The sequence below is a fragment of the Lissotriton helveticus genome, chromosome 12 (genome assembly GCF_964261635.1).
Source record: "Lissotriton helveticus chromosome 12, aLisHel1.1, whole genome shotgun sequence".
In the NCBI taxonomy this organism is placed as follows: domain Eukaryota; kingdom Metazoa; phylum Chordata; class Amphibia; order Caudata; family Salamandridae; genus Lissotriton; species Lissotriton helveticus.
Window position 1 is genome coordinate 112,659,689 of NC_136073.1, and position 264,227 is coordinate 112,923,915.

The following is a 264,227-nucleotide window of genomic DNA, read 5'->3' on the forward strand; positions in this document are numbered from 1 at the left end:
GAAGTTCCTTAAGGCAAATGGGAACGAAACGCGTTGGCTGTGCCTTTGCTACACGAATAACCTTTGAATAAAGAAGAAGATATTTATAAAATTAATTTTGTTACTGACTTCATTTGAGTGCACCTTCTATTCTGTTTATTAGCAGCAGTACTGTGCCCATGATTGTAAAAGGGGGGGAGGGATTTGCCATATCTAATGCAAAGAATTCTGGGACTTGTGGTGCTACATACAGAGGGTGACACATGAGTCTCTGACTGACTATATTTTTATGTACACTTTGGACAACTTCCTTACTCATAATGACAGTGCAACACAGACAATCTTTTCATGCACATTTTCTTTCCATCCCATTTACCTGGTACCATGTAGCAGACGTCACTGACAGGCAACCCATGGACCAAGTGGGAGTGTATTGTGGTAAGAATATCCTCCTCCAGTGGTGTGAGACGGATGTGGGGTCCTGAGTATGCAGCAGAGAGGGTCCTGTTTAATTTGATTCTGGTGTACTTCTCCTTCACCCTCTGCCTTTCATCGTGCCACTTCTTCTTGATGTCCTGGATTGTGCGCCTCTCCTACCCCAATGCTGTGACAGCAGTGGCTAATTGCTGCCATAGGGCTGACTTCTGTGTGCCACTGGTGCAGTAGGGTGGGAGTCCATATAGGCATTTGTGGTGCCTCACTATATACTCCACAAGCATGGTGGTCTCCTCTGCTGTGAAGCTATTCTTCCTCCTCATTAATTCCATTTTTCTCTGGCGATTTCAGCGTTGTGAACACAAACTCTCTGTGGCCAAACCTGTTCCTTCAATGTGTGCTGCTTTTATATGTTTTGTGGTGCTGGTCAATTAGTGTTAATTGGCTTCAGCTGGAGCGTGGTTGGGGATGGTAGGCACTTGCAAAGTTCATCATGGCAAAATGGAACAATTGGCTGGGATTGGCTCCAGTGTGTTAGCTGATCCATGGTGGGGGATGGTAGGCACTTGAACAGGTGCTTACCCTTGGCAAAAATGATCAACAGCCACAGATCGTGTATTCCGGTCCGGAATCTGAGTTTCCGGCCCGAAATCGGAATCACTGCTCCAGGTGCGGAATCCCCGCTCCGGCAGCGGAAATTCCGGCCAGAGTGCGGACTTAAAGTTAGTAGTTGTAAGTCCATTCTGTGAATACCAAAAGTAGTAAGTTCATTCTGTGAATGCCAAAACTAATAAGTGCATTCTGTGAATACCAGAAGTAGTAAGTGCATTCTGTGAATACCAAAATGGTAGTAAGTTTAAGATTTCGTCTTAACTTAGTTCTGTGAATCGGGCCCTAGATAACATCTGAAATTATTAGATTTGGCTCCTTCTGTTCTCCTTTTCAACATCTGTGGCACAAATGTCTGCATCTCACTCCATTCTTACTCAACTCATATATCAATTCAACAGCGCTCGCTCTGGTACTGGAGAAGCAGGCTTATGTTGAGTTTTAGAGGGGCAGCCATTTTTACCTGCCTCCCCAAGCAATAATTTAGATAAATACATTTTATTAAACATCTTTTACAATAATAATTTTAGTACTATAAATTATAGATACTACTATCACCTAATTTTGGGAAAAAAGGAAGGCTAGATAAATCTGCTTTGCCGGAATTCAAACTTCAGACCTCCAAATCAACTCATTTGTCAGTGGATCATTTAACTCACTGAGCTATCCAGACTGTGACCTCAGGGGCTTCTGCCAGACACAGGTCGGTGCAAGTATTTTCGTCTCTCCAGCTCAAATAGTATATTTGATGATTTTTTTACTCACAATGCCACATGCCAATATAGTGCCATAGAGAGGTTAATCCAGCTGCCTGGTTTTGTACAGCTGTAGAATATAAACAGAACACTCAAGAAGGAGATATGTTCTAAAACATACATACTTTTCAGGTTAGTAAAACCCTCTTATTAAACAGAGGAATTTAGGGGCACGCGGGTTCAACTTGTAGTGTAATTAGAAGAAAATGAAGCCATGTTTTCCAGAACAGCTGCTCTGGGGAACACTGGGAGCGCATTCCTCTAGCAGGGCAGCCCTACAGGAAGAACTTTTTGGGGGCAAATTGAGGATTAGCTCAGGATATGAATGGAAGAGATGCATGGTGAGGCCTTAATTTTATTTTCAGCATGTATCCTCTGAACAGAGGAGAGACTTTATTTCCAGCTGCGAACACAGTCACCTGCCATTCGCATATGCATGGAATGGAACACCTCCTTCGTACTGGTGAGATATTGCACTTGTGTACCACCTCAGATTCAATCAACTCCCGACACCAGGAAAATTGAACATTTGATCCGTATTTTTCAAACATGGGAAAATAGAGTCACCTGTGGGCTCCCCTGACAAATTGATCAGACTGACAGCTTCTCGATGACTGGGAAAAGTAGAGCCTGCAATTCAGGACCAAGCTTCAAGGAGGCAAATGTATGTTGCAATCAAAAAAGAACTAAACAAAGTTTGGAAACATAGGAAAAATAACCTTCTTAGCAGGCAATTAGAACAAGGAATATTATTTTTGTTTCCTACTTTAACTGGAACGTTTGTCGAGATCAAAATTGTATTTTGGAAAACAAACTGAACAAAAAAATTGGAGAGAGTGTATTAGTAAAGCACCTGAAGCCTCCATGGTTATGCTCTGCCTACTGTCTTAATCATCAAACAGCACTTGAAGCAGTAATGTTGGCACATCTAGCCCCTCTTCAGTCCCTCTTCAGTGTCTATGGCTGGCTGGCTTTTTGCTTCCTGGTTCTCACACCGCATTTCTATGGGCACAAGTGTCTTGGTGGATGCACTGACGTTGTAGAACAGAGTTAGTGGTGAAACTGGAGAACCTGGTTCAGGTCTCAGTGAGAGGCCCAACATCATGTGATTCATAAGAAAAAAAATGTCACAAAGAGTTTTGATATGTCAGGGACAGGAAAGCAGCGATGAGGGAGGGGATTGGGGCACAAGAGGCACCCTCTGGAAAACAGTGTCAGACATTTGATCTCGGTGTTTGAATGCTCAGCAAATGTGACCGAGATATGAGCATGATGAACAGCCCTGTTAACAGAAACAGCGTCAGAGCGATTATAGATACAGCACATCTGGATGCTAAACTCGGAGGGAGCGAGAATGCTCTGCTAATGAAAAGGGAAGCTTCGCCAAACACTTGCAGGTAACTAAGAACAAAATAGTGCCCCAAAACAAACAGATAAGCACCAAAGTGGAAAGCTACAAGTAGTTAGGTGCTGCTCTGTGGGATGGGAAATACACATGACAACTAGGAGGGACAAAGAGGAAAGATTAGCCAATAGCAAGCAAGCCTTTTTAAAGGACAATTCGAGTCACAAATAAGCTGGACATCAAATTCGGCCTCTTTGAACCAGCATGTATAAGGATCACGAAGGAAGCTATGTCTTAGGACTTTCTCGATCCTGGGGATCTTCGCTTGTTCCTGGAAAGCATCGTGGATCAGTGGATGGACTCACTCGCCTGTGAAAGCATCAGATGTGCTCAACTCATCAGTCAACATCCTCTCAGCGAGCGGGAGCTGGGGCCCCAGAGGGGGCCAACTTCGAGACAGGTTGCAGGACCGCTCAGTTCGAGCCCCGAGTGGCGAGGACAAGACAATAAGGGTGGTGGTGGAGCTCACACAAGAAGTGTGGGAGTTATAATTCTTGCTCCCTGCGGAAATCGAGCCCACACAAGGACTAAGGCGACTACCTTTTCCCCCGGGCTGCTGCTTACTTGTTTTGGCTGCTGCTCCATAGGACATTCAGTGCCCTCTAGTTGGAAGGCTGAGTATCTCCTTATTGCCTGTCTCCTGAGTTGACGCTTTTCTATGTTTTGCTATGTTGTGCCATGGGAAAGGGGTTTTGGTTTGTTGCCCATCATTTTCAGCCCACTTTCACTTGTTCTTCTCCTTTCCCTTCCCATTATCATGCTACATACTCCCCTCTTTGCCTAGTGTTTCCAGTGGCCCCCCTCCTTCACATGCTTCCTGCACTCTTCCTCCTTGGGACCCGGTCTCCCTAGCTTCGCCTTGAGGTCCCGCACTTCCCTACAGCCCTGATAACCTATCTTCTGCCCCGTGATCTCTGGCACAATGCGGGCTCTCAAGTTTAAACTTGCGGTTCACGGTTTCTTGCTCACGTCGAGGCGCTAGACATCAGCTCTTTGCTGGTTTGTTTCTTTCCTTTCCCCACTCCCTGGTGTTCCCCAGCGCTTCCATGTCCTGTCTTTAATCTTGAGTCTCTCGGCAACCCCTAATTCTAGCCTGGCTTTCTACCTTTCCCCTCTCTTCCTCCTGTGTCTTCCCTACTCCCCCTCACTCTATCTCTCTTTCTTTTTTCCTTTTCCGCACCTAAGTGCCGCTGCGCCAAAATGGCCACCAGCAATCTTAATCCTCACAAACCCTTAGAAGGTATCTCCTATAATGTTAATGGCCTCACTCACTTCATCAAGCACAAGAAAGTCCTGGCATATCTACAGTCTAAATGAGTCGATGTGGCACTTCTACAGGAAACTTACCTCTCCCATGAGAATCAAAGAAACTGACGTGTAACTGGGTGGTAAGTGTGGTGCACAGCAGCTGCCCACCTTCAGCAGCGGCTGCCAGACCTAGGCAGCCTTGGAAATGCAGCAAAGCGATCCTCTTGTGCAAATCCTTGCCCCTTAATGTCTCGAAGACGTGGACCAACTCCCACAGACATTATGCATTTGTCAGGCTCTGATTTGGCGAGGGGCGTATTGTGTAAGAATGGCATGTGCACCGACGGAGTCCAAACACCAGCTTTTCTTTTAGCTCAACCCTCTCGATATGATATTGAGCCACCCACTGACTCATTGGGGAGACTGGAATATGGTCAATCATTTGATTCAGGCTGTAGCAAAACAGGCTCTTCTGGTGGACAGCATCACAGATCATGGCCACGTGGATCTTTGCCACTTCTCACACCCCAGTGAATGAGAGTACAGCCTTTTGGTCACTGGGGCATGGCAGCCAAAACTGTCTGGACTATTTTTTAGTCTCCCAACCAGTGGTAGCTCTCTTTTGTAGAAGATGCAGATCCTAGAGGCAACTACTGCAGACCATTCTCTGACCCTCCAATGCCTGGATGGGGCTATCCTCTCCAGGCCACAAACCTTGGTGCGTCAATGGCTCACATTATTGCCCCCCCCAAGAGCAAATCTCATCTGCGATCACACATTTTCCATTACTTAGAGCACAAAAAGGGGCCTGTGGGGAGGGTATTGGTGGCCCAGCTTGACCAATTGGAAGGCAGAGTTGGGAAGCCTCGCAATTGGGACCGTGGGTGGCACCATTCGCAGTCACCCTAGGATATTGTGAACAAAGTTGCAGATTTTTTACCAGGCTCTGTTCACCCCAGAGGGCAGGGTTGACCCTGCTCATCTGGAGGTCTTCTTTGAAAAGGTGCACCTCCCCTGTCTCAACAAGGCCGGCAGGGACCTCCAGAACACTGAGACGGAAATTACACAGGCCATCTCAAAACTCCCATATCATAAAGCACTGGGAGGACTGCTTCCTGGCGGATGTTTACAAATGGGCAGCAATGAGGTGGTAAATTTTCTCTATGAGTCTTTCTGTGAGGCGAAACACATAGGCAACCTCAGCTCCATCTCAAACAGATCTCTGACCGCAGTCCTCCCCAAACCCGGAAAGGACCCGGAAAGGACCCTCTCTGTGGAAGCTACAGACCCATATCCCTGCTCAACTGGGACATTAAGATATTGGCCAGGGTTCTGGCGGCTCCCCTCCAAGTGGTGATCCCATCCCAGATCCACCACACATAGGTTGAGTTCATCCTTGGGCGATCACCTAGGAATCACCTCGGCATCCTCACTCACGCTCTTTAGTCCACCATGGATATGCCCAAAGAAAGACATGTTAGCTCTCTCCTAGGACGCCAAAAAGTCATTCAACTGGACTGAGTGGAGATACCTCGTTGCCACGCTGCAGAGATTTGGTCTTGAAGAGGATTTCATAGCTAAGGTCGGGTGGCTCTATGACTCACCCACCACCCAGGTTAACTGTGTAGGCTTCCTCTTGAACCCCTTCCTAGTCTGCTGAGAGAACTCCTCCGAGCTTCCCACAGCTAATCACCACAAATGACCGACATTCCAGCCCCGGGGGACGTCATATTGGGCCACATATATCACGCATTTTCCCGCTCTCATATGGCCAGATTTTCAGAATTGGACAGTTAAGGACCGATAAAATGCATTTTGGTATGTATGAATTCCAATTTGCGATTCGGTAACATGTTACTGAATCGCAATTTGGAAATGTGAATACATACCGATTTGGTATTAGGAAGGGGAGGGGCATAATTAGGACGTCCCTTCCTAATACTGAATCACAGCGGTATGTAAGAAAGATTTGCAACTAAAATGTGGTTGCAAAACATTCACATTTTTACCACTTTCTTAAAGTAGGTTGTAACCCATTTGCAAATAGGAAGGGGTCCCTGAGGGACCCCGTACCCTGTGGGAATGGTAGCATGCAGTGGTTCCACGGACCACTGCCATCTCTTAAAAATGAAAAGAAAACTTAAAATGTTTCTTTCTTAAATGCAACCCATTTTCCTTTAAGGAAAATGGACTGCATTTAAAAAAAAAATGATTGCTTTATTTCAAAGCAATCACAAACACTGTGGTCTGCTGACCCCAGCAGGCTATGATCCCTGTGATTTTAGCAGTTCCTAACAGTTCCCAAAATGCGACCTACCTCATTAATATTCATGAGGTCAGTCAATTTGCGACTCACTGGGAATAGCTAAATGAAACTCATGGAGTTTCATACATTAGGAATAGCGATTACCTAACTGCAATTTGCAGGAAATAGCAATTAGGTAACCGCTAGTTCCAATAATGATGTATGTGGCCCTCAATATCTTTATGCAGATGACATCCTACTGACACTCTTGGACCTACCTCGCTCCCTCTCGGCTCTTCTGGACATCACTTCTGACTTTGTGGTGCTCTCTGGTTACCGAATCAACTGGAAAAAAAGCAAAGCCCTGTCGATGTCTTGGATGACCATCCAGGCAGCCATGTCTGCCTACCCCTTCCAGTGGAAGTCTTTGCATCTTAAATATTTGGGAATCTACATCAAGTGGGGCAGGACTGCATAGTGGCAGACAACCTCGACCCGCTGCTGGTGCTCTTGAAACTGGGTTTTAAAGAGTGGGCCCAACTCGGCATCTTGCTGCGGGGCAAGACACAGGCAGTGAGGATGGTAACGTTATCAAATTGTACCTAAGTCCTAGGCATGCTTCCCTTGCTAGTGCACCTCTCGCAGTTACGGTCAGTGGATAGGGACATAAGGTCTTTCATCTGGGGGTCGTCCCACCCTCGGGTGGCCAGCAGCAAACTCATGGCCCATTGTTCATGCCAAAGCCTGGGTCTCCCCTTGGTCGAACATTACCCCCGGGTTACTGGACTTACCACTATGGGTCACAGTCAAGCACACCTTCCTAGGATGTTTGCAGGGGCTGTACCCCTTCAATAGGAGAGATACTTCAAGCGATTTTGTAGTGGGTCGAAATTTGCGACCTACCTTAACAATATTGATGAAGGAGGCCGAATTGTGACTCCTGTATTTTGGGGAACATTAGTGCATAGGTCAGTTCATAAAATACAACTGCACTTGGTAGAAGTCAGTGGGCAAATTGCAACCACTTTTACCAAATCCATTTTAGTACATTCAAAGTAAGAAATTGCAAATTGTGAACCGTTCTTAGTTGCAGTTTACAATTGCTTATTTGGAATCTTTGTACGTTAGGACCTATGACACTTGTTTCCATGGGGAACATAAAGGAGGAAGCTCCATAAAGGAGTAGAGCCCTGAGAAGGGAAGAGTTTCTTTACTAAGGAGGTCTTTGGACATCAGGGACAAAAATCAGTTGAGGAGTCTGTTGGAGGAGTTTTGAAGAGAGAAGGGTCTAAGGATAGAATGCTTTCGAGAGAAAAGTATTCAGTTGAGAAGAGAAAAAGTAATATCTCTTGAAGTAAGAATATTGACACTGTGACTCTACTGCAGCAAGAGAGCGGGCAAGTTTAGGGAAGTGCCCCATTTTGACTTGGTCACCGCACTTTTGAGTTGTATTTGATGCAATTATGACTGGCAGTGCACTGGGATCATGCTAACCAGGTCCCCATTGCCAGATCTCTTTCCCAACCCTGTACAATTGTTTCCCCAATTGGCAATATCTTTAGCACCCCCTATAAGTCCCTAGTAAATGATACCCCTGGTACCTAGGGCAAGGAGGCTAAAGAGGGTCCTTAAGGGCTACAGCATGATTTGTGCCACCCTAAGTGACTCCTCACCAAGCTCATGCAACCTGCCATCTCAGACTGCGTGTCTTGGTGCAGACACAAGTGAAAACATGGAACACAGCCTGTGTGCCATGCAAGCAGACATTGCTGCAGTACAGGATTTTCACCCCTACAGTAGGTCTTACAATCATAAGGCAGGGTGCACTATACTACATGTGTGGACATATCTGCCTGAGCATATATGACCCGGTGCTGGTTAGTTTAATTGCTGATAGTATAAGTGATCACGGAAGTAATTTAAAATACATATGCTAGCATGTGTCTAAATACTAATTCCACAGCCACATGATAGTTTAATTGAAACCAAAGATGATTGGTATCAAACATCACATATTAATAATGCCCCACCAGTGACTGCTTTATCAATATATGCACTTAGAGGGCACGTTAGAGATACCCCCATAAAACCTACCAACTGCTATTGTTTTGGCTGACTGGTCCTAGCTAGCCTACCACCACAGACATGTTTAGGACCTCCGTGGGTGAGGGCCTTTGCTCTCACGAGATCAGAAGCATAGCCTGCTTGGCAGAGGGTGTTTACACCCTCTCCCACAGGATGACCTGCAAATTAGCATTCCAAGACCAGGGAGCTTCAAAGACCCCGCCACCTTTGGTAGGCGAATCTGGCTTCCCATCACAGGAGAGGATACCAACCCCCCCTGACCAGAGCCCATTTGGTACCTGGACAGGCAGAAAAATTATTAGTCAAAAATGGATGTTCACCTTCAGGCTAATTCCACCCTTGAGGTGGGCAAACTGAAGTGAATGTTAAATTTCAGAGTCTACCATCTTTTTGATAGCAGAATTAGGAAGTCGGGGACAGGGTCATGCCCACTTCCCACAGGAACCGGTTATATAGGGGTCATTGTGACTACAGGGGGCAGTAGCCCATTGACTACTACCCTACACTCCCCTAACAGCCCTAAATCTAGTATTTAGGGGAGCCCCTGGCACCAGGAAATCAGATCATGCTGACCTAAAAGAAGAAGAAGGACTGAAGAGCCGTAAAAAGAAAGAACTGTAGAAGGAACAACTGACTTGGTGCAAACCCTGCCAACCTATTGACTGTGATGGAGCAAGGTTTCGTATAAAAGAACCCTGCTCGGAAGCAAAACCCTCAAATAATCTGTAATACCGTAATAAAACTGTATGTAAATACTAATATGCAAAACACTTGTACATTCTAAACTAAGGGGAACCTTGCATATGTGTCTTACTAACAAGTAACCCAAGTGACTCTAAAGATGGCTGCTAAAACGCTGGATTCTGTGTTGCGCATGCGTCTACTGCATCTACGTAGTATGACAGTCTCTATTGCTTTGCAGCTGCTCAGACGCTTGCAAAATGGCCGATTCAAACTCACATGATAATGCGCATGCTATGCTCAAACTAATACATACAATTTCACTAAGCTGCAAATGCAATGAGATTTTATAATTAAATGGGATTAGAGTAGAGGTAAGTGGTATACAGTGAAACCATTTTATTTTTTATTTTATTATGTCTCTTTTGACGTCTCTACTAGTTCATATTTGGGTCCATTACTAATGAAAACCCCACAGGCCATGCACCTTACGAGACATGTGCAGTTATAACCCGCCAGGAACCATGACGAAACCCTTGAAACCCAGCCAAGGCAGCGACCGCTACTTGTCCTGAGAACATGCTCCACATCCTGTGAATTGAATATGACCTGTATTAAATGCATTCTTTTATTGATAAAAATGTGACATGCGGGTTGGAAATAAAGCTTGGGAAACTAAAGTAAATGGGCGGGAATGTGAAACAATAAGGCTAAAGAAAATGTATTAAACTTAGCATGGTGTGATGATCATTCCCCTTTGCTTGCCCAATCAGAATTAAAGGTTTCATAAAGTTGAAACATTTGAGGTGGTACAAACCACCAGAAAGGGTATAATTAGGGTTGTTTAGTTAGGTAGGAAGAGTCGGTGATTTGAAGAGCTCGAGATGCTGAGATGCTGTCCGAAATCTTGGCCAATCCTAAAGAAGACTGAAGTCTAGAACTTAGAGCCAAAGTAGACTTACAAGAAATCGCGGAAGAACCGAAGAGGGAATCAAGAAAAGATTTAGAGATTATCGCGGAAGCATCGAGGAGAAAAGATCAGGGAAACCTTGTGGAAGAATCGAGGAAGAAGAGAGTGTCAGAGAGTGGTGCGACCCAGGCGCTGGATCAAAAAGAGGGGACCTATCTTGTCCTGAACCTGTCCTAAACCTGTCCTGAAGCTGTCCTGAACCTGTCTAGAGGCTTTGCTTCCTGTCCTGTCCCAGGGGTCCTATTTCAGCCCTTTGGCTAAGGGTTGATCTTCACTCCATCCTAGGTAAATATAAATCTGTGTAGTATGTCTTTGTACTGCTCTCGCTGTTTTCTCCATTTTTAGGTGCGGTCATCAAAATAACTTTATTCTTTTTATTATTTCTGAATTTTAATATTATTTCTTCCTCAGAGAAAATGGTGTTCAAGTGTATTATTGGTACAATTTTAATACTAAATAAACAATTTAAAACTTCTCGAGTCTGTGGTCATTTAAGAGAGATAAATTCTAATGTCATTTCACCTATTCAGTTAACTACTAGGTCCGTTGACAGAAGGAAAATACTTTCAGACAAAGGTTTGGTAAGAATTGTTAAAATAGATTAAATCTTACAGGCATAAACTCAAATTGACCTCAGCAGTAATTACTAGCATATGTGTGAATGTTATGGGCCAAGGTCAGTGGTCAAAGTGGGGAATAAAAAGTTGGGGAACTGTGGGTGGAGAATCAGGGGGCGGGAATAACCGAAGATTTGATCAGTGGGCGGAGTCAGGGGTGTGGCTAGAAATCGCAAAACATACCAATTTTTTGTACCTTTAGCATTTTACTGAGCAGTTACAGCTTATAACGTTATTTAATTCAAACAATGGATAAACATGTTTATTTGAGGTTTAATTCAGGAAAAAGCAAATACTCTTAGGGAATACAGGTTTATGTAAAGCGTGCGAAATATAAGCAGGAACAATGGCATCGGCACAAATTCAGGATGGTGAGTGTAAAAATTCAGGACAAAGGGGTCAGAATTCAGGACAAAAATCGGGACAGGAGGTCAAAATTCAGGACAAAAATTCGGGGCAACAGGTATGCTTTGCAGACACATCAGTGGATGTCATGCAATAGTATATAAATAAACAGGCAAGGAACATAAGTACAAGTCACTTCTCCTACCCCATCACCACTCCTTCCCTGTCATTTCCCCTGCCCCGTCACCACTCCTGCCCGTTCACCACTCCGGCCCATTCACCGCTCCTGCCCGTTCACCGCTCCTGCCCGTTCACTGCTCCTACCCATTTACCACTCCTGCTCATGCCTAATCACTGCTCCCACCCAGTCACTTCTCCTGCTTCGTCACTTTTCCTGCCCCGTCACTTTTCCTGCGCCGTCACTTCTACTGCCCAATGACTTCTGCCCGTCACTGCTCTTGCCCCATCACAGCTCCTGCCCAGTCACTGCTCCTGCCCCGTCACCTCTCCTGCCCCATCTACTGCTCCTGCCCCATCTACCGCTCCTGCCCCGTCCACGGCTCCTACCCATTCACAGCTCCTACCCCTTCACCGCTCCTGCCCCGTCACTTCTCCTGCTCCTTCACTTCTCCTGCCCTGTCACTTCTGCTGCCCTGTCACTTCTCCTGCCCCATCCACTGCTCCTGCCCCGTCCACTGCTCCTACCCTGTCCACTGCTCCTGCCCCGTTCACTGCTCCTGTCCGGTGAGCACTCCTGCCCGACCACTGCTCCTGCCCCATTCACTGCTCCTGCCCCGTTCCCTGCTCCTGTCCCATTCACCACTTCTCCCCCGTTCACCGCTCCTGTGCTTTCATTGCTCCCGCCCGGTTACCGCTCCTGCTCATGCAGAATCACCACTCCTGCCCTGTCACTTCTCCTGCCCCATCACCTCTCCTGCCCCGTCACCTCTCCTGCCCCATCACTTCTCCTGCCCCATCACCACTCCTGCCCGGTCACCAATTCTGCACGTTCACTGCTCCTGCCATTCACTGCTCCTGTCTGGTCAGCACTCCTGCCCGTTCACTGCTCCTGCCATTCACTGCTCCTGTCCGGTCAGCACTCCTGCCCCATCACTTCTCATGCTCCATCACTTCTCCTGCTCCATCACTTTTCCTGTCCCATCACTTCTCCTGTCCCATCACTTCTCCTGTCCCATCACTTCTCCTGCCCCGTTCACTGCCCCTATCCGTTCACTGCCCCTATCCGTTCACTGCTCCTGTCCGTTCACCGCTCCTGCCCAGTTACCTCTCCTGCACATGCCTAATCACCGCTCCTGCCCCGTCACTACTCCTGCCCCGTCACCTCTCCTTTCCTTTGGCCTCTCCTGTCCCGTCACTGCTCCTGACCCGTCACCTCTCCTGCCCGATCACTTTTTCTGCCCCGTCATTTTTCCTGCCCCATCACTTTTCCTGCCCGTTACTTTTCCTGCCCGTTACTTCTCCTGCCCGGTCACCTCTCCTGCCTTGTGACCTCTCCTGCCCCGTCACCTCTCCATCCCTGTTGCCTCTTCTTCCCTGTCACTTCTACCTACCCCTTCACTTTTCTTGCCCTGTCACTTCTCCTGCCCTGTCACTTCTCCTGCCCATTACTTCTCCTGTCCGGTCACCTCTCCCGCCCCATGACCTCTCCTTTCCTGTCTCCTCTTCTGTCCCCTCATTGCTCCTGCCCAGTTGACTCTGTGTATAACATCGACAAATTTCTCTTGGTGGCATGTTCCCCATAGTACTCTGTCTGGGGAAAGCTCCGCTGTAATTACTAACTCAGCATGATATACTAAAGGCAGAAGGTGGTGCATTGTCATTCGAAAGGGGATGATCAGTCTCAATAGGAATGACAATGGGCCTGCCCTCAGTCTGTGAGAGCTCAGGGAGGGGCTGCTGTAGCCTCTGGAGTTCAACAGAGAAGTGCAAGCCGCCCCTGAAAGCTGAAAGAAAAAGTTATTGGTTTTAATTTGGACTATTCTTGCCTTCCCAGGATGCTTTTAGGAAAGAATGAAGATGGGGAACGGACTGAAATAAAATTTAAAAGTAGGGACATGCCGTGCCCTTCCGATCCCGCCCACTTCTACCACTGGCCAAGGTGAGTATATGAATTTCGAGTAACTCTAGCTGGTAACCCGCTGGATCAACTATTCCTGACAATTGTGCCAAAGTTGACTCACCCTGCAAGCTGTTGTGCCTCTAAATGCCTAGGAGGACCGCCAGCACTTCTCCCAAGACTCAGGACCAGCAGTGGGGCAGCGGAGCTGGTTTACTGCACCCTGCAAATACTAAAGAAAGAACTGTGAGGAATCCGTACCACATACACCCGACACCGGCCAGCACCATTCCACCCATCGCTCCAAGCTCGTGTTGAAGAGGGCCAACAGTGTTAGTGTGGACCCCGAGCCCTCCAGAGAAGAAGCCCACCTTGGGTTTGCCAGGAGTGGACTTGTCGATGCTGACTACAGCCTCTTGGTGCAGCCACCCCTGACTGTGAGTGACTCAGCTGTGAAAAACCTGACGCCTCAAGACAACCCTGCACCTGTTACCCCTGGCCCGAGTGGACTTGAACCAAAGGTGTCCTTAAGTCCCCTAGCATCATGAGAGCTGAGGCCCCCATTGGTTCAGCCGGACAGGTTTGCCAGTCCAAGCCTGCAGCCTCTTTTCGACTAGACCGTTCCCCATAGGATAACATTGGACACCTGATGCTGAAAAGCACCTCTGCACCCGGCGGCCCTTGTGCCGCCCGAGGTGACCTGTTGGTGCTGACTTGTACCATTCTTACCTTAAGTCAAGGTGATTGGTCCTGTAAGTCATTGTGAAATACCTGCATGCAGTATATGTCTTCCCTCCATAGGATAACATTACCTCTTCAGATATTGCACCAAAAATTGATTTTTCTAATATGTAAAAATTCATAAGTCGAAAAACATACTTACCTGATTTTGATGATCTTGGTTCCCAATGTTATATACAGGTACTTTATTTTATAAATGAGTGTAGATCTCCTTATTGAGTTGTGTGCCTATTTATTGACTGTGTGTGTATCTGAAAATGTCCAACACTCCTCTCTGGTAAGCCTAAGGCGCTCAACCACACTACCCCCTAGAAGAGCACCTTGGGATTGCTAGAGTAAGCCCCTGTACACTAGTAAGGGATACCTGGACTCTTTGCACAGTATGTCTCTTTTTGGTATACTACATAAAGAGCCAATTTCCTACAGAAAGTAGCTGCCTGAGCAGATATCACAATACCTAAGCCCTCATTTACAATGTTTTGGTGTAGGGCAGCTCCCCAAGCCTTCCTGCTCCACTGCCTTACATCAAAAGGAAAGGGCAGGAATGTGCTGTATCTATGAGATACACCACATTCCTGTCATCTTTCACAGTGCTGGCACACAAATGGCTTCCATGTGCCAACGCAGGTACCCTTGCACCATGGCGCAAGGGTGTCTGCATTGGTATCAGGCTGTTTTTGTAGGGGAAGTGACACCTTCCTTCACCTTCCTTCACAAAAACAACCCTTATTCCATCCCTGGGGAGGTGTAGGCTTTTGAAGCATTCCCAGGTTTACAGCATGTTGTAAATCTTTGAATCTGTGAAATACCATGGGTGTTACATAGGACCACCCACCGTAGCGCCATTGACGCGCCTTCCCATCACAGTGTGAGGCAATGAAGCAACTTGCCCAGCGTTGCCTCACACTATACGCACGAGGCCATAAAAAGCCATGCAGAGTGGCTTTACGTGGCCTCGTAGATATAGGTAAGCCCAGTGCACTGGGGTAACGTAATAAAAAGTGACATCGCAGGGGCTCACTAGCCTTGTAAATAAGCCCCCAGTGTTGACAAAGACTTGCTGAGCCACACCAGTTACTGAATAAGGAACCAGCTGGCACTGTTGGGTATGTGGGAAGTATTCTTAAGCCCTCTTGCATATGGATGGATGAGTATGATACTGCAAAACAAAACTGATTGACTGACTGATTTGCTATATGTCCAGAAACCTAGGACTAAGGCTAATACCATCAGTGAAAGGCAGAGCAGATTATGATTTTAAGCTGTGGTGGTGGAGTGTAAAAATGAAACACAAAAGGTGCTTACATATAGTGAAAACGTTTATTACATAAAAACAGACGGTGACTTGTGAAAAGGATGTCCGTTGGATAAAACACTCAACTTTCACATTGGATTATACAGTTCTGAGTTCAATCTGATGACCACTTGAGCACAGCCCTTTTTAGTAAACAGTGCTTGCAGCTGTCATGGCTCTTGGCCAAGGGATCAGTACAGATGGGGAGCAGCATGGTTGACCTCTGGTTTGCAGGGTTGTTATGCACACTGAAATTCTAGCCTGCAAAGCCTCCTTCTGCCTTGTAGAGGTCACTAAACCAACATACAGATTCCCTCTCCCTGCTCTCTGGAAGGCTCAGGGGTGTTTAAAAAAAACTATGAAACTTGAAGAATGTTAATGTTAGCTTCACAGTTCATGTGGCCCACAGTTGACTCGCAAAATGGCTACTACACTGTGGAAAATTCAGTTTCTATGTGCAACATTTTGCATCGGGGTTGAATCACTTTTTTTATGCAGCCCAAGGCAAACTGTTTGTATAGATTTAGTAAAACAGGCAAAGCCTGATTTGCGTGGCTAAAAAGTAGCATCCATTACTTTGTGTTGGGGAGGCATTCCATGGGTGGAGTATGGGTGTTCCTATGCATCAACTCATGGATTTTGATGCAAACCCAAATTTACCAAGAACAAGAAACCTGGCTTTGTGCCAAAATGGTGCGTCTAACAGAGGCTGTGGTAAGAAGAAGTACCTTCATTTCTACTTGCTACTTCTTACTACGTGTGTTGGATTCTACAGTACACATAAGAGAAGGAATATGCTTCTAAGGTTTGTTTTTGTGCAGGAAGATCTTGTACAAAACAATCTTCCATATAGCACAGGCACCCTTGCACCATGGTGCATGCGTGTCTGCTTTGGCGCTAGGCTGACAAGTGCACCAGTGCTATGAGAGAGCAGGAGTGCACCATATCACGGCTCTTGTGTGCACCACAGCTCAGCAGGTTGCCTTGCACCATGGTGCATGCGTGTCTGCTTTGGCGCTAGGCTGACAAGTGCACCAGTGCTATGAGAGAGCAGGAGTGCACCATATCACGGCTCTTGTGTGCACCACAGCTCAGCAGGTTGCCTTGCACCATGGTGCACGCATGTCTGCTTTGGCACTAGGCTGACAAGTGCACCAGTGCTATGAGAGAGCAGGAGTGCACCATATCACGGCTCTTGTGTGCACCACAGCTCAGCAGGTTGCCTTGCACCATGGTGCATGCGTGTCTGCTTTGGTGCTAGTCTGACTGGAGTGCACCAGTGGTATGAGAGCGCAGAAGTGCACCATATCACGGCTCTTGTGTGCAACGCAGCCCAGCAGGTTGCCTTGCACCATGGTGCCTGCGTGTCTGCTTTGGTGCTAGGCTGACTGGAGTGCACAAGTGGTATGAGAGAGCAGGAGTGCACCATATCACGGCTCTTGTGTGAAACGTAGCTCAGCAGGTTGCCTTGCACCATGGTGCATGCGTGTCTGCTTTGGTGCTAGGCTGACTGGAGTGCACAAGTGGTATGAGAGCGCAGAAGTGCACCATATCACGGCCCTTGTGTGCACCACAGCTCAGCAGGTTGCCTTGCACCATGGTGCCTGCGTGTCTGCTTTGGTGCTAGGCTGACTGGAGTGCATCAGTGCTGAGAGAGTAGAAGTGCACCATATCACGGCCCTTGTGTGCAATGCAGCTCAGCAGGTTGCCTTGCACCATAGTGCACGCATGTCTGCTTTGGTGCTAGGCTGACTGGAGTGCACAAGTGGTATGAGAGCGCAGAAGTGCACCATATCACGGCCCTTGTGTGCACCACAGCTCAGCAGGTTGCCTTGCACCATGGTGCCTGCGTGTCTGCTTTGGTGCTAGGCTGACTGGAGTGCACAAGTGGTATGAGAGCGCAGAAGTGCACCATATCACGGCCCTTGTGTGCACCACAGCTCAGCAGGTTGCCTTGCACCATGGTGCCTGCGTGTCTGCTTTGGTGCTAGGCTGACTGGAGTGCATCAGTGCTGAGAGAGTAGAAGTGCACCATATCACGGCCCTTGTGTGCAATGCAGCTCAGCAGGTTGCCTTGCAACATAGTGCACGCATGTCTGCTTTGGTGCTAGGCTGACTGGAGTGCACAAGTGGTATGAGAGCGCAGAAGTGCACCATATCACGGCCCTTGTGTGCACCACAGCTCAGCAGGTTGCCTTGCACCATGGTGCCTGCGTGTCTGCTTTGGTGCTAGGCTGACTGGAGTGCACAAGTGGTATGAGAGCGCAGAAGTGCACCATATCACGGCCCTTGTGTGCACCACAGCTCAGCAGGTTGCCTTGCACCATGGTGCCTGCGTGTCTGCTTTGGTGCTAGGCTGACTGGAGTGCATCAGTGCTGAGAGAGTAGAAGTGCACCATATCACGGCCCTTGTGTGCAATGCAGCTCAGCAGGTTGCCTTGCACCATAGTGCACGCATGTCTGCTTTGGTGCTAGGCTGACTGGAGTGCACAAGTGGTATGAGAGCGCAGAAGTGCACCATATCACGGCCCTTGTGTGCACCACAGCTCAGCAGGTTGCCTTGCACCATGGTGCCTGCGTGTCTGCTTTGGTGCTAGGCTGACTGGAGTGCACAAGTGGTATGAGAGCGCAGAAGTGCACCATATCACGGCCCTTGTGTGCACCACAGCTCAGCAGGTTGCCTTGCACCATGGTGCCTGCGTGTCTGCTTTGGTGCTAGGCTGACTGGAGTGCACCAGTGGTATGAGAGCGCAGAAGTGCACCATATCACGGCCCTTGTGTGCACCACAGCTCAGCAGGTTGCCTTGCACCATGGTGCCTGCGTGTCTGCTTTGGTGCTAGGCTGACTGGAGTGCATCAGTGCTGAGAGAGTAGAAGTGCACCATATCACGGCCCTTGTGTGCAATGCAGCTCAGCAGGTTGCCTTGCACCATAGTGCACGCATGTCTGCTTTGGTGCTAGGCTGACTGGAGTGCACAAGTGGTATGAGAGCGCAGAAGTGCACCATATCACGGCCCTTGTCTGCAATGCAGCTCAGCAGGTTGCCTTGCACCATGGTGCCTGCGTGTCTGCTTTGGTGCTAGGCTGACTGGAGTGCATCAGTGCTATGAGAGAGCAGAAGTGCACCATATCACGCCCCTTGTGTGCACCACAGCTCAGCAGGTTGCCTTGCACCATGGTGCCTGCGTGTCTGCTTTGGTGCTAGGCTGACTGGAGTGCATCAGTGCTGAGAGAGTAGAAGTGCACCATATCACGGCCCTTGTGTGCACCACAGCTCAGCAGGTTGCCTTGCACCATAGTGCACGCATGTCTGCTTTGGTGCTAGGCTGACTGGAGTGCATCAGTGCTATGAGAGAGCAGAAGTGCACCATATCACGGCCCTTGTGTGCACCACAGCTCAGCAGGTTGCCTTGCACCATGGTGCCTGCGTGTCTGCTTTGGTGCTAGGCTGACTGGAGTGCATCAGTGCTGAGAGAGTAGAAGTGCACCATATCACGGCTCTTGTGTGCACCACAGCTCAGCAGGTTGCCTTGCACCATGGTGCCTGCGTGTCTGCTTTGGTGCTAGGCTGACTGGAGTGCATCAGTGCTATGAGAGAGCAGAAGTGCACCATATCACGGCCCTTGTGTGCACCACAGCTCAGCAGGTTGCCTTGCACCATGGTGCCTGCGTGTCTGCTTTGGTGCTAGGCTGACTGGAGTGCATCAGTGCTGAGAGAGTAGAAGTGCACCATATCATGGCACTTGTGTGCAATGCAGCTCAGCAGGTTGCCTTGCACCATAGTGCACGCATGTCTGCTTTGGTGCTAGGCTGACTGGAGTGCATCAGTGCTATGAGAGAGCAGAAGTGCACCATATCATGGCACTTGTGTGCACCACAGCTCAGCAGGTTGCCTTGCTGCGTTGCATGAAAGGTTAGTAAATCTGGACCTACATTCTGAAGCTCTTCTGTTGTATGCCGGTCAGTCCATGGTTCAGATGGGGTCTTAGCAAAGCTGAAAGAGACTAAAGAGCACATTCCTAAATCGACCAGCCTATACTTTACACTGTACATGTGATAGACATATATTATTTGTTTACTCTGTCACAAGTGAATCAAGCATGTGTTCCTCTGTGCCCTGCACTATAAAGGAAACTACAACCCAGCAATCTTCCATACACACTTATAATACAATGTAGCATGTCCCTTCATGACGCTATGTCCCTCTGCACTGAACTGTACAGGAGTTTACATTATGGCACTTAGTACACCCTCAAATCACACAGTACCCAACACATTTCTATGGCAAAGTCCCTACAATAAACACAGCAATCAGTGACACCAGCTTAAGACACAGAACCCCAGTCACACTGTTCACAGCTATGAAGACAACAGCCGGTGGTGGATACTGAGAGCAGCAGCATCAGCACCACAGGGAATTCCTTAACTGTAAATGCATGTGGAGAATGGAGACAGAAGGGTCTGAAAAGGGGGGGCATTGGGTGGGTTGGCCAAGCGGGGGGGATCAGCAAGGAAGGTAGAATGGAATCTGGCACATTGGGGCTTTAGGTTTGGGGTTGCTTTCAGTTTTAGGTCTGGAGAAAGTGTAGATATGGAAGGCCTCTTGCTAATGCGGCTTCTTAAGGCATGAAAAGGTGGAGAGGCGACTTCGATAATTTGTCACTCTCACTCATTGTTCAATATCAGCTGTCACTGCTGGTGGACCCCTCTTCCTCGCATGCTTAAACGTGCTTTTCTAAAACACCTGGTATCAGACTTGGCTGGGAAATGTGGCAGATCTGTCCACGCTGGGTCACCAGAGAGGAGATCACGGTATCAGAGCATGGGCACCTGTCTGTGCACGCTCACTGGGTCTCCACAGAGGAGATCACAGTATCAGAGCATGGGCCCTTGACTCTGCACACTCGGTGGGTCCCCAGAGAGGAGCTCACAGTATCAGAAGATGGGCCCCTATCTGTGCACACTCGCTGAGTCCCCAGAGAGGAGATCACAGAATCAGAGCATGCGCCCCGGTCTGTGTACACTCGCTGGGACCCCAGAGAGTAGATCACAGTATCAGAGCATGGGCCCTTGTCTGTGCACATTTTGCTCTGATTCAGGTTTGAAGTGTATCTGAAGACACACATGTTCAAAGGGGTTGGGAGCTGGGTCAGAGATATTACTGCAAAAGGGGGCTAAGCCTAAGCTGCCAGGGGAGGTTGATTTTTAGCTGCAGAGCAGCTTCATTAATGATGCCCCTGAGCCGGCTTTGCTCAGCAACATTTATTTATGGATATCTAATTGTAAACAAGCCTGCCTTCTTCCTTAACCCCTTCGCTGCGGCCGCGATTTTACCGCTGTGCGGTAAACAAAAGAACAGCGCGGGGCCGTGACGTACCCCAACCGTCTTCCGCACACGAGCACTGCGGAGCGTGACGGCTGGGGTTCAACACCAGTATGGGAGGGGTAATACCGAGGCAGCTTACACCTAAAGACCACTAGATGGCCCCAGAGTCCATATTTCCACTTTCCCTGAACTACATTTTTTAAATATTTCGGTTCTCGGAAGCTTGTTTCCGGTCCAGGGAAGGCATGGCTTGGCAGTTCGGGCTGGACTGTTCCCATGAGGCACAGGGTCAGACTGATTTGCATATAGCCATGTCTGAACTGGGGTGGCAGAGTGGGCTAAAGAACGGTGATGGATCAAACCCAGATCTTTTGACTGGGTGTGAGTGCTTGATTGGTTCAGATGCTCCGTCCATCACCACCCCCTTTTGTACCGCAAAATAATTTGGCATTGTGTGCTGTGTAAATATGTGGATAGTAACTGTGTGGTATAGGGTGTACTAGAATTATGTGGAGTGGGATTGTGTGTCTTGGAGTGAGATTAACTGGAATGGTATTTTGTGTTGTGGAGTGGTATGTAGTAGAGTTTACTTATGTGGTGTGCTGTTAAATATTGTAGCATGATATTGAATTTTGTGGTGTAGATTGGATGTATGTGGTGTGTTGTGTAATTGTGTTGTTGGTTTGAATTATATAGTTTGTTGTTCAATTATGTGGTGTGGGTGGAAATGTGTAGAGTTGAATTTGTGTGACGTGGAAGTGTGCGCTGTTGAGTGAAAATCATGTTGAGTGGTATTATGAGGCATGGTGTGAAGTATAGTTATGTGGAATGCTTCTACGTGGCATAGACTGAATTTGTGTGGAGTGTATTTATGCAATATGGAGTAGAGCATAATTATGTGGAGGTAGAATATGTGGTGCTCAGTGATATTATGTGAAGTGTAATTATGTTTTGTGATGAATTGTGGAATTGTGTGATGTGGAATCATGTGGCAACGTCTGGTATATAATTGTGCGGAGTGGAATTATGCATCATGTTGCAGGGTTGTATTTTGTGGAGGGTAATTATGTGTATTGGAGTGGAGTGTAAATATCTTGTGTGAAGTATAATTATGTAGGTTGAAGTGGAAATATGTGTAGTTGAATTGTGTTGTGTGGAATGTTATTATGTGATTTGGAATTATGTGGTATGGAGTGAAGTGGAAATATGTGTTTTTTAATTTTTAGGATTGGAATTATGTGGTATGGAATGTTGTAGGGTTAAATTATTTATAGTTGAATTGTGTGGCATGGAATTATGAGATGTTCAAATGTGCTGTGTGTGGTAGAATTAGCATAGCTGCCAAGGTTTCAGATTGCTATGTGTGACATTTTCATAATTTAAGTGTAATTATGAGTGAAATTTCAATGACTATTAGTGACACTTTCTCGTGAGAAAAATTAAGCAATGAAGAGGAGGAAAACATATAAATATCAGAAATTACACCCATTTGAGCAACTAGAAACTGTAAGAAAGTCACTGAACTAAAGTGCCCTAACAGCAGGCTCCTGAAAACTGAGCAAAGTTAGACTGTGTGGATGTCACCTTTATTACAGTTCAAATATGAAAACGTCACACTTACCAATCTGAAACCTTGGCATCTATGATTGAATCAGTGTGAAAATTTGCTCTAATTACAGTGTATTCCTCTGCACCCTCATGGTGACCAGCCTGCCAGGTGTCTTTGCAAATTGCAAGTGCCAAGCAGTTTTCCATCAGCGACATGTTAATGTAACTCTACAAAATAAATACATAGGATGTTCTTTGCAGAAATCAGAGGTTTGCCTGCGCCAAGTAACACTTACTCCAGCACTTTAAAAGTAGCAGTTCATTTAAGGTCCAATCAGGCCTCCCATAATATATATTTACTCTGCGTAGAAATGCTGCAATTTTTGTTAATGGTAAGCTGTGGTCAGATTAAACTTTCCAAAAAGAGCTGCTTTCATCTATGAGTAATCAGTCCATTTCTGGGATGCTAAAATCACAGTAAGACCCAGTGACTTACCCTCTAGTGCCTCCTCAGTGATTTTCTGTCTGAGGTAGGGTGCAACTAGGATCTCACATGTTTTAGGACTATGTGGTCTAGACTGCCCTGGGCTGAAGTGTTTAGTCCATTTAGCCAAGAGTGTGAGAGGAGGCGAGATCCAAGCCTGAAGCAGTATGTGCAGTGTTGCCTCTGATGCTCCCACTCTAGAGTTAGGCCACAGCTCCCTGCGCCATGGTAGGCACCTAGACCCTTGGCTCAATCGGCTCGTCTGGGGAGCAAGGTCTGTAGGCGCATTAATACCACACCTGTTGGACGGAGGGGCACCTGAGGCCTCTTCTGTCTGTGTAAATTGGGCCTCATGTGCCTGCGACCGGCAGGCAGAGGCCTGAACTTGAATGGCTGGATGGGGCAAAATAGTAGACTGTTAGAGCATGCCTCTCAAAGGACTCTAGTCAACAGAGGAGCATTGAGGATCGCGGGAGGGCCAACAGGTGTTGGATGGCTGTGAGGTGACTGACCACAGTTGCAGGTGGAACTATGAGAGATGACTGAGGGCACAAACCTACCCCTCTGAGGAGCAATAAATCTTGGCAGTAAGGGGAGGAGAGGTTATGTCTATGCACCCTGAGAGTGTAATATGCGGTATCAATACAATGTCGCCTGGGTACAGTAACGTTTTCAGAAACCGTTATCACGCATTTTGCAATTACTCAATGTAACACCCGTAATCAGTGCAGCTATATATCGATCTTGCATTTAAAGAAATCAATGCTCTGACACAGGTAAGAGTTACCAATACACGTAGGTCACAGGAATTACAGGACCTTCACAATTAACATTTTTGTTTTCCATTCCAGTATGTCTGCTGCTGAAAGCAGCTATTACTGACATGTGAAAGTTTCAAAGAAAACAAGCAGGAATCAGCCTGGAAACAGACTCTTGCATGTTATTCCTTTAATACATACCCATTGTTATTTCCGTTCCCCCAACAACAAAACAGTAATGAAATTGGGCACTTCAGCGCTTGTGGTGTTATCGTGTTGGAATCTTAGATCCCGGCTCCTCCATGCAGGGTGGCCATTTTTGCACATCGCTCCCCGCAAGGAGGCGGAGGTCATCCCGGGTTACATCACTCACTCCAGAGCACCGGTGCCCTTCTCAAGCCCCTAGCTACAGTCAGGAACCAGTCCTTGCAGACGTTTCACTCGAAACGGCTGACATCGTAGGGCTGCCGGTGCATGGCACACGTGCGCGCACCTGCAACAAATCCTCGCAAGACCTAACTTTATGGACACACTACGGAAATACATCAAAATGCTGTGGGCATAGAAAAGGGACATTCATTACTCAACTACCAGACAGGCAGCTGTAATGCATATCGAAATTTACCGCATTGTGTTTAGGAGACAGGGGAAGCACCAGAATACAGGCAGCAGCACATGGAAATAATACTACACCAGCATTGATTAGCCGCACTGGTACCCAAGGAGGCTTGATGCCTGTTATGTATGATTTTGCATTTCAGTGCAATGATGCGGATCACCACACTGAAATGTGTTAGTCTAACGCCAGATGTGTTGTACTTGGCAAGGCTGAATGAGGTGGCGTGGATTTGGACAATCTGTGCACGCTAAGGCTTCTATGTCATGGAGTATAAAATGGACATTTGTCTATTTTACTTTGTAAAAATAATATGGACTGTTTTTTTTTTTACCTTGACCTTGACAGGATGGCGCGATAGCAGAATATTGATACGTGTGGATCTGGTGAGGACTGCGGGCAGCAAGTGCTTGATACGCTATTTGCATAAGAAAATACTATATATTTTTTCATGCTCTATTAGTTATTAGTAAGGAAGAGGGAAGAGAAGTGTTCCACAACAGCATTAGTCTTAGGGAGACACAGAATGTTGTGGTCTGTGGTAGATGCCGCCTAGAAGTCATAGGTATATGCATCAGGAGCTGCCATTGAAAGGAAGTGGAAATACGCTTTAGATGTTGCTGGTATTGATGGTTACTGTTCGGTTGCAGACTTCGCTGGGCTGACAGTGGGTGGGGCAATGCTACGTTGTCACTGTAGGTTTAATTACAATAATCAAGCATTCTCTCTGGTCTTTGTCCTTGGCGTACTTGCTGACTGGTGCTACACATGGGATCAGGTTTGCCTTTGACAGGAGGTATGGTTTAGTGGGTTACATAGAGTAAATTAATGTTGGTGTGAGGAAACTAAAATTGGACCCTTTGTACAATGAATATTATGGTGTGCATCATGCAGAGGATGAAAAGTAGCAGCAACAGCTTGGATGCCGTAGAGGCTAGCAGGAAGAAGTGTTTTGGGGTGGTCAGTTGAAGAGATTGTTTAACATGTTTTAAACTACTACAGTGGCATTGGGGAGGGCAGCAGCTGAAAGGCTCTGTCTTTACTGGTAGGCAGTGGTTAGATGGGGACCGGCCATCAGTCTTTCTGTCTGTGTTGGACTGGGAAGCAGTGGGTGGCGATCACTGGTTCGCAGTGACACACGAGGGGTGGTTTTAGAGGCGGGCGGAAAATCATTAATATGGGTTTCGTAGGGGTGAGAGTAGAGTGGAATGGATCCGTTAGTGGCAGGCACAAAGGCAGTGGTCTGTGTTTGGAGGTGGTTAACTGAGCGGGCTTTGCTTGAAGGTGGGGCATCAAGTAGGAGGATGTTTGGTGGGCCGGCTGGAGGCAGTGTTAAGTAACTTTGCTGAAGGGTGCAGCAGCAGTATTTACTGATGTATGTAAAACGCCAGATGAAAGGGAGGATGTGACCAATAGAGGAACCAGAATCCTTTTTTTATAGCTGGGGTGAACCCCTGCAGAATGGTTGGTTGCTTGCCTGAGAGCTCTTGACTGACATGGAGAATGGGGGCCCCCTCCATGTACTTTGCAGGGAGGCTCCCTCAAATTTTGTTACACCACTGCACAGATTATCATACTATGCAAGGTTGTTGGTGTTCGTGACCAACACTAAGAAAAGCCTGGAGTAGATTTTAACTGGTAATCCTGGTTAGGCCCAGGAGTGAGGAGTTGTTAATGCCTAACACCAAGGACATAATGTTTGGGTTAAAAGGTAACATGTTTTCATGTTTAATTTGTCCACTGGGCATGTAGCCCTCCCCCACTACACGCAGCATTAACTCTTTGGCTGCCAGTTTACAGCACCAAAGTACAGATCTGTGAATAAGGATTGCCTACAACTAAGGCACGATTTGTATCCATATTTATAAATGTTCAAACTTATGTAGGTGGTTCATTCATGCAAAGCCTTTACATTAACGGTGAGCCCTTCAAGGAAATGCAGTGAAAGTGATTCCTGTATACAAATATTTACAGAATTTGACAACTTGAGGCTACTAATGTTCTCAGAAGGATCCCAGATTATATGTAAATATATAGAGAAGTCTAAAGCAAGATTGGGGAGTGTTTGCTTTCAAAATAAAAATGCAACTTGAAATAAAAGGTTTGGTATTCTGCTGCACAACTTCAGTTATCATTTCTCTGAAGCATCATTTAGTAAAACATGTAATGCATGCCAATATTTAAATAAAACAAATAATAATGGAGACACAGTGTAAAATCATTAAGGGCAACCTGAATTTTTTTTTGCCACAAAAGTACATTCACAAGTATACTACAGAACCGTTCACATAATAGTGATAATAGTGGGACCTGTAGAGCGCATAGCTACTTCGAAACAAAGTGTCCCAGAGCTAAAGGTCCAAACTCCTGTGTGCCGCGAGCTTATCAGATCTCATTGAGGCAGATCGATTAACACAGCTAGTTTTTAATTACTTTCTGGAAGAAGTTCCTAGGGGGCCTGACGGATAGTGAGGGGGTAGCAAGTTGCAGAGTTTGGGCGCTTGTATCTAAAACAACTACCACCAAAGTGCACTCTTCTGACATATGGGATGCAGGCCAACCTGGCCCCAGAAGATCCAAGACTCCTCTGTGGGCGTAGGGTTCAATGAGAGGCTGAAAATACTGTGGGCCGCTGTTCACCAGAGCTTTGTAACAACAGCACAAGGCTTTCAATGACAGCCTCTGCTTCCCTGGAAGCCAGAGTAGCTTGGAAAGTGCAGGCCCCATGGAGGGGTGTTAGGGGTGATTTAGCAGCAGGTGTGCTGCTGCATTCTGCACTTGATGGGGCATATTCTCAGGAACGTGTGATAACCATCGCAAAAGTAACTTAACGCAACTTCCAACATCGCAGTCTATCATGGGAAAATAACGCTGTGTTAACGAAGCATTCTCAACACTGTGGTAGAATGCAATAGTCTCAAGATAACGCGTCAAATGTCTGTGTTAAAATCAATGCCACAGCGCAAAAATGCGAAACGAAAAAAATCTTGCAATGAGGTCAATCGCTGTACAAAAAGCAGCAAAAATCAGTGACAGGCATGCAAATACCACGAATCTGCCAGGAAAAAACACTATAAAAACTACAGAAACAACACACCAGAAACAATCCAACGCGCGTAGCAACATGGATGCACCCTGACCGAGCGCAGAGTCCAACGCGAACCCCACAACCCCCATAGACCACCAGCAAGGAACAACGGGGACGGCCAAGGAGAAGGGGGAGAGGAAGATGGGGTGCAGTCCGCAGCAAAACCAGATCAGCGTCAGGGAGGTGACAGAACACTACCATCAACTGACCCACAAGTAGACCACCGGGAATGCAGTTGAAGTATCTAGGATGCCAATCGAAGAGGCCAAGAGGTGCTGACATGATGTGATAACCTAAACCAGGCACAAACCAGCTGCCAACAGGAAGGCCACAACGACTACAGGAGGTGGGAGTCCTGTGCTACAGAAGGAGCTGGAGGAAACTGAGGCCACAGTCATCAGTGTGGAGAAGGTGCAAGGAGTAGGGAGTACAGACACAGCTCGAGAGGACCAGACACAACATCAACCGGGTGAATAATGACCATGGACTAATGGTACGGGGGGAGATGGGCACAATGGCACACATGCACAATGAGGTGTAGCAGACACTACACCCACAATGACCGTGGATCATGTCCCTGATCCTTTTGGCACACTGCTACATACACACACATAGCAATAACAGCACACCCACATTGACGACAACGTGGTACAATGTGCAAACCCAACACTGCAGAACAGAGGACACAACTGGCTCCACACACGTGCAGAAACAGGCCTACTACATCTGACAGAGCTGGAAACTGTGAAATGGAAATGTGCGTGTACAACCTCATCAGTCATGTAGTCCAACTGTACACGGTCCTGCATCCAAATCCTGCACCTCCCAAACAGTCACAATGTACATTGTCACACAGTCTGCATGTAAACAAGAACAATGCACGAACATACATGTCAACACAATGTCAACATGCATCTCCCCTTCACATTGCAGAGGGACACACAACACCTCCATCAGAGCACAGAAGACCACACATCTATGATGCCGGAGAGGACAACCACACCTACCCCCTACAACAGCCCATGGCCATCCCACAAACCCACCACCAGGACCCGGCAGCCAAGCTACTTAGAGGAGAACACAGATCCTGCAACAATTCCACACATTAGGAAGCACCCACAACCATGGCTGGCTCACGACACTTCAGCGACCCACACATGGCACCCCAATGCCAGGTGGCGGAACGGCAAACGGAGGTGGCCGAACAGGTGCGGGTGGGGTCCGAGCCCATGGAAGGCGAAATAGATCACATACGTGGGTGTCTATTATCCTTCAGGGACCACCTACACCCCAAAGAGGAGACCCACACTGCCATACAAACACATTCAGATGCACATTCACAGTACAGAACCATGCCCAGGGGCACGCAAATAGCGTTAACACACCGACGATGGCTCTACGTACGACGGCCCAGGCCACTCCCCATAAGTATTGAGTGGGTGAGGACAAAGCTCATGTCCAAGCTCCAACCCACTGCCTGCTGTGACATGTCTGCGCTCGCTGTGCAAAGCACAATGTAATGTTGTAGGGCTCTTATGCATACAACAAGACCACAGGGACACATGCAGATATTATGTTGAACTGGCTATGGGCACGTGCACCTGGCCCCTTTATTGGCAGGGCCACATGTACAGTGACACCTGTGCAGGATGTGTGCGGGGTGAGTGTAAGCCAGCCTGCATGGAGTGCTTGGTGCTGGCAACAACTTGAACAGTGGACACCAGTGCAACGGAAAATGAAAACACCTGCATCACAAAGTCAACTGCTGTGCAACATGGAGGGAGCCGGCACAAGTACAGAGGTCACCCAAAATGCAAACAGAAGTGTCCGTGAAATGCAGTGCACTGAGGGTGGGGCGCAAGAGCTGAGCATGAGATGAAAATGAGTAGGCTTGTGTCCCTTCGGGATATTCATGATGCTGTGGAGTGTGTTAGACCTGTATCATCTTCCTCATCAACTATCCAGGTCTCCCACACTGCCTGAGGAGACATTGCTGCACAACCTCTCCACAGCACTAAACTCAATCAGCCACTGTCCATGGGTTGCAGTGCACTGAGTCAGTGGCACTTGGATGGCTGAGCAAGGGATCAGGCAGATGATGGCATCCACAACAGGTGTGAGCAACTCCATTAGTCTGCCAGTACCACTGTTTCCACTCTGGCAGATGGAAGTTGGAGGTTGTCCTGGCGATGGTGGTATGTGCCTCATGCGATGATGCCAGGACTCAATTGGATGTGTGAGCCCTGGTGCACCGCAGTTGAGGCCGGAGGCAGTGGACAGCACAGCGCCACATACACATGGCGTCACTGTCTCAGAGGTCATCCAATATAACAGAGGAAAGGGTCCCTGACTTGACTAGCACAGAGTTAGTGGCCCTGGATGCACAGTAGCCGGCACAGGCACCCTGACACGGGACAGTGACTTGCGGTCCACTGAGGTAGGGCCACACAGTCTGAGCTGGTCCTCGTCGATGTCGAAGGTGAATGTGGTGGAGGATTGCGAGGGACAGTGCAAGGTGTCCTCCAGGGCATGATGCAGAGGTCTGATGTTATCCAGAAGCAGCAAATGGGGGAGTATAAAGCGACTGCTTTGTTGCCAAAACCAATTCGGTATCAGCTACATGTGGATGAAAACTACCCCCTAGTCCATAGACTCAGACGCCACCAATGTATGACCAGAGAGTGTCCATGAATGTCGGGGAACAGACTTAGTGGCACTGGGGCTGAGGAAATGCAGTCTGCGATGATGCCGGTACACTGATATGCACTCCTCCATTGCTAAATCAAGACTCTGTGACCTACTGGACCACTGTGTAGGCCGTAGGCATTGGTCAGCAGTGGCCCACAGCCACGTGTTGTTGGCTCGCGGTGCACGGAGTTAGTGACACCAGGGCAGTCGTCAGTAGTGTTTGGTCACCTCTGTAACGATGATCCTTTTTTCCACTCAAACGCAACGTGTCATCATCTTAAGCCTCTCCTTGCGTGCAATGATATGTACTCTGCTTTAGAAAAATCAATGTTCAGTTCCAAATCTGTGACGTAGTCGAGTGCAGCGTAGGCAGAGGGCAGTAGTCTGCTTGGGCAAACAGAATCTTGCAGTTGTGATGTACTACTACGACCTGGGGGCACCACATCGAAGGGAGTATAGTGACATAAACTCAGCCATAACTAATGTGCTCTGCCATGGTGTAATCAAGACTCAGTCCAAATGTGTGACCTACTTGTCTGCTGTGCATGCTGGTGGAGTACGCCAATGAGTAAGAAGTTCTGCGGGCCAGTGTTGCGAAGGCTGTGATGGTCTGAGGAGGCTGCCAAGGTCGCAGCCCACGGGCTTGGATTGTGCACTGGCACATGGTGGGCCCTCTTTGACACACACCAGTGTCGGCAGGTGGGTATTGAGGCCTCGGTGCGCGGGGTTTGGCAGGACTGGTTCAGGGACCAGTGTACCGGGATGCCGCAGGTGCATAGGATTGCAGGCAACCCCACTAATGGTGACGGCATCTACCTCGTGGCGGGGTGAGAGGCACCGCCCTGGCAGAGACATTGGACATTCCCGGAAGAGGACCACGCCCAGAGTTACATGCCTTTTATTCACACCCTTACACTGGCCTGGCATACGCTGGGCCAGCCCACTCGGCTCACTCTTCCGGGGGGGGGGGGACACACATAACAAGGTACATTTCGGCATTCTTTCTGACTGTGCTGAGATGGTTGTGTCATCTGTCCACCACACTCCATACACCCGCGGGGTATGTCGACATGGATATGTGTGTGGTCTGCATCCTGCAATCTGTCCAGCACAACCACACCACACTTGGCATTGTGTACATTCATATTCATTGGTCACTTGCCTCCATTGCACATGTTTGGTCCCCACCTCTTCCCACACCCGGCTATTGTGTGGCTGAGCTGCCATGCCGTTGATGGCTAATGTACATGGCTGGCCCAGGTTCCCAAAGTAAGTTGTTTTGTTGTGTCTGGTGGGTGCACATGTTGCATGTGAGCTTGAGACCTGTGCATTTCCTGTGTTGTGAGTTGCATGATTGTGGAGTTGAGGTGTGTGGTGTGTACATTTGGTATTGGCCAACGTGCAGTGCATTTCTGTGGGTGCCATACTGGTAGCGCAGGTTGATTATGGACTGTCGGAAGGTGTAGGACTCATGCACACTGCCTGGGGTGTTGGCGACAACATTGGTGAAGATTCCTCGGTGGTCCAATATTGCCTGGACATTGGTAGGATACATGTGCTTTCTGTTGCGCTTATTGAGTGCAGTGTTGCCAGGGGCCACTAGTAGGACAAGTGTGCCTTCAATTGCACCCTGGCACGTGCGGGAAGCCAGCTGTGGTGTAGACGCCTTGCTTGCTCTCCGGCTGTCCCTGCACTGTGTGTGAGAAGTATAGATGGTGGGGTACCAAGCTGATGGTGTCATCCCTGACCCTCCTGAGGGACTTGGATTGGGCTGGCTGTGTGACTCCTCCGTCTCAGGCTGTTGTTGGTTGAGGGTACCAGAGGCCAACATGTGCATCACGGTCAGCAGCTTGGTCTGAGGTGGGATGTTGGTTGTCCGCTGCGCTGGTACCGTCAGCCTGTGGGCCACGGGGGTCAGGATGCAGAGAAGGGTTCTCCCTTTAAGCATGTAGTGGGCAGTGACATTCACTAGTGTTGGGTCTCTGAGGTTGGTGCATTTGCTGAGGGTCGCTGTCTTTGTCTGCGCTGCCTCAGTGTTGGTCTGGGGGGTGGTGGGGCCCGGGGGCTGGGGTGGGTCTTGTGGCCCTCTTGGGTGTCTGGCCCACATGTTTAGTGGCTCCATGGCATCTGTTGTTCTTCAGGTGTGGCTTTGGGCTGGCCTCCCTTTTGTGGTGCAGGTTGTCGTCCGACTTTGCACCTGGTCAGAGCAGGTGTTAGTTTCCTGCAGCTAACTTTCCTTATCACATGTTCCGTGGTCTTTTCGCCGATCTGGCTGGTCATTGAGAATGTTGCGTTGTTGCAACTTTTTGCACAGGAATGCCTACTCTGCATTTCATTAGCGATAGTTGCCGTGGTCGTCTGTGGCAATGTTTTTTGCGACTGCTATCGCGGGTAAACTGGTACTATGGGCTGTTTGCACCAGCTTGTGAATGGGGTGATATATTTATCATGACTTTGGCTGTGATAAAGTGCTGTTAACTCGGCGATAGCTCCTTGAGAATATACCGCAAGTCTCTTCATGCGAGACTGTAACACCCCTAGCCACAATACGTTGCAGAAGTCCAGCATCCTGAAACATTTCCCCACCAGAGCTGAGATTTGGCTGACAAAAGAACAGCTTAGCTTCTGGTTGAACAAGATACCCAGGTTCTTAACCCGAAGCTTGGGGCTGGGTTGAGGGCCAAGAGTTTCTAGCCACCAGGAGGTCAGCCAGATGTTGAGTTGTTTGCCGGGAAATAAGATCTCTGTTGCCCTGCATTCTACTTAAGGCAGTTTTTATTCTTCTGCCTGTGACCACCTCCAGGCAAGAACTTAGTAAGGCCGCTGTGTGTGCAGAATCTTGGGAGAGGGTAGTGACAAACATATGAGATAACTGTGAAACTGTGGCATTCAATCACCTCAGCCAGAAGGCGAATGTACATATTAAATAAGGTTGGAGTCAGGGCCGAGCCATGTGGCACTCCCTGTTGCATGGTGAACTCCTTAGAATGGTATGGCTTTTGAAACACCAGTGTAGAAGCCATCTTTCTTATGTGATACCAAATACAGTAAGCTTCTAGGCCATGTTAAGTTGACATGAGAATCATGGCACGAGATGCTTGTACTTTTCCTTACCCTTAGAGACACAGCATTAGTAACACACGGCTTGCTCAAAAACACATATGTGGCAAAAGAAGATGCTTGCTTCCACAATTAAGATTATAGCATATCACATTTCGCAATGTTGTTGGGCACTGTTATTATGTTGCAATAATTATCTTGAAAGAATCAGAATAGATATCTAACAGTAGAGTGGAAAGTCCCAAAAGCTGCCCTCGTGGGACACATGGTCAGCAACAGTAGACTTAGGACCTTAAATGGTAAAATCACACTGTAGGCCGAATTTAATAATTGGACAAATTAATTGTACTTAAGTTGTGCTACGTATGATATGATGCTGCATCCTTTGCGGTTTGGGCCTATATAAACTATCACATACGTCACATCATCGGACATTGAGTATCTATGCTATCTGTCTCCGTTGCGCATGTTTTCTGTATTGTTTGTTGATCTCCAATAAATTCTGCTATCTTCTGTGCTGACAGACAACTGTATTTGTGGTATTATTTTATATTTCTATTTCAGTATCCACACCAGGAAGGTGCGCCCCTGTTGAAACCAGGCAACCCACATCAAGGCTTTGTAGCTGACACCACATCTCCACAGATGTCCAATCAGCAAGTTGTGAGACATGGTGTTGAACGCCAAGCAGAGGTCCAGCATCATAAGAGCTGCTGTGTCATGGGCGTCCAAGATTTGACATATGGTTTCAGTGGCTAATAGGGCCGACTGAGTACTATAGGAGGGGTGAACCCCAGACTGTGCCCTATGAAGTAGGTCATTGGCCTAAAAAAACATAGAGAGCTGTTGGTTGACATGATTCTCTGTGACTTTGGCAAAGAAAGGTAGCATCGAAATAGGTCAGTAGTTACAGCTTTGGTTGGGTCAAACAACAGCTTTTTTTAATAAACAACTTTATAGACATTGGTGAGGAAAAATAAGCCACAGTTCGGTTGTCAAACAAGACCCCAACCACATTGCTTACCATGAAGAAGAGAGCCAGTGCAATATATTTAACACAGTATACAATGGAATACACTTGGTTTTTGTGAGCATCAGAATCACAACAATGGTTGGTTTGGAGTCTCGCCGGGAAAAACATTTCAGGGATCAGTACAGTGCAGGCAATAGTTTGGTATCAATCAGAGCCTGGAGGAGATCGTGAGGACCTTGGGGGGCCAGTAAGGAGTCTCCCCAATCTTCGTCATTCCAAGGCCATAGCCAAGTCTCCCAGGGGGGTTCTTAGATCATGGAGTGTCAAGGGGGCATGCAAAATCAAGGTGCGATAAATCTGCGAGACACCACCCTTGCCTAGTGTCCTCATCATCAACTTTGCCTCAATGGGGCTAAACTTAGAGACAGTCGTACCAGAAGGAACATGATCCTCTAAAGCATGATGCAGCTGTAAACTTTTATAGAATTGTGTCTTTGATAATGCATAGGTCTGCTGCAACTCCTGAAAGGAAATCATGTGAGATTCAGGCCAAATGTCACCAAGGAATGTATCACTAGAGTACGTGGGGGCGGGTTTGCACCCCACTCCGGACGCACAGCGTTAGGAGCATAACAAAGATGCCAGAGGTTAATCCAATTTGTCAGTATTATTTATTTCGTCTTTCCATGTATAACATTTATCATGGTTACTCAGTCACAAGTGGGAAGCACTATGTTAACATAAAATCCTTAACGCTTTAGACATGCCTTGACGAGCCTTGTTCTATAGCATGGAATGCTACATAGATTCTCCAAGATTAAGTCTTTTTCACCCAATGCATTTCGTGCCTTTCATGGCACTTCGTCAGGGGTTAGACTACAAATTTAAAAACACGATTATTAGGTTACATATTGAAATGGTTTGTGTTCATCATATTTAACATCCTATGTACAACATATCAACAGTGAATGTTTGAGGCTAAAGTTCACCCCGTGATCGACGTTTTGCCCGCAGAATTCATGATGATTGGTAATATGAGTTAAACTCCCCTTATTTCATTACGTGCTTATTGTCAAGTGATCCCCGAAAATGCGTTCAAATTAATCCCATCAAACAATATAAACGCTCCCTTATCTGTCCCTTGTATTCCACATTGCAAAGAAAGTTACATAAGCCCATACCTCGAGTGTTTCAATGACTGCCTCTTCTCATTTCCAACTGCATGCTGAATATTCAGCCCTCTCCTTCAACTAAAGACACCTGTGTTGTATTCTTAGATCCTCCTATTTTTATCAAATCCCACCCCTTCAGTGATCAAACTAAAAAACCCACAATGCACTATTGTTGTGAAAATACTGCTGCTATCCGTGTCCACCCTGCTTAATCTCGTGTCGTACCCTTAATTTGACATTATCGAAAAATATATATGTAAACAACCTGTGTCCTGGAAGTTAATTTATAGAATTCACCGCCCGCCCATAAGTGTTCCTTATTAACATTCGTCACAACTAGCATCAAGTAATAGCTGACTGCATTCTGTTATTCGTACAAAGGTAAAACATCACATCATTCAATCAATACAACAGATATTAATCCACATTATGTTTAAAAAACGTAGTCCTATTAATCATTCAAATGGAGGTTGTAAAAGTCATCCCGCAAGTGACGAAATCCTTTTGTTTGGTTTGTGAGTCTTATTCCATGGGTGCTACTCGTCGAGTAGACAGAATAACTTTGGTTCACAAAAAACGGTGGTGACAGAGTGCACACCTTCTTTTCCATATTTCAAGAGCTCTCATGTTTATAAAGTTTTGCGTGCTGGCCCGGAATCGTGGACTGTCCTGCCACGTCATGAAACAAATCACTAGAGTACGTGGGGGCGGGTTTGCACCCCACTCCGGACGCACAGCGTTAGGAGCATAACAAAGATGCCAGAGGTTAATCCAATTTGCTCTTGAAATATGGAAAAGAAGGTGTGCACTCTGTCACCACCGTTTTTTGTGAACCAAGGAATGTATGACATTACATTGCGGAATTTACACAGTGATACGTCTACAACTCAGCCATTACAACGCAAGTCGTTACAACAACTTGTGCTGGAGGGCGCTGGACTTAGGAATAGTATGATTTACTATTCCAACTCCAGCCTACGTAACAGTAGGGAAGGTGTTGGAATAGTAAATCATACTATTCCTTAGTGTATAGTGCCATCCAGCGCAAGTCATTGAAAGAACTTGCGTTGTAATGGCCACGTTGTAAACGGACTGCGGTGTAAAGACCGCATTGTAACCGATGTTTCCCATCACCCAGTATTACCTATGGTGTCCCAATGCACAAACCCCTCCAGGGCCACACCCCCCCCCAGCAATTTGTCATGTCACAAGGGGGTCTGTTGAGTGATTTTTCTCCACCAACCCCTGTGCTGCATCGCAGCCTCCATCCCCTGAAGACCAATTGAGTCACCTCTGGGAGCCTTCGTGGCATAGGGCACCCACAAAGCAAGTCTAGATTTTGAGAGAAGCCCAGAGTTGCAAGTTCATATCTATAAGCAGGATCTGACCACCCTTCAATGAGCCAATTGTTGACAATCAAGAGGTGGGGCGCCAAAAAGTTTAAGTATAGGTTGGCCAACCTCAGCCCTCCGTCATAAGGAGCACGTTGACAATTCAGGAAGGCAAAACAGGGTTTGGAATCGTGCTATAAAAAGAAAATCGCCTGTGCGTCCATCTCTCTAAACCAATGACGAGACATACGTTTGGGGAAGTATTGGAAAAGGTAAAAGAATCTGGGAAGTACATTCATCTTGTAGAGTGCTATTCTCCCCAAAACATTCAAAGGTAGAGTGTGCCATTTCTTGAAGTCTGCTGTAATCGATTGCTTGAGGGAGGGTGATATTGAGGGAAAAAGGCAAGGCTGGGTGGAGTGCCACATTCATGCCCAGATAATGAAAGCTGAGCAGAGGTATCGGAATGGCTCCCTGCCAGGCTATACAATCTTTAAAGGTGAAAATGGGACAAGAAGCAATTTAGATGGATTAATTGCCCAACCCGATGCCTCTGCGAAAATCTGTAGAATGCAATGAGAACGGGGACCTCCATCTGATGGAATCAAGAGGCATTACAACACTTCATCCGCATAAAGTGTGATTTGTGATTCATGTCCCGTGTCCCACTCCCAATTTGTAATCTGCGCATCATATTGTATGAGGAGGGCCAAGAGTTCGATGGCCAGCACAAAAAGGAGGGGGGAGAGGGGACACCTCTGTGTAGTTCCCCAGCCAATTGGAAATTCATCTGACATCTCCCCATTTATTTGCACCCTAGCTGTTGTGTTGGAATACGGGACGTGCACCAAGCCTTGAAAATGGGGTCCAAATCCTGCTCTTTCCAGCACTCTGGTCAAATAATTCCAATCTATTGTATCAAAGGTTTTTTTCAAAGTCTGTCAACAGTAAAGCTAACAGAGCTGGTTACTTATATCGATAGGCCAGGGCGACATGCAAACGTCTCAGACACCTACTTCTAGTGGACATGAAACCACATTGGTCAAGGTGGATGAGTGAATGAATGTCTGACCGCAGGCGAATGGCCATCACCGTCACCAAAATCTTCACCTCTCTGTTAATAAGGGAGATACATCGATTGTCTGAATAGGAGAGGGATGGCGGGTGTGTCTTTGGTATGACTACAATAGAGGCCTGATCGAGTTCTTGAGGAAGGGAAACCTTCTTCTTTGCCTCCTGATAAAGCACCAAGAGATGAGGTGCCAGGATATCTTTGCATTTAGAGTAAAACTCCATTAAATACGCATCAGGCCAGCTGTTTTCCCCAAGGCCATCGTTGAGATTGTGTCTCCGATTTCCTCAAGAGTGAGTAGCAGGTCTAGTTCACGTCGTTCAGTAATAGAAAGACTCGGTAATGGTATTTCATTGAGGAGGAGTGAGATTTGTTCAGTCTGGGGAAGAGGCACAGCTCTATATAGATTAGAGTAGTAGTCAGCGAAAACCTGGGCTTAGGCCAGAGTAGATTTATGTACTGCCTTGGGCGTCCACTATCATGGGTATCATCCATCCTGCCAAGGGTCTAGGGACCAGCCAATATGACAGAGTACCATTTTTTTCTCCCCATCCATATTCTCTAGCAGTAGATGTACGCCAGAGTTGCATTGCCATTTCAAAGGAACAAGCCCTGGTCTCATCCCAGAGCATACTCAATTCCCTGGTGATGTCCTTATGAGTGGGCCCGGAGAGTTTTCACTCCAAACGCAAGGCCCAAGATTCTAGTTGAGTCACTCGTTTGAGCTGTGTGTTTTCTTTCTAGAGGAGAGCCCCAACATGTCCCTGCACAGTGGTCTTGCATGGTGCCCAAAGTAGACCAGTGTACTGGACAGACCCTGTGTTGTGTGGAAATAGGAGACGATCTCTTGTTTGACAGCTTGAGTATAAGTTGAGTCTTGCAAGTGCCAGGCATGGAGTCCCCACATAGAGTGCCTTGTGGCACCTGGTGCACCAAAGTGAAGTACTAGAGGGGCATGATCAGATATGCCTCTTAAGAGTATCTGCACCTTCGAAACCAACAGGATGACTGTGGCTGGCAGAAACAAAATACCAATATGTGAATGGGAATGATGTGCTGGGGAGTTGTGGGTAAATTGTTTAGTTTAAGGGTTCCAGATTCTCCACACATCTATAGGCCTACAGTGGACATCTATTTTAGCAAAGAGTTAGCACCTTTTCTCCTAGCCTCTGAGGAGATACCTGTAGAGTCCCAAGGCGATTACAGAATTGCCTTAAAATCACCTCCTATGATGGTGTCACCGAGGCATTTGAGCGAGAAGCTTGAGAAACGTGTCTTAAAAGGACTCTTGTGCTGTAGGGGGAGTGTTAATACAAAGGATATTCATCAGGCTGCCCTCAATGATACCTGCCAGAGCCAGATACCGACTCTGTGGGGCAATCCAAGTTTGAACTACCATTCACGGAAAGGAGTAGGAACAGAATTGCAGCTCCCCCAAGACCCTCAGACATAGCTCGCTTGATAGACCCTGTCAAATACAGATTGGGCTAGAAGCCGACATTTTGTGCCCAGCAAGTGTGTCTTCTGAAGCATTAAGATGGAAGGAGAAAAGCGCTGGGCATAGCACATCACTGCGGCGTGGTTAACCCGGTCCTGGAGACTGTTTTCGTTCAAAGACAGCACTCTGTACGTGCCATGACAAGACTGAGAATTGATCAAGCATGCAGGTCAAGAGCACATCCAAAGTGCCAAGAGGTTTAGGCGCTGAATGTAGATTATGCGTGATGTGGTGCAATAAGGCCATTGATGGCACTACTATGATAGGATTTTGTGACAACCTGAAAAGTAAGGAAAAACAACAAACAAAAACAGAAAGTCCCATACTTCATGGCAGCAACCCCATTACCCCCAACTTCCCTCACTCCATACTCCCCCCAAGAAGCATCTGTCACCCTAAACAATAATCCCTAAATTGTGTAACCAGGTTGCAGATATGTGTGGAGTGGTGGACCCCTCTGATTAGTAGGAGCAATAGAATTCAATGTCTGCCTCGTTGCCAACAGCATATGCCTTTCTGTGTTTTTACATTGTTAAAGTTCTGGTCCCTGGAGCCACTTGACGAGACAAACTTTTAAATTGGAGAAAGTGTTAGGCTCAATCTCTCCTCACTGCATCTATCAGCATGTGTAGGGTCTCCTGCCAGTGGGGGGCGATGAGATCTTTGCGGCGGGGGTGGGACGAAGAGCCTGCACTCCCAGAGGGGGAAACAGCACTTGTGTTGTGCCTCCCATGGCGGGATCTAGTAAGGATCCATCGTAGGTATTTACTCTGCTATGTTGGTGAAAAACCTTGCAATAAGCGGTCCGCGTGCCGTACCAGGAGGGGTTTTTGGAGTGAGCGCTCTGTGGGCACCTTCTGCTACAAACCAGGGCAAGAGCCTATCATCTGGCATCCATGATTTAAGCCATTCCTCCAAGAATTCTGCTGATCAATTATGTTCTGTGTCTTCTGGAAAGCCTACTCGGAACAAATATTTCTGTCTGGAATGATATTCTGCATCTTCAGCCCGGTGGTTGAGTTCGTTAGTATGAGTGAGGAGATGTGCAACTTTGGTTTTGAAGTCAGTGACTTCATCTACAACCGTTGAGAGATGGACCTCCGCCTCATGATACGGCTAGTTGTGTTTCTTGGGTCTTGACAAAGGAGGGCAATATCCATCCTCATCTCTACTACTTTTGTCTCAACTGTGTTCTGCGAGGATTGGATAGCTTGGAGATTTTTATCTAGGTCCCCTACCACTGGGGTAGCCTTGTCTAAGGCATCATCCCCCACCGCTCCTGGTGCTGTCATAAATTGATCTATGTGTGGCTGGGAGGGATGGGATTTTGTGATCTTGTTCTTCCTCATAAGGAGATGGTGGGTGAAAATGGCTGGTGTGTTGAGGCCTTGGCACGCTTGCCACGGATCGCAGAAGCATGAGCAGCCAAGCTTTGAATTGGTTGTAACTAGAATTTACAGAACACCAGGAGGCCGAGATGGAACTCACGCAGTCACGGTGTAGTGATGAAGAAGCATAATTACAGAGGCAGATCTGTAGTATTGAGCCCCATTTATCTTGGCATTCAAAGGGGGGGGCAGCTTACTGCCCGCACTGGGTACCCCACCCACAATCTCAACACCAGTCCGACAAATGCCAAAACGACTATCCTTCAACTAAGATTTACTCAGGACCAGGCAGAAGCACACTGAGACGCTAACTCCTCAGCTGGCCGTCCGGTCAACCCCTCGCCGAGCACATCACTTCCAGTAGCGGCTGAGTTCCAGGGAGAAGCAGACAGGGGGACCCACCCAGGCCCAACTCAGTACAAGTTTAAAGTCACAGGAGGTATGCACAAGTGGGGGGGGAAGGAGATGAGATGGCCCTAAAGCTAGGGCTACGGGGATTCATGTAGCAGAACTATTAGGGTTATTACCTGCAGCACCAGATGAAACGGCCTTGAAAAAAGTCCCCTGACTCACCGGGTTGCCACACCATGTGTCTCACCAGCCTGTAGAACCCCATACTTGCCAGGACTTGGGGTGGTCTCATCCACACAGTGCAATCCATCCAGCTGCAGGCAGGCTCTGTTATTTACAGTGGCCTGTTATGAGCATGTGTCCAGGATCTGGCTGGTCCTCCCAAACAGGCCGCAAAGCTACTACAAACTTGGGAGCTCCCACATCCGGCGTTTGCTAGGGGTCAGGGGCAGAGCTCAGGATGAAAGACTCCATCATTTTGCTTTTTGTACGCTGCTGCCAACGCACCTGACTGCTGCTGCTACTGTTTTAGCCCTTCTGCCACAGGGGTCAAACAAAGCACCTCGTCGGACCCGCTCCGCGGGTCCCGCAGCGCGGTGTTTTCACAGGAGCTGCTGATTCAGGAAGGGCACTCCTACACCCGACCGGCAGGGCTGCGAGCTGGAAGCAGGGACTCCGTGGACCAGGAGCCCCTGCGAGCCTCATTGACACCAGCCGGGCTGTTCTCCCTGCCGGCTTCGCCCACCACCCACGGAGTTAAACAGGGCGGCCTTTGAACCTGCAAGTGGGATCATTTTGCTTTTTGTACGCTGCTGCCAACGCACCTGACTGCTGCTGCTACTGTTTTTAGCCCTTCTGCCACAGGGGTCAAACAAAGCACCTCGCCGGACCCGCTCCGCGGGTCCCGCTGCGCGGTGTTTTCACAGGAGCTGCTGATTCAGGAAGGGCACTCCTACACCCGACCGGCAGGGCTGCGAGCTGGAAGCAGGGACTCCGTGCACCAGGAGCCCCTGCGAGCCTCATTGACACCAGCTGGGCTGCTCTCCCTGCCGGCCCCGCCCACCGCCCACGGAGTTAAACAGGGCGGACTTTGAACCTGCAAGTGGGATCATTTTGCTTTTTGTACGCTGCTGCCAACGCACCTGACTGCTGCTGCTACTGTTTTTAGCCCTTCTGCCACAGGGGTCAAACAAAGCACCTCGCCGGACCCGCTCCGCGGGTCCCGCAGCGCGGTGTTTTCACAGGAGCTGCTGATTCAGGAAGGGCACTCCTACACCCGACCGGCAGGGCTGCGAGCTGGAAGCAGGGACTCCGTGGACCAGGAGCCCCTGCGAGCCTCATTGACACCAGCTGGGCTGCTCTCCCTGCCGGCCCCGCCCACCGCCCATAACGCATTTTGTTATTTAAAGACCATTGCATACCCGCTTCGCAGGAGCGCGCGGGAGCATCCCGGGAGAAGCCCGGGACAAGGGCGGGACCGTCTGAGGCCGTCAGGGGCCGAAGGAGGCCGGGCTGGGCCCGGTCTCTGACATTTTGTCCCTGTGCACATTAATATTAACTTCTGTGATTTGATCCTGAGGGGTTATAAACTGCGAGGTTTTTAACTGTTATTGTTTATATTGTTTTAGATATGTCTAATCTTCTTCCATCCAGTGTTGGTCTATCCATTCTTGGGCCTCTCGACAAATACTGTGATGTATTTACTATAGGTGCTGTATCGATCCCCCTATTTCTGACCCTTGTCTGGTTAATAATTAACTAGCAGCCATTCAACGGCACAGAAGCCCGTTTTCTGATTAGGTCATAGCGCATGCTATCTCATTAGGCAAGCACTATTTCTCCAGCCCCCTAATAGGCAAACAGAGTTCTCAAAACAAATCAAACCTACAGCGACCTGGGAAATCCCCGCAGCCATTGTTTTGATTTAGCCGAGAACTTCAGTAAAGAATGTGCGAACGACCAGTTCTTATGACATCCTTATTGACGTATTTATGTCCATCCTTACGTCAATCTCGGCACCTTTCAGGTATAAATAATACCGACATTGCCCTAAGCAAACACACGTGGTGGTGACGAGATTGGAGCAGCGAGCCTTCCCGAGGAGCCCAGCTGATGCCGAGAACAGCCCACGGGCGCTGCCCCTCCCTTTTGACGCGCTGAGAGAGACGCTGCCTTTTCTCCTGCCGAGAAATCCAGCCCGGCGTTTCCAGCCGCCCTCGCTGGCAGCTGGGATATCAAATCCTGAGATAGAGATACCAGCCCCCCAGCCTTCTAATTCCCAGGTACTGAACTGAATAACCCCTTACAGAGAATTCTTGAGTCAGACCCTTGGCAAACCAAACTTAACTTAAACTGCTACTTATCTACTCCCGCCCACGTATTTGGCTTAGGTCAGGAACACTGGGGTAGGCGTAGTTAGAAGCACCAGTTGAGTACGATTAGTCAATGTATATATGTATGTATCTATTTTATCCATTTTAAGTATCATATGGCTCAGAAACCATATCAATGTTTTTACAGTATTATTTTATAATTCTTTTTTTACTGTATGCACTTTACTTAACCTTAAGTATTGCAATAATAGCGATTCATTTCTCTTGTACGAGAAAAGAGACTGATCAATAAATAACACCTTTTTATTGAACACGCCCGTCTCTTCCTTTTCTCTACAATCTGGTGAAACTAAGAATGCACGTACTGACTGAGTAAAATAAGTTGTCTTTTGTTTTCACACGACTCTGGAGATATACTCTTGATTAGGGGAGAGCAAAGTTGTCATGTTCTATGGTTGTCTGAAACTAAATCCCTTCTTGTCTATCCAGGGAGGATAAATTCCTCCTTGCCTATTCGAGAAAGTTTCTAGTGAACTCTGAGCTAGCTGGCAAACACAAAACTTTAAGTCTAATATCGTCAGTAGAAGACCTAGTTAACCACAGTCCTACGTCTATACTATTGAAGATATTATTCCAATGCGCAGAGCCTATTGGGATAATAGGAACTACACTACATGGCGCCCAAACGTTTGGATAGGCGATAAAACTAACGCAAGACATTAGAGTAACTCAGTCGTGCTTTTTCACTCAGACCCTTTTTTTCTCATAATACTCCAAAGACGTCTGGAGTGGGTAAAAGGTTCATATCCGCCAAACTTCGCAGGAGGAGACTCCTATGTATGGTTCTTGGTTTATTCAACGTTGAAGGATACACTGTTCCAAAATATTGTGCATCTAATCTTTGTTTCCGTAGAAACCTGATCTGCAAACAAACAAAATAACCTTCCTAACAGTAAAATGTCAGACACTGAAGAGGGAAGAGAGACAGCTAGAATAGCAGCTGAACTCATAGCAGCTGACAATACTCTGCTGCAAAATGACCCGGAGGTAATACTAATCCCGGTCAACATAAGAAAAACTATAACTTTAAAACTTATAGAAAACGGACTGACACCAAGAGGTGGTACAGTTATATTCGTAATTGAGGCACACGAATATCGGCAGACAGAGGTATTCTATTCATGGATAAACTTTCCAGCAGCAAACGCTGTAACAAAGGACTTCCACTATCACAAAATAGAGGAACCTCCGAATGAGTACACTCCTTTCGAGGAGGTGGAAATACCACTCAAATACCAAGAGCACCTGCTCTGGTTTAATGGCGCCCTAAAACATAATAATCACATCACCAGGCTCGGTCCACTAGGTAGACAAGGAGCAACGTGGCCGGTCCTAGCCGGATACACACCACATCCAGACATGGAAGAAATGTCTGCACCAGATCTTTTAGCACAGCTAAAACAGCTAATTAAAATACATAGACAATTAGTCCGATATGTAATGCGGACTTCAACTGTCCAACCAGCTATTAAATTTCCACAGCTGACCCCTCATCAGGGGAACACAAATAAAATTACACCGCAGAACATACAGTCCTGTCTAGGTAAAGTACTCGCAAAAAGGGAACAAATTCCATTCTGGTTAGCACAAAAAATCACTCAAATAGAGGCGGTGTTTCCAGATACCACCCCTGTTGAGAAACACAGGATTCTGACTATCTGTCTTCCAATGGGAATCGCACCACATGTGGAGGACTGTGACACTTGGGGAACAGTCTTTGCTTCCATTTACACAAAAACACATGGTGTACCATCCATGTCAGTAATACCAGATGTGCTAAAACAAATTCAAGATGAATACGGTCCAGAACCTGCTTTAACTCTCGGTATGAAATTACTGAAAGACTTCAAGCAGGTCTCGGCAATATTACTAGCCAATATAAAGGGAGAAGCAGCAAATGTGGCGATCCGCCAAAGGTTGAAAGAGACAGATATAGCAGACCAACCATTTGAAATTTCCAGAATCATAGAAAAATCCTATGAAGAACTAGGAAGAGATAGTTTGGGTGGAATACCGGTGAAACCCCAACTAATTGAAAATCCTGAAAAGGTATTTATTAAAAATAATCTAAACACTCAAAAAAAGAGCTGGAATGGAAATAAACAATCCAATCCTAAAGAAAAAATATTTCAGTCCAGAGGAAGGTCTCCTCGGCGGAGAGAAAGATCTCCGAACCAAGGACACAAGTCTCCCCAAAGGGAGCCCTCTGAGAAAAGATACAACCTTAGAAATAGGGATAATGTGAAGAAACCTGATAGATATCAAGATATTGATACACGTCCCTCTCGATCTTTTCAGACTTCCTCGCAGAAATCGGAAAGAAGAGGACGATCAGAACACAGGGAAGAGCACGTCAAGTCCAAAGACAAGGAACCTGCTCATCAAAATAAAAAATTACAATTTCCAAAGAAGAAGGTAGCCAGTATTAAAGTAATCAACGATGCCGAGAATACTGAGGACACAGCTGAAAAACGGAGAATGGGCTCAGACAATGCTAGACAGCGCAGCAGAAGTGAGCATAGCTCGCAAGATCCTTATGACTCATCTGGAGACAGTGGACAGGAATGAATACATTCAGGTGGAAACTGCAGATACCAGAGTTAGCAAACCTCATAAAATATATGAAATAACATTGCGTATAAAGGGGGATAAGACTAGGAAAATAAGGGGTCTATTTTGGGATAATCTCTCCAAGGGCTATGATATCCTTCTAGCTGAAAAAGACTGGCCACCAGAGTTTGTCAGGGAGTGCCCTCATGGCGAAGAAATAATTATGCCTGCCTTCTCAAATCACATTCCAATTAATAAAAAATATACACTCGCAAGGAAGTGGGCAGTAGCTCAAGCTCCTGCTTTATATAAAAATCATGTGGGATGGGATGAGGACTCTCCTCCTCACAAAATCCAGCTAAAATCGCAACCTACTGCACAGAGGCAGTACCCAATTAAGCAAGAAGCTAAAAAACAGGTAAAAGAGATCCTAGATCAACTTGAATACCAGGGGGTGATTGAAACTTGCACCTCCCAAATGAACAATCCTTTGTTTCCTGTCTCCAAACCAGATAATTCATATCGTCTTGTTTTGGATTACAGACACCTTAACTCATGTTGCAAAACATTTGCAGTACAAAACTCGCATAGTGCTGCACTAATGAATAACATAGTGCGCAGAAAATACAAAACAACATTAGACATCTCTTTTTTTTTATTTTTTTGGGTTAAAAACTTTTATTGAGCAGCAAAATCATATTTACAAACACGGGCCTACAACCACACGGGCCGGCCGCTAATAAGCAAGGTATAGTGCAGTACACAAAGAACCAGTGGTCGAAACCCCAGCGGGTAGGCAAAAACAGGATACAAAATGCCGCACACAGTGTGAAAGCAGGATAGAAAACTTTTCTTATTTTAGAAAAAACCAAAAGGAAATAAACACAAAAACAAAGGCGAATAGCGTGATGAACAGAGTCAGCCCTTAAGGGGGGAAAGCTCACTAATGAGAAACACAAAATTGCAATCAATGGATCGAGTCAGGGAGGGGGGGAAAGAGGGGAGGTCAGGCAAGTCATATGATTAAAGAACGAACATACGGGAATGCCAATTCAGGGGGACAAGGGGACATCCGGGGTCTCCACCAGGGGAGGTGTGCAGATGTTCCCGCGATAGACGTTCCAATGACACCAGATCTTCGTCCATGCCCTTGGTCTGCCCCTAGCTGCGTATACCGTCTTTTCCCTGAACATAGACCAATCCATATTTTCTTCCCACACGGACACGGTGGGGGGTCTTTGCGAGCCCCAAAGCTGCGCTATATCTCGTTTTGCAACCATATACCCCAGGGTCGCCCATCTCGTCTGGGACACTGTGTAATCGTTGGGTTCCCACACGTTCAGCAAACACCTCCGGGCCTCAGGCGTCAGGGCAATCCCAGTAACATCAGCCATCACCGCAAGCACTCTAGTCCAATAGTCAGCCACTTCCGAACACTCCCAAATGATATGGAGAAACGAAGCACTCATCCCGCACCCACGCTTGTACAGCCCATCCGGGGAAAAACCCATTGCAACTAAACGGGGACCAGTAACGTACACCCGGTGTAATATCTTAAGCTGGACGAGACGGAGACGGGCGGGAATGGCGACCTCTTTCGGGGAAGACAGAGCCGATTGCCAGTCCTCGTCGTCCAATTCCAGCCCGTCTCCGGTCCACACCTCTCTAAGCCGGCCGAGCAAATCCACTCGACTGTTGATCAATTTCTTATAGATCAAGGATATAGTACTATCAGGTAGATGACCGTCAAGTATACGGTCTTCAAGGGGGGAGGATTCAGGGATGGCGGTACCGGAAACCAGAACCGAAGTCAGAGCATGACGGACCAGCAAGTATCTAAAAAACTCTCTGTCACTCAGTTCATATTCATTCTGAAGTGCCTCAAAGGACTTCACCGCCCCTTTCACCCAAAGGTCCCCCACTCTACCGATACCAATCATGTCCCACCATTCAAACCCCTTCGTCGTCCAGAGACATCCCAAACGTTCAGACGCATAAAGTGGAGTCGCCAGCGTAACTCGATCATCCCAGCCCATGCTCACATTCGCAGCTCGCCACACACTCACAGCAATCCTAGTTGGTCCCGTAAGGTGAAGCCTAGCTGCCCTGGAATAGAGCACTCTATTGAAGTCTCCACCCGGCAACTGGAATTTGTCCATTGCAAAGGCCGGATTCGGGCCGGGGAGTACACCGAATGGTTGATAGTGGACAACTGGGAGGCCCAATAATATCTTCTGATGTCAGGAAGTGCCATGCTCCCGTCGTACCAAGGGATGGTGAGTTTCGAAAGGAGCGATGCGTGGATGCCCATCCCAAATTAGCTGTCTCTGTAAACCCTCTACCTCCCGGAAATAACTAGTAGGGATGTAATCAAAGGAGTTCTGGAGTGCATAAAGAAATCGAGGTAGGGACATCATCTTGAAGAGAGCGGCCCTGCCAAGCGGCGACAAAGGTAATTTACGCCACCGGGCCACGTCCAGCCTCAATCTACGAAGTGGGGGAAGAAGATTGCGCTCGAAGCGGACCGACGAATCCAGTGTAATAAAAATCCCCAAATATTTAAAGCCCGATTGAGTAACCTGGATGGGGAATCTACGTGGTAGCGGAGGCAAGCCGCCGGAAATAACATACACACAGGATTTAGCCCAGTTTATAACCAAGCCAGAGTTCTTGCCAAACGAGGTAAGGATGTCAAAAAGGACATTTAAAGATTTACACGGGGAGGTAAGATAGAGAAGAATGTCATCGGCGTAAAGCGAGACACGATCCTCAAAGTCGGGGGACCACCGTATACCTTTGATAGACGGCTCCCATCGGAGCCACGCAGCCAGCGGCTCCAATGCTAGAGCAAAAAGCAGCGGAGACAAGGGACATCCCTGTCTGGTCCCCCTACCAAGGGAGAAGGGTACCGACACTCGACCGTTAACAACTACCTGCGCTAGGGGGTTTGTATACAACAGCTTCACCCATCCGATAAATTCTGGGCCGAAACCAAACTTCACGAGGGCAGCCCAAAGATAGGGCCACTCTATCGTGTCGAAGGCCATCGAGGCGTCCAATGAGGCCAAAATGGCCGGTTCCGTCAGCGACCCCGCCCTCGCGAGGACTCCATGAAGGCGCCACAGGTTAAGGGCTGTGTTCCGGTGCGGGATAAATCCGGATTGGTCCGGATGAATCAAGTCACCGATGACCGCAAACAGACGAGTGGCAAGAACCTTGGCCAGAACCTTAGGTTCGGCGTTTAATAGGGAGATGGGCCTATATGACGCACAAAGGTCCCGGGGTTTACCTTCTTTAGGAATAACCACGATCGTGGCCAGGCGCTGGTCATAAGGGAGTGTGCCTAGATCACGGGATTCCCGAAACATCGCTCGAAGATAGGGCGCAATTTTATCAAGCCGCAGTTTGTAGAGCTCAATCGGCAGGCCGTTCGGGCCCATAGCCTTGCCCGAACGGAGAGATCGAATTGCCGCCGCTATTTCGTCCGTAGAGAACGGGGCCTCCATAGATACCCGCTCCACTTCGGAAAGGCAGGGCAGATCTATGTCGCGCAACAAGAAGTGGGAGTCTTCTTCGTCCCTTTCCGACACCGGGGAGTAAACCGTACGGAAATAATCCGCAAAACATTCCACTATCTCAAGCGGGTCAGTCACTTTCACACCATCCGGAGTCTGGATCACAGGCACGACACGATTTGCTCTTTCCTTCTTGTCTAACCAGGCAAGCAATTTACCCGCCTTATCCCCCACATCGTAAAGTCTGCCCTGCTGCTCCCTGTACATCATCCTGGCAGCGTCCGTGACCAGGGACTTGTAGTCAAATTGCTTCAGACCAAGGGCATGGAGTTTGTCACGAGTAACACCCGACTCCAGGTCGGCCTCCAACCCCAGTATTTCAGCCTCCAGATCCACCACCTCCCGATTCCTTGCTTTCTTAGTGTCAGCGATAAGAGATAGGGCCTGCCCACGGATCACAGTCTTAACGGCCTCCCATAGGGACACTGCAGAGGAGACGGACCCTTCGTTGTCCAGGAAGTAGTGGTCTAAGGACTTAATTAGTTGATCACGTGTCCCGGGAGAGCTCAAGTACCAAGGATTGATAGGTGCCACCCGCCCCACTGCTTCTATACCCATTTCAAAACAGAGCCAGAGCGGAGAGTGGTCAGAGATGCCCCGGGCTAGGTGTCTAATCTCCCGGACCGAGGAAGACTGAGCAGCTGGCATGAGGAAGTAATCAATTCGAGACAGACTCCCATGAGCCCCGGAGTGGAAAGTATATTGGAGCTGGGTGGGATGCATAAGTCTCCAGCAGTCCACCAAACCAAAGGTATCCAGGAAACCACCCAGCCACGATTGGGCTGAAGGAGTATCCCTGGGGGGGTGACAATCTACCAAACCCGAGAAAACAGAGTTGAAATCACCAGCCATGAAAAGAACACCATCAGGAAGTCCCAACAGCACTCGGCCAACATCCGAAAAGGTGGAGGTCTGTAGGCCTGGGGGTACGTAAACAGTAAACAGAGAAAGGGTCTTGCCCTCGTACCTTCCCACGAGGGCGGCATAGCGCCCCCTATCATCCAGGAGTATCTCATCTATCTCAAGGGGAAGGGAAGACCGGACAAGGATGCCAACCCCTCTGGAACCCGTGGTAAACCCCGAGTGTGCAACAAGGCGATAGCCCCACCTATTCATCGCGTGGCAAGTATTACCCACTAGGTGTGTCTCTTGTAAAAACACAATATCAGGAGACAGTCGTCGTAGATATCGCAACACCACCCCCCGTTTTATACGATCCCCCAAACCATTGACATTCCACGAAACGAACCTCAACCCACTACCCCCCATCCCAACATGTAATGCAGGAGCCACCCCACAGAGAGCAAGTCACTGAAAACAAAATTGCAAACATTACATCGCCTTGAAAGGAACAAAACAGAACCACAAACACCCCATCTACCCACCCCCAACACCCAATGCAACACCCCCCTCCCTGCACCCCTGCAGTAGACTAAAAAGCCACCCCAACATGCAGTGTGCCTGTCGCCCAATCACCCCCATTCTACAGAAAGACCCCGGAGGAGGAAAGGGCCCTGTCCCACCCGCCACCCCGAAAAAGGAAAAGGGGGGAATCCTCGGAAAACATGACATACACAATTACGGAACCCCAGCATAGAGTGTTTTGTTACGGGGGTAGGGGCCGAAATATCGCTGTCATCACTCTACACCACCCTCGGCTCCACCCGGGTGCTCGGTGGGATCGGTCAGATTCGTCCGGTCCGGTAAGGAATCCAGCCAGTCACTTACGATCTCAGGTCGATCGAAGAAGAATGTTCGCTCATCATACTCGACTCGCAGCCTGGTAGGAAAAAGCATGGCGTATTTCAGTCCCAAGTCTCGAAGACGCTTCTTGACTCCACGGAAGCCCATTCGCTGCCTCTGTACAAGCTGAGAGAAGTCTGGGTAGAAATTCACTGTGGCATTCTCAAAGGCAACCGGGCCCTTCACCCTCGAGGCCTGCAGGATAGCGTCTCGGTCCCTGTAGTGAAAAAGCTTGGCAACGATGGGCCTCGGCGGGGCGCCCGGTTTGCCCTTACCACCCGGAACACGATGGGCACGTTCCACCGCAAAGAATTTGCTCAACCCAGACGGAGCAAGGTAGTTCTGAACCAGGTCCTCGACAAGGAGATCAACGGAGTGAGCATCAGGATTTTCCGGAACGCCAATTACACACACGTTACAGCGTCGTGCCCTGTTCTCAAAATCCTCCAGACGATGGGACATGAAATCGTTCGCCGATCTGAGATTGCCAATCTCCGTCTGGAGCTCCGATACGTCGGTCGTGAGACTAGTCGTCTTGAGATCCAATGACTTCACCTTCTCATTGGTCTTAGATAGATCGGCCCGAATCAGGTTCACATCAATGGCCACAGTGTCTATTTTGTGGGCCAAAGCTTCGTACTGTTGGCCGATAGTCTCTTTCATGTTAGAGATGGCGCCCATGTCGTCCTGTAGGGATAGCTCCGCCGAAGCAGCCATCGGGTCCCCCATTGCACTCGGGGTAGTTATGATGGCACCTGGGGACGATTTAGACTGGGTATACCGGTCCATGATGTTAGACTGGACCGGGCCCCCACGAAGGGGCGTCTTGGTCTTCCGTCTCTCTTGGTCCCCTCCGCCAGACATGTTGGAGAATGAGCCCCCGAGGGACCCTCGCGACCTGGTGAGAATGGCCACTGGAGAGCCGGGCACCACCGTACAGAAGCCACCAGTGGGGGCAAGTCAAGGTGGGAGACCCGGTCAGATCCAAATCGAGCGAAAGGCTCCCTTACTCTTCTTCGTTACTGGGTCAGCCCCCGGCCAGACACAGCCGTACAACGACGTAGTCAGAGTCAGAATCAAAACCGAAAGTTAAGGGGGGGACTCATGAGTCGAATGCCACTGCCGTTGTTTTTCAACTCAGACACGGCATCAGAGCCTCGCCAAGTCCCGGGTGTGCCCCAAGGTGGGCCTCGGAAGTTCGATTCGATGTATCTTCGGTGCCCCTGGTCCAAATCAAAATCTGAAACCAGTGTCGAGTTCAGCCAAGGTTCCTCTTCAATAATCCGCTTAAGAATCCAGGATATTTTCAGGATATTATGCCGGGAGTGGCGGGGGTCCGGAGAGCTCTGTGCTCACGCGGCCATCTCGGATGCCCGCTAAGCTCCTCCTCACATTAGACATCTCTAATGGATTCTTTTGTCAAAATATAGCACCAGAGAGCAGATATTTGACCGCGTTCTCAATAAATGGCTCGCAAAAAAATTTCTGTCGATTACCCCAGGGGTTCAAGAACAGCCCAGGGTTATTCTCAGCGAGAGTAACAGAATTACTACGAATATATGATGACGAGGCATTATCTTATGTCGACGACATTTATCTAACAGATGATGACTTGGATACTCACTTAAAGAGAGTGAACACCATAATACTTGGGTTCGCAGCAGAGGGTTACAAATTCAACTTTAAAAAGTCAAGAATTGCCCATCTAACTGTCCTGTTTTTAGGATATGAACTATCAAGTGAAGGCAAAAGCCTAGCTGACAATTTCCTAGAGAAATGTGCTGTAATCCAAGCACCAAGAACACTAAAAAATCTACAATCAATTCTAGGCTTCCGAAATTTCGGAAGAACTTAAAATATAAATTACGCAGAGAGGGTTAAACCCCTCTATGATCTAATAAAACCAGATTTTAAAAGAATCAATTGGACTCAAAAACACACAGATATTTTGAGATCACTTCAAACAGACATGTTAGTTAAAACAAAACTACAAACACGTGATAACAGACGCAACCTTGTGATTCGAGTCATCCCAGGAAGATGCGGATTCACATACCTGACCTCTAATGAGGGAGAAACGGTACCAATTGCATACAAATCACACTTGTACACAGAAGCTGAAAAAACTTTCAGCATTAAGGAAAACATAATTAATTCGGTTCAAATGGCTATAGCAAAAGAAAAATACCTAGCTGATGGTAGACGTATTACAGTCAGAACAGCAGAATCAGCTTTTGAGGCATTAACAACTCCATGTAACTTACCGACTACGGCATTGAATCCAGAATGGGTACAATGGGTAAATTCTATTGCTACAGACAAAGTAAAATACTATTTTGATCCAGAATTGAAGGAATTAAAATATCTAGAATATGAGAGAGAATATCCTATGCCAATTGACATTCTGCCCTTATGACAGTACGCCTGTGTAATCTATACAGACGGACATGCTCAACCCTCAGTTTGGGGAGAACAAGCATATAACGCCACATGTGAAATTGTAAAAGACGTGTGGCGGGAGGAAAACTGAGACCTCTATTTACAAAAACACACTCAGTGGAAAATAATTCAGAAAAACAAACTGAAATAATAGCGTTGAAAATGGCGCTAGATAATGCCGATCGCGAATTCCCGACACTAATAGTGTGCGATTCGTATTACTGCGTCAAATCATACAACAACGTTTTACAGAAATGGATTCAGAACGGTTACAAAGATGACACAGGTGCCACAATAAAGCAAAAAGCGCTTTGGGAACAAGTAGTTCTTTTGCAGAAAGAACTACCAAAAACTCACGTGATACATTCACTGAGTCATCAGCGTGATGGCGTTCACGTTGCAGGGAACTCATTGGCTGAAACAGCCACAGCGGTAGCAACTAAACCGGCTTCCGTAGCTAGAAAAAAGCGTTCAGTAAAATACATTGACGGTGAAACAGTGCTGGCGGTGAAAATGTCATTAAAGGGCGACTACTCAGAGCTACCGATCAACTATCCACTCAATTATACATACATAATCGATGCAAACTCCGTTCCTTTTGCTCGAATCCCTGGAGTGGGGGATAGAGTAATTCCAAACACGGACAGGAGAAGCTTGTTAATAGCAGACGCACATATGGGGGAGGGTCTTAGACACCTTAAGATTAAAGATTCTCTGGAAGAATTGCAATCAGTATACTGGTGGCCAGGCATGAGCCTGCATCATCACATTTTTGTAAAAAACTGCCCAGACTGCAACAGAGATCGCAGTGGCGAGCGAGGCGGGTTATTGCCATGGCATTTCACTCCAGATTGGATTGAACAACAATAATAAAATGCCCATTATGAATAATGCGTCATATTAACATGTAAAGACTATTTTCACTTATAATGTAGACCCCAGCGCTCGTCTGACGTCTGGACTGTTATGAAAAGATTTGCGAGTCTACAATGGCATATACGCTAGGAGCATGCTACATTCTGATCAATGTTTTTCCTTTAGCTCTCGAGTTTAAAGGGAATACATGGTCAAATGAGCATTGCATAGCGGGACTCTTCTCACTTCCTTCCTGAGGGAAACGGGATGGTGTAAAGAAAAAAACCAAGGCATAGAGCTATCTATAACGGAAAAGGTATTAGGTTCGGGAGCTGGGTGGGTCAAACATTTAATAAGTGTCCAACGTAGTCTAAATAACCTGCCAAGAAATTCTCTGAAAGGTCTCAGTCCGTACAAACTATTGTTCGGGACTAGAATGTTGATCCAGGACCTTGATAGTCAGACTTCAGTGGTTAAAGAAAAATGCTTTGATATCAAAGATCGTTTGGCTATTTTACAGGACTTAAATGAAACAAGAAAAGACCTGAGCAACATAAAATTGAAACAGCAGCCAACGACCACTGAAGAGAAACCACCTGTCCCAGCAAGGCCTGTCTGGATTCCAAAAGTCGGGGATCTGGTCAGAGAGAAGATCGCGGTAAAGAAGGAATTTGGGCCTTCTTACAGAAAAGCTGTTCCTGTCTTGTCCGTCAACGGGACAAGATCAGTAGTACTACCGCCCCTTGCTGGTAAAAAGGAGAACCGAGTTGTATCCATCGACCTGGTTAAACCACAATCATGTGGCCGATAACAAATAGTAGGCCAAGTGGACTCCCAAGAAGTAGTAGAACACCAAAGTTTGCTACAAATACAGAGGTTCAAACTGAGAGACTAATCACATTTGAAAAATCTACAGTGAATCAACAAGGACTATGCAACAAAGCAATGGAACTTAAACCTCTTAAAACCCAAATAAAAACCTTTAGTCAAGACACACCGACCTACGATGAAGTAACAAATGACTATGCTGATGAAACAAAGCAAAATCCAGAAGCAATTGGAACAATTGACAGAACAGCATCCGGCTACTTCATCAACTTCGATGATTTCTCTGAAGATCTGAGTGAATCTGAGAAACAGCCATCAACAAAAACTTTTAAAGATACAGCTAAGGAACTTTTTCAACAACTAAAAGAAACCTATCTGATTTCTCCATGGATTGAAATTTTGGTGGCATTAGGTGCATTTGTCCTTATACTTTGGCTCATCATGGTACTATACTTGGGACATTTCATTGAGGGAAAATATGCTAAAATGGACACAGCAAGCCAGAAAATCAACTTGGTCCTTAAACCACACACATCTTCACACGTCGAGAAAAGAGAGCTTTCTTCAGTAAACTTCACAGCCAATCCTATACCCGGCGGGGTAGCATGGGACAATACTGATTATGAAATCTATGGCCCGGTTGAAATCCTGAAGTATCCACATCAATTTAAGATTTCATTTAGTGACTTTGTAAAACCAAGCACATTTGCTGATGATTGGGACTTTGAAAGTATTAATGATATGAAGTCTGACCTAGTGATGGCTGCTAAATTTACAGAACATGATTATTTGCAGGGTTCGTCTAATTATGATCAAATGTTCTGCTACAACCACTATGGTAACCATTATCTACATAAATCTGCACAACTTAGAAATGTTTTAAATTATAACCAATGGGAACATTGTGCAACTCCACCAAAAGGTAGTTCAAAAACATTGTATGATAAATATTCATATTTTTCAGGGTTTAACACAAGTAATGCAGAAACATTCTATTTCAAATTGTCAAATAAGACAGGAGTGAAGACCATGCTAACAAACACAAAATTAATATATTCAGATTCATTTTTTGAACAAATGAATACATTTGGTTTTGATTTCTGGAATAATAACATTGAAACGAAAACGATTTGGGGCACGAAAGATTGGCAAGTGCAAGGTATGGAATCGTTATTTAGAGCCTGCATGATCCCAGAACAAATTATATTTTTGAATGACACTATTCAACAAACTACCTGTCTTGGCCTAGCCAAAATCAAAGACTTAACCAAAGCGTCTATTCCAAAGCCAACAACGAACAGTAATAGCTCTATAGATGTTGAGATAGACGTGAACCATATTTTAAACCAAAACAGAACACATCCTGAATGGAAACAATGGTTGACCTGGCCCACAGATACAAATAACTGTCAAGACAGATTCCTGAACAAAATACAGGGGTTCACATTGACCAGGCCAGACCCTAGATATTCCCAAAGACAACATCCAGGGATAATAACTACGTACAGTGTGGGAAAACTCTGTCTTCAATGGCTACAAACCTCCACACTGGCAGAAATTAAGCAACACCTAACTTTACTTAAAGAAGGTGCTGACTTGCGTGATTTCATTATGGGACCTCGCAAACAGCGTCAAAAACGTTTCATAGCGGCCTCCATATATGCAGCTTACAATGAAGCCTGGAAAGAAGCTCAAATTGAGACAGCAGAGAAAATACGGGAAATTGACCGTGTTAATTTGGAAAAATCACTTTCTGTTGTGGACAATGGGTTAATGACTCTGTCTTCCAGAATATATTCTCTGGACAGCATTGTGTCTTCAGCAATCGATATAATATCGCAAGACTTACTGATGTTACAACACGGTCAGTCCCAATTGCGTTCTATTGTACAGCTTGGCTGGACGTTACAAAATCTGCGTTCAGGCTATGTGCCTTGGCGTTTAATCAACCCAACGTCACTATTTAATATCTTTAACCTTACTGATAAACAAATCAGTTTGGCACAGAAGGGTGCTGATTATACAATTCTGAGCATTGAAAAACTTGAGAGATTACCATTGACAATGTCAGAACGACCTGTCGTTGAATGGATAATACATGGGATAATTAATATTCCGATTACAACTTTCCAGTTTCAATACTGCCAAAAATATATACAGGCAGGCCAGTATGAAAGGTTGGGTAAAGGGTACATTAAGTCAACATGGAACTTGCCCTATACACACACATGTGTCAGTAGTAAAGGCCAGAGTGTGTTTCTTAGTGGCAATAATTGTGCGAGGTCACTAAGCGGTACACTTCTGTGTCAGGGTATTAGTTTGCATGGAGCCTGTGAAGGGACTTCAAATAACCTTTCATGTCACCAGCTAGGCACACCTGCAACACGAATAGAACCATTCTTTAAGAGACTCTCGAACGGGAGTTACATTCTAATTGTAGATCGCAGATGTTGCAGTTTGCTGCCAGGAAAACCTTATCTCGTTAGCGTGACTACCAGGGTCATGTGCTGTGAAAGAGTATTGTTCCCAAATGATGCTCCAGACAGGGAGGCAAGGTTATGGCCCAGTTTGAAAATTTCTTCTATTAGAATTGATACTTTAAGCAGAATGAAAACTGTGCTCCTACAGACGCCAACCAGGCTAACGTCATCAAAAGAAACGTATGATCTCCAAGTTGCAAGGACAACGGCAGAGATTCATTCACTGTTATCAACTAATTCCCCCCTACATTTCGCAGAAATACTGAACGAAATCTTAAATATTTCTGATACAAGTGGTATCTCAAATGTATTTAAGACAGTGTTTTCAGGAGCTTTAACCCCATTCAAAGCCATCCTGGGTATTTTTCCTGACTTTGTCCATTCCATCCTTGGCGGACTTCCTCTCCTGTTGGGACTAGTGGCAGGCATCCTATTTTTGTTCCTGCTGCTTCGCTATGGCAAACCGTGTCACAGACAAGACACCAGCGACAATTGAAGAAACGATCCTAGCCATACGCTACCGGGACCGCATAACTAAAGTCCTTGGACTGGCCCTGCTAAGGGACCTGAACATGACTTGGTTTCTTTCATTTAGACCCTTGTGGCAACGTTGTGTTATGCCTGTATTAAGGTGCATGCTATGCGGCGAAGAATGCGTGTTGGACACCTGTCTGACGCTACTATCGGATGTGCCATTGGACGCAGAGACTTTGTTGAGTCCTGTAAAGGCTCATGCATTGTGCTGTCCCCAGCGGCTACCAATCCTGATGACGGCATTCGTGGAGACTTCACCACTACGATTGAAGGGTAGTGAAGTACAATATGAAAGCAGCATCGATCAGGTACGACCTTCTGTCAGCTATGCTGATCAAACCATCAATGAAGGCAATCATGCTCATGAATGCATGGTAACAACTTTTTCCGAGTTAGTGGAACTTTCCCAAGAAGCAGTTGACAGTTTTTTCGAAAGTCTAAATGATATGATGTTTTCAACCGAGCAGAAAGAATGACTTTGAGCAAGCTAGCACACGGCGTTCCCTAAAACCCTGAATTTGGCCTTCAACTTTGAAAATAAAGCAGTATGATAATTTTTCTCACCAGTTTTTCGGACAGCGGGAACCTTTTTCCGAATCCAAAAATATTTACAATTTTTTGGGACACTTATCTTCTGCTTAAAGTAGAACTCTTCTTAGAGAACAAAATTTCTATTTTTAGGTACTTTAGAGACATTAGCTCGACATTACCCTCTAGCATGTTCACAAGTATTTTATATTTTTGTGATGAAATGGTCTTGCATTTTTTCTTCTGTATTAAGAGCCATTTCATGTGTAATTCGCGCATTTCATTCATGCTGATTTAATAATATGCGTAACGGATTTTGCATTATTATACTGCTTGAGTGCATATAGTAACTATACTCATCTTTTCGTGTATTTCGCATTTCTAATTTCCAGAAAGCATATTATTGTATTTTGGGGTGGTTCGGTATACACATGCACTATTAGTTGTGTTTACTATGCCTAGATTTGTAAATATGGACATAGATTCCGTGGAGTGGGTGTGATGTATTTACTATAGGTGCTGTATCGATCCCCCTATTTCTGACCCTTGTCTGGTTAATAATTAACTAGCAGCCATTCAACGGCACAGAAGCCCGTTATCTGATTATCCTTACAACGGCACAGAAGCCCGTTATCTGATTAGGTCATAGCGCATGCTATCTCATTAGGCAAGCACTATTTCTCCAGCCCCCTAATAGGCATACGGAGTTCTCAAAACAAATCAAACCTACAGCGACCTGGGAAATCCCCGCAGCCATTGTTTTGATTTAGCCGAGAACTTCAGTAAAGAATGTGCGAACGACCAGTTCTTATGACATCCTTATTGACGTATTTATGTCCATCCTTACGTCAATCTCGGCACCTTTCAGGTATAAATAATACCGACATTGCCCTAAGCAAATACACGGTGGTGGTGACGAGATTGGAGCAGCGAGACTTCCCGAGGAGCCCAGCTGATGCCGAGAACACCCCACGGGCGCTGCCCCTCCCTTTTGACGCGCTGAGAGAGACGCTGCCTTTTCTCCTGCCGAGAAATCCAGCCCGGCGTTTCCAGCTGCCCTCGCAGGCAGCTGGGATATCAAATCCTGAGATAGAGATACCAGCCCCCCAGCCTTCTAATTCCCAGGTACTGAACTGAATAACCCCTTACAGAGAATTCTTGAGTCAGACCCTTGGCAAACCAAACTTAACTTAAACTGCTACTTATCTACTCCTGCCCACGTATTAGGCTTAGGTCAGGAACACTGGGGTAGGCGTAGTTAGAAGCACCAGTTGAGTACGATTAGTCAATGTATATATGTATGTATCTATTTTATCCATTTTAAGTATCATATGGCTCAGAAACCATATCAATGCTTTTACAGCATTATTTTATAATTCTGTTTTTACTGTATGCACTTTACTTAACCTTAAGTATTGCAATAATAGCGATTCATTTCTCTTGTACGAGAAAAGAGACTGATCAATAAATAACACCTTTTTATTGAACACGCCTGTCTCTTCCTTTTCTTTACAATCTTGTGAAACTAAGAATGCACGTACTGACTGAGTAAAATAAGTTGTCTTTTGTTTTCACATGACTCTGGAGATATACTCTTGATTAGGGGAGAGCAAAGTTGTCATGTTCTATGGTTGTCAGAAACTAAATCCCTTCTTGTCTATCCAGGGAGGATAAACTCCTCCTTGCCTATTCGAGAAAGTTTCTAGTGAACTCTGAGCTAGCTGGCAAACACAAAACTTTAAGTCTAATATCGTCAGTAGAAGACCTAGTTAACCACAGTCCTACGTCTATACTATTGAAGATATTATTCCAATGCACAGAGCCTATTGGGATAATAGGAACTACACTACAATACTTCGAGAAAGCTAGCAAGGCGATAGATAAAGAGTTGTTATTAGCCGAGAAACGGGCGGAGCGTCGTCGCTCCATAGAACATCTAAAAAATTGACCACTGCCTATTCAACCTGATAAAAACATTTTACCAGACACTGCCAGTACTGGCAGGGCGACAGGCGATATGGATATTTTTAACATCGACCAAATCCCATGCATTTTCCGGCCTCCAGATATTTCCCTCCCGCTCTCTGTAACTAGTAACGAGGGTCACATTAGTAATGTCTCCATTAGTCTTATTGATCTTAATTCTACTGTTGTTCAGACTACAACGCCCAACCCTCACTCAATATCTACCAACCATTTATTGGGTAGTGTTGGTACCAGTGAAAACAACCGGCCCCCCACTATCACTAGTGTGTCTGGTACCATGGTTGAGATTCCCAAGAGGGGTGTGTGTTCTCCCCCAAGGAAAAGGAGGAAAAGGGGTGGTGCCAAAAGGAAAAAAACTAACAATCAAGTTTCTTCTTCGCCTATAGTGGCCTCGCCTCTAGTTACTTCAATTTCTCCAACTAGGGTTCCTCCTGTGACCGCGGCCCACGTAGTGACATCACCACTAACATCCCCCTCCCATGATAATGTAAATGGGCACCACAAGGAGCTTCTTGAATTGTTTGAGAAACTTCTCAAATCATATATGCTCCCATTGTTGGAGAGGGTAAGGATCTTGGGAGATAAGTTGGATTGCATTTCCGGTACAGCTGTAACATCTTCGTCAAAGAGTACTATTACTCAGCTCAATCCACAAGCCATAACTAGTGTTAATATAGCTGGTTCTAGCAACTTACCCAAGAAAAATAGTCAATCTAATAATATTATTAATAAATCAAATGTCCCACAATTGACACCAAAACCATCGAGTTTAAACACCCCTATTAAAGATAAGCCCGTGCCTGTTTCAATTAAGTCATCTCTTATGGGAGGAAAATACGATGCAAAGCAAGTGGTTCCTAAACCCACCAACACCACTCCTAGATACAAAAAAACCTATAAGAATGTAGTAGATCTCCCCCCAGATTCAGTTAGCTTTGTCATTGTACTGACGGGTGTGCCCCCAATCTCAAGTGGCACATGGGAAAACGACACTAATTTAAAAAACAAAGTCATTTTCTGGCTGAAATCCAACAGACCAATCCCAGCCCATTTGAATGGGGACATTATCTCAGTTAGAAGATGTGAATGGGTGGGTCCTCGTCCCAAGGACATAGAGGGTGACATCGTGATTGTTAACTTCAAAGATCATAGAGTTGTCACCCATATTAGTGACTGGCATTTGGGAAACAACGTGGGTGGCATATCGACACGGAATTTAACATACTTCTATCCAGAGAGTGTGCTTAAACCACACGTACACCCACACATTAATAAGGCATCTCATTCCCTGAAATGGCCTACCTCTATACCCAGCCCCCTAGGACCACCTGTAAATATGGAGGCTCGGTTTGGACCCTACACCCAAGCCAGCCATAATAGGTTCACACATGCCTCAAATCTGGACAACTTCAACCATTTTTTCCGAGAATACCCTTCCAAAACTATTCCCCAATGTGCGCGCCAGTATAATGGGTGGAACACCCTCCCAAACAATTGTGACAATCGGTTCCAAACGAACCCGTATTGGAATATTCCCTTGAGTAATTTTTATGAACCACTCTCGGGGTTGGATTATAACGATTGACCATCCATCTTACATCCTGATGGTAAGGGAAACACAGCCTGTTTGGGTAACACTGTAGTCCAAGTTAAAGCACCCTGCCACCGTGATGAACCTGTGGGCCAGCTTACTAAGAGTATTAATGAATGTTCTATTCCTTTGAGTGGGAGTGGGGATTTTATTTTAGTATCAGATCTGGCGCCATATGTTGACTCAACTGATGAGGATGTTGCAAGGGGGACCGATGACTTGGGATGGTTTGCCCGCTCCATTGACAAAAGGAAAGATGATGTTATAGAAAATTTTGCTCACTCATTACACAACACAGGCTTCTCTTCCCCCAAAACCAATTCTAGTGCCTTGGCAGGTCCCACAGTCAAATCTAGTGCTATGGTAGACCCAAGTGGTCTCAAGATGGGTAGTTGGAACACAGCGGGCCTTGCCTCCTGCATGTGTAACCCGGATTGGGTGATCTTTGTTGAGCAAGTTGACGTATGGTCCTTCCAAGAAACCTGGGCTATCTCAACACTGTTCCTTACAGGTTACTTGAATTTTAGCAAACCTGCTAGTAAAAGTCACAGAGGACGAGCTATGGGTGGCTTGACTGTTTGGGTTCGCCAGCAAGAGGGTGTGACAGCTGAAGAAATGTATATTGACAGTCCTGATATTTTATCTGTCAAAATTAAATCTAGAAGTGGATTGAACATCCTACTGATTAACATCTATGTTAGGGGCACTCAGGGTGGAAGGGTTTCGCCAACACTTTTAGTATTGGATGACTTTTTAAGTGGAGTATCGCCAGGATGTAATAAAGTTGTTATGGGTGATTTTAACACTTGCTTTGAACCATTGAGTGTGGACGATGGCCTAATTACCGAGGCAGAAGATCTGGTATTCGGGATCCCCCAACTCGAGTTAGCCCCGATAAAAAAATGGACACAAGCAGCTATCTATATTAAAGGATTGTGTTTGGATCAGGGTTTGCGTGCCCTTAATGGTAGAGTGCGCTCTGACAGGTCAGGTAGTCACACTTTTAGCAACGGTAGATCCAGCAGCCGAATTGATTATATATTGATCGATGTTAAAATGTGGGCTGTTGTTATGGATATGGAGGTTAAGTCCCGCCCAGAAAGTGATCATGATCATTTGGTGGCGGAACTAAGGGATTTCAGTTTTTCTGGTCCAATATCAAGCTTGTTCAACATAGTTCAGGATGAAGTAGTACTAGCCAATGACATGACAAGGGTTTGTTGGCCTAAAATTGCTGTAGATGTTGAAGCACACAAAATGATTAGATCCTTGGTTTCCAACTCACTTGCTGATATCTCAAAATGTGATTCCAGGGAGGGCCTAAATGCTGCCATCACAGACATTCATTTAAAACTTTTTACTGAATTAAAAAAACTGTTTACAAAGTCAATCTCTAAACGGGGTAACAGGGGGAAAATGAAAAGTAACAATTGGTTTGATGATGATTGCCGTCGAACCCATGAAGATCTGTTTAAAGCACTAAAGCTTAAGAGTCACATTTTAATCAGGTCTTGTAGGAAGGCGTTCAACGCAGCTAAACGCAATGCAAAGGCAAAATGGGATGAGGAACGATGGGTTTCGCTGACAGAAGCATGTAGTTTTAGGAACCTACAACGATTTTGGCACCTCTTAAAATGGGGTTCCTCGCAGGAAGATCGACCAAGCCCAGCTGCGGTGGGTCAAAATCAGTGGGTCCTATATTTCAAGGAACAATTTAGGTGCTGTGATAGTGTATTTGACCCTACCTTTTGTCATGTGCCCGGCGACCCACTTGAGTTTACTGCAGGAGAAGTTAAAACTGTTCTGCAATCCATACCAAGGGGTAAGGCACCAGGTCCAGATTGCATTCCAGTCGACCTATTTCTTGAGGATCAGGACTTATGGGTTCCCTATTTAGTCCAACTGATCAATGCTCTGGCTACAGGAGCAAAGGTCCCCGAGTCCTGGGTAGGGGCTGAGATCCTGCCAATATACAAGAAAGGCGATCGGTCTGTTCCATCTAACTACAGGCCGATCAGCCTTATAGACGCAGTACAAAAAATATCAGCCCGTCTTGTACTTGGCAGGATCCAGGACTGGATAGATGAATTCAATATCCTTACCCCGCTCCATCTGGTTTTAGGTCTCATGTGAGTACGCTAGACCAGGCCTTCCGCTTTATACTCCTTTATTGGAAGACGGTGCTCCTTGGCAAAGGTAATCTCTATGCAGCCTTCGTGGATCTTAGGTCAGCATTTGACCTCGTCCCGAGGGCTGGGCTGTGGAAATGTTTAGCAGAACAGGGCATGCCAGCTCCCCTTGTACGTCTTCTTGTGAGCTTACATGCAAATACTTTTTCCCAAGTACGTTGGGGCAAACCCGGGGAGGTAACGGACAGGTTTCCTGTTGCCAAAGGTGTTAGGCAAGGATGCGTACTAGCACCTACCCTTTTCTCTTTATATATCAATAGGGTTATTAAGTACTTTGATAAGAATCCGACCGATGCCCCATCGTTAAATGGTATGAAAATCCCCTTGCTCATGTTCGCTGACGGCACTCTTCTTATCTCGCAGACCAGACAGGGTCTCCAACAGGCCCTGACGAGGTTTGAATTGTTTTGCAGCGAACATGAGCTTGAGGTGAATGTGTCCAAGACCAAGTTTATGGTTTTAAGAGGTAACAAACCAATTTCTGCAAGGGTTACTCTGGGGGGTACCCCCTTGGAGCAAACGAAGTTGTTTACTTACTTGGGAGTGACTTTTAGTGAGACCCTAAATTGGTCCCACCAGGTTGACATTATGGCCCTTAAGCATAGACAGCTAGGTGGAGCATTGATCAAAGAGCACAAAGGCTCACACACCCGGCCAATTTCCCCGTTAGTGAAAATATATGGATCTAAGATTCTTCCCTCTGTTCTTTACGGGGCTGAACTTTGGGGATTTAGCAAACTGGACCCACTGAGAATTGCCCAAAATAAATTCCTTAGGGCAGCAACGGGTCTACCGCAATCAACATCAGTGATCCCACTCCTGTATGATCTTGGGCTCCAGCCTGTGGAGGACCAGGCAAGGTTTCGTCCCTTAGCATTCTGGTACCGACTATGGACAACGCCTGAACTCCATCTTTATGCTAGAGCTTGTTTAGATGTCAGAGAGCGTCCGGATGCACATGATATAGGCTGGTTTAAGGTCCTAAGAACCACTCTGAATTCCATGGGGTATGGCGAACTATGGTCTGACCCTGCTAATGTAACATTCCCCCCAAAAAGGGTTTTTAAACATCGCTATTGGGAATGGGTGGTTCAAACAAGACATTCAAGATTGTGCTCCGGCTCCCTTGCTAGTCAGTTTGTGGTCATTAAGGATGTCTCTAATTTTGAGAAATACTGGGACTCCATAACAAAGCCAATGGACCGTAAACTATTCCATCAATTCAGATGCGGATCCTTGCCTTTGAAGGAATTCACTAAGAAGTGGGGCTCAGGCGGGACCGGGCACTGTCCCAAGTGTCCGGGTCACAGTGAAAGTGTAAACCACTTTTTGTTTGTTTGCCCTTTGAATGTTGCTCCTAGAGCCAGATGGTTGAAACCGGTTTGTAGAACCTTGGGAATGACGTCGGCGGGTACTGCTAGTAGAATACTAAAATCTAATGTGTCATCACTAATTGTAACTGGCGTAGCAAAATACCTTGGTTGGGCCTGGATTCTTAGAACTAGGTTCATTAAGGCTCCCTAGGTGGTTACTATACTTATGCTTGGCTTGGTTTTCCTTGGGTAGCTGTATTACGTACGACATGTGTTTCCACTTTTCTCTGTTTCGTTACTCTTATTAATCAATTTTTTTATATTTTCGTATAAAGTCTGAATAATGTAATTTAATATGGTTTTAGAGGTTCTATTCTTATATTATCTGTATTTTTTCTTTTTATTTATTTGTATGTTATGCAATGTACGTCTTTTATGATGAATTAATCGAATAAAGACTTCTTGAAACAAAAAAAGACTCCATGGGAGGCTGCAGGATGTGCAAGCACCACAGCGCAGAGTCGGAGGTTGATCACAAGTACGGAAGAGCCAGGCCACCCCCAGGGAGCAATCAGGGCTTGAGAACCAGATAGGCTGAGAGGAGTGGCCTCCACTGCTTGATGCACTACTCTATCCTGACCAGTCCAGACACTCCTCCGAGCAATGTTGCAGCAGGGCCCCTTCAATGCAGGCACAGCAGAGTTGTATCTGTGGGGCAAATCGCACCTCTCTCGTGTCTCTTTGAGGTATTGCTGGGTGTCAGACAGTAGATGTGGGCCCAGTGGATGCACCGCTTACCTCTCAGTAGACCGGTCCAGCAGCCAAGCCGAGGACGCATCCGACATTTTGATCGTGGCCCCGAATCCCATGAGCGTGTCCGGGCCACCACAGCTGCCCCACGGGTGCTTCTTTTCACGTCTTGCTGGGCATGGAGACCTTAATAAAGAAGCTATAGACTCAGAGTTTGCAGGGCAGCAACTTGGATGGCAGGGATGATGGAGGGGTCCAGAGCACTCTCAGAGTGTGACCACAATCTTGATGCACCAAGCCACGCCCCTCCCAACGAAAGCTTTTTAAGGAGTGAAATTAAAATTACATGCTTCCACCGCTGAGGAACCCGGCCCACCACCAGGGAGCATTGAAGTAGGCCATGGAGCATGAACAAGAGAGCTTCCATGCTTTGATCCTGAATGGAGGGTAATACTGGGTCAAGTGGGGAACCCAACTTGACAGATGTGAGCAATAGGAACAGCTCCTCACTTTTGATGGGAACCTAGCTAGTGGCATGTGTCTTGGTTAGGACCAGGGAGAAATGCTGCCATCCTTACCACATACATGTTTCCTAAAGTTTCCTTCTCTTACACAGGATGGCTTTCGACACACATTTGTTTGCGTGACAATGCAGAGTTAGTTTCTCTGAAACTACTATGCTTACGAATACCACTTAGTAGGAACATTATCATGACACCTTGAACACAATGTTCAAGGCCTCAACACACATTGTCTAAATGGTATTTGTTTTTATCCATAAGGGGAGGAAGCTATCCATACTTCCTGACAATGTCAGCCTGACTGAGGTCTCGGCTCAGGATCAAGGTTTTGGTTTATTTTAAATAAACAAGCATTTCCAGGTTTCACCAGGAGGAGCACTTTCCTGTCATTAGGAGGTCCCTACTTTCTAATCCTTCAGCCCAGCTGCTTGCTGATCTCTCTGTGAGGGATGTCCAATTCATGACGAAGAAGGGGGCTTACATTTCACCCTTCAGGTAATGTGATTGGATCATTCAGATAGGGGGTTCTTGGCAGAACACATGATTACACCCCAGGCATCTTGGTTAAGGAACGCATAGAGGGAGTATGGCAGAAGTGACCTAAAAAACTCTGCTGTGCTGCGTGGAGTTCCACGAGCATTGCTTGGCCACAACTACCGCTGATTTAACACACTGTGAATGGCATGCATGGGCCATGTAGTGCTGTTTTTTTCAAATCCCTGCACACATCACGCACCATCACTAGCAGCAAGCAACACAAAAATTCTCATTATTTGGCATCCCTTTCCCAGCACATTTAATTACCTAAAACATCTTGCTACTCCTTCCAAATCCCCTCATGCACAGCCTTGTCAATCCTTGTCACCTCCACAGTCCACACTTCCTTTGCGCCAATTCCACCCTGAACACACCAACAGAATGCGATCCCAGCAGTGACAACCACAAGCAGTAAAACACAGGGGAAAGTTGCAAAGTAGAACCGGGCAGGCTGCTACAATCACGCATTGTGCAAACGGGATGCTGCACTTTTCCCCACCCCACCTTATGCTCACAGGTTGCAAAGAGTCAAGGACACGCCTATATCCCATGAGGCGGACATACTCACAAGGGTGGTGCATGCTTCCTGGGAGATCCCGCTGGCTGCTCCTCTCCTCTTCAGTTTTGTTGTCTGGGAGACAGAAGATGCAGGATTCTTCTCAGCCACCATACACGCAGTAATTGTGTGAATGGGCTGCGCATAACTCACAGGGTGGCAGTGGTTGCAGAGTTTTCTGCCGAACTCCGCATTCCAAATGGAGTGTGGAATGGCAAAACTCTGTGAACTCAGCTGGAGGAGCAGAATTTTCCTCACACCCTTAATATAGACATTGTCCTAGCAAGATGGTGGAGCTTTTTATTCTGTTCACTGTCCTTATATTGCTACCCACTTTTATCTGTTTCAGACTATTGATCATAGCAGGACATATATTTTATACAAGAATCACGATGGTGAGCGAAAAGGTTCTAGATCTGTTACCACCAGCCCTGTAGGGGTTCAGGAATGTCATGTTCTGTGGTTCCCAAAACTATTTGTTACCCATCTAGATTTTAGGGGTGCATCTGGTGGCACTGTGTGCTAGCTGATCTCTAGGACCACATACCCAGCATGGGTATATGGAATTAGTTGGGCACCATCCCTATGTTTATGTGGCCCAACAAATGCACAGTTCGTACTGGGAGGTGGGGAACTATACCACATGACGCCACCAAGGTATTAAAATTGCTTCTTATTTAATGGATTGCCTGTGTAGTTTTACCGCCAACTCCAGCAACCCAAAGAACTCTTCAGCATCATCCAAGAATTCACCAAACCCTCAAGCGAGGTCACAGACATCATCCCCTCCCAGACCTCGCCAACAAGCTGAGCTACTTCCATAGGAAAATCAAGTCCCTCAACGACAACTTCAACTAACAGACTCTAAACTCCAAAACCAATCCCCCCTCCTAAACCAGCCAACCTACCATCTCGGGCTGGACCCCAGCCACCACCCAAGACACTGAATCAACCACGAAAGGCATCCACTCAGGAGCACCCACGGACCCTTGCCCTCCGCATATCTTCCACAGAGCCTCCATCGGACCGGAACTACGACGCACCATCAACACCACCTTCAAAACCGGCATTTTTCCCGATGACTCGAAATGCGCAGAAGTCAAGCCCCAGCTCAAGAAGCCCACTGCAGATCCTTCGGACATCATAAGATTCCGACCCATCTCCCTCCTCACCTTCACGGTAAAAGTCACTGAGAAGACCGTCAATACCGAACTAACAAAATTCCTCAAAGAGAACTCCATCCTCAACCTCTTCCAATCCAGATTCCACAGCACCAAGACCGCTCTACTCACCGCCACAGACGACATCTGCACCCTCCTTGACTAAGGCTAATACCCTGATTCTACTCAAACTTCTCCACAGCCTTTGACACAGTCTCCAACACCCGGAACCTTGGCATCGTACTTGACTACTGCCTCTCCATGACCCAACAGGTCAACGCAGTTGCCTCAACACCCTCTGCATACTTTGCAGGACCTTCAAATGGATCCCCCCTGAACCAAGAAAGCCCGTCACCCACGCACTTATAACCAGCAGACTGGACTACGGAAAGGCCCTCTATCTCGGAATCAACAAGTCTCTGCTCCGCAAACTGCAGACCATACAGGACACCGCAGCCAGACTCGTCCACGCCATCAACACATCACCCAACACCTGCTAGACCTCCACTGGCTCGCTGTCGAGAAGAGAGTAACCTTCAAGACACTCACCCACACCTACAAATGCCTTTACAACACCAGACCCCAATACCTCAACGAGAGAATCTCCTTCCACCTACCCAAGAGGAACCTCCAATCCACCAACCTTGCCCTCGCTGAAACCCCACAAAGCCAGAACGGGTGGAAAGACCTTCTCCTACATTGCGGTCAAGATCTGGAATGAGCTCCCAATCAACAACAGACGTTCCACTCTCTGGACATCTTTAGGAGGACCCTCAAGAACTGGCTCTTTGACTGACCGGAGCTGTGCTCCCCCCAGTGCCGTGAGACCCTCACGGGTGAGTAGCACACTTGACAATTCCCTGCATGATTGATTGTGCTATCGCAGAGACCCCTACTGACCTCTTAACTGGAGAAGTCTATGGTGGTAGGGACTATCCTCCTCAGCGGAGTAGCTGACGCCGTATGTATTGGCTGTAAGTTGTTGAACCATAGACCTTTAAAAGGATCTATTTACTTTGTGTTACCCTCTCTAGAATTAATTTTGAATGATGGCTGATGAGATGCAGCAGCTCTCAACATCGCTGAGATCTGCAGACATGCAGTTACTCAGAAAGTATTACAACAAGCTCTCTCAGCTACAGAGGCTTGTTTTGAGATCAGTAGAGTGGTCTGTAGTGGGCACGCCACTGTGGACCCCTTCACCTTCTGATGAACCGGGTGATGTGCATTATCGCTGCAACATTTGGGTATACGTACGTCACATTCAATGAAAGTGACACAGTACCCATTGAATATAAATTACATCTTTACAACAATGCTGAAATGCATTTTAAACCTACAGAAAAATACTGACAGCAGTACAAACTGCTGTGGTGAGAGAGAAAGCCACAGCTCAGGGAAAACAAATCACTGTCCTTACCAAGCTGATATATTCTGCTTCTTTTCTTTCCCAGCTGTGCGAACAAGGTTTCAACTTAGAGGGACACTATAAAGGCAAAATCTATTCAGGGGAAAAAAGACTCAGAGGTTCAGGGAGCTAAGGCTTTGTTTAGAGCATGCCTAATACCACAACAGGTGATTTTTTTAACAAAACTATGCAACAAATATGTCTTGGAGTAGCCAAAATAAAAGATTTGGACACACCACGCATTACCACATTTGCACGTTTTGAAAACTGGCAACAGTTTTCAAAATACAAGGAGGAAACATTAGACCCCATGCTACTCAATGGCTTACACAATTCATCAGACCACAATTGTAAGGGATGGTTAGTTTGGGCATTAGACACTAATGGATGTCAGGCACAACTCCTAGGTAACCCCAAGGGTTTCAAGATCAGTAGGCCCGACCTGCGTTTTTTTTAAAAAACAGTTTTTATTGCAGAGTTCAATACAAGGCATACAACACTTTTGCAAATAGTTTACGCGGGACCAGAAATTCCAGCACTCATTCCAGGTTTTGCATACACAGCCTTATAGCCCGCATCCCGGAGGCTGGGCGGCGAATTAGTATGAAGGACACATTCCTAGTCTCATGGTGCAAACTGTTTCATCGGTCCTCCGCTGTCTGCTTTTAATTTTTTCCCCTCAAACTTCCCCTCTCCGCCTTCCGGCATATGAGTGTGGGGCTCTCCGCCCTAGCTGGGTAATACATCCTCTTTCCCCCCCCTGGTGTCTACTCTCGCGTCTGGTGATTGTGCACTCCATCGTGTAGGTAGTCTCAGGAGTCCGGTATCGATTAATGGGTGTGTGTGTCCGGTGTCGGTGCTGGGACTAGAATCATCTCCCCTGGAGCCCCTAGGTCTATAGGTTCTTCCTCCTCTTCACTCTCCATTGCACTGTCCCTAAGAGCTTGGACCATCGTCTCCCATGCTAACGCTGCTTCCTGGGCTTTCTCGTCTGGTTTGCGTCTAGCCAGTTGGTACCTAATTGTGCTCTCTGCTGCAGCCCATTTCAAAAACTCGTGCAGCCATTTCCGATGCGATGGCGCTACCTTTGATTTCCATCCCCTGGTGAGCTCCCTCTTTGCAATAAGTAGGCCCATATCTATAAATGTACTAGATAGTTTGGTTTTGCGTGTGTGTGGAAACCAGTGCAAGAGTGTAACCGCACTGTCGTATTGCAGTTCCCCATCTGTCACTTTGTTCAGGATGTCTCCCACGTCCCTCCAATAGTCCTGCAACTGTGGACAGCCTCGTAGCATGTGTAATAAATCTGCCCCTAGTAGTGCACATCTGGGACATGCTGCGTCCTCAGCGCCAAAGTATTGCATAATTTTATTTGGGGTGAGGTAGGCCCTATGAAGTATGTAAAGATGGATCAATTGGAAACGGGCGTTCCTGGTGCTTTTCTTGGCTCTCTGTACCAGCTGGGACCACATTGTGTCCGGGATGTCTTTCTGTAGATCTGTCTCCCATTGTGTCTTGAGGCGTGTTAGAGGTGGTATATTTTCAGTGTGCATTCTGGAGTAAAGGCACGTAACTGCCTTGTAGGTCCCTGCCGCCATCATTGTGTATTGGCATGCCAAAGAAGTCTTGGGTTCAACTAGTCCCTCCCCCCAATGTGCCTGTATAGTTCGCACTACTGCTGCATGCAGTAAATAGTCCCCTCTCGGGAGATCGTATTGTTCCTGCAGTGTTTGGTACGGTGTCATCACCCCATCAGTATAAAGGTCTCCCACCATCTGTAGACCAGCTTCCTCCCAGAGTTGGAGGTTCGACCAGTCTGAGGATCCGTGACGATTTTACCCGTGTTAGTAACATTGTCGCAAATGCATAATTTTGGTATCAGTGAACCGCAAATGATCCATTTAGTATATCCTGGTGTTTTCGCCATGCTACGAGCAAGAGCACTCCTGTTATGAACACATTTGTGATCTACCCGTGGCATCCATCTTAGAACACGGAAGCCATTTTGTATTCCTTGCCCTCACATAGTCAATGGACACGCAATGACCTCTTTTCAATTAAGGACACGTAGGCTTTAACCGGCGATTCACCTTGCTAGTGACACGTGCACCTTAGGCCAGCAACGCTGTGGCAGCATGACTCGGCAAGAGCTGCCTCCCCAGCCTGAGGCCAGTCCTGCTATACTGGTTCTCGTGTCCGTTAGCCTGATCATGATTAGGCGGCCGAAGCTGGTAACCGTGCCCATTTACGACCCACAAACATCTCTTATCCTGTTTTCCTATCTTCTGCACCTGGCTCTGCTCCTTTCCTTCTGGGCCTTTATTAGGGGGAGGTAACGAAATTTACGATGAGGCGGTCCGGGTCTTGAATGAAAAGTTGACATGGGATTATGATGGAATAGTGGGAACCCCTCGTTCGTAATGTTTTGACATCAGATATTGTTGACGATCCCTGTGCAACGCCAAATATTTATTGTTTAAGATACAAAGGTTTTGGAATGTGCTAACATGTAAAGAATTTGCCTGAAGCCCAATATTCAGTATATAAGGAGCAACCCTCTCTGTACAAATTGAACAGGCTCCTAGATACTGCCCATGTGTAGTTTCTGTGACTTCTGTGTCCCTGCAGTAATAAACCTTTGGTCTTTGACGCCACCATCGAGAAGCCCGTGTTTCTGTTTGTTTGTGCACCGAGGCAGGTTGAACTCCGGGGTCTTCGGGTGTTATCCCTGACACCTCTGGACGGAACCAAAAAGTCCAGAACTCCAATTGGCGCCCAACGTGGGGCGACGTCATTCGGTACCGGTCCAAAAGCCTGAAGAGTTCGAGAAGCTTTGTGTGAAGATTTCAGAGGGAGGCGCCCCACTTCATCGATCCCGGCATATCGCAAAAGTGGCCCGACGTTCTCTTCCACGAGGGTTCCCGTTCAGACGGCTGCAGTGGTTCGTTGCCTTGACCGTCGCCCTGTCTTGGACCCGAGGTGCAGTCCTTAGTACGGCGAGACGTGACGGGTTTCTCCTTGGTGACGTCTTCAGTGCCTCAGTTAAGTATTAAGCGGTTGATAGTTGGTTACTTCGTAAGGGTTGCTCCTGTTTTGGATAATCCTTTTAGTTTTTGGTTTGGTTCGGTTTCATAAGATTGTCGCTGGTTATTCTGGTTACGATAATCATTCAGTTCAGTTCGGGTATCGATACGTTTGTCTGTTCTGGTAGGCCTAAGTTCTTGGTTCAAGTGCGCACCTTTCTTTTAATTTGTGTTTCGTCTGTTTTGTGTTCCGGATTATAAAATGGTAAGTCGGAAAAATTGTATGTTGTCTTGTTTCAGTTGCAACAGTGATTCCCAGTTGGAGGACTCGTGTTCGGTTCCTCCGATTGGAACTCCCCTTTATGATCTATATTGCAAATTTGGTGTGGGCCCTATCTCTTATAACGAGGTATGGATCCACTACACAGAGAAAGATGGTGTCCTTAGTTGGCCACTGCATGGTAGTTTCGAACCTCAAGTTCTTGATAATTTAGAAACGAAATTATTCAAGAAGAAAGCCCGGCCGGCAATGTTTGATTCTTTCCGTTATTGGCGAAAAGAATCTAAACAGAGAGAAATTAAAAAGTTGAAGAAAGAACAGAAAGAGCAAGAGTTGACTTTAGAACAGTCTGCTAAGCAGTTGCAACTCAATGAGTCCGAGAAGGCAATGGAGGTGGCCAATAGAGAGCATAATTTAGCGATAGACAAGTGCTATCCTGCTTTGCCATCGAGTACAGCTAAGATAGTAGAGGACCCTGAAAAGGATCCCCTGTTGTCTTACCTGTTACGATCACCCCCACCGTATGCACAGGGTGCTACGGCTCCACCTATACCGAATGTTCAATTACCGGTTGCTGGACAACCTGGTGTTCCTGCTCCTCTGAATCAAGTTCCTGTACCTCCTGTGGTCAATATTAATGTTCCTTCGGCACCCCCTCTTCCAGGGTTGCCGGCTTCTTTACCTATGCCTGTATCGCTCACACCTGCTAGTTCACGAGCTGTCTTACCCGCTGCTCCTACTGTTCCTGATCTATCTGTTCCAACTGCTACTCTATTTACTGCTTCTGCTAATATTATGACTCCGCTTTCTGTTCGTCGGAGAATCACTGATTCTGTCTCTAATATTTTATCTCCCTTCTATAAAACTCTGATTAAGACTCCTACCTCTGACTCTGTGCAGAGACGTAGTCAGCTTCCCAGTACTGAAGAAAGAGGAATACTAGATTCCACTGCTCTTAGATGGGTTTCGAAAGTTGGAAGATATAATGTACAAGATGTATTAGATACATTTATGCAATGGAATGAACCGACACAACGATATGTGTTCGATGAAATGTGTTTCCTTCTACGTGAGGAATTGGAAGAGGATGACCCTGAATCAAATCTAGGAGAATTAATTAATGTTCAGAAAGAATTTGCTGCAGGTATGATAGTTGGTCAAAATATAAAAGAAGCGATGGAACTGATTTTAAGTTATAGGAATGACCCATCCCTTCGTTCACCGAGGGAGTTAGAGAAACATAGTACGAAACAAAGTCATCAATATCCAATGAGAGAGGTTCCACCAATTTGGCGTGAAGCTGTGCAAGCTAATGTAAACCTTGGTATTGCAGCCGCTCCAGCCCAATTCCAGAGAGTATGGATACATATTCCATGGAAGCGAGCTGAAGTATTAGCAGTAAAACAGGCCTTGCCAGATCCGCGTAAAAATCCTGCAGGATACTACAAAGAGTTGGCTCAAACAGTTGACGCTTGTGTATTAAATCTAGCTGACATAGATCTGCTATTTGGTAATGTAGTACCGCAACCAATTTGGGCTAAAATCCGTAAAGAGAATCATCCAGTTGCCCTAGGTGGTGATTGGGCAGCTATAATTGCAGCGGATGGTCAACAAATAGGTGGTTCTAAACCTGAACCCTTAATTGCTAATTTGCCCGGTAGAATAATCGATTTAATGAAAACCCTAATGCCAGCATTACGCGTTAACTGGGACAAATTGTCCGCGTGCAAACAGAAGACGAAAGCGTCTCCGACTTTTTCACAAGATTCGAAGAGACTTTTGTGGATCATAGTGGTCAGGATATGAGCACAGAAGGAGGCCAGAGATTATTTGTTGATAAATTTGTGCACAATCTGTTGCCAGAACTTAGTGGTAAATTAAAGAATTCTGAAAGTGCGTGGGCTGTCTCTACGACTGCGCAAATACTTGCGACTGCTCAGTACTATGAAAATAGGGATAAAGAGGAGAAAGAAAAATTAGATAAAAAGACGAAAGATTTAAAGACTAAAGTTCTTTTACAGCAAGCATATCCGCCTCGCACGAATCAGACTAATACACAGCAAGGGTCATATCAAAGAACGGATTATAATTCTCAGAGGCCACAGTACCAATGGAATCAGTGTGCTTATTGCAAAATGGAAGGCCATTATAAGACTGAGTGTCCGGTACGGGCACAAAATAATACTGCGGCAGCTCAGAGAGGTCGTGGTGGTTATATGCAGAATTCTAGAGGTCGAGGAAGAGGTGCTATGCCTCCACAGACAAGTGATCGCCCTTCTAATTATTTCGACCAACGAAATGGACAATCTGCTCAACAAAATAGGTCTCAACAGTATCATGTTGAAGATTACTATGAAGCTAGTGAGGAAGTTCAGCAAGTGAATACTAGGACAGCCATGGACGAAGAGAGGGAGTAGTATCAGTTCCAGTAGATCAGAGTGGGCCTTATGTCGCAGTAGCAACATCAGGTATAGTCGAACCGTTTCTGTTGGATACTGGTGCAGCAAAAAGTTCTATCATACATGCGAAACTCCCTGGCGCACCTTTGTCTGGCTCAACAAACGTTTCAGTAGGTTTCTCAGGCGCCCCTGTTCACAACCCTGTTTCTGGTCCTTTGTCTATTTCTGTTGGACCCCGACAATTGAAAGCTCCCCTGATTTTGACGACAGGTTGTAATGAAAATCTACTTGGTTTAGACTTGTTAAAACGCCTATATGCGACATTGTACTGTTCTCCAGAAGGAGTACAGCTTACGTTGGGTAAAAGAATCATCTCTCCAATGTACTTGTCGATGGATGCACTCCCACCAGAGCTGCGTTCTCTCCCTGATACTCTTTGGGCGACTGGTCCTAATGATGTAGGTCTTTTAGAAATTCCACCATATGTAGTAACTTTGAAAGCGAATGTAAAATTTCCACGAATTCCACAATACAGAATCTCTAGTGAAGGTGAGCGTGCGCTCCTACTGATAGTACAAGATCTGATCAAGAAAGACGTTGTAGAAGAAACTAGAGGTAATGTCTGTAATAGCCCTGTACTGCCCATTCTGAAACGAACTGACCCAACAAAACCTCCAGTATATAGGTTTGTAATTGATCTTAGAGAGGTTAATAAAATTGTGATTCCACAGTTTCCTGTGGTTCCAGACATTACTGCATTATTAACGTTGATTCCTGCTACAGCAGCATGGTTTTCGGTTATCGACTTGAAAAATGCCTTTTTCAGCATTCCGATAGCCGAGGAAAGCAGAGATATCTTCGGTTTCTCTCTAGGAGGACGAAGCTTCAGGTTTAAACGCGCTCCACAAGGTTATTGTGAAAGCCCATCCATTTACAGTCAAGCATTAAAAAGCCAGTTAGATTCCTTTGTACTTCCTCCTGGTTCTGCTTTAGTACAATATGTCGATGATCTTCTAGTGGCTGCCGATGACAAGGAAACTTGCAAAACAGCTACAATTTCTTTATTGCATCATTTGTCAAATTTGAATCACAAAGTGTCACCTTCAAAAATGCAATACTGTTGCCAAGAAGTGACCTACCTAGGTCATCTCTTGTCAAAGGAGGGAAGGAAGTTGACCCCAGAGAGAATAAAAGCAATTACACAGATGAATGTTCCTAGCACGCAGAGAGAAGTACGTGCCTTTTTAGGTATTACCTCATATTGTAGGCAATGGATCCCAAATTTTTCTCTTTTGGCGAAACCGTTGGTAGCTTTGACCGGGAAAAATGTTCAGAGTCCAGTGCCATGGTCTGCCGAATGTCAGGAGAGTTTTTCTGAGTTACGAAATGCACTGTGTTCAGCTCCTGTATTGGGTACACCCGATTACAGTAAACCATTCACGCTCTATGTCCATGAGAGAGAAGGTTGTGCGTTGAGTGTTTTGACACAGAAATTTGGTGATAAACAACGCCCTTGTGCGTATTTCTCATCAACGTTAGATCCGGTAGCTAGAGCGTTGCCTAGTTGCTTGAGAGCTACAGCCGCAGCTGCAGCCTCCATTCGACAATCTGCTGGTTTAGTAATGAACAACATGCTAGTGGTTATGGTTCCTCATGCTGTGGATACACTCATGAACCGAACCAAGACGCAGCACCTTACCAGTGCTAGGTTATCAGGTTACGAACTGACATTGCTAGCAAGTCATATTCAGATCAAAAGATGCAATGTATTGAATCCAGCAACATTGTTGCCGACTAGCCAAGAGTCGAGTGATTCCGAACCACACAACTGTTGTTTTAGAACTGAGGAAGAAACAAAAGGACGAATTGATTTAAAAGATACTCCATTATCAGATCCAGATGGCACGTTGTATGTTGACGGGTCTTGCTTCAAATTGGAGAATGGTGATGTAACTGCTGCCTATGCAGTAACGACTTTGAGTACGATTGTGGAGACTGCGAGAGTGAGTCAGAATTCTGCCCAGGCTGCAGAATTGATCGCGCTGACAAGAGCGTGCGTTTTAGCTAAGGGAAAGAGAGTGAATGTGTTCACAGATAGTCAGTACGCGTTCGGCGTGGCCCATAGTTTTGGCCGTTTGTGGAAAGAGAGAGGTTTCATTACGTCCCATGGGACTAAGATTCAACATGGCCAACTAGTTAATGACTTGTTGGAATCTCTAACCTTGCCGACTGAAGTTGCGATTGTGAAATGCAGTGCTCATAAAGCAATCACGGATGATGTTGGTCGTGGGAATGCTTTTGCTGATGAGACTGCAAAACAGACAGCTAGAAATATGATGAGTAGAATGTATGTTGCAACGTCTGCAAGATGGATTTCTGAGTCTGGAATGTGTGAAGACACAGTGGAAAGCGTGAAAGAAATTCAGAAAGAGGCGACTGAGGAGGAAAAGCGTGCATGGAAAGAGAGCACGGGTAAATTGGACTCGAGTGGGTGTTGGATTTACTTGTCGGACCAACAGCGTTGGATGTTGCCTGATGCGTATGTGCTTGCAGTAGTAACGATGGCACATGGAACAGCGCACATCAGTTCAAAAGGGATTTGTAAGATGTTGGCTCCAGTTTGGAAGAATGATGGGATTAGTAAGTGTGCAGAGAGAGTGGTGAGAAATTGTATGGTATGCTTGATGCATAATCCTGGCAAGGGAATCCCCACACCTGCAGGTCACTTCGCTCCTCCTTCCTGCCCCTTTGAAGTGATCCAGCTAGACTTCATTCACATGGATCGTTGTAATAATCTAAAGTACGTCCTAGTGGTAGTTTGTGCGTTCTCCAGATGGATCGAAGCATACCCACTGAAGGACAATACTGCTTTGTCCACTGCCAAGATCCTTCTTAAAGAATACTTCCCCAGATTCGGAATGCCACGGATTGTATGGTCAGATAACGGAAGTGAGTTCGTAGGGAAAGTTATGCAGAGTGTGTGTGCCGGCCTAGGGATTAGACAAAAATTCCATAGTGCGAATCATCCCCAGTCCGCGGGTTTAGTTGAGGGTTACAATGGCACCCTTAAACTGAAACTTGCTAAGATACAAGCATCCACGGGTTTGCCCTGGCCAGATGCACTGCCTTTGGCTTTGTTATCAACAAGAGCAACTGTACATTCTAGAGTAGGGCTTAGTCCATATGAAATAATTTTTGGTCGTCCTGCAAATGTTTGGGGGGTACCTAGACCGAAAGAATTTAAGCAGCTGGAATACCCAATGTTAATTGATTATCTTTTCGACTTGACTGCTAAATTGAGCCTTATTCACCAACAGGTTTTCGATGCATTGCCAAAGCCACCGGAGAGTCCAGGTCATCAGCTGAAACCTGGAGACCAAGTAGTCATTAGAAACTTTGCAAGAACGAAAAATCTTCAGCCCAGATTCGTTGGCCCTTTCCAAGTCTTATTGGCAACGAGAACTGCTATTCGTGTGGCCGGACGGAAGAATTGGATCCATGCGACACACGTCAAACGTGTGCCTCTGCCACTTCCTTACGACAACTGGGTAAAGAAAGGAATCGGTACCTCTGAAACAGAACAAGTCCCCAGGTTCATACCTTTCAGTGATGCAGAACTGATCACGGATACATCAAACTCTGACTCTCCTCCTGAAACTGCTCTTTTAAACCCTGAACATTTGCCATCTGCACCAAAAGAACATTTGCCATCTGCAAACGTGAACATTGCAACGTTGGCTGAAAATACATTGTTTCCAGATCAGACAGCTCCTGCAAAACTGAGATACAATTTGCGGCCTCGCAATATGGACAAATAAAGCAGGAAACTGCCTATTTTCAAATTTTTGAATTTTTGGTACCTTGCCTCCAGCCAGGAAGTTTGCTATTATTTTGTTGTGTTAAATTTTGCCTTGCCGTCTGGGTAGCCGTAGGGTCGTGGCTGTGTGCCTAGTTGAATCTGCGGGGATCAGACACAAGGTCGATCTTTCTGTTAGTTCTGGGAACTCCCAGGGCTGATAGAGGCATTTTCATCTACGTACACATCATCAGTGGTCACGAGCGGATTGTAGAAGATGGAGCTTCCTGAGCTGCAAAGAAAGAATGTAATTTATGTTCGCAGAAATAGACTGTACAGAATACTTCACAGCAAATGCTTTCTAATGCAATGTGCAGTTACATTTTTAATTGTTTTGATAACGTTGGTGGGTGGAATCATCTTTGGTGTACATTTGATTTTTATGCCGGTAACTACAGTACCTCCCCTTGATCCTACTACTTCTACGGTTTCTTCTATGCATTCTTTTCACTCATTTCCTGAACACGAACAAGCTCGACGTTCAGAATTTATTAACAATACATTTGTACAGCTCTTACATCAACACCAACTGGTAGTTAATACTACAGACTGCTGGGTGTGTGGCTTGATACCTCACACTATGGATAAAGGCATTCCCTATCGAGTCTTGCCTTTTAGCTATAATGGATCATTTCAGGCCTTTCAAACCATTTTTTTCATATGCCCTTGAGACCTATCCTCCGCGTCCACCATGGTCCACTAAATACAACTCAGCCAACAAAGCTTTAGTCCAGGGAATTATTGACATGATTAAAGACGTCAATAATACTCCATCATACCCTAGAGATGAATTACGGGTGTATTTGAGTTGGAACTCTACAGAGTATCGCCTTAGTTTGGGAGAAAGCAAGCGTAAAAGCTCCACTTCAGTTTGGGTCGTGCCTCACGGAGGTCAGGTCTGTTTGCAAGGAAATGGGAGAAATCTGAGAGCTCAGCTAGGGAGGAGTGAGTGCGTTGAGACTTACGTATTTCCGTCTAACTCCTCCCCTGCCTTCCTTACTGCTAGGGGTACTTACTTCATTTGTCAAGACAGAGCGTATACATGGCTGCCTGCTGACTTCTCAGGTTCATGTTATATTGCTCGATTGTTACCTCCGACATACACTGCTTCTTCAGATTATCACAAGACCAGAGTAGCAAGAGGTGTCTTCAGCAAGGAAGATACCGCTGGTCAGGAAGCTGGAGACTTCTTCAAAGGTTTCCTTCCGTTTTGGGGGCCTATGGCCAATAGTAGAAATCTACGTCAACTAACACGGGTAGTTGAATCTACTATTACAGAAACTGCTGGTGCCCTTAGTAACTTAACAGCTGAGCTTCAGGCGGATCGTCTCATGACGTTGCAGAACCGAATGGTTCTAGACGTAATACTTGCAGATCGAGGTGGGGTATGCAGAATGATCCAATCGAGCTGCTGTGTTTTTATTCCCAATAATGCTCCAACCGTCTATGAAGCGATCTCTAAGCTACACAAGATTTCCGACTCTATACACGTAGACAAGGGAAACTGGTCCTTCATGGAGTGGTTTTGGACTCTGGTATCAGCGTGGGGATGGAAGGTTCTGATGGTCATTGGTGTCATCCTAGTATTTCTGTTCTCATGCTGCCTTATTATCCAATGTGGTCCCGCTTTGTGTAGCCTCTGTGCTGCAACCTGTTTCAGAAAACCACCTGCATTAGGAGAAAAGGCACGAGACAGAATGATGATGCAACAACATGTCACTGACCTAATGAGCATAGAGTTAGATTCAGACATAGACTGAGTAATTGCCTATGTAAGGGCAAAAGGAGGGTCTGAGGTTCCGTGACGATTTTACCCGTGTTAGTAACATTGTCGCAAATGCATAATTTTGGTATCAGTGAACCGCAAATGATCCATTTAGTATATCCTGGTGTTTTCGCCATGCTACGAGCAAGAGCACTCCTGTTATGAACACATTTGTGATCTACCCGTGGCATCCATCTTAGAACACGGAAGCCATTTTGTATTCCTTGCCCTCACATAGTCAATGGACACGCAATGACCTCTTTTCAATTAAGGACACGTAGGCTTTAACCGGCGATTCACCTTGCTAGTGACACGTGCACCTTAGGCCAGCAACGCTGTGGCAGCATGACTCGGCAAGAGCTGCCTCCCCAGCCTGAGGCCAGTCCTGCTATACTGGTTCTCGTGTCCGTTAGCCTGATCATGATTAGGCGGCCGAAGCTGGTAACCGTGCCCATTTACGACCCACAAACATCTCTTATCCTGTTTTCCTATCTTCTGCACCTGGCTCTGCTCCTTTCCTTCTGGGCCTTTATTAGGGGGAGGTAACGAAATTTACGATGAGGCGGTCCGGGTCTTGAATGAAAAGTTGACATGGGATTATGATGGAATAGTGGGAACCCCTCGTTCGTAATGTTTTGACATCAGATATTGTTGACGATCCCTGTGCAACGCCAAATATTTATTGTTTAAGATACAAAGGTTTTGGAATGTGCTAACATGTAAAGAATTTGCCTGAAGCCCAATATTCAGTATATAAGGAGCAACCCTCTCTGTACAAATTGAACAGGCTCCTAGATACTGCCCATGTGTAGTTTCTGTGACTTCTGTGTCCCTGCAGTAATAAACCTTTGGTCTTTGACGCCACCATCGAGAAGCCCGTGTTTCTGTTTGTTTGTGCACCGAGGCAGGTTGAACTCCGGGGTCTTCGGGTGTTATCCCTGACACCTCTGGACGGAACCAAAAAGTCCAGAACTCCAAGTCTCCCCCCGTGTGGCAGGGCTGTTAACATTCCTAATGGGATTTCAGGCGCATACGGATGCCCGGGGCCAGCTCGTTTCTGCATGCGATTCCAACATAGTCTCAACGTCCGTTCTTCTTGGGACAAGCCCATGTCTCTCTCGTGTTCCGGACCCCGATACACCCTTGCCACCTCTTGCGTATAGAACTGCAGTTGTGCTGCCAGGTAATAGAGCTCGAAGTCAGGGACCGCTAATCCCCCCTCGGTCTTCGGGCGAGTCAGAGTCGTTAGTGCTATCCTCCGCCTGCCTGTTCCCCAGAGGAATTACACTATTCGAGATTTAAGGTGTTTGAAGATTTCGCCTGGTATCCATATAGGAAGGGTTCTAAAAAAGTACAACAGTCGCGGTAGGGCGATCATCTTGAGTAGGGACACCCGGCCCGTCATGGATAAAGGAAGGGTAGCCCAGAAGGTCATGTTGCCCTGTAATGCTCGAATGCATCGACCAACATTACCGTCCAATAAATCTGCAGGGTCGTGGTAAATATAGACCCCGAGATAGTGTAAGCAGGATGGTTCCCAGCGTAGGTTGAGGCTGGTCAATGGACACCTCTCCATTTTCTGGAGGGGGAAGATGCAAGTCTTCGCCCAGTTCACATTTAAGCCCGAGACTCCTCCGAATCTCGCCAGTAGACCCTCTGCACCCTCCACCGCCTCTTCGGCATTATCCAGGAATAACAGAAGGTCGTCAGCGTACAGCGATATATAGTGGTGGGTACCTCCGACATCTAATCCGCAAAATGAATCTCCTCTTCTAGCCAATGTCGCCAGTGGCTCCATCGCCAAAGCAAATAGCAAGGGGGAAAGTGCGCATCCCTGTCTTGTTCCCCTGTTCACCTCATATCGGTCCGAAATCAGCGCCCCCACTCTCACCCTGGCGCCTGCCGATGCATAGAGCACCTTCGTCCACTGTATATAACCCTTGCCCAGTCCAAAACCTTTCATCACCCTATACAGGTAGTCCCACTCTAGGCTATCAAAAGCTTTTTCTATGTCAACCGACAGCACCATAGGGGCTCTTGGGGTCTGTGGAGGATCTGCTATGAGCCGAATCAGCCTACGGATGTTGTGCGACGTGTTCCTAGTAGGGATAAAACCCGACTGGTCTCTATGTATCAGACCCTGCATATGTGTCACAAGTCTACCGGCTAGGATTGTGCTCAGTATTTTATAGTCCGTCGTCAGCATTGATAACGGTCGGTACGAGGCCGGATCCAAGCTATCTCTACGTGGTTTTATTAGGGGTATCATGATCGCCTCGCCCATCGATTGGGGTAACTCTCCCTTTTCCTTGGCCTCCGCATATATTATACGTAACCGTGGGGCCAGTAAATCTATATATTTGCCATAGAACTCAATAGGCAGCCCGTCTATACCTGGCGTTTTGTTACGCGCCATTCTTTTTACAGCCCCTCTTATTTCGGTGAGGTCAATCGGACCCCCGATGGCTTTAGCATGTTCCTCTTCCAGTTGGGGCAACTGTGTCTCGTTTAGCAAGGATTCTATCGCCTCAGTTCGAGTCCCCGAGCCCTTCTCGTACAGTTTTCCGTAGTATGTTCTAAAGCACTGCAATATATCTGGTTGGGTGTTGTATACCTCCCCGCCTGACCCCTTCAGGGATAGTATCGGGGCGCTACCCCTACTGGGGTTGGCCAGCCAGGCCAGGAGTGCTCCAGTCTTGTCCCCTTCAGCGAGAGCCTTAGTTAAATAATTTTTGTAATCAAAGCTGCGCAGGCGCTCTACCTCCACCGCCACTGCCTCCCGCGCTGCACGTACCCCTTCCTGCAGATCGGGGCGGCCTGGCCGCAGCTTCTCCGCTTCTCTCAGTGTTCGCTCCGCCTTGTCTAGATCGTCGACTAGCGTCCGTCTCGCCCCCGCAAATTTCCCTATACAATGGCCTCTCACCACTACTTTGAGTGCGTCCCATTCTACGGAGGCTGACTCCTCATTAGGCCCGACCTGCGTTATATGCAATCTGAACACTCGGGGTGTTGACAACTTACAGCTTCTTGTATGCAATATACGACATATGGACAGTTTCTCAGCAGGAAGTTGCTGAAAGACTGTGTGAAATTGACAGGGCCATTTTAGAAAAGCTCCGGCAGTGGTTGACACCTTATCCTCTAGAACATATACTTTGCAGAAAACAGTGCCTTCAGCAATAGACATTGTACAACAAGATATGTCCGCATTACAACATGGGCAGTAACAACTTGAGTCTATTATGTTATTGAGCTGGACACTTCAGACACTACATTCTGGCTACCTCACCAAATGGCAAATACTGATGGCATGAAAAGAGGAAAGGTACACTATGTTACACACAGAAAAACTAAAGAAATTAGCTTTCACCATAACGGACACAAAGTCAGCAGATTAGACAGTCTTAGTTATTTCTTTAGAGTTTTTTGGAGCGCAAACCAGACCCGTAAGGGTATCAGAGCGCTTTACAGGAAAGGCAAGTAGAGTACAAGGGACCTTAGAGGGGGAGGGTACATAAGGGATAACATAGAATGGAAACAGTTAGGATAAAACCAGGTAGATACATATTGCAAGAGACAGGCGGTCTCAGATCCAGGGTGGGATGCCCAGAGGTGCCAGGGGCGTGTCATCCGTACACCGGGAGAGCCCACAGAATGGAAGCACAAAGTCACTAAGGTGATTGTGATGAAGCGTTAGGAGTGGAATTTGCCCATAAGGAAAGTTTTGGCCTCCGTTTTGAAGCATGCCAGGGACAGAATTTTATGGATGGCCGGCGGGAGAGAGTTCCAAATTCTTGATGCAGCCCCTGAGAAGGCCCGATTGTACGTTTTTTTCCGCAGGCGTGCAGATTGGAGCAAGAGGTCTCTGGTGGAATGGGATTTTCTGGTTCCTCCGGACACTACAAGTTTTTGGGCGAGGAATGCCGGCGAGTTAAAGTATAGTGCCTTGTGAGTGATGCACACCACCTTTTTTTTTTTTTTTTTTTGAGTTCAACACTGCTTTATTGGGTATGTAGTTACAGAGTACACAGCTTCTCGTGCCCACAGCCCGGAGGCCGGCGGCGTATTATAGTAAGAGAACACAGCCTTGTAGCCGGCATCCCTGAGGCCCGGCGGCGTGACATAGTCGTGATCGAGGTACATAGCTCAGCCGGAGTTGCTTGGCATGTGAAGGATGAGCAGCAGCAGAACAGTGTTTTCAAGGTAACATACAGTGTCATAACAGTAAAAAGAACTCCCCAACCGTGAAGAAACTTAGAGGCATTTCAGACATCTTCGGAAAACAGAAGGTACTAATTCAAGAAGGCATCCCTGAGAGCAGAGCCGTGCATGTCGCAGCAGTGGCAATATGGTACTTTCAACAATCAACCCATCGAGGCCGTCGACAGCGACAAGTGTAGGGGCGTGAGGTGCGGGGCGTTGCACTAGAGTAGGAATGTGAGGATGTGTCTGTTGTGATGTAGGGGAGCCCAGTCTAACAGGAGGGGGGGGGGGGACAGTCGCCATCAGGAGGAGGGCACCCAGTGTCGGGTACTGTGTGGTGTACTAGAGGCAAGTCAAAGCATCCCAGCCCGGGGGCAACAAGTCACGGCCAATACTGTCCATACTGAATAGTGGATGTAAGGTCCGGATCGATGGTCGGCCTCAGGATCATGAGGCACGTCGTCAGACAATACCAGGGCTTACATCAGGCGCGCCCTCTTCGTCTGACCGTGTTAGAAGATACCAGAGGACCCCATATGTCTCTAGGCCGACTGGATATAGGTAATAGTTCGGCGAACGTGGTATATTGGTCCTGACAATGGGTCAAATCCGCCAACCAGTCCTTAAACTTAGGCGCCCTTCCGCGGCCCCACCGACAGGCCACGTGCCGCCTGGCCAACAGCAGTGCAGTGTCAACGAATTTCCGGCATGAACTAGGGATCTGCGGAGTATATCCAAGAAGTGTCATCAAGGGGTCCATGGGCACCTTGGTCTTTGTCATGTCCTCGAGGGCATCCGTCACCTGCTGCCAGTATAGCGCCACCTGACGGCACTCCCAGGCCAGGTGCAACACATCCGCCTGGGCGGCACGGCAGCGCATGCAACGATCATCCTCAGCCAGGCCAAATCTATGTTTTTTAACTGGCGTATAGTACAGCCGCTGTAGAAATTCGTAATGTATGATTTTCAATCTGCTACTGGCAGATATGCGGGAGGTGAGAGCACAGCAGTACAACCATTGTTCGTCCGTGATATTGGTGGCTAGCTCAGTGGTCCAGCGCGATCGAGCACTAGATTCCGGCATCGAGGCCACGCCCCTGAGTTTGCGGTAGAGGCCAGAGACCAGATGGGTCCCATCTTGGGAGCATAATAGGAAATTAAGCGGGGGTAGAACTTCAGGTTCGTCAGGGAAGTTAGGTAGGATGTCTCTCATCCCCGCACGTAAGCGTACATAATAAAACAACTCTAAAGGGGTGTGGGCATGTGTCGCGAAGAAAAGGTCTGCCGTCTTAAAACGGCCATTAGCAAACAAGTCGCCCCAGCAGGAGACATGTAACTTTGCGCAGAGGTTACGGAATCCCTGTTCCCACAGTAGGGTGAGATTAGGGTGATAGGTAAGCGGCAGTTTCGGTGAGTAGGGTAGGTGGCAGGATAAACTCTTAGCTATCCGGCGCCACGCATCCATTGTGCACGAGACCGAGGTATTCGGTGTGGTAATGGATGACTCCGGACAATGGAGTAGTCCGCTTAATGGAAGGGGGTGTACTATCCAATCCTCCACCGCTATATGTGGCATAAACGGCGTGGGAGCCATCCAGTGGTAAGCAAAATGCGCCTGCGCGCACTGATAGTACTCCACGAAGTCAGGGATATCAAAGCCTCCTCTGTCGTAGGGCAAGGTAAGCGTGGACCATTTGAGTCGGGGGCTCTTGCCTCCCCAAAAAAGCCGGCGCAGTTCCATCTTCAGGGTCTTAAAGAAAAAAGCTCCCGGGAAATAGGGAATGTTAAGGAATAAATAAAGAAAACGGGGAAGGATGACCATTTTGATAAGGGATGCCCTTCCAGCCGTGGAAAGCGGCAGGGTGATCCAGCGATCCACAGTGGTGGTCAGTTTGGTGATTGCCACTCCAGAATTGGATCGCAGCGTCTCCTCCCTATCCCGGGAAACACGGATCCCCAGATATCGGAGATCCGTCCGGCACCACTCTAGCGGATAGTCAAGGGGAAAGTCACCCACCGCTGCCGTTAGGGGGAAGAGTTGGGATTTGGACCAGTTGATATGCACAGCTGACATCCCGCCAAACATAATCAACTCCCTGAGTAAGGGATTTAGGTGTATCTCGGGGTGCTTTACATATAGCGGAATATCGTCTGCATAAAGGGAGACGTGTATTTGTCGCTGTAAGCACTGTACCGCCCCGTCCCGGTGTAGCTGATGCAGGCAGCAGGCGAGAGGTTCAACCGCTATGGCAAACAATAAGGGAGAGAGTGGACAACCCTGACGCGTGCCTCTGGTGATGTCGATAGGCTGTGATAGGCGATTGTTGACCAGTATTCTCGCTGTGGGGCGAGTATAAAGCAGACTAACCCAAGATATAAACGAGGGCGGGAATCCCATGCTAGCCAATACCGAGAACAGGTAGGGCCATTCGATTGAATTGAAGGCTTTGGTCGCATCCAGAAAAACGGCTGCAACAGGTATATCAGGATGAACCGTTCGCAGGAGAGAGAACAGGGTACGGAGGTTATGTGATGTAGACCGGCCAGCCACGAATCCAGATTGATCGGGCAGTACAATTCTAGTCATCAGCAGTGATAGGCGGGTAGCCAGAACTTCAGCGAGTATCTTCACATCACAATTTAGGAGGGAGAGTGGGCGGTAAGAGTCGCAGGAGCAGGGGTCCTTACCAGGTTTCAGGAGGGAGGTGATGACCACTTCACGCATGGAACCAGGAAGGACGCCATCGCTAAGGGATTCCGAGTATATCTCGCGTAGAACAGGAGCCATCACATCAATGTAAGCCTTGTAAAACTCGGCAGGAATGCCATCTAGGCCAGGGGCCTTACCATTCTGAAGGGACATGATGGCATCGCGGATCTCGTCGAGTTCGAAAGGTGCCGCCAGGAATGCCCTATCGCTTAGCCAAGAAAGCGCTACATCCTTTAGATAATCAGTATATGACGTTTCGGACCCCGCAACGGAGGTGTATAGCGAGTGATACTGTGAAGTAAATGTAGTGAGAATCTCATCCGAGTTCCTAATTGTGGTGCCATATGTATCATTGAGTTCAACAATGACGTTGCGGCCCCTAGGAGTCTGCGTGAGCGCAGCGAGCACCCTCTCAGGCCGATCTCCCTCGCAGTATTTTCGGGCCTGCCAATGTTTACCACGGAACCTGATTTCCCTAGCAGCCTCTTCCTCATACCTGGATAGCGTCTCTCTGAAAGCAGCATGCAGTGCAGGGTCAGTCTCCTCCACCATACGACGTTCAAGGTCCCCCAGTTCCCCCTCCAATGTGCTAATAGTGCGGAGGATGTCGCGCAGAATCCCACTACTCTTGGAGATGCAATAACCCCTGATGGTGACCTTAAAAGCCTCCCATATGTGTTCAACCGAGTCTACTGATCCCTTATTTCTGGGGGAAAAGGCAGCTATTTCTTCTCCCAGTTCAGTTCGAAACACAGTGTACAGCAATATGTCAGGGCGGAGTCTCCAATGTGGTCTAGGGTTATCCCACCCCGGTATGCGGAGGTGTAGCATGACAGGGCTGTGATCAGAGTATGTTCTGGGCAGGTGCATCACCCCTATTAATTCTGATGCTATCTCTTTGGTGACCAGAATATAGTCCAAGCGTGCCCACGTTCCCGTGTGAGATGTAAAATGTGTGCCCTCCTTCCTGAATGGGTGCAAGTGTCTCCAGGCATCTAGCAGTTCGCCCTCTGCGAGTACGCCCTCCAGCGCCTCTCGAGCTCTGGGTTTATATGTGCAAACTCCGTCCGCCCTATCCAATTGAGGCACTATTGCCAGGTTGAAATCGCCTCCCCAAATGACGTGGCGGGATCCTACAGCCATGACCCTGCCCCATAGAGCGGAGAAAAAAACAGGGTCTATATTCGGTGCATATGCAACAACAAATGTGAAGGTGTCTCGACCTAGCCTACCCCACAGCAGTGCATACCGCCCCTCCCCATCCACCAGTTCCCCGCATTTGTGAAATGGGACAGTGCGGGCTATAAGGATAGCCACCCCCCTCGCATATGTTGAGTATGAGGAGAAGACACGGTCCCCAGCCCACCTGCTCGCAGTTGTAGTACGTGGGGATCACTGAAATATTATCGACGGACACATTATCGACTTGCAAAAATATCGTTGAGAAATTATCGACTACTAAAATATCGACTTTGTATACTTATTACACAAACAACAAAAATATTGAGTCAAAAATATCGAGTATTTACAATATCGAGTACATAAATATCGCCTTTATAAATATCGACTACAATAATATCGTTGTTCATGAATTTACCCCTAACACTACAAAAATATCGACTACTAAAATATAGAGTACCAAAATATCGTTCATATAAAAATATCGAGTTCTTTTTTGTACCCTTTCATGTCTAAAATACCTAAATAATCATCTATAACAGTCATTGCTCTATACAATATTTATTTTAAATATAATACCTGTTACTTTTAACACATTCCTATTTATCTACATTTGCTATACATTCTATTACATGCATTCTACCTTTAGAAAAATATTCTTTACATTTAAGTAATATTTTCATTATTTTATAACATTTACACATCTATTTTATTTAACAACTAACCTGGTTTAATGCGGAAATCACCACATACCACCATTCTCACATCAACAAACATACCAATTAACCAAAAAAAAATTCAAACTAGCCTATACAATCCTTCCTTTCATCCTACAACCAATCAAATCAAAGCACACAAAATACACATACTATAAAAGGGATACATGCATCCTACCATTTGTTGCTGCTAACTCTATAGAAAGAAGATGCCAACACTCTGAAGATTTTGTTCCTGAACAAACAGCTTTAAATATCCAGCTCACTAGCTAATTATTCAAGTAAGTTACAGTGCATTATTTACTAATCTAAATTAGTAGTGTACTATTTTACTTATATCTCCTAACTCTTGCACTTATTTAATTTTTAGATCCTCCTAAATTTATGATAGAAACTACTACAAATACATTCCTAATACATGCTCCTATTTCTTCGCCTGGAAAATCAGATAGTAAGTATATATTAATGCTCTGTTATACACCAACTGCTGTTTTTAAACACTATTTAACAAGATTCATTCTTTATTTTAAACATTTTATTCACAGATATTCTGAGATTTTCCTATTTCAACACTACAAATGTATAAAACTACACCAATTAAACATGTAAGTATATATGTTTTTGTTAGTAAACACCCAATATAAAAAATGCTATTTTCTAAACAACATATCTTGTATATTACATCTTCCCTACAGATCCAATAAAAACATCCAACATCAACTATACCCAAAGACAAGACTACCCTTGTAAAAAATGTAAGTATACTTGTAATTTGTCTAAAACTTCCGAAAAACCCCGCAAACTATGTTCTTAACACCATGTTATGTATTTTATATTTTCTCTACAGATATTTAGAATACATCATACATCTATTCGACCTACAGCAAACAAAACTACTTATTTAGAAGTTAGTATACTTTTAAATGTTTCCAATTTCCCAACAGTTCCAAATATATTTAATAATATTTTACATTTATTTATTCTATCTTCTCTACAGATCAGAACTTTACTACCTTGATGTACTCCACAAAATACTACAACTCAACAATTTAAACAAGTAAGTATATGTAATGTGCACATCAAATGTACTACTAAGCTAAAATAAAAACTGATTTTTCCTAGGAAAAAACGTTTGTTATGTGTAAACATTAAAATAGCATTTCTATATTTTCATACCAACAGTAAATAAATAAATACATACAAGAAAATCCTTCAAAATACAATTCTGCATTCGTGATTACTACTTATAGTAACTGTAAGTATAAATACATCATTAATTATGTTAGCACCACAAAGTGAAAAATATGTGTTTTGATTTTCTTTCTTTCTATTCTTTCCTAGAACAAGTTAAACAAAATGACAGAAGGTGCAGAATTTGTTATGTCATGGAAAAATAAATTACTTTTATGTTATATGGGTTATGTTTATAATCAGGAAAGACAAAGTGGTAGAAAAGTTTTCTGGAAATGTACAAAATATTACTCAAACAAATGTTATGGAAGGGATACAACTGAGGAAACTAATGTGTTATTTACCAGGGAACACAATCATCCCCCCAATGTCACAGAAATTGAAGTACGAGATGCTTTAGAAAGTATCAAAACTGCTAGCACACAAAGTGATAAACCAACAACACAAATTCTTAAAGAAGAATTGGTAAAAGTCCCAGCCCATGCTTCCGGTCAACTACCCTCTATTGACTCCCTGAAACGCACAATTGCATACACTAAAAGACGCACTTCCACAACCCCACCCAACCCTACTACTTTTGAGGAAATTATTATTTCCCCAGAAATGTCCATCACACACAATAAAGACAAATTTATCCTTTTTGACAATGAAAGCAGTACAAACAGAATCATAATGTTTGCAACTGCAAGTAACTTAAGAAAAATCCAACAGTGTCCCCAATGGATGATGGATGGAACATTTAAACCATGTCCAAAACCTTTTTATCAACTATATTCCATCCACGGTTTATACCATAACTATAACATCCCTTTCATTTACTGTTTGCTACCAAACAAACAGCAAAACACTTACACAGAAATATTAAATGTTCTCAAAAACGAAATCAATAATTATTTTCCAGAAAAAATAATTATTGATTTCGAATTAGCTATGATTAATAGCATTTTGAGAACATTTCCCCACACAGCAATTCAGGGTTGCTACTATCATTTCAATCAGAGCATATGGAGACATCTCCAGAAATCAACTTTAAGTATGTTATACTCAACAGATAGCACCTTTGCCTATCAAATTAAAAAATGTATAGCATTGGCCTACGTTCCTGTTACCGATGTAGCGGAACACTACAATTTATTAATTGACAGCACATATTACAAGAGGAATGAAGATAAACTAACCCCATTCCTGGACTATTTTGAAGATACTTGGGTGGGAAGGTTGCACAGGTCTGGACATCGACGCCAACCCAAATTCCAAATCCCTTGGTGGAATGTCTATCTTAGTACTTTAAACCAAGAGGCTAAAACAAACAACAGTGTAGAAGGGTGGCATAATGCTTTCCAAGCTACCACAAGCAGAACCAGACCCACATTCCATAACCTACTAGATGCTTTGAAAAAAGAACAAAGCTATCAAGAACTAAGAATGGAACAATCTGTGACCCAAATTGGTCCAAAACTAAGTAAACAAACTAAACAAATGTTCCAACTACTGCAAAGTCAAGTCACACTATATCCTACAACTAGAGGATTAGAATACCTGTCAATAATAGCTAAAAGCCTACTATAAAAATGTCTACAAAATATACTAATGTCTTCTTACAATAATGGTACATATAAAAATCATAAACATTTCTAAACAATTCTAATAATACATATTTGTTTAACAAACTTATCAAAATTGTGTACATTATTTCTGAACAAATATGCAATATTTATAATTACATCACACATACACATTACATAAAGTTCCACATTTCCCACCCAATTAAAAAAGTATTTTAAATACTTACAATTTTTGTAGATGAAAACGACGTAATGAAGCAAAATACAATCCATACAATCCATTGCAATGTAGTATAATTCCAATATGGGAAACCATCAAAAACCCGAAAATTGTGTAAACACGAAAAAAACGCTCCAGGAAATCCCGAAAACAGTAGTGTGGACACTTTAGTATTTAAAGTGATATACACACAACTTTTAAAAAACGGTATATCAAAGTATCAATCCAATAGGAAACCCAGAAAAAACCCGAAAAAAGGTTAAAAAATATAAAATACGCTCCTGGCAAACACGAAATATAGGAGATACACGTCAAAATATAACCATAATAAGCCATACATTAGTATCTCAGAAAAAAAAAACGCTTCCTTCCATGTAGTTTTCATGCGAGGAACCGGAACCTGTAAAAAAACAAACATTACGAAACCCACCCACAAATAGGCCATTACATTTGTAAATACACTCACAATTAACATTAAGCATGTAAGAAGACATTTCCTAACACTTAAAATAACACTAGAAGTAAAAAATACACGACGCATCTATAACGACGACATTTCACCCAAACGCTACATAAACAAATCATACATACACACAAAAACACTACACAGTTCGAATATACCCTCAAACATTACCACTCAGTTAAAAATAGTATGTACAATTAACCTTACCTCTCTCCACACGAAGCAACTCCCAACCGCGAGCTTCTCCTGTCCTGAACGAAGCGCAATAACCTTACGTGGTAAAAAAGTAGTCCCCTTAAATCATTTTAGAAAAGGTATCATAGAAAATACAATGTTATAGTATGAAAATATAATACATACACATAGTTATTTTAACAAATTAATACACTAGACTCATTATAATTTAAACTGTTTAAAGAAATTACATTATTTAATATTTATTATTATATAGTAATTATTATATATTAATAATATTAAAAAAGTAATTAGCACTTGAAATATTATATGTAAATAATTAAATTTTTTGTACATTTATAGGAATAAGTTTGTGTTAGTTTATAACTAAACATTATATTTTTTTATGTTAATAATTAATAATAATAAATAATAAAACGTATTTATTGTTATTAATAAAAAAAGTAACCATTTACTATATAAATAATGCCCTGAATTAATGTTTTGTTATTTCTCTGAATGTATGTTTTTCTGAAAAGAAGAGATAAATGTTTAAGTTTAATAATTAATAATAATAATAATAAATATATGTGTTATTAATTTTATTAATTATTAAAAATGTTTTATAATAATTTCTAAGTATTATAAAAGTATATAATTGCATAAAAAATATTATTCCCCTTTACAGTTATAAATTGAACAACATAAGATATTGATATGTTTGATTAAAAAACAACATTGTCAGAAATATGTGTTAAACAATGTCTTAATTTATATTTACATATCTTGACCAAATATAATAATTGTCATGTTACTTTATAAAAATGTAACTTTAAAAAGTATATATTTAATAATAGTAATATATAATATTAACATTATGAAATATAAATGGAAGAAGCAGAAAAAAATATGTTTTGTTATTGTTTTGAATATAAATACTTGTTACTCAAACTTAATGATGATAAATATTTTAAATTACAGAAAAAAAGTTCAGAAAAAAATGTGTGAAAAATTACAACATGTACATAAAGGTTAATGTGTTAATGTGCAAATACAACATTTTCCAAAAATGTTATGTTCTTTTTGATTGCGATTGTATTGTATTCCACAATAAAAAATTACAATTTTGTAATAAAAATTTGTGAAAACATTCATTTTGCCTTATTTTATAACATAATAACATGGTAATGTACAATTATATGCAAATGTGGTGGACACTGATCAATTAATATTTACTATTGCTACTCCAATCAAGCTAATATACTGTATGTTGCTGGACACTGACCAATAATTATTTAGTATTCATACTCCAGTGTAGCTAATATCAGGGAAGGTGCTGGACACTGACCATGTATAAATAAAAATAGCTAATTTAGTATAATGTGACTATGTGATAAATGTTTAAATACATTGATAAAATTTAAATATTTGTATTTACATATATTTGTCTAATATATTTTGCTGAGTAGTCCTAAAAATTTCTATTAGCATAAAAAAGTTTAACATTTTGTCACTAAATATATTTTTAATATTTGTAATATTTGTAACCACACTTTATATACAGAAAACTGACCCAGAACCCAAAAAATACCCCTTTACCCAAGAACTGAAAACTGACCCTGAACCCTTAAAAAAACCCTTAACCCAAGAACTGAAAACTGACCCTGAACCCTAAAAAAAACCCTTAACCCAGCAACTTAAAACTGACCCAGAACACTAAAAAATACCCCTTTACCCAAAAACCCCAAACTGTCCCTGAACCCAAAAAATACCCTTTTAACCAAAAACTGAAAACTGACCCTGAACCCTTAAAAAAACCCTTAACCCAGGAACTTAAAACTGACCCAGAACACTATAAAATACCCCTTTACCCAAAAACCCAAAACTGACCCTGAACCCTAAAAATACCCCTTTAACCAAAAACTGAAAACTGTCCCTGAACCCAAAAAATACCCCTTTACCCAAGAACTGAAAACTGACCCTGAACCCTTAAAAAAAACCTTAACCCAGGAACTTAAAACTGACCCAGAACACTAAAAAATACCCCTTTACCCAAAAACCCAAAACTGACCCTGAACCCTAAAAATACCCCTTTAACCAAAAACTGAAAACTGTCCCTGAACCCAAAAAATACCCCTTTACCCAAGAACTGAAAACTGACCCTGAACCCTAAAAAATCCCTTAACCCAAGAACTTAAAACTGACCCTGAACCCTAAAAAAAACCCTGAACCCAGGAACTTAAAACTGACCCTGAACACTAAAAAATACCCCTTTACCCAAAAACCCAAAACTGACCCTGAACCCTAAAAATACCCCTTTAACCAAAAACAGAAAACTGACCCTGACCCCCAAATAGACCCCTTTACCCAAGAACTGAAAACTGACCCTGAACCCTAAAAAAAACTCTTAACCCAAGAAATTAAAACTGACCCTGATCCCTTTAAAAATACCCCTTTATCAAATAACTGAAAACTGACCCTGACCCCCAAAAATACCCCTTTACCCAAGAACTGATAACTGACCCTGAACCCTACAAACACTCCTTTACCAAAAAATTATTAATATTATTTAATTATCCATTAATTAATAATTGACAATAACAAAGAAGTAAATATATTAGCACATTAGTTGTAATTAATGTAAGGTAATAATTATTAGTATTTAATTAAAAACAATTAATTACAAAAAAGTTTTTTAACATTTATAAGAATAACTCACATTAATTAAATTAAATTAATAATATCAATTAATTACCAATTACTGACTAATCAAAAATATGTGAAATATGTATACTAATTAATAAACTAATTAATAATTACTTATTAAATTAACTATTTATTATTAATTATTTACCATTTAATTACTAATAATAAATATGTACAATTTCATAATAATTAATTAACAAGTTAATTAACTAATTGTGTTAATTTATTATCCAATTAATAATTAATTAAATACATTTACAAACTTATATTCATTAAATAATTATTTTAAATTACTCCCCACCCCTATCCCCTATTAACCCAACATCCCACTCCTAAACATAAACAACATTTTATAACAATAACAAATAAATAAAACAATTAAAACAATATCTGTAATAAATTTAATGTAATAATTATTAGTATAGTTTAAAATGTTAATTATTTAACAATAACAAAATATAACATATATAACAATAACTCTAATTAATTTAATTTACTAATTAAAATTAATTAATTACTAATTAATTAATAATAATAATAATTAGGTACAAATTTATAATAATTAATTAAGTAATTAATATTAATTAGTTAATTAATTAACTAATTAATATTAATTATTTCCTAATTATTTAATAATAATAAATATGTACAAATTTATAATAATTAATTAACTAATTAATAAGTTAATTAATTAAATATTTATATTTTAATTATTATCCAATTAATTATTAATAAATATACAATTACTAAATTATATTAATTAATTATTTTAAATTACTCCCCACCCTTATCCCCTATTAACCCAACATCCCGCTCCTAAACATAAACAAAAATTTATATTACTATTATTAAAAGATTTTTTTTATACCTTTTTCCAACATATTATCGATATTTTTTACTTCCACTATATAATTAAAACAAATTATTTACTAATTAATTAATAATAATAATTATGTACAAATTTATAATAATTAATTAACTATTTAATATTAATTAGTTAATTAATTAACTAATTAATATTATTTACTTCATTAACTAACTAATTAATATTAATTATTTACTAATTAATTAATAATAATAAATATGTACAAATATATAATAATTAATTAACTAATTAATAAGTTAATTAATTAACTAATTTTTTATTAATTATTATCCAATTAATTATTAATAAAAATACTATTACTAAATTATATTAATTAATTATTTTAAATTACTCCCCACCCTTATCCCCTATTAACCCAACATCCCGCTCCTAAACATAAACAAAAATTTATATTACTATTATTAAAAGATTTTTTGTTTACCTTTTTCCAACATATTATCGATAATTTTTTACTTCCACTATATATCGATATTTTGTCTTGTCGATATTTTGTATTCGATATTTTTGTACTCGATATTTTTTATCATTATTTTAAACTATATTTTTACCATCGATATTTTTTATATCGATATTTTCGTATAGTCGATATTTTTAACTTGATATATTGTCCATTCGATATTGTGGAGTCGATATTATGTCTAGTTACCAGTACGTGGGGGCAGATGGGTTTCCTGTAGCATGGCAACCTGTACGTGATGTCTATCAAGATAGGCAATGACACTGCGACATTTCTTAGCATTATTCAAACCACGAACATTCCAAGACAGGTGAGTCAATCGAGAGTTAGCATTCAGAGTAGCCATAAGTAGGTCAATAACAGAAGCGATAGTACCAACCAAGGCAGTGAATCCGGGTCTACACCACCCCACCAACTCAGGTGCATAAACTGTCGTAGATGCCACATACATCGTCCACGTGATAATCACCTCTTCGTAGAACAACCCAACCCCCCTCCCACCCCAGCATCCCAATCATGCCAGTAGCCAATGAGCCAACGATGTCCAGATGCCCCTCAGTCCCTTAGACACGCTCGCAGCGCCGGGGTGCAACGTCCAGGGGGGGCAGAGACAAAGCAACTCTAGCCTCCCAGTGGGTCTGGCGGGTCCCAGCTTCGGGCCAAGGCTCGGTGTGTTGGCCACCAACTCCCAGGACAAGTGGAGGGGAGGGCAGCCACCAGGATAAGTCCCGCCGGACTCAGGGGGCGAATTAGGGCCCAAGTGTAGGAAAAAACCCGGGAAACAGCCAGTTCAAGGGGACCAGCGCAGCTCCCGATGATGCTAGTGGAGGTGTATATGTTCAAAGAGCCCCCGCCCGAGGCAACGGGCGAAATTCAGGCGTCTCCCGGTTAAACCGGGTGCCGCGGCTCCCTCCCTCTGGGGACTCCAAAAAACGAAACCGCCACTACGCCAGGATAGTCCACAGCCTCCGCCCCCCCGCCGAGAGGCCCGGTATGTTGCCGACCCCCAGGCGCTCGGGGAGCGCTCCTCCGCTCAGCACCTCACGGGGCGGGAGAGGCGGCTCACCTGGTGACACAGCTCCAGAAGCCTACAACGGTGGGAGGGGGTGGGGCAGACACAGGCGATGGGGCTTCCGCACCTCGCCCCCAACTGCCGGCTCCCACGCGGACTCTGTTTTTGCGCCGGACGGGCGTCCAAGAGGGCGGCCCAGCTCCTCGTGGTCGACCTCGGTGTTTCGTAGAGCGCCGCAGCCGGGATTCTGCACTTCCGGGCTCCGGGCCTCCTCCGGTGATTTCGGGATTGGCGATAACTTTGACCACGCAGCAGCTCCAAACTTGGAGCGAGTGTTGTAATCACCTTCCTATATCTTTTGCCGGATGTATAGGACGGATCAGCACCCTGTGGTGAAGGATATGTGCTGGATAACTTGCCAAGGCGTGGGAGCTACCAGCCTAAGCAGCCATTCCGCTTGTGCGCCCTCTAGCGCCCCAGTGATGCACACCACCTTAAGATGGTTTCTGGCCTCAAAAGGAATCCAGTTGAGAGCTTTATGGTGAGGGATTATGTGGTTGAATTTCTTTGAGCCTGTTAGGAGTCTGGTGGCAGCACTGAGGGAGGTCTTGGGAAGAAGATATCAGATATTTGTAATATTTCTAATACAACAGGAATAGCGCACTTTTTAAAATGTATTGGCTCTGGATTGGTTAGTACCTTTCAGCTCGTTTTCTGAGTTATTCCATCATTTATACACTCGGTGCTCAGAAGCATTTTTAGGGGTGTTACACTTGTGCTGCTCCTGATTGTCGGCAATGTGATTTTAATTTTAATTTCTTTGCTCCACAATGGATATCCCATTTGAAAAACATGTGGAGCTGGCACTACCACATGTGCACCTGTGCCGTGAACACATGGTACAATGCTTTGGTGCATCCCTACTTCAGGAACTGAACGAGCATTGGTTCTTATCATTCCAGCCTGTTTGGCTACACTGCATATAGCCCGTATTCCGCTGGGCACTTACGAGTGTGCCTTGTACCTGCGCCTTCGATCGCAATTTGTTGAGCTGTTGGTCATACATGTGCTAGTGGACCCCTTGAAGCCCCAATTCTATATCCGGCCTCAGCGTATTTCATTGCTTCTGAATATATTTTATGAGCCATCCTGGGACGCTTCCGTTCCTAGTGAATACGTTTTTGTCTCTGGTGCTGTGTATCTTCCACTGCCCATGGTCACTCCCTCAGCAGCTGCTGTGGGGTTTTGATGGGAACAGATTTGCTCCATAAACCTGCTTCAAGGTGCACCTGTGGGGACATCATCTGTGGTTGCTTGGACCAAAAATGTTTTGTCTACCACTCGGGACCAAAAAAACAATTGACTATTCTGTTTAGTGGGTAGTTTAATTTGGCCTTGTTGTAAAGTCTTTAATTTTGAATTTGGGATGTTCTGATTTTTAAAAATGGCTATCTATGTGCTTTGCCTTTCAAACTGTATGATCGCCGTTTAAAAATAGATTTTTAGATAGATTTTATAATCAACTTTAGATGCATATAGTATAACACAGTTTACCATGGCTTTCTTATTATTAGATGGCTTATTTGCTGACTTATGTTTGAGGAGTGTTTGTCATGTGTCTTGGTTAGGTCCAGGGAGAATCGCTGCCATCTTTACCACAAACATATTTCCTAAGTAGCCTTCTCTTCCACAAGATAACTTTTGACACACATTTGCGTGTGTGACACAGCAGGGTCAGTTTCCCCGAAACTACATTGCGTACTAATTCCACTTAGTAGGAACACTATCACAATATCTTGAACACTAGGTACAAGGCCTAGATACACATTGTGCAAATTTCATTATTTGTTTTCATCCATAACGGGACTAAGCTATCAATAGATTTTAACAATGTTGAGCCAACTAAGGTCTCAGCTCAAGAGCAATGTTTCTGTTTGTTAAAAATAAACAAGCATTTCCAGGTTTCACCAGAGGAGCACTTTGCTGTCATTGCATGGTCACTATGCACTGATCCTTCAGCTCAGCTGCTTGTGAGTAAGATGGGGACTTACATTCGTTCCCTTCAGATAATGGGGTTGTTTCATCCAGATAGAATATTCTTGGCAGAACACATACATACAACCTAGGCATCCAGATAAGGGCACGCACAGAGGGAATACGCTTGACATATATCACTATATATATTACCTACTGGCAGTCGCCAGCAGGTAGTTATAGTTACATCCTAGTTTCCATAGGAAAAGTGTTTTGTGATTTGCTAATAACTTTGGCGTCGTTTGATAGATCTTCGCGAAATTGTCCCAAAAAAAGTCTAACCAGGTCAGCTCCTATCCTGAAAGTTTGGGGATGATTCGTCAAGTGTGGGCTGAGAAAAAACGCATTTTTCGTGTGTTAATTTCTATAGGAAATTTTGAGACTGGCTACAGCCTGAACTGCTGATCCGAATTACCCCAAATTTGGCAAAAAGGTATTGCTTGGTTTAGAAAGCGACTTTTTTTTTTAAATGGTGTAAATCCATTCAGTAGTTGCTGAGAAATTCAAAAGTTAGAGTTTTGATATCTATGGCTGCGGTGGATTTGCGAACCCTCCCGACCTCGAGCTTTATTCTAATTGGCTGTCAACACTCCAAACCAGGACGTGTTGGCAGCCATCTTGTGACTCGGTTGAACCGAGTCACAAGAAAACAGAGAATTAAGCAGGAAAAACAAGAAAGGGGGGCAGGGTAAAAACACCCTGATCCCCTAGGCCTGCTCAGGGGGTCCCTCAAGGACCCCGAGGGGCAAAAAAAGCCCCCGCACTTCGTTTTTTTTAAGCTCCCAGGTGGGCCAGGTCCTGGGGGCATTCAAAAAATGTATCGCGGGGTCCCATGGGGGCCCCCACAGCCCCAGTACCCGCCACCTCCCTGGGGCTTCATTTATGTTTTGCGGGGGCACACAGTCCCCTGCAGACCGCCACCTCCCCGGGGCTACATAAAAAAAAAAAAAATAGTATGTGTGGGGGGACTCGAGTCCCCCCAACATGCCCTGGGAAACACCACCTCCCCGGGGCTCATTTAAAAAAAAGACAACTTGTGGGGGGGGGGGCTAGAGCCCCCCCACACACCCTGGAGACCACCACCTCACCTTGCAATGATTGGGTGAGGGGCTGTGCAGCCCCCTCCTGGAGCCTTTGATGACCCTTGGGTCCGCCACCCCACAGGGCCGGCTCCTGCAGTGTCCCGGGGTGCCCACCCCCGGGACACTGCTGTTTGCCATGGGACCATAGCAAACTCTGATTTGGATTTTGGAAGCGAGAGCAGGGAAACCTCAGGGCATTGGGGCTCCCCCCACGGCCCCCAAAGGAGCGGCCAGGCCCCAGGGGATGGGATCCCCGGGGCTAGAAGTGGCCCGGGAAGGGGAGCCACATGGCCCCCCCTCCCCTTTAAATAAATAAAATAAAATAAAAAAATACAATAAAAAGGCGGGCTGGCCCCAGTGGATGGGGTCCCCGGGCAAAAAGTGGCCAAGGGAAGGGGAGCCATGCAGCCCCCCTCCCAAAAAAAAAAAAGGAAACGGCACATCGCCTGAGGCCCAACCCCCTACCTGCACCACTGTGCAAACACGCCCTGCGGTGCATTTTAAGGTGGGGAATTAGTTCCCCTTGAATCCTGAGAGTCCCTGGGGGCTATCTAGCCCACCAGGTACCTCTAGTACGCACCACAGGGCTGGGTTGCAGAGAGGCGGTCCTAGGCCACTCCCCTTTTTACACGTCACTGAAACGCAGCTGTGTGGCGCTTACTGGAGGTACCTGGTGGGCAAGTTGGACCCCAGGGAAACTCACGATTCAAGGGGACTTAATCCCCCAACTTAAAAGGCGGCACAGGACACATTTGCATAGTGGTGAAGGGAGGGGGCAAACACATCCTGTGGCGTGTTTTAAGATGGGGGATTACGTCTTTGAATGCTCAGGAATCCTGGGGTGAACTAGCCCACCAGGTATCTCCAGTAAGTGCTGTAGAGTTGCATTGCAGAGAGGTGTAAAAAGGGGTGTGGCCTCAGACCACCTCTCTCCAACACAGCTCTGTGGCGCTTACTGGAGGTACGTGGTGGGCTAGTTGGCCCCCAGGGACCATCAAGATTCAAGGGGACTTAATCCACCAACTTAAAAAGGCACCACGGGGCGCGTTTGCACACTGGTCACATCAGGCCCCTCTCTGCACCACTGTGCAAATGTGCCCCACGTTTTAAGTTGGGAGTTTTAATTCCCCTTCAATCCTCGGGGTCCCTGGAGGCCAAGTAGCCCACTAGGTACCTCCAGTAAGTGCCACAGGGCTGCTTTGCAGAGAGGTGGTCTGAGGCCACGCCCCTTTTTACACCTCTCTGCAGCGCAGCTCTGTGGCGCTTACAGGTGGTACCTGGTGGACTAGTTGGACCCCAGGATCCCTCAGGATTCAAGGGGACTTAATTCCCCAACTTGTAACAAGCCAGGGGCGCATTTGCACAGTGGTGCACAGAGGGGGCGGGCCTGATGTGACAAGTGTGCAATGCTAGTTTGCTTCACCTATAATAGGTACAGTCTAGCAGAAGCAGTGCAAGCTTGCTGCATCTAGAACAAGTACAGACTGGCAGTATCAGTGCAAGCTTCCTTCACCTAGAACAGGTAAAGCCTGGCAGCAGATGAGCAAGCTTCCTTCACCTAGAACAGGTACAGCCTGGCAGCAGTGCAAGCTTCCTTCACCTAGAACAGATTCAGCTTGGCAGCAGTGCAAGCTTCCTTCACCTAGAACAGGTACAGCATGGCAGCAGTGGAAGCTTCCTTCACCTGGAACAGGTACAGCCCGGCAGCAGCACTGCATGCTCCCTTCACCTAGAACAGGTGCAGCGTGGCAGCAGTACAAGCTTCCTTCACCTACAACAGGGACAGCCTGGCAGCAATGGAAGGTTCCTTCACCTAGAACAGATACAGCTCGGGACCAGCAGTGCATGCTTCTTTCACCTAGAACAGGTACAGCCCGGCAGAAGTGCAATCTTCCTTCACATAGAACAGGTACAGCCTGGCTGCAACAGTGTAAGCTTCCTTCACCTACAACAGGTTAAGCCTGGTTGGAACAGTGCAATCTTCCTTCACCTAGAACAGGTATAGCCTGGCAGCAGTGCAAGCTTCCTTCTCCTAGAACAGGAACAGAGGTATTTGGAGGCCACGCTCACCTTTCTCCACCACTCTCCAAATGCGACTGCTACGTTATAGTTAGAAATTAGCATTTTAAAAAACCATTGAAATCGACTGAAAAAAACGTAGGTTTCAGGCACGTTTAGTTAGAAATTAGCATTTAAAAAAACCTTAGAAATTCGATGAAAAAACGATAGGTTTCAGGGACGTTATAGTTAGTTGGACATTTCACTCTTACAAAACCATAGAAATTCTCCCATTATAGTTATTCAGTTAACTATAACTCACGCCCCCGCAATGCATTGCTGATGGCATCATATAGTACATAATTCATGACATGGTCAGTGACATCACTGATGACATCTCAAATGACATCACTGATTACATCATCCACGTGAAAAACTGAAGCACCTCCTCACACTCTAATATAACCTTTGAAACACCCACTGTAAAATACAGACTACCATTTTCAAAACCATCAACACACCAATACAAGTTACTACATACACACTCGCTGATTCCTAGGTCTACACACACATCCACTCATTCATCCATACAATCACTCATACATGCAGTCACTCATCAATACAACACTATCATATGCACTCATACACCTATACAGACACTGACACACCACCACTCATCCATGGAGTTACTCACACACCTAGTCAGTAATGCAAACAATCAGTTACACTCCCATTTACTCACCTATACAGTTATACCCACACCACCTAACTTATTCAAACATATACTAACACATACTTACTCTCTTATACAATCACTGATACAAGGACACACGCATCCGTACAGCCACTCACAATCAGTGTCTCTCACGTATAGTCATTTATATACTCCAACTCTAACATACACTGCCTTTTACATATGTAGTTACTTGGACATGTACAACTGAGACATCCGTTCACTCAACAACACACCAGTATACACACTCACTCGCCCATACAGCTTTTTCCATATGCACTCTTGAACCCATACACCCAGTGAATCAACCACTTACACATCTATGCACAAAGTCACACACCTCCCTCCCACCCACCCACAAGCACACAGTCTCCTATACAAATACTCAGGCAACCAATAAATAACCCATATAGACACTCATGTAGCTACTGACCAACACATGCAGCAGCTTACACAACAACACACATACTGATACACACATTCAGACACTTTAGTCACTAACCCATGCATTCAGTAAGACACATTTAATCACTCACTTATACAGTCAGTCACGCACCTACTAAATCCTTTATCCAGACACTTATATACCCACTCATTCTTCAATACACCTTGGCATATATATAAAACATATTTAAACTTTACAGAAAGACACAGTCACTGGATGATGTAATCAGTGAGGTCATTTGAGATGTCATCAGTGATGTCACTGACCATGTCATGAATAATATGTGACATCATCAGCAGTGCATTGTGGGGGGCAGAGTTATAGTTAGATGAACTAACTATAATGGGGGGATTTCTGTGGTTTTGTACGAGTGAAATGTCCAACTAACTACAACTTCCCTGAAACCTATGTTTTTTTCAGTATATATATACCACAATGTTGTTATCTATAAACGTTTTATTGATGACATCTTTATTTTGTGGGAGGGCAGTGAGGAGAGTGCGAGGATTTTCACTGAACAGCTGAACGAAAATTCATTGAATCTTAAATTTACCTGTAATGTAAAAAAAGAAAGTATACAATTCTTGGATGTAGAATTGTTTGTTACGGATGACACAATACAAACACGCACCTACAGAAAGCCCACTGCGGGCAACACGATCCTCCACGCTAACAGTTTCCACCCGACACCCCTAAAACAGTCTATCCCATACGCAGAATGCCTCAGGATGACTCGCAACTGCAGCACCAAGGAAGGGTTAGCTGAAGCAAAAACCAATCTCTTTACGAGATTAAAGCACAGAGGTTACACTGACAAAACATGCAAAACTGCGGAAGAAAAATGTAGTGCCAAAAACAGACGGGAGCTACTATTCCCTGATGTGACAAAAACTGGACCTAAACAACAGGAAAGGCAACCCCCGAGGCTAATTACGGGTTACAATCGCCACCATGCCAACCTTCGAAAAATACTCAGAAGGCACTGGCCATTGATCCGTAATGACGCAATTATAGGTGACAAAGTGGGTGACAAACCACTGGTATCCTTCAGGAAGGCCCGATCAATGCGTCAACAATTGGTCAACAATGCCCCGGCCATCCAAAAACAGAAAAATTGGTTCCAGTCACAAAAGGGTTTCAAGAAATGTCCCAAATGTAAAGCCTGTACCCATGGGAAAAACACTACGAGTGTCATAGTACCCTTTCGCAAGCAACCCTATGCCATCAAGGAACACTTCACATGCAAAACGGAATACGCCGTTTATGTGCTTGTATGTGAATGTGGTAAACAATATGTAGGGTCGACTATCCACCAAGTGCATGTAAGAATTTTACAACACCTGAGAGCTATCACCAACAAGGACCCAGCCTACCCGGTAGCGAGACATATCCATGAGATGCATGGAGGGGACGCAAAAGGTCTGACATACTTTGTCATTGACAGCATTCCAAGAAATGTAAGAGGCGGCAATCGCAAGCTTGCGTTACGCCGTCTGGAATCCAGATATATCATTTTGCTGAATTCCAAGATCCCCGCAGGGCTGAACGCAGATGAAGCCCTTAGTGTGCACATCTAAATAGCCTACCCCGACTGTACCTTAGTACCTTTGTAACAAAGACCCAGATGGCGCCATCATTATACTAATTTCAGTAGCAGTCACATGTAATCCACACCCGCGAACCACACCAAACATTTCACATCGTTAGTTAATCCCGGTAGAATGTGAAAATGGTTGAACCATAACCCAGCAGGATCTGCACAAAACTATAACAAATAGGGTGCGCACTAGCGCGGAATTTGTCACTCATAAGGCTAACGTGAGTATGTGCCCTCGAAATTAGAACGTGAATGCTAAGAAAACACACGCTTCACTTACCAGACACACGAGGAGGGACTGGGAATGCTGAAACATGTTCTGACTCTGCCACCAGGCCAGCAAACCGATCTCCGGTGTTACCGAGCCCCTTTGTAGCTCTGCACATACAAACCAATCACCGGCCTTGGCAGTGACACACACCCCCTCGACAATTACGCCCAAGAGCTATGACGTAAACATAATAATTTGACGTAGGGCGGATTACCGAATGCCTTAAGCAATGTGGTTAATTAAATCATTTCAACTCGGGGTTTTTGATGTAATGAATTACGAAGTAACGACAGCATAATGTTTAAACATGACGATAATGTTTAGTCAAACATGATTATATGTATGATGTTTTGTAAAAGTAATGTTGCATTCATGGTAGTGGTCACGTAGGCATGTGGGTGTAACCAGAATCACCAAGGCGACACTAAAGCCAATTAGCAAATTACAATTATGACTCATGTGATTGTGTAACATGTGTATGTATATATAGCGCAGATTCAATGGGTCTGATGTTAGTGAGCAAGGCGGGAAGAGCCGCCGAAACGCGTCTGAGCAGAAGCTGATGTAACAAATAAAACCCTTGAACTGAGATACACGGAGTCAGCGCCTCTTTTGATGGTGGAAGTTTGGTTGGTGGCAATATATATATATATATATATATATATATATATATATATATATATATATATATATAGTTTTTGTGTGCCTCAATATTTTACATTGTCTTAGCAAGGTGGTGGCACTTTCCATTCTGTTCACTGTCCCACTGTCCTTACATTGCTAATCACTTTTATCTACTTCTTTCTATTGATCATAGCAGCACATATATTATACACGAGAATCACGATGGTGCAATAAATATTGAAAATGCCCCACTGCGTATTCTTAGTATATATCTCGGAGAGAAAGAGAGCAGTAGTGACTGAGCAAAAAGGTTCTAGATCAGTTACCAGGAGCTCGTAGAGTGGTTCAGGGATGTCATGTTCTGTGGTTGTCAAAATTGTTGCTACCGGTCTAGGTTTAGGGGTGCATCTGTTGGCATTGTGGGCTAGTTGGTCTCAAGGATGACCTATCCTGCAGAGGAGCATCAAATTAGTCTGGCACCATCTGTATGTTTATGTTGCCCAACAAATGCACAGTTCCTACTGGGAAGTGTGGAATTACACAATACTAGCAACATTTTATGAAGTTCACTTTTGAATGAGAAAATATACAAGTTAACATTTGCTCATTCAAAAATCTGCTCAGTGATTGCAAATTGACTTTCCCCACATCCTACTTTTCCCTCCCTGTAAAAGGTTTTACTCTTGACTTTCCAGTCTTTTTCAGATTGGAAAGAGATTGTATAGAGTTGAAGAATACCACTAATCATGTACCTTTTTGGAAGTGCACCGACTCACATGGTATTCCATCACTTGAACGAACTCTTATGCCTCTTTCTGACCTGCACTGAAGAAAGGTGGCAAAATCAGAGCATTGCTAGAATCTAAATCCATGTACAATATAAGTCCTGGAACAATCACAGAGGCTATTATCAGAGTTCTGATATAATGAATGTGCTGCCATAAGTGATCACCCTTACTTTTGTTAAGAGCATCAAGAGTTCCCCAGAGAGCATTAACAAGCTGCTTGCTTACCGCTCATTAAATCTGCACTGCGCCGTTTCTTGTGCGCCCGCTGCCTCTAAATCAGGTGACTATAATGGAATGGTAATGTCCACGGTGTATTAATTATTTACCATTTCAAGATTGACAGTGTGTTGGTTCTAAACATGGTGGCCATGCCTTAACTCTTCAAAAATTATACACTATGTACAATACAGTGGCGATATGGTTATCTGCTGCTATTTTTAATTTTATTTGTTGCTGCAAGCATATGCCTGCCATGCATATGTTGTTGAGTTTTTTGGGGCTCCTTGGTTCTGCAAGTGGATAAATGCAAGAATGAGTCAGTGGGTGGATGAATGGATGTGTGAGTGCAAGAATAAGAGGCACTTTCATTTATAAGCCAGACCAGTTGACATTTGCAAGGCTTGTTTAAAGTTGAATGTCAGGCATATTTTCACACAAAAATTCATTCAGAGCCCCATATTACAGTTCAAGCCCCATTGAATATTATATGCAGAAACAGTGCACTGCTGGAGTGGCAAATTCTATGCAAGGAGGGTCTTTCCTCACTGAATTAGCAGAAAAAGGTCCGGGTGCAAGAACAGGATGCTCTACTCAAAGAGCTGTATGGGTATACCCTTTCTGGAGCTCTTCCGGCTGCCTTTGTCAGGAAGCCGGAAGGAGGGTGGAGGTCAAAGTTAAGCTAAGTTGGCTGCTTCCTCTTGGGCAAAACTACTAGGTAAGTGGGGAACCCCTGGAACGATAGAGGTAGAGCACTAGGGAAAAATCAACGTATCATACAATCTAACAAGCAGCTCTACCGATCGGAGTTGTATGAACGCTGTTTAAGTCGTTATATAAATAGTCACTCAGGCTAGACCATGTGTAAACAAAAAGGAGTAGATGAATCAATTATTGTGACAACATTTTATTCTTGTCTTATTAATATTTAAAAGCAGTAGATTAGTATCAAAATCTATTCTGGTTACATAATAAAATATATACAAAACCACAACTGGCCCAAATAGTGACACTTTCCATGGACAGCCTAACACACCACATTCATACAACCAATCATTCAAGAGTCCATTCAAACCGTGAATCCACACTGAACATTCATCACCATTAGATATATCTTGGTCAGATAAAACGTCCCAAAACAACATATACAATAGCAAAGCTCATATTTCTTCAAACAGCCATCTAATTCGTCAAGTCCGATCCACTATTCAGTGGATAGAATGTCAAAACAACAGTAGTATATCTAAGTAAAACCAATTTGAAAACATAGGCTAAATTGGCACAAGTTGGTTTAACAAATGTTAGGGACAAGAAGAGACACGGAGACCGTTGACTGTCAGGCATATTTTCACACAAATTCACTCAGAGCCCCATATTACAGTTCAAGCCCCATTGAATATTATATGCAGAAACAGTGCACTGTTGGAGTGGCAAATTCTATGCAGGGAGGGACTTTTCTCACTGGAGTAGCAGAAAAAGTTCTGGGGTGCAAGAACAGGATGATGCTCTCCTCAAAGAGCTGTATGGGTATACCCTTTCTGGAGCTCTTCCGGCTGCATTTGTCAAGAAGCCGGAAGGAGGGTGGAGGTCAAAGGTAAGCAAAGTTGGCCACTTCCTCTTGGGCATCAGACCCAGGAGGTTGTTCTGGTCTTCTTCAGGAAGAAGCCTGAAGGCTGCAATAAAGATAATTCCTGATGGATTCAAAAACGGTCCTCTGTTAATTACATTAGGCTTTTTACTGGAAAATATTGGTGTTCAATGACACGACCAGTGATCAGGTCTTTGTGACCTTTAGTTTGTCAACCTCATACTCGTACATTTGGCTTCTATTGGTTTTAATTGACTCCTTTTGGTCTTTGTTTATTGGGTCCATAGGGTTTTCTTTCGCCCAGTACAACCTGTTGCAACAGGAACCAGAAGAGCTGCTGTTGGGACAGAAAAAGGAGTAGACCAGTAAATAAACATTTTTAGATGATGTCCACTGGTCTGACACCCAACAATACCAAGTCTACTGAAATGTCGATCAGGAGTTAGGGCATAGCACTATCTTTCGCCTCAGGGACTTCCGAGGAGTCTCTGTAAAACAAGAAACAGTCGCAGAAAAACATACAGCCGCGAATGAAGATGGGCAGTCCCAGGAAAATGTACACCAAAGTCGTCATCCAGAAGGCGTAGAGGTAGAGCTCCTTGCGGCAGTAATTTGCAGCAGTATGGTCTGTATAATTTGGGGCATAAATGGAATAAACCCAAACGTTTCCTGGGAGAGAAAGAGAGAGAGATAAACATCTAATTACAAGTGATGAATAAAAACAGTTTGCATTTGGTATACGCTCAAGACCAACATCGTTTTATACTCCTTTACCTAAACTCTGTCTTGGCACCAAAAGGGGAGCTAGCATGGAACCAAACAGGGAGAGATCAGAAGGAAAAGAGAAAAAACTGTCCTGGAGGAAACAAGATGACAGTGAGGCAGAGGAAGGCACAAAGGAAGAGGGTGAGAAGGCAGAAGGGTGAGAGAATGAGAGGCAGAGAGGGACTGGAAAGAGTAAAACACAGGAAAGAATGGGGGCAAAATGAGGAGAAGAGACAACGGATTAGACAGTAGGATGGCTGCATCAAAGGTACTGCCACAGCTCATCAGAAGTGTCCAGAACCCCAAGAGGCCTTTAACACACAAGTGAAGTCTGTACACTGTCCCCTCCAGCGTTAGTTGTTGGAATGAGACTTCGACGCAGGACTATGTTCTTTTCACCTTCATTTTCTGCCACTGTTCCATCCATAGCCAACTGGATATTTTTTCCAACTTTATTTATTTTATAAAGCATTACTATAGATTACAACCCATTACTGACAGACGTCGAGGTATCACAACAAAGAAGCGAAGACACCAGATTTTACAGAGCAGTAACATAAACAGCCTTCATGAAAAAAGTGTACTCTTTCAGCAGTCATATTTAATAGAAATATCTAACACACATTTCAAAATTACAAGGTATACACAACTATTGATGTACTAGTAGGCTAGATAATGGTATTTATATGCAGACATGTGACCAGCCGGTACTACGGGACACCACAGCAGGTTTACAGATGGGCTTCATGCAGAGACCAAATTGGGACATCGGATGAGACCCCTCCCGAGCCTCAATCAGCAGCCCATAACCTTCACATAGTGTTTTTTCAAGTGTCCGTAAGTACGTTGACAACTTAGACCACACACACCTTAACGCGTGTGTAGGCACTTCACTTTTTTCACATGGCACTTTCCACTTTGCCACTCACCAGTCTCACTATCCGGTCCTGAAGAAAGCCCCCAACATATACCTTCGCAGGCTGAAACATGTAGATCACTCACAAAGTCAACTAAGGATAATAAGTTCCCATTTAGTTGCACTACACATTTTTTACCTATATCCTGAGCCGCCACTAACAAAGTTTACAGGCAAGGATTCCCAGAGATATTTTTAAGTATAATTCACGTCACATCACACATTCACATCACACCAGCTCCTCTGTGATCAGGCATCGTAGCACAAACAGGGGGCATTGGGACCCCAATGATGAAGCATGACAAGAAGCAGGTTGGTGTGCAAGGGGTCTTTTAAACAAACCTAATGAGTGCATGTACTAACCATACTAGTGATTGTACCATACCTACATAGTGGGTTTGTCCAGTCTCTTTTAGCTTATTATACTGGGGTTACGGACGCACCACAATTCCCTTGCTCTCCCATTATTTTTTTATTTAACATGTTTGCCCAGCATATAGTATAGGTCAGGTCTTCATCAATCATTGTTTGGTGCTTAGAAGACCGCCTCTTTTTGGTGTAGGTCTTGTCTCCTAGGGTCCAGATGTATTTTATGCATCGGAAGGTTGGGAGGAGAAATGTATATGTGTGTGATGAGCCATTGCAGAAAAACAGGCCTTTAATCCCATAAGGACCTCAGGCAGTGGGCCTGTATCCCAGCACATTAACAATCTGGGCAACCAACAACACAAGGCTGTGTATCTACTGGGGAGCAGGACATCTCAGGCATATCCTAGTGGCACTATCAGGAGTGAGGGTCCATCTTCAGCTGTGTCATCAAGTATAACTAACTGAATAGCTCTTTCCAAAAAGCCATCAACCCTGGAATTCCTGGGACGAGTGTATGAAATCAGATTCACTATGTGAACATCTGAGACTTGTTGCATTCTTGAAAATCCAAATAGCTTTAAACTCTGCTGAGGAGTTATTTTATCACATAAGACATCAGACCTCGACAAGTCCATGTCTGCTATTCAACAACATACCGTTTATCTGGGCACAAAGGCCAGCTGTTCGTCTGCCTGCAAAGTTTCTCTTATGAAGAGCCGTCTGCCCCAGAGAAGAAGAGAGACTATTTAACCTATCTATTCGCCAGCTAGTTTTGAGCCTCAGGTCTGCCCTGACACCATCATTGGTGTGGAGTTAAAACAAAGAAGCAACAAAGCAGTGGACCAATGAAACAACAAGCGTGTGATGTGCGCTGAAGCTGCCCAGAAGCAAAGTTCTGAATGTGGAGTTCACCAGGTAGGGTCAATGTTGTTCATTCCACTGTGTGTTGCTTGTCTGCCCCTGCCAACTTTATCATTAGATGTTTTAGGTTCATGAAAAAAAGAATGTGGTGGAGTGACGGGGATGTTCGTAAACAGCTATAAGAGTCTGGAAGGATCACCATTCTCATAAGGGTAATTTGCTCAGCCAAGAAAAGAGGCAATGTTATCAATCACTCGACAACGTCAGATAATTTGTTTAATGTTCCACTGTTGTCTTTAAACATGTTTTTCAACACACACGTAGAGCAGAAAATCCTCTGCATGGCAGGGCAGCAAAATACACCACCCTTCAAACTGTATGCCTCACTGAATGAAGTGTGCACACCAAGAGAACAGCAGTGGGGATAAGGGGCATCTCTGTCAAGTACCGCGTGTTATATATCAAACAGTACAGGTGTAGCTCATTGAACCTAACTGTGGTGCTGGGGCTTGTAAAGAGCAGAGTGATCTATGACACCCATCCCCATTCTATGCAGCATCACACACATGTAGCCCCCTTTCAGGGACTAAAAAGCCTTCTACTTCAAAAAGGACTGCAGCACCCTCACCTCTTGATGCAGCAGTTCTAAAGACATGAAGAAAACTCGCAGTCTGAATGCTGCTGAGTGACCTGGGACAAATCCAGCGCAAGTCATAATTGATTTTAGAAAGTATCTTATTATCAATGTTGATTCATAATAAAGTTCTGTAGAATGTACAGGATGCTTTGGATTGCTGTTTCAACAGAGTTATCACAGCCTCTGAAGTGCTGGGGGAGTTCACCCTTGAAATATGCTACCTTTATGTGGCAAAAATGCACAATTCCGTGGTGAGCCCATCTGCTCCTGGTGCTCCCCCAGGTATGAGCCTAGCCATTTTTTTTAAGGTACACATATCCCCTTTCTACCTATTTCCAGCCAGGCCATAGTTGTTTTATCTGAGTAAGCTGAGGTCATTATCTCACAATATTGTATTTGAGCGGAGCGTGTAGTCTCGTATTATCTGAAGAAGAATAATATACAAAGGACATCATATACTCAAACATCTTCTGCTTCTTTCAACATATCACTGGCAGCTCAAGAGGGATTTGGCATTCAGGCTAGGGTCCTAGCAGGGCATTTTCCCTATCCATAGGTGCAGGAAGTGCAACATTTCCCCAAAATCTAACTTCACACTCCGTGTTTTTTCTAAATTCAAGAAGTACAGTATGCAAGTTTAACATCATAGCTGTCTCACCAGATTGAGTGTCTTGTTTCTCAAGATCATAAATTGTGGAATTTAGGATATTATGTATTTCCGAGTTACTTTAGGGACCCATGATGTTTTGGCTATGGAAATCCTCGAGGTAGGGCTCGAAGGCTTCCCCTACCACTCTCTGACTGGGGACTGATCCAGTATTAATCCAGAAATGCTCTTTTTTTTTTTTAAAACAAATTTGATTGTTTTCCACCTTTACCCAACATCAAACGGCTATGTTGAATTCAATAATTTTCTCTTTTTGCAAGCTATCAAAGACATAACAGTTGCTATACAAACTGTAGAATCCCACCCCACAATGTCCACCCACCTCCCTCTTTTGTGCATCTTGGCTATATAACACATGGCGGAGGCTCAGTTGAAATTAAATCACATTATGAGCAGTCCCAAAGAACCTTCACATTGTGCTTATAAACCAGTTCTGTCCTATCGGATCATCAGTGTTACCAATCTCTGCTTGAGGGGAAGTCAATCTTCTAGATAAAAAGTCCTCTTTAGGGAGTCCCCAATGACACATCCAGAGATGGAGGTTCTGGGTGTGCCACGTAGTACACCAGCCCCTCCCAGGCTCTGGCCAGATCAGTTGACCCTCACCTATATCTAGCCTCTCGAAGCAGCACTTCACTTTCATACCCGCCTATCATTCTAGGAGTTCACTCTGCCATACGAACACCCGAGGTCCAGCTGGAACCTTCCAATTCTTTTTGATTTCCCAATTTGCAAGATTAAAAGCTAGGTCCTGAAGCCTACTTGTGGATTTGTTTTTTTGCAGTGTGTGGAAACCAGCTTAATAAGCAGTATTCTGGAGGGCAGGGGACCCCTCTCTCTCTATGACCTCAGAGAGCACACCAGTGACTTTCTCCTAGTAGGCAGTGAACATCAGGCAATACCAGAACATGTGTATAAATTCCACTCCCTCCCCAGCATATTGGACACTTCACATCCGTGATAAGAAAGTATCTATTTATACGCTCCTGGATGAAATACACCCTACGTACAACATAGAAATCAATACGTTTAAACTGGCGTTCCTCAAGATTTGAAGTACTCTCTCCAATATACCCACCCAGTCTTCTTCGGGTGTAGGTTTCCCCAGGTCTTACTCCCATCAAATTCAGAGGGTGGAAAGGGGCTGCAACATGTCCCACTCCCTTGTTGTCCTATATAGGCAGGTGATGACTTTAAAGTTCCCCAAAGATGTAACCATATACTGACAGATCTTGTGGTGCGGAGGTTCTGACATGCCTGCACCCCAGTGTTTACGTATTACAGCCGTCACATCCCTATGGAGCAGAAGGTGGCCCAGACGTAGTTCATGCCCTGATCGGAACTCCTTAATCGGGAGGAGTATCTTTGCTTCATTCAAGTCACAGAATATGGATGCTCCCACAGCCACCCAGTTCTCTCCAGACTCGCCCACGTGGCAATACCTCCAGCAGTTCCATAGGAATATCAGGTGAGTATGGGTCTTTCTCAAACATTTTCTGAAGGCATTGAGCCCAACATTGCTGCAGCACTCCAAATTCTGTGGTATCATCCTCGTTAGGGCACCTGAGTTTTAGTAGCACTCTGATCAATTGGTGAAGGGCAGAGACAAAAGGAGAAAACACAAGGAGATGATGGACAGAGCGCTGACACTTTTCAGACACTCACCCCCAGTCACGGATTTGGGTTGAATCCATCATCATTCTTTAGCTCACTTCTTCACCCCAGTTCAGATCCAGCTATATGAAAATCACTCTGGACCCTGTTCCTCCAGGGAACAGTGCAGCCCGAACTGCCAAGCCAGGTCCTCCCTGGACCAGAAATAAACATCCTGGGACGGTTTTACCCCTCATCAGCCAGGCTAGCTTGAAAGGGGGGAGCTTCTTCCAAAAGTCAATGCTTGTTTTGAGAACCCGGATCACATTTGCAACATTCTTCTAAGTAAGTCAATTGGTCCATGGAAGGCTACAAAAGCCTATATTGACCGCAAAGATCGTTGCTTCTGCTTGATCATAGGTGTTGGCCTCTAATATTGTGAGTAGTCGCTGTATGTTGAGTGCCATGTTACGGTCAGGGATGAATCCCGCTTTATCAGTCTATGTATGTGGGGAAGAAGTCTAGTTGCAAGGATCCAGCTGAGGATCTTGCAATTAAGGTTTAACTTCGATAACAGCCGGTAGACCCTCCTGTCGTAGGCAGGTTTCCCCGATTTTAGTAAGGGTACCATTAGGGCATCGCGGGTGGAGGAAGGCAAGAGATCTAAATCCTTAGCCACCTTATAGTGGTATACTAGCTTGGGAGCCAGCACATCTACATAGGCAGCATAGAACTCAACAGGGAGCCTATCCGTTCACGGCATTTTGCCCTGTGCCATACTTCCCATTATAGCCACCTGGATTTACAGGGTGCTCTCCCCTCCCAACTGTTCAGCCTTCTCAAGTGACACTGCTGGGAAAGTCATAGGTGATACAAAAGCGTCAGTGTCTTCATCGGACCAGTCAGTGGTGCTCCGGTATAGGTTAGTGTAGCAGGTATTGAATTCACAATAATATCTACTTGTCGGTTGTTGGACCCGGCCTCCTGGCGTGGTCCTACCCCTCCCGCATGGCGGGCCCAGGACGACATCGACCCTCCATCGAGCCACGGTTGCCCCCGGGCCCGACACAACACGAACTACCGACGAGAGCAACCTCCCTGGCCAACCCCGGCTCTTCCCTCCTGGAACACGCCGGACCCCCCTTGCAGACCCAACTCCATCTGGGACCATCACGATCTGAGCACGAGGCCTCGCCCGACTCCATCTTGGGCCCATCACGTCCGGAGCACGTGGCCTCGGCCCTGGCCAAGGCCCCAGCAAAGTCCCGACATCGAGGCACCAAGATCCCCCCGGGTGGTAGAGTGGCCACTCAACGGATCCCAGTTTCGAGGGCCCTCCAGCCATCCCCGGACGCCTGGTATCGATCGCCCTCCGGCCTCCCTGGGCGCGGGCTCCACCCCCCTGCTGGGTGTCTGGACACCTTCATCCCGGCCCCTCTGACTCCCAGGCGCGAGGGTCCGGACATGCTGCCGCGGTCCATCTTCGCTGAACCATCTTTGGAGCCTGCTGGCGCTGCCGCGGTCCATCTTCGCTGAACCATCTTTGGAGCCTGCTGGCGCTGCCGCGGTCCATCTTCGCTGAACCATCTTTGGAGCCGGCTGGCGCTGTCGCGGCTCGACTTCTCGGAACCCCCCGGCTCGAGGATTGAGAGCTGTTCGCAGGGTATCCCCTCCTTCATTGAGACTGTCCCACTACCCTATTCCCCATTTACGAGACTTTCCAGATCCCTCGATCTGACTGTACATATTGCTGAAGCCAAAAGTAACCTTTACTCTCGATAAAACCTAAGAACTCATCTACTTGTGTGGTGTCCATTTGTAGTGGTGTGGTTACTCTGCTGTACGATCCTAGGAGAGGACCCTCACCTCGGAGGCCTCTCAAGCACGCTCGGCTACTTCTCACCGGAGAGGTGGATATAGGGGTGGTCAGTCAGACATCTTCTGCCTCCCCCGGGAATGCCTTTCTAACATTGGTGGCAGGCGGTGCGATCCGAGCCAACGCAAATCGTACAGAGAGTGATTCAACCGCTACCAAGAAAAACGCACCGAGACCATGACTACTCAAGAAACCAGACCAACTGCAGAATTCTAGAGAGAGAAAATGGAAGACTACAGTCATAAAGAGTTAAAACAGTTCTGCAAAGACCTGGGCATCGCTACCACTGGTCTAAGTGATGGAGCGAGTTTTGGAAATTATTTTTATTCCAACTCGTGAAGTTATATTCACATAATATGAATAATATTATTAACGTTTGTACTGTGTGTGATTTAATTCAACTTAGTTTAAAATTGCATTACACTTTCTCAAACACGGGTTACTAACATGTGTGCTCATAAACGTGCATTTTGTTGCTTTTCCTTGTTCGTGAAAAATAATAAATTAATCGTGTCTTTTGATTTGTCATAATAACTGCAGCTGTTTTTAAATAAATGGCATGTGCTTATTTTGCTTTCCTGTCTATGTGGTGTCATTCTATTCTCTATAGGTGCATAAGGAATTCTACTGGACAACATGAAGAATGGTAGATATAAAATGCTGCTTTATTTGTTGCTTCACAGCTAGGTAATTTAGACTAATGGGTTAAGTTTAGAAACTAATGGGTGGCAACAGAACGAATTATATTACTCGCATTAATTATTCTTTTGTGTTTGTTTATATAATAGTTAATGGAAAAAGGCTTTTGGGCCTAGTGTTTTTCCGCGATTGCAAAAATCTGTTTGGAGCCAGAGTGAGTCCGTGGTTGGCAGCATTTTCCTCCTGTCCTGAGATAAAATTGTCGCGCTGAACTGGAAGACATTTACATGAGCAAGGCCAAGGCCAGGAACCGGCAAAAAGGGACTTGAAACATGCTTTACGTATCTGAGGAAGCCAATAACTTTCTCTACACTGAATGTTGCAACTGGAGGAAGCTGCGCTGTTTAAAAAATAAAGACAATGGTCACAAAGAACGTGACGGAACTGTAATTCTGAAATGAGGTGACATGTCGCTTGTCACTTTTGAACCAATGGGACTCCGTTTTTCAGCAGAGAAAATTACATTTTCTTAGATTAGCTTAGCTAGAAAGGTATAAGAACTCTTGCCTCGTGGAAGAGTTACCTCTTCTTCTTGCTGACCTTTGGATGTGGGTTTCATGCCGAATGAACTCTCTTGGAGCACGTAAGAGCCTTCTGAAACTTTACTTTTAAAATTCATTTTAGAAAGCTTAGCTAGGGATTTAGGCTTTGAAAATGCTAAACTGATAAACTTTCATTTGCAATATTTTTGATTTATAATAAAATTGTCATAACTATTTGCAATGATTCAAATAAAAATGCTTTAATAAAAATTCTAATACATTTTCCAAATGAGTAGCTAATAAAAATCTTACTTTGGAAAACAAGCTGGCCTTGTTATTTTCATGGTTTAGGTTACTTTTAGCTAGATCTTATCGCCACAGTGGCTTAATTAATTTGTAGGGTTTGTAAAATTATGATGAATTCATGTACCGCGGATGTATATAAATGTATATAATTCGTGAATAGGTTAATTAGGTCACATGATTCAGTAGGGCAAATTATGTCATGTTGGATTTTATGGGCCGTGTGATGGATAGTTGATTGATTGTGTATATAGTGGAGTTGGGTAGCGTTGTTTATGACAAATTTCCTAAAGCCCGCTGGATCATAAGTACCAAGGAAGACTTTAAATCGGCCCTGCAAACCTGGGTGGAATCCGGAGACGCACCAACCCAGAATGAAGATAACCCGGGCCCAAACGGGCCCCCGGAGACCGACGCAACTCCAGCGGGGGAAAGACCTGCTAACCCAGACACGGGCCTCTCCCACGCAGACGCCTGAGAACGAGAGAGAAACCGGCTCCACGAGTTGGAGCTCGCCCGACTCCGGCTAGACGGGGAACTACAGCTGGCAGAAAGAAAACTAGCCCTCGAGCAACTCCGGCTGGAAGGAGACCTGGAGCAAAAACGAAGACAAAGAGACCTCGAAGAAAAGAAGCTCACGTTCGAGCATGAACGTGGCTTGAAGGAGCTAGAAATCAAGGCCAAAACGGGCGAAACCAGCGCCCCCGGGGCCAAGACCTCGCCCCCTCCTATGGACACAAAGGTGCATATACCCAAGGATGTCCTCAAAGAATACTATAAGAACGACGACATCCAACAGTGGTTCAAAGCCTATGAAGTAGCCATGACCGCCCATCGAGTACCCCTCAAGGACTGGGGCGCCGGCCTATGGGGGAAGTTCGTCAACGAGGGGAGAGACGCCCTGCTAGAACTCCCGATGCCGAGATGACTTCCTATGAGCACATGAAAGCCGCCCTCCTCACTCGCTACGGACTCACCCCCGAAATGTACCGGCAGCGATTCCGAGACTGTAAAAAAATCCCCGGTACCACATGGGTGGAATACGTGAACTTTTATAGCAGAGCCTTCGAGGGGTGGATCAAAGGCAGTCGGGTCACCACCTACCAGCAGCTGGTCGACCTCATTATATGGGAACACCTTTCCAACAACTGCTTCATCGAACTCCGGCAGCATCTCCTCGACAGCAAATTGACAGAGCCACAAAAACTCGCGGTCGAGGCGGATAGGTGGGTGAGCACCCGAGTCCCCCGGAGCCCGATGGGAGACTACGGCCGGGGATCCCCGGGGAACCACCGACCACGGGGCGGCGGAGGAGGCCCAGGCAGGGGCCGGGACGCCCCCACGGGGTCCTCCCCTACCGCCACTTCGCCATCTCTGATCAGAAGATGGCCCCCCGCAGCATTACCGGGGCCCCGCCCCAACGTTACCTGCCACAGATGCCAACGGCCCGGTCATTATGCTAATGACCCTCTCTGCCCGATGAACCAACGAACCGGCACCACCGGCCCTCCCACCCGCCAGATCGCGGCCGCCGCCCTAGGTGAAGAGAGAGGCGAGGAAGAGAAGGACGACCCCGAACAGGCCGAGTGGGAGCCCGCCGCTATGGCCTTGGGGTGCCTGGGTGAGAGAGACATGATCCCCCGAGCCCCGATCCCAGGCAACACCCAGAAGTACCGCCAGAGGGTCACCATTAATGGACACCGGGCCGAAGCCCTCCGAGACACTGGAGCCAGCTTGACGGCGGTCCGCTGCCATTTGGTGACCCCTGAACAAATTTTGCCCAACGTCCTGTTCCCAGGACGGTCGGCGGACAACTCCGAGAGCTTGTGCCAGATGGCGCGTATCCCCTTTGAGTGGGGAGGGGTGTCAGGTATGCTGAAGGTGATTGTCCGGGACGACGTCCCCGTGGACTGCCTCCTCGGGAACGACCTAGAAAGTTCCCCCTGGGCCCACGTGGAGCGGAGAGAGCATCTGGAGATGCTAGGCCTTCCCGAGTGTGTCTGTGCCACCACTCGATCCATGACCGCCCCGGCCTCCGCCCCGAAGCAGGATACCCCACCTGAAGACTTAGAGTGGCCCGCACCTCCGCCGCCCGCCGTCCCCGAGGACGCCGAGCCAGAACCCTGGCCCCAGGGACCCGACCATGAAGACCTCACCGAGCTCGGCCACCTTCCCGAACTAGCCCAATGGCGCCAAGAAGGTGGCCCCACCCGCGAACAGTTCCGGCAAGAACAGAAAACCTGTCCCTCTCTCGAGGGAATCCGACAACAAGCCGCCACTCAAGCCACCGGAGACCCCTCGGGGTCCCACTGGGTCTATTGGGTCCACGACCTCCTCTACAGTGAGCAGAAGATTGCCGAACTGGGGGCCAGCCGAGTGCTGGTGGTGGTCCCCCTCCGATTCCGAGACTTTCTCCTGATCCTGGCACACGACGTGCCCCTCGCCGGACACCTGGGGCAGGACAAAACATACAGCCGCCTGGTGACCCACTTTTACTGGCCAAAGATGCGCAACGATGTACACAATCACTGCAGAACCTGTCCGACCTGTCAAGCCAGCGGAAAAAGCGGGGGGAAAGTCAAGGCCCCACTCCAACCTTTTCCCGTGGTCATGACCCCCTTCGAGCGAGTGGGGATCAACATAGTGGGGCCCCTGGACCCCCGCACCTCTCAGGGACACCGCTTCATCCTCGTCCTGGTGGACCATGCCACCCGCTATCCCGAGGCCATCCCCCTCCGAACCATAATGGCCCCCGTGGTGGGCCGGGCGCTAATGGGGATCTTCTCCAGAGTCGGCTTCCCCCGAGAGGTCGTGAGTGATCGGGGCACGAACTTTATATCCAAATATATGCAGTCCCTGTGGCAACAGTGCGGGGTCACATATAAATTCACCACCCCGTATCACCCTCAAGGGAATGGACTTGTAGAGCGGTTTAACCGAACACTAAAAGGAATGATCAAGGGCCTAGAAGAGCCGCTACGACGCAAATGGGATGTCTTGCTACCCTGCCTCCTGTTTGCCTATCGGGAGGTGCCCCAGAAATCCCTGGGGTTCAGCCCCTTTGAACTATTGTACGGACATCCCGTCCGCGGTCCCCTCAGCCTGGTCAAAGAAGGCTGGGAAACGGCTGTCCTAGATGCTCCACCTGATGTCTACCGGTACCTCCTGACCCTCCGCAACCAGACTCGGAAGTTCCAGGAACTTGCCGAGGCCAACCTTGAGGCCAGTCAGGAGGAGATGAAACGCTGGTATGACCAGAACGCCTCGTCCATCGAGTTCGAGCCGGGCCAGCAGGTCTGGGTTATGTCCCCGGTCGAACCCTGTGCCCTCCAGGACAAATGGACGGGGCCCTTCAAAGTGGTGGAGCGCAAGAGCCCCGTCACTTACTTGGTGGACATGGAGTCCCCCCGGAACCCCCTCCGGGTTCTACACGCCAACCGACTCAAGCCCCACTTTGCCCGTGCCGAACTGAGCCTGCTGCTAGCTACCGACGACGGAGCTGAAGACGACTCCGAGCCTCTACCGGATCTCCTGAGCACCTCCGAGCGGGACGGCTCCATCGAAGGGGTCACGCTCTCCTCTACCCTGACCCCAGAACAGCACCAAGACTGCCGGAAGCTGCTGGGACAATTTGCGGACCTCTTTTCACTCACTCCTGGGGTCACCCGGTGGTGTGTCCACGATGTAGACACCGGGGACAGCCCACCTGTCCGACACCGGGCTTTCCGAGTCCCCGACCAAGTTCGGGCCTGCATCCAGTCCGAAGTTGCCAAGATGCTGGCCTTGGGCGTGGTCGAACCCTCAGACAGTCCCTGGGCCAGTCCTGTTGTCCTGGTCCCTAAAGCCGCCGCCCCCGGCACACCCCCGGAGGTCCGGTCCTGTGTCGACTACCGGGGGCTGAATGCCGTCACCAGGACCGACGCCCATCCCATCCCCCGGGCAGATGCACTGATCGATCGCCTGGGGGCCGCCAGGTATCTCAGCACCTTCGACCTCACGGCCGGGTATTGGCAGATCGGCCTCACCCCTGGTGCCCAAGAGCGATCTGCCTTCTCGACCCCCGACGGCCACTTCCACTTCAAGGTGATGCCCTTTGGCATGAAAAACGCTCCGGCCACCTTCCAGAGACTGGTGAACCAAGTCCTGGCGGGGTTGGAAGAGTTCAGTGCCGCTTATCTGGACGATATTGCGGTATACAGCCTCCACTGGGACGAGCACCTGACACACCTCTGGGAGGTTCTGACGGCCCTCCGCTTGGCCGGACTGACAATAAAAGCCAGCAAGTGCCAGATAGGACAAGGGTCCGTGACCTATCTGGGGCACCAAGTAGGGAGCGGCCAGGTGGCTCCCCTCCAACCAAAGATTGACGCCATCCGGGCCTGGGAGCCCCCGGTCACCCAGACCGCCGTCCGAGCCTTCCTGGGGCTCACTGGATATTACCGGCGCTTCATCAAAGACTATGGGAGCATTGTGGGGCCTCTCACTGAACTGACCTCCAAAAAGCTACCACAGAAGGTGCACTGGACCCCCGAGTGCCAAGCTGCCTTCGAGACTCTGAAGCCTGCCAAGTGCACCGCCCCTGTGCTCCAAGCCCCCGACTACAGCCGAGAGTTTGTGGTCCAAGCCGATGCCTCGGAGCACGGCATTGGGGCGGTCCTATCGCAAGTTAACCCCGAGGGAGTCGACCTTCCTGAGGCTTTCATCAGTCGGCGCCTGCTGGCTAGAGAACAACGATGGAGCACCATCGAGAGGGAAGCCTTCGCCGTCGTGTGGGCTCTAAAGAAGCTCCGGCCCTACCTCTTTGGCACCCACTTCCGGGTGCAGACCGACCACCGACCCCTGCGGTGGCTGATGCAGATGCGGGGCGAGAACCCGAAGCTGTTACGATGGTCCATCTCCCTCCAAGGGATGGACTTCACTGTGGAGCATCGCCCTGGCAACGACCACGCCAATGCTGATGGCCTGTCCCGGTTCTTCCGCCTCGGCGAGGAGAACCCCCAAGAAGATGGGTGACTCTCCCCTGCCTTCAGCTGGAGGGAACGTGTGTTGGACCCGGCCTCCTGGCGTGGTCCTACCCCTCCCGCATGGCGGGCCCAGGACGACATCGACCCTCCATCAAGCCACGGTCGCCCCCGGGCCCGACATGACACGAACTACCGACGAGAGCAACCTCCCTGGCCAACCCCGGCTCTCCCCTCCTGGAACACGCCGGACCCCCCTTGCAGACCCAACTCCATCTGGGACCATCACGATCCAAGCACGAGGCCTCGCCCGACTCCATCTTGGGCCCATCACGTCCGGAGCACGTGGCCTCGGCCCTGGCCAAGGCCCCAGCAAAGTCCCGAAATCGAGGCACCAAGATCCCCCCGGGTGGTAGAGTGGCCACTCAACGGATCCCAGTTTCGAGGGCCCTCCAGCCGTCCCCGGACGCCTGGTATCGATCGCCCTCTGGCCTCCCTGGGCGCGGGCTCCACCCCCCTGCTGGGTGTCTGGACACCTTCATCCCGGCCCCTCTGACCCCCAGGCGCGAGGGTCTGGACATCAAAAGACTCCAGTCCTATATCTGGGCCAGCCCCGGAGTAGGACGGCAGTTGTATCCTGGAGTCGAGAGCCCTGCTGACGCTGTCGCGGCTGACGCCCTAACGAACTCATTGCCCTGACCCCTGCAACCATATTTGGAGCCTGCTGGCGCTGCCGCGGTCCATCTTCGTTGAACCATCTTTGGAGCCTGCTGGCGCTGCCGCGGTCCATCTTCGCTGAACCATCTTTGGAGCCTGCTGGCGCTGCCACGGTCCATCTTCGCTGAACCATCTTTGGAGCCTGCTGGCGCTGCCGCGGTCCATCTTCGCTGAACCATCTTTGGAGCCTGCTGGCGCTGCCGCGGTCCATCTTCGCTGAACCATCTTTGAAGCCGGCTGGCGCTGTCGCGGCTCGACTTCTCGGAACCCCCCGGCTCGAGGATTGAGAGCTGTGCGCAGGGTATCCCCTCCTTCATTGAGACTGTCCCGCTACCGTATTCCCCATTTACGAGACTTTCCAGATCCCTCGATCGGACTGTACATATTGCTGAAGCCAAAAGTAACCTTTACTCTCGATAAAACCTAAGAACTCATCTACTTGTGTGGTGTCCATTTGTAGTGGTGTGGTTACTCTGCTGTACGATCCTAGGAGAGGACCCTCACCACGGAGGCCTCTCAAGCACGCTCGGCTACTTCTCACCGAAGAGGTGGACCTAGGGGTGGTCAGTCAGACATCTTCTGGCTCCCCCGGGAACGCCTTTCTAACATCGGTAGACTCTAGATCCTTGGTTTGTTTCAAGCTTCAATAACAGAGACCCGTTTTGCAGGGTTTGCGGGCCAAGCAAACAGCAATCCTGTGCGATCTTGCGCTGCATGCACTCTGGGCCTATAGACCTTGTTGTCAAAGCATCTCAGCCTTTCTACATGCTCAGCAACCTTTTTTTTGGCCTCTAATAGTTCAGGTTGGAACTCCGGATGACCAGGTCTAACTACTCTCGATGCCTCCTCAGAGGCTAACACCTCCACCTGCAAAGTGCGTCTCACTCCCACCGACTTTGCAATGCATGTCCCTCGAAGCACAATTTTAATGGCATCCAAATCCAACTGAGGGGGATGATGCCGTGCCGTTTTCTCGAAGTACTGCTGAATGCTATTATCCACAGAATCTGGGAAATTGAAAGGCTTTTTCCAAGCTGGGATGCGGGGTAGCGTCCTACCCCAACTCAAAGTGAATGGGACCGTATTATGATCTGATATGCTCAGAGATAGATATACAATGGTGCCAGGAGCACATGGAGGCGAGAAGAAATGAGTAATCTTGCTCCTGGTGGTGTTGTAGGTGCCGGGAGTCAATGATTCCTCATTCTGTCTGCCAGTCCGGAAATAGGCAGGCTATTCTAATAGTTGTAGAATCTCTTTGTGGTGGATGGGAGCGGTCAAGTAGAAGGTCAGCTACACAATTCTAATCCCCCCCCCCAATAATGACGGAGCATATCAGGTAGGGTGGCAATACTCTCGATTGCTCCACAAAGAACACTTTCTGATCTCCATTTGGAACATAGACATTGACTTTTGTTATGTCCTTACTATCCAGGTGGCCCGTCACCAACATAAATTTGCCCGCTGGGTCAATCAAGCCACTGGGATAGTGGAGGGAACCCCTGGGCAGAACTCTCGCATAGGTCAGGTAGGTAGTATAGTAGGCTTGACCCTTCCATCTTCACTGCAGGGCTGCTCCTTCCTTAACTATTAGGTGTGTCCCTTTGAGGAGTGCTATTTGGATCCCTCGCCCATTGAGGGACGAAAATACTTTATACCTCTTGGCCATAGTGTGCATTCCCCTAATATTCCAGGATAATATGTTGTAAGTCAGGGGGGCTGCCATCTTATCGGAATAAAGACTACTAACCAATTTCACCTGTTCTCAGGCCTACAGAGACATTCCACCATCCAACAGTGGAACAAGGAGTGAATTAGATAGTAATACCACCTTTTCCTGTCTACGGGTGGTCTTTAGCTCCAATGGCTCATAGTTATCCGACATAACCGAGCGGAGAACTAAGCTCTCTATGGCGACTGGCTCACTTTTTAGTCTACCATTCCCACCAGGGGATTGAGCGTTCACCCACAATATCCAATTTTTTTCCAGGCAATGTGTACCAGCTGCTACCTAGGACTAGAAGAGTTTTTTTGCTGCTGGGCATTTCGCCACATCAACATCCAGAAGGCAATCTGTTTTTTTCATTCAGTGCAGGTACAGTCTAATGGTATTTGCCTGATGTGTGATGTGCAATGGCAATTCTGTATGCAGGTCAATGAGCCACACTAGTGGTGGGTCATCTTGGAGCCTGGAAAGCTCTGCCCCACAATGTGCACTGTTAATCAGTCAAGCTGGAGAAATTCTTCCACCAGTCCTCTCAATTAGTAATCCCAGATCAACTCTGCCAACCTAAATGACTGATTTATTTTGGGGTTGTGTATGGCACAAAGTGCAGCCAGATACAGAAGCTCCTCATTATCCCAACAGATCAGTTCTGTCAAGACGATTTGCCTCTTCGGTGTAATACCAGGGTGTCTCCATCAGAATAACGTCTCACATAAATATTGTGTTCTAAGTATATACTACAAAAATACAGTCCCATTGGAGTTCATGAATAAGACTGCACCCACTAGGATAATATTTGTGTAAATAATTTTAGGATATATTATTTGTCAGATGATATTTCTGTATTCTGATATACAACTGTATTTTTTTTCACTTTCTCATTGTGCATTCAATGTAGTTGCCTTTATCAATGCCAATGCCTTTCAACTCAGGTGATCTTTTCACTGGCTTTCTATTAGAGAAAGGATTCTATATGAAATGTGTTGTCCAGTGTTTTAGAGCTGGCTTAAGTTAGTCTTTTTAAATCTTATGGAAAATGTATACCTCACCACATCATTTGGGAAGCTCAACCCCCCCGCTAGACTTTAGTTCTGCAAGGGGAAGACAATCAGCAAAGTTACTGCATTTAATTTTGCTGGGCTGATTCAGAGTAGATGGGTTTTTCTAACCACATTTTATTCTGAGTATGGAGAACCACACCTGATTTTTCCAGCTGGTAATTCCAGAAGGAAACACTACATTAGGCTAGGGCTGCAGTAGGAGCCAAACCTTATTTCCCATTTTTAACTACGGGAAATAGAATAAAATGCTCACCATTGCCAGTAAAACATTCCCCTCTTCTCTCACCACCCTACCCCACCCTCAGGTCCCAGCAGACATTCATCACCTGTTCAGAGCAGGTGGTTAATATAAGTGTTAAAACGTAAAGGAACCTGGAATTTCCAAATGGATTTACAAGCGAACAAAAGCAATCCCAGGTGGTAATTCCCCATTTGGGGTGTTACTCATCATTGCATTGAGCTGGTGGGGGTTTATCGCACGGTAATGGGAATCCTGTGATTTTATTGTTACCCATTACCATGCGACTTGTAATCAGGCCTTCTAGGTTTACTGTGCTAGAGCCAGAATTCAGGTACACTTGAGCACCATCTTTCTACATCTTTGACAAGATTTAAAGGAGAACTTAACATCTAATTCTGATATTTAATCCACAGGACATAGAAAGGTCAGCACTGAGACCCCATGTTGGGGTAATGTGCATGTAGTATCTTGAGTTAGCATTCTAGTTTTTATGTGTTAGAGTATAGAGGGCATTCTGCTTTGGAATGTATTGTTATGAATGCTATAGAGGTTTGGACTGACTGGAAAAGCTGTGAAGGATTCTGGGTGTAGCTCCACCGGTCATCGGCCAAATAGCTAGGTCTCAACGGAAAAAGATTTAAAAAGAATAGGGGATGAAACAAAATGGAGGATAGAGGGGAAAAGGAGGTTGGGTGAAGGGGTGGGAGAGAGAATGCGAAGGCGAGACGAAGGAAGGTCAACTAGCCCACCAGGAACCTCCAGGATGCCCCAGGGGGCTGCGTTGCAGAGAGGTGTAATGAGGCCAAGCCCCTTTTTATACCTCTCTGCAACGCAGCCCCCTCCTCACATGAGGGTAAGCATTCCTCTTGCCAACTCTGCCTGTTGTCCTATTTACAAGGAGAGTCTACTTTATGCTGTGTTGGAGCTGTGCCCTTTAATGGGTTAAACCAGAATCGTTTTTGCTCCTGGCTCATCCTGTGTCATGCCTTTACATGAGAATAATGAGAAGGATATGGCAACCGTCTTGCACTCAGTATTCAAATTTCTAAATGGTAATCAGTTCAACTAGGTTTATACAAAAATAAACAATGCGTGCAGCAGGAAAATAGGCTCTGCAGGCCTATGGAAATGCAAAACTAAAGAATACCAGATAGGGATCTGGTAACCCCGGTGCACTGCTGCAGGGCACTCAATCTGAGTGTACTAAGTTAAACGATGAGTTCAATACAGTTTCAAAAACATTTTAAATTCAGTTTCAGTTTTTCAGAAAAAAACATTTCAAACAGTAAAACAAAATGTAGTCCTTGGAGCTGTGTGGAATATCTTTATATTCATTCCTAAAGTTCCAATTCCGAATTCAAAGGTGAAGTCCATACAAGTTCGTGTTGGGTTTCAAATTATATATCCCAATGCATTTCGGGCAAAAACATTACGCCCTTCGTCAGGGGAATCTAAAGAAGATAATATAAGATAATATACACGTCATAATGCTATTTACAAAGGCAACAGGCATGATTATATTAGGTACATGACCCTACACAAAATGAAGCCATCCAGATAAGTATTGATACTGGTTGATACTGCTGTAGCAGTGACCATCTATCGAATATGATGGTTCTTATAAGTTTGGATTGCGTAGAAAATGTTGAGACAAAAACCTCTCTTTTAGAAGAGGTAGGTTTATCCGTCTTTTTGGTAAGAACCTGGCCACTTTAACTCCTATTGCCAGCACTTACTCAATCTTAGTCTTCACAGTAGTCTAACGTGTAAGCACCTGCTCTACTTATTGCACAACGGTACCCGCTTTTGTTAAGGTGTTCTCAACCACGATACAAACAGTTTCTATCACTTCTTCTTTTTCACTTTTTAACTCTTCTTCTTCATTCACTGTCACGTTACGCACTCTGCTTCCTGCACACTTATCTGGATGGCTTCATTTTGTGTAGGGTCATGTACCTGATAATTCCAACAGGGTTGTGAACTATGGCTATCGAGCCAATGTGGGAGCAACTACTTTTCTTGTCAGGGATTGTTGTTTGAGCTTCCAAACCAGTAATGGAATTAGCGGGAGAGGTGGAAAAGAGTAAGCAAATTTTCCTGACCAATTCATCCATAGCTCATTGCCTTTGGACAATGGGTGAGAAATACCTGGATGCGAAGCTTGGGCATGTTGCGTTGATCTGTGTGGCAAAGAGATCTATTTCTGGGTAGCCCCACATCTGGAAGAATGGGAGGAGAACTTGAGCATGTAGTTCCCATTCATGGATCTGTCTTTGTCGCATGAACAGATCTGCAATCTGGTTGTTTGTCTCCTTGCAGAACAACTCCCAGGAGTACATTTTTTGAGGAATGGCCCATCTCCATATGCTTTGAGCTAGTTGTGAAAGCTGTAGAGAGTGTCCCCCGTTTTTGTATGTAGTACATTGCTATCATGTTGTCTGTAGGAACTAGGACAGCTTTGCCTACTAGATGCAGTTGAAAAGCTTTTAATGCTAGGAAAATTGCTAGTAGCTCCAGGTGGTTTAGGTGTAGTTGTTTTTCTTGTAGGGTCCATATGCCCTGAATGTTATGTTTTTGAAGGTGAGCTCCCCAACCAGTGAGCGATGCATCAGCTGTTAGCACTATCTGTGGACCTAGGTCAACAAATGGCCACCCCTGGAAAGGTTTTGTGTATCCCACCACTACATAGAGCGATGGGTGCAGCTGTCCATCAACACTAGACCGGTTAACTGACCTTGAGCCTGGTTCCGCTGACGGCCTAAGCATTCCTGTAGGGGACGCATTTGAAGTATTGAGTAGGGAACGATGCGAATGCAAGAAGCCATCATGCAGATTAATGCCATGAACACTCGGGCTGGTAGTGAGTGATGAGGATGAAATTGTGATATCAGATTTTGCATGTTGCGTATCCTGGCTGGGTTGGGGTATGCTAGAGCTTTGCAAGTGTTTATTGTGGCTCCTATGTATGCTTGCATGTTAGACAGGTGGCGGTGAGACTTGGTGAGGTTTGCAGTGAAACCCAAGTCATGAAGCAGCTGAACTGTCTTGTGAGTGTGGTGTATGCAGCTGTATTGTGATCTCGCTTTTATTAGCCAGTCATACAGGTAAGGGAAGACGTGAATGTATGGTCTTCTTAAGTGAGCTGCGACTACTGCCAGACACTTGGTGAAAACTCTGGGTGCTGTAGTTACCCGAAAAGGGTAACTTTGAATTGGTAATGTTGTCCATTCACCATGAACCAGAGATATTTTCTGTTAGCCGGGTGAATGGGAATATGAAAGTAGGCGTCTTTTAAATCTATGGTGGATAGAAAGTCGCCTTGCTGAAGCAATGGGAGCACCTGTTGGAGGGTGACCATGTGGAAGTGGTAAGAATGAATGTAGAGATTTCGCTGTCTGAGGTCCAATATAGGCCTGAGAGAGTCGTCCTTTTTTGGAATTAAGAAATACAAGCAGTACACTCCAGTCCCTTGATGATGTAATGGGACTGGTTCTATTGCATATTTTTGTAACAGAGAGAGAACCTCTTGTTTTAAGAGTGTGAGGTGTTCTGGTGACATTGCACGTTCTCTTGAAAGAAGGAGTGCAGGTAAGTTACAGGCAATAACCATTCTGGATAATTTGTATTACCCACGTGTCTGAGGTGATTGACTTCCAGACAGGTAGGAACTGTGAGAGACTTCTCCCAACAGGAGTGGATTGATTGGGTGTAGCGGAGGGAAGTCACTGTTTGTTGGCAGGGGACAAGGCGGGTGGAGTTACCTCTGCTTCTTCCCTTATTATTATTTCCTCTGTAGCCTCCTCGAAAACAAACTATGGAGGTGGGAGATTGGTTGTTACCCTTATAAGAGGAGGAGGGAATTCTCTGTGGACACTGTTTTTGAGCCACCTCTGTAGAAGGAACGGAGAAAGAAACCCCTGCTACAAGGTAATTGTAAGGTCCCCATGGACTTTGCAGTTTCCGTGTCTTTATTCATCTCTTCTAGGGAACTATCGACAGCTGGCCCGAAAAGATGATCCTTATAAAAGGGTTGATTAAGCATGGAGGATCATACATCCTGCTTGAATCCAGAGATTAGCCAAGCATGTCTGCGCAATAGTATGCTAGTGTTGATGGCACAAGATGCTCTGTCGGCCGCATCCAGTGCACGTTTGATGGAAGTGTTGGTAATGCGCTTCCCTTCTTGAATGAGATCTTTAGCTTTGGTTTTATACTCATCTGGCAAATATTGTAGGAGTTTTTCCAACTCATCGTAGTGAGCCCTATCGTAGCATACTGAAAGTATTTCAGCATTGGCAATACACCAGTGGTTAGCGGCCTGCGAAGCCACTCTTTTGCCTGAGGCAACAATGAGTTTAGACTCCTCATCAGGAGAAGGGGCGTCGCCTATGGTTTGAGAGTTAGCTCTTTTGCAGGTGTTAGATACCAAAAGAGAGTCTAAGGGCAACTGACCTTTTATATTTGCATGGATGAAGGAGCAACTTTGTATTTTTTATCTAGTCTGGGTCTAACGGGGTCCTTGAATACCTAATCCATGTGTTTTTAACAGGACCTTGAGAATTGGTAAAGTATTAGTAGACCTTTTCGAGTGCGTTAGTGTCTCAACAAGGAAATTCTCTTCTAAAGGGTCTGTATGAAGCTCCACCCCATGATATTGAGCAGCCCTGTTGATATGCTGAACATAGCCAATGTTGTCGTCAGATGGGGAGGGTCTCGTGAGCAACAGGTCTGGGTCATTGCCCTGATTTGGTTCCTTATTATAATTCTCCCAGGGATCAGTGTCCTGTGGTATGTCCTGATTTTGTGGCATATCCGGCATATTGTGGCATATTGTCTTCATCCCCATAATCTTCATCCTGTGGGTCAGGTGGTAGTGGAAGTGGTGTTGAATTTGATGATGTAATGATTACATTTGGGTTAGGAGGAGGAGAGGGATGTATGTAAGGGGGAGAAGGGTTAGTACCCATGTCCTTTTTCTTCAGAGGTATAGAGCAATCCTCAGTGATCCAGCTTCCGTTTTTTAGGAAGAGTGGCCAGGAGGTGTCCAGTTTTAGGGTCAATACTTAGTCTCTTTTGTTTTGGATCCATTAAGGTGGGCAATCAGACAGAGTATCTTTGGATGGGGTATCTTTTTCTTTAGTTGATTTCAGTGTCAAAGATTTGGCCTGAGAGCCTTTGGGCGTCTAATATTTCGAATTGGAGTGCTTGGTTTTAGCCGATTTGGGCTCTGAAGCTTTTGGAATGGAGGTTCTTGGTTCCAAACTTTTTGGCGCGGAGGACCTTGGCTCCGAGCCTTCAGATGTTGAGGATTTCGGCTCTGAAGATTTTGGTTTAGACGATTTCAGCTCAGAAGTTTTAGGTTTTGAGGATTTTGGCTCCGAAGCTTTAGATTTGGCAGATTTCGGCTCCGAAGCCTTCGCTGTCAAAGGTGTCTTCGGTGCCGGTGGTGTAGAGACTGGCAAATGCTTCGTCTTATGTTTTGGTGCAGAGGGTATTGGTTCGGCATGGAGCTGCTACCACGTTGCATCTCGTGGAGTAGAGAGTGACGATCCCAAATGGTTTTCTTCGAGCGGAGTGATCGGCACGATTCACAGTTCTTTTCGTCATGTTCTGAGGATAAGCAGATTTTTCACACCTCGTGCAAAGCGGTGCTCGGAAATTTTGCACGACACCCGGTACATAGCTTAAATAGAGTCCGTTCCATCAACTGCTGGCGTGGTCAGAACGGGTAGGCCCGAATGCCCGCACTGAAGTTCCCGATCAAAGGTTTTCACAGTTTAAACGGTACACGTTGAACGGGAAACTGCAAGTGAAAGACAATACCGTCAAGGGTAGAGGACTGCACGTCGAAGGGGCTCGAGAACGATACCGAACCGGAGCACCTCAATACACATCCGAACCGGATGGAGGGAAAAAAACAATCTGGGGATGGAGTCGATGCCCACGCGCACTATCACCAAAAGGAGGAGTCACCTACCTTGTGACTGCAAAGACTTGCAAACATCCGGACCCAAAACTAGATGGCGATCTATGCTAAAGCATATGATCTACAGCTCATATGCCTTGAACATATATTTTTTTAATACTATGTAGAAGCAAATGAGGTAATTGTAAGGTAGAAATATTGTTGTTGAGGTACTGGTCAGTAGTGGCAATGTTCAAATGTAGAACTGTGATGATACTCCACCGGTGAACCTCCATGAAGCTAAAACCTGTGTCCCACCCAGTGATTAATGCTGACCTGTAATGAAAAACGCCAGCAGGAAGAGGCCGATGATCAAACAGCAGACGTTGCTCTCAGTGGAGGGCTCTACTTGGTTTCCGCAGCACAAGATGCTTGGAATGAGAAGCAGGAGGCCGATGACACCGGAAATGATAAAGTAGTAGGGGATGAGGTACTGTGCGGGGCATTCGTAGAAGTACACCGGCCCTATGGGAGCAAGAAGAGAGCATCATCAGAGAAGTATTGTGCACCTTCCATCCCAAGCCTCCTTTCATGCCAGCTTCTTTCAGTGAGAGGGAGGAGGCAAGCATCTGTGCACTAAAATGTATGTAAGTGGCCAAGTTGGGTTTTCATGTAATCTGATAACTGGTTTTAAAGCCACTATGTACAGGCAGATCAGTGTAAACAGCAAAGTGGCAGCAATGCTTCTCTATATTGTACATGCTGTTAAACAGAGGGGTAGTTTGAGGGGATAAGCACATAATGTTAATTTGTGGTTGCTCAACGCCCTTCATTTTAATCCCAAGTACCCACCTGTTCCTTTTTGGTTTGTTTTTGGAGACAAGAATTTCAATTTGCCCTTACTCCCACAATTGTTCTGTGGTACCACTTAGAAAGGTGCTTTAGAGATGCTTCCTCATGCACAACCATGACCTTCATTTACTACTAGTAGTGCAATATTGTAACGTAACAACAAGCAACACAAGTCAGATAATATTCTGCTCTATCACATTCTTCTGACTGATGTGTGGCCATTCATTATGTGTTTAAGACTCATTTTGTGACATGAATATCTCCTAAGCACGTATTGGAATAATTTGAGGTGAAGTGCAAGCAGTGGTCAGCAGAATAAGGGACCATCTCCTAACAGGGAAAAGAGTCAAACAGGAACACATACCGTTTGCACAAACTTTCATTGTTTTACTCATGTCTAAATGGAACCATTTGTCTTGTTTTTTAGATTTTCGAACACCCATTTTTATGAGGTTTTACGCTAAATGTGCCTGGCTTTGTAGTACACAAGTATTACGCCGGGAAGGTTCAGGCTGATGGCAACCAATCTGTTGGCAGTTATGTCTCCCCGTTGTACTCTGGTGGATGAGAAATATGCAAGTCACTTAGTGAAAAGTACGTAATTTTGTGCCGTACAGTTCCGGGCTCTACACCCACTCTCTGTGCCTGCCTGACTATAGCAAGGATTAAAGCATTTAGTAATGGTGCATTTGTTCTTGTTCTTGTTGTGGTCCACTGGTAAGCAGTGTAGCAATTTAGGGCCAGTCTTGCATGCATTAGTTTCTGAATGCCTTTTTGGCCAGACGTGCCTGACCTTATGTTGTATCGTTGCACAGATCAGGGTCTGTTCAGCTTCAGTATGAGTGGGGCCTGAAGGAAGGGTTGACCCTGCAGGAGCATGTGTAGTTGACTATGTGTGTTCTTCTAGGTGAAGGAAAGCTTGAAATCACATATCACACACAGGACCGCAGCTGAGGCGATCATCAAAGAACACGGCAAAGGGCAGCTGAGGTGCTGTTTTAATCACACATTTCCATTTTGGACACACTGAGGCAGAGGACGTTTTCCTCTGATGCTTGATGTGATCCAAACACTCTGGGATTTTGCCCTAATTTCTGGATCTGACCTCTTGTTGTAGGCAGAACTAGGTATCACCTGTAAGTTATTAGGATGGTTCGGTACGTGCTATGCCCTGTCCATTGGTAATGCTTTTAAAAAAAATTATGTTGCCCAGTTCAATGAAGATCCTGGACCGATGCTTCTGTCTAACCTTAGAGATGATTGAGAAGGATAACATGTTCTGCTGCGTCATGGTCCGCTGTACATCATCTATGTTTGCGAAATAGATCATTTTCCTTTCCTCATCAACCCAGACTCTACCTTCATTTATCCCTCACTCATCATCATCATCATTCTTTTTCCCTCCCACATCATTCCTCACTCAAAACCCTCATTCCACACTCATTTCCAATCTCTCACTCACCCTTCAGCCCTCACCTGTTCTTCATTTCTCATTCCTGCCTCCATACCCCTGAATGCTCGCTCCTCATCCAGGACTCACCATACATCGCCCCTCTCTCACTGTCCCTCACTCACTTAAAGAGTGAGGAGTGAAATTAAGGCATTATAGTGACTTCAAATGTGCACTGATCTGTCCACCTTGGGACACCCTCATCCCTGGTTGTTCATACCTCATCCCTCTCCCCACCATTTCATTCTTCCATCCTCTACTGGCCAGTAATGGTGCTGATTTAAACAGTGCCCAAATACAGACAGGCACTTAATGCTTGAAATGATGAATGTAAACTGGCAAAACCTGCTTTACATTTTTGTTTCATTTCAATACTTTCAACACATGAATTTAAAAAACAGACACAAATGTTTTTTCAAGTGCTGGGCAATCAACAGATCACAGAGACAGTCGAGCAGGAAATGGTCATGGAATATGCCCATATGTGGGCATGCTCTACGGTTCTTGAATGCCCACTGACTGGGGGAAAAGTGACCTGCTGAATTTGCATATAATTTGGTTTCCTATTGTTCAGAAGGGAATCATATGGGTGTGGACGGGAAGCGCCACTTACCTCACCTGGGCGGCACCGGAACGGGGAGAACCTGACCGCTAACCCTCCTGCGCCTGTGACGACCAGGACACAACCTCTCTTTGTCTCCCTGCAGGACTCGGACCGACAGACAGAACAGGAAGCAGACCCGGATGCGACATTCTCCGAGCCCCGAGAGACCGGAAGTGGTAACCCGGAAGTGACTGGACGCGAACCCGGAAGTCCCGCCCCCAACAACAGACGGAGAAGCAGAAAAGGCGACGACGAAGAGGGGAGAGCGTTCCAGATAGCCGACTTGTGGCAGGAGACAGCGCGCAGTGGACCAGTGACGGAGAGCGGACGGAGAGAGAGGAGTAACGGCGAGGAAGCGGAGGACGTTTGGACGGAGGAGTGGTGGAACCCTCTGGAGGTGGCTGGAGAGCGGCCGTGACTCGTCGGAGAGTCACGGCGGGGCGCGTGAGTACCCTGTTACCGTCTCCGTGTTTCCCCGTTGTAGATAGTTGTATATACCTGTATAGTGATAGCCCACTCATAGACATCACCTTTGCACTGTAAATATAGTTAGGAGTCTCACTGATTCACAAACGTGTAAACTAGTCACCCCCCCTTCTCCCTCACTAGAACACCTCTGTTCTTTCCCCTCCCGCCTTCTCTTCCCTTCCATCTAGAACCTCCCTTCCTTCCCCGTCCCCACGTTCCTTCTGGCCCTCACACTACCCGGTGCTGGTGTTAGTGCTCCGCAAGTCCACTTTGGTAAGGACTGAACCCCTCTGCTTCTCTGTTTCCCTCCGAGGTTGCACCAGAGCCGTCCTTGAAAGACCAGGCGACCGACGGGAGAAGATCCATTCCCCAGCGGACCAAGAAGACAAGAATCTCCGGCTTACAGTCTACCCCCCTTGTCCCACCCTGATTGTTAATCCCGCAATAAACAAACAGCTACCATAGCCAAATATATACGGCCTCCACGCCTGTTATTCCGGTCTGCACCAACCCCCAGTCCACAATGGGATAGAGGCCAGCAAGGTTAGAACAGAGTAACACATTGTTTAGTAATAGCTTATTACACTTTGACAACCAAGATCCTGGTTTAGAACTGTGTACAGCACTGTGCATCGACGCGCCTGCAGAAGGCGGTTTGTTTCTTATCGGTTCTTGTATAATTTTACTGACTTTATTCTGTGGTTTCCTGGGTGTGGTATAGAATTTACCCCAAAACTGCACCTTAACAATAAATGCAACTCTAGTCAAATTTTGGACTGTCTTTGGGGGAATTGAGGTTTATAATGCAAGCAGCAGGTGAGCCAGGGTGAATGTATGGTCACTGGTACCTTGAAGCAGTGATAGTTAATATGCTTGTAATGGTGTGATCAATAGCTGGGTAGATGGCTCATTGAGCTGGAGTTCCATGGTTTCATGGTTGAAGAAGCTTGCACCAAAAATGGGCCACGGTCTTGCTTCCTTGGGACAAGTTTCTTTCCCCAGCATGTTTACAAGTTGTAAAGCCCCCTAAATCTGAGCAGTATTTATTAGGGCCTTGTCTCCTGAAGGCAAGAGCGGTCTGGAGCTAATAGTACAGGTCGAGCTTGAACTGACACCTTTTCAAAGAACAGCCAACTTTTGTGTCTTCAGATTTTGAAAGAGTCAGGAGCTCATACCTCAAGAGAACATTTGTAAAATCCTCTATTACTTTATATCATGGTAATTCTGCCTTGAGCTGCTTTGAAAGTAATTTAGGAATAGTTTAGGCAGTGCTAAAATACCTCTGCAGGATTTCTCCATTTATTTGCTGTGTAAGGTTAAAGATTCAAAGGCAAAAAAATAAATGTTTTCTTACTTTTACGGTTTGTTTTTACCAGTCTCAACATTAAACTAGTGGCTATGCTGGTGAAATAATGGCCAGATACAACTGGTGGCGATGAACTCCCAGCTTTATGAGAGGACTGTTAAAAAAAGCCTAGAATTCAGTTGGGAATCCTCTAGTCAAAGGCAGACAAATCATGTCTACTCTACTATAGAATCCCAAACCACTCTAGGTTGTAACTCAACACATGCAGCAGCTTCCGCACTCGCAGTATCAGGGCAGCACAGGGCAGGACTCACTCACCGACACTGATGTTTGCAATGGACACACCTGCAGCAATGAATAGCGCACACACTGCAAATGAGAAGAGAAAATCAGGTTAAAGAAAGTTAGGTCCGAGGACATGTTCCATGCTCTGATAGGGCCCTCTGCACATAAGGCCTGCTCTGTACTGCAATCCCACCCAATGAAACCAAGCCCCTTCCCCTTATCCCAAACACCAACCCGTGCCCCGCCATGATGTAGATTCAACAAAATGCCAATGGTAGCAGGAAGACGTCACGCACCCTTCGAACCCATCACAGTGCTTGGCCTCAGACCCACAATAACCCGCCCCTAATTAGATACTGAGGGTTAGGGGAAGGAAAGGAGGGAAAAGTTAGAAAAAAGCCAGGGCTCTTTGCAGCTCAATTTACTTTTTGATCATACATTTTGTTCCAGAGACCAGGGATAGCTTAGGTAGCGCAAGGGGGACCAACGGCCAGGATACAGTGACACGGGTAGCAGCAGCTACCCCTTTATTCACATCCATGAGCTGAATCCTCCTCCTGCTTAAACAGAGGGAATTATAAAGTTGTCATTACCCGGGCTGCAGTCACCCTTCTTCATATCCACCCCCTGATTTATCATGAAATGAACAGTGCCCAAGCTCTAGTCTATGTAATCTGATTAAACGTCATTGAAGCAAGGCAACTAGAGGAATAACCTTTGGGTCATTTACGAGCTGCCTCATTGCTCATCCAGAGGTGATGTTTTTGTTACCTTTACTCTTGTTGCAGGAACCAGTGGGCTGGAGTCACTCTGAGCAGACAAAATGGCAATACAATGTATTTACAGTCAGCAAGATCACCACTGCTGGGACTGAATATATCTACTTTAATTAAATGTACCCTTTCCTTCTGAGCCAGCTGGTCTCTGAAACCATTGATTACCCAGGAGACCTGTTCGCTCCTTTGCTCTGGTGGTTTTGGGGATTTCTTGAGCACGTTAATGCACCATACACTCTGCTACATCAGCAAATCCACCCACACACCTACAGTGTCTGGTGTTGGATCTACAACTCAATTGTAGTTTTTTCATTATTATTTAAGTCACATAACTTATTTTTTTTTTTTAAACACACATGGACCCATGTTTTCCTCTGGAAGATTTCAGTACATTTCTCAACCACTGATTGCTTTAGATTTTGCGGTTATTCGTTTGAAATTGAATCCCAGGGAACACTTGTTTATATCTTTACAAGTCAGAAAGAGACACACTCTGTATAAAAGATAACAAATGAGAATTTACCCAACTGAAAAACTTTCTAATCTCTATATTTGGGGTGGCTTCCAAAGTCTCTTTCATCTCAACATCTCCCTCCAAACGCAGCTGCTGGTTTTTTATTTAGGTAATTTTTATCGCGCACGAATCATCCCCAAGGGGATCTCTCGGCGCTAGAGAAAACGACAGGCGGTCTGTGAGGAGTGGCTTAAAAGAGCCATGTTTTAAGAAGTTTTTTTAAATTGGGACAGGTTCGGACATTCCCAGATTTGTTGTCTTGGAGTGTCTTGGAGTACCTTAATGCATACAGTGCCCTCACGCAACTAATTGGTTATAGCGTTAGGGAAGTTGCTATTAAATAAGCAAGTTATAAAAGGACTACTTGACTCCTAAAAGGAATTTGTAAATTAACCCTGGATTCCTATTTGCCCAATTTATTATGAATGGAACAATGTGGTTTTGTTTAGGGTCACCTTATTACAGACAATACTCGTTTATTTTTTACATCTTGTCCAAATCCTTCCATGTCTCACATTCCTTGGTAGCAATAGCCTTAGACGCATAAAAAGAGTTTGCTAGAGTGGAATGGCCTTACCTATTTCCCATACTTAAGTGGTTTGGCTTTGGTCCTAAAATTATTTCTTTAATATCATTTTTATACACTAATCCATGAGCTGCAGTATGTGCAAACGGTAGTACATCTTCTTCCTTTAATTTAGGTAGAGGTGTCTGACAGGGTTGTCCACCGTCCCAGTTCCTTAGCCTTAGACCCTCTTTTATTTTCAAGTATCAGACAAAATAAAGATATCCATGGATTTCACTTTAAAGATACTCAAATTGAATTGGCAGCTTATGCTGATGATGTATTATTTATTTCACAACCTCAGACCTCTCTCCCCGCATTCCTACAAGTTGATTCCTTTGCAGCTGTCTCTGGATATAAATTACATAAAGATAAATGCAAAATCTTACCTTTAACAAAATATACTTTCAAAGACAATTTCGTTATCTCAAACTTCACATGGAGCCCTCAACATATTAAGTATTTAGGCTTACAGTTTACCCCTTATATTTCAGGTACAATTTCACGTTGGATGGAAAATTGTACACAGAGAATATCCTCTTTGACCACTAGATGACACCCTTTATACCCGTCTTGGTGGGGCCGTTTAGACACCATACAGATGATGTTGTCCCCTACAATTCTCTATACAATTTCCAATATCCCAGTATCTATTCCCTTGAATATTTTAAAGAAAATTATCTCTATATCATCCCCTTTTCTATGGAGTAATAAAAAAATCAAGTATGTCAAAATTGACTTGTCCAAAGTAAGAAGGTGGTGTTAATTTCCCTGATTTCCCAACATACCACAAATCTTTTTTACTTCGTCAAGCATCGAGATGGCTCTCAGAGTCTCTCGTGGATTGTCCTCTTTGGGCTGAACTTGAACCATCTTTTATCTCTCTTTTCAAGAATATTTATCTTTCTCTCACAAACCACTATCTTTATCTACTCCCGTAAACACCCATCAAAATGTTGAAGCCTAACTCTCCGCTAGATCCTATGGATTGGACTGCTCACTCCGGATCCACAATATGGCATAATAACATTATATTGATACATGGCAGGCCTTTATATTGTAAATCATGGAGGCAAAGAGGTTTAATCTGGATACAGCACGTGTATATAAAAGATGAGATTATGTCTTTCTCGCAAGCTAGTAGACTCTTTGGCCTACTGACATCTTTCCAACCTAAATATCTCCTTCCGAAACAAGCCATTTTAAAAGCTCATGCCCAATACATACTCCCAAACCCTCCTACTGATCCTGCTTCCTCTCTGTTTAAAAAATTAAACATTCTTTTACGCATTAACCCCAAAGTCTCTTATTTATAATTATTTACATATTTTCTGTAATACACGGGGAAAACTAAAGTGGAGCTCCCTTGTGAAGAAGATTTAGAGGTTTGTTGGTCCATAGCTATATGGAACAAAATATGGACTAAAATGAGGAAATCCTCTAGAGCAGCTAACACCACACAGACACTTTTGTTAATATACAATAGACTTCTGTTATCCCCGGTCACTTTAAATGCAAGACACGCTGAGCTCTCAGATGCCTGTTGAACATGTTCTTCTCCACATGCAGTTCTATACCACTTACTTTTTACATGCCCACCTGTTCATAATTTTTGGAAAAATGTATGGTCTCAAAATAATTGAATTTTTTATTCCAGATGCCCTTTTTAGGTCTCGGACTGGGCAGCGCATGCGCTGTCTCGTCGAGAGATGCTGTATACAGTATAGTGGGGGACGCTCCGCCCACTTTCTGGCTATCTTTTTAATTGGCTGAATTCGTAAAGGTTGCATTCCGATTGGTGCTCGGCAAGTTAGTCCCGCCTCCCGACAGCCATGATGTCATTTTTGTTCCTCCATGGCTATCGGCCCCTTTACTTTTAAAACAGTTCTGTTCCCCTGCTTCCTCCCACTCCCTCCCGCCGTCTGTCACTTCTCTGCCCACCACAACACCCCCACCCACTCCCGTTCCTGTCTCTTGCACGATCTGAGTTTTGTTTACAATACAATAGGGCTCACGTAAATACGAGTCCTATTGCATTTTTAAATCCTGGTCTTCTCCTCGGATTGGCTGAGTGGATTTGCACTCTTTTTCCCTGACCTGTCCCTCTAGTCTCTTGGTTAAGTCGTGATTCACACGGCTCGTTACTCGGAAGCAGAAGCATGGCGGCTGTAATGCCCCCACCATCCCTCCGAGATTGCTGGATTTTTCCACCCTTACTGCGCGTGCACACCACTCATGGGACGCTATACTTTTATATACATTAGATATGTTTCCTGTGACTCGGGCAGAGCGCAGCATGGCAGGGTACCCGGGCCTGTACCATCTCTCCGAGCCCCCTCCCTCCTAGATACAAACATGCCACAGGTGGTGCCAGGTCAGCGCAGCAAGTTCGTAAAGGAGGAGTTCTTCAGGAAACAGAGCTGAGAGTGCAAGGTGAGACCTGGGAGTCTGACCCCCGGACCCCTGGTTCCCGGTGCAGTGGGAGGGGGCATCTTGAGGGAGGATGGGGCTGGCAGCAGCATGGCGTGCTGTGAGGAGAGCCCCTGGGGGTCCCAGAACAGACCCTCTTCAAGGGATGAGGGTCAAGGAGATGGATGGAGGGGACGAGAGAGCCTTCCTAAAACACATGGAACCTGGCGCCAACAGTAGTGCCTAGAGATAATTAGTACATGTCTAGGTTTGAACCACACAATTCCCACATACACACATTCATACATCTCTTTGAATTATACATTTCACACAGTGGTGGGCGTGGATTTAATTATTTCCTTCAACCACATAATTACCTTTCAAGCATAACGATGCATTTTTTATAGTGCATCATCAATCTCAGCTGCAGCAGTGCCCTTTATGAAGCAGCAATGGATTATGTTTCGGGGTGTCCTTTCCTGGCACACACCGCGCTCTGGCACACGGACAACTGGAAAGGGCAGCGTTCCATGCTTGTTTGTATTTCAGCTCTTTATTCGCCGTCCCCTTCTCCCTACAAATACGGCATGAGAGGATATAAATGACCTGCAGATCTGTTTGCGGAAGTAACGAGAAAACACTGGGTCACCTGGATATTGTATAGATCCCAAGATGAAGCCGTGATCTGTTTACGGCACGCATGCAAGATTCTGCCATTCCCGAGAGAATGCTCTTGCACTGTTCGGCCTAGCACTGCCCCAGACATATGCGGCCCCTTCAGCCATTTCTGGTGTTTTATCCCTCAACCCTGCACATGCAGGGAACTGTGAGCACATGTTTATTCATAGGTATAGAAACACTACATCTCCTAGAAGGCAATGTACTGCTGGCTAAGAATCCTGTACTGCATGAAAATGTAAACCATATGGTGCGACTTGGACAGCTGTGTTTTGCCGCATCCTGAAAAATGCATACTTTCTCCCCTTAACATAAACGGAAAGGTGCCTTACTTTCAATATAGCTTTCGGGGCGCCGTCACGTTGAGAGGGAAAGGGCAAGCAAGTTGAGATGCGAATAGTAAAACAATCGTAGCCTGACTTGTAAACCAACAACACTTGGCATTCTGGGACTTGTAGTTTAACTTCCATTTTCAGATCTCAGGGGCTTTGTCTGGGATGCGCAGGTATCGGAAATGAAGAAAGCAGATAATAGGGAGCCAGCTGGAGTTAGTGCAGAGAGGGTGTAATGTGATCCCAGAGGCTAACGACTGTTGCAAGTCTTGTGGCTGCCTCTTGGACTCCATCATTGCATGTCAGGCAGCCTTCTCTATATTCTGAATAATAGTTAATCTCATATTTAAAGTCAGGGAGTACAACATTTTGGAGAGTTCTTTTAAAGTGGTTGGGAGAGAAAGGGGGAATGAACTGCGATCATAATGTTTTTTTCTTTTGCAAGGTCTGGCTTGACAGCGCAGCTATCACCAGACAATTATGTGAGCATCTTTGGAGAAGGGTTTTGGCTCCACCCACATGTTGGGAGGCAAAAGTACATGGCCTGCCCTGTTCTCGACACAAAACACATGATGACCCTTGGGCAGGAACTTTACACATTTCACTCCTTATATTAAAACTCCGTTGTCAACAGGTTGCATGACATGCTTTCCTGCAACATTCAATGTGCCATGCATGCTTTTACTTTCCAATCAGCCTGGAAAATTGGTGGCCGCGTCATAGAAAGGAAATAGGTCTCACCTTTACTAGAATTTGGCCTATCGGAATTGTAAATGAAAATGCTTTTTATTTATGTGTTAATTACAAAAACACATAAATAAAAGGCACTGTCATTTACAATGCCAATAGCTTAAACTCTGATAAATCTGAGACCTATTGCTTTGCAAATGCGTGTTCTACCTCATGTGTTTTTGGGAAGCTTATCCCTATCTGTGCAGATTGTGATTCTAACACTAAGAGAATAGACTTATTGTTAAAAGTTGCTCTTCAACAAATAACCAAAAATTTGAAAATTTCCCAAATATCAAGCTAGTGGTACACTGTTTGTTATAACCATAGATCAGATAAAACTTTTGTATACCCTATTCACATGGCAACGAAATGTTAGAATGTATGGTTCCCTATTACATTGACCCGGGGCACCAAAAGGAGAGCGAGCACAAGTCGCACTGCGCATTCAAGCCTGCAGGTCAGTACGCCTGCCGGCACCCCGAGGAAGTCCGTAATTAAGGGCTCAAAGGTACTTTATGACCATTATCTAATTAGATGAGCCAATGTCGCACTCACCCATGCTGTGACAACTCCCAGCCTCCAAATTTTAAGGTCCTGAAGAAGGCCCCCCCGACCCGTGAAGGCAATTTTATGGGGCTGAAACATGTCAACTGTTCACATGGACAATTCAGTGCGTTAGACAAATAATTTTCTTCCTACGCACAACACTGTTTTTACTGATAGTACTTTCCCAAGTCTAGCTGCCATTATTTTGGTGAATATTTTATAATCAGCGTTCAATAGTGATATTGGACGGTATGATTCACATTTGAGAGGGTTCTTTCCGGGTTTCAGAATGATTGAGATTATGGCATCATTCCATGAGTCAGGTATTGTTTTCTGTTGTATTAAAATTAAGTTGATTAGTTTTGTTATGTAAGGAAGTATGGAGTCTTTCAGTTTCATATATAGTTCGTTTGGAATGGCATCCGGCCCTGCTGCTTTTCCTTTCTTCAAACCTTTAATCACATCTGCCACTTCTTCTTCGAGGACTTCTTTGTCCAGTGTTTCTCTATCGCTTTCTGTCAATTTTAGGAGCGCTGCATCTTCCAGGTAGGAGTTAATCCTTTGATCTGAGGGATTTGAGTCTTCCGTATACAGATCTTTAAAAAATTTCCAGAATTCGTGCTTGATGATATTTTCATCGGAGGTAGGATTATTTTGATCATCCGGAATGATGCTTTCCACCTTATTTTTGGCTAGGTCTGTTTTGAGCTTCCATGCCAGCCATTTTCCGCAGCCTTCGCCAAACTCATGTTTCGCTAGTTTGCTGGAATCCCATTTCTTCTGTAATCTCTCCTCCAAGATTTGATTAATTTTATCTTTTTGCCTTTGTTTTTTGTCAAGAAGATCTTGTTTCTTTACCTCTTCATGTTCTGTGGATATAGCGATATCTAAGGTACTGATCTCTGTTTCTAGATCTGAAATCTCTCGCTTTACTTGTTTATTTTTGCGAGCCCCTAAGCTCAAGAGTTTACCCCTTAAGACTGCTTTATAAGTGTCCCACGTTATTTGTTCTGTGGTATCTGTCACATTTAATTCGAAGAAGGTGTTTGTTTCTATTTCTAGCTCCTTTATAACTTGTTCATCTTCCAGCAAGGCTCTTTCAACTGTGAATCTCCTTTCAGTTATTTTTTCTGTAATTTGTAGTTCTAATTGTACTGCCGAGTGATCTGACAGGTGAGCTGGTAAGTGAGATACTCCTTTTACTTTCCTTGATATTTCGTTACTGATCAGAAAGAAGTCAATCCTGGATTTGTGACCCAGTTTTTTGTTGTGCAGAGTAAATGGGTATGATTTTTCTCCTTTATCTCTCCAGATATCCACCAGATTAAGATCCCTTTTATAAGTCCCAATCCATTGTCTCATTTTTTTTAGGTTGGTATGTCTACCTGGAGGTGATCTGTCTAGTTTTAAATCCATTACTAGGTTGAAATCACCCCCCAATATTATGGGAGAAGTGGCTAGTAGTAGCTGCGAGTATAATTTTCGCAGCGGATCAGAATCATCTAAATTAGGACCGTAGTATCCTGCAATTGTAATGGGAGAATTTCCTATTTTTGTATTGACTATTGCCCATCTTCCTTTGATATCCACTTCTGAACTGATTATAGTTGCTTTTAGGGACTTTTTGAAGATTATCGCTATTCCCTTAATATTGCATTGTTGTGTTGTGCAAATTAAGGTATCTACCCACCACAGGTTCTTAATTATTTGGTCCCAATCTTCCTTTAACAAGTGAGTTTCTTGTAGTATTATTATCTCACTTTTCCCAGTTCTGATATATTCTAAGATTTTATTCCTCCTGCTTTTTGTCCTTAACCCATTCACATTCCAGGATAGAATATTTACACCTCTACTTTCACTCCCCATTTGTTTTGTTCAGTAGTTGTGATTTTCTTTTTAATATACTTCACTCCCTGTTGTTTTGATTTCCTGAATTTTCGCAGATGAGGATTTTTTTTTTTTTTCCCTTATTTTGCTCCCCACCCTTTTTCGTGTAGTTTCGTATTTTCTGATTTGTGCTTTACAGTTACCCTCCCCGGGGAAGCCTCCATCTTCTTCTCCTTCGGTTATCTTCGTAACCCTTTTGGCTTCCCGTCCCCACCCCCGTGATTCTTATCTATATACATTTAAAAGATGAAAAAATTTTAGTTGGATTATAGCTCCTACATATTATTTTACACTTGTCCTTACGTATGAGTTGAATTGGGTTGGATTGTGTCTGTTTCTCCTTAGAGATTTTTTTAACATTTTTTTTTTTTGATGTGAACATTTTAGCATTTTAACTCAGAGGTTCCTCTGATTGTACTTGATCTCTGATCCGTTCTATCAGGTTTTTCACCTCTTCAGGCTCTCCTAGATTTCTCATTTTATTTCTCCACATAATGCGTAGTGAGGGTGGAAATTTCATTTGTACTGTGGCACCTAGTTGTTGCAATTCGGACATCAGATTTCCCAGTTCCCATTGTCTGGTCTGAGAGGCTTTTGACATATCAGATCTTATTTTAAAATTCCAACTATCTTTGCTATACGTTCCTTTTTTCAGTGCCTCCCCCAAGATCTTATCCTTCAACATATACGTTTTGAAGTTTACTAGAATGTTCCTGGGGGTTTTCCTTTCTTTGCTCTTTCCATAAGGATCTCTGTGCACCCTCTGTATATCCTCGTTCAAAACCTCTTTGTCCGCCCATGGGAAATGTTCCATCAAGAGTGCCACTACAAATGCTTTTACATCTTTACCCTCTTGATTCTCCGGCACATTTAAAATCCTTATGTTGTTTTTCCTGGCTTGATTTTCTAAGGATTCCAGTTTTTCATTTATGTTTTTACTCTCCAATCTTATGGAATTTATTTCATTAAAGGAAGACACTTACATGAAGTAACACAAGAGCTCTTAACTGCAATAGACATTGCTATAAGTGAGAAAACTCCTCTTACTATACTTGCTGTTGATGCCGCAAAGGCTTTTGACCGGGTCAATTGGACCTTTCTTGAGAAAGTTATGATCAAGAATAACTTCGGACCCCACTTTACATGTATGGTAAACCAGATTTATAAAGATCCAAGGTCAAAGGTCCTAATAAACGGTAGTTTAACAGAAAACATAAAAATAACCAGAGGAACAAGACAGGGTTGTCCACTCTCCCCCTTACTCTTCAATTTATATATTGAACCTCTGGCAAACAAGCTAAGAAGCAACAACAGAATTACACCTTTCAAGTATGGCATCTGGGAGAAGAAAATCGCTCTCTATGCGGATGATTTAATGATTTTTACTGATGATTACCCAAAAGCTAAAGCAAGTATCGAGAAAACTCTAACTACATTTGGGAAAATCTCAGGATATTTGGTGAATCAAACTAAGACAGAGATTATGACATGGAATACGGTTTTTCAGAACAATCTCATAAAAAATGAAATCAGATATTTAGGAATCTTAATAAATCATGACATAGAGAAGATTGCAAACAGGAATTTGAATAAAGTTGCCGGGGACGTAAGAAAATTACTTGAGACATGGACCTCTCTACCACTGAGCTTGATTGGGAGATCGAATATAATCAAGATGACCATTTTGCCAAAGTTTACCTTTTTATTTAATACGATACCAATGGAGTTCGGAAAAGCGGATCTAGCTCGAGCACAAAGAGATATAACAAGCTTCATTTGGGCAGCAAAGGGCACGAGGATTGCATGGAAAAAGATCAGGAGGAGCAAGAGGGATGGCGGGTTGGCCAGCCCAGATCTGTTGGAATACTGCAGAGCCTTTCAATTTAAGAATATCAAACCACTACTGAAAAACCATGAACACTACTCAGCCTATTTACAAGCAATCACAAATTCAGAGGATCACGCGCTGTTTAAGTATGGACATCCCAAATACTTCAAAAAAATAAAGCTTAAGATACTGAGAGATGCAGCAAAGATGTGGACACAAATTAGAGGCATTCTACACATATCTTACTACAGTAAGTGGGCTCCTATTTGGGAATCCCCCGGAACTCCAGAATGCCTAAAAGACACTCTTGCACTAGCATTGAAAAGAGTCGACATCAAATACTGGGGACAAATACTAGATGGTCCAAATTTAAAAACTTGGTTAGAACTTCAAGAAATGTCGAACAACACATTATCTAAATTCAAATATTATCAAATGTCAAGTTGGTCCAGAACTCTACCCAGTATACATGGTAATGAAAGATTGGAAGATGACATGATCACAACAACGCGACTACCAAAAGAAGTGGCTAAGTGGTATTGGGCGCTGATAACGGCCAACGATGTTAGTGTTAACATGGAAACCCAAATATGGAAAGATATTGAAATAACAGATTTAGATCTAATATGGGAAAAATCTGTAGCTAAATGCTGGTCAACCTTGAAATCCGCGGCTTTGAAGAGGAATCATCTGTATACAATCCATCGGGCATATTGGACTCCTAAAAAACTGTCCAAATTCAAAAATGCTGGAATTAGGAAATGCCCTAAATGTGGGGAAGAAAAGTCAGACAACATCCATATGTTTAAAAGTTGTCCCCATCTGGAGGAATTTTGGGATCAAGTCGGTAAGACCCTGAGCACTATCCTGTTCAAACAACTTACTGTAAGTACAACTCTTATTCTTTTTGGGATTTTGGACTCAGGTAATGAAGGGGATCTCACTAAAGAGCAGGAAAATCTCCTCTTTGTATTAATAGCTCTCGCAAGGAGAGAAATATGTATTAAATGGATAGGAGCCTCTTGCCCAACCCATGCAGAATGGCTAAACTCGTCAATAAGAATCAACAAACTTGATAAGCTAGGAAGTGCAAGCAAAAGATTTAAGTTTTGGGATGTTTTCGAATCTTTCTTAAACCTCAAATAAGAATAAGAATAAACTTAAGTCCTATGATTAAGGCGATTTATCTTCTGGTGGACAAGTAAGGTACTTGCCGAGTAGCCAAGCTGGCTAGTTCCCCTCGATCCAAGCCAGAGAGGTATTGATATGTGACGAGTAAAGGAAACTCCTCAAACAACGAATGGTCAAAACTCCCCAATCAAGAGAGAACAAGGGGCAGTGTTGGAAAAAAGCAATGAGGCAGACACCTGATACTCCATAAACATAACAGAAATCGCAAGATGAGGATTAAAAAAAAAAAAAGAAAAAAAAAAAAACACTGTTTTTACTTGCCTCCATTCCGAACTGAATAAAGGTACAGTTCAGGTAATGCGAGGTTTTCCTTTTTTAACTCATCTCACTTGAGCACTTCCTCGTTTTCATCACTGAGCACTACTGTAATATCCAGTGGTTTTTCCTTCTGGTGGAGGAAAGCATACGAGAAAAGAAACCCAATGATGATGCTGTCACGTTTTTAACAAGGCGGAGAACCAAGATATACCGCCTCATGGCCGGTGTACATGAATGAGGGTTTTTATAGAAAGACGGCAAGTACATTGAACCCTGTTTACTCGGGTACAAGTGATCCATTCCTCTTTTGATATTTTTGTAATACAACAATGAAGTTGAATTGATCACAGCTCCTTCTTCCTCCCTGTTAGAACTGGGGGTCTCTAGTTGGCAATGGTGTACACATTTGACCAAATAGGGACCCTTGCTTCTAAGTCAGGACAAGGGGATTACACTCCTAGATGACCCCTGCTCTTCCCCTTGGTAGCTTGGCACGAGCAGGCAGGCTTATCTCAGAGGCAGTGTGTTAAGCATTTGTGAATATACTCAGTGATACAGTGAAATCACTACAGATTGACACCACACAGGTTTTATAAAAATAAGCATTCTTTATATACACTTAACACAAGACCACAAACGACAAAAATCCACAATACTATACTTAAAGTTGACTTAAAGATGATAAAAGTTGCTTAGTTCAAGTTGATGATAAATGCGACACAGTTCTCAACAAAGTACCTGGATGCGTCACGCAAAACAAACAAAAGGTCAGCAGAGTGAGAGATGCTTCGGTTCCATGATCCGGGGGAGAGGATGCGTCGGGCCTCAATGCTTGCACAGAGTTGGGGAATGTGCCGTGATACTTACCAGTGCAGAGGTGATGCGTAGATTCTAGTCCTGTGGCCTGGTTGCGATGCGCAAGATGGTGCCTCGATGTGATGCAATACTCCGGGTGCGATGCGAGAAGATGGCGCCCTTGATGCGACGACGATGCGTTTTGGATCAACATTGGAAATATACTTTATGGAATTCTTGTTGTCAATACGGTTTGGCATCAGCTCATGACTAAAGTGTACTAGCGAAATATCTGTATTATTGTGCTTGATATAATTGTTCCAACTGTCCAATGTCTATGCATATTATACCAATAAAGACTTACTCGTACAAACAAACAGCTTAGACGAAGTCATATGAGTAGCAATGTCTCCAACAGGCTGTAAATATACAGATTTGCAGCAAAGTGGGGGACTAATCACCCTCTGTATCACTAGGCAGTTTGTTTTATAAGGCAGGAAAATAGGATAAAATTTAAGCAGATAACCTGCATTAAAATGCCAGTTTTTGGTTCCCTTCCTGCCACTGGAAAGGTTTTACAAGCTTTTAACCGCCCCTGTCCTGTCAGTGTAAAGTCTTGTTCTGCAAAAGTAGCGGCTGGATGTTGTAATATGGAACCCAGTGACAGAGTCCTAACTGTCGCTAGTGAAATCAGATTTCAATCTATAGTGAAGATCAGTTTTAAGTCTTTGTGTTCTCTAGCCATTGACAAGCTCCCAATAATAGCCTGCCATGGGTTCAGATGCTACGCCTACTACACATAATTGCACCGATAGGCCCCTAGGTATTCACTGGGATATCAGCTACAAAATATATTGGACCCATAAAATTGAGGCCCAAAATGTTACAAAGGGATAATATATATATATTATTTTTTTTCCACTGAAAAAACCATAGGTTTCAATTAGGTTATAGTTGGGAATTATTTAAAAAACCATTGAAATTCACTGAAAAAACCATAGGGTTTAGGGGTGTTCTAGTTAGCTGAATTGATAATTCATAATTGATAATTAGCTTAAATGATAATTCCCAACTATAACCGGTTTGAAACCCAAGGTTTTTTTCAGTGACTTTGAAAGATTTATTCAATAAAAAATGTTTTGATCTATTGTTATATTTATTTCTTTGATACGGATTTACAAATTTATTTTAAATAATTTCATTGTTAGATATCTTCTTTTTTAAGATTACATTACACATTTTTAGTATATATCACGCTCAAAAACCCTCCACGTCGGGAAAGGAAACAGCACTCCGGTGGTGACAAATAAACAGCGAGTTTATTATTTGCAGCAAACACTATATATATATATATATTTTTTTTTTAAATGTAATATTTTTTTTAAAAATATTTTTATGTTTTCTGTTTTCTATTTTTTTTTTTACAATGTTTTGAGCAGTCCCGCACCCAAAGTGCACCTCTCGATTGCTGCGCAGAACGTAGCTGCCATTTTACAATTGTTCTGTAGGATGCGCGTAGGGTGTGCGATGGGTACATATTTTCATGCGCGATTGTTATGCAACCCGTACGTGACTTGAAGCGCATACGAAACATATACATATCATGCCATATCGCACGTGCGTTTCCGCATGACGTCATGTACGTGTTCAACACGCGACTTCCGCGAAATTTTTCGATTATATATATTTACACACACACATATACATATATATATATATATATATATATATATATATTCACTGAAAAAACCATAGGTTATAGACCATATATAGTTAGGGATTAGCATTTAAAAAACCTTATTTTACTCACACAAAACCATTGAAATTCCATATATAGTTAGTTGTACTAACTATATATCACGCACCCGCAATCCACTGCTGATGATGTCACATATTACATCATTCATGACATGGTCAGTGACATCACTGATGACATCACTGATGACATCACTGATGACATCTCAAATGACATCACTGATGACATGACTGATAACAACATCCAGTGATTTTTTGTTTCTGTAAAGTTTAAATATGTTTTAGATATTGAAGAATGAGTAGATGTATAACTGTCTGGACGAAGGATTTAGTAGGTGCATGACTGAATGTATGAGTGAGTGATTAAATGTGTCTCACTGAGTGCATGGGTTAGTGACTAAACTGTCTTAATTTGTGCATCATTATGTCTGTTGTTCTGTAAACTGCTGCATGTGTTGATCAGTAGCTATATGAGTAACTATATAGGTTATTGATTGGTTGCCCAAGCATTTGTATAGGAGACTGAGTGTGTGTGTGAGTGGCTGGGAAGTGTATGACTCTGTGCATAGATGTATGGGTTCAAAAGTGCATGTTGGAAACAGCTGTATGGGCAGTTGACTGTGTGCATGACTGTATTGGTGAGTGAATAGATATCTCAGTGCTACATGTCAAATTAAGTACATATGTAAAATACAGTACATGTGAGAGTTGACATATATAAATAACTGTGCATAAGAGCCAGTGAATGTGTGAGTGGCTGTATGGATCATTATGAACTTGTATCCAGGATTGTATAAGTGAGTAAATATGTTTTAGTATTTGTTTGAATAAGTAAGTAAGGTGTGTTTAACTGTATAGTTAAGGAAATGGAGGTGTGATTGATTGTTTGCATGACTGTCTAGGTGTGTGTGTAACTTCATGGATGAGTGACAATCTGTGAGTCTGTGTTTACACTGAGTGTATCTAAGGTTATATTAGAGTCTGAAGAGGTTCATCGTATTATCACAACAGTGATGTCATCAGTGATGTCATTTGAGATGTCATCAGTGATGTCATCAGTGATGTCATTTGAGATGTCATCAGTGATGTCATCAGTGATGTCATTTGAGAGGTCATCAGTGATGTCATCAGTGATGTCACTGACCATGTCATGAATGATGTAATATGTGACATCATCAGCAGTGGATTGCGGGTGCGTGATATATAGTTAGTACAACTAACTATATATGGAATTTCAATGGTTTTGTGTGAGTAAAATAAGGTTTTTTAAATGCTAATCCCTAACTATATATGGTCTATAACCTATGGTTTTTTCAGTGAATTTTTAAGGTTTTGTAAATGCTAATTCCTAACTATATATGGTCTATAACCTATGGTTTTTTCAGTGAATTTCATTGGTTTTTTAATAGCTAATATCAAAACCTTTACAATGTATTATTCTTTAAAAAGAAAAATATTTTTTACATGTTTTTTATACAATTTTTTTTTTATTTTTTTTTGTTTCGCTCCCAGTACGCGTACCGGTTAGCTTCCCGTTAGCTCAATCCGGAGGCGCGACCCGGTACGCGAACTGGTAAACGTTCCTTTAGCGCACCTCTCGCGTTACAAAACAACATCGCGACGCTTCGCGTCAGCATGACGTTTCGCGTTCTCGCGTAATACGTCATATTACGTGCTACGTTCGCGTACCCGGAAGCGCAGCGGTACGCGAACCGGAAGCGATCCGCGGCGCGGCGCCGACCGCGTAATGTAAACATAGCAGGTCATGTGACTCGATAATAACACTTTTCATTGGTTCATTTCACTTTTGGTTTCCTAATGATGTAATACAAGGTCATGTGATCTAAAATGGACACTTTTCATTGGTTTAGAACTTTTGTTTTTCCCAAATGATGAAAACCCCTCCTTCTTTCATCACTCTGACTTTCATCTTGGTGAGAGAAAGACCCTTTATTGAGACTTTGTGATGGCTTCATTAGTAGCTTCAGCTGGTGCTAGCCCACCACCTCCACCAAATCCAAGAAAGAGAGGACCACCTGCAGAAGTAATTCTGCAAGAAGAGGAAGAACAGGAAGAGGAGGAAGAGGAGGAAGAGCATGAGTTTTTGCCAGAGGAGCCCAGGAGGTACAATCGACAGGAGAATTATATCTGGCAATTCTACAGAATTCCTGAGGGGCAAAAGAAAGTGAATGCTCGTTACGTGTTTTGCCGCATATGCGGTGACAGATTGTCAAGGGGCACTGATAAAAAATATAGTTATGGGAATCATACTATGCATCGGCATATGAGTAGGTGGCACCCAAATAACTATAGTGCTGCCCAGCTACGTGACCAACAACAAAATCCCCTCCAAATGGCAAGAAGATCGGTGGTTCCAGAGGTGTCGGGACCAGAGGCGAGGGAGGTGATTGCAAACATCCAAATGTTGTTTGGGCACGTAAAACAAGTGTGCGTGGAATGTGGCGCTTTCATCTGCTACAGAGAAAGTAGCATCACTTTGATTTTGCGAGCAATTCAAAATCATATTAATGTTTGCACAAAACGCACCAAAAAATAAATTCTTTTATTTTTTTTGCTCCTGTTGAGCCCTTTATAATGGATCGTTTTTGTTTCCCCCCCCCCCAAAAAAACCAAAAAATTTTTAAAAACGTTCAGAAAATACAAAAAAAGTAAAAAAATGTTCAAAAAATACTAAAAAAAATATAAAACAACAAAAACATAAAAAAAAAGTTCTTTTCAGAACTAACTCCCCATTATAAAAAAATTGGTAGAATATTTGGAACTCTGCCAACCTGTATTTCTCTTAGTTCGCTCCCGGAGCGCTACCCGGTACGCGTACCGGAAGCTAACCAAAAAAATATTTTTTAAAAAAGAACAGTAACTATAAGAGAAGGAAATACACAGTTATGTTAAAAGAAAGACAGCTCTAGGGAGTAAACTAAGGATACTGTTACCTACAATCCACTGTTGATGATTTCACATATTACATCATTCATGACATGGTCAGTAACATCAACAGCAGTGGATTGTAGGTAACAGTATCGTTAGTTTACTCCCTATAGCTGTCTTTCTTTTAACATAACTGTCTATTTCCTTCCCTTATAGTTACTGTTCTTTTTTAAAAAACATTTTTTTGATCAGTCATAAACAGTGACATTAATAGAAACAGAGAGAGTGAACAAGAGTGAAGAACTATGGTCCTCCAAAGCCACCCTCAGAAAACCAAGGGGGTCAAGATACATCTACCGTGCCCCCTTCTACCTATTCTGAACATTATTTGCCCTCCATCTTGTATCTTGATTCGAACGAAACACAAAATGGTGGACTGCCATAACGCTGCTGGTTTGCGAACCGGGCAACTTCCCAGGAAGCGGTCCCAAAAAAAAAAAAGTTGGGAAAGTAATTCACAGACACTAAGAGTAATAGAGATGGAGTGAGTGAACAAGACTGAGGAACTATGAGAACAGAGGGACTGAGAAAAAGAGTGGAAGGAGTTGAGTAAATAGGTAATAGAGAAAGGAATGAGGAAAGTAGCAAAGGCAGGAAACTGAGGATTAAAGAAGTGAAGCAGTGGATCTAATAGTAGGTGAATGTGATAGAAATGTAACGAAAAGAGTACAACTATTTACCTTGTAATTGCCGTTAAATTAATCACATTTTATTTCTATACTTTCAATCTGTGAAAGAGAGAACCAACATTTGAAAAAAAATTAAAATATGTATTTAAAAAATTACAAAAGACAAGGGAAAATATTGAAGGACAAATAGTTTTTCAACAACTTTGACACTGACAGAAGCTTCTGCTTCTCCAGGTCCTCTACACAATGCTAAAGATATACATTTTAAACTAACAGTATCTTGATGCAGATGAAGTGAGGCCTATCTTAAAACATGGTGCATCTTTTGCATTGCTCTTGTTTCAGAAAAGTGTCGCTTCAGTATGCCAATAACATGTCTCCTATCCAGAGATTTGTTTGAGGTAAGGCCTACTCAGAGTTCAAGATGAGATTTACACTTGTTGAAGTGTACAGAGGAGATAATATCTGTGAAAGTCTACTAATGAAGTGAGTCATGTCCACTGCACTCTTCAACAAAGTAGAAACCTCCTATGTTTCCCTGGACAGACCTAAACTTGATCTGCACAATGTGATTCGTAATGATAGGAAACTCAAGTGATGTAATTGAAATATGTGCAATTTATTTTGCTCATTTCACAATCACATCACTTGTGTTTCCTTTGCTTAGGTATCTCATTGTGCAGATGTAGTCCAGCATATGAAAGAATACGTAGAAGTGCAGCACTGCATACAATAAATTTAACACTTACAGAAAACTCACCTTCTCCATGCCTCCTACACAGTTCTACATATACATCATAAATGCAAACAGTACAGAATTAATTATACATGTTAAATGGTTTATTTTTGCTGTTCTCAGAATGTATCAAAATTCACTAAAAACAGTGACTTGAAGGTATTCATCATGTAACAGCGGGGAAAAAAAAACACAATCAAAATGATTGTGTTTAAAAAACCCATACAACATCAGAAAATAAAATTCAGAACTCCTTAAAGTTAACTTACTTTCCATGACGTCCAAGGATGTCCTATGAACAGCTTACACTCTTTTGTGCTGTTATTACTTTCAGCCCGCCACTTTCTGAAAGAAAACCTCCATCGTTTTTAAAAACACGTTACATGCAATAAATGACTTCTTGCTCTCTACCACTATTTTCCACAAGGCCAAATCTAGTCAGAGATATTTATAACTCTTGGATTTCTTGTAAGCCAATCCCATCATTTGGCATTTCCGCAACTTTCAGAATTAAAATGTTGAAGATCATTTTCACAATCCTGGAATAGTAATATCTTCCCCTTCTTGGTCAGTCATGTTCTACATTTCCTATGACACTGATACTGCTTAATATGAAGCAGACTTACACTACCTCTATGAGTACTACAATTATTTAATTCTCTACATCACTTTTAATCACAAAGCAATGTAAAACAGTAGACAGCATTGCAGACTTACATTCCCTCTACTCCATGTTTTGATTGGCTGCTTCAATTAGCTTATGAAAAGAAACAGTTTTTCTGAACTCATTTAAAGTGCACATACATCTCCATGATGTCCAATCCTTTGATTAGAAGTTATGTCTCTGAACTACACTTATCCTCAAGGCCAAATTGTGTAGGAGCCATTAGAACTTCTTGAAATTCCACAGATCATATCCCGAGATTATTTTCCTAAAATTTTGGTTTTAAAAACACCAGGTAAGAGTTTTTAAGGTCATACGGCAATTTTTTTTTGAAAATTAAAACAGAATCATTGCAGAATGACCAGCCATTTCTAGACTTTAAATAAGCTGTGTAATGTCCTGATGATATTGAAGGGCCGTCATGATATATAATTGCTGTAGTTACAAAAGTCCTTCCTGATATTGACAACTGCGAAGCTACAAATTTTTTTATTAAAGTTGTCAATTTTGTTCCATCAGGCCTACATCGTTGGAACATTAAAATGACGTACTGGCCATATGTTCGTATAAATAATGTGGACATCATTTCAGATTTACATTGGCTACACTCCATGCTGTGATTAGCAGCTTTTACTAGCTTATTAAAGGAGACTGATTTACTGTCTGGCAAAGTTAAATATATAAATCTTTCTGAGTCTACACTAGTAGTACTTGATACCATACAGTTCTCGCAGTCATGCTGCCATTGATAAGAAAGCCCAAACAGCTGATCTACATCTACACCTTCAGCATGTAATACATCAAGCATATACATTAAAAACTCCTGACAATCTTGCTGAATATTTTGAGAGAATTGTGTTTGCCCTGAACATCTGTCTAACAGGTTTCGAATTTCAGACACACTTTCTATTTTTGTTCTATCTGTGCTACATTTCTCTAACACAGAATTCAACAAACTGCAAAATCTTTGATCAGAATTGACCACAATCTCTTCTTTTACATTTTTTAGAGAAAACAAAACATTCATTACTACATTAGCATAGCAGTTGACACCAGAACTGTTTTCAAACTGAAAACCAACAACATCTTCAACAGAATCCTCTTTGTTTCTGCTTGTAATTTTAGGTTCATTCACTTTTTGTCTTTTTGCTACAACCTCCCCAGTATTGTTCTCATTTCTTCGTTTCCGGCCTACCAGACGTTTCTCAAACAAAGGAAACTGAGGCAAATGTGGCGCATACTCTCTTCTTAACCTATTGTATTCCTTAACACAATCTAGATCTGCACAAATGTTTCTGACATCACACTCAATCAAGTACAATCCCGATAAAGTTCTAACTCGTGACAATGCCACATATGCCATACCCTCCTTGAACACAGAACTGCCAATATTCACCAATGCAGTGTCTACACTTAAACCTTGCGATTTATGAATTGTCACCGCATATGCCAAGCAAACAGGGAACTGCTTACGGCGAACATATAAGTCTTTTACAAGCAAAAATCTAGCAGAACAACGAGCAATTAGCTGTACTTCCTCAATGCCATCAAATTTAATTTTTAAAAATTCAATTCCATCTCTATTTCTGTATTTCACAAAATCAACAACATTACCCATTGATCCATTTACCAGACCTCTTTCAACATGTAAATTCCTTCTTAAAATTATACGGCAGTTCAAGCACACATTCAGAGTCTTTTCAAAACCTGCAGTTTTAGATATAGTCTTCTCTAATGAATCCAATTTTGATTTCAGATTCTCAGACAAAATAATTGTTGATCCCATATGCTCTACTCTATCAATAGCTTCCACTTTCACAATCTCTTGCTTTTCTAAATGCAACATTTTGTTGTTAAATTTGGCACATTCTGCAAGAGTTGGCATCAAACATATTCCAGATTTCTTATCAGTAATTTTCTGAAAAATATTCTCAGGCACAACATCTTGTTCTGGATATAAATTTGACAGTAATCGTGCATGTAAAGCTTCTTTCCCATGCTCGGTCACTTTTCCAATTCTAACATCTTGTAGAATAGTCTTGTAAACTTCATCCTTTGCCTGACGCATATTTTCATGCAGTTCAGCATAATTGAAGTTTAACCATATATTGACGTTGCCAATGCTGCCTAGGCACTTCCTGGTATCTTCATGCGTGAGCATTTTGAACACAGGTTGCCCTTTCACTGGTGTCAGCTGCAGAAGATCTCCGAAAACAATGATGTGTTTGCCACCAAATAACACATCATACTCTGTTTTGAGAACTTCTTGCATCCTCAAATGCACAAAGGCAAGCATGACATTGGAAACCATGCTTACTTCGTCAATGATAAGAAGTTTCATTTTCCTCAAGATTCTTGAAACTTCAAAACAAGCATCTCCAGATAGCTTGTGATATTCTAATTTGTTGTCATGCTCCACTGGCAGCATCAGTAAACGATGTAAAGTAATCCCTTTAATATTATGTGCTGCCAGTCCAGTTGGAGCAGTGACAACACAAGACAGCGATGACTCTGTCCTTTCCTGCAAATAGCATGAAATTGCTTTAATGAGGAAACTTTTTCCAGTTCCCGCTTCTCCACTCACGTACAGTCGGACAGGCTTCAACGACGTACATGAGCACTCTTTCTTATCATGACTTAATCCATGATCAATTTGCATGGTAACTTCGTCATATATTTTCCTCTGCTCAACGTTGAGTTGCCTTTCCAACTCTTCTAAGTTAACCGCATCCTCTTGAGCATGTGCCATGGCTCTTTCCACCTCATTCATAGCAGTGGCAGCTTCATTTTCAATAAGAGGTCCTCCTAGTGGATCCTGACTCAATGAAGCAGAACTCTGACTGTCCTGAGAACTGTCTCTGGCAATCTCGGCTGCAATCGTTGCTTCCTGCTCAATTTCCGCATTCAACATTTCTACATATTTGGGAAAAGCAGGACATTCTATGGTCTCCTTGGCGGCATTGAAAGAGTCTTCATAACAGAGGAAATCTCCAAGCAGTTCCTCTTCTGCACGCCAAGGCTTGAAAAGTTGCAAAAGTGCTAAATAGAAAAACTCCTTTTTTTCAGGAGATTCGCCACTCAATTTTCGATGGTTTATCAAGTGGCATTTTCTTTGCTTCACCAGACATCCCTCACTTCCTATTACAGCATACACTCCTTTCTCAGTATCTTCTTTGATGTTCCTCTTGAACATGTAATTTTGCAGAACCTCATACAGACAAACATTCTCTAGGTGACTGCTTCGATTTGGATAATATGTATCCAACATGTTTGTCTTCAAAATGTCGGTACTGTTTGGCTCCTTTTCCGCCAAATACTCAATTTCCCGCACAGGTTTGAGAACTCGATTACGCGTTGCAGCAAGACCAAGACTCGCCCAAACGATACTCCTGGACTTGGCATAGAGACTTGCTGAAGACAACCGGTCAGAACATTCGTACGCTCCGATTTCTCGATGCGACAACATCTTCAGACTGAAACTGTACAACTTCTTGCTGAGGCTCTTTTCATGGGAAATGTCCTCCCACATATCCTTCAATTCTGTCTTCTCTTTTTTGGTGATGTAAGACGTCACATACCGAGCCACAGCCATACAGTTATCAGCCACAAACTGTATATCCATGTTAGCATTCCACATGGACAAAATCACCGGGTTGTAGTCGTTGATGTACTTGGACTCTTCGTTCCTCTTCAAATTGTAAGTGTTTTTAGGTGATTTCTTCATGACATTGTGTCGCAGCGAAGACATCAAACTGTTTACTCTTCCTTTAGAAATCACCGGTCGTGGAAAGCCGAAACGACATTTAGTGTAGAACTTGTCCTTGTTTCGGAATTTACGACGGCAGTACTTTCCACATCGATGGCTTTGGAAACGCAGAACTTTTTCTCTTAGGCTTTTCTTCTCCTTTGCGTTTGGAACAGCACACGTAGAATACTGTTGGATGAAACTCATCACTGAGTCATCTGGATCCGTTCCAAATTTAGGTGCATCCTTGATCCACAGCAACATATGTATATGAGGAGCACCTCTTGCTTGGTACTCCTTTCTCCAGAAGAAATCCAACACCTCTCCAAGAGGTGGATTCTTCTTATTCATGATGAAAGACATCATAGCTTCAAATCTATGATTGAAGTACCTACATACATTGACTGGATCCAAAGAGCACAGTTCTCCGGGTGTCTTGAATTCGATGTTTTCTACGTTAGCATTTGCCTCTCGTAGAAATTCAAGTAAGTCTTCCCAGCCATACTCGGCACAGCTCAGAGTGAGGAACCATGTGGGAGTACCTAAGTTCCTCAGCATACATTTTAAATCACCATGACGACGGTACCAGTACTCATTAGTACCACGCTGACACGCCATGAGATTAATCAGGTGAGAATCCAAAATACTATCTTGGACATTCACTTTATCCATAAAATCACTTGCCGAGATGTTTTGCATGTGTATACCACTTTTCAAGATGTGGTTCACTGCATATGACAGTCCAGACAGATCGCTTTCAAACAGGAGATGAAACAAATAAGGAATGCATTGTCGAAACCTAGCATCTCCTGCATACAATCGCAAAGTCCGGTATTCAGAAGCAGGAATTTGATGAGGTCGCTCATCATATCTTCCTCCCTGACCTGTTGGAAAAAGCTGTGGGAAACACCGAGCTTCCAAACTTTCCTCCCAAACACTAATGGGACTCCCTTTGGCTTGTTTCATTTGAAACAACTCAATAGCATTCCCCATGACTTCCTTTGAATGCAAAGGATGAACACTATAATGTTCATATATTTCCTCACTAGTAGAGGGTTCTACTTTCTCAATTTGACCAGCACACAAATCGCTATCCTCTTCCTCACTTACTTCCTCTTCTGCAACATATACATTCTTATAGTATTTATTATTTTTTTTCAAATACAATGTTGCCTTTTTAACTTTCCTAACATCTACTAAATCTTGCCATATTTTCTTATTCTTTGTCGGAACCCCATTAACTAAGATAACCAGAGGTTCCTCTTCCACTTTTTCTACTCCAATTGTGTTAATGTTTTTCTTGAAATCTAGAGGCAAATAAACAACTCTTCCCTTTAATCCTCTCTGTAAATCTGATGGAGGCAATTTCCCTGTCTTTGGCTCCATTCTTACAATAGCCTGAAAGGGATGGATACTTTGAATCAAAATAGATTCATAAGTATTTAAGTCCTTCAATTCAGAAGGAATCTCAACCAATTCCAGATTATTATGAACTGCTCTAGCAGGCATCTGGTTTTGTTTTAATTTGTTACAACAATAAGTACACACACGTTGATCCAATCCCAAATCAAAACAATTTTCTACCATCAAGTATGTTGCAAAATCCTTCCATTCACTATTATTTTCCCTTTCACTTTTTGCATATAAATCCACTAACTTAGTCTGATTCTTATAATAAGTGCGTCGACAACACACACAAGTGAAATTAGGCCTCTCACTTGATTTCACCTCAAACGTCGCAATTTCCCTCTGGAAATTATCTGTACTGGAAACATGTACAGTATCTTCCAAATGACCCTCTACTTCTTGCTCAATTTCAACATTCTCCTCTTTACTTCCAAAGTAACAAAACTCAATTTCTTCACATATATTCTTCACATCTATTTCAGAACCATGCAAAAGAGCAGCGCATAATTGTTTCAGCATAATTGCTGGACTCTTAGCATAATACAACAGTCTAACTAACTTCCTCACTTTGTTATGATGCACTGCTAGCATCCTGAAATGATGAAAAACACTCTGGCATACTCTCCTGGAAAGACAAGCCAGTGAATGACCATGCAAACCTGTCACTTCTCTCACTCTGCAAGGATCTAATTCTTGCAACAACCTTATTTTCTGCTTCAAACTTTTCTTGTTAAATGTCCGTACAAAATCACAAAGCAAATTGATGGAATCCTGTCGCACACTGCAAATACTACTACACTTCCAGGTGTACACAGGACCCTTAGCACGTCTTCCTAAAACCTCATTACCTAACAACTCTTCTGCCTCTGTTGTCACAAGTTTTTCTTTTTCAACTGGACAACCATCTTTCACTTCATAAGCACGACCACTGATGTCAACTGCATGCACCAAATCATTATCCTGGAAATAACTCTCTTCATTAAAAAATGCCTCACAGCTTGAACTATGTATCCATTCTCCAGAAAAAACTTCACAAAAATTACTACGATTAACTATTCTCTTCCATCTACTATTTCTTTTGAAATCAAAAATTGCCTTGTTTAGCTTCCTAATTCTATTGATTATCAAAATAAATAACTTACGTTTAATTTCAAAAGCCTGATCAATAACTTTCTCAACTTTTTTTTTTCTCCTATAAAAAACTAATTTCTGTTGACCTTTCTTAATATTTTTTAACAAATTGCCAATTATCCTGTTACGGAACATTCGTTTACGAATCTCCGTAAACTGTTGTTTCCTTCTACTATCATGCACAGATTTATCTCTTGCTCTAGCAGTAACATTTTCATTTGTCCTTTTCTTTCCATTTGATTTACTTGTCATTTTATGGATTGAAACATTTTCTGTACTAATATTTTTTTTATTACAAATATTTCTTATGAAATATTTAGAGCTCTTACCCGGTGCTTTCTTCATGGCTTGAGAAATCTTTTTGTTAGAGGACTGCTGCATTTTTTTTTTCTCCTGCTGTCTTTGACGTTTTGCAGCCTTCATCTCTCTTATTTTTGTAGGCATCTTGAAATGATCTGCAGTTGAATCTGAGGAAAAAGATAATAAAAAATGTCATTAAACATTATTATCAAACAGTAAATCATTAATAGTGATCAAAAATATAACACACTACTTGACATTTTATTTTGAAGATTTTTTAGTCATTGCCATTTTTACAATACAGAAATACCAGAAAAGAAATGACATTTATATTTATGTTACCTATGCTATTTTATATGTGAATCTGATCTAATTTTATGAGCATATTTTAATATTTTATTGAAAACACTACACATAACCTGTTTTTGAAGGTGTTTTTATTTTTAAATTAAACGGTTTACCTTTTTACTTTTTATTGATTATAAATTTTAAAAATAAATGTTTATAATTCCAAAGGCTGAAGCAAGTCAGCTTCCCATCCGATATCATATAATTCAGACAAATCTGCATCCTCATCACGCTCTTCTTCATCCTCAGGATTTAAATCATCCAATGGATCAACATCCACTGATGTTTCAATTACAAGTTCAATGATGAGGTCAAAATCAACTGATTGCAGATTGTCGCTCATGTTGAGGTTGTCTTTATCTTTAAAGAAAGATAACAACAATGAGATGTTGCAGAGTAAGAGACAAATCTCACAGATTATAATAGTAAAATTATTTAACAAGAGTAACATTTTGCAGCTATTATTTAACCATGTCCAGCGATGCTGAGCAGGTGAAGCCTATGTCTAATTTTTCACTGAACAGGACTCATCTGTTCTTAACCTTGGATAAGCCTCAACGACTCTGTGTCCCCTGCACATACTCAAATGTTAAAGTGCAGATTTATATTAAATGGCAGATCCCCAGGCATGCACCAGTTAATGTGCACCACTGTTTTACCACCCATGGTGTGCCGCATTTACAATCAGATAGGAGAAAGCTGCTTCAAAACCCTGCGCCTGCTTGAAGCTTGCATAGGTCTTGACGCAGCATTGTATAGATGGGGCACCCCTGAGCCTTGCTGGAGCTGCATCGCACTTACGATACAACTCCAGCAATGCGCCACCTTTACAGCACAGATACGTCACGCATCTGTGCCATTTTTGCCCCATGCTGCGCCGCATTGTAAATACAGCACACCATGGGTGGCGGAACAGCGGCGCAAAATGACTGGCACATCCACTGCTGCATCGGTTTCATGTGGCACGTTTTTTTTACACCATGACACATCTGCCTAAATGCATCAATTTGTAATTTTCTCGCCTCATAGCAAATCTTTTGCACCGCCACTGCGTCACAAAAGTGACGCACAGTGGCGCAAAAGATGCATACACCTATCATAAATCTGTCCCTAGCATTTTAAATGATTAATTCAGGATGACGATAAGGTGTGGCCTATGCAGAGCTTTGTTTAAGGTGAGGCCTACTCAGGGTTGCAGATCAAAGTTACGCTTGATGAAGAATACAGAGGAGATAATACATGTAAAGGCCTACCAATGAAGTAAGTAATGTCCACTTTATTGCACCAGTCATCATAAATGTATCCCTAAGCTTCTTATCTTGTTACAGATGAACCACCATATGTACATGACATTTTAAGTAATTTCCACATGTGCAGTGTTTTCAAAATATAATTTGAAAATCGTTTTTGGGGAAAAGTAATGGTTTGCAAAATTATGACAATTACATAATGGTGTATGCTTCTCTATAAAGCATTTCAGTATCTCTAATGTCATTTTTCCCATATTACATTATAAGACCTTTCCCCATGAAGCACATTCCTTGTAAATATGCTCCCACCTGTGCATTGCAAATTTAGATTTTCACTGTTTCAGACACATAGCCATGTTGAAAGTGACCCAAAAAAATTGCAAACGTTTCCCCATGAAGCACATTCCTTGTAAATATGCTCCCACCTGTACATTGCAAATTTAGATTTTGACTGTTGCAGACACATAGCCATGTTGAAAGTGACCCAAAAAATTTGCAAACGTTTAAAAAAAAAAACATTCATGTGTCTTAATGACATTTTAAGTCATTTCCCCATGGAGAATGTTTTCTAAGTGGCACAAAAGAGGTATACACCTATCATAAATCTATCCCTAGCATTATAAATGATTAAATCAGGATGACAATAATATGTGGCCTATCCAGAGGTTTGTTTAAGGTGAGGCCTACTCAGGATTGCAGATTAAAGTTACGCTTGATGAACAAAACAGAGGAGAACATTTTATTGTAAATGCCTACCAATGAAGTAAGTGATTTCTACTTCATTGCACCAGTCATCATAAATGTATCCATAACCTTACTTAAATTGTCCTTAAGACACATAAAAGCGTTTTTTGATTGGCTTTCCTGCATGGTAGGGTCACTTTTAACATGGCTATGTAACATAAACATTCAAAATCAAAATTTTCCATGTACAGGTGGGAGCATATTTACAAGCAATTTGCGCCACAAAGAAAGGTCTGACATTAAAATGGCAAAAATAACATCAGGGACAGTCAATTGCCTTATAAAAAACCATACACCATTATGTCCTTCTCATGCATTTAAAAACAATTCCTTTTTCCCAAAAACGATTTTCAAAACATAATTTCAAAAAACTGCACATGAGAAAATGACTTAAAATGTCATTGAAACACATTAAAGCATTTTTTGATTGGTTTTCCTGCATTGTTGATTCATTTTTATCATGGCTATGTAACACAAACATTGATAATTAAAATTTTCATGCACATGTAAGAGCATATTTACAAGCAATTTGCGCCACAGAGAAAGGTCTTACACTAAAATGAGAAAAATAACATCAGGAACAGTCAATTGCCTTATAAAGAACCATACACCATTATGTCCTTGTCACGATTTTATAAACAATTCCTTTTCCCCAAAAACGATTTTAAAATCATAATTTCTAAACACTGCACATCAGAAAATGACTTAAAATGTCATTAAAACACATGAAAGCGTTTTTTGATTGCCTTCCCAGCATGGTTTGGTCACTTTTAACATAGCTATTTAACACAAACATTCAAAATCTAAATTTTCCATGCACATGTGAGAGCATATTTACAAGCAATTTGCGCCACATAAATCATAATTTTCTCCTTAAAGCACACTATTCTCTATCTAAAGTAAAGAAATATTTTCTCACCTTAGCAAATACTTTGAGTTTGAAAACAGTCTCAGAAACACACCAATTTGTCTTCAGCAGAGCAAAAGGTATGCACTCCAGAGTCTGCAGCTATGAAAAGCACAGAAATGGTGTAATTCTTCACACATATTTCTCATGTCACCCAATCAAAACTCTTCCCTCACTTTTTTTCAAATGAAAACCCTTCCCCCTCTGCCCTTTCTGCCTATTTTCCATAGCAACCACCTCTTGGAGAAACTCTGGTGTTTGCAAATTCACACAACAATGTTGCAATTGAACTCTGAACTCTCAGTGCACCTGCATATCCAGTGCTTTCTTTCATTTAATGATTTTTTATTGACCACTCAAAATACATCTTTCAAAAAACACATCTCTACACCCTAACTTTCTGTTTTCATCAATCAAAATCCACCAATCACTGTTACTACTTCATGAACACAGAAACTCCACAGTTTTTTTCATTTCAAACTCACATTTTTTCAACTGCCATTTCATTGCCACACTTCATCTGACTGCAGGAGAACCTTCTCTCACCATGTTTTCTGTCTGGATTGTTGGTCATAGTTATATTCACTGGGCTCAAAGGTACGTTGAAAGCAGGAATTTACCTAACCTCAATTTACAAGATGTGGAAATTAAGTGGTTTGGCCACAGAGGATTAAAATGTCACCAATTGATACCATTGGTGAAAACCTTTATGCATTTGCCCAAACCTGACCTGTTAATTGTGCACTGTGGAGGTAATGACTTGGGCACTTTGACTGGTGTAGGTCTGGAAATGCTTTTAAAGGACACCTTTGAGCAATTAATGGCACTTTTTCCTCAGACTGCCTTGGTATATTCAAATATATGCCAAAGACAGAAATGGAGGTGGTCAAACCAATTTTGTCCACAAATTGAGAAGTCGAGGAAGCATGTAAACAAATCTGTTTCAGCTTACATGAGAGACCATGGAATGGGCTCCCTGTACAACAATAACTTGCGTTACTACATGCAAGATATCTACAGAGGAGATGGAGTTCACTTCTCAGATGAGGGCAACAGAGTTTTCACTCTGAATTTAAAAATGTGCATTGGTACCTACTTATAAGTACCAAAATGTACCATAAACCCAAAAGCTCTTCTCAGAGCTACCCTACATCTAATCACTCACAATTATTATTTTACTCTAACTTTTTTTACTAATTTTCAACAAAGTACGCTCCCTGGGGCGCTACCCGGTACGCGTACCGGGAGCTAACCTCGCGAAATTTAAAAAAAAAATGTTTTTTTTTCGCACATATGGGCCTCCTCAGCCACCCTCACAAAACCTAGGGGGTCAAGATAAGTCTACCATGCCCCCTTCTACCTATTCTGAACATTATTTGCCCTCCATCTTGTATCATAATTCGACCGAAACACAAAATGGTGGACTCCCGTTACGCTTAAGGTTCGCGTACCAGGGCGCTCACCGGTCCGCGTACCGGGTCGCTTCCTGGGAAGCGCACCATCAAAAAAGGTGGGAAAGTAGTTAACAGAAAAGCCACTGGAGACAATTTCACCAAATATAGAATAGCTCATACTACATACCAATCCCTACCATTTTCACAAATTTGATTGGAATTCCATTTAGCCATTTAGCCTGTAGTCCTCTCTAAATACCGTGAGGTAAATTACTTCACAAAACACATCTGAAGTGTTGGAATTGACAACCAATTAAAATGTTACTTTCATTTTCTACTTTTTTTACATGATATTTGATTGGTTATGTACCCGAATATATATAAAGGAAGAGAAGGAAACACAGCCATTTTGACTACTACTTCCTGGTGTACATTTCATTTGGATTTTCATTAATAACTTCAACTTCTTTTTAAAGGTAAGTTGTTATTTTTAAAACTGAAGTATATTGTGCACTTTAAGTTAATATGGCAAACTTTTTCTGTTAGTTATATACTATCCCTCTGTAGTACTTATAAATTTAGATACACTTTTTTATATTCCTACTTCCACTCTGATACTATACACTGCCCAAAGATAAATTCTCTGATAAAAACTGCCTATCTAAAATTAATCCCAACAGTGCCCTACCTCTACTAATATATATTTTTTTTATGCAAATTTCAGGAAAAATGGAAAGTGAACAAAACATTTCATTTGAAATTGTCCTTCCAGAGTCCAACACAGAAATCATTGATCCAAATGAGATTGAATTTATGGATGAAACATGGGACCAAGAACTACTGCAATGTGTGCAAGCAGTAGATAACCTCCTTGCAAATGAGGACATTTTACAACCTCAGAGACTACAATCTATATTCCATGATTATGAAATTTCTGACAATGAAATGTTAGAAAGTTTAATAAATTATGAAACACAATAAAAAAAGTTTAAAAAAAAAAAAAATAATCAACAAAACCAACAATCAATTAACATACAGCATTTGAAAAGTCTATCATTCATTTTTTATTGTGATACGCTCCCCAGTACGCTTCCCGGTTCGCGTACCGGGCGCTAACCACGAAAAAAAACAAAAAAAAATTTTTTTTTTTTTTGCTTAGCGGGGCCCCTTTAAAGCCTCCACATCAAACCTAGGGGGTCAGGGAGTATCTACTATGCCCCCTTAAGGTCATTTGCCCCTTCGCTTTTGACCTCCTCTTGTCTCTCGATCCTACCGAGAGACAAGATGGCGGCCGCTCCGGACTGTTTAGAATGTTGACAGACACCGGAGAGCCAATCAACTTCGCTACGCGAAGTTCCGTTACGCGTCAAGTACGCGTACCGGGGCGCTGCCTGGTCCGCGCTTACAGATATATATCTTTTTTTGAACGTTATTTTCTCAAAATCCACTGCAGCACATATATTAAGACCTACAAAAGGCACATCGGGCTACCAGTCCCTACAATTTTGCCAAGTTTCGTGCAAATCCATTCAGCCGTTCGGGCTAAAAGTGAGGCTAACCGCCCTATGGAAAACTCAATGTTAAAAACACGTTTTGGGACCCCCCTTTTTTCTCGGCCCCCCCTGGACCAACTCCCCCCAAATTTCCAGTGGCTGCTCAGAAACAAAATGTTCCATTTTCCAGAAAATTTCAGCCAATTCCGTCCACAAACGCCAAAGTTATTAGACATAGAATTTTCAAAAATCCCATAGGGAAAAAATCCTAACTATATATACCTACTGGCGACCGCCAGTAGGTAATATATATATATATATATATATATACATACATATACACACACACACACACATACATACACACATACACAAGAAAGAAGTGACTCAAACAGATAAATTCACCAAAGAACAAAAATATATTTCCACTACAAAGTTTCAGCTTCCGCCTTCCTCAGGTAGTTTCAAGATGGTAAGCTCAGTGGCTGCACAGATGACACAGCTGAATTTTCAAAAAGCATCATGAGTGAAGATTCCATTTGGAATGTGGAATCAATGCAGTCCTGAGAGTTCTTGATATATGCAGTAATCAGGTTGTATTGTCAGTAATGTTCTGTCCATCTGGATGCAATGATTTTAAACGGTACATCCAGAAGTTTTCCCTAGAGTCCAGTAGTTCTTCCTTTGAAACATGTTCCATGGGGAAAATCTTCATATCCGATAGTGAATGATCCACAAGGTTAAAATGATTGGCTACAGGCTGGTCAATTTTCTTATTAATTATTGCTGATTTGTGGTTCTTGAATCGTGTGCGGAGGTCATTCACTGTTTAGCCTACATATTGTTTTTTACAGCTTTGCCGTTGGCACTGAATCACATAAATAATGCATGTTGAGCGACATGTAAGATGCTGCCTTATTGCATAGGTCCTTCTGGTAACATAACTAGTAACTGATGATGTTTGTAAAAGGTATTCACACGTGATGCACCTTTTAGAGTCACAGCAATGAACCCCTGCATTTGTTACAGCTTGCTTGAGTTCAGCTCTCACAAGAGGAGATCATAAATGTGTAGCTCTGCGGTAAGCAATGACTGGCGGTTTTGGAAAAACCTTTTGCAATTTTTCACAAGTGGACAGTAAGGGAAATGTTTTTTGCCTTATATTTCTGTAGTTGGGAGATGATGGATGATAGTCAACTACAAATGGAGTTCTGTCACTTTTGTTTCTGGCGTTGGTATTCCAAATAAGTGCTTCTCTGGGTAACTGCAAAGACTTGTCAATTTGTTTCTGTATGATATGCAGAGGATAGCCTCGCCTTCTAAATAATGTAGCAAGCTCCTATAGATGGTCTTTACAGGTTTCCTCATTGCTGCAGATGCGTCTTATTCTGAGTGCTTGGCTGCAGATGATGCTCAGTTTAGTGTGATGTGGGTGACATGAAGTCCAGTTTAGATACAAATGAGCATCTGTAGGCTTGTGGTACAGATCAGTTGTAATTTTGTGTTCATAAATGGTGACTAGCACATCCAGAAAAGGGAGATGATGCTTCTGTTTGGTATTGCTGCTGGTAAATTTGATGGTAGGATGGATATTGTTGATATTAGCTGTAAATGGTTCCAATGTTCTACTTCCTGCATTCCATATTATAAATATGTCATCAATGTATCGTAGCCATACCAGTGGTTTGATGATAGAAGTAGCAAGTATACTGTTCTCTAGTTTGCCCATGAAGTTATTTGCATAGGATGGAGCCATCCGAGTACCCATGGAAGTACCATGTATCTGCAGATAGTGTTTACCATTTTTTTTGCTGTTTACTCACAGGGCTTACACTGACAAGAAAATCTCCAAAAACAGAATGATTTACGAAGTGGTTAGTTGGAAGAGGACGTATATGAAATCTTAACATATCTCTTTTACATATATACATACATACATACATGCACATATACATATTTAATATAAATATTAAGGAGGAAAAATATTATTCTTTTAGTTTCAACAAACTTATATTACTTTTAAGTGCAATTTGGAGAAGTCGCCAGGCTCGGACTGGCCATAGCGGGCACCGGGCAATCCCCCGGTGCGCCACACGGGTGGGGGCCGGTTTTGGGCCCCTGGGGGCCGTTATTGGTACAGGGATGTTTTTTCAGCATAGCTGCAAAATCGGCCCTGTATCAAAATCGGCCGAAAACCGGCCCTGGCAAAGAGCTCGGCGGGAGGGGGGGGCCTGCCGAGCACTTTGCCAGGGCCGGTTGTGGTACCCAGTCCGGCCCTGGAAGTCGCGCTAGATGCATGCACGCACCCAACGCGGATCCCATGTGACCAAAAAAAAGAGATTTCATTGGTTTAGAACACTTATTGTTCTAACTACTGAAGAACCCCACCCATTTCAATTACTCTTCTTAGACCTTCCTTACGAGAAGACCTATCCTGAAAAGAACGTCACTTTTTGTTAATTGGAAACCTGAACTTCTTTTTTGGATTAAAAAAATGGCTACATCAGATTCTGACAATTTTGTTACTGACCAATTTCTACCAGAACCTCACCCTCCCAAAATGTTTTACTTTTCCAGAGGGGCAAAAGAAATGTAATGCCACCAAAGTAACATGCAAGATATGCCAGGCAGTACTGTCCAGAGGAGATAGAAACAAGAAATACTCCTGCGGCACTGCTAGTATGCGTAAGCATGTCCAATCCATGCATCCGGTCAACTATGCCCACTAAGAATGTATAAGACTGCGCCAAAATATACCTCCACCACCAGCAATACCAAGTACCTCTGCAGCATTACCTTCAACATCACGACCAGACATACGTCCCCAGTTCGTGAAAGTTAGAATGAACTGCGTGAACTGCAATCATTTAATTTGTTATGGGGAGCAATCAGTAGACCTAGTTTGCAAAGCAATTGATAACCATCAATGCTAGTTTTTTTTTATTCCCTCAAAATTCATGCTTTTGTTTTTTTTTCTAAAAATCAAATATATATAAGTAGAAAAAAGTTAAAAAAAAGTTCTCAGAACAAACTACTCTGGTTAAAGAAGGAGCTAAATGTATATGCTAGTGTGTGAAAGTTTACAGAAATGTATGTATACTGCATAATTCAGTAAATAATACATTTGTTAAATATGGTGAATGTATAACTGCAGAACTATAAAAAAGTGCTGTAGCATGACACTGTAAGCTCTTTAGCTACAGCGTGCTGAGCTACTTCCGAAGGACGGAGATGCTACATATGTACATAAATATGTTGGAAGTCTGTCCTTCCCTCTGCACTGCTTTTAAACTGCAGGCATGTGTTGATACACGCACCCTTGCACCATAGTGCAACAATATCTGTGTTGTTTAGAGTTTGCTTTTGTGCGGGGAGACACACCTTCCTGCACAAAAGCAATCAGTGAAGACATTTTTCTCCTACAATGTATGCTGTGCATTATAGCGTATATTGTAAGAAAACAATGAGGAGAAATTAAAAAAATTGTACAGCACATTTACAAGCTCTGTGCACCACCAGTACACCACATTTTGTGACGTACTGGTTGCACAGGTGCCTCCTCCATATTTACAAGGAGGCAAAAAGTTACCCTGCATAACTTTTCCTTTCCTTCTAAAAACTGCCCCTTCATACACAACTCTTTATGTATTTATATCACATCATTCATGACATGGTTAGTGACATCACTGATAACATCACCGATGACATGTCATATGACATCACTTATGATATCACTGATAACAGCATCCAGTGAGTGTGGTTTGTTTGTTATTTAACTATGTATTATATAAATAGCAATCTGCATTGAAGAATGACTAGATATAAAAAAAAATCTGGATAAAGGGTTTAGTAGCAGTGGGATGGATTGTTTACTTGAATAATTTATAGTGTCATTAAATATATTGGATAGTGACTAAACTGTGTGAATATCTGTATTACTTTGTCAATTGTTCTGTAAACTGCTGCACCAGTTGGTTACTACCTACATGAAAATCTATATTACTTACAGATTAGTTAACGGAGTATTTGTATGGGCGAGTGAATGTGTGTGTGTGGGTCGCTGGGGGTGTCTGGCTGCCCAAAGATGTGTGAATAGTTTATTCAGTAGGTTTATGACGTTAAGACTACATGTTATAACAATTGTTTGGGTGAGTTAATATCTTTGTGCGTGTGGTAATGAGCAAATATATCTCTCAATGCTACATGTACAATAAAGTACAAAAAAAAGCCACTGTGTGTGACATTTTTTGTATATAAAGAAGTATATATATAACTAAGTGATTGCATCAGTAACTGTATGGATAACTGTATACTTGTAATAGTGATTTTATAACACTAACTATGAGTTACTATCTAAGTGCTGTTTGTATAAGTGTTAGGGGTAGTGTTTTAGGGTTTAGGGTAGTGTAGTGGTGTTTGTGTACTGAACGGGTTGTGCTGGGAATAGATTTAGTGTTTAAGGTAGTGCATTGGTCTTTGTGTAGAGTTGGGGGTCGTGTTGGTGGTTGATTTATCGTTTAGGGTATAAAACTGGTGTTTGTGTAGTGTAGGGGGTCGAGCTGAGGGTAGTGTTTTAAGGTTTAGAATAGTGTAGTTGTGTTAGTCTACTGTAGGGGATAGTGTTTAAAGAAGTGTGGTGGTGTTTATGTACTATAGAAGTTCATGCTGGGAGCAGTGTTTTAAAGTTTAGGGTAGTGTAGTAGTGTTTGAAGTGTAGGGTTTATGCTGGGGGAATGTATTAACATTAAACTATGACCACCCAAAGCACAATTATCACTACTAACCACCAAAACATTCCAGGTGAAGTTATCAGCAAAATGCTAGGAAAATGTTTATCAATATTAAATGCTTCTAATTAAGTAAATTTCAAATCATTACATGCAGTATCCCACAAATGATATTACCACAACAGTAAGTCTCTCCAACTTACATTTAAAGTGGATAAACATGCTTCATGTGACAGACCCATAGGCCAATGCTGCAGCTTCCACATGCTTCAACACCCTCAACATACTCAGCAAGACCTTCAAATAGACCCATCCCCCGAATAAAGGAAGACCATCACCCAAGCACTCATCACCAGCAGGCTGGACTACAGGAACGCCCTCTATACCGGAATCAACACATTTCTACTCCATAACTTCAGACTGTCCAGAACACAAACAGCCAGATTCATCCTCAGCATCCCACAACAAGACCACATTACCCAGCATAAATGAGCACTCTACTTGCCCCCGTCGAAAAATGAGTGACCTTCAAGCTGCTCACACACACCTATAAAGCCCTCCACAACACCGGACTCCAATACCTCAATCTCCTTCTACACCCCTAAGAAACCTCCACTCCGCTGACCAGGCCTTAGCCGAAAATCTCTGTATCCACAGAACCAGACAGGGGGCACACCCTTCTCCTACATCATGACCAAGACCTGAAATGAACTCCCCCTCAGCATCAGATGAACCCCCACACTGAAATCATTCACGAAGACCCATAAAACCTGGCTTTTTGAATCACCAAAGCTGCACAAATCCCCCTCACATACTCCCCCCAGCGCCTGTAAACCCTCACAAGTGAGCACTGCGCTCTATACATCCCTAATTGATACGCCACCACAGTGTGTGTTGGAGTGTTACAGACAGCCAAACGAATGGCAGGGCCTGTTTATAACTCTTAAGGGTAGTGAAATGAGCAGTGCTACCTTCTTTAATATACACAGAATCTCTGAGATAGGGTCGATTTGTCTTCACCTTTGAGAGCTACTTTCAGAGTGCTGGTGAGCTACCAGTAGCTCCCGAGCTACTAGTTGGAGACCCCTGGTATGTATAGAGAGGGGGGAATTGTAGTCCTGAAGCACAAATGTTAAGGTTATTACACAACTACATGCATAATACATAGCACTTTGAATCACTCCATTCCCTAAATCCTGGCTCACTGCATGAGTAAATGCATACTGGCTGAATAATTACATTAATATAAATAAAGAAACTGGATGAATTCTTAATTGGGTGATTTTTACTTTATTGTTATTGTTATTTTAGATTTATAGCGCGCCCAATCACCTGCAGGTCTCTAAGCGCTTGGAAATCGATGTTATTACAATAACTTGGCTCACTCCTCAGAGAGACACAGCTACAAGGCTACATTGCGATCAGGGCTCTTCCGAACAGCAGAGTTTTCAGTGATTTCCTGAACCGTAGGAGATTCACCTCCCTGCGTAGCCCCTCAGGCAGCTTGTTCCATAACTGGGGGGCCAGAACAGAGAAGGCTCTCCCTCCCTTAGTCACTAATTTGTAGCGGGGGCAGACCAGTAGCTGAGAGTCCGATGATCTAAGTATTCTCTTTGGGTTGTATACTTCCAGACGAGCTTTGATGTAGGCCGGAGCATGGCCGTAGATCGCCTTGTGCGCTATAAAAAGGCTCTTAAACTCAACCCTCTCTTGAACAGGGAGCCAATGAAGGTTTTGAATTAGAGGGGAGGCCTTTGTTCGTCTGGGCAATCCGAAGATCAGTCGTGCGGCGTCATTCATTACGACCTGGAGTCTGTTGGTCAGTATTTTTGGGAGGCCAAGATACAGGGCATTCCCATAATCGATCCGTGAAATGACGGTTGCTGCTACAATTGAGCGCATCATAGAATGAGAAAGGAAGGGGACTAGCTTTCTTGTTGATGTTGTTCGTGCAGGTTCCGACAACGGTGGAAATTTGGCTGCACATTGACAGATCACAATCTAGTTTGATCCCCAAGCTCTTTAGGTTGGCACTACTCCAAGCTCTGCAGGCCAGTACAGATCACTCCACGGTGAGGTGGTAGATGGAATTACCAATACCTCGGTCTTATCCGGGTTGATCTTTAGTAGGTTTTCCGTCATCCACCCTACGGTATACCTCGGGATGTTTTGAGCTTAGATTTGTGCTGTCCCTGTGTTATCAATACTCAGCACAAGCTGAGTGTCGTCAGCATATTTGAAGACTCTACAGCCCATCTCGGCCAAGGATGCAATCAGAGGCTGCAGGTAGAGATTGAACAGAAGTGGGGACAGTGCGGAGCCCTGTGGTACCCCGCACTCTAAGAGCCCCACCTCAGATATCGAATCCCCCAGTTGTATCCTCTGTGTCCTTCCCGAAAGGAAGGATTGCAGCCACTTAAAGGCTAAGCCTTTGATCCCAAAGGCCTCCAGTCTTCCCAGGAGCAGGTCATGGCTGACGGTATCGAACGCCGCTGACAGGTCTAATAAGATCAGGGCGCTCGGTTTTTTTCTGTCAGCCATGCCTCTCAGTTCGTCTAACACCGAGAGCATCACTAGCTCGGTGCTATGGTGTGCTCGAAACCCCGCCTGTCGCTCATGCAGTAAGCCATGGGATTCGAGGTACAGGGACAGGGACTTCAGCACGTGTTGCTCTAGGACCTTTGCAAGAAAAGGCAACTGGGAAATCGGCCTGTAGTTCTTCAGGACAGCCGGGTCTGCGCCTGGTTTCTTCAGCAGGGGTCTAACTCGCGCCTCTTTGAGATCACCTGGTAAATACCCTGTTTCTAGGGACCTATTGAGGAGAGAGATAATCCGAGCTTCCAGTAGCGGCCGTGCCACACGGAAAACATTCGGGGGACATGGGTCCGCTGGGGAGCCAGATTTGGTTTTACCCATTAGCTGCGCTAGGCTCAGGTCATCCAGCTCGGGGATCTGTACTATAGAGCAGTGAGCAGGATTATGGGCCTCAGAATGTATAGTGTCACTATTCACCATACTATTCTTGATTTCCAGGATGATGGTCTTTACTTTTCCTAAGAAATACCCCGGGAAGGTGTTACAGTTTATGGGAGACTCAGAATTCTCCTGTTTTTTGCTCAACTCTGACAGGATTTGAAAAGTCTCCTTCTGGGTATTCCTAGCCTTCTGTAGGCGAGACTCATAGTACTCCGCCTTAGCTTGTGAGATAAGTTTTTTATACAGATGGAGTGAGTCTTTATATTGGTTCTTTGCTGTATCCTGTTTAGTTTTCCTCCAGATTCTCTCCCGAGCTCGAAGTTTTCTTTTTTGTTCCCTTAATAATGGGGTAAACCATGGTGCCTCTTTACCAGGTCCTTTTATTAACTGAGTTTTTTCCGGCGCTATCTGATCAATAGCTTTGTTCAGGCTCTGGGTTAAGTCTGCATATTCTACATCCATGCTTTTATCTGTATTCGTCAGACAAGCCGTCTTCGGGAACACCGAGGTCAAAGTTTTTAAATCAACCTCGATCCATTTGCGGATCCTTCTAGTACCTCGGGGTAAGTGCTTTAAGTAGTCTTTAACATTTACCTCACAAGTCACCAAGTAATGGTCAGTCCCGACACAGGGAACCACGTCCCTAAGAAGAACATTTGGGTCTGTGGTCCATACTAAGTCAAGCGTATGACCCTTGATGTGTGTGGGTACTTCCACGAGTTGACTAAAACTCAAGGCGGACATGATAGTGTCCAATTGGCGTGTTGGCAAGTCCCTTTGAGGGCTATCCCAATGCAAATTAAAATCTCCTAATATCACGATTTTCTTGTATCTTGTACATAGGTCTGATATGATGGGGCCAAATAAATCATTAAAAAGTGGGGATGAGTTGGGCGGACGATAAATCGACAGAATCACCCAGCAGGAGTTGTTTAGGAAAATCTTTACTCCTACTAGATCCACTGTTTCTGATAATAGTTTCTCCACAGATAGGGTTTTTTTTAATAGAATCGCTACTCCACCCCCCCCGTGCCGACCCAGCGCGGTTCTGCCATATTGCGTCATAGCCATTAGGAAGGGCAGCAATGATGTCCGGCATGGAGTTTTCACCCATCCAGGTTTCTGAAAGTGTCAAGACATCCAGGTCTCTATCCTGAAGTAGGGTGTAGATCTCCACGTGATGGCTGTGAAGGGACCTAGTGTTCAGAGTGGCTATCTTTAGTACCGGGTATTGGGTTCTAGAACTTCTGTAGTAAGGCCGCAGTATGGCATAATTTTTTAGCCTAGCAGTAGCACCTTGATCGAGTAACAACTGACCATTATCTAAACAATGAAGCTCTTCCGCCGTATAAGTATAGCGATAATCAGGAGTCCGAGCCCCCGAGCCCGCCCGTGGACGGGCGCAGACGGGCTGGACTCTGGCATGACTCCGGCGATGCTCTGGCGATCCCGCAGCGCGTGACCATGGTCGGTTTAAGTACCGGTCTAGCGTCCTTGTGACGACTAGACCGTGCAGAGCCTCAGCCCCCACCCAAGATGGCCGCCGCTATGGCAGTCAATCGTGTGAAACGAGTGAAATGAAGCTGCTAGCTTCTCAAGTGGCAGAAGGAGCCGCCCCAACGCGGTGTTTATTAATTTTTAGTGTGCAAGTAAGTGGCGCTTTAAAAACAGGGTAAACAATTCAAATCATTCACCTAACACAAATAAAAACGGGAATATTAAAAATCAGGCTGTAAAAGCTCCTAGTGAGCGTAATGCGCTCTCTGCTGTCTTCTGGCTTCAGGGTTTGCCAAAAGCGTGTTTCCAAGTAGCAGGCCGCCTAATTTGGTCGGCTTAAGTACCGGTCTAGCGTCCTTGTGACGACTAGACCGTGCAGAGCCTCAGCCCCCACCCAAGATGGCCGCCGCTATGGCAGTCAATCGTGTGAAACGAGTGAAATGAAGCTGCTAGCTTCTCAAGTGGCAGAAGGAGCCGCCCCAACGCGGTGTTTATTAATTTTTAGTGTGCAAGTAAGTGGCGCTTTAAAAACAGGGTAAACAAATCAAATCATTCACCTAACACAAATAAAAACGGGAATATTAAAAATCAGGCTGTAAAAGCTCCTAGTGAGCGTAATGCGCTCTCTGCTGTCTTCTGGCTTCAGGGTTTGCCAAAAGCGTGTTTCCGAATTACTCCATGGTACTGAAATACTCATTTTGAATTTGCAACAGCAGTCACACTGTGTTTGCTGGAATATATAGATAGTGACTGGAGAATTGTAGGTCTAAAGCACAAGTGTGAAGATGGTTACACCACTACATGCATAATGCATAGTACTTTGAAGCAGTGCATACCCTAAAGCCTAACTTACTGCAAGAGTGTACACACTTATGTAACTGCAAACACGTCAACAAACCAAATCATTCTCTCTCAATTTTGCCAAATGGACACTGATTCATAGTGTGATTCTAGACAAATAACAGTAACCCTTGCAGTGTATAAAAAAAGATTACAAATATTAAATAAACAAATGTATTAGATCTCGCAGTATTGAAATTAAATAAATTAATAGTCGAATATAAATTAGAATACTCATAGTTTAATAGAAAGTATGTCTGGTACAGGATGCAATGAAAATAGGGGTTTAGGGTAATGAAGAATAATAAAAAAAAGTTTTACAAAAAAAGGGACGTTACTACAATGATAATTTTAAAAAAAAGGAATGAATGATCATACTCGTATTAAAAAAAAAGTTGCCTATAGAAATGCTTTGATAAGAAAAACTAATTTAAATAACGCATTTTAGAAATTATACGAAAGTTAAAAAGTACGGAAAGAGGCACGTTTACATAAACACATGATGCACTAAAATAGGGGAAATGAGAACACCTGTCAACTGAAAAATGTGATTTAAAAGTGTGAGGACTAATAAATTGATCCCATACAGTGTTAAGTAACCAAAAAGTATATTAACCACACCCGTGGGAAAGTTAGTTTTGTTTTAGATAATTAATAAGGGTGAAGAAACTAGGAGTAAGGTAACGATTTGGGGCTGCAGTAGCATCTTGAGAATATCTTTCATTTCCTCAGAGGGAACATATTGTTAATGTAATTTAAAAATACATTAAACATCATCTTCCTTCTAGAGCAGTTGGATGAAGTTCGACAGGGGAAGGAAAGAATATCGAAGAGAGGTAAATTATCTGAATGGGTATAGGTTTGATATTTTTAAAAAAGAAAGCAAAACATTTTAATGATTATAGAATGTGGAATGATTACGTTTAAATGTAATATAACAACAAGTTTACGAAGCAACCATTACAAGAAATATACGTTAATTAACGAATTACTATGTGCAAAGTAATAATTTGGAGCGAAACCATCATCTTGAATTTATCTTTCATTTCCACAGAGGGATCATATTGTTAATGTATATTTTAATTTATATATTACTTTATGATCCTTCAACTGGAGTTGGATGACTTTCAACAGAGGATTTCAAAACATAATACGTTTTTTTTTAGTATGCAAATATTTCTTAATGATTGAAAAATGTAGTATAAATAAAGTATCAACAAAAAAACTAATTACTTTGGAAAAAAGAGAATGCTTTTTATCTTCTAGAATGAAAATGGGCTAAAAGTATTTTTACTGAGTAGTACTTTCTCCTATTTTTACTCATGAAGAACAAGAGGATTATCTTCGCAAGCACCTTTTTAAAAAAAAAATAATATAATTGTGGCTTCAATTGTTAATAATTCTTTACATTTTTAAAAATGATTGTTAAATGTAATATTGAAATGAAATGTACATAAAAAAGAAAGATGAAGTAGTGAGGGAGTGTTTGTCGTAGCAATCCTATTCTACTTTATCTGAAAGTTAAAAAAGCCAAAACATTTAAATAAAAATGATCGGGCCACACTTATATAATGTAAACATAAGGAATGAGTGCTTATGATAAAATAAATGTGGTCCAACACGTGATACCAATATTTGAAAAAAAGATTTTGCATTTCACCCATGTGATGAATATAAAAGACTCAATAAAATATTTTGAAAACGTGCATTTTTCTTTCAAAGATGGTTTGAAGAATTATACATTTATTGAAAGGACAAAGTACTCCACGCTAAAGGAGAAAAGTAAGCACAATTATGACAGAATAGAAAATAAAATAATATTCTTAAATACCTTCACAGTCAACAAACTTGTAAGCACAGTAGACAGTTGAAATTAAAAACACCCTACCACAACTGGGAGCATATTATCAAGGAGGTTTTAAAACGCATTGTAAAATAAAGTGCATCACAAAATGGGCTACATGCATGCTGAGGGTATCGTAACATCACATAGAAAAAACAAGCCAATCAACATTAAGATCAGGAAGGTAGAGTTAACCACACAACAGTCAAACGTTTTTCAAAACCTGCGCAAGGAAACGGAATGGTCGGAAATAAGTCTTCTTCACAACCAATGAAAAAGAGGTGTGGAAAGTTTCTGTTTTTAACATATGAGCAAATCAGATGACCATGCAAGTACACGCAGCCAGAGGCAACTGTTACCCCTACACTAACATGCACTTACCCTACAGATGCACCCCCCAGGACTTACAATAGTAATTGTTACCCCTACACTAACCTGCACTTACCCTACAGATGCACCCTGCTCTCTCTTTCAAAATCCAAACCAGATTTACAACACCCTTGCACCAGCTTTGCGTCACTTTTCCCATCTTAAAAATAATGCGTGGGGTCATTGTGGCTCCCCCTACGATCCCCAACATTTTTTATAAGACACGGGGGATACGGTCCCCGGGAATATTAGAAAGTACTGATAGGGGCTATTTTTTAACAGAAAAAGTAAAAGTTGAGCACCCAGCACAGCGCTCAGTGCTGCCCCCTGGTGTGCCCGGGCTGGATGCGCAACTCATAATCTGTAGGCTGCGCGACTCCAGCGCCTTTGCTGCACAGCTTCTACGCGTTTGGGAGCCGGCGTTACCTTTCCACATCACAAGCTACTAACATGCAGCTCCCCATGTGGAAAATCAATCGGATTTAGATTTTTAAAGAGAGAACAGATTTCCTTGCTATGGGAGAGCGGGATGGGCACCCTGGTATACTGCAAGAGCCGGCCCTCCCACAATACAGACAGTCCCGGGGAGTGGTGGTCCCCGGGGCTTTGGATACCTTACAGCCCCCCCTCCCAGCCATGTTTTTTTTTGTAGCCCCAGGGGGTAACGGGGCCTCACGTGCTCCAGGAGGGGGGCCACGTAGCCCCACCTCCCACAATACATAAAGCCCCGAGGGGTGATGCTCCCCGCGGCTTTGAGGACCTTCGACCCCTCCCCCCACCATTTTTTTCTTTTAAGCCCTAGGAGATGACGATCCCCGAGGCTGGGGGGCCCCTCTGGGCCCCACATAAAATTTTATAATTTTGCACCCTGGTATCTAACCCCCTGGAGATGAAATATTTTTTTTTAAACTCAGTTTTATTTTATTTTTTTTACTGCACAGTCCACGCACCCTACACGCACCTGCCGGGTTTAAAAAAAAAAAAAATGTGGGCCCTGGTGGTCCTTCTGGGACCCCCTAAGCAGGTCTAGAGGGTAAAATTATTTCTACCCTGCCCCCTTTCTCCGTTTTGCACACATATTCTACTGACTTCCTCAGCCTCACTTCTACCGACGCACAAAATGGCTGCCAACAGTTCCGATTTCAAATGTTTACAACCACTTGACAGTCAATAAGCATTCAGTGCATGATCGGGACTGTGCGCTTATGGTACGATGACAATCCTTGCATCCTCCGCGGATCCACCGCGCCCATAGATATATAAATTACTTTAACTGAAATTTTCTCAGGATCTACTGAACAGATTGTCATCATGTAAACAAAAGGCACAAGTCAGAACTGAGGACTACCTCTTTGCCAAATTTGGCATAGTTTGGTTCAGCCGTTCGAGCTGTAGCTGTGGCTAAAGGTCCTATGGTAAATTGCATGGAGAAAATAAGTTTTGGGACCCCTCTTTTTTCTCGGCCCCCACTTGACCAATCACCCCAAAACTTTTAGGATTGGAGCAGACCAGAGCTGGCCAAAAGTTTGGAAAATTTTGCAAAGATTCGCCAGTAGGTAATATATATATATGTATGTATAATGTACACTACATTTAACTTGACATATGTGTATTTTAACAACATATAGATCAAGGTACGTAGAGCTTGAGTTAAGGATAGTGAATCTATGCTTTCCTACTTGCTCTTACCTCCATGATCTTTAGGTCTTACATATTTAGGACGCGGCTCGATATTTTGGATCAAGAATATTTTCATCATCGATATTTAGAGAGACATGCAAGCCCCTCAGACCATTCATTTCTGTGCATCATCAAAACCACATCTCAGGCTATCACACTGTTAAAACTTGAGCATCACTGAAATAACTTTTATACTCTCAAACATTTGTGTAGCTTCTTCAAAACTCTTGCACCCTAACAGCACTGGTATAGTTCTCTGGGAACCATCACATCTTTAGTCCCTTAAATCACTGATATAACTCCAGAACCTTCACACCTTCTCTGCCAGGACATTAATGATATCTGCTCATGCACCTTCACACCTCCTGTCCCTGTGTATCACGGATATTAACCTTTCAGGACCTTCAAACCTTCTGTCCCTGTGCACCACTGATATAAACACTCCAGTACCTTCACACCTCCTGTCCCTGTGTATCATGGATATTAACCTTCCAGGACCTTCACACCTTCGCTGCCATGACATTATGGGTATCTGCTCATGCACCTTCACACCTCCTGTCCCTGACACATATGAACACTCCAGGATCTTCACACCGTCTGTCCCCAGCATCACCAATATCCCTAGAAAGTGCTTCTCACATTCTGACTGGAATAAATTATAGTATTCCGCTCATCATGATTTTTTTTCCTCAGTCTCATGCAGGGCCTCCAGGAACAGATTCCTGGGAAAAGAAGCCCACAACGAGCAGGTATTTGAGCTTCCACAGAGAGGCATTCGGTGGGCTGTCAATGTAGGTTTCATGCCCGTCGGCTCTTTAAAAAAAAAAAAGAAGACAAAAAAGGAATAGGAAGATGCTTTTGTTACCATGTGCTGCAGTGAGGGGCCTTGAAAGAGTATACTTTTGCAAAACGCAGGAAGACATTGTGCACCTTCATTGTGCTATGTAGCACAGAGAAAGCATAGTTAAAATGCGAAGTGGTTATATGTTTCATGGGGATGTGGGTTACTTCGTACCGAGCTGCCAATTCTGTGTCTTGTGTCACCCAGAGGCTGAATATCCTCAGGTACACAGGAATATCCTGAGGCAGGGGTCTCCCAAGGGACCCTCAGCATGGCCCTTGGGGTCGAGATAGCAAGGGAAAGGGTACATCAGTATTGTTCTGGCCTGGCAGGGGGTGTAGATATAAAGAGGTTGTGTCAGACATGCCTGCATGGAAGACACGCCCTCTCTTTGTACTTCTAACAGTGGTAGGACTTCCCATTCAAAGGATACAGATTGACCTAGGTACCCTGGGTGTGCCAACTCCCTTCATAATAATGCTGTTCTTGGTGTAGTGAACTGCACCACTAGTTAATCTAAGAAAGCACTAATATACCTGTGATAGCAGAGCCCCTCACTGCATCTTACTCTTGCTGAACTCTCCATAAGGATAATTTCTTAGGAAATGTGTCTTGTGTCACCCAGAGGCTGAATATCCTCAGGTACAGAGGAATAACCTGAGGCGGTGGCTCTGAAGGGATCCTCAGCATGGCCCTCAGGGTTAAGATAGCAAGGGAAAGGGTACATCATTATTGTTCTGCCCTGGCAGTGGCTGTAGATATAAAGAGTTTGTGTCAGACATGCCTGCATGGAAAACAAGCCCTCTCTTTGTACTTCTGCCAGTGGCAGGACTTCCCATTCAAAGGATAAAGATTGATCTAGGTACCCCGGGTGCTCCGACTCTCTTCATAATAATACTATTCTTGGTGTAGTGAACTGCACCACTAGTTAATCTTAGAAAGCACTAATACATCTGTGATAGCAGAGCCCTCACTGCATCTTACTCTTGCTGAACTCTCCAAAAGGATAATTTCTTAGGAAATGTGTCTTGTGTCACCCAGAGGCTGAATATCCTCAGGTACAGAGGAATATCCTGAGGCGGTGGCTCTGAAGGGATCCTCAGCATGGCCCTCTAGGGGATGTATGACATTACAACGCATGCTTTTACCACGCATGCTTTTACATCGCAGCTTTTACAACGCATGCCTTTACAACACATAGTGTTGAGGGGTGCTGGATAGTGAATAGTTTAATTTACTATTCCAACTCCAGTCCCCGTGGATAGTAGGGAAGGTGTTGGATAGTAAATTAAATCTATTCCCTATCCTAGAGCGCCCCCCAGCGCAATGCGTTGTAATGGTTTGCGTTGTAAAAGTTGCGATGTAAAAGCACTGCGTGGTAAACATTGCGTTGTAAAGGATGTTTCCCCCCTCAGGGTTAAGATAGCAAGGGAAAGGGTACATCATTATTGTTCTGGCCTGGCAGGGGCTGTAGATATAAAGAGTTTGTGTCAGACATGCCTGCATGGAAGACAAGCCCTCTCTTTGTACTTCTGCCAGTGGCAGGACTTCCCATTCAAAGGATAAAGATTGATCTAGGTACCCCGGGTGCTCCGACTCCCTTCATAATAATACTATTCTTGGTGTAGTGAACTGCACCACTAATTAATCTTAGAAAGCACTAATAAATCTGTGATAGCAGAGCCCTCACTGCATCTTACTCTTGCTGAACTCTCCATAAGGATAATTTCTTAGGAAAGTAAAAAATTCAGGTCCAACGGTGTGAAAGCCAAGAGTGGGGGGTGAATTAGACTAACCACATTGTACCACCCCTGGAGCACTTCAATAAAATGCGAGCAGAATGCCTGCCTCCGAGAAGGCCTGGAGGAAGTAGTAAGAAATATCCAGGCCATGTAAGCTTTTCGTTTATTGGCAGGTACCACAAAATGGAGAGGATATCAACTCATTAAAACCTTCGAGCGTTGGAGAAAGAAATCAGAGATTGCCACCAATGACATGAAGCATAGCAATAACTAGAACACCTTACAAACAGTAACAGCGGGCATGTGCCTGCCAGCAGCAGCAGCCTGGGGACAGATGTGGGAAAATCTCAGCAATACCAATGGCATTTGAATGAGATGGTGACAGCTGCCAGAAACCATTAGATAGTTCACCATCGCGCGTGCCCAGAGACTGGCAGAGTGAACAGACAGGACTGTAGACAGTGTTCACCAGCCCTGCATGAACACAGACAGAGTGTAAGGCAGCGTGCATAGCCAGGACGGTAGACAGTGTCTGCCAGCTCTACGATCCCATAGCCAGGGGGCATAAGGCAAAGTGTACAGCCAAGAATGCCCATTGCCACCAGAGTGTAATTCTGGGACTGTACTCAAATAGTAAAGTGGCGTACGAAGACTGCCCATGCCGCCCTCTCGCTTCTTCTGGTCTCAACTTAGACTCCAACTTTCGCTCTCCAGGGAAAAAAACTTTAAGGTGAAACAGCCTGCACAAGACGACAAGTGACAGTTTTTCTTAGGGGGAAGTACTGTTGGTGAGGGGGTTGGAAAACAAAGAGCTCCATGGGATCCAGGGCAGCTGCCTCCCGGTGTGTAGTGTTGCATCACAGCATCCCTGCTTCGGACACCACACCCCGAGGTGAGTCAACCCGCCGTCCCAAACTGAAACATGACATCAGACTGCAAACATGGTACTCTGGCTTGAAATGCTCCTACTGCCTGCTAAAAAGAAGAACAAATTCCTTGTACGGAGCCGTGCTACAAGAGACTTTCCACTGTTGTGCTGCTGGGCGGTGCTGCTCCCGATGCCCTGAGAGATGCGTCACGAGCAGCCCTTCGTCTGCGCTGAGGCCGTAAGAGATGCATCGCAAGCAACCCTCCGCCTGCCACAAGCAGCCCTCCATCTGCGCTGAGGCTGTAAGAGATGCGTCGCGAGCAGCCCTCCACCTGCCGCGAGCAGCCCTCCATCTGCGCTGAGGTTGTGAGAGATGCGTCGCGAGCAGCCCTCCGCCTAACGCGAGCAGCCCCCCACCTGCTGTGAGCAGCCCTCCACCTGCCGCGAGCAGCCCTCCACCTGCCGCGAGCAGCCCTCCACCTGCCGCGAGCAGCCCTCCACCTGCCTCAAGCAGCCCTCCACCTGCCTCAAGCAGCCCTCCACCTGCGCTGAGGCCGTGAGAGATGCGTCCCAAGCAGCCCTCCACCTGCCACGAGCAGCCCTCCATCTGTGCTGAGGCCGTAAAAGATGCATCGCGAGCAGCCCTCCGTCTACACTGAGGCCATAAGAGATGCGTCGGGAGCAGCCCTCCACCTGCCACGAGCAGCCCTTCGCCTGCGCAGAGGCTGTGAGAGATGCGTTGTGAGCAGCCCTCCGCCTGCCACGAGCAGCCCTCCATCTGCGCTGAGGCCGTAAGAGATGCATCGCGTGCAGCCCTCCGTCTGCGATGAGGCCGTAAGAGATGCATCGCGAGCAGCCCTCCGCCTGCCACGAGCAGCCCTCTATCTGCGCTGAGGCCGTAAGAGATGGAACGCGAGCAGCCATCCGTCTGCGCTGAGGCCGTAAGATGCGTCGCGAGCAGCCCTCCACCTGCCACGAGCAGCCCTTTGTCTGCGCTGAGACCGTAAGAAATGCATCGCGAGCAGCCCTCCGCCTGCCACAAGCAGCCCTTCGTCTGCGCGGAGGCTGTGAGAGATGCATCGCGAGCAGCCCTCTGCCTGCTGTGAGCAGCCCTCCATCTGCGCTGAGGCGTTTAGATGAGTTGTGAGGAGCCCTCCGCCTGCCACGAGCAGCCCTCCATCTGCGCTGAGGCCGTAAGAGATGCATTGCGAGCAGCCCTCCGTCTGCGATGAGGCCGTAAGAGATGCATCGCGAGCAGCCCTCCGCCTGCAACGAGCAGCCCTCTATGTGCGCTGAGGCCGTAAGAGATGGAACGCGAGCAGCCATCTGTCTGCGCTGAGGCCGTAAGATGTGTCGCGAGCAGCCCTCCACCTGCCACGAGCAGCCCTTCGTCTGCGCTGAGACCGTAAGAAATGCATCGCGAGCAGACCTCCGCCTGCCACAAGCAGCCCTCCATCTGCGCTGAGGCTGTAAGAGATGCGTCACGAGCAGCCCTCCGCCTGCGCGAGCAGCCCTCCATCTGCGCTGAGGCCGTGATAGATGCCTGAGGGCACAATTCTCTGCCACCCTTCTGCAGGGAAGGGCGGACGAGACAACATAATCTGTACTTGCAGACAACCGAACTAACCTGACTCCCGACTTCCCCTTGTACCACAATCTTTTAAAAAAATGTAGTGCCCCTAAATTTTGTGCACGTTGCCCCGCCCATGCTACACCACTGCAACAGGGTCCTACCCGTGAATTAGGCCCAGCTGTGCCACTAAAGGGGAATAGGACAAACATTATGGCTGACGACCAGACCTAAGAAGGCAGTGAGCTCCCTCCCAACATGAGATAGACTGATGGCTCTCCCAGTTAGCCCCCTGTTCAACAGGCAGAGTGTCCATAAACACCAGTGTGCTATTTGGAGGCATTTTAATTTATAATCCTCCGGGCTGTACATTAAACTTTAGTTCACAGTTACTCACACAGATCATGCCTGTCTGTTTGAAGAACAAGAACATCCTCCTTCTTGGAGATTTTAATATACATCTGGATAACAACAGTAGCTCCTTGACGAATCTATTAGTGGAAGATATGTCCATCCTGCAGCTATCTCAGAGAGTCCATCAACCAACACACAATGCAGGGCATACATTAGATTTGATATTTTCTAATATCGAATCTATTGACATCGACCCTTTAATCCCATTGGTATGGACCGATCACTATATGATCACCTTCCGCATTAATCTCCCCACCCCCCAGACTACAAAACATAGTGCATTTACAGCAAACACAAGAAACTGGAAGTCCTTCACACTTGATAAATTCAGTAATCATTTTTTACATCCCTCCTGTACAAGTACCAATATCCAGGAGGAAATAGACCTTCTTCACAATAATATTAAAAATGCTCTTGAACACTGTTCGACCATCCAATCTCGTCATAAACCAGGCAACAAAAAATCAGAGAGATGGTACGGACCTGAGCTTAAACTTTTAAAAAGAAACTGCACCTCCCTCGAGCACAAATGGAGAGTATTTAAGACAGATGAGACCAAAGATAGTTTTAGGAAAGCTCAAGCACTCTATCACAGAGCGATTAGAAAGGCAAAAAAGGACTATTTCACACGCAGAGTGTCCGAGAATAAAAATTCATCAAAAGAACTTTTTAAAATTGTAAGAGAATTATGCAGCCCAACCAATCTCTCCGCACACCTCACTCCCTCACAAGAGAATTGTAATAAGCTCAATGATTTTTTTTGTGAAAAAATTGATACCATCTATGCCTCTTTTCCAAAACCAAAGATGGAAAAAATTGACCAATATACACCAACTGCTGCACATACTGTCTGTCATACTTTTGGTCCTTTTTCAGAAGAGGAAGTAGAAAAGGCCATGCTAGAGGTCAAGTCTGGTTCTTCACTTGACCCATGTCCACATCACATTTTCTCCCAGCTTACCCCTGTAATATGTCCAGTAGTTACCAGAGTATTTAATCTCTCCCTCAGTTCTGCCGAATTCCCAACATCATGGAAACAGGCCCTAGTCACCCCTTTAGTAAAGAAGGCCGGGGCAGATGTTAACAATCCGGCCAATTACAGACCAATATCCCAGTTACCTTACTTATCAAAGGTCCTGGAAAAATTGGTCAACAGACGACTCTCCACATTTCTGGAAGTTAATGGTCTGCTGGACGCATCACAGACAGGGTTTCGGACAAATAACAGCACCGAAACCACTCTCTTGGCGGTGACAGACAGTATTAGAACCAAGGTAGATCAAGGTAGTACAGTCGTTCTGATACTCCTTGATTTATCAGCGGCTTTCGATACCGTACCCCACCATCAACTATTGAATACTTTGGCAGAGAAAGGAATTCAAGATAAAGCACTTGGATGGCTACAATCGTTCCTAGCGGATCGCACCCAATCAGTTCGCCTGGGTGATTATACATCCCCCCCACGACCTATAAAATACGGAGTTCCTCAGGGGGCATCGTTGAGCCCAACTTTGTTCAACGTGTTCGTCTCCTCGTTGGCAACCATCGGCAAAAAGTGGGGTGTCGAAATGTGCTCCTATGCGGATGACACCCAGTTGATGGTTACCATTGATGAAAATGATGACTCCAAAACTAGATTGACGAACTGCCTAACTGAACTGGCAACTTGGATGCAGGACCATTGTCTTAGACTTAATGCTGACAAATCTGAAATTCTACTGTTCGGCAGAAGCACACATGTCTGGGACAACAGTTGGTGGCCTAGTGATTTGGGCTTGCCTCCTAACCCAACTATAAAAGCTAAAAATTTAGGAATAACACTGGATAAAGATTTATCCATGAAATCTCATGTTTCCATAGTTTGCGGCAGAGGTTTCGGCCTCTTGAAGATGCTTAGACGACTATTTCCTTGGGTTCCGACAGATTGCAGGAAAACATTAGTCCAAGCTCTACTGATGAGCAGGTTGGACTACGGTAATTCACTGTTTGTGGGAATGGCAGACTACCTATTTTCCAAATTGCAGTTGGTTCAGAATGCCGCTGCCAAAGCCATCTGTAATAAAAGGAAATACGACTCAGCAAAAAAATGCATGCGTGAGCTCCACTGGCTCCCAATGAGACAGCGAGCCACTTTTAAACTGTTGTGTATTTCTCACAAAGTCCTTCACGATACAGGCCCCATCATCCTACATGACAGGATTAGATTCCACAAACCCTCTAGAAACCTACGATCTATGACCTCAGGAAGAGCATCTATCACCCGAGCTCGGACTGTCAGGATGGGAGAGAGGGCCTTCTCTCACATTGCCGCAACAAAGTGGAACGAGTTACCTCCTAAACTCAGAACTACTGACTGCTTCCTTTCATTTAGGAAACAACTAAAAACATTCCTTTTTCCCAGGCCAGATCAATAATTTCCAATTACTGCTGTCATCAAGTCACTTGCAATTCTTTCTCAGCGCCGTGATGTCCTTTCAGGATGAATGTTAGCGCTTTACAAGTAAAATAAATACAAATACAAATACGAGAGTACTTTGGTGCTTCATCCACCTGGTCTAGTTCACCCTTCGATGGACTCTATATTGTATCCTGGAGATCTATACCAAGGGCAGCCTTCCTAAATAAGAAAGGTTGCATGATGTTCAGAAAGAGAGGCACCACATCAAGCTAATGTCAGGAAGATGTTAGCTTTTTAAGTCAGTGGGCGCACCCAGAGATCATGGGATACTCTTATTCGGCTGTATAGTTGTGTTTGGGTCCTCTGTGTGCTTCAATCTGGATCCCGCTCGGTTGAATTCCTTTCCTCTGCACTCTCCCTTTGTACTTCCCTTTCCTGCATCTCTACAGCCTTGTTTTCACTACTTGCACTCCTTTCCTTGCCCCCCTGTGTTTCAAATGCCTTTTCATTGGGTCCCTATTCTAAAAGAGCCATAGTTGTCAATGTCCAGCCAACTACTCTTACCCGAATATGTGATGTAACAACATGATCAAAATGATCGTGGTATGTTACATCGCAGTTTTTACAACGCAAGTCGTTACAACGACTTGCACTGGACTTAGAAATTGTAAGATTTACTATTCCAACACCAGTCTACGTACAGTAGGGAAGGTGTTGGAATAGTAAATCTTACTATTCCTTAGGTTATAGCGTCATCCAGCACAAGTCGGTGTAATGACTTGCGTTGTAATGGCTGCATTGCAACTGCATCGCGGTGTACTCACCGCGATGTAAAGGATGTTTCCCCTCTAATCCTAGTGAAGCTCCTATTTAGGGCTTTTTCGCTTGAGCTCTGTATTTTAGACTCATTTCTTTCCAAGACTGATGAACGTGTCCAGTGGCTGCTCTGGGTCTTCCTTCTCCTTTACCACCATTATCCATTTCAGCTGCTGAGATGGATGGAACTCGGAGTTCTGGCCTTGTGTAGGCTCGGATAATGGATGGATCTTTGGCCATAACAGGTGATGCAGATCAGATCTTAAGCGGGCGCACATTGGAGACCCTCTGGTCTTTCTGAGGGTGACATATTTTTAATGGTTTAAACTGAGGGAGCTCAGGAGATGACTCAGCAATATCAGTATCACAAGGTGCTTCCATATCATATACCTCTAACTTTCCCTGTTGGATGCATGGCTCTTGCTGACGACAGACTGTAGAGCTGTGCATGGCTGTGAACGACCCCACAAGAACATATGCATATTTGCAACTTTTCTTGGACTATTTTCATGGTTGAGGGATGGAAAAACATGCTGGCAACCACTCTAGCTGGGAACTTCATGAACTTTGGGGTGGGCTAACTAGAGAACATGGTAGAATCCAGCAAGATTATCTCCTTAGAACACATTCAAATAGATATGGAAGTGGCCGACATGGTGGCATTCAGCAAGAGTGGATGCGCTACACAAGGGGCCACAATGAGTCAGCAGTTAGCAGGATTTACCCATTTTCTTCTCGAGATCTTCCCTTTCTATGACAAGTCAGCCAACACAACATATTCCCAAATCTCCTTACACAATTTGAAAATCCAGTGTGGAGCACTACTCTTTACGCACTTGGTTTCGCCTACTGTCAACCTGAGGTCCTCAGGTTTGTGGTCTTTCCCTTGGATATTTCAATAGGATGCTATCTCAAGCCCCTCATATACTACTGCTGCAGACACTGCAAATTTGGGGAGTGTGGAACTGCCGCAAGGAGCCTGCTGCTCTGGCCCCATCTAGGTACCGGCAGGCATCTGTGCATTCTGGCTCCCTACTTCTGCTGTCTTCCCACCCATTGTGTAGACCTTGGGATTGGTACAGAGGATTTATGCATGCAGTTCTATGAGAATTTGTCTGCAGCCTACAAAGCCTGGTAGCCTCTTCTCTATCTCAGCACAGTTATGGATGCTCTTTTTGGGTTTCCCCTTTAAGGTGCCTGGGTGGACAAAAGTGTATTGACATTTCATTTGCAAATCCCTCTTTGTTCCAACATCTCTATCAGGTGATCATGTCTTTCTGTTCATTTGTCCCAGTATCTCAATGATCTCGTTCTCTTCTCCCAGGCCTTGGACTCCCTGGTGCGGTGTATGCCACTGTGTCTGCAAGTGTGTATGCATCTCTCTCTGACCCAGTGTTAGCTTCCCTGTGTCTCACTGGGAGCTTTTGTGATCCCTTTGTACTTTAGTTTGCCTCTTCTTTCCAGTGGTGCATTTATGTCATAGTTTAGGATTGCCTGTCTCCCTGGCAGGTGAAACTATGAGGGAGTTCTTGCAGTCAGTGTTTGTGGCTTCCTCCCCTGGTGTCAGTGCAAGCAAATGAATTTGACAGACAAGGGGCCAAATATACTAGGTGCCCCAGATGTGCAACAGGTATTTGCACCTATTCTTGCACCACCAGGGCACTTTGGTATTATAGAAGGGGCTGCAGATGCTTGGGCAGCCCCTTCTTTCATATGGTTCACAATGGCATCACAGGAGGATGTTCTCTTATTTGCATGGGGTGGGGGGGATTGTACCCACGGAAGTGAGGAAAGACTGTGCCTTTGCGCCGTATTACAGATGTGTGTGTGTAGAGGCAAAAGAGCTGTCGGGAGAAGCCTGGACTGTGAGCCACATAGACGTGGTGCGCAGTCCGTGCACTCTCTGAGGGTGTCCTTGTATGGGAGGTAAGTAGGTGATTCGGGAACTCCCGAGCACGTAATGGTAGGTGGGTGTTTCACTCACAGCACCTGCAACAGTGAGACCTTTGCTTCCCCTTAAAGTCAGGCCGGGTTGCCACTTGCACAGCGAAAGGTGGATCAACAGCTTCAAATAGCCAGTCTGTCTTTCACTAATGCACTGCTCCAAGGGAGGGATGTGTTTGCAGCTGAGCTGGGGGCAACACTTTCACTGTAATAGGGCGGACTGCCTCAGCGGAGCCATGTGCACCCCGTTAAAGGTGCACCACATCGCAGGTCAGTGAAAGGGGCCATATTTGTAAAATAGGCCCAGGCGTCAGTGATACAAGTGCTGGGATGTGGAAACTCAATTACTATGTTGTGCTGTCCCTGGTCACGTGCTCTGGTTCTGTTGTCGCGGGTGTGTGCTTTCCTGCCCCACCACCCTGCACTGCCAACAGGAAACATTATCTAAAGCGGCACTTTTTCCCTGAAGGAACCGCTGGCGCTTTTAAAAGAAGGTTTCCACTACAGAATAATCTGCCTCCTGTCGCAGAGCTCCTGACTTCATTCATGAAGGGGGCCTGGACCCCTTTACCTTAGAATGCCACTTACCACCTCCTTCGAGTTGGTGCAACTGAAACCCAAATGCGGGTGCAAATCATTGATACATATCATTTCAACTACTAATGGCGATAAACCCACTCCGTGCATTGCAAAGAATGTTTCAACTCGTAAAATGGGTTTCATAACCATAAAAAAAACATGTGCTTGCAAGGCCTATGATTTTGGAAATGGAAGGGTTTGAGATGGAACAATGGATTTTCACATTCAGCATTTACTCCCTGGACCCAAAGTGTGGCAGCAGTGAGGCAAGAGAGGCTAGGAGGCCCAAACATTGATCTTTGGCACAATCCAGGAGTAAAAGAACTAAAGAAATCCCAGCCTGTATGCATTGCAGGAAAGCACAACTTGTGAGTATCTGAAGTGCCTGGGTGAGGATGAAAGAGGCTTTGTCTTCATAGTCCCCGGTGGCTCCAGTTATAGCGCGCAATGGAGGACTCCTGTATTCTATACAGCAAAGGCTGCGGAGGGCTTCGGTCAAGACTCAAGGGACAGAATAAGGGCTGCTGAGTTGCCATACATGTCAATTGCAGTTTTACCTGGGTTTAGTTCTCAGGTGATCCCTAATTATCAAGAAGCTGGGCACATGTGGACAGTTTAGGCTATAGCTCTCAGGGGGCTGCATGGGGTTTTGTCTGAAGATAATCAGTGATGATAGAAATAGAGCAAAGTACCATGAAGGCACCAAAAGTATATACTTCATGTTAATGTAAGGATCCCATGTTTAGCATCTTCATTAGAATCACACCAAATCATAGGATCACATGAAACCTCTTTTGATCCTAAGGATGCTCTTTTTGATCACAGTACATTACCACTAACAATTCAAGGCTGCTTTTGAGACACTGCAATAGCCAGGTTTTTTCAAGTACCACCCTCAAAATTTGGATTCCATCTATGTTTCTTATTCTACTTTTCCCTGACATATGTTCTCTCAGAAGTCCGATTTTGGAGGATCCCTATATCACGGTTCAAAATACTAATTTGTCCCCTTTCAACATTATCCATCGCGTCAACCTATTGTTAGGACGCCGTACAGGATAATGTCTACTGATGTAATATCATGGGTGGCTGAGTGATACCTAGTGGGAGCACATACTGCATTGAGATTCACGCATTTTCTATGCGTCGAGTGTTGTCTGCATATGGGGTGGAGATCAGGCCAAACGTTTGTATTACAAGATCAAGAATCTTCTGTAGGTGCTGAAGAAGGGCAAGAGGTTTTAACACTTGGCCACTCCACATGGAAGTTTGCCCGCATCAGAGGAGAAAGGTGTCACGTGTTGTGGGGAATGGTAGGACCCATAAGTGGACAAAACCCTAGATGTTCATGTTCTTCTGTCTGGAAGTTGGTTGACTGTGTCTAAAGTTGCCAAGAGCCCGGGTAGAACAAGAATATTTAGCATAACAAGTTTGTGCCAAGTGGAGATTGGCTGCTTCAGTTCTTTTTGTGCACCAGCCCACGCGGACTGGGCCGGGCATGGAATGTGCTGCAAGCATTGGAACAGCTTTCTATATAGAAATGTTCAAGAGTTTGGGATGAGCCTGCATTCGGTCAGGTCATGAAATCACTGTACCTCTGCCTCATTGCTCTCAGTGACCCTCAGATTGTCAGTATAAGTGCCTCACCTGTATATCACTATATCATCCACAAAGGCCCTCATGTTATCAGCATTTATGAATCACTGATGCCAATGCCTGGGACATTTAGGGCCAGATGAATTAAAGCTTTTAGCATTTCTTAACAGGACACATAGCAATTTCGGTCCATTAAGAAATGCAAAACAGCTTTTTCATATATACAAAGGCCAAAAAACTATCACAATTTGAGTTTTCTAAGCAGTAGAAATTGCAAATTGCGATTTAGGAAACACAAATAAGGATTACCCATTTGTAATTCCTAGACCACATGTACAAAACATTTCCTAAATGCGAATTGGGCATTTTGGAAATGCATTTACCAACAACTCAAAGTCAATGGTAACCATGAGCAAAATTTAAAAAATGCTTTTTTTTTTTTTTAAATGTGACATAAATACGCACATGTCCCTACGACATATGACCACTTACATGTGGAAAACTAATTTCGGGATGCCTCCAGGGGGCCTTAATCCCAGAGGCACCCTTGGGTTTGGAATTCCTAAATTGCAATCTCCAATTAGGAAATCGCAATTTATAAAATTCAAACCATTTCATATTTGGCCCATGGGTGGGAATGCAACAGCATTTTTTTTGTGATTTAATAATAACGCTTCCTAGTTTATGGAAGCGTTATTAGGAAATCACACATTTTTTACATACCATTTTGTATTTCCTAAATAGGGATTCCTGTGGAATCACTATTTAGGAAATGCAAAATAAGAATTTGGTACATCCGGCCCTTATTCCTGTCTCCGGGCAGTACAGAGATCACCAATCATCATGCCTTTTGCACTTGTGCATCACTGACGTCGCCCGCGGAGGCTGTGACACCATTTTGAACTGTGCATCACGGATATCGAACCAGCCACTTATATTAAACACACACATCTTTACCTGCGATCCCCAATATCTCTCCCCAACCCTCACTGCTCCAGCACCTGCACGTTGCAGATATCACTCCCAGGGACTTTACTTCTTGTCACTCATATGCACCCCAACAGGAGCCGACATCTTCTGATCCTGTACATCTCTGAAATGATCTCCAGGGACACCTGCACCATCTGTACTTCGGTACTGCTGATGTCTGCCAAACTCCCTCAGGGCTCCGCCCCCTCTGCATCATTTATATGACTTGTTACTGGTGCATCACTGATATGACAATTCCTGTTCCAGTCTATCACTGATATCACACAGTAGCTGTATACCTTGCAAAGTCTCCCTATCTCCCTTCATTTTACCTGACATCCTTTGGGGCATCTTCTTTTCCTTGAGATTACAGAGGAGAGGGGGAAGGAACTCTTTGATGTATCCGCAATATTTCTGCTTCGGCCGCCTTGACGCAGAGCTGGAGCTGTGGAGAAAGGTCAGTGGGTGAAATCAAATCCACATTGAAGGTGACCAGACACAAAACTGGTCTCACATTATATGAGTAATAACCATTCTCCTGGCTTCATACAATTCAAAGGAGTCACTCAGTCCCCAATGCAGCCTGTAGATGCTTCATGGGAGTGTCACTCAGGGCCCTTCACAGGCTGCAAACGCTTCATAGGAACCTGATCTATTTCCCATCACCAGGTGCTCAAGCTTCCTCTAAGCTGCACTCCTTTCCCATCAATGGCTTCGCACGATTTGTCCGAGCCTCACTCACCACCCCCTTTCCAGAGTCGCGCTCATGCTGGTTCAGCAGCTGAGAAGTTCGATATGCATTCCTTGGTGACAGGCTCACGATGTTAGCAGTGATCTATTCTTTAGGAATATACTCACTTTCTGGGAGCCACTTGCACCTCTAAGCTGTCCCCTTTAGAATGCACAGTGCATAAGTGGAGACTGACCAGTGACCATACTTTGTTATTGATGCTTCTCTTTCACAAACAGCCAGAGCACTTCAGTTAGGAGATGGACCGCTCAAGCAGGAACTGAAGCTATTGGATCTGGTTCATCTCAATGGGTAGTTAAAGCTATTAGATCTAGTGCAACTAAGTGGTGAGTTGAAGCTACTGGATCTAGCACAGATCAATGGAGAGTTGACGCTAGTGCATCCCAATGGGGGTGGGGGTGGGGTTTGAAGCTAGTGCATCTCAATGGGGGTGGGGTTTGAAGCTAGAGCATCTCAATGGGGGGGGGTTGAAGCTAGAGCACCTCAATGGGGGGGGTTGAAGCTAGAGCACCTCAATGGGGGGGGGTTGAAGCTAGTGCATCTCAATGGGGGTTTGAAGCTAGTGCATCTCAATGGGGGGGTTTGAAGCTAGTGCATCTCAATGGGGGGGTTTGAAGCTAGTGCATCTCAATGGGGGGGTTTGAAGCTAGTGCATCTCAATGGGGGGGCTTGAAGCTAGTGCATCTCAATGGGGGGGGTTTGAAGCTAGTGCATCTCAATGGGGGGGCTTGAAGCTAGTGCATCTCAATGGGGGGGCTTGAAGCTAGTGCATCTCAATGGGGGGTGTTGAAGCTAGTGCATCTCAATGGGGGGGCTTGAAGCTAGTGCATCTCAATGGGGGGGGGGGGTTTGAAGCTAGTGCATCTCAATTTATTTATTTAAAGAATTTTATATAGCGCTGGCTAGACCTGGAGGTATCAGAGCGCTTTTCATGAGAATCAACAATGTAACAGAAAAAGTTCAACAATTACACAATAAATCCCCAAAAATAGGCAATACAATTAGGAGAGGAGAGCAAGGAGAGAGAAAAGAAGTGGGAGGTAGGGGCGGTGAGAAAGTGAGGATAAGGGAAGAGACAACCGTAGAGACGAGAGGAAGTCTGTCTAAAGACCAGGAGGGAATCCACAGCCCATCTCCCCTATAGCTAAACCATGTAGCTCCATCGGGCATCAGACAAAATAGTTCGGTCTCAAGTGTCGAGGGAAGAGGTTCGCAGAAAAACAGGGTGGGCACAAAGGGCAGGGGCAGGTGAGGGCAGAGCACAGAAGCTGGAAAGAGTAGGAGCGGAGAGAGGAGATGGCTGGGGGAAGGGGGAGGGGGAAGATAAGGTCAGGAGAGATGTGGGAGCGTTTGCCCGAAGTCCGGCTGGGTAGGTGATAGTCAAAGGAGGGAGTCCAATTGGGGGAGTTTGAAGCTAGTGCATCTCAATTGGTGGAGGAGGGTTTAAGCTAGTGCATCTCAATGGGGGTTGAAGCTACTGGAGTGCACCTCAACGGGGGTGGGATTGAAGCTACTGGAGTGCACCTCAACAGGAGTTGAGGTCATTGGATATAGTGCAATTTGGTGGGGAGGTGGACCCACTGCATCCAGTATAGTAAAAATGGTCTGAATCCACTACAACCGGTGGGATGAGTTTTTTTCTGCGCATTGTTAAAAGGAAGATTTATGGAAGAGCCCAAAATGTATATGTTTTCTAGGCTACTTCGATCAGATGAGATCTGAATTAAAAACTACAGGTCGAAATGAGGCCAAACCCTCCCTAACTTTCATGCTACCTTTTCGTGATTTGCGAAGAAATACTATATATGTACAGATAAGATCTCTACTTATGTCATGAAATTGCATTTTCTGCACTATTTTTGGAATGTAAGAAGTGTATATTATTCCTTTATCAGAAACTTAAGAATTTTATCATACAAAATATTTTGTCCTGTACTCTTCTTGAAAATATTTAGGATGATATATGTTATTGAATTTCCACACCTCTAAAGCAGATGCACAAGTGTTGATGAAGGAGTCCCACAGGATAATTGTTTGGCTTTATTATATCTACCCATGTTCTCATGGGCAAACAAAGTTGTCTGTGTGTTCTTTCCATGTCACCATGAAACACTGTTCCAGGCATTAGTTCAGTTACCGCATGTGAAGACGACAACTTCCTGAATGCATAACTGTTAATTCTTTATACTGATCATGCCATTTACAGCCGCACCATACTAGGGAAGGGTGGACCATGTTGTGAGAAGTTGGCCTGGTATATGATGGTCACTATTCTAGTAAACACCTTGCACCAGTCCAAACGACCCCTATGGTGATTGGTTGTAAGTCAACCTTATAGACCAGCTATCCTAGGGGTAGCATGGACAAAAGCAGTCTTAGGCTAAACTCAAGAGGGCATGTGAAGCCAGCTTTTTTACCATATGCAATCCTTTTAATACCAAATGAAAGGACACCACACAAGTTATATATTATAAAATGTATTCACAAAAAAGGATAGGTGGTAGTGTTGACACTACCACCTATCCTTTTTTGTGAATACATTGTTAAGTGAGTCCTTGCACTTTTGTGATACTTTATCTGTGGACGTGAGCTGGCAGGTAATTCCTACTAGTAATATCAATTGACCTTTGAAAACATGGCAATGTTTGAAGATGATCGGGATAAAATGTTCAATGACATATTCTCGGGTCAAGGGATCCAAACTAAAACACAAGTGATAACAGATGAAAAAACACAAAATTTGAAACAATTATTCTTGAAATTAGAACGTCTGCGTAAGGCAGAGTTATCATGTTGGTGGGACCTCACCACCCTCAAAAAATACATTGAGATCAAGCAAATCCCTAGAGGGTTGAGGGTAATTATATTCCCTACCTTTGAGGCGGTGTGAGCTGTGAAGTTTTTTATATGTCTATGGATACATAATAAAGAGTTGGAAGAATACGACTTGGCTTGGATCTCTGAATTTGGAGCCTGCTTTTTAATAATGGACATTGCTTATTATAGATTGTGAATGAACATATAATACACTATTTTGTTTCGATAGATTCAGAACACTTATGTAGGTTTTCATAGACTAATTACTAAATTGACAATTTTGGGAGTGCTGTGTGGCCTGCTCTCATTTTCTTTGATATATTATAAAATAAATGTATTTATTACTAGAATAATCCCCAGTACTCTTTATGAGGACAGAAGCACAAGCATTAAACAAAGAACTTCATATAACATACAAAAGTTGCACAAAATATGGATAGGCCTGGGTGGCCCCTAAAACCATATACTAAAATAGTGGTATAAGAACCACGTCACGAACAATGGTAAGGCCTAGGGCCTTGAGAATCGCTGGGGCTACACCGGACTAACAGCAGTTAGGTCCGGAGAGGCCCACAGGATGCGGGTGCAGTGTCTATAGGCACACGCGTTCACCAATAGAAGTCAATGGTGCGTAAAAGTTAGAAACTTACAGGTTTGGGAGTCTTCCAACTGGACTAGAACTTAGCCACTTAAAACTAGGACACTAGAGGTGTAAACCACTACAGGAGCACCAGAGTACTCTTGTTACCTCACCCACAGGAAGCTGGTGCATAGGTGTCAAAGTGCGTCGGGTTTCGTCGTGGAGTTCTATGGAGCCTGGTGGAAAAGATGCTGCAGGCGACCAGGAGAGAAGAGTCTGGTTGGATCCAAGGGTGGATCGGAGATGTAGAGTACCTGAAAGCAGAGGGGACAGAGTCTGGGTCACTAGCCAGTGACCAGGAAGGAACCAGGCGATGTCGGGTTGCGATCAGGTGATGTCATGAAGCTGGTCTACGCTGCCACGTGGACCTGGAGGTATCGACGATGACCAGGAGGTGGACACAGACTGTCCCACGAAGGCTCTCGATGTAGGCGGTGTCGGTTCTCGAATCGGAGTCAACAGGCCTTGGCAAATACAACCCACGCAGGAATCGAAGATGGCTTCTGGATCAGACCGAGAAGGTCTGATGGGCTGCTCCTTTTCAGGGGAGCAAGGGCCAGTCTGGAGCAACCAGACCAGCAGTGAAAATTCATAGGTTTGTTGTCACAGAGGCCACTAGCCAACGGGCAAGTGACAGGACAGAAGCGTTGAGCAGGAAAATGCAAGAGGGCCCCACGCAGCACTCGGTGAGTGTGGAGAGGTGATCTTTGGTGCAAAAACTGCTCGGTGCTAAGGCTTCTCAATCCCCAATGCACAGCTTCGAGGGTGCCTCGGGAGCTGCACGGGAAGCACTTTGCTGACTTTCCAAGATGGCCGGTCCCACGTCGCCTCCACGGGTCTCAGCTTTGCTGGGACTGTGGATCGGGCTGTTGGATGGCTGGAAGTCCGGTTCTTGTCAGTCTCTGTCGTTCGAGCTCCGGCAGGATCAACAACAAAGAAAACATTTGAGCGCTGATGGTGCCTGCTTGTGCAGGGTGGTCACTCCTTGACCACAAGGGAGATTCTTCAGTCTTCTACGTCGAGTAGGATGTCGAAGGGTCCAGAGTTATGTTTCAAAGTTTCAGTCAGGATGATCTAAAGTCTATGGGCACAGCTCCTACCTTTATTCCAAATCAAGGGGCTGGATCTCCTGCTAGGTCCCTCCTATGGGTGGGACCCAGGAAGGGGGTGGTTACACCCCTTTCCCTTTGTCCAGTTTCGTGCTAGAGCTGGTGGCTGGTGTGCCCCAGCACCGGTTTGAACTGGGCTATGCATGGGACACCTTGTGTGCCCCAGGCAGTGTCTAGTTTCATTCAGCCCTCGCTGCCCCAATCCACTATCTCCTGTCTGGGTGGTGCTAGCACCTCCCTGTGATAGGAAACCTTTTGTCCAGGCCTCCCCTGCCAGAGTTTCGGTCAGCAGCAGGAGGCCAGTCTTGTGTCTGTGGCAGCAGCATCCATTTTGTGATGCTGAGGCTCTGGTTAGTTTTAACCGCGTTTAAGGAAAGTAACATGTCTTCTCCCTCTAGAAGGGTGGAATGCTACCCCCGTCGCCAGGACTGGCGAGGGGGTAGTATTCCAAAGCGTATGACTCCTTACACAACATGTTTTGATAAAGCCAAACCAAAGATAGCATTCAACCGCGAGGTTCATAATGCACTTAAGAGTATATGGTTTGGCAATATCCCAGAACAGCTATAAGGACATGGTTCTAAAAGCTGCAGACAGGCTCAGCTCATGCTAGAGCACCATCTCACATAAAACCAAGCACTCTGCCTCCAGGATTGTTAAGGCCTGCCATAGGAGTGACTTATAGGTGTATATGTGTACAGATATAGGTTTAGACATAGGTATACTATATCTAAGCAAGGGGTGATTACACAACCTTGCCCCAGCTGAGTGATCAGCCAGTTATGTCAGTTTGGATGGCCAGCCAGGGGTGGCAAAAGATATGCTGTAGCCCCTGGTAGGCCCTGGATGCACCTATGCCCTGGGTACCTATAGTACTCTGTACAGGGGCTCATAAGGTGACCCAATCCCAATTGGTGATGTACCTAAAGTACAAGGTTGTGAATTTAGAGAGAGAACAGCAGGGCTGTGGGTCTGATTAGCAGTCCCACAGCCACATTAAGTCGAAAACCAGTGAAGCAAAAAGTGGGGTGACCATAGGAAGGCAGACCCTAATCTCCTACATAACCCCCCCCCCCGCAAACGCAGGGACATTAAACTTAACCTTGACCAGATAAGTCTTCATGTTCTAAGTGGAAATACCTGGAGAGACCATCTGCATTGCCATGGTCAGTCCCTGGTCTGTGCTCCACTGTAAAGTCCATCCCCTGTAGGGAAATGGACCACCTGAGTAGTTTGGGATTTTCACCCTTCATCGGATTTAGCCACAAGAGGGCTAATGGTCTGTCTGAATTCTGAAGTGAGTGCCAAACAAGTATGGTCTCAACTTCTTCAGGGCCCAAACCACAGCAAAGGCCTCCCTCTCAATTGCGGACCAACGTTTCTCTCTAGGGGTCAGCCTTCGTCTAATAAAAGCAATGGGCTGGTCTTGACCATCTACATTAAGTTGTGAAAGCACAGCTCCCACCCCCAAGCATCTGTTTGGACAATGAATTCTTTGGAGTAGTCAGGACTCTTCAAGATAGGTGCAGATCACATGGCCTTCTTCAGGTCATCAAATGCCTTTTGACAGCTAACTGTCCACTGAACCTTCTTTGGCATTTTCTTGGATGTCAGATCATTGAGTGGTGTCACAATGGACCCATAATTGACAAATTTTCTGTAGTACCCAGACAGGCCAAAGAAAGCTCTGACCTGTGTCTGGGTGGTTGGAGGAGCCCAGTCCTGTATGGCCTGGATCTTACTCTCCAGTGGTTGAACCTGACCCCCACCTAAAAGGTGGCCCAGGTACACAACCTTACTCTGCCCTATCTGGCACTTGGTGGGCTTGATAGTTAGGCCTGCCTTCTGCATGGCCTCTAAAACCTTCTTCAGGTGGATCAGGTTATCCTCCCAGGTGGAGCTGAAGACAGCAATATCATCAAGATAAGCTGCCCAAAAGTCATCCAACCCAGAAAGGACTTGGTTCACCAACCTTTGGAAAGTGGCAGGTGCATTCTTCAAACCAAAGGGCATCACCACAAATTGATAATGACCTCCAGGGGTTGAGAAAACGGTTTTGGCCTTGGACTCCTCAGCTAACCTGATTTGCCAATAGCCAGCTGTCAAATCAAATGTGCTCAGACATTTGGCAGAAGCCAATCTATCAATGAGCTCGTCTGCTCTTGGAATGGGGTGAGCATCTGTCCTAGTGACAGCATTGAGACCTCTATAGTCCACACAGAACCTCATCTCTCTCTTTACCATCTTGGGTGTGAGGTTTTGGTACAAGGACTACTGGGCTGGCCCTGGGGCTCTCTGATGGCTCAATTACTCCAAGCTTAAGCATTTTCTGCACCTCAGTCTTTACACAGTCCCTGACATGGTCAGGTTTCCTGTAGATCTTACTCTTCACAGGCAGACTGTCACCAGTGTCCACCTCATGGGTGCACCAGTTAGTCTGACTAGGTGTCAATGAAAACATATGTCTATGGGCCTGTAGAACTTGTCTGCAGTCCCATTGCTGTTGGTCAGTGAGGCTGCCTGCCAAGGCCACTCCATCACCTGAACCATCTTCAGGGTTTTGGAACAACAGCTCTGGGAGAGGGTCACTCTCTACTTCCTGTTCCCCATCTGTAGCAATGAGCAAGCTCATGTCTGCCCTGTCCACATATGCCTTTAATCTGTTGACATGGAGCACCCTGTGGGAGCTCCTAGGGGTGCCAAGGTCCACCAAGTAGGTGACCTCTCCCTTTTTCTCAATTATGGTGTGGGGTCCAGACCATTTATCTTGGAGGGCTGCTGGTGCCACTGGCTCCAACACCCACACCTTCTGTCCTGGCTGGTACTCAGTCAGCACAGCCTTTTGGTCATCCCAGGCTTTCTGAAGTTCCTGGCTGGCCTCAAGGTTTTTGGAAGCCTTCTCCATGTATTCAGCCATCCTGGAGCGGAGACCAAGTACATAGTCCACTATGTCAAGTTTAGGCTTTTTGAGAGGTAGCTCCCATCCTTCCTTTACAAGACACAGGGGACCCCTTACAGGATGTCCAAACAAAATCTCAAAAGGGCTGTAGCCAACCCCCTTTTGTGGGATCTCTCTTTAAGCAAACAGAAGGCAGGATAAAAGGATTTCCCATCTTCGCCTAAGCTTTTCAGGTAACCCTTTTATCATCCCTTTTAGGGTCTTGTTGAATCTTTCATTAAGCCCATTGCACTGTGGATGGTAGGGTATAGTGAACTTATAGTTAACACCACACTCTTTCCACATTGCTTTTAGATATCCAGATATGAAGTTGGTACCTCCGTCTGAAAGTACCTCCTTTGGAAAGCCCACTCTGGAGAAAACTCCAAGTAGGGCCCTTGCCACAACAGGAGCTGTTGTGGTCCTCCGGGGAATAGCTTCTGTATACCTGGTGGCATGATCCACTACCACCAGTATAAATATGTGCCCAGGTGCTGTTTGGGGGTCCATTGGTCCAACAATTCCTATCCCCACTCTCTCAAAGGGTACCCCCACCACAGGTAGTGGTATGAGGGGGGCCTTTGTAGTGCCACCTGATTTTCCACTGGCTTGGCAGGTAACACAGGAGCGACAAACCTCCTTGGTACCTTCCGACATGTGAGGCCAGTGAAAGTGAGGGACAAGCCTGTCCCAAGTCTTGTTCTGGCCTAAGTGTCCTGCTAGAGGAATATCATGGGCCAGGGTTAGAAGGAAGTCCCTAAATTGCAGAGGTATGACCAACCTCCAGTAAGCACCAGGCTTGGGGTCTCAAGCCTCTTAATAAAGGAGCCCATCATCCCAATATACTTTATGGGTACCCTGAGCATTCCCAGCAGTCTCAGCAGCAGCCTGCTGTCTGAGGGGTTCGAGAGAAGGACACGGTAACTGAGCCTGTCCCAGATCTGCCCTTGAGGGTCCCCCTGTCCCCAGAAACTCAACCTGATCAGGTTCAAGCTCTTCCAGGACAGTCTCCTCTTGGATCACAGAATCATCCTCCTGAGAGGGCTGATCCTCAACCTGGGGCAAGGGGGAAGGCACTGCCTTAACCCTCTTACTCTTTCTCTTGGGTTGTGCCTGGTCTATAGTTTCAAGATCCAGCACAGGTTCAGGTAGGCACTTCTTGGCCTGGGACCTGGTTACAGCAAGGACATGTGCTGAAATACCTAGCATCTCTGCATGAGTCCTATACTCCACTTCCGACCATCCTGAGTCCTCTAGATCATTGCCCAAAAGACATTCAACTGGGAGGTCTGCACTTAGCACAACTCTTTTGAGGCCAGTTACCCCTCCCCAGGAGAAATTAACAACTGCCACACTATGGGGAGTAGTGACATTGCTAGCATTGGTCACTAGGTAATTATCACCCAGTACAATTTGTCCAGGGTCCACAAAGTTAGGTGTCACCATAGTGACACTGGCACATGTGCTCCTGTAGGCCTGAGCCACTTTATCATTAATCAAAGGCGTCTGCCTGTACTAGCCCAAAGTATTGGGACTCACAGTAGTGGACATAGCCATGTCCACATCACAGATCAAGATTGCCTGAGTAGGGATCCTGACTAAGCCAAACTCCATCTCAGTACCCATGGTTAACCCCACTATAGCTTTAGTTTGGGGGCTGCCACTGCTGACTGTACTAGGGGGTGCAGTTGCCTTAGGGGCTGCAGTGGCAGGGGCTGTACCTTTCTTAGTGCACTCACTAAACCAGTGAGAAACTGACTTACAGTAATTACACCAAGGTTTCTTTGAGCCACCATTTTTCTTCTTTTTCTTTCCAGTTTGGGACCCCCCCCTCATTAGAAGTATTTTGGGGGCCTGAAGAAGACTTCTGGTCTTTTTGTTTTTGATTTCCACCCTTCTGGTCTGCCTTTTTCTGATCACCTCCATGGTTCTGGGGTTTCTGCTTAACCCTGGTTCTGACCCATTTGTCTTCCTTCTTTCCCAATTCTTGGGGAGAGGTCAAATCTGAGCCAATCAGGTGTTGGTGCAACAACTGGTTCTGACAGTTATTAAGGATTTGTTCTCTCATGATCAAATTATACAATCCTGTATAGTCCTTAACTTTACTACCAAGCAACCAACCTTCCAGAGCCTTAGTGGCACAATCAACAAAATCAGTCCAGTCCTGAGTCTGAGCTTTTTGGGTATCTCTGAACAACAACCTGTATTGCTCAGTGGTTAGGCCAAACCCATCAATCGGAGCACTCTTCAGGACAGTGTAGTTTTTAGCATCCTCAGGGCTAACTGTGAGGAGTTTGTCTCTTCCTTTCTCTGAGAAGGAGAGCCACAAGATTGCTGCCCACTGATCTTATGGAACCTGCTGTACCATGCAGGCTCTCTCCAGAGCAGTCATCCATTTGTGGATGTCATCCCCATCTTTGTAGGGGGGGCACAATCTTACTCAGGTTTCTATGATCATAGGACCTGTCTTTATCCTTGGGGATATTGCTGCCACCAGTGGAATCTAATCCACTTAATCTTTGTTCCCTTACTAAAGCAAGTTTAGACTGGGCCAGGGCTGTTTCCTCTTTCTCTATCTGAAGTTGGACAGCTCTCATCCTAGCCTCATGCTCTCTTCTCTGAGGGGAAGTAATTCCCCTTTGAGAACCTCTTAAGCATTAGAGAGATTAGACTCCCTGGAAGGAGATCTATCCCTTCTATTGCCTGGGTTAAGTCTACTGTTAGGTCTGGGAAAATGCAACCCATCTTCCCCCTAAGCAAACCTAGGTTAGCCCTGCTAAGTCTTCTGACGTGAACCTGGCCATTCCCCTGATCATCTCAATCTTCATCCTCTTCTACTCCTTCAACTTCTGGGGTGAGGGAATCATCATCTATGGGGGCTCCTTCTCCTGTCTTACCTGAGGGGCCTGCAGAGGCCTTCTTAAGATCTGCTGTCTCTAGGACCTGTATCAGGATTGGGATGGTAGGGTTATGACCCTTTTTCAACTTCCTTGAGGTACACAAGGCACTCAATTCATAGCTGGAGAGTGCCTTTGGAGGGTCACTTTCCACAGGTAGAGCACTGAGTGGTTCACCTGTGCCAGCCATGACTAGTGAGGTGTGGGTTTATGCACCTACCTACACTAAGTGTTTACCTACTTTAACCTCTCTAGGAGTTGTAGTTAGGGTGTGCTAAGCCCTTTGATCTACAACTACTAAGTTCAGTAGAACTTAAGTATTTAAAGCTTTGTTTATATGTACCTATGGTACTTGATGTGATCTTTCAAATGATATTGTCAAAGATTACAATGGGTAAAACAAAAGCAAGCTCAAATCCCAACCGCTGCACACCAATGTGAGAAGTTGGCCTGGTATATGATGGTCACTATTCTAGAGAACACCTTGCACCAGTCCGAACGACCCCTATAGTTATTGGTTGTAAGTCAACCTTATAGACCAGCTATCCTAGGGATAGCATGGACAAAAGCAGTCTTAGGCTAAACTCAAGAGGGCATGTGAAGCCAGCTGTTTTACCATATGCAATCCTTTTAATACCAAATGAAAGGACACCACACAAGGTATATATTATAAAATATATGTATTTATTACTAGAATAATCCCCTGTACTCTTTAGGAGGACAGAAGCACAAGCGTTAAACAAATAACTTCATATAACATACAAAAGTTGCACAAAATATGGATAGGCCCGGGTGGCCCCTAAAACCATATACTAAAATAGTGGTATAAGAACCACGTCACGAACAATGGTAAGGCCTAGTGCCTTGAGAATCGCTGGGTAAACACTGGACTAACAGCAGTTAGGTCCGGAGAGGCCCACAGGATGCGGGTGCAGGGTCTATAGGCACACGCGTTCACCAATAGAAGTCAATGGTGCGTAAAAGTTAGAAAGTTATAGGTTTGGGAGTCTTCCAACTGGACTAGAACTTAGCCACTTAAAACTAGGACACTAGAGGTGTAAACCACTACAGGAACACCAGAGTACTCTTGTTACCTCACCCACAGGAAGCGGGTGCATAGGTGTCAAAGTGCGTCGGGTTTCGTCGTGGAGTTCTATGGAACCTGGAGGAAAAGATGCTGCAGGCGAACAGGAGAGAAGAGCTCGGTTGGATCCAAGGGTGGATCGGAGATGTAGAGTACCTGAAAGCAGAGGGGACAGAGTCTGGGTCACTAGCCAGTGACCAGGAAGGAACCAGGCGATGTCGGGTTGCGATCAGGTGATGTCGTGAAGCTGGTCTCCACTGCCACGTGGACCTGGAGGTATCGACAATGACCAGGAGGTGGACACAGACTGGCCCACGAAGGCTCTCGCTGTCGGCGGTGTCGGTTCTCGAATCAGAGTCAACAGGACTTGGCAAATACAACCCACGCAGGAATCGAAGATGGCTTCTGGATCGGACCGGGAAGGTCTGATGGGCTACTCCTTTTCAGGAGAGCAAGGGCCAGTCTGGAGCAACCAGACCAGCAGGGATAATTCATAGGTTCGTCGTCACAGAGGCCACTAGCCAACGGGCAAGTGACTGGACAGACGCGTCAAGCAGGAAAATGCAAAAGGGACCCACGCAGCACTGGGTGAGTGTGGAGAGGTGATCTTTGGTGCAAAAGCTGCTCGGAGCTGGGGCTTCTCAATCCTCAAGGCACAGCTTCGAGGGTGCCTCGGGAGCCGCACAGGAAGCACTTTGCTGGTTTTCCAAGATGGCCGGTCCCACGTCTCACGTCGCCTCCATGGGTCTCAGCTTTAGTGGGACTGTGGATCAGGCTGTTAGATGTCTGGAAGTCCGGTTCTTGTTGGTGTCTGTTGTTCGAGCTCCGGCGGGAGCAACAACAAAGAAAACCTTTGAGACCTGATGGTGCCTGCTTGTGCAGGGTGGTCACTCCTTGACCACAAGGGAGATTTTCAGTCTTCTACGTCGAGTAGGATGTCGAAGGGTCCAGAGTTATGTTTCAAAGTTTCAGTCAGGATGATCTAAAGTCTACGGACACAGCTCCTACCTTTATTCCAAATCAAGGGACTGAATCTCCTGCTAGGTCCCTCCTATGGGTGGGACCCAGGAAGGAGGTGGTTACACCCCTTTCCCTTTGTCCAGTTTCGTGCTAGAGCTGGGGCTGGAGTGCCCCAGAACCGGTTTGAACTGGGCTATGCATGGGACACCTTGTGTGCCCCAGGCAGTGTCTAGTTTCATTCAGCCCTCCCTGCCCCAATCCACTATCTCCTGTCTGGGTGGTGCTAGCACCTCCCTGTGACAGGAAACCTTTTGTCCAGGCCTCCCCTGCTAGAGTTTCTGTCAGCAGCAGGAGGCCAGACTTATGTCTGTGGCAGCAGCATCCATTTTGTGATGCTGAGGCTCTGGTTAGTTTTAACCGTGTTTAAGGAAAGTAACATGTCTTCTCCCTCTAGAAGGGTGGAATGCTACCCCCGTCGCCAGGACTGGCGAGGGGGTAGTATTCCAAAGCGTATGACACCTTACACGACATGTTTTGATAAAGCCAAACCAAAGATAGCATTCAACCGCGAGGTTTATAATGCACTTAAGAGTATATGGTGAGGCAATATCCCAGAACAGCTATAAGGACATGGTTCTGAAAGCTGCAGACGGGCTCAGCTCATGCTAGAGCACCATATCACATAAAACTAAGCACTCTGCCTCCAGGATTGTTAAGGCCTGCCATAGGAGTGACTTATAGGTGTATATGTGTCCAGATATAGGTTTAGACATAGGTATACTATATCTAAGCAAGGGGTGATTACACGACCTTGCCCCAGCTGAGTGATCAGCCAGTTGTGTCAGTTTGGATGGCCAGCCAGGGGTGGCAAAAGATATGCTGCAGCCCCTGGTAGGCCTTGGATGCACCTATGCCCTGGGTACCTATAGTACTCTGTACAGGGGCTCATAAGGTGACCCAATCCCAATTGGTGATGTACCTAAAGTACATGGTTGTGAATTTAGAGAGAGAACAGCAGGGCTGTGGATCTGATTAGCAGGCCTACAGCCACATTAAGTCGAAAACCAGTGAAGCAAAAAGCAAAAAGTGGGGTGACCATAGGAAAACAGACCCTACTCTCCTACACATGTCAAACTACCTCTGTAACTAGCATGTAGTCTCATATATTGTGTGACATTGTTCAACAGTCTAGGATTTTTTGGCAGCATCACTTCACTGAGATTTTTAAGCCAATCGGACAGAGTTAAAAACAATAGCAACCTGCTGTTAGCTTAAAAAAGGACCAGATGGTGGCACCAGATGTGACACGGGTCCCTCCTGGTAGCTAAGGTTACCCGGATACCCAAGGCCAGGATTTGTGGGATCAATTCTGAGCAAGTATTTTGCCACACCGCCTCAAGCAGTGACAGTCAACAGCAATCCAAAAAAATAGGTTTCTTTACTAAACCTGAACTAGATGCGGACATAAAATGTAATGAGATCATAGGAGACTAGTTGAAACCAGTTACTAGTACTGTTCAGCATACCACGATAGGAATATGCGATACCAGTCAGACACCCATTGTTTGCATTCCAACCTGTATATTAGACCAAATTGCTGTGTTACACCAGGCAGCATCAGGTTTGTTTTCCCCAGATTTTTTGCCTTACTCCTCCTATTTTTGATGAATTTGATTTTAGAACTCTAGCACTGGTAGGCATTTGTAAAACACACAAAGTGATTGTTCTCTCTCCTTTAAACATGTTGAAATTGGCTAACTCTCAATTGACACATTTAAATGTACTTGTACATCCCGAATAATGTGGTACTACATGTATACAGGGCCTGTAATTTAAATGCTACTAGTGTGCCTGCAGCAAGAATTGTGCCATCCACATAAGTAGTCCTTTAAGGCAGTTTCAGGCCTCCTATTGCTGCCTGTGAATAGATTTAAACTGCAATTTCAAATTGGCAAAATAAACCATTTGCCAGGGCTAAATCTCCCTTTTTAATACATACATATTAGTCACCCCTGAGGTAGGCCTTAAAAAAAGCCCACAAGGCCGTAAATGTACTTTTTAGGTTTTGCCTCGCCGAAAGGCTGCGCAAGCGAAAAACTTTTGTTTACAAGTATGGGGCTTCGTTCCGCCTCCCTGTCCCATTGGCTAGCTCCATGAATGGAGGCTAGCCATTGGAACAGAGATGCGTCACTCATTCCCCGAGCAGATTCGTGAGCTTTCCCGCGATTTTTACTCATCCCGCCCCTTTGCACTCGTCATGCGGCTGTGGGCGTGTGTTTATTTATTTGTTTTTCCCCCAGGATGTTTTCGTCTTTTTTGAAGTGCCTTTAGCCGGAGTGGTCTGCGTTCCGTGCAGCGTCGTGCAAGGAGTGTTTTGCCCGGTATGTATGCAGCTGTTTGCGGGTCTCAGGTAAGCCATCTTGTCTCTGTTTGTTGTCTGCTTGTTTTTGTTCCTTTTATAGGCCCCCCCCCCGGTCCATGGCCATTCCGTGCAGCGTCGTGCAAGGAGTGTTTTGCCCGGTATGTATGCAGCTGTTTGCGGGTCTCGGGTAAGCCATCTTGTCTCTGTTTGTTGTCTAATGCTTGTTTTTGTTCCTTTTATAGGTCCCCCCTGGCCCGTGGCCGTTCCGTGCAGCGTCGTGCAAGGAGTGTTTTACCCGGTATGTATGCAGCTGTTTGCGGGTCTCAGGTAAGCCATCTTGTCTCTGTTTGTTGTCTAATGCTTGTTTTTGTTCCTTTTATAGGTCCCCCCGGCCCGTGGCCGTTCCGTGCAGCGTCGTGCAAGGAGTGTTTTGCCCGGTATGTATGCAGCTGTTTGCGGGTCTCAGGTAAGCCATCTTGTCACTGTTTGTTGTCTAATGCTTGTTTTTGTTCCTTTTACATGTCCCCCCCGGCACGTGGCCGTTCCGTGCAGCGTCGTGCAAGGAGTGTTTTGCCCGGTATGTATGCAGCTGTTTGCGGGTCTCAGGTAAGCCCTCTTTATTTTCTTTCTTATGTAATGCTTTTTTTTAATTATAACTTGACTCCATTTCGTCTCTGCCGCTGTGTGTGTGTGTGTGTGGGGGTGCAAATGCAATAGGTGTCGCATTTGCGAGAGATTAGGCTATTGGCTTTGTAAATAACAATGCCATTTATTTATGTTGTCAAAGCCAACACATAAATAAAAATGTTGTCATTTACAATACCTCTAACTTCTCCAAAGGCGAAACCGTTGGATTGTAAATGCTTGTTTATGTTTTACATGTACTGGAATTGAAAAACTCCTACATTTGTATTTCACTATTGTGAGGCCTACTTCTCCCATAGGATAACATTGGGTCACCTCTTTACATTTGTGTATACAAACTGCTAACTTTCAACTGGGAGCTGATAGGAAAGTCTAGTTTGGTCTCTAGAGAATTGTAATTTTCTTGTCCCAACCTTCAGGTGCCTGCAACCTGTAACCTGGGTCATATGACTAGGTGTTGCTGGAAGTGGGTCTTTGTTTATTACTCCAAGACAGTGAGACAAATACGTGTTAGCAGGATGGGCCGACTGTCAGGATGAGGGAAGGAGGAGCTCTAGGAAAGTCAATGGTTGCCACAATAAATCTGTCTCTCCTGAACTCTAAATTGAAATCACTATTTCTTAACAGAGAACAGAACCATGGGTGGAAAGGGGGCAACAACACTACCTCACCATGGAGAAGGAACTTACTAGTACCCAAGGTTATATGTTCTACTCTGTCAAAATGTTTAGAGGAATTGGGACATTTAGCAGCTGCAAAACCTGAGATTGACTAAATCACAGAGTTTGATGTTAGGGTTAGAGGAAGAAGGAAACCTTGAGCTGTGTCCAGGGTCAGGGCACGAACCGTGGGGGCGCACTTTGTACACACTCCCTTAACCCCCTAAAGGATCGCCTCTCACGTTGCCAGACGCTTGGCTTACTGACATGATCCGTGACCACGCCCCCCTTCTACTTCTGCATTGTTCCTGACGAGATGCTGCTTCCTTGGCGTCTTCGTGGCTTGGTGTTCCGCTGCATTTCTGCTGGCTCTGCTTCCTTCTTGGTGGCGAATTCCTCCTGGTGGAGTAGCGGTAATTCGGAGTAGCAGCTCTCCTCCTTCGCTGCCACTTCCCTCTCCAAAATATCCTGTTACGTGCCTTGTTTATGTGGAGCCGTTTTGCCCAGTACTGTGCGGCTCACCGCTTGTGGTACTGCCTTCCCTTTCCTTGAGGGAGTATTTGTTCCGCCCCATCGCTTCCCTGTGGGGCCGGACGGCACACCTCGCCGAATGTGTGTTTGCTCCGTCCTGCCTTGGTCACGCAGGGCTGGTCGAAACACCTCGGGCCCCTTCCTTTCTAAGAGGGAGTTGCTGTTCTGCTTCTTAGCTCATCTGTGAAGCCGGACGGCACACCTCACGGAGTAAGTATCTACTCCGTTCTGCTTTATTAAGCAGGGCTAGTCGGAACTTCTCCGCCCACGTCCTTGAAGCCCGACAGTGTTGCTGACTATTCTAGTTCTTATTATTTAATTTTACCTTGTGGTCCAATCTTTCTCAGTTCTCCTTGGGTGAATGATGTATGAAAGTGGCTTGTAGTTTCCCCTGCCAGAGACCTCCCAAGAGGGTACAGATGACATATCATCATTCTAGCCATTCTTAAAGAAATACCCAGGATACTTGGTGATTCCCTTCTTCAATGAGCCTACTACAAGAGATTGGGTGAGTGCAAAACACGATACTGTACACAGCTCAATGTTTATCTCTGTTCTAGAGTGATATTGCTTTATTTGGGAGTTACTGTTTTTCCTTTCAGCATCTGCGCTTCCTGGCTGCCCTTCTACACGACCTCTTCATCCTATGGGGAGAGTGGTGGACACTCCCTGGTTATATTCCCCCATACTTTGAGAGCAGTGTCTCAGAGTGAGTTTCACTATTTCCCTTTGAGGGCTGCTTTTTGGAAGTTGGAGGTAATTATCTTTGCTCCTGTGGAATCTGGCGACTGTACCTGACATTTGGTATCGCTCCATTTTGAAATTTGGCAACAGTTTACAAATTCACACATGGGTCTAGAAGGGTATCCCTAACCACTATTTGGAAGGGGCATGCCTAGGGCTTCCCTTCCAAACTGCCATTTGGTATGGTATGCATCAATGTTTGTTACCAAAATCGGTTTGCAAAACACTGACATTTTACCAGCTCCCAGTATGGTGTGGTAAGCCTTTCACAAAAGGCATATGACCCCCTTAGTCTCTTTCCCCTCTGTTAATGAGAAGAAGAAAACAAAAAAGTTTGTTGTGGAACAGGAAGTCATCCAGGGGACCGCTGTCTACTCTCAGACAAACTTTCAAAATGTTTTTACTAAAATACAGCCCCATTTCCTTGAAGGGAAACAGGCTGCATTTCAAATTCATATTTTCACTGAAAGAACTAAGATTACAGGGACATTACAGTTAGGCTCACATTTACTTGGACAAAACCATTGAAATTCAGCAGTTATAGTTGCCAGTCATCTGTAACTTATGTCCTTGTAACAAACTGCTTATGACCTCACATATTACATCACTCATGACAGGGTCAGTGACATCACTTATGACATCATCTACTGAACCATTCACACCCCCATACAACCTCTCATACACATCTCACAAACACACACATTGACAGACCCATACAACTACTGATAGACGGCCACTCGCTCAATCATAGAACCACTTACACACTCACTCATACAGGCACTGACACAGCCATTTACTCACCCAAACAACAACTCAGATAGCCACACGCTCGCCCATACAGCTACTCACACATCCACTTCTTCAACTATACAACCACTCACAAGCCCATTTTAGTCAATCAATCACCATCTGTATAGAGCAGCACTGTCACCCTTAGGGGTTTCTGGACGCTGTGGAAGCAACGTAAGAATAAAGGTCAGAAACTAGCAGAAGAGGCAAAATAGAGGGCAGTAGCAAGCAGAGAAGGAGAAATATGAGCAGGGGAGGAACCAAATGAAGGTGGCAAAGGGTAGTGGACTGCAGGCAAGCTGGACAGGAGGTCCTTTGTAGGGGTGAGCTGGCCAGAGGACCTGGCTTTGGGTTCATGCTGCGGCCTCCATTATGTAGGTCCTTGGGGGGGGGGGAGGAGCAGAATAAAGAGAAGGAACAAGCAGAGAGTGGCAGAAAAAAGTGTAAGAACGAGCAGAAGAGGCAGACAAAACTAGTAGAGTGGGCACAAAACCAAAGTCAGCAGAGGGTAGCGGACTGCGGGCAAGCTGGACAGGAGGACAATCGCAGGGGGAGCTGGCAGGAGGACCTGCCATTCACTCACCCATACAACTTCTGAACATAGCCGTACACGCACCCATACAACTACTCATACACCCACCCACATAACGATTTACATACCATTTCACACATCCATACAGCCACCTACGCACCTGCATACTCACCCATAAAAGAGACTCACACAGACACGGACTCTCCAACACAGCCACTCACACAATAACTTAATTAACCAAACACCCTCTCAAACAGCCAAACACATCCATACAGCCACTATTCTGCCTTTCAGTCACACACACATAAAGGTACTCAAACACTTAAATCACCCACCCATATATCCATTATCCACTCACTAATACAGCCACTCACTCACCCACCCGGCCATACAGTAGCTCACATACCCTTTATTCACCCATACACACACCTAGTTACACACCCATACAGCCACTCATACACAGATTCATAGTCTCAAAGCCGCTTAGATGACATATGTTAGAAAAAGTATCACTCATTAGTAGTAAAAGAAACCATAGTGATTTAACTTCTACAGTAGCTCACTACATATCTTTAAGTGTCAGAAACATTTACAAAACGATTTCACTTACTAGATGAGGTCATCAGTGATGTCACTGACTGTCACGTGCGAAGTAATATGGGAGGTCACAAGCAGAGCCTCGCGGGGCATGCGTTATTGTTAGCTCAGGTAAATATAACTGCTGAATTTTAATGGTTTTATACTAGTGCAATGGGAGCTTAACTGTATATTTCTTGTAACCATTGGATTTTACAGTGCATTTTTATGTTTTTTTGTATTTTAGTACCCAACTGTAACCTTTGAGAGTGGGTGTGTGAGTGGCTGTATGGGTCTGTGCGCCGGTACATGAGTGAGTGGGTTTATGAGTCTGAGAGGATCTGTGAGTGGGTGTATGAGTGCCCGAGTGGGTCCGTGAATAGGTGCATGAGTCTCGGAGGGATGTGTGACTGGGTGTGTGAGTGTCTGTTTGAGTCTGCGAGTGGGTGCAAGAGTGTCTGAGTGGGTCTGTCAGTGTGTTCATGCAGGTCTGAGTGAATGTTTGAGTATACATTTTTTTTCTGCGGAATACACTAATCTGCTGCGAAGTTACATGGGGAGCCATGCTGAGCATCGTGACAACTTCGCAAATCCCTAACAGGCCCCTGCATTGCTTCCAGAGAGTCAGGGTACCTCTACCCTACCCCCTTCTACTGTCTGTCATCTTTATTTCTTCTACTGGGGACTGTTCCCTGACATCTAAAATGGCGGCTGCAACTTTCTGCTCAGGTTGTGACAAGCCAATCGCAGCATTTCTGTTAGTGAGTGAGTTCAGGAAGGATCTACATCCCTAGATATACAAATTTGGATTTCTTTTAATAAGTATCAACCTACTGAATGGATTTACACCAAATAACAAAAAGTACTCTTTCAGGACCAAGAGCAAGCTTTCTGCCAAACATGGTGCAATTCCATACAGCGGTTCAGGCTGTAGTCATGTTCAAAATCCCTTTAGGAACTAACACGGGAAACACATTTTTTTTTACATCCCCTTGTTCCTCAGCCCCAGCTTGATGAATTGCCCTGAAACTTTCCATGCACAACTAAATCATCTGCGCACTCTTTGGGAAAATGTTGTGAAGATTTGTCAAAAAGCGCCAAAAATATAGGCAAGTCAAAAATGCTTTTCGTATGGAAACATGGTCCTAACTATAACAGCCTACTGGCGACTGCCAGTAGGTAGTTATACATTTCCTCCTACTGGCAATAGCCATTACGTAGTTATAGTTAAGACCAACCTTTCCCATGGACAAAGCACTTTTGTTTTGCCAATATCTTTGGTGCCGTTTGACAAATCCTCACAAAGTTTTCAAACTAGTTCACCACTAACTTTAGCTGGTGTGTGGAAAGTTTTGGGGTGATTCGTGAAGCTAGGGGTGAGAAAATGGGGTCCCAAAACAGTTTTCCCCCATGCAGTGTCTATGGGGATTTGGAATTTTTAGACACAGCTACAGCCCAAACCGCTGAACGGAATTACGCCAAATTTAGTCAGGTAGGCATGCCACCTCCAGGCTAGCACCACCCCAAAGGTGGGCTACACTGAGGTGGAAATTCTTTTTTAGAAGTAGTCGTCTTTGTGATGGCATACTTAGGCATTCTGGGACTGGGTTATGCCCACTTCCCACAGGAATTAGTCAAATATGGGGCATAGTGTCCCCATTGGATACTACCAGACACTCCCCTAATACCCTTAAATTCAGTATTTTAGAGCGTCTCTGGCACCAGAGAAGCAGCTCGTGACAACCTAAGAAGAGAAGACACTGAAGAGCCAGAAATGCAGAGAGGAGAAAAGAAGCAGCAGACCTGGTAGCAACTCTGCCGGGTTGTCTGCATCCCTCGTCAAAATCTGCAACAAAGTGGACTAGAACTACAGCTTTTGACTCCAGAAACTTGGGAGGACTGCCTGCCTTTGTAAAGAGCCAAGATCTTCCGTGAACAAAGGACCTGCTCTCCTGCACCCTGCAGGAATTCTGAAGCACAGACTCTGAGGCTTCCATAAGTGTCAAAAAGTGACACCTGAAGCAACCAATGCATCAGTAGCCCCCTGATATATACTACTATTATAAAGCAAGAACTTTGAACCTTTGAGGCGGGTAAACTCGGGAACCACAGCGCCAATCCACACACCCGATACATCATTGTAATCGTCAGGGTTTGCAGATGGACATAGGCTATATAAACTATAATAATATGCATTATTTAAAAAATGTACCTTAAAAAAAAGTAGTCCCTTCGAAGTAGCCGTCCGCGACCTGCGTGCTGACGTCAGGAGCGCGGGGAGGAGCGGCGTCCAGGAGCGGCGGACATGGCGTGGGGGAGGAGCGGTGACGAGCGGCGGACAGGCGGTGAGGACCGGCTGACGGGTGGGAGGAGTGGTGACGAGCGGCGGAGCGGTGAACTGAGGAGCGCGGGGGAGGAGCGGCGGCTGAGGTAAGGCTCTGGGGGACCCACGGACAATGTCGGGGCAGGCAGGGGTCGGGGCAGGCGGGGGACGGGGAGGGCGGGGGCCCGGGCTGCTGGACAATGTCGGGGCAGGCGGGGTCCCGGGCTGCGAAGCCTGATTGCTCCCGGACAAGGTCGGGACGGGCTGCTAGTATAGATATATAGATATATTGCACCACATACAATCTGCAAATATATTTATATATATCTATATATATATCGATATATATATATATATATATTTATTTTTTTGGGATACCCTTTATTTTAAAACCTTTTCACGCATTCTGTAGCACACTACTTAGTACTGTAGATAATGCAAGTATAAAAATATGATTTGCATGTTCACAGTGCTTTCTGCCACAGGCTGGGACCTTGTAGCAATAAACAAAAACAAGTCATTATTCAACCGCTGCACCAACCAGGATTCAGTTCTGTGGCGTAGAATATTGACCAATAGAGGTTCCATAATGCACAATAGCACATTTCCCACGGATTAACATAACTTGTATTTCATTTTCATTTAAGCTGTGTTGTATTTTATATGGAGTAGCCGGGAGGTTAGAGACTGAATAAAGTTACTGAATATTCATTTTTTAACCACGCCCACTCATCCCATCGCACGCATCATTACAATTCCTATAAAAAATGTTTCATAGCACTTCGACCACTGCGCGGGGCACTATGCAGCAGGTGTCCGAGCAGCTCTTGTCCACGGGGTTTCCTCTTTTGCCATTCTTCACTGGACTTGGCCTTGCCAGAGGAGCACTGGGGCCGATGGGAGCATCCATCCCTACTCATGCAAGACGGCTGCGACCTGCGAGGGACAGACAGCAGGGGTTTCCCAGTGATCGAAGAAGAGGCCGAAATGCAACTGACCGGTCCCTCATCACACGAGGCCAGTCCTCACTGGACTCCTCCGACATGACCACTATATCTCCGCTAATGGGTAAGATGAGCTCGGGCCCGGCCTGGGCATCCACGTGACAACCTAATGTGTTCTGGGAGTTGTAGTCATGCGTTGCTTCCACTGAACTAATTGGGTGGATCCAAGTGCGGACAATGATCGAAATGGGGTCCCCTGAGGATTTAGAGGTGCTGCAGGCCTGGCAGCTACAACGCTGACACTGCTTGGACTCATCACCCCATTCCCGCCAAGGAGTGGCTTACTGATGCCTACTTTTCAAGAGTTTATGGCTGCCTGTCTCTGGAGGGACTTGAGAGGCTGGAAGCCTCCAGACCACCCACACTGTTTCTGCAGAGACCTCCCTCAGCTGTCCTTGCTGACGTCACGCTCTGCTCGTGGTTTCGTGCGTATTCAAAGCATCATTGCTTCATGGACCAGCTGACATTGGAAGCTGGAGCCACAGAGATGAAGTGAGAGATAAGAGTCATCAGACAGCCCTCTGGAGAGTGGTGCCTACACACGGCAGGGAGCTGCTGCTTACAAATGCCGTGTCTTCTGTGCATTACAAAGAGGGTTTAAATGTTGCCCTGGAAGAGGCAGGATCTGTGGAACCGGCCACATTTTATGCAGTTTGTTTTTATGAAAATGGCGAATGAAGGGTTGGGGTGGATTTTATACAAAACTATTGAATTCTATGAAAGTAAGACAGTGCAGTGTGACTGCACCATAAAAAGAATAGGTTTACATGATTTTATTAAAATATTATCAGTAGGTAATTTGTGTATAAGTAGATCAACAAGTCTAGTTTTTAGGTCGGGCCTTTCTCGTCAGACCATTATTGTTTCACAAATTCATACATAATTCACATACATAGAGGGGCTTTTGGTTAGCACCCCACCCCGACTGCTCTGATAAAGTGCCATTCACATGTTGGTTCCCCACCACAGCATATAGCCTGGGACAATGAGTCAGCCCACATTATCAACTGACTACCTTCACTTCCAGTAACTATACAAAGTCTATGCACACTGTCACATCCACTTAAAAGTAGTTTCTTTCTCTTCAGTAACAAAACTGGGTCAAATAGTATTTTATTTTACTTATACGTTTTTTATTAATTCCAAGTATCCTCTATTATTTATTATTTTTGCACTTCGGCTGCCCAGTAAAATACGAATTCGTTTTTCTGTCTTCTTTTTAATGATGCTGTTAAAAGCACTTGGGTGTACTTTGTAACACTAAGTGCGTGTGATTAGAGTACTTGGTTAGGTGGTGATGTTACAAATATTTAACACCCCGTCAGTCTGCCGAGGCCAGGTTTACTGGCTTTGCCAATGCTTGTTCACTTTGTATTCTGCTACTTCTAGTTTTGCATTTATTATAGGAAAATCGATAAAATGGAATGCAAGGGAAGAAATAAGAAGGGCTGACCTTCGCACACCTGTCTCAGAGCAAACTGTGCGCTCTTGTGGTGTAAGAAGTATCAGATCTTTTTGCTTGAAGGTCATAATTGTCATTTTTTAGGTCTCGCCTGTCGATGCGCATGCGCATCGAGCCTATTGCGGCTTAAACAACCTTTAACTAAGAAGCAAGGAATCGTGGCGATTCCTTGCAGTGCCCGTGACTTTTAAGCTCAATGCGCATGTGCATTGAGCTTAAAAGCGCGTGCACATCAGTTCCCTCAGCCGCAATCGCCGTCTGTTCCCTCACCCGCATTCCTCCGACACCTTTTGAAGTGAAGCTTATCTTCACTTCAAAGGCCCCGGCTTCTTCACACCCACATGCCGCTCTCCCCGCTCCGCCCCCTCCCCTGCCCGCCGTGTGCATTTCTCCTACACCCCCTCCCCACAGCAATGCCCTCCGTCTGTTTTACAATTTGAAGAGGTAATCGGAGTGCCTCCTCACATTTCACTTCACTGCCTCCCAACCTCCCTTCCAAACTCTCCAAGTTTCTGCCTCTTTCACTCTCTCTTCCAACTCTCTCCCCCCTCTCCATTTACTTACACAAATCTCGCAGATACCCCAAGCAGCAGTGCCCGCACTACCGATCCTTCTGTTATGCCACATCTCTCAGCTTACAGATTCCTTCGCACTTTCATTTACTCTCCACGTTTCTGCCTCTTTCACTCTCTCTTCCAACTCTCTCCCCCCTCTCCATTTACTTACACAAATCTCGCAGATACCCCAAGCAGCAGTGCCCGCACTACCAATCCTTCTGTTATGCCACATCTCTCAGCTTACAGATTCCTTCGCTCTTTCTTTTACTCTCCACGTTTCTGCCTCTTTCACTCTCTCTTCCAACTCTCTCCCCCTCTCCATTTACTTACACAAATCTCGCAGATACCCCAAGCAGCAGTGCCCGCACTACCATTCCTTCTGTTATGCCACATCTCTCAGCTTACATATTCCTTCGCTCTCTCTTTTACTCTCCACATTTCTGCCTCTTTCACTCTCTCTTCCAACTCTCTCCCCCCTCTCCATTTACTTACACAAATCTCGCAGAAACCATAAGCAGCAGTGCCCGCACTACCAATCCTTCTGTTATGCCACATCTTTCAGCTTACATATTCCTTCGCTCTTTCTTTTACTCTCCACGTTTCTGCCTCTTTCACTCTCTCTTCCAACTCTCTCCCCCCTCTCCATTTACTTACACAAATCTCGCAGATACCCCAAGCAGCAGTGCCCGCACTACCAATCCTTCTGTTATGCCACATCTCTCAGCTTACATATTCCTTCGCTCTTTCTTTTACTCTCAACGTTTCTGCCTCTTTCACTCTCTCTTCCAACTCTCTCCCCCCTCTCCATTTACTTACACAAATCTCGCAGATACCCCAAGCAGCAGTGCCCGCACTACCAATCCTTCTGTTATGCCACATCTCTCAGCTTACAGATTCGCACTTTCTTTTCCTCTCAACGATTCTGCCTCTTTCACTCACTCTTACAACTCTCTCCCCCCTCTCCATTTACTTACACAAATCTCGCAGATACCCCAAGCAGCAGTGCCCGCACTACCAATCCTTCTGTTATGCCACATCTCTCAGTTTACAGATTCCTTCGCACTTTCATTTACTCTCCACGTTTCTGCCTCTTTCACTCTCTCTTCCAACTCTCTCCCCCCTCTCCATTTACTTACACAAATCTCGCAGATACCCCAAGCAGCAGTGCCCGCACTACCAATCCTTCTGTTATGCCACATCTCTCAGCTTACAGATTCCTTCGCTCTTTCTTTTACTCTCCACGTTTCTGCCTCTTTCACTCTCTCTTCCAACTCTCTCCCCCCTCTCCATTTACTTACACAAATCTCGCAGATACCCCAAGCAGCAGTGCCCGCACTACCAATCCTTCTGTTATGCCACATCTCTCAGCTTACATATTCCTTCGCTCTTTCTTTTACTCTCCACGTTTCTGCCTCTTTCACTCTCTCTTCCAACTCTCTCCCCCCTCTCCATTTACTTACACAAATCTCGCAGATACCCCAAGCAGCAGTGCCCGCACTACCAATCCTTCTGTTATGCCACATCTCTCAGCTTACAGATTCCTTCGCTCTTTCTTTTACTCTCCACGTTTCTGCCTCTTTCACTCTCTCTTCCAACTCTCTCCCCCCTCTCCATTTACTTACACAAATCTCGCAGATACCCCAAGCAGCAGTGCCCGCACTACCAATCCTTCTGTTATGCCACATCTCCCAGCTTACAGATTCGCACTTTCTTTTCCTCTCAACGTTTCTGCCTCTTTCACTCTCTCTTACAACTCTCTCCCCCCTCTCCATTTACTTACACAAATCTCGCAGATACCACAAGCGCAGTGCCCGCACTACCAAGCCTTCTGTTATGCCACATCTCTCAGCTTACATATTCCTTCGCTCTTTCTTTTACTCTCCACGTTTCTGCCTCTTTCACTCTCTCTTCCAACTCTCTCCCCCCTCTCCATTTACTTACACAAATCTCGCAGATACCCCAAGCAGCAGTGCCCGCACTACCAATCCTTCTGTTATGCCACATCTCTCAGCTTACAGATTCCTTCGCTCTTTCTTTTACTCTCCACGTTTCTGCATCTTTCACTCTCTCTTCCAACTCTCTCCCCCCTCTCCATTTACTTACACAAATCTCGCAGATACCCCAAGCAGCAGTGCCCGCACTACCAATCCTTCTGTTATGCCACATCTCTCAGCTTACAGATTCGCACTTTCTTTTCCTCTCAACGATTCTGCCTCTTTCACTCTCTCTTACAACTCTCTCCCCCCTCTCCATTTATTTACACAAATCTCGCAGATACCCCAAGCAGCAGTGCCCGCACTACCAATCCTTCACACACGCAACGCCACTCACACACGCTACGCCACTCACACACGCTACGCCACTCACACACGCTACGCCACTCACACACGCAACGCCACTCACACACGCAACGCCACTCATCCACGCAACGCCACTCATCCACGCAACGCCACTCATCCACGCAACGCCACTCTTCCATTTGCAAAAAGAAAAATGTCTAACTATTCTATTGCGAGACCTATTGCATTTCCAATGCTTGTCTAAATAATTAGCATTTTAAGACGACAGCCTCATTATGGAGTCCTTGTAGCACCCAGTGCTGTAATGCAGCGCCTGCGAATCCGGAAGCAGTGTGTGATCCTGGGCGTGGTATTACCGACCCCTGGTGATGAACCTGATGAACGGGCCAAGGGCCGGCTCGGTTCTATGATTTGCGAGGCCCTGGGCCAAAAGGGAATGCGCGAGGCCCCTCTAATGTACTTAAGGGAATGCGGGAGGCCCTTCTAATGTACTTAAGGGAATGTGGGAGGCCCTTCTAATGTACTTAAGGGAATGCGGGAGGCCCTTCTAATGTACTTAAGGGAATGCGGGAGGCCCTTCTAATGTACTTAAGGGAATGCGGGAGGCCCTTCTAATTTACTTAAGTGATCCCTTGCAAGGGAACCATTCAGAGACATAGCAGAAGGCCAAATGTACAGGATTTTAGCGCCCCCACAGTTTCACACCTCCAGCCTGATAGGTTTATGAATTGCTTGTAGGCTGAGAGTTAACACTGTGGGGTCGCTAAAATACTGTACAATGGGCCTCCCACAGTGGCTCTGCCTCCTTGCAATTGGGACAAGGGGAAGCGTCTCCCTCCCCAAGGCCTCCAGACACCATCCCAGAGAGGTCCAGGGAGGGGACCCATCCCATAGACCCTAATTGCAAGGAGACAGGGAAACAACAGGGCACACGATTGTTTCGGGGCCCCATGCAGGTGGGCTGAGTGCGAGGCCCATGCCTAGCGCCAGCCCATGGGAAGGCCTAGGGCACACCCATGTCGAGGAGCATTGGCACGGCCACGCCTGAGGGCATTGGCACACCCATTAGTATACCTTTCCACCTATTCCTGGCCCCTTTTTCTGAAAAACTTTTCACAATGTTACTTCCTGGCCCAAAGAATAAAGTTAGTCCAAATGTCCCGTGATAGGCTCGGGAAGTCTAACTCGTCAGTTTTATTTACGGTATTTGTAATCCGTGCTAGAAATGAAAGTGCAGGCACTCGCGCCCCCATCCCACCCCACTATCTGTTTGCTGTTGATTAGTTCTGGGTGCTCCCCCATTAAAAGTATTCCGCCCCGGCAGAGAAGTGAAGGCACTGCCCCTTTAAACATTTTTTTTAAAGTGCAGGTACTCAGCAACATTTAAAGCTCTGCTTGTGATTTTGATACAAAATTCTTTGTAATCGCAGATACCACTTTTCTGCTTCCTGCAAAGCGTCACTCAGTGTGTCACGCAAGAGGAAGCGAGACATCATGGTTAGGCACAACACACATGTTACAGACATGTAGACTTAAAGACCGACAGTTGGATGCGCGTGCACCAACCTACTGAGATGTTATTGACTGAGCCCCGACCTTATGCTTTGAGAAGGACCGAAGTGCCGCACTTCCCCCTGGTAGAGGGGGATGAAGTGCGCCCCGCAGCTGCCGAGTCAAGACAGGTCTGGGCCACACTTAGGGGTCGCTGGCGTCTTGAACAGCGCAGCAGCGTGTGTGGCGCCCCCGATAGTGGTGAATGGCTGCTTGTCATGGGGTCTTTAAAGGAAAAGGAGCTGCGTCTGCTGGGAATGTAGAAGCATTTGCTGAACTCTCTAAACTAAATAACACAAAAGAACACAATCCCAACAACACACACTTAAAAAAGAGAATATAGTGCAACCACGCAGTACAAAACATTGAAATAAGGATGCACAAAAACAACAGCACACCAAAAACAACACTTCACCGCCGCAACAGAAACACTGCATAATCTGATCAACATGCAGAAACAATCTTGTCACACATTTCCACCTCTATTACACGTGGTACGGGGAGGTTGTACGAGTACCGCCTGTTACCACCAGGACATGCATGGAACGGGGCCAGTCTAAATGTTTCGTGAACCAACCACAAGCCCACAACCCTCTTTGGTGCAAGAGGTAAAAGTGAAAGTAGCCAGGGAGGGCGTATGCAGGCGGAAGAGAGGCTCTGGTTGTGCCCAGTACCTGCTAGTAAGCCCCCTCGGTGCGGCCCCTTAGATGCTAGCCTTGGCCCCTGTAGCGCCTTCCTCTCTCCCTGTCCCTCAGTAGGCGCTGCGTACTTACACGTCAGTAGCAGCAGAGATAGCACTCAAGCTGGAGAGACTGCGCCGAAACTCGTCGACAGCACCGGGTCTCCAGGGGTCGCCGCTGACTTCTCTGTGGTTGTTGGTGTTGGGGAGGGGGGCGACGCTCTGACACAGCCCCTCTCCACCTCCTGATTTTTAAAGCACCCCCACCCCTCCCGCCCACTCCACAGGACCCCTTGCTGCGCACCGTCTAATGATGGAGCCGGAGGGCCTGGCGTGTTGACACACTCGGCTGGTAACATGCACACGTCACTTTTTCTTCTTGTAACGTACCGTTTGCTACCTCTTGTATTTTGTTCAGTCAGTCTCTCGAGCATCTCGGTAGGGTGATTTTATCTGCGAGCACCTTTCTAACGCCTCTGATACCAGGCCTGCGTGCTCTGGGACAGCAGGGCTCTGATTGGAGGCGAGAGTTTCTGATATTCACCGAATTAAACGAATCAGGTGTTGTGCAAGAGCCTTTTCCCACCAACCATCAGTGGCGGGCCGGGCTGTAAGACCCACGTGTCTCACAATACCAGCTGCGCACCGGGGGAGTCACGCTTCTTTCTGTAATGAACCCATCGGTTCGTTATCACTAGCTCCGTCCGCTTCAGGGGGTCTCACTCTTTCAGAATAGTCTTGGCCTAATAATTATGTGCCGTTGCTACGTGGCTAACATTTGACCCACATGGCCTGTAAAGAAATTGGGAAAATTAAGTATTCTGTTGGCATCTTTGAAATGCAAAATATTAATTTTAAATAGAAGATGATATTGTGTATTTAAGAGATGTCTAAGCGTGTCCCAAATGCTTCTCAAGGCACATAGAGGATGTAGCCTTACGGGCAGAGCTGCTGACAATGCGGCCCCAGGGGGAAAGCAGGTCGGCAGACCAGTCTTTTTTTTCCCCAGGGTGTTCGTGCGAGAGGGACAGGCAGGAAGTTAGGTAGGGGATTAGGTTAGGGGGGTGGGAGGGGTTTAGGAGGCTATTTAGGGGGACAGGAGGGCAAGGACTTCCTCTTCCTGTCCCCGGTGCCTCAGGGAAGGAGTTAGTTTTAGGAGCGGTGTTTTTCTTAGGTAGGCGGAGGGTTATTTGAGTGCTTAGGGCGTCGCCTCTGGTGCCCCAGGGCATCGATTCTTTAGTTTAAATCGTTGGTCCCTCTAGTGGTTAATAACGCCACTGTACTTGTGCTTGGCGATTTTAATTTCTGGCCCAGCGATCCCGCAGAAGACCCTACTTCTAAGGATTTTACCTCACTGCTATCGAGTTTAAATTTTATTCAACACGTTCGTGCCCCTACACACACCCGGGGCCACATCCTAGACCAAATATGGACCCTCAATCTACCCACTGTCAATCTGTCCATCGCCCCCTGCGTATGGTCCGACCATCATCTTCTGTCCTTTTCCCTGGACCTGCACTTGCGAAATGTTCCTCGTAGTTCTAAAACTTTATGGGCTAGAAGTTGGAACCGGGTCGATATTCCTGCGTTCTGTGATTCTTTAATTGTCACCTGCCCTGATCTTACTGATACCCCTTCTCAACTTCAGCTGGCCACTTTGGACAGTTGGCTAATCCATCTTCGGGATGAAAAGGCCCCTTTGAAGAAGGTCACCATTAACCACCACCACCATGCTAACAAGTGGTTTACTCCTGCTCTGAAGGCACTTAAACTAACAGTCCGTCAAGCAGAACGGGCGTGGAGGTCGAAATACTGCCCGGTCAGTAAAATTAATTATACCACCCTACTTTCAGAGTATAAAAAAGCCATCCAAGAGGCCAAGAAAGTTTTTTTCTCACAACGCATACTGACAGCAGAAAGCCAGCCTCGCGAAATCTTTGCAACTGTCCACGAGTTAGCTCTGTCAGATAGGCCCTCTCCCACGATTACTCCCTCCCAATCATTGTGCAACTCGCTGAATGAGTTTTTTATTGACAAAATTGCACAAGTCAAAGCACATATTCCTCCCCCGTCAGATCCTTTTTTAGATTGTTCCTCGCCACAAAATACCCAGTCCTTCGCCTACATTCCTGAGCTAACTAGTGAATCTCTTTCCCCGCTTCTTAAGCGTATAAAATCTGGGTCTCCATCCGATGCGTGCCCGGCCCGCATTATGGCTCAGGTGTTCTCGGCTTGTCCTGCCCCTGCCCTTACAGTCTTAAATGACACCTTTTCTAAAGGCTTAGTCCCCACTGTATTCAAATCTGCCACTATCATCCCCATTCTAAAGAAGCCTGGGGCTGATCCCTCTTCCCTAGCTAACTACCGTCCCATATCCATGCTTCCCTACCTGGGAAAGGTGGCTGAGCTGGAGCAGCCACTTCTTTTCCGAGATGATGGTGTGCACCTTTCTCACATGGGAAATGCATTTTACCTGATGGAGTTGCGGGATCTGATTAGTTGTCTGTGGAACGAATCGATCTGGTGTAAGAGAGACTGAGCTCGAAAGGTGCACGCTTGGTGGGGCAGGTAAACGCACTCCGGGGGTTTCCTGGGTGGCGGGAACTGGGAGGGGTGGAGAGTCCATGACGGGCAGAATCTCCCTTTCAGGGAGGGGGTTACAGGTGCAGGATGGGGGGAGTGGTAGACGGGAGTGCGATGGATGGAGATGACGGAGGAGTTGGAAAGTGAAAGGGGGAAGTGAATGAGATGCAAAGAGGTCGTGGTGTGAATTGGGAGTGGCTGGTGGAGCACGTGAGTGGTTGATGGGGTGAATGGCAGGATGTTGTGGGGATTGTTTAGGTTAATGATGTTATGTTTATTTCTGAATGTCATGCCTGTCCTAATAAATGGCCTTTTACGCTAACTGATGCGTGGAGTGGTTATTGCACGATGCGGCCCCCGGGGGAAAGCAGTTCGGCAGACCAGTCTTTTCCCCGGGGTGTTCGCGCGATAGGGACAGGCAGGAAGTTAGGTAGGGGATTAGGTTAGGGGGTGGGAGGGGTTTAGGAGGCTATTTAGGGGGACAGGAGGGGAAGGACTTCCTCTTCCTGTCCCCGGTGCCTCAGGGAAGGAGTTAGTTTTACCACCCACCCACCCTACACAGCTGAAAGGTGGGGACGGGGGCGTTTGTTGAAGTTGCCAAGTTGGGTAACATGCCAGTTTAGGACAGGATGGCAGGACAGGGGCGTTGACGGGAACTGGGAGGGGTGGGGAGTCCATGACGAGCAGAATCACCCTTTCAGGAAGGGGGTTACAGGTGCTGGATGGGGGGAGTGGTAGACGGGAGTGCGATGGATGGAGATGACGGAGGAGTTGGAAAGTGAAAGTGGGAAGTGAATGAGATGCAAAGAGGTCGTGGTGTGAATTGGGAGTGGCTGGTGGAGCACGTGAGTGGATGATGGGGTGAATGGCAGGATGTTGTGGGGATTGTTTAGGTTAATGATGTTATGTTTATTTCTAACTGATGCGTGGAGTGGTTATTGCGCGAAGGAACAGTGGAGTCTCGGCGTCGGCTTAGCATCCTGTGATTCTGGACAAATCACTTAATCACCCCGTGCCTATCAAGAAATGAATGTGTCCTTGTGGAACGTAACTGGTGCTCATCAGTGCTTTAAATGGAGAGAAAAAAATACAGGTACTCATCAGATTGAACTGGGGGCGGGGCAAGGAGGCGGGGCTAGAGGCAGGACTAAGAGCGGGGCAAATTAAAAACATTCTATGGGCTCAAGAAATGTTTGGAGTGTATATGATGGCAACTTGCTTGAATCTGTAATGTATGTGTGGTGCCATTGCATGTATGACGTTTTACTAGTTGACAGCCAGCCACCTGCTGTCTTTCCTGCCCTGCTGCAGCAGCCCGCATCAAGTGGAAGCCTGGAAGGTAGGGCACCGTGGTGAAGCGCTGCACCTGGCCTTGCAGCGCACACAGACACATGAATTTTTTTGGGCACGAGGACATTGGGGGTCGCGCAGGGCACTCACCTGCAGAGTGGCAGAAAGTTGCTTGCCGCTTGGTTCTCGATCGGACTGCCACTGGCGCTTATGGGGAACCTGCTTTTTGCTCACCGGTGGCATTTAATGGCTGTTTCCCTTTCTCCTGTGCTCGCATAGAAGAAAGGGAAAGCCAGACCAAACAATGCTTTTTAAAGGGCTTCCTCTTTCTTCCCGCCGCAAAGGTACCTTGGGGGGGGTGACGTGATGTCACACGTTGCTCTGCCGTGGGGCGTCACTGCCACCCTCTGTGAAATTAACATCATGTGAGAATGCGCCGCAGTGTGGAAATGCAATGCGTGCTCACATAACTATTTATGTCCTAAAATGCCACCATGTTACACTGAGTACCGGTACTCTCGTTTGTAACGGAGAAGTACCGGGACTCTAGATGGGGTTAAAAAAGAAGTGCTGGTACTCAGTACCAGTGAGTACCGGCCCATTTAAAGCACTGGTGCTCATATAAAGCACTCCAAAACCCTCGGGTTATATAAATGCGTATTAAATATGAATTCAACAAATAGTGTAAGAGGACATGCACAGATTTACGTTTCCGCCTGAGTTTACTTTTATCAGTTTTTTTGCTATTCACAAGCTTTCCTTTTAGTACACCTGGCTAGAAGTGGGCAGGCCAACACATTACCAAGGAGGGCGGAGCCAAGGGTCAAGTCTGGCTCTAGGAGCCTGTGCAGCAGTTGAGCGTCGAAAATATCTGGACTGTAAATCGGGCAACAAACATCATGCTAGAATATGATATAGTGTCTTCAAAATTCATAAAAAGTGAGTGTATTTCTTAAACAAGCAGAAGAGTTTCACTTCACTACATTAGATTATATCACTGCATTGTGAGGCATTAGTATTGTTTCTACATTAACTCAGTATAATGCATGCCCCCTGCCCTGACAACTATTTCGTGAACTAAGAGGCCAGTCAGTGTGGACTAAAATCTTCCTATACATGGCGCAACCTTATAGCCTACTTAATGAAACAGAAGAGTTATATGTACAGTGCACATCCTGAACTCACATATTTGAATGTTCTCTCATATGTGAGAACAAGCATTGGCATAGCCAATAGATCTCGCCTTTGGGACCTTATAAGTATTTAGTTATGCAGCACAATATCCTTGGTGCAACAACATCAACTGTTGCACGGCTAAACACTTATAAGGGCCCAAAGGCGAGACCTATTGGCTATGCCAATGCTTGTTTGAGTTTTAGAGGGGTAGCCATTTTTACCTGCGTCCCCAAGCAATACATTTTATTAAACATCTTTTACAATAACAATTTCAGTGCTATAAATTATAGATGCTACTATTACCTTTTTTTTTAAACGGATACCGGAATTCATACTTGAGACCTCCACATCAACTCATTTGTCAGCGGAGATCGTTCAGCTCACTGAGCTATCAAGACTGTGGGGGCTTCTGCCAGACACAGGAACGGTGCAAGTATATTCTGCTCTCCGGCTCAAATAGTATTTTACCACTAGTGTTCCTAGCCACTAAAATACAGAGTTGTTCTGCTGGCTTCTACTTGTAATATGTCATAACCATGCAATGATACCCCAAGGCTGCTGCCTTACTCCACCATAAAACGTTAACTAGCCTATAGCGATCAACAAACGCTTGTCTAGGTGACAACATTTTTACCCTCAATGCCACTTGTCAATATAGTGTATTAAAGAAAGAGCACGCCTCTTGCGCTCCCACTGTCGCACTGCAAAAAGTGGGAATTGATCCCGCCAATATATTACTTTTATCCAAGTCCTCCAATGTAAACTCATCATAACTGTTTCATTATCCAATATTTAATCCATGTACTCTTATCTTTTCATCACAACAGAGACAGTGTGATTGAATCCGTAGTCTTTATTTTCATCTTCATATACCAATTGTACGCCAATCCAGGCTTTATACAGAGGTACATCCACATCAATCACTTTTTGAAGTCAGCACGCTTTTTAAATACCCAATGCATTTCGAGCCTACATTGGATCTTCGACAGGGGTTACTGCAAATACAATAAACAGTAAAAGTGTATTTAAAAACGATGTTTAGATGTTAAACACAGCGTTTAAATGCGGCACGCTCTTTAACAAATTCATGCCCTAAACAAACAAAATTCAAATGCTGCTGATTATAGCCCCTTATTTCTCACAGTGTCATCCTCAACTGTGGTTGCCCTTCATATGCTATGAACGTGAAAAACATCGTCCCACCCGTGTCATCAAAAACCCTCACTCTTGTTTGTGACTCCTCCCCAACTTTGCTCCCCTTTCACTCTCCTTCTCAACACCCCTCCTATTCCATATCCCACATATTTACCTTTCATAAAACAGTCACTGTCAGTACTTTGACCCCTTGTTCTATCCTCTGTTAACAGACTGCTTCTTCCTACTCTCAATCGTAATCCAAATTCTCAGCTGTATTCGCTTTCCCTTTTATCAAGCTTGCGTCACTTGACTGGATTCCCCAGCTGCTTCAATCAGTTACCTCCATAGTTTTGCTGAAGGGCTCACACCCCCAGAATCCACCTCACTCCTCAACCTCAAAATCATTTGCATGCGTGTATATCAAACTAATACGTTCTTACTTAAAAGAACCAAACTTCCCCTTTCCCACAGTTTATATTACTAAACCATTATATTATTCAAACTAAATACGTGAAATAAACTCATGATAAGTGACATTTTTGGAGTTTGCAAACACAGTCACCTATTGTAGGAAACTGGCTCTGTATATACTACACCAAAATGAGGTCTAGTGTGAATAGAGACCAAGTGACCCCAAAGGTATGCAGAGGTTAAAGTTCCTCCCCAACCGGCGACGGCGGTGAGGTACCGACGGAGAGAGCGGTGCTTCCCTCGTTCCCTGAGCCGTTGCCAGGCGGGGTGAGGCCCTCAACTTCGCCACTAAGGTGACATACAAGTACAACTGCAAGCCAAGACTACACCTAGGAACTCAGGTGATCTCTTTTTATGTTGCAGTATGTAAATAATGTAGTCACAATATATATTTTCTCACTATCACACCCTTTTGCAGTAGCATTACTTAATTACTTGGTCCTGATGATAGCATTGGACTCTTTTGGTCTGTTAAAATTGCTGAAACATGTTGACCACCTTGTATATATAGGTAGTTATTTATTAAATCTACCTTTGCTGCTTTTTTTAATATTGGTGGAGCGAGCAAAAGACAGAATAAACTTTCATTCTTGCTTCCTCACCCAATTTTATTTTCACTAGCACTCACTTTCTTCACTAGCACTGCAAGTCAGTCATCCTTTTACCTACCAACCAGTACTTAACACTCTAACCACTCTAGTCACTACTAGGGTTCCAGGAGGTTATAAGAACTGACCCTCTACATTTACCGGTAGTGGCCTAAGCAGATGGTTTACAGGAATCCCAAATGATGAAGGGCGGTTCCGTGTGGTGACTGATGGGTATCCTGATAGGTCACATAGAGATCACAGGACATCTTACTATGTTGTTTTTCACAAGTGGGTTGTAATGGACAGTATCAGTGTAATATGCCACACATAGATTCTTACTCAACACCCTTTGACACTTTTTGTGTTGTATGAGGTTAAAGTTAGACAGAACCAGTGCTTAATTTGTAAAATATTAGGTGCAGATGCTCACATTTTTGTTGGAGTCACACCCACGTCCCCGGATCCACCCACTTCATCTCCTGGCTTCACCCACTTCCTCCACTGGCTCCACCCACCTATTTCTCTGATTCCAAAGTGGTCTTGGCTAACAATTAAAGGCTGGCAGAAGAAGCAGTTCAAGAAGACACTACCAGTTGGCAGCTCACCACTTCCAAAACCTCTCCCCCACACTCAGTTAAGCACACCAATAGCTTTGAGCCTGCTCTGCAGGAAGGAATCTCCAGTGACGACTGCCTGTGCAGTCTATGTAGCAGCATTATGGTATGGCACGGTTGGTGAGCTGTCCTGAATAATGGCTAATTGGACCCATAATGTGTGGTACCTTTAGCCAGTACAAGGCTTTGAAGAACTAGCATAACACAATGCGTTGTAGGACTTCTAGTTTAACTTCATACAATTGCAAGCATGTTTGCTGATGACAGAAAACAGGGCTACTTGAATGTGCCACTCAAGGTAAAATAAAATTTTTTTTTAATTAAAAGCCAGCAGCAGTGGAGGGTTAACTGCATCCGTGGGTCCACACTATAAACAGGTACTTAACATAATGAGCCATTTCGATGCTATGCAGATAAATATAACACTGAACACTAGTACACAGATGATGGCAGAAAAACAAGAAAACCAAGTCTACCTGAATGTGCCTCTCGAAGCAAAATTGCCTTGAGTGGCACGTTCAGGTAATCTTGCTTTTCTGCCATCAGCTGTGTGCCAGTGTTCAGTGTTATATCTGTCTACAAAGCATTCAAATGGCTTAGAATGCTAAATAACTTGTTATAGTGTGTGGGGCTCACAGCTGCTGTTCTTCCGCCACTGCTACCTGCTTTTAACTTGAAAAAAAGATTTATTTTACCGTAAAAGTTAAAAGCCAGAAGAAGTGGAGGGAGAGCTGCAGCCCTGAGCTCCACATTCTATAAAATGTTATTTAGCATGATCAGCCACTTGAATGCTTCGTAGACAAATATAACACTGAACACTGGCACACAGCTGATTAGAGAAAAGCAAAATTACCTGAACGTGCCACTCAAGGCAGTTTTTTGTCGAGAGGCAGGGTTTAGATAGTCTTTTATTTCTGCCATCAGCTGTGTGCCAGTGTTCAGTGTTATATCTGTCTACAAATCATTCAAATTGCTTAGTAGGCTAAATAACGTTTTGTAGTGTGGGGCCCACGGCTGCTGTTCTCCCGTCACTGCTGCTGGCTTTTAACTTGAAAAAAAGATTTTGCTGCAAAAGTTAAAAGCCAGCAGCAGTGAAGGAAGAGCTGCAACCACAGGCCCCACTCTATAAAACGTTATTTAGCATGAAAATGCATTTAAAAGCTTACATTGCAGACAAATATAAAGGGTGAAAGGGCCTACTTACTGGCACTGCGGGACAGCCTTTTTAGGTCTCGCCTGTCGATGCGCATGCGCATCGAGCAAGCGAGACTATAGGGGCTCATCCAGACTTTATCTAACTTGCAAGGAATCGTGGCGATTCCTTGCAGTGCCCGTGACTTTTAAGCTCAATGCGCATGTGCATTGAGCTTAAAAGCGCGTGCACATGCACCCAGCCGCCTACTCTCTCTCTCAGCCTTCCCACAACTCCTCCCCCTCACTACTTGATTGCACGGCCGCTAGGCCGTGCCTCCCCTACTCTCCTCCCCCCTCCTCCTCTCCTCCCATGCCTGCCTGCCTCAACTCTCCGCCTCCCGCCCCCTCCCCCTAGTTTACAACGGATGCATGCAAACATGTTTTTTCAGATTGCAACGTTATTTTCTGCATTTGAACTGCTGAATGCTAAAGCTGACATGGATTGCAAGGAGTGGCGGTTTGCTCGGAGCCGAGTTCAGTCCTACACTGACTGCTTGGCTTCTTTGTTTCACACACTACAGAAAACATGGTGAAGGGAGGGGGAGGGCTTGGAGCTGCGAGGTTTGTCCCCTTCCGGTCTGACATCCGAGAACCGGATTCCTGGGTTGCTGTTCGGTTCATTCACTCCAGGATCAACCGTTGGCTGCTGTTCTTGGCAGCGTTCCCGCGCAATAAAGGCTGTTTGTAGCCATACGCTTTATAAGTGTTTCATGTTGTTCTTTTCTTTGGTGATGAATTATTTAGGCAACTGGACACGATCCCGAGCTGTTTTTTTCGTACCTTCAAAATAATTTTGTTTGTTGGGTAAGAAGGCCGGATGTATTTCTTCCCTCAATCCAGAAACTTTTATTCTTTTTCCAATGCAAGGAGGCACGTGCAATCTAGAGTTGCTTTCGCTTTCTCCTCCAGTTCAAAACAGGGTTGGCTGGTTGGGAACCGCGTTACACACTGGACGTGCACCTCCCCCCTCCCCTTCTCTGCCTTCCCTCCGTCTTGTTTTTTTACTGCCTCATTAGTTAACCGCCCCACCTCCACTTTGTTGTCTAGTTGGCAGACTCAGCTGAGAGGCCAACAACTGAATGGGTGCATGCAATAGGTCTCGGAGCATTTGAGTTAGAGCTTTTAGATTTGTTTATGGCTTTTTTTCTTTGTAATTCTTTAGCATTGCCTACAGGAAACAAAAATGCTAAAGATAAAAAAAGAAAAACCATAAACAATTCTAAAAGCACAAACTCTAATGCTGCGAGACCTATTGCATTTCCAATGCTTGTTAGTTTTAACTAATGTGCGAAGGAGGAGGCCTGCGGCACAACACGCGGATTGCCTCCGTCGTCAGATAATGATTAAGGCGGCAGGTGCACAGTATGCTGGGCGGGCCAAGGGTGAAAACACTTCTCATTGGTCCGATTTGGGCCACAAACTGGATGATTCAACAAGGAGGGATGGGGCCAGGCTACTAATGAATGACTGCAAATATGAAATGGGGTGTGACGGTGTTGGTGACCTAAGCCAAAGCTGGGACCCACCAGCCTCAGTTTCTGGCGGTAATGTCTATTGTGTGGCTCATATTTAGGTGGGCGGCCGAGCAGCGGCATCGAATTTGAAATGTTTTCTGTGCACGCATTCATGTGCGATATCAGCTCTTCATGGGGATGGGGGGGACTGGAACAGACTGGAACAGTGGCAGCTACTCTGAGCAGCGCGCCGCCAATAAAAAGTATATGTTTCATAATGCATGTGGACTCAACTAGCTGTAGACACGGCCCAGAGAAATAAGTGTCTGTGCTAAGCACCGGAAAGCACCAGCACAAATTAAGCGTGAGGAACGCGGGGCATTTAACTTACGCATTGTTTAGGAGCGTAGTGCACGCAGGCCGTAATGTTCGCAATAAATACAAGAGCCATGCAAGTAAAACTTGAGGTTCAGTGCATGGGGGTTGGGAGGTTGGGGAGTGGCACGTCGCCAGTTACCTTGGTGGGATGAAGCTCAGTTTAGAAACTCGTGTACTACATCTTCAACAATTCTATGTGTAAGTGCAGCATTAGGAGTGTTTTTCTTTTAGAAATGTTTGCTGATGTAAACTGCTTTTGTCGTAAGTTATGCAAATTACCTTGAATTACACCTCCACCGGGTATAATGTATGCAGGGTGGGCGTTACCCAGCAAAAAGCCTCGTAGAAGTGGCGCATTGAAATCTATAAGATTTCACTGCGCCACTTCTAGGACGGTACTGCGTCAATATCAGAGGCCTGCCTCATAGCAGGCGTTGACTGACGTAGGCCCTTTCACATAGGGCTTGCCCCATGTGAAAGGACACATTGCTGTAGTTGTGTCTGTTTTCAGACACACCCCAGCAATGCGCCACTTTTGTGCCTGCAGATACGTCAGAAATACTGACGTATCTGTAACTCTTTGCAACATTGAGTGTCGTACATTAAATCTGGCGCATCCATCATGTCACAAGGAGAGCGCAGTCAAAACTGATGCATAGCTGTTTTCACGCAGCGATGCAACAGTTTTCATAAATAAGGCCCTGTAAGTGGAGTAAAGCCATACAAGAGTATATGGTCTGGGAGTTTGTCATTACGAGCTCTACAGCACCATCATGGCTTTACTGAATTCTGGGAAGTTTGGTCGCAAACTTCTCAGCATAATAAACCTACACTGCTGCCAGTGTGGGATTTACTATACAATGCCCTCAAAGGGCATCTTAGAGATGCCCCTGAATATTACCAGCCTCTGGTGGGTTCTCAAACTGGTAAACATAAGCTTGCCATTACAAGACATGTTTCTGGACACCTGGGGTGGGAGCCATGGCTCCCTAGGCCCAGAAACAAAGCCTTTCCTGAGCAAAAGTGGCCACATCTCCCCCATGTCAGGAAGAGCCATCTGTGGCATGGGAGCTTTCTAGACCTTGCCACCTTTGTAACGTGACCCCCAGCCTCTCCTGGTATCAGGGGCCAGACCCCTTCCTGTCTCACCCCCTTTTCGGCAGGAAGACAGGATGGCAAATTAAGGCAGCCCAGATGGTGTGCCCACCTCTGCCAACCCTACCCCTCAAGTGGGAGGGGAGAGGTGAAGCCCACTCATCAGTGCCCACCCTTTTAAAAATGGCAGGCACTCTCCAATCGGGATAAAGGATTGTGCCCACTTCCCCATGTGGGGTGAGCTCACCAAGGGTGTAGTCACACTAAGGTCAGTAGCCCATTGGCTACTACCTTGAGACCCCCGAAAGCCCCCTAAATATGGTATTTAGGGGGCAGCCCTCAACCCAGAAAGCAGATTTCCGTAAACTATGAAGGATGAAAAAAGATGCACAATAGAGGAGACTGCAGAGAAGAACTGACTTGGCCCCAGCCCTACCGGCTTATCTGCAGTTTCCGGAGATCCTGTACCAAAAGTCGCTTTATCCTGCAGCCAGAGACCTCCAGAATCCCTGGGAGGACTGACTGCCTTCAACAAAAACCAGATCTCCTGTGAACAGCAGCTCTGTTCAACAGAATCTCCAAAGAAAGACTCCAAGCCTGCTGAAGACAAAAAAACAGACCCCCGGGAACACCACTGCACCCGTTGCCCAAGGCCTGAGTCTGAGTAGCCCTCCGGTGACGAAAATGAAACTCCCTCTTGACCTGAAACCACTTTGCTACTGGGAAACACCTCTAATATCAAAGGCATACATAAACCACATATTCATTTTTTTTTTCTTTATTTTTATTTGTAAAGTCTTTTTTATCCTTCATTAAATCATTTTTTTCTCTTTTTTGAAAACAGATAGTTATTCACTGTATTTCATATCATTTTCTTATAAATACATACACAAAAATTCATCATGGCTTTACTGAATTCTGGGAAGTTTGGTCGCAAACTTCTCAGCATAATAAACCTACACTGCTGCCAGTGTGGGATTTACTATACAATGCCCTCAGAGGGCATCTTAGAGATGCCCCTGAATATTACCAGCCTCTGGTGGGTTCTCAAACTGGTAAACATAAGCTTGCCATTACAAGACATGTTTCTGGACACCTGGGGTGGGAGCCATGGCTCCCTAGGCCCAGAAACAAAGCCTTTCCTGAGCGAAAGTGGCCACATCTCCCCCATGTCAGGAAGAGCCATCTGTGGCATGGGAGCTTTCTAGACCTTGCCACCTTTGTAACGTGACCCCCAGCCTCTCCTGGTATCAGGGGCCAGACCCCTTCCTGTCTCACCCCCTTTTCGGCAGGAAGACAGGATGGCAAATTAAGGCAGCCCAGATGGTGTGCCCACCTCTGCCAACCCTACCCCTCAAGTGGGAGGGGAGAGGTGAAGCCCACTCATCAGTGCCCACCCTTTTAAAAATGGCAGGCACTCTCCAATCGGGATAAAGGATTGTGCCCACTTCCCCATGTGGGGTGAGCTCACCAAGGGTGTAGTCACACTAAGGTCAGTAGCCCATTGGCTACTACCTTGAGACCCCCGAAAGCCCCCTAAATATGGTATTTAGGGGGCAGCCCTCAACCCAGAAAGCAGATTTCCGTAAACTATGAAGGATGAAAAAAGATGCACAATAGAGGAGACTGCAGAGAAGAACTGACTTGGCCCCAGCCCTACCGGCTTATCTGCAGTTTCCGGAGATCCTGTACCAAAAGTCGCTTTATCCTGCAGCCAGAGACCTCCAGAATCCCTGGGAGGACTGACTGCCTTCAACAAAAACCAGATCTCCTGTGAACAGCAGCTCTGTTCAACAGAATCTCCAAAGAAAGACTCCAAGCCTGCTGAAGACAAAAAAACAGACCCCCGGGAACACCACTGCACCCGTTGCCCAAGGCCTGAGTCTGAGTAGCCCTCCGGTGACGAAAATGAAACTCCCTCTTGACCTGAAACCACTTTGCTACTGGGAAACACCTCTAATATCAAAGGCATACATAAACCACATATTCATTTTTTTTTTCTTTATTTTTATTTGTAAAGTCTTTTTTATCCTTCATTAAATCATTTTTTTCTCTTTTTTGAAAACAGATAGTTATTCACTGTATTTCATATCATTTTCTTATAAATACATACACAAAAATTCATTTTATAGTTCGTTTACATGAAGAAAATATACATCTCTTAAAAAAAACAAGACAGTTATTATGTACCAGGTCAAGAACCACAAATACAACCACTCACTCATACACCCTAGTCACACATAACTCCACTACAACCCAAAAAACATTCTATTGTTATACACCAGTTGTCCACTATACAACCAAAAGGTTGGATCTAACTAAAGAAATGGCCGACGCGTTTCGGTGGAAGAACTGCAATGTGGACCACCTTCATCAGGACCAGCCAGGGGGCAATTACAACAGTGTGTCTCGTGACCTGGAATTAATGTCTGTAAAAGAATATATACATGTAAGATAATTTCATAAGTATGCCCAAATTGATTTATAATCTTTTGAGACAACAGTGATATGGACCACACACACCAGACTAGCATTCTAACCAAAGTGAGCCACCTCATAACCCCAAATACATAAATGTGAATGCACTAGTATACTCAAGACTTATTAGAACAAAAAATAGCCAGGATTGACAAAAAGTCCGGTGAATGGGGGTAGAAATTTCAAGGCCTCTAAGTTTTATAGATGACACAAAGAACACCAATTCAATTAGTATCTACCTCTTTGTTAAAATGTACTGTGTTAGACTGCCAATACTAGCCTTCTTCACAACTTCACTGTCTGTCAGAAGGTTTGGACCATTTATAAATTTGTAACCTAGGGTAAAGTATTATCCACCATCCTGAAAAAAATGTAAAAATACACTATATTCACTATTGTTTTACCTAAGTTACTACCAGGATAGAATGAAAACTTAACACTTTCCACTCTCAATTACCTCCACAATCTCAATCAGAGAAGGAATCAGTCGAAGAGGTACTTCACTTCTTTTGCATGTCACCTCGAGAAGATTTTGACAGAAAACACTAAAAAAAGTGTAATTACAATACTGTTGTTTATGCTCTAATGGTGTTCTATTTTACAACATGCCAGGACAATAGTGAAGCATGTGATCTAATCTACGATTACCTTGCTCATTCTTCCAGAATGACCTTCTTTGTTGTTTAAAAGTAGATAGGTCCCAAAATCCTTCTTTATTCCTATGTACCGAATCTGTAGTAGGGCATAAACATACCGTTCTTGTTTTACCCAAGTGCGTAAAAATGAGGGTCATCATTCCACAATGCGCCAGATTTCACTTACTTTATATAAATCTGCCTGAATCCTATAATTACTTCTTCTTCTTTATACGCGGTAATTCTGGTAGACTTTTATATTGTATTCATCTAATGAGAAAACACAGACATTCCCAGAATTTAATCTGCCATTTGGCCATCTAATGAAGCCAGCATGTTTCATTGTGCCTGCTCATGATCCCTAATAGTATTTTGACTCAATGTGGTAGGAAATTCTCACAGCATGTAAAGGAACCACCATGGGCAGAATACAGATGCTCAGATTTACAATGGCCTAAATAGACCGAAAATAGGATATAGCTGATGGTAGGGGAAACTACCTTCCAGTGAGCTATTGCTTACGGGCATGTGTACGATTGTTATTTAGGTATCGATCACATTTCCCACGGGTTGCTTTTTACATTGTGTCCAGAACTATTATACAAAGAAACGTGACAACTGCAATACGACCAAAATGAGTAGCCCTCCAGTCCCAGCGAGGTTCCCTAGCACTCCAGAGTCCGAGTCCACCATGCGTTGACCCCTCCAGGACTTCCCAACATTGCTTGCAGCCTCTGCATGTAGACCACCCCAACGCATGTGGCGCAGTAAGGTGAAATCCAGCTTAAAAAGGTACCCATGCATACAGCTGCCCTTAAACTTGGAGAAGAGGACCAGAGGTGTATCTATGTCCCCGAGCCCATCAACTTACCTGCCCAGCTGTTGGTTCCTAGCAGAAGACTTCCTGGACTGAGCCTGCAGCCAAAATCTAAAACCGGAAACTCCCATTGAAAACAACAGGTCACCCAATGCCAAATCAGCACTCTGCACCCGGTCACCCCTGTGCCACTGTGGATGCACCTTGTGTGGTAACTTGGATCTCCCTTTGCCCTGAGATTAACTCTAGGAGCTTTGTTCCCCCAAACCCATGGCTTTCCCCAGGGCAGCCACCAACCGGTGCCCCCTAGCCCACAAAGGCTAACTTTGGGACTCAGCACTCTGCACCCGGCCACCCTAGTGCCGCTGAAGGTGCTTTCTGAGTGCATCCTTGACCCTGGGGGAACCCTTGTTCTAACCACAGAAACTCAACAGCAAAGACCTATTGCTTAGCTGCAAACCAATAACCAAATTTTTTTCAATAGGATTGCAGTGACCATTTTTCTCTGAAAAAGTTCTAAGTGTGAAGTTGAATTTGTATGGAAACGTAAGCAACTGTGTTTCAAGGAAAACTGGGTTACTTACTTTTTATCTAGGACACGTTCCAGTGTGATATCTAAGCATATCACACTGAGTAGAAAAAGTGCTGAAAAAGTACTCTAAAAAGTAGTCTAAAGTAATCCAAAAGTAATTTCAACTGTATTTAAATATTTGACAAACCTGGAACAAAAGTAATTTTCATCCAGCTTGCTTTTGATCAGTCTGTCTAGAAAAGACCCATTCTACTTACCTGTACCAAGTCCTGCTTGGTTCTAAAAAATAAATACAACAAAATAAATATTTTTGATAGAAACAATTGCTCTGAGTTCAGTCTTTCAGTGTGTGACATCATTTCTTGCCTGAGTATGTATGGACCCAGTGGGGTAGCTAGGCACATTGCTGCCTGTGGGGTTCCTTGCCTTTGATGCCCCACGGCTGCGACTAAGAACGGGTGGGGAGAAGGGGGGGGTGCTGGTGATGCTCCCCCTCCAAAAAAAAACTTGTGCGGACGGCCCCCCCTTGCTACACCACTGCATGGATTAGCACAGGGAAACTCTACTTGTTGGATTCTTTGGCATCTATTGATCCCATATTCTTCTTGAAGAGAGCCACACTGGTGACAATAGATGTATCCCCCGCACAGGGTTTCTTGTCGCTGGTGTGAGCCATTAAGCCATTCTAGAACCACACAAGATATGCCACTAGAGATCCCTGTTCAACCATATAATTCCACACCATAAAATACTACTCTACACCTTGCCACTATAAACCATGCCACATAATTCCAGATATCACAATTCAATGCCACACAGTTCCGCACCACTCAATATAATTACATTCTACATAATACCACTCAGCTCCACATAATTACTCTTCACTGCACTCTACTCAATAACATAGAATACACCCCACATAAATGCACTGTATGCCACATACCAGCAATTCACAGAAATGCACTCCACACCGTAACACATAGTTCCAATACGCATAATTACACTCAATGCCGAACAATACATCTCTACACAGTTACAAAAACATCACATAATTCCACACAAACCTATTTCAAATACACAACACAATTCCACAACACACCATATGCCTCCAAAACACCACGAATGTACACATCATACCACTAATGATAATTCAAATACAACCCACGTAATTCCACAACAAACTACAACCATCCATTACCCTCCAAACTAAAACACATAGGTGAAAGACATGGTCATTTGCAACACCAATAGCACTAACTCTCGCAAATGCAAGACCTATTGCATTGCAAATGCTTGTTTAAGCTAACAGCAGGTTGCTATTGTTTTTAACACTGGCCTATTGGCTTAAAAATCTCCTTAAAGTGATTCTGCCTAAAAATCCTGGACTGTTGAACCATGTCACACAATATATGAGACTACATGCGAGTGACAGAGGTAGTTTGTCATGGTCCACACTTCCCTAGTAAGGTGTGGCTGTAAATGGATGATCAGTATAATGAATTAACAGTTATGCATTCAGGGAGTTGTCATCTTCACATGCGGTAACCAAATTAATGCCTGTAACAGTGTCTCATGGTGGCATGGAAAGAACACACGGCAACTTTGTTTGCCCATAGGAACATGGATAGATATAATAAAGCCAGACAATGATCCTGTGGGTCTCTTTCATCAACATGTGTGCATCTGCTTTAGAGGTGTGGAAATTCAATAACATATATCATCCTAAATATTTTCAAGAAGAGTACAGGACAAAATATTTTGTATGATAACATTCTTACGTTTCTGATAAAGAAACAATATACACTTCTTACATTCCAAAAATAGTGCAGAAAATGAAATTTCATAACATAATTGGAGATCTTATCTGTACTTATATAGTATCTCTTCGCAAACCATGAAAAGGTAGCATGAAACTTAGGGATGGTTTGGTGTCATTTCGACCTGTATTTTTTATTCAGATCTCCTCTGACTGAAGTCCTAGAAAACATACATTTTGGGCTCTTCCATAAATCCTCCTTTTAGCAATGCGCTGAAAAAATACTCATCCCCCCCAGGTGTAGTGGATCCAGCCCCTATTTACTATACTGGCTGCAGTGGGTCTACATCCTCACCAAGTTGCACTACATCTAATAACCTAAATTCCTGTTGAGGTGCACTCCAGTAGCTTCAACCCCCAATTGAGATGCACTAGCTTCAAACTCCCCCATTGAGATGCACTAGCTTCAAACCACCCCATTGAGATGCACTAGCTTCAAACCACCCCATTGACATGCACTAGCTTCAAACCCCCCCATTGAGAGGCACTAGCTTCAGCCCCCCATTGAGATGCACTAGCTTCAACCCCCATTGAGATGCACTAGCTTTGAACCCCCCCCATTGAGATGCACTAGCTTCAACGCCCCCCCCCATGAGGTGCAATAGCTTCAAACCCCACCCCCATTGAGATGCACTAGCTTCAACACCCCCATGGAGATGCACTTCAACTCTCTTTTGCTGAATGCCAAGACGCCGAACAGTGCACATCCGGCACGCCACTCTATTGCTCGCTATCGATAGTCTGCACAGTCAGTCTGCTGAAGACCAAGACGTGAGAAAGTGGTTAACCGCCACGCCGCCTCTCCATCTATTTCGATAAAGTGCTAGTCTGTGACCGCCACCTGCCATCTCCCTACAAACAACATAAGATTGACATATCGCAGGATGACGACATACAGATAAACGTGACCGCATTCACCGTATCAAACCCTAAAGTGCTACGATGCAACGTTCGTCATCGAACGCCAACGGATCGAAATAAATTAAGAATATTTGTCACCCGACGAACAGTACACGCGCCAGCTGACTTACGAAAATAGATACAATTTCATAATACGCACTGGGTGTTTTGAACAAGAGCGCCGGAAACGCTAATAGGAACACCAGCAACTACGAAGCAATAGTAATATATTAAGTAAAGCTTAAATAGACGGCTATCCAATTCCAATTTCATCTGATTCAGCACAGAATCTGCAGGTTTTCTTTAAGGAACAACAAGGAGAACCACATACTAATACCTATCTGAACTCCTTCAGACAGCATCAAGATGGTAAAGTCCTGATGAAGACACAGTCTACGTGTCGAAACGCGTTGACAGGAAACCATCCAACCTTTTTTTAAATCAGATATATTTTTGTTTTTACCAATGTATACATATGCAACAATGCAATGATGTTTTATCAAAACTTACTGATGAGCTAAGGATTTTATCAAATACTGTTCTCTGCATGAAATTAAATTGTACTTTATACGCTAAAGCAGTTGTACACCATTATTAATTGTGGTTTGTTTGCTATTTGAATTGTGCCAGTAGTTAGTTGGTGTGCCTGGGTGTGTTATTTTACATATGATGCATTTCAACTCCCCATTGAGATGCACTAGCTTCAACCCTCCCCCCTCATTGAGATGCACTAGCTTCAACCCTCCCCCCTCATTGAGGTGCGCTAGCTTCAAATCCCCATTGAGATGCACTAACTTCAACTCCCCATTGGGATGCACTAGCTTCAACTCCCCATTGGGATGCACTAGCTTCAACTCCCCATTGGGATGCACTAGCTTCAACTCCCCATTGGGATGCACTAGCTTCAACTCCCCATTGAGCTTTGCTAGATCCAGTAGTTTCAACTCACCACTTAGTTGCACTAGATCCAGTAGCTTCAGCTCACCACTTAGTTGCACTAGATCTAATAGCTGTAACTACCCATTCATATGAACCGGTCCAAATTTTCGGCTCCGGATTGAAATGCTCTAGATCCAATAGCTTCAGTTCCTCCTTGAGCGGTCCATCTCCTACCTGAAGTACTCTGGCTGTTTGTGAAAGAGAAGCATCAATAACAAAGTATGGTCACTGGTCAGTCTCCACTTATGCACTGTGCATTCTAAAGGGGACAGCTTAGAGGTGCGAGTGACTCCCAGAAAATGAGTATATTTCTAAAGAATAGATCACTGCTAACATCGTGAGCCTGTCACCAAGGAATGCATATCGAACTTCTCAGCTGCTGAACCAGCACAAGCGAGACTCTGGAAAGGGGGTGGTGAGTGAGGCTCGGACAAATCGTGCGAAGCCATTGATGGGAAATGAGTGCAGCTTAGAGGAAGCTTGAGCACCTGGTGATGGGAAATAGCTCAGGTTCCTATGAAGCCTTTGCAGCCTGTGAAGGGCCCTGAGTGACACTCCCATGAAGCATCTACTGGCTGCATTGGGGATTGAGTGACTCCATTGAATTGTATGAAGTCAGGAGAATGGTTATTACTCCTGTAATGTGAGACCAGTTGTGTGTCTGGTCCCCTTCAATGTGGATTTGATTTCACCCACTGACCTTTCTCCACAGCTCCATCTCTGCGTCAAGGCGGATGAAGCAGAAATATTGCTGATACATCAAAGAGTTCCTTCCCCCCTCTCCTCAGTAACCTCAAGGAAGAGAAGATGCCCCAAAGGATGTCAGGTAAAATGAAGGGGGAGAGGGAGACTTTGCAAGGTATACCGCTACTGTGTGATATCAGTGATAGACTGGAACAGGAATTGTCATATCAGTGACGCACCAGTAACAAGTCATATAAATGATGCAGAGAGGCCGGAGCCATGAGGGAGTTGGGCAGACCTCAGCAGTACCTAAGTACAGATGGTGCAGGGGTCCCTGGAGATCATTTCAGAGATGCACAGGATCAGATGATGTCGCTCCTTTTGGGATGCATGTGAGTGACAAGAAGTAAAGATCCTGGGAGTAATATCTGCAACGTGCAGGTGCTGGAGCAGTGAGGGTTGGGGAGAGATATTGGGGATCGCAGGTAAAGATGTGTGTGTTGAATATAAGTGGCTGGTTCGATATCCGTGATGCACAGTTCAAAATGGTGTCACAGCCTCCGCGGGCGACGTCAGTGATGCACAAGTGCAAAAGGCATGATGATTGGTGATCTCTGTACTGCCCAGGTACAGGAGTAATGGCCAGATGTACCAAATTCTTATTTTGCATTTCCTAAATAGTGATTGTACAGGAATCCCTATTTAGGAAATACAAAATGGTATGTACAAAATGTGTGATTTCCTAATAATGCTTCCATAAACTAGGACGCGTTATTAGTAAATCACAAAAAAATGATGTTGCATTCCTACCTATGGGTCAAATATGAAATGGTTTGAATTTCATAAATTGCGATTTCCTAATTGGAGATTGCAATTTAGGAATTCCAACCGAAGGGTGTCTCTGGGATTAAGGCCCCCTGGAGGCATCCCGAAATTAGTTTTGCACATGTAAGTGATCAAATGTCGTAGGGACATATGTGCATTTCATGTCACATTAAAAATGCATACTTTTATTTTGCTCATGGTTACCATCGACTTTGAGTTGTTGGTAAATGCAATTCCAAAATTCCCAATTCGCATTTAGGAAATGCTTTGTACATGTGCTGTAGGAATTACAAATGGGTAATCCTTATTTGTGTTTCCTAAATCACAATTTTTACTGGGTAGAAAACTCAAACAGTAACAGTTTCTTGACCTTTGTACATATGAAAAAGCTGTTTTGCATTTCTTAATGGACCAAAATTGCTATTTGGCTCGTTAAGAAATGCTAAAAGCTTTCATTCATCTGGCCCTAAATGTCCCAGGCATTGGAATCTGTGATTCATAAATGCTGATAACTTGAGGGCCTTTGTGGATGATATAGTGATATACAGGAGAGGCACTTATACTGACAATCTGAGGGTCACAGAGCAATATGAAGCAAAGGTACAGTGATTTCATGACTTGACCAAATGCAGGCTCATCCCAAACTCTTGAACATTTCTATATAGAAAGCTGTTCCAATGCTTGCAGCACATTCCATGCCCGGCCCAGTCCGCGTGGGCTGCTGCACAAAAAGAACTGAAGCAGCCAATCTCCACTTGGCACAAACTTGTTACGCTAAATATTCTTGTTCTACCCGGGCTCTTGGCTACTTTAGACACAGTCAACCAACCCATGTTAATTTCCAGACAGAAGAACATGAACATCTAGGGTTTTGTCCACTTATGAGCCCTACCATTCCTCACAACACGTGGCGCCTTTCTCCTCTGATGCAGGCAAACTTCCATGTGGAGTGGCCAAGTGTTAAAATCTCTCGCCCTTCTTCAGCACCTGCAGAAGATTCTTGACCTTATAATACAAAGGTTTGGCCTGATCTCCAACCAATAAGCAGACAACAATCAACGCATAGAAAATGCGTGAATCTCAATGCAATATGGGCTTCCACTAGGTATCGCCCAGCCACCCATGATATTACATCAGTAGACATTATCCTGTACGGCGTCCTAACAATAGGTTGACGCGAGGGATAACGTTGAAGGGGAACTTATTAGTATTTTGAACCGTGATATAGGGAACCTCAGAAAATCGGTCTTTTAAGAGAACATATGTCAGGGAAAAGTAGAATAAGAAACATAGATGGAATCCAAATTTTGAAGGTGGTACTTAAAAAAACCTGGCTATTGCAGTGTCTCAAAAGCAGCCTTGAATTGTTAGTGGTAATGTACTGTGATCAAAAAGAGCATCCTTAGGATCAAAAGAGGTTTCATGTGATCCTATGATTTATGATTTGGTGTGATTCTAATGAAGATGCTAAAAATGGGATCAATACATTAACATGAAGTATATATTTTTGGTGTTTTCATGTTTCTTTGCTCTATTTCTATCTTCACTCACATTATCTTCAGACAAAACCACCTGCAACCCCCTGAGAGCTATAGCCTAAACTGTCCACTTGTGCCCAGCTTCTTGATAATTAGGAATCACCTGAAAACTAAACCCAGGTAAAACTGCAATTGACATGTATGGCAACTCAGCAGCCCTTATTCTGGCCCTTGAGTCTAGACCCAAGCCCTCTGCAGCCTTCGCTGTATAGAATACAGGAGTCATTCATTGCGCCCTATCTCTGGAGCCACCGGGGACTATGAAGACAAAGCCTCTTTCATCCTCACCCAGGCACTTCACAGATACGCACAAGTTGTGCTTTCCTACAATGCATACAGCCTGGGATTTCTTTAGTTCTTTTACTCCTGGATTGTGCCAAATATTAGTGCAGAGATCCCACTGTTGGCAGGTGCAGTGAGTGAAAACACCCACCTACCCTGAGGTGCTTGGGAGTTCCCGAATCACCTACTTTCCGCCCATACAAGGACACCCTCAGAGGGAGCACTGACTGTGCACCACCTCTACGTGGCTCACAGTCAAGGCTTCTCCAGACTGCTCTTTTGCCTCTGCACACACATCTGTAATACGGTGCAAAGTCACGGTCTTTCCTCACTTGCATTGGGACAAGCCCCACATGCAAATAAGGGAACATCCCCTTGTGATGTTGCCACTGTGAACTGTATGAAAGAAGGGGCCACACATGCTACTGCGGCCACTTCTATGAGACCAAAGTGCCCTAGTGGTGCAAGAATAGGTGCAAATATCTGTTGCACATCTGGGACACCTAGTATATTTGGCCCCTTGTCTGCCGAATTAATTTGCTTGCAGCTTAATAAAGAGAACACCGACACCAGGGGAGGAAGACACAAAGAGTCTGCAAGAACTCACTCATAGTTGGCATAAACCGCACCAGGGAGTCCTAGGCCTGGGAGAAGAGTACCAGATCATTGAGATACTGGGACAGATGAACAGAGAGACGAGCACCTGTACCTGGAGATGTAGATGTTGAAACATAGAGGGATTTGCAAATGAAATGTTAATATACTCTTGTCCTCCCAGGCACCTAATAGGGGAAACCCAAAAGAGCATCCATAACTGTGTTGAGATAGAGAAGAGGCTACCAGGCTTTGTAGGCTGCACACAAGTTATCATATAACTGCATGTATAAATCCACTGTACCAATCCCAAGGTCTACACAATGGGTGGGAAGACAGCAGAAGTAGGGAGCCAGAATGCACAGATGCCTCCCGGTACCTAGATGTACAAAAGGGGGTGGTGTTGGACAGAGCATCTGAACCAATCAAAGACTCACACCCAGTCAACAGATTTGGGTTTAATCCATCACCGTTCTTTAGTCCACTCTGACAGCCCAGTTCAGACATGGCCATATGCAAATCAGTCTGACCCTGTGCCTCATGGGAACAGTCCAGCCTGAACTGCCAAGCCATGCCTTCCCTGGACCGGAAACAAGCTTCCTAGGTTTCTGGCATTACAACCGTCTTCAGCCAGGCTTGCTTGAATCCAGTGGCAAAGTGAGCAAGGGCCAACGTATGGCGAACAAAGCGGTATAAGAGGGGGTGGTGATGGACCCCAGTTCAGACATGTGAGTGTTTGCCACTGGATTCAAACAAGCCTGGCTGAAGATGGCTGTAATGCCAGAAACCGGTCCTAGGAAGCTTGTTTACGGTCCAGGGAAGGCATGGCTTGGCAGTTCATGATGCAGTCTGTCGTCAGCAAGAGCCGGTGATCAAATAGCAAAGTTAGAGGGATGTTATATTTGAAGCACTTTGTGATACTGATATTGATGTCATGTCCTGAGCTCCCTCAGTTCAAACCATTATGAGTATGTCACCCTCAGAAGGACCAGGGGGTTCCCAATGTGCACCCGCTTAAGATCTGCATCACATGTTATGGCCACCATGAGTGGGCCAGAAATGCAAGAAACCACATCTTATTTTATTTATTTATTTATTTATTGCATTTGTAATGCGCGCAGATACCCACAAAGGGTTTACCGGCGCCAGGGCTAAGAACCAAAACAGCACAGAAAGCAAGACGGCCAGAGACCAAATTATTTGTTGAAAAGCCAGGTTTTAACGCTTTTCTTAAAGCTGGCAAAGTTTTCCTCCTTTCGTATAGCTAGGGGAAGGGAGTTCCAGAGAACTGGTCCCAGATAGGAAAAGGATCTCCCTCCCACTCTGGCCAGTTTAAATCTGGGTACCGCAAAATTTGCTGCATTTAGAGAGCGGAGATTACGTGCAGGAAAGTAGGGCCTGACTAATTTTTCCAAATACTTTGGTGCGGTTCCTGCCTTTATTTTGAACATATAGCTCAGGGCTTTGAACCGAACCCGGTTCTCCACCCAGAGCCAATGCAGGTCCTTAAGGTATTTAGAAATCCTCGCTGTCCTGGGGATTTTACACAGCAACCTGGCTGCGGAGTTCTGGACAAGCTGAAGCCGTCTGATCACGGCTAAGTTGGAACCCAGGTAAAGGATGTTACCGTAGTCAAGCCGAGATGTAATGAGGGCATTGACCACGGTCTTCTGGGTATCAGCAGGCAACATCCAGATAATCTTCCGCAGCCATTTGAGGATAGTGAAGCAAGTACCAGCCACTTTGTTGACCTGTTGTTTCATCGATAGTGTGTCATCGATGTGCACCCCTAAGTTTCTGACCTGGGTAGCTGGAATAGGGAAAGCGCCCAGGGATGGCGGCCAGTGAGTATGCTGCCAAAGGTCTCTGTTTTTACCTAAGAGAAGGATCTCAGTCTTCTCCCCATTGAGCTTCAGCTGGTTCGTTGACATCCAGCTGAAGACTTCATGAAGACCTAGTTTCAGCGCAGAAGGGGATGAAGGATCCGAATTAGTGAGAGAAAAAATAATCTGCGAATCGTCCGCATAGGTCATTAGTTCTAGACCAACTCGCTCCGCTAGATCGGCGAGAGGGCGGGGATACAGATTAAAAAATAGCGGACTCAAAATTGAGCCCTGAGGCACGCCATGGGGCGAACAAAAGGTGTCTGACTGGGCCTGTGAAGACGAGATCTGAAACGTCCGGTTGCACAGATAGGATTCAATCCAGTCCAGCGCTGCCCCTCCGACACCATCCTCACTCAGTCTGGTAAGCAGTCTGTCGTGTGAGATGGTGTCGAAGGCCGCACTCAGATCGAGTAGGACAAGTGCAACCGTTTGCCCATCGTCCATGAGCCCCCTAATCTTCTCGGTGACTCCCAGGAGGGCGGATTCGGTGGAATGGCCAGCCCTGAAACCTGACTGGGAGAATTGGAGCAAGTTGTTGTTCTCCGTAAATGTGGTAAGTACACCGTGAATATGTTTCTCCAGAATTTTTGAGAAAGCAGGCAACAGGGAGATGGGGCGGTAGTTGGCCAACACCTCAGGATCAGCAGAAGGCTTCTTCAGCAGAGGGCTGACCATGGCGTGTTTCCAGGACGCTGGGACTTTTGCCAGATGAATAGAGGCATTTAATGTCTCGGAAATGATATTCAGAGCAGAGTCATCCAGTTGGCTTAGAATGCTGATAGGGAGAGGGTCACATGGGGAGCCTGACTTAATAGAGGTAGCTAGGGATTTCAAAGTTTCCAAAGTAATGGGTGGCCAGGAATCAAGCCGGCACCCTATTGACCTAACTGAAGGCGGATCCTCTCTGCCATCCCTCGTAGGAGGATTGATATTGGCAATGATGGTCTCTATCTTTTCCACAAAATAGGTGGAAAGGTCTTGACATTTTTGGGTGGTGAGGGGGCATGCAGCAGCCATAGAGTTTGCTCCAGCTAGTTCTTTAACTGTATTAAAGAGAGTCCGTGCTTTGTTAGCAGCAGTGTTAATGGTCTCCGTTACATAACAGGCTTTGGCTCTCGTACAGGCCGAGTGATAATGGTTTCTGGCCTTACGGTAGGTCTCTTTTTTTAGAGGGTCATAGTGTTTGCGCCATTTCCGTTCAAGTGCCTTACACTTAGTCTTTTCTAATTTAAGATCCTCAGTGTACCAGGGAGCAGGTGGGCGATGTACATTCCCTCTACACCTGGCAATAGGTAGACAAGTGTCAACTGCCCTCTCCAACCATGTATGGGTTTCAAACGCATTTTTATCCATATCGCAACCCATGGCAGGGGGGGGTTTTCTTCAGTGCATTCTGCAGGTCAGTCAGATCCAGCCTTTTCCAATTTCTCATGAGGATCGGAGGCCGGGTGTAACATAGCTGCGTGGGTTCTCTGAGGGTAATGCTAAAGAGAGTTAGAAAGTGGTCAGACCAGCAAATGGGGTCAGTTTTAAGCCATTTTAACTCCTGTATGTTTGATATAATAGGGTCCAACAAATGTCCTGCTTTATGAGTAGGGCCCTCATTGCGCAGTGTCATATTCAGAGCGGTGAAATCCTCCAGGAGGTTCATAGCTGTCCTATTTGATTTGTCCTCCAAGTGGAGATTTAGATCACCCAGTATAGTTAAGTTTTGGGCGTTGAGAAAATAAGGCGAAATGAAATTGGCCAGGTTCGCAGCCCAAACATTACTATTTCCAGGTGGGCGATAGATTAAAAAACCAGAGAACATAAAATTTGGGTTTAGTGAAATTTAAAAAAATGCTGCTTCGCATCCAGGAATATTAGCCAATTCAAGGTCGCATTTAAACTCCCTGCTGAAAATCACGGCAATGCCACCTCCAACATGTCCCACTCTATCTACTCTAGCAATAGCATAGGTCGTTGGCAAGGCGGCGGCTACATCCGGACCTGCACTTTCATGCAGCCAGGATTCCATTAAAAACACCGCACATGGTTTTTCCTCGGCTAATAGATGGAAAATATCTGATTTATGCTGGGGTAAGGATCTACAGTTGACGGTATAAAAAGTGAAAACACAGGGGTTTTGATCAGAGGATTGAGTAGGTAACTTGCGACTACGTGTAATCTCTGGGTGGGGCTGAACATTAGATAGAGTAAAATCACAGTGAGGACATGCTTGTGTACCTGTTAGGGAAGGTTTTAAAACGGTACATTTCCTGTTGCTACTAGGGCGAAGAGCCCTTAGCTGATCCGCAGAGATCATACCTGTAGCAGCGTTTCCTGTCCCGTGACCCGGCCTGGCCCGGACGGGCACAGACGGGCTGGTCTTAGGCTCGTCTTTGGCGCAGTCAAAGGCGCCGACCCTGCGCGCCATCGCTGCGCGCTGGGGCCGACGAGTGGCTAAATACCCTCCAGGAAGCGGAGGTCTAGAGCGCTAACCGCTCGACGCTCCGTAAGGTGCCGCCCCTGTCCCGCCCTCCACAACCGCGATTGGCTGGAGTGCCGGTTGCGTTCAAACAGAGCGAGAACAGCCCTCGGATGATTGTTTAAAGTCTCTGGTGAGTGCGAGTAAGTGCTCAAGTTATCAGAGTGATTCTAAAACACATACAATCACATCCTGATCAATCACATCTAAAAAGAGTCCAGTTGATGTCCTCCAAGCTGCTGTTCACCAAGACCTGGTATTTCTGATGTGATGATATCAATTCTAAAAGTACATTCATTATCCAAGCCTACACAAGGCCAGAACTTGGAGTTCCATCCTTCTCAGCAGCTAAAATGGATAATGGATAATAATGGTAAAGGAGAAGAAGGAAGGAAGGAAGGAAGACCCAAAGCAACCAACCACACCAACAAGAAAGCCGCATGGTTCACCGAGGACCTCCGGACCTCAAAGCACACCTGTCGGAAGCTGGAGAAGAAATGGCTCCGCGACCGATTACCAGACAGCCTCACAGCCCACAAGAAACACAACTATACAGCTGAACAAGAGTATCCAGTGAACTCTGGGTGCGCCCATTGACTTAAAAAGCTAACATCTTCCTGACATTCGCTTGATGTGGTGCCGATCTTTCCAAACATCATGAAAACTTTCTTCTTAAGGAAGGCTGCCCTTGATGTAGATCTCCAGGATGCAATATAGAAGATCTCCAGGATGCAATATAGAGTCCATCCAAGGGTGAACTGGAACAGGTGGATGAAGCACCAAAGTACCCTTGTACAATCTGCCTGTTGAACAGGGGGCTAACTGGGAGAGCCATCAGTCTATCTCATGTTGGGAGGGAGCACACTGCCCTCTTCCGTCTGGTCTTCAGCCATAATGTTTGTCCTATTCCCCTTTAGTGGCACGGCTGGACCTAATTCACGGGGAGGACCCTGATGCAGTGGTGTAACGTGGGTGGGGCCACAGGGGTGGTTGCAACTTGCACAAAATTTAGGGGCACAATTTTAAAATGATTGTGGTACAAGGGTATTCAGGAGTCCGGTTTGTCCTGTTGTCTGCACGTACAGATTATGTTGTCTTGCCCGCCCTACCCTGCAGAAGGGTGGCACAGAGTTGTGCCCTCACACATCTCTCATGACCTCCGCGCAGATGGAGGGCTGCTCATGGCAGGTGGAGGGCTGCTCATGATGCATCTCTCATGGCCTCAGCGTAGACAGAGGGCTGATTTCGGCGGGTGGAGAGCTGTGCAGACCGAGGGCTGCTCACGGCAGGTGGAGGGCAGACGCGATGCATCTCTTACGGCCTCAGCGCAGACGAAGGGCTGCTCGTGGCAGGCGGAGGGCAGCTCGCGACACATCTCTCACAGCCTCAGCACAGATGGAGTGCTGCTCGTGGCAGGTGGAGGGCTGCTCGCGACACATCTTTCATGGCCTCAGCGCAGACGGAGGGCTGCTCGCGGCAGGTGGAGGGCTGCTCACGACGCATATCTCACGACATCGGGAGCAGCACAGCCCAGCAGCACAACAGTGGAACGTCTCTTGTACCACGGCGCTGTACAAGGAATTTATTTTCTTTTTTTCAGCAGGCAGAAGGAGCATTTCAAGCCAGAGTTCCATGTTTGCTGCCTGATGTCATGTTCAGTTTGGGACGGCGGGTTGAGTCACCTCGGGGTGTGGTGTCCGAAGTGGGGAGGCTGTGATGTGCCACTACTCGCCGTGAGGCAGCTGCCCCGGATCCCATGGAGCTCTTTGTTTTCCAACCCCTCACCTGCAGAACGTTCCTTAAGAAAAACTGTCACTTGTCATCCTGTTGGGTCTGTTTCACGTGAAAGCTGTTTTTTTCCTGGAGAGTGAAAGTTGGAGTCTAAGGTGAGACCAGAAGAAGCGAGAGGGTGGCGAGGGCAGCCTCCATGCACAACTATACTGTGTGAGTACAGTCCCAAAATTACACTCTGGTGGCAATGGCATTCTTGGCTGGCGAACACTCCAGTCCTGGCTGTACACTCTGCCTTATTCCCCCTGGCTATGGGATTGCAGGGCTTGCGGACACTGTCCACCGTCCTGGCTATGCACACTGCCTTACACACTCTTTCTTTGTTCTTGCGGGGCTGGCAGACTCTGTCCACCGTCCTGGCTATGCACGCTGCCTAACACTCTCTGTCTGGGTTCATGCGGGGCTGGTGGACACTGTCTACCGTCTTGGCTATGCACGCTGCCTTACACTCTCTGTCTGTGGTCATGCGGGGCTGGTGGGCACTGTCTACAGTCCTGGCTATGCACGTTGCCTTACACGCTGTGGTCACGCGGGGCTGGTGGACACTGTCTACCGTCTTGGCTATGCACGCTGCCTTACACTCTCTGTCTGTGGTCATGCGGGGCTGGTGGGCACTGTCTACCGTCTTGGCTATGCACGCTGCCTTACGCTCTCTGTCTGTGTTCACGCGGGCTGGCAGACACTGTTTACTATCTTGGCTATGCACGCTGCCTTACACTCTCTCTGTGGTCACGTGGGGCTGGTGGACACTGTCCACCGTCCTGGCTATGCACTCTGCCTTACACTCTGTCTGTGTTCATGCGGGGCTGGCAGACACTGTCCACCGTCCTGGCTATGCACTCTGCCTTACACTCTCTGTGTTAAGGTGGGGCTGGCAGGCACTGTCTACAGTCCTGGCCGTGCACTCTGCCAGTCTATTTGCACACGGGATGGCGGACGAACTATCTAATGGGTTCTGGCAGATGTCACCATCTCATCTCAAATGCCATTGTTGTTGCTGAGATTTTCCCACATCTGTCCCCAGGCTGCTGCTGCTGGCAGGCACACGCCTGCTGTTGCTGTCTGTAAGGTGTTCTAGTTATTGCTATCCTTCAGGTCATTGGTGGCAATCTCTGATTTCTTTCTCCAACGCTCAAAGGTTTTAATGGGCTGATATCCTCTCCATTTTGTGGTACCTGCCAATAAACGAAAAGCTTACATGGCCTGGATATTTCTCACTTCTTCCTCCAGGCGGCATACATTCTGCTCTTTGGCATTTTATTGAAGTGCTCCAGGGGCGGTACAATGTGGTTAGTCTAATTCACCCCCCACTCTTGGCTTTCACACACTTGGCAGGCGCGGTTCGTCCCTTGGGGCGTGGGGGCGTAACCCCCCCTGCCCGACGCCGCCCGCAGCTCCCTCATGACAATCATGTCTATGAATCAACATGACGTCAGACCGCCGGGCGGGCGTCATGTTGATTACCCCCAGGTCCCTTATGTCCTCGGCCCATTCAGAACTTATGGAGATAATCATCTTCCAGACAGAAAATAAAAACAAGAGGAATGCTGGGATATCCCTACTGCCCCTCCCCCCGGGAGTATAAAGGTAGGATCTACCCAGCAGCCCTCCTGTTCTTTTTTTCTGTCTTCGACAGAATGGCTGTTGGATGCTGTGATTGATGATCGAGGCTGCACCGGCTCCTGCTGGGCTTGAGTGGCGTGCAGTGCTCGTCTGGCTCCTCCTGCCCGGCTGCCTGGCTTCTCGGGCAGGGGTGTGGTTCCTGTTGTGTCTCCCCCCCGGCCTGCCGGGCTTGCTGGGGGGTATTGACTTCTTTGCAGCCGTTCTTCCGGGTTTCCGGCCCTTTGCGGCTGGTGCGCCGCCTCCCGGTTCCTTCCGGGTCGCTGTGCGCGTCTCCCCGAGCCTGGCCGGGTGGGAGACGCGCTGCGCTGGTGTTTCATTCCCGGATCCGGCTGTTGGTGTGGGGGCCTTTCTGGAGCTGCTCGGGCCCCCGCTCCGGGTGAGTCCCGCTTTGCGGTGTTTTTTTTTTTTTGCTCCCCCTGTCCGAGTGTGGTTTCCTGTTCACCGCTGCAGCCGAGTTTTGTCAGGCGGCTGCAGCGTGTCTTGCCGGTTGCTCTGTTTCTGCAATGCTGCGCTGCTGGCTTTGTGTCTGTCTCCTTGCAGGTTTTGCTCTCCTGCCTCGGATGTCTCGTGGCTGCCACTGCGGAGTCCTGCCTGTGGAGACGGCGTTTCTCAGGAGTTTTTTCTTGGGGTGCCTATGCAAGATGCCTCGGATGTCTCATACCTGCCAATGCTGTGTCCTGCCTGGTGATGCGGCGTTTTTCTCGGCAGTTTGCTTGTGGTGCCTGTGCATGTCACATTCCTGCACATGCTGCCGGCTTTGGGGCTGGTGTCCCGAGTTCGGTCCTTGTTGGTTCCACGTCCTGTACTTTGCTGTTGTCATTGTACTGGTTTTACCCCCGTCTTGAGTTTGTCGTGTTGGCGGGGTTTCCTGTGTGTTGCCACTCTCTGCTCCCGACGTCGGTGTGAGGTTGGCCTGTGGCTTTCTGTCCAGGGTGCGCACTGTTCAGTGGTTTGCTTTGTACTGCCTCACTTTTGTGGGGGGGGCTACCTACCTCTATGGTGGGGCTGCTCTGTCCCTGCCGATCTGCCTGTCGTGCCCTTTCGGATTGGTCGGACGACTTGGCGGTGGGTGGTCCAGGTTCTGGTCTCGGCGGGGGTGCTCTTCCTCCGGTGCTCGACGGTTCTCCTTTCTCGGGGTTCCTTCCGACTTGGCAGGGGTTCCTCGGAGTCTGGGAGTGGTTGTGTTCTGTTGGCTGCCTCTGCCGTCTTTGGTGCTGCCGCCCTTTGTTCGTGCCTCCCTTCGACTCGCCACGCTTCTTGGTGGGGCGCTGGGCTTTGGGTCTCGGTTTCTGGGGTGATTTCCTGGGCCCGGGTCTGGAGGGGTGTGTACGCTGCTGCCTGCCGTGGTGGCTGGTTGGGCTGTTTTTTGGCCCCTGTTTTGTTCTGGGTCTGGTGGCTCTGTGATCCTCTTCCCTTCTGGGTGTGGGGTTTCCTTTGACCTTCCTGTGCACTTGTTGTGCGGGGGTCTGTGTGAGAGGCTGTGCGGGGTACTTTCCTTGTTATCCTTGCTGCCTGTTCCGCTGCGGCTGGGTGTGGGTGCCTTTCTCCTTGTCATGGGCTCCTCGCTGCCGTGTTGCTGCTCGTCCGCCTCCTGGGTTGCCTTGGCTGGCGCTTCCTTTCGCTGTGTTGGTTGGCGCTTTGCCCTCTGTCGGTCCTCCGGTCCCCTGTGCGGCGTCTGGTTGGCCTCCGCTCTGGCGGTTTTTCGCCTCTGTTTGGTGTCGGGGCTTGCTTGTGGGCTCTGTGCTACCTTCCCTTTTGGGGTTTCCTGCTGCTGCTGTTTCGGGGGTCCGCGCTCCCTTCGGCTGACCCCGGTTCTCCTGTGGTGGACGTTCCGTGGGTCTGTTCCCTTGGTTCTCTTCTTCGAGGGTTCCCCTGCTCTTGGCGCCTCTGGGGGTGTTTGCCCTTTCTGTTTCTGGCTTGGGTTCCGGTCGCCTCTGTGGTGGCTGGTTCTTTTTGCTGCTCCTGCCTTTGCTTGCTTGTGGGTTCCCTGTGTGGTTGGGGTTTCCCTGCCTGCTGGTTTGCGCCTTGCCCTCTGGTGCTCTGGTGCCGGTGTCTCTTCTTTTTATGCTTCGGCGGCCTGTTTGGGTTGCCTTCTGCTCCGGCTCTCTGCCCCGTCTGGTGCTGGGTCGTTGTTCCTACTTCTTGGGCCGCTGTGCGGTGGGTCCTGTGGGCTCCCCTCGTTCGGGTTGGCCTGCCGTCCTGTTCTTCATCGGTGGTCGTGCCTCCTCTGCGGGCTGGCTGTTGTGGCCGCTGCCCTGCTTGGGGATCCTGGTTCTTCCCTTCCGGGTTCCTGGTCCTGTCCCTCCTTTGCCTTGGCTGCGCCTGGTTCCTCTCGTGGGTGCCGTTGGTTCTTTGGGGTGCTCTCTACCCTCTGCCTCTGCTTGGGTAGCTTTTGCTGCCTTGGGTCCGGCTGTTCTGCTCCTCCCCGCCTGTGCCTGTTGTCGGGCGGGGTGCGTAGTGGGGGCCTGCTTGGTCCTTCTGGTGCTGTGGCCTTCCCTTTGCTGGCTGTTTCCTGGCGTCCCCTCCTGTGTCTGCTGGGCTGTCTGCCTGGGGCCTCCTGGCGGCTGCAGGGTCCTGTCATGCCTCCTGTTCTCGGGGTTGGTGTGTTGTTCCCGCGCTCCGCTATCTGCTCGGTGGCTTGGTCTGGCCTGGTGGGTTTCTGCCTGGCGTCCTGGAGCTGCGGGGTGCGCTTGGCTTCTTCCTTTGGTTTTCTTCCCTGCCTCTTCTGGTGATGGTGCGGGGTGGCCGTTGTTGTTGCCTCTCCTGGGCCTGTGGGTTTTTGGCTCGCTGGTTGTCTGCTGGGTCTGCCTCCCGGCCTGTAGGGCTTGCTGGGCGGCATGGCTTCCTCCTGGCCGGTGTTCCGGTTTCTCGGCCCTTTGGGGCGGGGGCTCCGCCTCCCCGTTTCTTCCGGGTCGCTCTGCGCGTCTCCCCGTTGCTTGGCCGTGTGGGTGGCGCGCTGCGATGGTTGCTGTGGACTGCGTTTGCTTCTGCTTGGCTTTCGGCCGTGGCTTTCTGTGGTGGCCTGTTGCCTTGGGATTCCTCCCTGTTGGCTCCTGTTCTGGGCTGGTCTGCCTTCTGTTTGTGCCTCCTGCTCTGGGTTGCCTGGTTGTGCTCTTTCTGCGGTCCTGGGCTGCCTGGTGGTGTCTCTTCTGGGGGTTTCATGGGTGGCTTGGCGCTTCTTTGCGGGTGCCCTGTC

General features: G+C 45.3%; 1 protein-coding gene across 2 annotated transcripts; it reads right to left on the reverse strand.

The window, feature by feature from the left end:
- Window positions 1-110,270: 110,270 nt before the first annotated feature.
- Window positions 110,271-229,801, reverse strand: LOC144797855 (transmembrane protein 272-like). Of its 2 annotated transcripts, XM_078668658.1 has the most exons (5): window positions 229,633-229,800; window positions 199,665-199,777; window positions 139,734-139,784; window positions 135,072-135,260; window positions 110,271-111,625 (listed from the first exon to the last, which is right to left on the reverse strand). In XM_078668658.1, exons 1-5 carry the CDS (start codon window positions 229,674-229,676, stop codon window positions 111,399-111,401), a joined length of 624 nt encoding a protein of 207 aa, XP_078524784.1. In that variant the 5' UTR covers window positions 229,677-229,800; the 3' UTR covers window positions 110,271-111,398. The 2 variants fall into 2 exon arrangements, with proteins under 2 accessions (XP_078524784.1, XP_078524785.1); XM_078668659.1 differs by lacking the exon at window positions 139,734-139,784 and having other exon boundaries at window positions 229,633-229,801.
- Window positions 229,802-264,227: the final 34,426 nt, after the last annotated feature.

What these genes read in the sequence shown, in the direction of transcription:
- LOC144797855 (XM_078668658.1), bottom strand. Translation starts at nt 229,676, where the DNA reads ATGCTCGAGAGACTGACTGAACAAAATACAAGAGGTAGCAAACG. An exon ending in AATACAAGAGGTAGCAAACG is followed by an intron (nt 199,778 to 229,632) that starts GTACGTTACAAG and finishes CTTTCTCCACAG; the next exon opens with CTCCAGCTCTGCGTCAAGGC. An exon ending in GATGCCCCAAAGGATGTCAG is followed by an intron (nt 139,785 to 199,664) that starts GTAAAATGAAGG and finishes TCTCATTTGCAG; the next exon opens with TGTGTGCGCTATTCATTGCT.